The 237011-nt window shown below is 38.4% G+C and overlaps 3 protein-coding genes and 1 pseudogene across 7 annotated transcripts; 2 read left to right on the top strand and 2 right to left on the bottom strand.

Annotated features, from left to right (window-relative positions):
- The first annotated feature begins 8410 nt into the window (after window positions 1-8410).
- On the top strand, window positions 8411-8873 carry LOC135711728 (NADH dehydrogenase [ubiquinone] 1 alpha subcomplex subunit 6-like). The gene has a single exon (XM_065234697.1). It carries the CDS (start codon window positions 8433-8435, stop codon window positions 8805-8807), a length of 375 nt encoding a protein of 124 aa, XP_065090769.1. The 5' UTR covers window positions 8411-8432; the 3' UTR covers window positions 8808-8873.
- Window positions 8874-8973: 100 nt separating this feature from the next.
- On the bottom strand, window positions 8974-182047 carry jbug (filamin-type immunoglobulin domains fbug). 4 transcript variants are annotated; one of them, XM_065234539.1, is made up of 17 exons: window positions 181908-182041; window positions 116646-116977; window positions 115935-116585; window positions 115392-115876; window positions 115147-115333; window positions 110947-112468; window positions 110713-110880; window positions 37170-38181; window positions 36886-37106; window positions 27483-27631; window positions 13233-13305; window positions 12979-13166; window positions 11309-12910; window positions 11042-11249; window positions 10855-10983; window positions 9247-10793; window positions 8974-9193 (listed from the first exon to the last, which is right to left on the bottom strand). In XM_065234539.1, the coding sequence occupies exons 2-17, from the start codon at window positions 116874-116876 to the stop codon at window positions 9062-9064; spliced, it is 8505 nt and encodes a 2834-aa protein (XP_065090611.1). In that variant the 5' UTR covers window positions 116877-116977; window positions 181908-182041; the 3' UTR covers window positions 8974-9061. The 4 variants fall into 4 exon arrangements, with proteins under 4 accessions (XP_065090611.1, XP_065090612.1, XP_065090613.1 ...); XM_065234540.1 differs by lacking the exon at window positions 181908-182041 and adding an exon at window positions 181068-181086; XM_065234541.1 differs by lacking the exons at window positions 110713-110880; window positions 110947-112468; window positions 115147-115333; ... (2 more) ...; window positions 116646-116977; window positions 181908-182041 and adding an exon at window positions 99767-100639.
- A 31945-nt stretch (window positions 182048-213992) lies between these two features.
- LOC135711740 (U4 spliceosomal RNA) lies at window positions 213993-214099 on the top strand (annotated as a pseudogene).
- A 6089-nt stretch (window positions 214100-220188) lies between these two features.
- Window positions 220189-222790, bottom strand: LOC135711565 (uncharacterized). 2 transcript variants are annotated; one of them, XM_065234436.1, is made up of 3 exons: window positions 222727-222790; window positions 222147-222262; window positions 220189-221456 (listed from the first exon to the last, which is right to left on the bottom strand). In XM_065234436.1, the coding sequence occupies exons 2-3, from the start codon at window positions 222259-222261 to the stop codon at window positions 220549-220551; spliced, it is 1023 nt and encodes a 340-aa protein (XP_065090508.1). In that variant the 5' UTR covers window position 222262; window positions 222727-222790; the 3' UTR covers window positions 220189-220548. The 2 variants fall into 2 exon arrangements, with proteins under 2 accessions (XP_065090508.1, XP_065090509.1); XM_065234437.1 differs by lacking the exon at window positions 222727-222790 and adding an exon at window positions 222438-222460.
- Between the last annotated feature and the right edge of the window lie 14221 nt (window positions 222791-237011).

Here is a 237011-nt window from a genome sequence, read left to right as displayed (position 1 = left end):
TCTATACACAGCAGTGCACTTTGTGTTTTATAATATTCTGTAATAGTAAAATTCAATTGTTTGGATTTTCTGCAAACTCCTCATCCGTTAAAAGGAACTTTAAAGAATCAATTTTCAAAAGTGTAACACAATGGTTTCCTACTCCGCTCTGATCTGCGGTCAAACACCACAACTAGCTCTCTCAGGGCAAACTAAGGCAAAGAACGATATATCGGCACTTACCTTATCCAAAAAGACCTCACAGTAAACGGTTTCTTAAAGATAAGCGAAACACAGAATTTAGAATCATCACTTCCATGATCGATTGTGCAAACGGTTAAAGTCATCAGGACCCGATAATCCAGCCGTGCTACATAACTACACAGATAAAAATTCTGAATTTTAATTGTGATGTAAACATTCATTCACGTAAACTTGTATTTCATCTCACGCAACCAAGCAACTTGTAAACAATGTTGTTTACAAAGATGGGCTTTTGTATACAATATTTGCTACATTGCATGAAATGTGTCAGAACTTTACGTGATATATAATGTAAACGAAGATAATATGTGACGCTCCATTTATGTGCATCATATTGAACAGAAATTTACACTACTTTTTTGAACTGTGTAGACCACAGTAGCAAGTATTTCAATTTGTGGGTACCCGGGTACCCTTGTCGAGCTCTTTAAGGTGTTTTTTTGTCAATCACATAACGGTTAATGGTGTCCTCGAGAACGGCTTCGGTGAGCTCTTCTTCATCTGGCAACGCTGCGTCGAGGCCAGGCTAGAGAATTGTCAACCTCATGACGATAAACTATGTAACAACGACAGCAAAAAAAGTCAACGCTCATCTGACAAGCACGATGCAACAAACTTCTGCTTGAAAGACTGATCCAGCGTTGCCAGATATACCGATTTATCGGTATTTATACCGGTTTCCGAACTAGATACCGATATACAGATAAGGTTCCTCGGAATACCGATTTTTGGGGTTTCATACCGATTTATACCGATTTTTTTTAAATAATCAAAATGGTTATTGCCTGCCCGCGCTCGAATTTTGGAGAAAATTATTGTGAGAGAATTGTATCTTTTTAAATATCTAAAATTTGTTGAGCCTTTAAAATTATAAAAAAAATCATCTTTAAAAAGGTTTTATGTATACTCTTTCGATTAATGTTTCAATTTTCTCACCGTTTTTGGCTACCCATGAATTGGTAAACAGTCGATGGCTCTTTTTTGCAATTACGGGGAATCGGAAAAAACTTATTTCAACACCAAACTTCCTGAATTTTTTTCCACCTTACATCGTAAGTTATTTTACGATTCCTCTCGGAAACTTATTTTGACTTTCCTTGGAAGCTTCTTCAACCTTCGCTCGAATGATTCTTCCGTCTTTTCCCGTCAGTTTTTCCAACTTTCTCGGAACTTCAGGGATGCTTCCAGATTTTGATTGCAGATCCACACTAGATGCAGGAACTTTCAAGAAGCTCTGAAACATCAAAAAGTCCAGACTTTTGAGTAAGTTTCGATAAATTAAATAATGTTTCAATAACTTCTGTTAAAATTCTAAAACCCGGTTCAGCGAACTCCAGTGATCTTAAGGAAACATCATATATATTTTGGATACTTCACAAGTCCAAAGCACTTCTAGAAAATTTAATGGTTTTCAGGACAGTTTCATTAGTTACAGGTAGATTGAGAGAACTTTAGGAAGCTCCGAGAACATCAGGACAGATCAATAAATTTCAAGAAAATCGCTGAAATTTTAAAGGAGTTCCGAGAAACTCAGGCAATTTCCGAAAATTTCAGCAATGTTCCGAGGGGCTCATGCAAAATTAAGAAACGTAGTTACATGAACATTAGCACATTGTGAGAACATTTTATGTGAAGTTCCGTGCTTATTAATGGTTAATGGCAGTGTCGATAACTTTTAAAAATTAGAACAATCGGGAAGATCAGAAAACTTTCATGCTGATTTTACAATAAATTCAAGGAAATTAACGGCGCCGGTGGTGTAGTGGTAAGCGTGATTACCTCTCACCCCAGCAGGCGTGGGTTCAATACCAGTCTGAGGCATAACATCTCTGATCACGCCTTCCTGAGGATGGGAAGTAAAGCCGTTGGTCCCCGGTTCATGAGTTGATGGGTCGATAGGTAGGGTCCAGGTGTGAGAGCTGCCTTCCTGGCACGTCGGTAGCATTGGTGCTCAGCACGGAAAACAAGATCAACGGAAAAAACAAACCAAAGGAAAAAAAAAAAAAAATCTAGGAAATTGTGAGAGCTCTTAAGAAATTTCGTAATCTTCAAGCAAGTCTAGAGACCTTCAAAGTTGATTAGAGATATTCCGGTAGTCTCATTATAATCAGGGAAGTTCCAAGTATTTCAAAGATGATCAGAGTACTCCAAAACAGTCCGAGGAAATATGGAATATTCCTAAGTACATTTCAGGAATGTTCCAAAAACTTCAGGGGCATTGCGAGGTCTTCAGGGATGTTTTATGACCGTTTGGAGAACTTTCTGGATCATTAGAACATCCCCCAGAGCGCTTTCTTCCGGAATTATGTCGATGTTTCTATCGACTGTTCTGTTAGCGCTGGCTTCCGACATCTTACAGAATTTAAGGAAGTTTCTGGCGTCTTATCCAAGAAGTTCAATTAAACTTCTCCCAGAAATTTATTTTGTCTAGTTCTGGAATTTTGTCCAGTTGTTTTTTTTTTTACTTCTATTGGAAGGTTTTTTCCGAGCTCCTTCTGGCTTCCCCTGGAAATGGCTACTTCTGAAATTTATTTCCAATTTCCGAAACTTTTCTGCCTTCCTTTGAATGTGAAATCCGATTTTTTCTGAAAGTTTCTGGAAATTTTCGCCAGAAGTTTCGCGGATGTTTTTTCGGATTTCTCTCAGAACTTTCCTTAAATTTCGGAAGAGCTTCTTTCTTATTTCTCTGGATGTTGTTTTCAACTTCCTCCAGAAGCTAATTCAAACATTCTCCGGAGTTTTCTTCCGAAATTTTCCGATCTCCAAGAGATAAAAATTTGCGCTTTCAAAAACGGTAAAAATAGGGGAATTTACGTATTCTCGGCAACCTAAGCAGCGACCTTCTTTCTATAGCCTTTTTCTCTAAGGAACGCACACATATGCAGTATTGGTTTGTTTACAATCTTTTGCTGCCAGCTGCTCTAACAATTTCAGTCGAAAGAATTGTCATAAACTGTTTTGAAACGCTTTTACAAAGCTCCAATCTTCTCTAGTGAGAGCGAGTATTGTCGGCAACCAGTTTTTCTTCGGCAACCGTTCCATTTGAACTGCATGTAAATCTGCTGTTCTATTATCGGCAACTCGAAATCAGCTACAATTTGTAGTGCGTGTGTTTCATTTCAAGAAATCCCTGCTAGATTGCTTTTTCTCAGTGGTAAAAATATAGTCAAATTGAAGCTGAAAGCATAAAGAAGTTTTTCGTAAGAAAAACCAGTGAAAATAGTGTTTCAATTTGGGTTGCCGAAAATAGTCTGTCATGCCGAAGCCGTCATTTCTCCTATAAAATTGATTAAATTTGTAAATACCGATAAATACCGATTTTTTAAAACATTTGATACCGATAAGCTTTAAAACATTCTGGCAACGCTGGACTGATCTGTCTGGGCTCTCTCGACAAAACATTTTCTATTCTTGTCTTTCTCTCATTTGGTCACGAAACATCTGTTGCGTGACGTTTTCCAGAACGAGTTAGTTGTTTCACTTACGTCGGACGACAAGATTGACGGAAACTGTCGACATGGTTATTGCCGAAAAAAGTCTGTCATGTCATTCTTGCATTCTGTCGCGACAAAACTGCTGCTGGTTGTTTTCTAGTAAATGCATGTAGCTTTGCACACGAGACACAACAAGATAGAAGAAATAAATGGAATTGTGTTGTTTTGACGGGATTTCACCTCTGACTCGAAGTAGCTTGAATCTTGGCGCTGAACTTCGTATTTGCAGTGATGGGTATTTTTGGAACGGACACAACTGTAAGCTGCCGAAAATCGATGTCCGGTGCCATTTTGGATTCCAAGATGGCGGCTTCCGGTTTCAGAAAAAGTGGGAAATACTGCCAAATACCCTTCAATATGTATATTTTTGAATTCATGATGACATCTAGAGACCAAAAATCGATGTCCAGTGCCATCTGGAAATCAAAGATGGCGGCTTCCAATTTCAGAAAAAATGGGAAATACTGCCAAATACCCTTCAATATGTATATTTTCGGAATCGGGATGACGTCTAGAGACCAAAAATCGTTATCCAGCGCCATCTTTAAATCCAAGATGGCGGCCTCCGGTTTCAGAAAAAGTGGTAAATACTGCCAAATACCCATCAATATGTATATTTTCGGAATCGGGATGTTGACTAGAGACCGAAAATCGATGTCCAGCGTTATCTGGAAATCAAAGATGGTGGCTGCCGATTTCAGAAAAAGTGGGAAATACTACCAAATACCCTTCAACATGGTTATTTGCGGAATAAGGATGACGTCTAGAGACCGAAAATCGATATCCAGCGCCATCTTGAAATCAAAGATGGTGATTGCTTTTTCAGAAAAAGTGGGAAAACTGTCAAATACTTTACAATATGGATATTTTCGGAACAAAGACGGACGTGCACAAGCCGAAAATTGGAATGCCGAAATGGCGTCAGATTTTGATTTTTTTTTTAAACAGGACTGCCATCTTAGATTCCAAAATTGCGTCGGACATCGATTTTGAGCCTCTACATATCATCCCCATTCAAAATATACCCATATTATGGGGGTATTTAACATTACTATCCAGTTTATCTAGAACCAGAAGCTGCCATCTTGGAATTCAATATGGCATCGGACAGTAATTTATAGTCCATAGTTATCACCACGAATCCCAAAATACCCACATTCATGGGTATTTGACAGTATTTCCAACTTTTCCTGTATCCTGTAGCTGCCATTTTGGATTTCAGGACACTAATTTTCTGTTTCTAAATGTAATTCTCTAGACGTCATTCTTTTTCCAAAAATACTCATATTGAAGGGTATTGGACTGTATTTATATCATTTTCTGAAACCGGAAGCCTGAAACCGGAAAATGGTGTCGGACATTGATATTCGGCATCTAGATGTCGTCTCAAAAAATCCATATTATTGGGTATTTGACAGTTTTTCTGAAGTCACTGGCCACACTATCTTGGATTCAACCTTGATCAGACCTAGATTTTTAGGATACACGCGGAGTACTTGTTCCGAAAATACCCAAATTTGAAAGTTTTTCTGAATCTGAGAGCCGCCATATTGGATTACAAAAAAGTGTCAGACATATATTTTCGGAATTTCAACGTTGAACCCGTTCCGTAAATACACATATTGTAGAGTATATGACAGTTTTTTCAGAATCTGAGAGCCACCATGTTGGATTAAAAAATAGCGTCGGACATCGATTTTCGGTCTCTAGACGTCACCCCGATTCCGAAAATACCCATATTGAAGGGTATTTGGCAGTATTTCCCACTTTTTCTGAAACAGGAAGCCGCCATCTTGGCTTTAAAGATGGCGCTGGACAACGATTTTCAGTCACTGGAGGTCATCCCGATTCCAAAAATATACATATTTAAGGGTATTTGGTAGTATTTTGTTCACTTTTTCTGAAATTGGACGCTTCCATCTTTGATTTCAAGATGGGAATCACTTTCGGTCGCTAGACGTCACCCCGATTCCGAAAATATACATATTGATGGGTATTTGGCAGTATTTCCCACTTTTTCTGAAACCGGAAGCCGACACCTTGGATTTAAAGATGGCGCTGGATATCGATTTTGGTCTCTAGGCATCATCCCGATTCCAAAAATATACATATTGATGGGTATTTTACAGTGTTTTCCGTCTTTTTTTCTGAAATTGTAAACCGCCATCTTGAATTTTAAGATGGCGCTGGATATCGATTTGTGGTCTCTAGAGGTCATCCTGATTCCGAAAATATACATATTGAAGGGTAGGTCAGTATTTCAAACTTTTTTCTGAAATAGGAAATACCAGTATTGTAGGGAATTAACATTATTTCCGGCCTTTTTTTTTTAAATCTGACCTCCGTTTTAGAATGGATGGTTTCTTGTCGTGATGCTCCTTTTAAAATGACCTATAGTACTCTGTCTCAGAGAACAGTATGAGGGACATATGACTAGAATAGATAGTCGCGACTGGATGGATTCTTGATTTTGTCGTGGTGATCTTGTTGTTTGAATAAGAATTTTCCAGGATGACTATTTTTTAATGTATCTTGTCGCGCGTGAATGACAAACGCTACAATTCCCATATCTAGTCGATGCATTGCACGTAATCAGTCGCGGCTTCGGGCAGCTTCAGTCGCTTCAGATTGTACCATGGCGGGCGTCGGTACTGAATGTTGTTGGCAACGGAAAGTTTTTGGCGCACCTTAACCATGAGAAGGTAGTGGTCTAAATCGATGTTTACGCCGCGATAGGTCCTGACGTCGATAATGCCCGAGAAGTGCCTTCCATCGATCAAAATGTGATCGAAAAAAAAAACCCGAATTTATCCACCTATGGTGTGATCAGACCCTTCTTACTTATTCAAGTTTATTTATTTTATTGTCATTATCAGTGACCAAGCCCCCCACCCCCATGTCATCCAGTGACGCTACGCCACTGCCTGGGGGTACCCGGAATATATCCGGGTGTAGTCTATTTGGTGAGGCTACCAATCACCTTATCATCGTATTTTAATGTGATTTAATGGGTTTTAATTCAATTCATATTCAAGCAACTTCCCCGGGGTACCCGAAACATGTCCAAGTGTGTCCAATGTGGTCTGGAACACTTAACACGACTTGAATTGATCTTATTTTTGAATTCTGTAGTAATTTGATGTGTCGCATGATGGTTTTGATACGTTTTCCGTTAAATCCAGCGTGAAGGCCCATATACACCGGATCTTATTCCAGCCATATCTCCGGAACCGGTTCACCGATTCCAAAACCGTTCAATAGCGTTCAATGGGACCCCAAGAGCTATCATTTGGTGCCGACTTTGTCCAAATCGGTTGAGCGGTTGCTGAGAAACGTGAGCGCATTCATTTCGTTACATACACACACACATACACACATACACACATACACACACACACACAGACATGTTCCGATCTCGTCGAGCTGAGTCGAATGGTATATGACACTCGGCCCTCCGGGCCTCGGATCGATAGTCGGTTTTTCAAGTGATATCTATACCCTTCTTTGTAAGAAGGGTAAAAAGAGGCGGCGAAATCGATGAGCCTGAGGCGGTTGGCGTTCGACAGCTGGTTAGCACTGAACTTTCTTATAACCGGTCTGAATTTCTCCTCCTGGCCGACCTGAGCGTTAAGATCTCCGATAAAGATTTTGACGCCATGGCTTGGGCAGGTGTCGTAGTTCCGTTCCAACTGCGCGTAAAAAGCGTCTTTATCTTCATCGTCACTTGCTAAGTGAGGGCTGTACAAGTTGATTATGCTGACATTGAAGACACGGCCTTTGATCCTCAACTTGCACATTCTGCTATCGATGGGCTACCACCCAATCACGCGCTTCTGCATTTCGCCCATAACGATGAAAGCTATACCCAGCTCATGTGTATTGCTGCAGCTCTGGTAGATGGTATAACCATCCCTATACGTATGTACCGATGATCCCTTCCAGCAAACCTCCTGAAGCGCTACAATTTTGAACTTGCGGACCCTCAATAAATCGGAAAGAATGCGGGTAGGTACTTCCCAAAAAATTTAGAGACTTGCAGTTCCATGTTCCGAGTTTAAAATTGTTAGTCCGTTTTCGTTGCCTGGGTTGGCTGTCGGCTGGCTTGTAGGGCCTGCACCATCGTGACTGCTCTCTCACTCAATGGATCTGGGTTCAATCCCAGTCGAGGTCTGTGGGATTTTTCCGAGGCATAAAAATCTCTGGTCACGTCTTCCTTCGGAAGGGAAGTAAAACCATTGGCCCATGTTTGTTGATGGGTATGATATCCTACGCAGGTGTGGAAGCTGCCTCCCAGACAACCAATGTCCGTCGGTGATTGGCACTACACGAAACGAAAATCAATTATTTTATTCATGTGTTTCACTTATACATTTTTGCTAAAACATCAGCCTTATACATTCCATAAGACAAACCATACATTTCATTTGACACATGATCTTCATTAACATTTTGCAAGGTGTCTGCTTATTAGTTGACTTATACATTTTATGAATAATCAGCAAAATAAATTTGACAAAAGGTATAAGGAGATTTCTATCCGTGTAGATTGCGGAACAGAGACGGACGTTAAATAAAGGAATTAAAAAGAAAAAGAAAGATCGATCCCTAAAAAACAACCACCAATCAAAGTAACCAACTGTCAAAATCTACGCAGTTTTTCGTACTTAAATCCAATCTCAACCTTAACATTCCAAGATGTCAGCGGGAAAAATCATCAACGAATCAGTACAGTACGTTCGACCACTGCTTTCCATGAACCACCAGGAAGCTCACCGGAAGGTTCTCAAACTCTACAAAACTTGGTACCGCCAGCTGCCTCAAACCGTCTACGAATGCGATATCCCAAAATCACTGGAACAATGCCGTCAAAAGCTACGCGAGGAATTCCTCAAGCACCGGAACGTTACCGATCTGAGAGTAATCGACATGCTGGTCATCAAAGGACAGATGGAACTCAAGGAAACCTCCGCAAAATGGAAGCAGAAAAGCCATCTCATGCGATACTGGAAGGATACGCAAGTGCCGAAAGCGCAGGATTTTCTTTCCAAATTCTACACAGGACACGACTGAACCGCATATTAATCCAACGCTTTATTCGTCATAACGTTATAAATACAAACCATTCAACTCGGGAATGTAGTTGTCAAATAAATCTTCATCTATAAATTGTAAATAAGGGATTTTCATTGTTTTTCGTTTGTTATTTGTTATGGTTTTGTAACTTTTTTTTTTCCTCTTCCTTCTTGCGTCATGTTCTAACATAAATTAGTCAACATCTTACGGGGTAGGTAAACTGCACAAATAAGAATACTTAAATGGTGATGCTAATTGTTGTGCAGGAATCGCTTTAGTTCCTCCTGGGTGTCGAAGATCAGCACCGGAAACGGTGATCCCGGAACCAATTCGCCGGCCCACTTGACCTCCACTCGATAGTCTCCCGGTTCGGTGGGATCGTACTGAAAAGGATTGATCATTACATTTTGAAGGGCCGGAATATGCGACAACCTACCTTGCAAAGAATAGTTCTATCCTTCTGGCTCTCCCGCTGCATCTCAACTCGGAATGCCCCCTTGGGTCCGCGTACGCGAACCGTCAGCTGTCCGGCACCGGCTCCTCGCGTATCAACGATAAACCGCGACTGGAACGTCGCAAGCACACCATGCTCGATTCCTGGTCCGTAGACGCGAACCTTACTAGCATCGGGAGCTCCCGCTACACGGAGCGTGAACGGTGATCCGGGAACGTGTTGACCTCCGTACTTGATCGTGAGTGTATGTCTTCCCGGTTCCTGAGGCTTGACGTTCAAGGTGAACGTAGCGTCTCCATGATCGTACAGTTCGCAGTAAGCGACCTTCCGAGGACCGGCACAGTGAGCGGTCAGCTCTCCTGGTCCGGCACGTCTCGTGTCGATCCAGGATTTGATGTCTCGACCAACAACACCGTTGCGAAGTCCTTCGCCAGAGCATAGAACCTTGGCAGCATCTACTGCTGGACCCACGGATATGGTCAGAGGACAACCCTTGATCAATCGACCGTTCCACTCGACGGAGAGGCTCAGCGGTCCTCCGGTGGATTTGTGTGGATTGAACGAAGCTAGCCAGATTAGTTCATTTGGTCTTGGTTGCAAAAGCGTGACCGGTAGGTTTTCTCCATCTTCGAACTCCATGTGAACTTCTGGTTTTCCGGACAACGCTTCTGAGGCGTCGATTGTGAAGTGAGAAATTTCACCTACTTGTCCAGAAGTTAGACCTCTTCCGGTAAGAACAACCTTATCGGCGGCGGATGAGTTGCCTGTGACGAACACGTATCCAGGACTCTGTGAGATTGGCAGTCCAGACCAGGTTAAGTCGAAGCTATGTTCTCCCTTGGATAGTTCTTCATCGGACAGGTAGAGCAGACAGCGTCCATTGCCTTGTTTCTCAACAATGATCTCAGTACTGTCCACATAGCAGGTCAATTCTCCAGGTCCAGCCATACTAGTGTCGAAGGCAATCTTGACTGGCAGCAGCAGTTTTCCATTAGTATCCAACAAGCTTCCCCAACCTCCGATTGGAGTGACCTTCACTGGATCCAGACACGAAATGGTCCATGGTGATCCCGGTAGAGGGCCTCGATTGGTACAGCTGGCCCTGATTTCATACTCTCCAACCGTCAGAATTGTGTAGAAAATCTTCCATTCGTTGTTACCCAAGTTCTTGATCTTGGGCTCGATTCGCTCAGCTTGTTCGTCACATCGTTCGATCTGGACGTTTGGCATCGAAGGGCAAAACACTACAAAGGACGTCTCCTTGCCACGGTGAGCAACTTCCAGTCCATTCCCGGAAGCGTGGCTATCCGTTTTATTTCCGACAGCTTGGACGGCAAACGTGATCGGTGATCCTGGGACGCTCTCTCCTCCATACATGACGGTGACTTTGTAGTGACCGGCACTCAACGGCAAGAACTCGACCTGGTGAACGTAATCTTCCTGTTGGGTCAGCTCTACGGGGACATTCTGTCCCGTAGGGGATAGAACGGTGACTTCGATCTCTGCCACGCCTGCCGACTCGGACTCCACTGTAAGAATTGTTTGGAAATTAGAATCTTCAGTTCAAGTTAATTGAAGCAGAAAACTTACCATTCCAGGTAATCGGTGAATTGGTACAAAGGTTCATTTTGGGCACTTTCTGCAGATGAATCTTGGAAGGATCATACGACTCACAGGTGTATGGACTTCCCGGCAAAGGTTTCGATTGATGAAGAACGTCTGTTGATAAACATACCAGATGAGTTTTCGAATGATTTGGGGAAATTACCGGACTTACCAATCAAGCATTGCCCAACCTTCTGCACGGTGAATTCCGCCTGCAGATGGCCACCCTTGGTCTGGTAGCAGCGCACCGGCAGAGCTTGACCTCCCGGGCCGGAAACGACCACATCAAACTCCCGTGCCAGATGACCAACGGTGTCGATGGCGAACGAGGTCGTCTTGGTTACGCGAGCCTGGTACAGTCCCAAACCGTTGACGGTGATCTGAAGTAGGTAATAGGTGTAAAATATCTCATAATCAACAATTGTGCCAGAAATTATACCTCCTTCGTCATTGCAGGAGCCAAGACGTTGATCTCGATAGGCTTACTGGCGATCGGGACCTGGTTGTACAGGATCATGATCTTGTGTGGAGCAACTCGCGTTGGATGGTATACAATCTCCCAGGTACCGTTTTTGGTGGGTCCTCGAATTGAATGTGGCACTTCCAGGCCTCCACAACGAACCACGGAAGTCAGTGTACCCTGACCGGCATCCAGTATTGACACCGCCAGGGAAGCCGGCTTATGGCAGTAAGCTTCTCCAACCTCGACGATTTTAACCATGCAGGGATCGAATACATTGATCGTCCTAGCAGCGATGAACGACCGTGTTTCCTGATCGATGTACCGAATGATGTAGCTTCCAATTTTAGTCGCTTTGAATTCGGCGGATTTCCGGGACAGTGTGAATGGCACCATCTTATTTTCTGGGTCGTAGATCTCCACGGTCTGTTCCTCACCGACCAGCTCAATGAACGTAATGTTGCCAATCTGTACGTTTTGCGTATTTTGCTGAACTTCACAACGGAAAGGACTTCCATCCACCGGAAGATCGTTGAACGTGATGTTAACAAAGTGAGGTTCACAGGTCTGCGGTACAAATGTAACGTCGTACAAACCTCTTGCGCAAGCAGTAACTTCGGCTTTCACGGTACTGGTTGCCGTGGAAACGACCAGTTCCAGCGTTCCTTCACCGGCTCCGGCAGCATCAACGCTGAAGGTCAACGGAACTCCCAGTGAGGCCATAGTGTTGTGGGGATCGAGTCCACTGATGGCAACCCGGGAAACGTCAAAGACGTTGCAAGAAAATGGCGATCCATTGATGTGCTGATCGTTCGCTGTAACACTGATCAAGTGTCTACCGACCGAGGTCGGAACAAACGAAACATAGTGGATATCGTCTCGGAAGGACACTCTGCAGGAGACAGTATCAGCCGAAGGGGAAGTAATCAACACCTGAGGATCGATACCATCGAAACCTTCCAGCTCGAAAATGTTCTCGCATTTAACCGGAGCCTGTCTCAAACACTCTCCGGTTGCGATCGCCTTGGAAAGCGAAACTGGAGCATGCGTAACATGACAAGCAAACGGAGATCCTGGAACTGGATAACCATTGAACCTCACCGACAACGAGTGTGTGGCAGCTTCCGTTGGTTTAAAATTTACTTTGAATCGTGCATTTCCCTCGGATTGGACGAAGTTCGGTACGTTCTTTCCTCCGACTGCGACAATGATCTCCAAATTTCCCGCTCCAGCTTGGCTAGCATTGATCCCGAAGCTGACGCTCTTTCCGACGACACCAGGTCTAATATCCGTCACGACCACCTTTTCAGCTGAGTAAGCCTTCAACAGAAACGGACTTCCTTCAACGTGGCCACTACCGGGCAGACGAACCTCAACCGAATGATCGCCGACCTCGATCGGTTCAAATTTGACGCGATATGCTCCCGAAACCGGAATCACATCCGCACGAACTGCTCTTCTGGCTGGTCCCAAAACTTCCACGACCGGTGAGATGTCCGACTCCACCAGAAAATCGAACACGTGCCCTACGCTTACCTTGTCCATCAGATCACTGGTGACGATCCGTGCTGCTGGCGATACCTACGATTGAATAAAAAAGTATCTGTTATGCTCCACTCAATCGAGCAATTACCGCGCTCAATCATTACCTTGCAAGTGAACGGGCTTCCCGGTACGTCCTGCCCGTTGAAGCGCAACTCCACGGTATGATTCTGAGCCTCCCGTGGAGTGAAGCTGATCGCGTACGTATGCTGACCTTGAGCTTGAGCCGATGTTGGTACCCGTCCTCCGTTGACCGTAACCTCCAAATTGCCCGGACCCGCTTGGGATGTCTCAACTGTGAAATCAGGGTGCGAATGTTAGTCGTGTGACAATCGAGGGGTGATACTAGGCTAGGACTTACCCAAGAAGACGACAGGCTTTCCCACGGTGCCATTGTTGACGTTCTTCACCTTGATCGCCGTTACGTCGTAGACCTTCACCGTGGTGGCACGTTTCCGCATTTCGGTTGTGATGATCCGCGTCCGAACGATTGTTTTGATGTTGCAACGAGCGGTGCGTTGGAAGAAATGAAAGACGCGAAGAACAAAGTGTACAAAATTATTAGCTTGAGAGTGAGGGGAGTACATACAGCTCTCGGGTGTCAAGTGTTGGGGCCCCGATGGTGAGTACGTCACCTATGGTGCGGTGGCAATTAACGGTAATTATAATGTGGTTTCGCGTGCCCGACTGGGCAGGGTTGTAGCTAATTAGCAGTTGTGCACCAGCAAAGCGAAATGCATTTCAAGTCACATGGATTGTACCCCAGTAAAGCCACGAAAACCACAATACGGTCGTCAACCAAAAAAACACCAACCATCACTTCCGTTAGCGGTGGAAGCCTTCGAATTTGAATTCTAACTTGAATTGACTGGAATCAACGAATGGCACGTTCTCGCTGCTGATGAACCGTTTTTCAACAACTCCCACACTGGCATTGTTCCGGTGCAGCTTGAAGAAATCATATGCAAAGATGGCAAATGGTGTTGAAGTGAGAAAGCACTTGTTCTACATTCGAAGGCGTGGTTGCACCGTCCAAGCTGGCTAATTAGTATGCCGTCCACGGCCACGAATGCCAAGCATTCCATGTGGGATTTATTGACGTGGACAGGTGGAACCTGATGGACGCTTTGATCGATGGTAGGTTGACATTGAAGTACTGGACGGAGCTGTTGTATATTCACGGGTATGTAGTGAAAAAGTGTCAGTCGCTTTCTGTTAAATTGCCTAATTTGCATCACAGCAGATTTTGACCTTCATAAATAAGTACCCAGAACATGGTCGTGTGTGGCAAATATCATAAAAATCTACAACTTTTCTATTAGACGGCACCCCCCCCCTCCATTTGTAACAAAACGTATCACGAAAAGCATCCCCTCAAATTACACTAGTTTACAAAACAACATTAAAAGTGTGAACTTTAGTGGTTGACCAACGTTTCTAATGCAAAATCCTACGCTGAATTCAATGCCGTGGTCAGAAAAAATAAAAGTAGAGCCATTTTTGAGATATAAAAAAAAATTTGATTTTTTGAATTTTGGACAAAAGTACTATTACTAAAATGTCAATATCTTTAGAACTAGTGCACCAATTTTAAATCTTTTTTTATGAAAATGAAGCTAAATAAATTTGCTATCCTTCACTTGAATATTATGTTTTAATTAAAAATTTAATTTTGAAGTCATTTAAAAATTTAAAGCATTTTTTTTATTTTTCCTGCGAATTTTCCATTAAAATCTTGTTTTAATCAACATTTTTAATAGGATAAAAAGATTCAAAAAATCATTCCATAATTTATTCTTAAAGTCCATTAAAAACTGGAGAAAATGAGCCTTTAATGGATAAAATCGGTTGGAAATTGTCGAAGTTATGAATTTTTTTGTAAAATCATGGAAATTGAATGTTCCAAGATTGGCCGTTGTCCCGCTCCTAGGTTCATGCACCACTTCCAGTAAGCCTTTCTGCGGACGTGTACGCATACGGTGCATTTCACTAACACTACCAGCTGTCACGCAAAATTAAATGGGATATTTTCAACAATATAATTTACGCTAGTGTTTGTGAGACCGCTCGGCGAGAACCTAACGCAACACGCAACCAACTCAATTTGACAGCTTTCTTTCTTTAACATTGCTTAACGATGTAATCTCAAAAGTTTTGTTACGCGTGTGGCAACTACATATTTACAAAATCGGTCAATTTCACTGCTTCGTTGCAAACTGCATACAGGCTTTATTTTAAAATTGATCCTGGAGACTTTGACGAACCGTGGATTCCAAAAGTATTATGTAGTTCGTGCAAAACGTGCTTGGCTAGGTGGATGTCAGGCGCAAGGTAAATTGATTTTTTGAATAACTTTCATATAAACAATTTATGTACAGCATGGTAGTGCTTTGTTCTTTCCTGATCGACATTATCTTACTTCATCTATTTTTGATAAGTGTTAATGTCTTACTTACTAACTCACTTATTTGTTATCTGTCAGTCGCTATTTGTCCTTTGACATGCCCACCATATGGCGTCGACCGTTTTGTCATGCAACGGATTGTTATTTCTGCTTGACTAAAGTTAAGCAACAAGAACGTCACAAAACAGTTGAGTATCCACAAGTGGCTTCTATGACAAAACCTGTTCCACATCCCGTATCCTGTTTATCCAAAGCGGAAACGAGCGCCCTCTGTTGAATCGACCGTTACAAAAAGTGAGGAGGAATTCAAGGAGGAATGCGAGGAAAACTTCGAGGTGGAATTGGAAAGAAACCCAAAACTGTTTACACAATCCGAATTTAATGATTTGGTGCGAGATCTCGACTTATCGAAGGAGAAATCCGAATTGCTGGCATCACGCTTGAAAGAACACAACATGCTGAGCAAGGAGGTCAAAATTTCTTGTCACAGGAATCGTCACAAGAAATTTGACAAATATTATTCTACAAAGGACAAGGCATGTTTTGGTTGTTGGTTTCTGATTCGAGAAACAAGTTCAAAACATCGAAGACAAAGTCATTCGATTCTCAATCATTTTCAATAAAACCTAAATAAATTTCTTTTGTATCAACTCGGTTTTAAATCCTGATATGCCTTAATCAAATTGATATGTAGAGAAAAGAATCTCCCATGAAAACTTTACATGCGATTTGGATGCTTACAACCACACCTAGAAAAGGAACTCTAAAGCTGTTGTATTTCAGCAACATTTTTAAGTGTTTTACAAAAATTCTCATAACTTCGACAATTTCCAACCGATTTCATCCATTAAAGGCTCATTTTCTCCGGTTTTGAATGGACTTTAAGAATAAATTATGGAATGATTTTTTGAATCATTTTATCTCATTAAAAATGTTGATTAAAACAAGATTTTTATGGAAAATTCGCAGGAAAAATAAAAAAAAAAAATGCTGTAAATTTTTAAATGACTTCAAAATTAAATTTTTAATTAAGACATAATATTCTAGTGAACGATAGCAAATTTATTTTGCTTCATTTTTATAAAAAAAAAAAGATTTAAAATTAGTGCACTAGTTCCAAAGATATTGACATTTTAGTAATCGTACTTTTGTCCAATATTCAAAAAATCAAAATTTTTGTATATCTCAAAAATGCCTCTACTTTAATTTTTTCTGACCACGGCATTGAATTCAACGTATTTTGCATTGGAAATGATCATCACCTTACCGAGTTCAAAAATGCTGTAAACTAGTGATATTAGTTTATAGCCCCCTCCCCTTTCATTTAATGAAATCCAGATTTGCCAATTATTGATTTCTTTGAAAATAACTTAAAGAAGATGACGACTGGGACTTGAGGGGAATTGGTAACCAAAAAAACTCGAAACTACGTAATCTATCTGAACAAATTTGCCCGATGCGGCAGCCTTCCGTCCAGTCAAGATGTTAAGTTAGGGCAAACAATTCAAAATTAATGATACATGAGCGCCTCCTGGTGATTTAATTTTGTTTTGAACTTTTACCACAACATAGGTCTTGTTCATCTGAACAACTTTGCTGAAGACGGAAGCCTTCTATCTAGTCCATCTGAGGGCAAACGATACCAAATGAATGTCACACTAGCGCTACCTGCTGGATTAACTCTGAGCTGAACTCTTTACCATAATATAGGTGTTGTCCATCTGATCGACTTTACCCAAGACGGAAACCTTCTATCTAGTCCATATGTTAAGTTAAACTCTCTAGTGAGGAACAACGAAGACTGGATGGAGAAAAAATACAATTTCAGTTGACTTTTTCAAATATTTGACCCTGGGCGTAATTCATGGCAATTTGGTGGTGCAGTTCTCGGTCCAGTATCGATTGTTTTTATATAGATGGTTCAAAATTGAACACTTGATTGTGAGAAGTAACTGGCCCTAGGAGAGACATATTGGTTTCTGCGGGTACATGGCCAACTGTGTTTCAAGCTGAAATCAAAGCAATTTTAGAGTACCGTAAAACGGGGTAACATTGATAGTTTTTTAAAGTATATTCTAAATATTTTTAACAGCAGTTTTTCAAATTTTATATGTTTAAAACAAGTACTGAGGATCCAAGAATTAATTCGTTGGTAATATGTTGAACGAAAATTAAAGCATTTGCACTATATTTTTTTAGTTTTGTGACCGAACTTCAGTATTTTGAATTTGGGTTACTTTGATAATGCTAGATGAATGTAGAAAAATATGAGTGAAACTCAAACAATTTAGTTCTTTAAATATGAAACCTTGAATGAGTATATAATCAGAAAACTTTATAAGCATTAAGAAAACAACATTAAATTTTTGATGGCTATATTGGAAATACATTTCATAAATGATGGTGTGAGTGCTTTTTCAAACAAGCGAAAAACACGAAAATTGTTTTTTGAATATGTTTGTAAAATATGTAACACATACTATATAAAAACTATATACGATATCAACGGAAATACCCTAAGCTACAATATGGAACCAATGTTTCTAATTTGGAAAAAGCGCAGCGAGTAAATTTAATCTTTATATTATACTATCAAAGTCACCCGCATAATCAAAGATACCTCGTTTTACGGTAACTATAAGAGTTTAAATACATGCATCATGCAGGACAGTCCAGCTGATTTAAATGCTTTAAAGTCGGTGACATGTATATCAAAACTTGTCTGGGAGTGTGTTCAATCACTTCAAAAATTGCCTTGTCATAAGCAAGTCAACCTATATTGAGTTCCTGGTCATTGAGGGATTGACAGAAATAAAAGAGCTGATGCACTAGAAAGACTCGGATCTTCTCATAAGTTCATAGGACCAGAGCTCTTTTGTGGCTTATCGGCTGCATCTCTAAAAAATGGAGCTAAAAGCGTGGGAATCTTCAGAAGGCTGCTAGGCAGTCGAAGTGATTCCATAATCCACAAAATCCTGCAACATTTCAAGAAATACTTTAGTGTATATACAGGTCTTATAACAGGTCATTGTCCGAGCCGTTATCACTTGAAGCTGATTGGAAAATTTCAAGATGATGTATGTCGCTCCTGTGGCATAGAAAAGGAAGATTCGGAACATTTGCTATGCCACTGTCAAAAAAAGGCATCAATTCTTCGACAAGAGGCTGATAGAACCCTTTGACATTTGGAGAACAATTCCCAGTACAGCAGTGGACTTTATTCGAAGTGTAATGCCGTGCTGGGATTATCATATTAATCAAACAATGGCGATCACTCCTAATAGTAGTGAAGAAAAAAAATGAGGAATATATCACAATAAATCAGACAATTTGTCCTGGACCCTACCTGTCAACCCATCAGCACATGTACCGGGGACCAATGGATTTACTTCCCTTCAGAAGGAAGGCGTGATCAGAGATTTTATGCCTCACAAAATCCCAGTGGCACCGTCTGGATTTGAACCCACGCCCTTTAAGAAGCTTATTTAAGAAGCTAATTTAAGAAGCTTATTTAAGAAGCTTATTTAGGAAGCTTATTTAAGAAGCTTATTCAAGAAGCTTATTTAAGAAGATTTTTTAAGACACTTATATAAGAAACTTTTGTATGAAGCTAATGTAAGAAGGTTATTGAAGAAGTTTATTTAAGAAGTTTATTTAAGAAGATTATTTTGGAAGCTTATTCAACTAGCTTTTTAAGAAACTGATTAAAGAAGCTTATTTGAGAAGCTTTTTAAGAAGCTTAATTAAGAAGTTAATTTAAGAACCTTATTTAAGAAGCTTATTTAAGAAGTTTATTTAAGAAGCTTATTTAAGAAGCATATTTACAAAGCTTATTTAAAAAGCTTATTAAAAAAAATATTTAAAAAGCTTATTTAAGAAGCTCATATAAGATGTCAGTTGAAGATGCTTGTTAAGAAGCTTTTTTTAAAAGCTTATTTAAGAAGCTCATTTAAAAAGCTTATTAAAGAATCGTATTTTTCAATCTAAAATAAAAAAAAAAACCATTTAAAAAACTTATCCAAGAAGCTTATTTAATAAGCTTATAATAGAAACTTATTTTAGAAGTTTATTTCAGAAGCTTATTTTAGAAGCTTGTTTCAAAAGCTTATATAAAAATATATTAAAGAAGCTTATTAAAGATATATATTTCAGAAGTTTATTTAAGAAGTTTATTTAAGAAGTTTATTTAAGAAGTTTATTTAAGAAGTTTATGTAAGAAGCTTATTTGAGAAGCTTATTAAAGGAACTTTTTTAAGAAGCACATTTAAGAAGCTTATTTAAGAAATTCATTTAAAAAGCTTATTTAAGAAAATTATATATGAAGCTTATTTTGGAAGCTTATTTAAGAAGCTTATTTTTGAAGCTTATTTAAGAAAATTGTTTAAGATGCTAATAGAAGAAGCTTTTTTAAGAAGCTTATTTAAGAAGCTCATTTAAATAGCTTATTTAAGAAATTATTTTACAAGCTTATTTACGAAGCTCATTTAAAAAGCTTATTTTAGAAATTATTTTACAAGCATATTTAAGAAGCTTAATTAAACAGCTTATGTAAGAAGCTTATTTAAGAAGCTTATTTAAGAACCTTATTTAAGAAGCTTTTTTAAGAAGCTTCTTTAATAAGCTTTTAAGAAGTTTTTTTAAGAAAGCTTCATAAAAAAAGCTTTTAAATATGCATCTTATATATTTAAGAAGCTTTTTTATTAAGCTTATTTAAGAAGCTTATTTAAGAAGCTTATTTAAGAAGCTTATTTAAGAAGCTTATAATAGACACTTATTTAAGAAGTTTATTTAAGAAGCTTATTTAAGAAGCTTATTTAAGAAGCTTATTTACGAAGCTTATTGAAAAAAAAACATATTTTAGAAGCTTATTTAAGAAGCATATTTACAAAGCTTATTTAAAAAGCTTATTAAAAAAAATATTTAAAAAGCTTATTTAAGAAGCTCATATAAGATGTCAGTTGAAGATGCTTGTTAAGAAGCTTTTTTTTAAAGCTTATTTAAGAAGCTCATTTAAAAGCTTATTAAAGAATCGTATTTTTCAATCTAAAATAAAAAAAAAAAACCGTTTAAAAAACTTATCCAAGAAGCTTATTTAATAAGCTTATAATAGAAACTTATTTTAGAAGTTTATTTCAGAAGCTTATTTTAGAAGCTTGTTTCAAAAGCTTATATAAAAATATATTAAAGAAGCTTATTAAAGATATATATTTCAGAAGTTTATTTAAGAAGTTTATTTAAGAAGTTTATTTAAGAAGTTTATGTAAGAAGCTTATTTGAGAAGCTTATTAAAGGAACTTTTTTAAGAAGCACATTTAAGAAGCTTATTTAAGAAATTCATTTAAAAAGCTTATTTAAGAAAATTATATATGAAGCTTATTTTGGAAGCTTATTTAAGAAGCTTATTTTTGAAGCTTATTTAAGAAAATTGTTTAAGATGCTAATATAAGAAGCTTTTTTAAGAAGCTTATTTAAGAAGCTCATTTAAATAGCTTATTTAAGAAATTATTTACAAGCTTATTTACGAAGCTCATTTAAAAAGCTTATTTTAGAAATTATTTTACAAGCTTATTTAAGAAGCTTAATTAAACAGCTTATGTAAGAAGCTTATTTAAGTAGCTTATTTAAGAACCTTATTTAAGAAGCTTTTTTAAGAAGCTTCTTTAATAAGCTTTTAAGAAGCTTTTTTAAGAAAGCTTCATAAAAAAAGCTTTTAAATATGCATCTTATATATTTAAGAAGCTTTTTTATGAAGCTTATTTAAGAAGCTTATTTAAGAAGCTTATTTAAGAAGCTTATTTAAGAAGCTTATTTAAGAACCTTATTTAAGAAGCTTATTTAAGAAGCTTTTTTAAGGAAGCTTCAGAAAAAAACTTTTTAAATATGCATCTTATATATTTAAGAAGCTTTTTTATTAAGCTTATTTAAGAAGCTTATTTAAGAAGCTTATAGTAGACACTTATTTAAGAAGTTTATTTAAGAAGCTTATTTAAGAAGCTTATTTACGAAGCTTATTGAAAAAAAACATATTTTAGAAGCTTATTTAAGAAGCTTATATAAGATGGCTGTTTAAAATGCTTGTTAAAAAGCTTATTTAAAAAGCTTATTTAAGAAGCTGATTTAAGAAGCCTTTTTAAGAAGCTCATTTAAGAAGTTTATTTAAGAAACATATGTTACAATGGAAATAATAAAAAAAAACTTTTTAAAAGGCTTATCGAAGAAGCTTATTGAACAGGTATATTAAAGAAACTTATTTAAGAAGATTATTTAAGAAGCTCATAACAAAAGCTTATTTAAAAAATATATTTAAGAAGCTTATTTAAGAAGAGCTTATTTAAGATATACCTTCAAGAAGTTTGTTTAAGAAGCTTATTAAAGAAACATATTTAATAAGCTAATTTAAGAAGCATTTTTTAGAAGCTAGTTTACGAAGCTCATTTAAAAAAAACTTGTTATGAAGCTTATTTTAGAAGCATATTTAAGAAATATATTTAAGAAGCATATTTAAGAAGCTTATTTAAGAAGCTGATCAAAGTAGTTTATTCAAGACGCTTTTAGAAGAAACTTATTAAAGAAACATATTTAAGAAGCTTATTTAAGAAGCTTATGTAAGAAGCTTATGTAAGAAGCTTATTTAAGAAGCTTATGAAGGAAACTTATTTCAGAAGCTTAATAAAAAAGCTTATTAAGGAAACTTATTTCAGAAGCTTATTTCAGAAGCTTATTTAAAAAGCCTATTTAAGAAGCTTATTTAAGAAGCTTATTTAAGAAGCTTATTTAAGAAGCTTATTTAAGAAGCTTATTTACGAAGATTTTTTAAGAAGCTTATTAAAGAAACTTATTAAAGAAGCTTATTTAAGAAGCTTATTCAAGAAGCTTATTTAAGAAGCTTATTTACGAAGCTTATTTCAAAAGCTTATTTAAAAAAATATTTAAGAAGCTTTTATAAGAAGCTCATATAAGATGGCTGTTTAAGATGCTTGTTAAGAAGCTAATTTTAAAAGCTTATTTAAGAAGCTGATTAAAGAAGCCTATTTGAGAAGCTCATTTAAGAATTTTTTTTAAGAAACATATGTTACAACCAAAATAAAAAAAAAAACCTTTTTAAAAAGCTTATCGAAGAAGCTTAATTCATAAGCATATTATAGAAATTTATATAAGAAGATTATTTAAGAATCTAATTTCAAAGGCTTATTTAAAAATATGTTTAAGAAGCTTATTTAAGATATACCTTTAAAAAGTTTATTAAAGAAGCTTAATTAAGAAAATTATATGTGAAGCTTATTTGGGAAGCTTATTCAAGAAGCTTATTAAAGAAACTTATTTAATAAGCTTATTTTTTAGAAGCTTGTTTACGAAGCTCATTTAAAAAAAACTTGTTTAGAAGCTTATTTTAGAAGCACATTTAAGAAATATATTTAAGAAGCATATTTAAGAAGCTTATTTAAGAAGCTGAACCAAGAAGCTGAACTAAGTAGCTTATTTAAGGTGCTTTTTGAAGAAACTTATTAAAGAAGCATATTAAGGGGGTATTCCCAATATTTTGCCTTTTTTCGGCCTATTTTTCAATAAATTTTTTTTCAAGGAAAATGAATAGTAATGCGCCTAACTCTTTGGGATTCTTGTTTATTGAACATTAAAGTTTACAAATAAATTTTTTTCGACATAAAAAAAGACATTATTGACGTCACAAAATGGCGGCAAACAGACCCCTGTTCGCCGCAAACGCCTGGACGGGCGAAGACTTTTCTCTGGAACGGCTTCATCTGAAACAGATTTCGTGATGAAATTAATAATCTGCATAAGATTCTCTGGAGCTTCTCCCGTTGGCAGCAAAAAATCTTGCAAATTAACAAAATGGCGGCCATATGAAAAACCAGGCGATTTTTAGCCCGCTTTTTTGCAGCTTTAAGGTGCTTCAAACAATGTTAAATGTTAATATTTTTGGCTGAAAGTGGGAGAAGCTCCAAAGAATTTAATAAGGAACAAAATGCGCAAAGATTCAAGTCAATATCTCTTATAGTTTCTGAGAAAAATCTTCGCCCGATAAAAAAAAATGTGGTTTCGAGAAAAACGCGTTTAAAGTTTTGACTTTAGTTAAAACCATTTGGGGGTTCTTACCATTAGTCAGCTATGCCTGGACACCGAATTCGCTGATCGGAAAACGGCTTGGGGGATGAAAGTATATAGTCCAAAGTACAAAAAAACGTGAAAAAAAAAAATTTGATTTTTTGAAAAAAAAGATCGGGAATACCCCCTTAAAGAACCTTATTTATGAAGCTTATTGAGGAAACTTACTTCAGAAGCTTAATAGAGAAGCTTATTAAGGAAACTTATTTCAGAAGCTTAATAAAGAAGGTTATTTGAGCAGTTTATTTAAAACTTTATTTAAGAAGCTCATTTATTTAAGAAGCTCATTTAAGAAGCGTTTTTAAGATGCTTATTTAAGAAGCATATTTAAGAAATATATTTAAGATGCTTATTTAAGTAGCTTATTTAAGAAGCTCTTTTAGGAAGCTCTTTTAAGAAGCTTTTTTAAGAAATGTATTTAAGAAGCTAGTTTAAGAAGCTTATTAAGTAGACTTATTTCAGAAGCTTACTTAAGAAGATGATTTATGCAGTTTATTTAAAAAGCTTTTTTAAGAAGCTCATTTGAAGCTCATCATAAAAAACGTATCCAAGAAGCTTATTTAATAAGCTTATAATAGAAACTTATCTTAGAAGTTTATTTAAGAAGCTTATTTTAGAAGCTTGTTTCAAAAGCTTATATAAAAATATATTAAAGAAGCTTATTAAAGATATATATTTCAGAAGTTTATTTAAGAAGTTTATTTAAGAAGTTTATTTAAGAAGTTTATTTAAGAAGTTTATGTAAGAAGCTTATTTGAGAAGCTTATTAAAGGAACTTTTTTAAGAAGCACATTTAAGAAGCTTATTTAAGAAATTTATTTAAAAAGCTTATTTAAGAAAATTATATTTGAAGCTTATTTTGGAAGCTTATTTAAGAAGCTTATTTTAGAAGCTCATTTAAACAGCTTATTTTAGAAATTATTTTACAAGCTTATTTAAGAAGCTTAATTAAACAGCTTATTTAAGAAGCTTATTTAAGAACCTTATATGAGAAGCTTATTTACGAAGATTTTTTAAGAAGCTTATTTAAGAAACTTATTTGAGAAGCTTATTTAAAAAAATCTGTTTTAAAAAGCTTATCGAAGCTTATTTATGAAGCTTATAATAGACACTTATGTAAGAAGTTTATTTAAGAAGCTTATTTAAGAAGCTTATTTGAGAAGCTTATTTGAGAAGCTTATTTACGAAGCTTATTTAAAAAAAATATTTTAGAAGCTTATTTAAGAAGCTTATATAAGATGGCTGTTTAAGATGCTTGTCAAAAAGCTTATTTAAAAAGCTTATTTAAAAAGCTGATTTAAGAAGCTGATTTAAGAAGCCTTTTTAAGAAGCTCATTTAAGAAGTTTATTTAAGAAACATATGTTACAATGGAAATAATAAAAAAAAAACTTTTTAAAAGGCTTATCGAAGAAGCTTTTTTAACAATTTTAATTTAGCTTTATTTAGGAGCTTTTTTAACAAGTATATTAAAGAAACTTATTTAAGAAGATTATTTAAGAAGCTCATTTCAAAGGCTTATTTAAAAAATATATTTAAGAAGCTTATTTAAGAAGAGCTTATTTAAGATATACCTTTAAGAAGTTTATTTAAGAAGCTTATTAAAGAAACATATTTAATAAGCTAATTTAAGAAGCATTTTTTAGAAGCTAGTTTACAAAGCTCATTTAAAAAAAAACTTAATGAGAAGCTTATTTTAGAAGCATGTTTAAGAAATATATTTAAGAAGCTTATTTAAGAAGCTGAACTAAGTAGTTTATTCAAGCCGCTTTTAGAAGAAACTTATTAAAGAAACATATTAAAGAAGCTTATTTAAGAAGCTTATGTAAGAAGCTTATTTAAGAAGCTTATTTAAGAAGCTTATGAAGGAAACTTATTTCAGAAGCTTAATAAAGAAGCTTATTAAGGAAACTTATTTCAGAAGCTTATTTCAGAAGCTTATTTAAGAAGCCTATTTAAGAAGCATCTTAAAGAAACATATTTTACAATCTTATTGAAAAGTATTATTTTAAAAGTTTATTGAAGAAGCTTATTTATGAAGATTTTTATAGAAGTTTATTTAAGAAGTTTATTTAAGAAGCATGTTAAAGAAGTGTTTTTAAGAAGCTCATTTAAGAAGCTTTTTCAAGAAGCACATTTAACAAGTTTATTAAAGTAGCTTATTTAAGAAGCTTATTTCTGAAGCTAAGATAAGATGGTTTGTTCAGAAGCTTATTTAAGAGTTTTATTTAAGAAGCTTATTTAGGAAGCTTATTTAAGAAGCTTATTTAAGAAGCTTATTCAGACGCTTATATAAGAAGCCTATTTAAGATGCAGATTTAAGAACCCTCTTTAACAAGCTTATCTAAGATGCATATTTAAGAAGCTTCTTTATCAAGCTTATTTAAGATGCTCATTCAAGAAGCTTATTTAAGAAGCTTATTAAGGAAGCTTATTTAAGAAGCTTATTTAAGAAGCTTTTTTAAGAACCCTATTTAAGAAGATTATTCAGACGCTTGTCCGTCGCTCCACACTTCTAACTAAAAAACAATCGCAGGACAGTAAATCTGAACATCTACGTAATAATGGAGCAATTATCCAAGATACCATACCTACAGGGCTGGAATGCACCTCAGAGCGTTAGCAAAGCAACTTACTGCATGCATCTCACAGCACTCGACAAAGAGTGTGTAGTTCTTCCATTTACTTCGCACAATCTTTTCCAACTGATCTGTGAGAAAGCGATCCGCTCAATGAGCGGTACACTCCGTGCGGCGCAGGGAGCGAATATAATACAACAAGTGCTGATGTCTTCTTTGAATTATTTGCAGACTTTGCTTACTACGACTGCATGCATAGAAGAAGGACATAACGAAGAAGAATTTTGTCTTTTTGATGGTTTTCCTATATGCACCCCTACACTGAGTGGCGCTCTTTGCGTCGGAGCCGTCGGAGCAATGTCTACACATTGAGCTTTCGTTATTTCTGGGTGTGTGTCTGTCTTCTCTTCTCCACTGCTTTAAACTTGCGCAGGGTGAAAGACAAGCAAACTTTGTGTTTGCTTGATCCTCACTTTGTTTATTTCAAAAAAATCAGTACATTGCGTGCATTGTTTAGTACGCAAACTTGATTTTCGATAGATGAATTAAGATAAATTCGTCTAGTAGGCATACAACTTTACCCAAAACTTCATGTTTCCACAATGGCATAGTAAAAAGTTAGATGTAGTAAAGAGTTAGAGTTGTGAACTATCTTGTTTATACTAATGATATAATGAGAAACTTCTTCAAAGGCACCAAACCTCAAAAATGCATTGGTTAAGGTTCAATTGACCTTGATGTGTTTTCAAAAAAATCAAAAGTAATGTTTTTTCGAGGTATCATTTCAGAATGCAAAAAGTTCGCGTCATTCTATTCATTGTACTAGCTTACAATGTTGCGATTTTTTTTAATCTAAAATGTTGCGTCAAAAAGCTGCTTTTAAAATGTTCGAAAATGCAACACAGCATATTGAACTTTAACCCCAAAGTAAAACACTAATTAAATATGTTTCAATGATTTATCACTAGCGTTAGTGTACTAGAACTGTACTAAAAAGTAATGTAAACAACATGAGATTTCAGGAACAACTGAAATTCGTGGCAGTTGGTTGAGCTGGTGGATCTAGTGAACCAGCGTATATGTTAACACCGCATTAGGGAGCATTTAAGTGTTTTTAAGCTGCCGGAGATAAATAGTAGGTACAGGAGTAAACAACTGGTGCTGCCGGACGGAATTTTTTTGTTGTCGTCGTCCATGTTGTTCGAATATAGGATTGAAATAATAGGGTAAACGCACCATTAGTGGAGGTACTTTAGTGCAATGTGTTCCCATAGTGGCTTATGGTGTCTCCATAAGCCACTATAGGCACACATGGCACTAACGTACATCCACGATTGGTCCGTTTACCCTATAGAAATGCTAACCTGCGAAAATAAGCGTTCATATTGCGATATGTTTCTACCACACTACACAATCCCTTCATCAAACAATTGCCCAAATTTCCCAAACCGATAAATAACGCAACACCATTTAATAACCCGAAAAAAGGCATCATTTTCTTACCTTAGCAGAGTACGGACTGCCCACGGTCGGCTGTCCCTCCACGGTCACGCTGACTCGATGCTCGCCGACGACCCGCGGCACAAACTCGGCCTTGAACACACCGTCGGCCGTTTGCAGAACCTGAGCTGGCACCGAATGTCCGGATGGTCCTGGGTAATTATTTTAGAGTTTTGATCGAAATCGTTTTCAACCATTTTACAGGCGAGAAGGCGGGGGAGGAAAACAGTCGTCGAAAAGGAAAGCGTTTTGTAGTCTTGTTTAATGGTGTGTGTTTTTTATTCATCTCATTCGTATGGTTTTTTATTGTACAAAATAAATCCAAAAAAATAAGTGGTAAGAACAAAAAAACAACAGTGTTACCGAATAATAGCGGAACGTTTCAAATAATAAGCGATGGGAAAAAAGGAGAAAGGGGGAAAGGGCATTTCGTTAGCGTAGGATCAAATCAAAGCGTTTGTGTTAGATTGCATCTGTTGTGGCATTTATTGCTAGTCTATGCATGTTTCATGCGATGGCCCAATTTGGTTAGATACCTCAACCGATTGTTTTTTTTTTTAATGATTATGCAATTGCTTTTGTCCATTGCAAGTAGCAAGCAATTTGCGATTTAGTCTCGGGGTAGTTTCACTATTAATCGAGCGAATGTAACAAACTACTTCTATCGTTAGTGGTTAATTTTCTGTTTTCTGTGAAGTTGGTAACCATTAACATTTGCGTTTTCTACGTAAGAAGATAAATTAATAACGGAAATATGTATGTATATCATAAAGAATATTGATCTTGAACTTTCGATTTTTCATCTCTTCCTAGCAGATAGAGGGAGGGGGTGAACAACAACTTAGTTCGAGCTTAGGTCTTAGTACAAAAGTCTACGTCGCCCTGAAATATACATGTAAACAAAAAAGGTGAAGAGGTTTGATCAGAATTCAATTGGTTTCAGAGCTATACACGGTGGGATTAGGGGGTGTTGGCCAATGGGGTAGACATGATGGTTGGTTTGTTTTATTGCTTTGTTCAAGTTTATTTAGCGTAGCGGAGAAATCAGTCGGTGAAATTATTGCTTGTATAAACTATCTTAATATGGTAAACTGTGAAGAACAAATAGAACATACACACTTAGAAATACCTAATTTTACACGTGACGGAATCCATCTTTGACATACAGGATGAGACGTAAACAAACATGTCATGTAAAATTAAGTGCTCCGAGACTGAAAAGTTCGGTACTCGACGAAAAGTACGTTTGATTGAGCTGAGTTTTGCGTCTATTACGACTCAATTTTATGTCAAAAATGACGCTCGTATATGTCAGTCTCAGAGCACCTAAATTTACATGAATTTTTTTAAGTGTGTATCTATCTAATTCGTTGTTATCTCTTCCCTTCGTTTGACGTTTATTCAGATTTCTTATTGGAAGTATTGCACACCCCAAGCAACATTGCAGGTTTTATCGAGGTTTTAAACCTGTGGACAGGTAGCATTTTTTGTTTATGACCATTGCAACAAAAAGCACTAGTGGAAACATCAATATAGTGAAGGGTGTTACGATCAAAATTAGGTTGGCGTAAACTTGACGCATGTCTTTTAATCGAGCATTTAAAAAACCTTAACACCCCTCAATTTGAAAATGTGTGCTTGTAGAATGATGCCTTTTTGTTTTTGACATTTACTCTTCAGTTATAAAAATGGCGTCTAAGCAAGGAAATAAAAATCTGCCGAATTACGAACGTACATTGGACCCAATTAATTTGCAAGAACTTTATTGAAGTTCAGAGCTATTTCTAGCAATTTATAAAACAACAGGAAAGCTTCGAGAGCTTTGAAGATATTTCATGAACTCAAGGTAATCTCTGCAATATTCGGAGGAGTTTCAAAAACATCAGGCAAACTCCGTAAACTAAAAAAAAGTTCAGAACAATAGGGGAAAGCTCTGACTACATCAGGGCAGTTTCATGAGCTTTACGAAAATTTGAAGCAAAATCAAGATCAGAAAAGTTTAGGATAGGTCCATTAACTTCAAAAATAACTTCAAGTACTTTACAAGAACTTCACGAAACTCCATCAAACTTTAGTTAACTTCAAAGATCTTTAGAAAAGGTCAGAGAGTTTCGGAAAAGTTCCATACACATTCGAAAAATTGTGGGAGCTTTAACACTCCGAATACGATGCCTCCGAAAAACGTGTTACGGCAAGTTTGCAATGGCACAACTTAGCCATTTCTTGGTGAATTTCCAAAACTGTGGTACTTCTAGAATTCTAGGGTCTGTAAATGATTTTGGTTGCAAAAAGATTAAAAATAGGGTCGTCTACTTTATTCAAAAGCAAAAAGAGTCGTTACACGTTTTTTTCAAAGGAGTTTTTATGGGTTTTGCAAGTGGCCTAAGATCCATAAATTAGATTAATGGGTACAAATGTTCATAATTAGCCAAAAGACAGTCATTGTTCCTATATGAATCCTGGAGACAACGTAACAGTCCTCTGAAAGATTCGGAACATCTGTAAAATTGGTCAATCCACGAAACTGATCCTAGAGCTCCACGGTTTTTTTGAAAACATTAGGAACTGTGATATACGGAAGAATTTGGGTTGATGACATAAACACGGACCCGGATGGCCATGAGAGCGTGCTCAGGAAGATCCGAAACATCTCTAATTGCAAAAACCTGAAAAACCGGGAATCCTCAGGAAATTTTATTTCCTTAAAGTAGCTGAAAGTCTCAGAGAATTTAACAATTTTATTTTTAATTCATGATTTTTAAAATACAAGTATTTAATTTTTCTCGATATTTTCATTCACACATTGACCTTTATAGACACTGGATAAATCTTCAGTAACAAATAAATTACAAAAAATCAGAGGCTTGATATGTTTTTTTTTTAACATGCACATTTCCTACAAATTGTAAATTTGAACTATTTCTGGACTTAAAAGATTCTGGAGTCAAAATCCATGCACAGTTTTAAAGGCTCGTGGAATTTAATTACAATTTCTACGGACCTTATTCCAAGGGAGTTTCGGGAAAAAAATCTTCAGGAAAATACGAAATGAGTAGAATTTCAAGAAACTCTGAATTGAATTAAAAGAAAATTTTAATGAAATTTTTTGGGAATTTATGAGAAGCACAACTCTTGTGAACTTCAGAGGAAATTTCAAGGGCATTCTGTAGTTTATTTCTTGAAGTTTGTGGGAGAAAACTAATCCAAAGCAGAAGTACTTGGATTTTTTTTAAATACTAAAAATACATTTGAATAACTCCAGGACATCTTCAAAGCAATTCGGAAAATAAATTCAGGCGAGCTTACAAAAAAACTATAAGTAGAAATATAAAAAATTTGTGAGTAAACATGCCAAGGAATTCTATGGAAAATTTCAATGTGAGTAGAATTGCAAGGGAAGGAGTGAGATTCAAAAATAAATCTGAAATGAATTCATTGAATATTCGGAGAATCTTTCCATAGGGTTTCTTATTGTGGAGAACTTCAAGGTAATTCCAAGAAAAACTAAATTTGAATTCAGAAGACACTCAAATCGAAACTTTGAGGAATATTTCAATGAGAATCTCCGTTTAATATGGGATGGACTATTCTGAGGTCTTCTGAACTACTTGAAAGTTGCCTAATTTTTTCCGAATTTAATTAAACTGCCTTGAAGTTCTTATGTAGTATGAAAACTAGCCTGATACTCACAATACTTCTCATCAAATTCTTACACTTCCCTGAACTTTATAGGGATTCCTAAAATTTCCTCATCTTTTTTCTAATGATCATGGATCTTCTCTACAGGTTTAACGGGTTTAACGATTTGCTGAAGTTCTCGAAACTTCTTTAAAATTTATGTGACATCTCTAATGTTAACGGAACTGCTTTGAGGTTCTCTGCTAATTTCTGAAATTCTTAAAACTTCTCTAAAGTTTTTGCAGTTCTCATGAAGCTTGTTGTTGTGTCTTGTCTTTAACTGTCCTAAAAATGTTTAAGCTTCCGTGAACTTCTGAACTTATGCATAGACCTCAATTTCGACAATTTTCCTTAACTATGATAACCATTATAAAGGCTCACTTATTTTCCCTGATTTTTTCTAAGCTTACCTGAAGTTCTATATTATTTTTTAAGAATCCGGCAAATTTTCTGATATATATTCATAATTCCCTGAAGTTTTTGGATCAACCATACAAATCTTGAAATACCCCATAATTCCACGGAACTCCTTGTAAGTCGCTGCAAATTTGCTTAAGGGTGTAGTCCACTCTGGAAATTTCAAAAATTCTTTTTTTTTTGGCTTAAAAATACTTTGGAATGTCTACTTTGACATAGACTTGACCGCAAGTCCGCAAGTGACATCGTTCCAAAGTTATAGGCCGATTAGTTGACTCGTGTCCAGACGCTCCAAGCGCGCTCAGGTGAGCGGTCGGAGTACCCGCCCGTTACCGGCGAAACGGCGTGTCTTAGTAGTTCCAAGTTCCAACTGCTGCCGCGATTATCTCTAATCGATGTTTTCAAAATTGGCGGGCGCTGTATTTTAGAAACGGCTCATTCGATTTAAACGGCGATTCAATTTTCGAGTTAAGTACCTTTTTTCTAGTCTTGTACGTAGCCGATTTTCAAAAGAATCAAAAATGGATTTTTGGTGCAAGCTTTTATCTCAAATTTTAGGGTACAAAAACAGGCAGTTTTTTTTTTCAAAACGCCACCAATTTTTTATTTTTCAACCAAATCAAAAACGGCTACGTACAAGACTGGGTCATCTATCAGAGAATAACCACAAAAAAATTCGTTGTTCCAGCGCCAGTGGTGTGACCGCCAGACGTCCCGCCCCGCAACGTCTCCTGGGGAACCTGGTGCAGCGGCTACAGGAGACGTCCAATCGCGCCAAAAGAAAATCTCAATTAAAGAAGACATTTCAATTGACAAAACCATGCATTCTTTTTTTTTAATTGATCGTTATTTACCCTCGAAAAAAATTCATGAAAATGACCTATTTTTCATGCCGCCATAGTGGACTACCCCCTTCAGTGAATGGAAGTATTCTGAAGTCATCTGATCGTCGTCAAAGTGTTCGGAACTTTGTTGAATATCACGACACTACCCTTTTAGATATCTAAATTTAGTAGAAGTTCTCTGGATTTTTTGAAGGTATCACCACAGACAAACAGACGTAACTCTTTGAAAAAGTTTTTCTTGGAAACATAGTATTTCAAAACATATGACCTCAGTAACGACATCTTTCGGGCTTTTCGCGGAAAACAAGCTTGCTCGCTAACTCGCAAACAATATTACATAAAAGTTCTATAGAATGAATAGAAACGTCAAAGTGATCCGATGCCAGCGCTGCGGCGAGTAGTTCGCGGAACTGATAACATTCAAATCAACCGTTAAATCCGTGAACGAAGATATACAATGAAGAGTTACGTCTGTTTGTATGTGGTATGACTGCTTGCTAAAAGTTCTCGCATGCTTTTAAATTAATGGAACTTTGTTGATGTTCTCTGATCTTAATTAAGGTTTCTACAATTTCCTTGAAATTTTTTGAACTGCCTTTTGTTTTTTTTTTTATCTGTTTTGATGTTCTCAAAGCTTCCCTGAGCCTTTCAATCCTATCAAGATCGGTTCTACTCGGATATAAATGGAATCCCCGTTAAGACCTTAAAATCTCCCTGAAATTCTCAGGACCTCTGAGAAGATCCTGAAATATTTCTGAAATTTTCATAAATTCTCTGTACTTCCCTGAAATTTTCGGAACCTCTTAAGGGTTCTCGATTTTGTTTTCAGCACATCATAGAACTATCCTGAATTTTTCAAAATTTACGATTATAGATATTTAAACTGCTCCAAAAGTCTGGACTAAAGTTACGAGAACTGCTCTTAATCTTCAAAAAAAAAAGCATATTTTTAACGCATTTAAAAATAGCTTTCTTATTATAAGGCTGGAAGTTATCCGTTAAAGCTCTGGAAAAACCTGGAAAAATCAGGTAATTTTATTTAAAAAGAATGAGTAAACACCCTTTAGATAGAGAAAGACGATTGAAGGTTCTTCGAATTGTTCGATAATTAGAACAAATCGATTGGACTATCAGATCCTAAACAATGCAGTGCACGATCAATCTTGAAATAAATTAACGCTAAAAAAGTTGAAAATAGTGACTGATTACAGTTAAAGTTACCAAGTCACTAAAAAGTTCTTTGACTATATGTTTAGTATTACTTCTGCGTGAAGACAACGATTTACATAGTTGAAGATGCTAACTTCAATTAACAGACTAAAGTGGTAATATTTATACGATAGATGGAGGAGATGAAAGTATAGAGTTGATAGTTCCGTTAGAGTACGGCAGTGTGAAAATGGCATGTAGATAGTAGATAGCGAGCTAGGACAACTTTTAAGTATAAATTGTTTTTTTAATCTCTCTTTACCAAACTCCCCCTTTGAAGAGGGATGGTGATGGGTGTATTCCCCCGCCACCACTGGCAAAAAGAGATGAACGCCAACCGCTCAAGTACCAACGATGCGTTTGAAACAGTTCTACCGATTTTTACCGCACTTCAGTTGTTATTTGAAGGAAGGCATACAGTCGTAGGTTTGGAAATTGCAGCTATTGTTACCCCTACCACGGTATGTGCTCCCTGTCTGTTATTTAGTCTGTTTTTTGAAATAAGCATCTTCTACTAATCGTTGACTATCGTTGACCGTTTTAAAATTACCACTTTAGTCTGTTATTTGAAATTAGCATCTTCAACTAACTAAAAAGTTAATCGCTACCAGCCCTTTGCATGTATTTTTTTTAGATTTGCTGCATTTTGTATTGAACTTAGTAATCAATATTTCCTTGCTTTTTCCAGAGCATCTATGAAGCTTTCAGCGGGGTAGTGCATCAAATTCTATACGGATATACAGCCATTCCATAGCGAAACATATAGTGTTTCTAAGATTTTCGTATTATTTTTTAGTTTTGTTCCTAACTGCAAAATATAAGACCCGTATTGTTTAATTTGTGATTCGGGTAGCCATTTCCATGTAAGTGGTGCAAAAAATCGGTTTTTTTTTCAAAAATGACTTTTTTCTTAATGACTTTATGAAAAATTCATAACATTTGAACCACTTGACCGATTTCTAAGATCAATGTATAAAATAAAAGAATTTAAAAAAATAATACGAAAAAATCAAATAATATTAAAAAACATTGATTTTATGTGTTCTTTGTTATGGTTTTCAATTCCTTGAAAATTTAGGCTTTTTTGTACAACATTAAAAAAAATCGACGACGTATTTTGTTAAGTTTTTGAGTAATATTTTTTAAGTTATCAAGTTTTGGGTTTTCGCTCAATACTCCTATACGACTAGACTACCATGCGTCTCCATTGATACATAATGAACATAGACACATAATCTATACCTATTTTCTGCAGAAGCTGTTAGGCTTATTTAACCCAAAACTTGATAACTTCAAAAAAATATAACTCAAAAACGAAAAAGAAAACAATGCTGATTTTTTGGTTTTGAAGGCCTAAATTTTCAAGGAAAAATATAAAAACATATTGCGTAATCTGTCTACAATCTATGAAAAACATAAAAAAAAAAATTATAATTAATGTTGATTTGATGTTTCGAGCTTCGAAAAATTAAAAAAAAAGTCATCACCCTTATGACAAATTAAAAAAAAAAAAATACGGGTCTAACATTTTGCGATAAGGAATAAAACTGCAATGTTTTACGAAATTCTGAGAACCAGTATATCGTTTTACTATTCAATGGATTTATAGTTTTTTTGCTATGATCGGAAATATGAAAACCAACATGTCTCCTGCTCTTTTTTTGAGCGCATAACTATTTCTGCAGTCAAACCATGATTTTGGATTTATTTATTTTTTATTTCATACGCAAATGGCAATCGCAATTTATTTCATTCATTCATTTCAAATAATTTTTATTTACAAGTTCAACACCTTTTCACTTCAAAATATTAATGTTAAACGGTGAACCAAATAGTTACTTTTGAAATAACGTGCTGAGAACCTTTTCGTTAAATTTATTTTTGTTATTTCTTTTATAAACCACAAAAAGCTGTAAGTTTTTCACAGTTGCACAGAACATGCAGTGTCAATCTCAAAATTGATCGTACACCCTAAGAGATTTTTTTTTCAAACAGGGTGAATAGCGTATTTTTTAAAATCGTGGCTGGTGACTGAACAGACGTTTATTGATGTATTGCTATAATTTTGGTATTTATTGGAGGAGCCTGTATGAAGCTAGATTTACTTTAGTAAAACGCTCGATTTTCAACTTATTGCCTCGTGGACGAATTGTAGTCAAATTAGTGGCATATTAATGATCTTTATTACGATTAAAATGAGTAAAATTTCAAGAAGTTATGCTCAATTTATTTCAAGAAATAAGTTTTTTTCAAGAAAAATGCATTCTCTTAAGTTGCTCCAACTTTTTGTAAACTCAACCAAATATGCCCAATACTGAGCCAATTAGTGATAAATGTATGCTGAGTCAGCTGCAAAAAGATTCAGATACTTATCTTTTAACTTGTGCTTTAAGAGCATTTTTTTTCTAAAATTTAAGTACTGCTGTATGATCAATTTAAAGATACACTGTTCATAAGAGAACGTAATAATACGTATTTTCACGTTTGTTTTAACATCGTTGCATGAACAATATCTAATTGTTTGTGTTAGTGGAATCACAAACTGCGTTGAATAAGCCACGTTCGCGGAAATTTGTATGCAATATTTCGCTAACAATAACTGTGGGTCACGAGATTATGATATTTCTCAAAGTGAGTCGCAATCAACGAAAGTTTGAGAGCCACTATTGTTTTCTGTTGTTGAGCTAGGTATTTTTTTATTTAAAAAACCAATGACTGAAAATATTTATTAGGTTTTCTTTTTTGACTGATTGAAAATGGAAATATTTTATAGAAATAACCCACCTTTATCACAGAATCCCAAATTGGTCTCCCCGCTGACTTGAGCAATAATTTCACTGACTGACATTCGCGTACTTGAAAGTATTATTATTTATCTAAGTTCAAATCAAGATTTATCTATTGTTTTCGACCAACTGGGTGTAAGCAGCAAATGAGTGCCACCATGTACCTTGGTGTATTGCCTTGCAGAAGGTGCTTGGTGACAGTTAATGCTTTGCTCATTTCTAGTTTGTGCTCGAGGTTTTTACTTCGCAACCTAACAAATTTTGAAAGCTGTACTATACAAAGATTGCAATTGTTTTTTTTTTTTATTAATTAAATGAGACAGAGTAACAGCAAGGATATAGCCGAAAGAATAGTAATAGGGGACAGTGTATGCCAAATAGTGTTCAGAAGATATCTAACAGATTATAAGGTTGGGTAAAGACATACGATATCAAATTGAATATTACAAAAAAAGGAAATTCCGGTCTTACCTTCGACATTGACTTCGATGTCCTCCAGTCGGCCTCCGGCGTGATTGATGATTAGCGAATTCGGCAAATGTAGCGGACCTGGTCCACCGAGGGACACTTGTGGTCCAGTGGTTCCCCCGTTGATGATCACCGTTATGGGACAACCGGGTACGAGCATTTTGTTGAACGAAACATTGATAATGTGTTCACATGGCTCGGCGGGGACAAACGATACGGCGAATCTAAAATGAGATAATTTTCATCAGTAAATTGGCGAGGGACTAGCAGCTTATTGATATACGTACTTGGCATTTCCCTGCGGGTGCACCTGGGTGGGAATGTTATGGCCTTTGGCGGAGATGGTGATCTCCAGATTTCCTTCACCGGCATCGCCGGCATCTACGGTGAATTGTACGGGTCTTCCAACGGTGCCCTTGGAAACAGAGCCCACTCCGACTTTTGTCGCATCGTAAGACTTGGCAACGAAAGGAGTTCCCTGCACCGGGTAACCGTTGTATTCTACATTGATCGTATGAGCTCCCACGTGGTTCGGTGTGAACTCTGCGGTGAATCCTGCATGAATGTCACCGGTCACTCTAACGGGTAGCTCTCCCTGTGGACCTCGTACACTTACAGCCAGTTCTGCGGCTCCTCCACCACTGACGGTGATGTGGAACGAAGCTGGTCTGTTCACCGGAATCAGTTCCAGGTTGGACAGATTGAGCAAGACTCGACTGGTATCGGCAACCGAGCACACAAACGGACAACCGATCACGGTTTCTCCGTTGAATTTGATATCGATCAAGTGAGGTTTCGCTTGCTCCGGGGTGAACGATACCAGGCATCTACCACCTCCGACCACCTGTACGTGATTTGGAACTTCTCCTTCATTGATTGAAATTTCCAGTTGTCCTTCTCCGGCCGCACTGGCATCCACCCGGAATTGGCACGGTTGTCCCACCACTCCTCCATTAACATCCGTGACCTGAATCAAGCTCGAGTCGTAGACCTTGGCAATTAACGGTCCCCCGACCAGTGTGGTTCCACCAATTGAGGCTTCGATGATGTGCGTTCCGACTTCGTTCGGGACGAACTCGATCCTCACTGCACCGTTGGCCGCCTCGTGGGTGACTCGCGCGTTAACTTTGCTCTTGCTGGGCGAGAGCACAGTCGCCACGCAGTCACTGCCCCGGATTGAAGCTCCAGGAGGCGGCAGAACCTCAAAAACCGCCGGCACATTGGCCGGCACCAGTCGGGTGGATTCACCGAGAGCCGTCAGCCCCGGTGAGGACATTATGTTGATATTCCACGGTGAACCTGCGGAAAGAGAAGAAAGGGAATAGCTGTAGTTGAATATTCATACAATGCATTGGGAAATTCAAACATCCGAAATAACTTCGGTTACATGACATGGCGTAACGAGCTGTTGCTACCGAACATTTATAAAACGCTGCATCTAATTCGATCACGATTGTGCAACGCTATCGTGATTTGCTTACGCCAACCAGCTCGTCGTCGATGGTCACTGCGCTGTTCGATCATTAGGCGATTAATTTTTTGTTTATGAAACGGACCCATAATGAAAACTTTCACGCCCAACCGAAAGCTCGCCAACATTTGGTCATTGCACTGCTACCGGGTTGGCCGGGTGCTGCTACCGATTTATAAATATTTATCTCGCACTGCCAACCAACAGCCAACCGCAGACGACGACGACGACGACGACAGCGATGTCGGTGGTTGGGTGTTTCAGTGCGGATATCAGTGGCCCAGTTTGTTTGGGAAAATTCGAAAGAGAAATTATCACAATGCAATGCTCGAAAGGGCTGACGGTGCTTTGTATTTGAGATGTTTTATTGTAAAAAATAAAGCATTATTGTGCTGTAGGGGAGAACGGTACAGAATGTACTGTTTCGTTTGTGTTCAATTTTTCTAGGCGGTTTTATCATGCAGGAAACTATTCAGCTCCTGAACTAGGAAGGCTGCCCAAAAGCCATGCAAATCGTAATTGAACGTGAACAGTTGTAAAGTTTTTTCCTGTATAGGTTGATATGTCAATTCCAAATTTCAAACCAAAAAGCTGTATCAGAACGTTTTATGATTGAGCATTTCAATCCGTTCCAACATTATTTTTTTTGTTTTATAAAGTAGTGAATGAAGGATATCGAATTTCAAATGTGATATTCTTAAAAAAAATTTATTCCTAACCGAAAAAAATCTTATTTTCAAATGTTTTTTATATCTAAGTAAGAGACTGGCTCTTCAGTTTTGGGATGGATCAAAAACATATTTTTCATCTTAGACTGACGATCAGACTGACGATAGGAACGTAGGACAAATATAAAATAAGAAGATTTTGATCAACATCCATCTCAAAAACTGAAAAGCCAGTATCTTACTTCTTGGGAACATATATTATTGAATACACAACACAGTTTTTCTGAACACAGTGTAAAACTTCAGATATTTTGGATATTAATTTTTGCTCAATTAAGGTTAACGAATATTTTATGCATCAATTTTAAACTTCCTTTCAAATTCATTCTGTTTCAAAATCTCTTAAAAACTGTCCGCGTGGAATAATGATAACACTTCCGATTGTGTAAAAATCTAAAAGCTTTCCGATTTAACCAACCACCATGATAATCCTCATGCGAATAAGCAAAACTGCTGCAGATACATTCTTAATCCGTTCAATGACAATTGAAAAGATTATTATTTTCTTGTTTCGGCCATAGTCCAACAACAACAAAAATCCCCAACTCTCATGATCGCTGGAAGAGCAAGAGAATTGCTAAGCAAGTTTTATCGAGGTTTTTAACCATTCTTAAAGATTACAACATACTCCACAAGACAGTGATAAGTCCAAAACTGATACTTGCGTTTGCAGGACTGGGACAGTTTTTTAGATCTCAGACTTGGACAATGTTTCAAATTCAGAAATTATGAAGCCCTAAAAAAATATTTAAAATATTTCAGAGGGAAAGCTCTGAAATTTAATTGATATCTTGGGAATTCGACTTATAAATCGCGATTGAATCGCATGTTTCAGCACTCATAGCATTTTTTTTTCGATTGTATCTTGAGTAAAACAAAAATCTAGATTGTATGTTTTCCCGTTATTCGTATACATTTAAAAAAAAAATGGAATTTAAACTCATCTCAAGTAACACAAAATTTTTGATGTAATTAATTATTGCTTATACGGGACAGATAATCGTGTTTTAGATTCAACATTGGAAAACCTTATTTAGTGTACTATAAAATCGGCAAAATGGTGCAGATATGCAGCCTATGAAACATATTTCATTTTTATCAATATATTCTTTGTGATTCTACTAAAACTAATAGCAAAATTTCGTTATAAAATGTGTAGATTTGTAGATCGGCTCCTGAAAAGATACATCGGTCTTCTAACCGCTTGACCACTTCAATTGTAAGAATACACTTTTTATTAGCCCTTTTAGTCCTCACCAATATCAGCAATTTAGTATGTAATATAGGTGCACTGATGTAGCAATAAAAGCATCAATGAAGAGTTTTGAGTGGGTTGGTTTATTTCCTTTAAATTCCGTTATAATTGCTTATTTTTTGACAGATACGCGTATTTCGTCCACTACTTGCAAACACCACTTGGCACTGATGAAGTCTGCAAGTACTAGACGAAATACGCGTATCTTTCAAAAGATATGCAATTATAACGGAATTTAAAGGAAATAAACCAACCCACTCAAAGCTCTTCATATAGGGATTCCGTTAAGAGGTTCGACAAATTTAAACGAAAAGCATCAAGTAAGAGAAATTTTAACCTCACAAGGCATCATGACAACTGTGATGCCTTGTAACATGTATAGTCCTTTTTTTTCCTTGATTTGTTTTCCGTCGATCTTGTTTTCCGTGATGAGCACCAATGCTACCGACGCCAGGGGGGCAGCTCCCACACCTGGACCTTACCTATCGACGTATCACCTCATGAACCGGGGACCAACGGCTTTACTTCCCTTCCGAAGGAAGGCGTGATCAGAGATGTTATGCCTCAGAACATCCCGGCGGTGCCGACTGGGATTGAACCCAGGCCTGCTGGGGTGAGAGGTAATCACGCTTACCACTACACCACCGGCACTGTGCTGTATGCATGTACAACATCTTTGAAGTTTCATTTCAACTGAATGATTAAATCCAATTGGGATTTGTTTTATAAATGTTCAACAACAAACGTAAATATGGCATAAGTATTACTTTAGAACATTTAAACTTGGGTTATTCAGTCTACTAGTTTAGTACTAACATCTTCACTCAATAAGCACACATCTGTCAGAAAGTTTTTTTCAGTTTGTGACTGCCCAAGTTACAATTTTGGTTTTATGAGGGTTCTGTAAACCCTGGTTTAGATTTGTAGAATGCAATGAAACTTCTGTAAAGCTTGCAAGGTAGCTTGAGAAGTGTGCTACTAGGGCATATGAGCTGAAATACAACACGGACAAGACAAACTTACCTTGATTATGATTAAAGGGAAAACATATATGACTATATTTTTCACACGTGTGTGCATTGAAACATTTAAGACATCTCCTGAGATATTTATTAAATGAATCTGGCTTCCTGTGATAGAATGCATAGATGAAAGCAATATAAAATATAGTGATTTATAACGCCAGATAGTCTTATGAACCAAGCTTTGTACTGCAATCATTATCCATCTGTCTGTGACTAGTAAATAATACTTCTAGCTTTCAGAATTATAAGGGCCTTACTAAAATGATCGATTCTCTTCATTGGTTTTCTCTTAACATTACCACAGTTCAGTAAACAAATTTTCGTAAATTATCACATAACAGTGTAGTGAAAAATTGTTTTAGCTAGCAAAATCCAAGTTATTAACAACGGAGAAAATCTGTGAAGAAAATCGTTCATCTCAGTTAGGCCCTTATGATTTTTAATGCTAGAACTGATTAAGGTCTTCTGAATGACCAATAAAAAATATATCTTTTTAAATTATGTTTCTGATGCTACTTGGGCTATAAAGTTCAAAAACATCAACTTGGTAAAACTTTGAAGATCTATAAATCTTATGTACTTTAAATAACTTACAAAATTCTCTTTATAGGGAAGGTATGAACTACGTATTTCGACTACAATGTGCAGTCTTCATCAGTGTCATTCCCACTAAAGACTTATCAAAAACCTAACCCCTTACTCATCCCCTAGGTAAAAATGTCAAGATCACAGGTATAAAAATGAAACTACAATGTGTAGAATCGGAACCTACCTAACTAATCTTATCTATTTATCTGTCATGGATCCCAAAATTATTTAAGTGGAATTAAATGGAAGATATCCTTTTTCGCTGTTTTATTTAAGCATTCCGCTAACAACCAAATTTTATTACTTCATTATGATGGCTAACAGCCTTTGGGATTTTCTATTTATTAGAGATTTGACTAGATTTTTCTCCTTTACTTAAGAAGATTAGGTTTTTTAAAAGTCTTTAGTGGGAATGACATTGATGAAGACTGCACATTGTAGACGAAATACGTATCTGTCATAGATACCAAAATTAATTAAGTGGAATTAAATGGGAGATAACATTTTTCGCTGTTTTACACTTTATAGGGTTAAGATATAATTTCTGTCAACCCGTACTTAACCTCTCATATTCGAATGGGTTTGATTAAAAAGTTTGATAGCTACACAACTATGAATTCTTACTTTATTTACCGTTGGATCTGATAAAGAGTCACTTGAGATATTATTAAAAATCTAACAATGCTTCTTGATTCCAATTCCGTCCAAACAAACAGGTAATGGGATTAACTTCAACATACGGATGAAGGCACAACAAAAAAGATTCTCTAGGAGCGCTTCTTTTGTTTTTTTGTGAATAATGGATTTTAAAATTCATATTATGCGTTCTTTAAGACTTTGATTTGTAGCTTTTGAACTAAACTATCGTACCAAATGTATGATTGATTCGATCACGTCGAAATATTTGGTGTTTCTGGTCGATATGAAATCGGCACTTATGCCGAAGTAATTATCTACCCTTTTGATTAAATTTACTTATGTCTAATTCCATCATCTAAGGATCTCAAATGATCTGCATCACGTTTTATTAAATTCTCGTTAAAGTGCATGTCATGGATAAATGAATCTTTTTTGAAAAAATCTTGAGTCATTTAATATCTGGACGCACTGTCTATTTTACTGCAGTGCTCCTAGCGGTCGAATCTGGAACCTTTTGACAGCAGTTTGTTTTGAAATGTTTGCTCTTTCTGTGCTGGAAAGTTCGTTACAATTCATTTTGTTTAAAAGATGTTATACTTGATGAAAGTTATGAACCGAAAATTAATTTTGGACACGCAGTAGACAAATCTGACGTGGTCAGGTTCAAAAATCGCGAAGTCGTTTAAATTGGCAAAATCGACCGTTTATACACTAAAAAAATTCCACATGTCATCATAATGTGTCTCACACTTAATTTTGCACTTATTGTGAAACACATCCATTTCATGTGTAAATCTTATGCTTTTAACCATGTCTCAACACTATTGGTTTGGATTGTGACACACTTGGAGTCTATGTGCCTCACATGGTGATATCAATAGCTTTGCACATCATACTTCAATGTTCTACAATATTCTACTTCATCGACTTCTACTTGACCGACTCCAAAATTGAATTAACAGATATATAAACAAAGCTGCCAGAGGGCAGAGCACACACATGTCTTTTTTAATGGGTCTAATTTGGGAATTGATCCTGGTCTATTGCGGTGTCCTGCTGCAGTTGGCTTCGTTCGATCTCACTGGGCCACGGTTGTTCTCATATAGGAGAGTGGTTGATAAGGATGAAGTCACAACTCATGTTTTCGATGTTTACCAGGCAGAACAAGCAATTCACATCGCATTGAAATGCAAAACACTTCAAATCCATCTGTGTTGAACAGTAGTGTGATTCAATGTGCAATACACTTGAATTGATATAGAAACATTATCAACATTTCAAAGTTTGAAACATTACAAATCAACGTGTAGAACACATTGAACCTTGGCGAAATATACATAAAATAAATCAACTGTTCAAACACTTCGATCCGACGTGTGAACTTTTTTGAGTGTAGTATTCTCAAATATTCCGTGAGCGGCATACTGTCGATCAGCAGGATCATAGCAAGCGTCGTAGTAGAACTAAAGATCGGAAGCTGCATTTGAAGGTGTTGCATTTAAAATTCAATGTCAGCCAAAGCACCTTCAGAAGGATTGGTTAGCGCGAAGGATTTCAATCTTTCCGGCTCATTAAGCAACCAAAGAGGACACTGATTCAGAATCTAGTAGCCAAAAGACGTGACCGTATTTTCAACAATGAGGCTCTTTCAAAGTACGAAGAATGCCTCCTCATGGACGACGAAACGTACGTGAAGATGGATTATGGGCAGCTTCCCGGACAAAAGTTCTATAAAGCCACTGGTCGAGGTGATAAATGCCAAGAAATTTGCAAGAAAGCCTATGATCTGGCAAGGTATTTGCATCAACCCAGGTTTTCGTGACAAACAAGACTATGGCCTGATTTGGCAAGCTTTCACTACAGCGGAGAAGTTCTACAGTGGTATCGAGACAACGGGGTGGATTTCTTCGAAAAGGACATCAATCCACCCAACTGCCCTCAATTCCGCCCAATTAAGAAATATTGGGCAATTGTCAAACAGAAGTTGAAGAAGAGTGGACAGGTGACTCGAGATGCGACAGAGATGAAGAGATGGTTGAACAAAACGGCCGCTCAAGTTAGCCAACAGAGTGTCCAAAATTTGATGAGTGGTGGTATTCGAAGAAAAGTTCGAGATTTCATCAAAACCAAATCGGAATAATTTGTTTAGCTATTTTATTCCTTTAAAGTGCAATGAATGACGCTCATTTTGAGTACTCAACATTTTTATTTCACTAAGATGGTTCTGAGTTACATCCGTTTCTTTGCGTTCAGATATTAAATGACTCAATCTTTAATCAATTATTATAATTCAAACCACTATCATTGAACTACTCACTCAGAATTTATGAACGTGATTGGTATTTTTTAACCGAGATCTCAACAGCTGAATGTTCGATAAAACTTCGAGCTTCATGTTAAAGCCTATTTAACATAATTTCAAAACAAGTTCAATCTTCTTCTAGTGAACAAATCTTGTAATTGTAGTGGATAATTCGATTTAAAGTAGTTTCATAACAATGAAATTGTGTAACTTGATGTTATTTTTATAGCACATTAATTATAAAGTTTTAGGGAAGGCTTGTTGGAACATTAAACACTCCACGGCGGTCATAATCCTCACTCAAATGATGTATGTTTTCGCTGTTGAAGGCTCCCAATATCACGCGTCATAATGAAATAAAATATCAAGCATAATATTGATTTTACAAGCTTCTTTGGTATTGCGAGACTATTCACAACATGTAAAACTGTAGCTACGAGATGACTGAATACAAAAACGATTCCGTTGCACGTCGTTTTCTTTTCTCTTCTTACTCTTTATAGATGGCAGGACACGAAGCTACTGCTGCCAACAGTGATGGAAGCTTCGGTTCGTGATCGGGTGTACAGCAAAAATCATGAAGCTCATACTCACTACAATTTGGTGAGAATTGAGCTGGTGAGTTTTGCTAGAATGATTTCAGAGCTACCGTACCACAGCTTGTTATATCATCCGCTGTTGTTTGCTGGTTGATTTTTGATAACGGCATTCAAATGAGATAATGCTCATTGGTGAGATTTCATCTTTTGATATTTTCCCAACACTGTTCATAAATCTATACGCATTTGGAGATCAAGGTCACCAATGTGTTCATGAAAATTCTATTTTATATTTTTCTGCATAGTATACGTACACACTAAGAAATAACTTATTTTACATGTGACGGAATCCATCATTGATATAAAAGATGAGACGTAAACAAACATGTCATGTAATGTTAAGTGCTCCGAGACTGAAAAGTTCGTTGCTCGACGAAAAGTACGTTTGATTGAGCTATATTTCGCGTCGGTTATGACTCAACTTTATGTCAAAAATGACGCTCGTATATGTCACTCTCAGAGCACCTAAATTAACATGAATTTTTCTAAGCGTGTATTGTAGAGACACTTTGAAGAAGAAATTATTTGATTAACTCTGACCGGTGATTTTTGACAGCTGATTTAGTGTGGAAGTCATCGGTTCGGTCGAATCGGTTAAACTCACTAGCTGAACGCTATCCGGCCGAAGGGGTATTTTAGAGTAAGAGATTAAATTAAGAAATTATTTTATAAATCTTGAACTTCATACGAAGTTCGGGGTACATAATTTTTTTTTTATCACACCGTGATTTGTATGAATATAAATCTTAAAACAAATGATAAACTATCAAAGATTCTGACATTTGTTCACACGTTTGGAGTTTTAAAATATGACATGATTCAAGATTTAGAGCAAAAATAGTATTGGTATTTTTTCAACAATCTGGGAATAAGAAAAATACCAAAAAGTAGAAGGGTCTGTGCCTAGAGGCACGAGCGGAAGCTTGACGTAGGACCGCTAGTGGACAGAACAAATATGTTGATCAATTAGTTCTTAACTCTTTCCGTTTTTGAATTGGTGGCATTGGTGATTTTTCTCAAAATTTTGATACAGATATCTGTATTTACAGATTACAGATTTTTTTATATGGACAGATTGTTTAGCTTTGGGTTATATTGATAAATATCCATAAATAATCCTTTCTTCCTATTGAGTAGGTACGAGCAGTGAACCAAATACCAATTTTTCACTTTTTATTTTATTATCTTCGTTAATTTTTAACGGGCTTTTGATGCTCAGCTGTTCTGATTTCTGATTGCTCGTTAGAAGGGATGTTAGTTTTTCATTATTATTGTTTAATTAACCATATCACATGGTGACAGGTACTATGATTGTTTTTTTTTAATTTTTCGAATCGGCTGAATGATTACAGTTTGTGAGTCGTTAACTGGATTTTTTTTTTCAGGTTTGTATCTCATTACTGGGACTTGATTTTTTGTGTTTTTAGACTTTTAGAAAACACACAAATCACTCAAACAAAAAATCAAGATTCAGGAATAGATAAATTCTTAAGAAAGCAAACTGAAGTAATTCTTCAAGAGTCTAAACTATGAACAAACTATTTCTGAACTTTAAATGAACTCAAAGTATATTTATATACTTATATATATAAAAGATCATACTTAAGAGTTCATACTCATTATTTTACAGATTTTTGTTAGCCAGAAAGAGCTTTAAAAAAACAAAATTACGAAGAAAATTCAGAAAAAATAATGTGGCAACACTGCGTCGTCTTCGTATTGGAGCGATGCGTGCTGTTCTACTCCGTCCGTTGCTCGAAAGCAAATGACGATGAAAGTGTAAAAGTAGTAAAATTGACGTTTATTTGCTGGTTTTTTTAGCTTTCAACATTTGGTTTTACATTTCAATTGGTTAGCTTTGGCTCTTCAACTTTTTTCTAGTTAATTGGTCATTCTAATGTGATCATTGCGTTTAGTGCTTATTTACAGGATACCCTTTTAATGGCTTGTTTTCGTTTGATTTTAAACATTTGATAACCTAACTACTTGATCTAGGGTGCCAAATCACGAATGATCTGGTGGTTTGATCACAGACAGGTGACTCTGAACCTTTCCAGCGTCGACGACTTTCGCTCCTCGAGTGTTTAAGGATCTTGTTTTGGATTCTCTGAAGCTTTAGGTGGTGGCACTTAGCACAACTCTGCCAGATTGGCATTCCATACTCAATAGCCGGCAGAATGATCTGCTTGTGGACAGCAAGCTTGTTTTTGAGGAACAGGGTGGACTTCCTGTTTATCAGAGGGTAGAGTGACCTAATCAAGATGTTGCACTTGGTGGATGTCTTGTCCACATGGGATCGGAATAGCAATTTGCTATCGAGGGTGAGACTAAGGTAAACTACTTCACTCGACCATTCAATGGGAGTGCTATCAAGATGGGCCTTTACGTTAGCAGGCGGAACAATCCGAGGTGAATTCGAGTGTAGATACAGAATGGTTTGTGTTTAAGCTGCATTGATTCAAATCTTCCAGCTCTTGAAATAGCCGGACAGAACATCTAGGCCTGATTGTAGTTTACTCGCCACAGCACGGATCACTCGACCCTTATAGATGATGGAGGTGTCATCTGCGAGACGATGAAAATGATTTGGCAAGCGTTTTTATTATTACTGCTTTTCTCCTCCCTTCCTTTCATTAGTGAAATGGTGAGCGATCAACCGAGCATTGAGCATGTGAGCATGCGCAATCTGTCGTTTGTTCGATTTGCGCTCTATCGTTGCGTCCGTGTTTGAGATTTTCCGTTACATGTCTGAGCTTTGACCACCAGCATAGAAATTAAAGACGTAGTCCAACGTAATTTTTTTTTTTAAATAATCCACGATTAAGGAGGAAAAAAATGGGCCCTGGCAAAATACAGAAGACTTGAAAAAAAAATTCAAAACTAGAATTTCAAGTTTATTCTGAGATTAAGCTCCAAGGAATTTTTAGAACAATCCCAAGAGAGTTGTGAGTAGATCTTCTAGGAGAATTCTTAAGTGGTTTGAGCAGTTCTTTCGCAGTTTGTGGGGATCGTGAGTCGAATTTTAAGGAGAATTTCAGGAGAATTATAAATCTAATTTTAAGAGTATTCTGAAGACAAGTAAAACTAAATTCTGAGCAAGATTTAGAACATAATTTCAAGGCAGTACCATGTACTAAAGGAATCGTATTTTGAGGTTTATTTAGCAAAAAAAAAAATGACGGTTAAAGAAATCCATAGAACATAAAATATTCTTCAAATAATTTCAAATGGTATCAAAAGAGAGTTTTGTTTAAATTCAATCAAAATTTTGGAAGGAATTTCAAAAGAATCTACACGCAGATATTATAGGGGAAATGGATGTTATGTAGGCCTAAATGCTCCTAATTTGGGACCAAACATAAATTCAGCAATCGACTAAATTCTCAATAGCGACCAAAAATATCCATAACTATCGTTCCAATGACGCGTTCATCTAGATAAAATTGATAGATAGTAGATTTTTAGCGAAGGGTCCAATCTTAGATCCATAGGCCAACATTAAAGCCATTACCCCTATTACTGCGTTTTTAACAGCTGAAACAGACAGTTAACCGAAAAGAACCGTCTCATGTATTGAAATTTTCAATATAAACATATTAAATTTTTTATCATCAAATCATGTTACAACATGTGTTAAAGAAAATTTTCGATTGTAACAATTTTTTACAATTTATTTTAGTTTACTGACTTTTTCTGCTGTTCAAAAACTCAGTTTAAAATGACTAAACTTGGAGACCGTGATTTTGTATGTAAGCCTCAGGATAATTTCAACTTAGATTTACTGAGGAATTTCAACAAGATTTTCTAAGGAATTCTAGGGTGATTACGAGAAGATTTGCAAACTTGATTGAAAATAATGTTTCTATTGCGCCTTTAGAATCTCAATTAATTTTTGATTAAGAAGCTGTTGCGCCTATAAAAGTATAATTTGTTTGAAAATATTTGATTACGTAAATGCGTAATCTTATGCACACTAATCCAGGCCTCTGCCGATCGGTAAATTTTGAACTACAGAACTGTTCGGTAAAAGTTTGAAAATCTATTAAAAATCCAATAATTAGTAAATGTATTCCGAACTTGTACAGACTTTGTTTAGTTTACCCATTTAGCTATAAAAAATTAAATTTGTCAATTTTATTGATTAATCACGTTTAACGGTCATTTGAAAATTTTACCGACTTGATCTGCTGTTCAAAAACCCGGTAAAACTCTACTGACTTCGGTGATCTGAATTAAGTGTGTGTAAGCACCATTACAGTGCTGGTTCCAATGTAAATTTAAGGGAAATTTCATGATAATTATGAGTAGAATTCAAAGGACATTCTGGGATTAATACCATGGAAATTCTGAAAACAAATAAATTGCATGATAATTTTGATTTCAAACTAAAACATCTGTTTCTTTAATATTTTTTTAAGGCCATTCACATTAGATACGGATTGGAGTAGGGAATGCAACTCGTACTATTGCCAATAAATGTTATCTTAAAAAAAAAATGCAAATAAAACCAAACTAACCGAACTGTACATATATGCCTAATTATTGATCAGATACAATTACAAAATAAAAGCCCGCCAATGAGCAAAATTTTACTCCAAAAATCGAAAGCTGCCTCACCGCGGTTCGGAAAGTTGATCCAGAAAATTATGCTAATTAAAAATTAGATATCGCACTGCGAAAGAGGATGCGGCCTCAACCCTACCACTCGGCAAGGGAATTGCCAGACCACCAAATGAGATGATTGTAATACAAAGAGTGTGTGTGTGAGAGAGGGAGGGTGAAAATACTTTTCACACTTTGTGTTCTTTCTTGCACCCCATGCATTATGCTTGTTTTGTTTGGGTTGTTTCTGATGCGCTTTCTCTCTCCATCTCCATCTCTGTCTCTATGTGGCGAGGGCCCCATCATTAGTGGCCATTATTTCCATATTACAGATGCAGCTTCTGTTTCACCTGGTGGATAGACCTGCAACTACGCGCTCGGGTGAGATTCGATGGCAATTTTCTTGTTTACTTTTCGCGCGTCTGTTTATTTCTGTGTCAATAGTTGATAATTGTTTCGATGGGAGCACTTTTACCTTTTGCTCAATTCGTTTTTGCCATATGTTCGCGCTGTGTAGTGCACATGTTTTCGAATTGGCGATTGTTTTTTGTCTTCTCCTTGCTTCACATGGTTTTCACAACTTGCCCGAACCCGAGTGCAAAATGTGAGGAAATGCGGGGAAATTTTTTTTGATATCGATTGACTTTGGCCATGCGGATCACGTTCGATGACCGGACTGTTTTGTAGTTTGTGGTGATTTTTGTGTGCTGTTTTTTTTTTTTATAATGCATTTATTCAGTGCGCATGCAAGTTCAATTACTCGGAAGATTCATGTTGATTCGGTGGCAGTTTTGTAGGAGCTTTATGGGTGTTTGGTGCGAACGGGAGTGAATAAAGCGTTCCATTTGCGGCTATCTCTACCGCGGGCGCACGTGTGAGGCTTAATTTAGGTTTACGACTGGCCTGTCTCGGACCCGAGTGTGGGTCAAATGTTTGCTAATTTGAAATTCAGATTTTATCTGCGGGAGAATGTTGCCCGGATTGAATTGGATGATGGTGAGAAATTCAAATCACGGTGAAAGTCCGTTGTATATTTGTTTGAGTTGAGTGAGATATTTGAGTTGTTTTATGAAAATTTGCTAGCGTGATAAAAATGTTGCATTCAATTCCCTCCGGTCAACGTTCATGAATCAGTCCTTCTCACATCAAAATCGAACAAACAGGAAAGTTTCATTAAGAGGCTTGATGACCATTTTCGTTCACATAAATACCCATACCACAGCATTCACTCGTAAACAACTCCATCTTGGATCGTCGTCACACGTAATCAGATGCTTTCGTACAATCTATGTATGTACAGTCAGTGGTATGGAGCAAATAAAACAAATATTGGCTGGTTGCCGACTGGTCAAGCCTTCGATGTGCTGACGAAAGAAGGCTCACTGATTTGGGAGAAAGCGAGAGTTGGCTGGCCAGTTTGCGATAAATACCTACAATCGGCAGATTACGTGATGATCGGAAGAGCAACAATTTGCATGCATCAATTTGGGGTGTAATTATCTAAATCAGTGTGCTGAACATATTAGTCTTAAATTGGCTTCAAATTTTCAGCCGCTCCTATGTGTTCCAATCGGCTGAGTAGCAGATTTACGAAACTCGCTCATTTATTGCTTGGCGTTGATCAATACTGGGGTTTATCAATTTCATTATTACAGGTTTCATAAATTCTTCACTGATGACGAAGCACTCTCCATATGAGAGGAACCGGTTCAGGAGTTGTTGACTGTCCGCAATTCCAACGGGGTGATTGTACTGACTTTTTCGTAAATTCAATTATAGACAGACAAACGATTCAGAAGGAGTGCGATTTTTTTTGAAGAAATCACAAATTTAGATTATACCATTCGAGTAGGCCATTACTGTTTTCGGTCGTAATTAGCCATGTTCTATAGTGACTAAACTGAAAATTGGTGGTACGTTTGTATCCTGCTACCGAACCACCGTAACAAACCGGTGGAAAAATTTATTTAAGCACACAAATGACTGCTCAATTTCGACGAAATTCTGTCGAAAATGAGATGGAAGCAACATAAAATATGTTTGTCTGTTTTATGTGCGCGTATTCAGCTGTTGTATGACTCGTGCTTCGACACCTTCCAACCGCCATGAGAAACCGGAGAAAGTTGTGTTAATAAAGCGTCGCACTCGCACGCGTTGTTTCTGTTGTTGGAGATGCTGGGTTGTGATTTGGCGAAGATGAGTTCATGATAAATGTCAGCATCGTTCGACGTGCGGAGGAAAATATTATCTGTGTTTAAATGGAATGAAAGTCAACTGCCATTTTGGTACACTTTAACTGTCAATCTGCATGAAATAACCTTGGGCTTGGGTCACAGATAAGAATAAGTCATACCTGCAAGCTCTTAAATACTAAGCCAGTTGTGAAGCCAAATTTAAATCGCTGAAAATCAGCAAAATTTCGCTGCCTACGAAATCTTCCGGCAATTCCAATTCCAAATCAGCAAAGATTTCTGCAATATTTTTTAACTGATTTTTCAGCAATCCCGAATTCTGTCATTTGGTAGTATTTGCTGAATAAACTCAGTAAATCTAATTTCTATTCACTAGGAGCTAGTAGGTTCTAATAAAGATTGTTGATTCAAATACACAATTAATAGAGATTCACCTTCCAGTATATATTCAATTAGATATAAACTACATAATTTAAATTATGTATTTGTTAATGTGACCACAGGGATTAAAATAAAATCGATGCATCAGTTAACAAATCATCTGTTTTTTGTCATTCTGGCAGCTTACTTTCACATGAAGCTCTGATATTGTTGAGTTCACTCTATGCTTGGCCAAATACGAATTCGCTAAGTTTGCGGTTGACCTCTTTGGGATAGTTTTGCACAACCTTATTGTATTGTTAAAATACGTTATTTTGTAATGTACGCCGATTTAGTTTGCTTTTTCCCGTATTTTCATCTTGACCATTCTTTAGAATTTCTCTGTAAGATTGTTCAGTATTTTTGAAATGGTCGAAGCATAATGAATTTGGCGATTGGCAATTGCAACGTTAATACAATTTTCTATCTGCCTTCACATAGAATGATTTGATTTTAACGGAAGTACAGAATTTTAAAATGCTAACCTATTGTTTCGTAGCCATTTTCAACTTCAACAGAATGCAAAATTCTAAAACCAAAAAAAAAACCACACACCTTCGAATTTCAATGTTTGTTATTTTTTAAAGTGAGCATGAGCATGAGCATGAGCATGATTGACCGCCCACGGTTGCTACTCTGTTATTGCCAGAGCAGCTGTAATTACACATAAAACCAATAGACGATTCTTGGGACTAGCAATCATCTTCAATGTGTAAAAAAATGGTGATCTAATACTAGGTAATACCAACGCCGGCCGCGCCCGAACACAGATCAAAAAAGGAATGGGTATGAATGTGTTGACGTGACACTCGCTTTGATGGAAGCCGAGAACACCTCTGCACTTCCATGAGGAATCTCTGGGATATTGGGTTAGAGGGTGAGGATAGCAGCAGGTTTCGATTTGGTAAACGATAAGCTGAATTGATGTCTTAACGATCATATAACGCGAAGGGGCTTGGGATTGAACCCATGACATTCTGCTCAGTAAGCAAAAACGTGTGCCACTAGGCAAACGAGATCCTTTTTATTACAACACACCAATGATTGAATTGTTGTTATTCCAATGTATTCACATTAACAAATTAAACGATTAACGAATCTTGAATGTGGAGGGGATTGAGATTAAACTCATGATGTTCTACTCTGTAAGCAAAAATGGTCGCTCTAAGCCACCAAGCCCTACATATCACATCATACAAACTACGAAAGTGTGTTATTGCAAAAATTCAAAACTAGTCCCTACGGTGACGTTGATAACGATTTTAGGTTTCACAAAACACACGATAATCAAGCAATGTTACTATAAGCCTCCTGATAGGACTTTGGATTTTTTCAAACTCAAACTCGACGGCGGTGCCCTTTACACAAGAATAAGCCTCTACGACCGATGATCTTTTAAACCTAGAGACAAAAAAAAACTACGTAAAAGCGCTTTTGCCTTAATTAAATTATATTTTTACGCGACGTTCGTTGTTTCCATTTGGTCTATACGTTAAAAGGGAACAATATCCATAAACTTTCACATTTTGTTTTTTTTTTGGGCTACCGTGCCCCTTACTTCACAAAGTAAACTACGACTGTTTTCTCATTCATATTTCACTAGACCGGCCCGATTATGCGTCAAAACACACAATCAAAAACGACCCGCCGTGACTATCGTCAGTCTTCATCCACCGCCCTCATGATTGTGTTAAGGACACAGTTAACAACACATCAAAAACTAATCGGTCAAGTGCTTAACTTGCATGTTCGATCGCGACATTTATTTTCTTAACGAATCATGCTTCACCATGGAAAAAAAAAAACATAATGAGGAACGTGCCTCACGTGATCGAGGTCATCCCTCAGGCAAATGGGAAACGATGAAAATAAATCACGATTACTCCCCCGAAGGGATGCATCCGCTCTCGCGAACCACGCATCCGAACACAATCCAGAGCAGCCAGCATCCCGCCCACCCACGCCAACACCACCGCCAGATAGGGGAATTTTTCCCTCTTGCTGATAGCGGCACCAGCACGCACGGGCGAGCCGCCAGCCACACCAAACGGACTATCAAACGCGCTGCCCACAAAAGCAAAACACTTCCCCTCGAATATGCAATCCAGAAATGTATAAGAACAATCTTCAACTGGAACGTACTTACCAAATAAATATATCGCATTCCCGATGCTTAAACGCATATTTTTCCCTGATTAATTTTTACACAAATCCTCCTCCAGTGATTCCAACCACACATTAACTGAATATCGCATTTCTTTTTCAAATCACTCTGTGCACAAAAGCAATGCACATCGCAAAAACTTAACAATAGATCAGCGCGGTCGAGTCACACCGGCAACAAAGGGAAGCGAGAGCACACCAAGCACCTAAGCAATAGGGGGGGGGGGACAACATCAGCACAAACCATTTCAAGTCCAAGTAGCGCCCGGGACACAAAACTATTCAAAAACGAGCACCGAAAAACTACACGCCAGCACAAAGACAGCCCGAGCTCCAAAAAAATAAAATAAAATAAAAGCACGCAGCGGAGCAAAAACACACAACCGTTCTCGAACGATTCTCAAAGTGAACCAAAGCTGTTTTCACATCTATGCTCAGAAAAAAACAATGCATTGTTTATTGAATACCTATCGATTCCTAGGAAGCCGGTCAGTTGTGATGAAATTAAATCACCACCGCCCTAAAACTGTGTAAGGCAAAAAAGGTCGAAAGACGTAAGGTCGAAATACATAAGATCGAATGGACAAAAGGTCGAGTTGAACTTATATGTACATCAGTTCTTTGGACAATTTAGACAAGGAATAGTTAATATGCGTGTCAATGCAATTTAATTGACCAATAATTGTCTTTCTCTACAATATATTCCTTCTTTAAATCATCAATAGTTCTTATGGAGCATTTGCTCACTTTTTTTTTTAAGTTCTTTTAAACACTGAGCGAAAATTGTGCAAACAATATTTTGTCAATTTTGATGCTTGATTTTGATGACGCTTCGACTTTTTGTCCATTTCGATCTTTTGTCTCTTCAACCTTTTATCCTGCTAAGTTCAATTCGACCTTTTGCCCCTTCGTCCATTTTTCATTCGACCTTTTGTCCCTCTAAGTTCAATTTGAGCTTTTGTCCATTCGACCTTTTGTCCATTAGACCTATTGTCCATTCATTTATTTATTTATTTATTTCGTCAAGCAATGTAGTTCACCATGTAACTACTTACATGCCATGTATTATTTCTATTTCCTCTTAGTCGAGTTTTTATTTGATTTTTGGACAAAGTTATGTAAATTTATGTTGTACATGCGTATCATTCGATTGATGGGACCATTTTTTGCGTAATTTGATCTGCATGTGTTTTCATAGAATAATTCGAGTTCTAAGAGGTCTAAAGGGCGCATAATAAATTAGTTGAGAGAGTATTGCTGCAGATTCTTTGCGATGAGAAATAATGTTATTGATAAAGAAAATAATTCAAGCTGAACATTGCATTAGGTTCAATGTTACTTGAAAATTGTAACTGAACCCCTTAATGAAGTCTAGCATGCTATTTGAATTGCTTATGATAGTGTTATAATGTTCTACAAATTTAAGTTTGGTGTCCAGTTTTACGCCTAAGTCACAATTTTGAATTTGTCTAGTAGTTCGTTTCCGTAATATATGTTTTTGGAATGGGTTCCAATTTTTCTACTAAACGTAATTGCGTTACATTTTTTTTACGTTGAGTTTGAGTAGACTTTTGCTACACCAAGTGTAGAATAGATTTATTTCATTCTGGAATAATTCTGCGTCGGAGGTATTTCTTATTTCTATAAAGAGCTTCATGTCGTCTGCATGCACAAGTACTTTAATTTTCTCAAGTATGAAGAAAATGTTGTTTATTAACAAAAAAGTGGGCCCAAATGAGATATCCGGGGGATCCAGATGTGGCTCTGAAAGTTTATTTTGAAAGCATACAATTTGTTTATGGTTTGTTAAGTATGACTGGAGCCAGTTCAAAAGTCCGGCTTCCATTCTTACTTTCTGCAGCTTGAAGAGTAATAATGGTATGTCGATTCTGTCAAATGCTTCATTGAAGTCAGTGTAAAGAGCGTCTACCTGGTGACCATTATCCATAACATTCAGTGTAAAAGAGACCACCTGCAGAAGATTAGAAGCAGTGGAGCGGGCCTTGAAGAAGCCATACTGTTGTCATGTTATTTGGTTTCCTGCTTGTTGATACATTTTGTCGTTTATGATAGATTTAAAAAGTTTTGAAATGCAAGAAATAATGGAGAAATTCCACGATAATTTTGCACGTTCCGAATTTCAGAAGATATTGAATTTAAAACATGTTAAAAACTCGTTCTAAAGGAAGGCAGAGTTCTACTGAATGATTCTTCAGGAATACAGGTGTTATCCCATCAGGTACTGGTTCTTTAGATGCGTTCCAGTTTTTCAGTGTTTTGAGGATTTCTTGTTGAGATAGTTGGTTGAAAGATATTTTATTTGATAATTCAGGGATGAATTCACAGTAGTCGCGGTCGCGGTCCTCTTCGGAGAAAATTTGCAAAGAAATTTCAGATTCATAAAAAGTTATTTCCTACATGTCTGTTGAAGTGCATTCATGACGGAAATATGTTGCTTTTCAATTTCGTGTTCAAGTAATTGCAGAAATTCTTGGGACATGATTTGACTGTCTATTAGACATTTTGTCCCAAGTAGACCAATTTGACCTTTTATCCATTCGGCTTTTTGTCCCTTCGACCTTTTATCCATTTGGCCATTTTTCCTTAGAACATTTGCCTTTTGACCTTTTGCCATAGATTCCGCCGAGAGAAATCTGACGATTCCAAATTGCTTTGTATCATTTTAAGCTAATGCTGACAATAGTTTCATGGAGAAAGGAGTCGAAAACCCTAAGCGAATGAGGGTTTTGTGAGTTGAGTGAAGGAGTTTCATGGGGCTTCTAGGAGGATGGCAAAAAAAAATGTTGCAAAAATTTTTTGAAGATATTTTTAAATACATGTTGAGTAGAAATCGCATGATATAGGGTGTCCCATAAAGTATAAGTACATCTTCAACTCGCCGCCATTTCTATCCCGACGAAGTTTATCAGCTGTTAATCGATGTGTGCTGTTGTACATTTTTTTTTACAAAATCATCAAAATTCGAGGCATTTTCCCGGAAAAACACAAACAGACCGTGCACAAATGGCGCACTATTCCCAACCTATTAGTAAGGAAGTTTGTGAAAATGGAGGAAGTAAGTATCGGAGCAGTTTAAACCGCCATTCGAAAGTTCGGTTAAGAAGTTATCTTCGAGGACACATTGAAATCTGGCCGTAAACCGGAACCGGTGGACCGAAAAGTGGTCAGAATTTCACCAAGCTTTTGTGAATAAAAAAAAAATGCCTCTGTTCGAGATTGAGCCAAAAAAATACTGAGAACATCGAAGAGTAACGTTCAACGTACCAAGGCAAGAAACGGGCTGAAAACGTTCAAGAAGCAGAAACAGCCGAAACGGAGTCAGAAACAAGCCACATCCGTCAAACCAAGGGCTCGGAAGCTATATGATAGCATGCTGTGAGAAAAATTGGCGTGTGTTATTTGACTACAAGACGCTTCCGGGAGACCAATACTACACAGTCCGTGATGATTAGGAAGTTTACGATACCAATAAGTAAATTTTTACCGAAAAAAATGATAAGAAGGCCATGGTATGGCTAGCGATATGTGAGTGTGGCAAGTTTTCAAAGCCATTTGTGACATACGATACGATATACATACATACATACATACGATAAACACTGAAATTTACGTTCGGGAGTGTTTGAATCGGCGTCTGCGGCCCATCATCCGTCACCATGATGGCCCAGTATGGTATTTTGAATTTTTAACTGGACTCTTCGAAAGTGTGGAATCACTAATAAAAGTGCACTTTTACGTTGTATTGTCTTGGTGTCTTCTGCGCACTACTTCGTTATGACCCAAGGAATAAGTGCACCGAAGACACCAAAACGGTTTAACGTGAAAATGCACTTTTGTTAGCGCTTCCGCACATATAATGTGTGCAATGCGCAATACTATATTGGTCTGATTTGGTGTCAATCCACTACTCGAAAAACACGGTAGCTTGGTACAAAGTAAACAATGTGCAAAACGTGCCAAAAGAGATGAATGCTGCGAATTGTCAGGAGGTCCGGTCAATCGGAGCTTGTTGGGCCCTTTCCAAGGGATATATTCGGCAAACAACTTGAAGGCAGCGAATTCAATCGAAGAATTTGCAACAAACTGGATAAAAATGGCCATCATTATCGCCAAGGAATCTATGTTGAAGCTCATGGGCAGTGTCAGATCAAAAGTTCACTCCTTGGCATCCGATTAAAGGAGCTGTTCACCATCCAATTGAAAGAAAATACTATAGAGATTATATAAATGAAATAAAAATTTGAGATCATTAACATAATGATGTTTTATTCCAATAATAAACTGTGATTATACTTTCTGAGACACCCTATAGGAAACATTTCAAGGAGATTCGTTGGAAATATTTGACAAGAATCTAATAAAACTTCCGAGTTTAATTTCATTTTCATTCTGAGGAGGATACTTTGGAAATGATTAAGTGAATTCCAAGGGAATCTATCTTAGGGGGGTCATTCCTTGATTTTTCTGATGAGAATTGCAATGCAATTGTGAAGCTGACTCCATGGGATTTCCTAGGCATACATATTTGGAAGAAATATGGATAAAATATATAAGAGAATTCTAGGGACATTGCCTTGTTTGGGAATACGAGTGAATCCGAAAAAAAAAATTCAATAGAATTTCGAAAGTGTTATGCAGGATGGTTTGGAAACTGTTATGATGAATTTTCAAGAGAATGCCAAAGAGAATCATACGATTATTCAGGGGAATTCTGAAAATTCTTTTGAAGATATCTATAAATGATTCTGAAGAAGATCTTGAGAATCTATAATTTCAAAGATATCATACGAATCTGCATATTTCATGAGTTTTTAAGATATTCTACGAACCCTAGAAATTCAGAACCTAGCAAATTACCTAACCCAATATTATAAATTTTTAAGACTCTGCAAAATGACATTAAAGAAAACGTTAGGAAGGAGTTGATAATACTTATAAATTACATTTTGGTAATTAAGCTGGAGCATCAGCTGCTTTACAAAACGTTATCATTAAGAATTGACTACTCAAGAATAATCATGCCATACTAAGCACCGTAGTAAGAGGATGGCGAAAACAGCCAATGGAGACAAGCTAAAGAGACAATTGAAAATAACAATCGATATTTATAAAAATTAGATCACGAATCATTAAAAAATTTTGTTTCTCTATGCTATAACGGATTTTATGACCTGTAAAATTAAGTTAATATTTTGAAGTTGAATATCTCCAAAGATTTCCAAAGCCTCATTGAGATCGTAGAAGTTTTCCGAGCTACAGAATCATGAAACTCATCCAAAGGCTGCTATACTGAACTTGAATGAATTCCCAGGAATAATTTAAAAAAAGATTTTGGATGATAATTGGCATGAAGGACACGAAGTTATTGTAACATTTATAACTGACTGTATATTTGTTCCTACTAGACGTAAATTAACCAAACTTCGCATAGTTTATCTTTGAAGTGTATTGTTTACATCCTGTAAATTGCATAATTGTCTGTTTCGATGCGGTTAAGATGAAAGCAGTGATGGAAAAGTTCGCAAAAAATCACTATGACTCGCGAACTTTTCCAACACTGGATGAAAGTGAGTCAAGTGAAGACGCGTGAAAAATTGTGTACACTCACATGGAAAATCCGGAGCTGTCCCTTCGTACTTTAGGAAAAATACTGCATATCAATAATTCAACCATATCAAGAGCTATAAACAGGTTCAAGGACCGTTTGACATTGGATCACAAACACGGAACAGGAAGGAACCGAGAGCAGCATGTAGGAAGACGGAGGAAAAGGTGAAGGGTAATTTTACCAGAAATCCCAACATCTCAACACGTGATGTTGCCCAAAAGTTCCGTGTTTCGCAAAGTTACGTGCAGAAGGTCAAGGCAAGAGCTGGATTATATGCATTCAAGGTTCAAAACTTCCCAATCCGCGATGAACGCCAGCAAACTATTGCCAAATCCCGCGTAAGGAAACCATACACGGAAATGTTGACCAGATACAGTTACTGTTTGATGGATGATGAAACCAGGATAGGAGTTTTACACCGGAAAAGATAAGTTCCAAGTGGATGATCGTTTCAAGAAATAAAGAGAATGTCGAAATTTGCATCAAAATACGTTATTTGGCAGGCTTTCTGAACCTGTGGAAAAAGCAGTGAAATATTCGTTACAAAAGGCACCATCAATGGTGAAAATTACAAAAAATCAATGTCTCCAAAAACGCCTGCTGCCATTTTTGATGCAGCACAGTGAAAAACCATTGTTTTGGCTCGACTTAGCTTCTTGTCACTATTCTAAAAGCGTGCTGGAATGGTATGAGGCTAATTCGGTGCATGTTGTCCCCAAGGACATGAATCCACCAAACTGTCCAGAATTACGCACAATCAAAATCTTTTGGGCCATGATGAAGCAGGAACTCAGAAAAACCAAGGAGAAAGTAAAGGATGCAAATGACATTTTGGTTTTTATCTGATAAATACGTGAAATTTGAGAGCAAATTCAATGTGTTGCAGTAATTTCGTGTTAACCCTTTAAACCAAAGGTTATTCCGAAGAGTGAGTATTCTTCAGGAATTCCGAGGAGACTAGACAGTAATTTTGAAAAGAAATTGAAAAGCTTCGTGAGGAAAGCTTCAGGAAAATACTTGGGTAATTTAAAGATAGTTATAAGTATAATTACATGGCAATTCTCAAAAGAATTCCAAGAGGATTGTGAGGAAATTTTCAGCAAAATTTCAAGGATCTTTGAGAAAAACTCAAAGAGTAATCCTTTAAATTTATCGAACCTCTTAACGGAATCCCTTTTTGAAAAGCTTTGAGTGGGTTGGTTTATTTCCTTTAAATTCCGTTATAATTGCTTATCTTTTGACAGATACGCGTATTTCGTCTACTACTTGCAGACTTCATCAGTGCCAAGTACATCAGTGGTGTTGAGTACTTGGCACTGATGAAGTCTGCAAGTAGTAGACGAAATACGCGTATCTGTCAAAAGTTAAGTAATTATAGCGGAATTAAAGGAAATAAACCAACCCACTCAAAGCTCTTCATAACTCAAAGAGATTTCATAGGTTAGTTCCAAAAAATATCCAAATCTCCACAACTCCTAATATATTCTGCGTAATGCTGACAAATATTTCTAAGAATTCTGAAATTAATTTCAAAAGAATTGTGATAAGAATTCTAAAGGAATCTGTATCTGAAGTTAATAAGATTCCAAAAGAATATTAAAGAGAATTTATGCACTACCGTTCATACTGGCGACAACGCTGTGATGAGACAACGAATTCCCGCCCCAAGATCCTCGCCTGATCCTATTCTTTGACAATGTACCCCTCTAACTTCGGGTAAGCCGCGAGTATTCGGCCCAACTCCTACTAGACATAGAATTAAGTGGGTTTTGTTAAAAACAATGAACAATGAATTATCGGTTTCGTAAAGCTTACGAGATTGAGCCTTCCGAATAAACAAACTAGATAAAGGGAATTTAATATTTTCGTCAGCGTCAAGGAGACGTTATTAAGAAGTAGTTTCGAGTTAAATTCCATTGCAGTTAAAACTCATAACATATGAGGATAGTGTGTGGAAGTTTTGAGGAGAATTAAACAGAAATTAAAAATATTTGTAATGGAATTTAAAAAATAAGAGCAATTGTGATAGAAATTATTATAACTGAAATTGGATGCACAATTTGAGAGAAGTTTTGATAAAAATCAGAAGGAATTCTGAACATAATTGTGAGGGTGAAAATGAAGAAGTTTCAAAAAGATTTCCAAAAGAACTCTGATATGAAATCCAAGGGAATCTTAATTTGATAAATGTTTCATACATTCCACAGACTGAAAGCATTCTGCGGGCAGCACATACTCATTCGGCGGGCTGTATATGGCCCGAGGGCCATTGGATAAGCGCCACTGGATAATCTAAACGGTCAGTTTTGCATTACCCGACGTTTCAGCCGTATGTTGTGGCCATCCATGTGGAATTGACCACAATGAACGGCCCAAATATCGTGCAATACTGGAATCACTTCTCTACAACTATGCTGAGAAATAGCAGCGCCGGTGGTGTAATGGTAAGCGTGATTACCTCTCACCCCAGCAGGCCTGAGTTCAATCCCAGTCAGCACCGCCGGGATGTGCTGAGGCATAACATCTCTGATCACGCCTTCCTTCGGAAGGGAAGTAAAGCCGTTGGTACCCGAATCATGAGTTTATGGGTCGATAGGTAGGGGCCAGGTGTGGGAGCTGTTTCCCTGGCGTCAGTAGCATTGGTGCTCAGCACGGAAAACAAGATCGACGGAAAACAAATCAAAGGAAAAAAAAATAGGCTGAGCTAAATAATTTTAAGAATTTCATATAGCTCGACTCGACATATGAATTTCATAAACGTGACTTATAGATGATTTTCGTCAAACATGAGGTACCTCTCGTACGCCTAAAACCATTTAAGCTTCCCACGCGTTGAAAGACGAGTGGTCATGGTTCGGTTCGAGTCTGTTCCGTTACATTATATTTTTGAAAACAATATTTTTCATAAGGAAAATAAGTGATATTCATACTGATTTCTTGTGACTAAAATTTCTTAGTGGACCTTATGGAATTCTTACGTCCATTTGCCTCAGTGTATGGGCCGGTCAAGGATCTTTTCAGAATGGAAAACGTTTCGACTTCCCTGGGCGTAGATTATCATTGTTTATTTGATTGTGACACAATATACAAAAACAAAAACGGCACAGAATTAGCGTGGACATTCGCCACGTTGCAGTTAGAGAGCAATGAGTAAAAAGAGGATGATGTATGAAGCAAAAGTATTTTACTCCACGTTTACATCACCAATAGCATTACGCGTAGCTGTTGACAATTAGCTCCCAAGAAAATACTTCCGCTTTCCTGGCGACATGAGTGGTAAAACTGGATAGCACAGCAATTCAGCATACCATCCAGCATCACTGATCGGAATGTTGCCCGCTTCATCTCTTCTTCGTCATGCTCGTTTCTGGTATTTCTTTTTTTTTTTCGGTGATACTTTCCAATCGATGAATGAGACAAACCTGCCTTATTTGCATATTTCAGTGGTCGGACCACACCTTACAGCAACTCGCAAGAGATCCGTGAAATCGCATCTGCTCCAAACACCTGACGAGAAGACTTGTTCGCTGTGTGGAAAGAGACGAACCTTCACTTCGCACAGATTGTTTTCCCAAGCATGCTCGAACGACTCACGTGTCCCACATTTCAACGGAGAGCAACGCATCAACACCCAATTTGCAGATGCATTAATGAACCGTAACCTACCCACTTGCAATCGACGATTAGCTACGAACCAAATGGTTTTAATCGATCCTTCAAAACCTTGGGCAAGCAGCAGAGCAAAGTGGCGATTAGCTTTTATCTGCTGTTGTCGAAAGATAAAGCAAAGCTGGACGCACAAACACACACACACACACACGTGAGCCACCATCCAGCGTGGTGCAGAAAGAAAGAAAGAAACTTTCCATTCAATTTCCTTCTTGGAACACGATTTTCATCTCTCGGTGAGATCATCCCGCGCGGCAGTTTGATTGATGCAAAAGTTGTGCGCGCACCATCAACTTTGTGCGCCAAAGCCGGTTTCTACTTATTTCGAGATGTTTGTGCTCGTATGCTTACTATAGTCAGTACCAGTTGATTGTTGCACAATTTCACTCGCCATCGTCAGATGCAGCTAAGATTATGGGCGATGGGTGCACTTATGTTGGTTCATTGTTTTGCAACGCAATCCATGCTCAGTGAAGCAATTCAAAGCAGCGTCAAATCGATTATTGGAAAATGCGTCCAAAATTCGATTCCCTATTTCATGCCCTGACGGCTGGCGGGGGTTCGTTTGAGAAATAAAACTTTCAAAGTTCAACGACTGCTGATCGATTGGTCGCAATCACGCCGCTTCACACTACCGCCGATTGGCCAAATTATGCTTTATGAATAAAAAACCTATTTTGGATTTGTTGCCCGCATCGCCATTAGCTATGGGGCTTGATTTGATGAATAATGCCAATGTGTATATTTCGTTTCGCACTCCTGGAAACAAACGGAGCGATGCTCCAAATAATAGGACGGTTAATTTATAACCATAAACAACCCGTCAGCTGCCTGCCTGCCGCATGCATTCACAAATTCATTCAATTCGAAGGAAGTTGGCAGGTTTTGCTAGGCATTTCACGTGGTCGTCGACTCTCAGGGCATTGCGCAACGTTACTTCACTAATTTAGCCAGCACGCGTTTTCCCTTTCGCGCTGCATACATAATCGACCCGAAGCGATGTGTGGCAAGTTGGATTGTCAAAAATTCCGACAACAACTGTGCTTGCTGTGCCCTTGTATGGTGGATTTTCCGACGGGCGGAATGACAAAAGAAGGCAATCAAAAACTGGCACTGCCCGGAGGGATTTCTGTTTTCGTTCGAAGAGTTGGATGTAGGACTTACGATGCAACAGTCGATTTGATGTGTAATTTAGTTGATTGTTGTGCTTGATGTGTCCAAATGGCACGCATGTGTGGCAAGTGAGGTTTCAATTTTGGAAATGCTATGTTGATGGACATTGGATTCAACCAGGGGCCAGGGAGGAAGATTTAGACAAATGTGAACGTCATAAACAACCAAAAACAAGCGTGAGTATAATTCAGGTCAAATCCTGTAGGACCCTGAACCAGTAAAATCTAAAAATAATGAACATGAGCATTGATCACCGTACAATGCGTAGTTATTACTCCGTGATTGACTAGATTCAGATAAATTTGCGAGAAAACCAAATAAATGGTGACGTCGGGGAACATCCAAACGGTCATTGGGCAACGGTAATATGGCTAGTTTAATAGACGTTGTTACAAGAGAATGATAAACTCTACACCACAATTTACGTAAGTTGAAAATAAAGTGGTTCAGGATTCACCATAAAAGTGAGGTGATCGCAATGTTAACCTATGATCTTCTTGCTCAGCTAGCAAAAACGGTGACCCTTTGGGCACCGAGCCCCTCTTATACACCACTATCATCCACGCTTCCATCAATTCAAACTTCGCCACCATTAGTACCAGTACCGCTGGTTCAACCACCACTTAAAGCACTTCTATCATTTCAAACCCTACCAATGCCATCACCGCCACTCCTACCAACGCCAATATAATCTGCTTCTCGTCCGCATTTACGAAGTCACGTCACGCACCAGCTAGTGCTTTAAAAACCAGTACCGTAGACCACAACACTCAAACTATGCTATCCAGTCCAAAACTACAATGAAGCCTGCCTCAATATCCTGTCAACGATACACCCGCTAGCGCCAATGAACCACACCACCATAACAACTGCCAGTATAACCTTTGCCAACGACATCTCGCATCTTCGTTCCATCTGTACCATTCACATCGATCAGCCAACCGATCATCCAGCTGATAGAACTGTAGTTAATAATCCTACGTCAGGTGAGAACACTAACGGTTCTTCACACGGAAGTAGCATTAACACTCGATTTAGTATGGCAGTCGGAGTGACACCACCGGCAGCAATGACGCTTATTATTAGTAGGGGAAATGGATGTAATGTCGGCCTAAATGCTCCTAATTTGGGCCCATACATAAATTCAGCAATCGACTAAATTTTCAATAGAATTTTTTTTGATACATTCTCAGATCTAAAACTTTCAAACCCATATAGTTCAAGGCGTGACGTGTGACTACTGACAGAAGCGGAATTCAAGATAAAAAGATAATCTTCCATTTAATTCCACTTCAATAATATGTGTTCTCCTTCTCCTCACCCCATACATACAATTGTCATCCACTTACCTCGACCACAAGTATTTGGTTAATTTCCTTTAACTTTAGATTTAAGACTTTAATAATGTATAACGCAAATGATAACTTGGCTATGTTAAATTTATTTGATTAATCCTGTACTTTTTTTTAAGTTCTTTATTAATGAGATTTTTAGCCTATGGTTAGTTCATCTCCGATTAATCCTGTACGAATAAAGTAATTAACAACAACAAAATTGTTTGTTGTATCCATTTAAGATACGTATTTAGGCTACAATGTTCAGTTTTCATTAGTGTCAATCCCACTAAAGACATATCAAAGTTTAGCCACCTTGCTCATACTCATGCCCAGGTAAAAATGTCAATACCACTGGTATAAAAATGAAACTACAACGTGCAAAATCGGAAATTACCTAACTAATAACACAAGAATTAATTAGAGTAAAGAAGAGAAATCTAAACAACTCTTTATAAAGGAAAATCCCAAAAGGCTTGGTAGCCAGCATAATGAAGTAACTAAATCAGATTGTTGGGGGAATGCGTTAGAAGAAAACAGGAAAAACAGGATATCTTCCATTTAATTTTTCATTTATCCATGATCTTCTGCTCATTAAGCAAAACTGGTCACTGTAACGCCATTGGGCCCCTCATATCATTACAAATCACTGCGACCGATGATATTTCAAGCCTGGCGATATGATGTTATTCCAATCAAATGTCTCCGAAATGGAAGACAACTATGGGTAGAGCGGCGCTGGTAGTGTAGTGGTAAGCATGATTACCTCTCACTCCAACAGGCCTGGGTTCAATACCAGTCGGCGCCGGCGGGATGTTTGAGGCATATCAACTCTGATCACGCCTTCCTTCGGAAGGGAAGTAAAGCCGTTGGTCCCCGGTTCATGAGTTCATTGGTTGATAGGTAGGGCCCAGGTGGTGGGAGCTGCATCCCTAGCGTCGCACAGTGGGGATTTTTGCAACAAAAAGGCTTGAAATTGTCTGCCGCTGAAACCACACATTGTAGCATATGACTTTCTTTGGGAAAAATGTCAAGCAATTAATTCTTCATATTTCTAATCGGCGCACGCTGTTATAAGTGCATGTTTGGAGCCTATTTTGCCCCAAAATCCCATATTTTCTGTAGTTTTTTACTCATTATGATACTTCATTGATTCAAATTTTCAGTACTTTTATCAGAAGTAATCAATATGTCTTCTAGTAGTCAGCTTGTGCCTTTTAAAAACTATTGAAAACATTTAAAGCATGGGGTCAAATAAACCAGATTAAAAAAATAAAAAAAATTCCGAATTTAAACTCAATAATAAAAATTTAAATATGAGATGCACCAAACACTCAGAAAGTGGATAACAATAGTCCAAAGGACAAAAAAGACAAAGCAAGCAACAAGGGTACCGGTGCAAAACAAATTTTATACTTAAACTTAATTAATTTTAGTCTTTTAGACTATTGCAGCCTATTAACTGAGTATTTTGTACAGCGTGCATATTTATTTTTAATATGCCATCAAAATGAGTAAACTATACTTGAGACATGGCTTATTTGACGCCTCATTCTCCCATGAATGTTTCCAATAGTTAATCAAAGCTCACTTCCTGGTTTCTTAATGGTATATTTGGAAATTTTTAAAGAGAGATATTGTCTATTTATGCCAATAAACCAGTTTACATGCTTTCAATTGATAGAGGATTTTGGGGTGAATCAGATCCTAAACATGTATTTATTTGTTCTTTCACAGTATACAAACAAGCACATTGGATGCTTAGATTCCTGTTTACTTCAAGAAAACCTAAATCTCCTGTTAGCATTTCAGCGGCATAAATATTTCAAATAAAGTGAATTGTTTTGATATGAGATACCGGGGTAAAGTACGCTCAAAACATGCATTTGAATCAGTTTTGTCCTTTATACTATGTTTATCCACTTTCTGAGTGTTTTGTGCTTCTTATATTTAAATTTTTATTATTGTGTTTAAATTCGGAAAACTTTTATATTTTAATGAAAAATCTGGTTTATTTGACCCCATGCTCTCCTATGTATGTTTTCAAAAGTTTTTAAAAGGCACAAGCTGACTACTAGAAGACATATTGGCTACTTCTGATAAAAGGTACTGAAAAGTTGAATCAATGAAGTATCATAATGGGGAAAAAACTACAGAAAATATGGGATTTTGGGGCAAAATAGGCTCCGAACATGCACTTATCACAGCGTGCGCCAATTTAAAATATGAAGAATTAATTTCTTCACATTTTTCCCAAAGAAAGTCATATGCTACAATGTGTGGTTTCAGCGGCAGACAATTTCAAGCCTTTTTGTTGCAAAAATCCCCACTGTGCGTCGGTAGTATTGGTGCTCAGCACGGAAAACAAGATCGACGAAAAACAAATCATGAAAAAAAAAACCATGGGTACGAACCAAGATCGAGAATTTATCATGATTTACCGAGAAATGAACTTTTTTTTTGCATCCGAGTTCAATTTGTATAATTTTTTAGCGTACTCTCTTATAAAACAAAAAAAAACTACAAGGGACAGCCTTATGGGGTTGTACGCAATGGTGACGTACGACTACGTGATCTTATATAAGAAATCTTATTTGTTAACTGCAGCAGGATTCTCTGATTATACTTCCTAGTTTTTTTTCTTTCATTTATTTAACGTTGGTCTCTATTCCGCAATATAGTGCCAATCACCGACCGACATCGATTGCCATCCATTGACGGCAATCGAATGTGCAGGAAGGCAGCTTCCACACTTGCGTAGTATATCGCACCCATTCAACACACATGGGCCGGGAACAACGGCTTTACTTCCCTTCCTAAGAAAAATCCCACCGACCTCGGCTGGGATTGAACCCAGACCCATTGGGGTGAGAAAGCACCACTACACAACCGGCACTGGCCTACTCTTTAGTATGAAGCGCTTGACATAAATGGAACACAGCGACTCACGAATAGCTACTAATTCCGATCAATAACGGTGCGCCTTCTTCCTCCTTCTATGGGTGCTCATTAAACTGATGCAAATTTTGACATTTTCGCTCCACAGTGCTCAAACGGTTCCAAATCGGGTCCTGATTAGTCTCCCAAAATTTGAACTCATTCGATAAGAAACTGACTTGGCACAAACCATTTGAAGTTTATATGGAAATTACTATAGGAAAACCAAACTTTTTGTTCATTGTCTTCAAATTTTGGGAGACTAATAAGGACCCGATTTGGAACCGTATGAGCACTGTGGAGCGAAAATGTCAAAATTTGCATCAGTCTAGTGCTCATATGGGCTCCAGCTCGCTGCTTGCAGGCAGCCTTTCGTTGTTTACTGGAAAACACCACCACTCACCACGCGGTGATTAAATAAACACTGTTCGGTTAGACCCGATGGAATTCAACTTTGAAATCTGTGTTAGGGAAATCGCTTTTCACAGGCAATCGGTTATAATTTTAACTATGATGGCAACAATTGCACATTAATGCAATTTTCCATAGTGAAATTTTTAAAATTGATAAAGTAAAAATATTTCTGATCGATTGGTGATAAAATTATTGAAATTGGTCCAGGGGCAGCTGAGTTATTAACGTTCAAAATCTTTCATAATTTTGTGACATGTTCCATTTTCGGTTTTCACAAAGTGTACCCCCATTTAGAAATCACAGACGTAGTCCTACGTCAAAAAATCAATTTCGGAAGAATAAAAAAATATATTGAAAACAAGCAGCACGATGCTAAAGGGTGTCCACGATGAAAATGCCACACTATGAAATTGCTCTAACTTTTTAACCGTTGGGTAGAATTTAATGAAAATTTTGGTGGATTTAGTTCATAGTGCATTATTTACATCCTGCAAGTTTTAAAGTCCTGTGATCAAAACTCGCGGAAATGGAGTCGAAAGAACAGCTCGTGCGTGATAAAATCTTGCGCATTCATCACGAGAACAAGGATCTCTCGCATTGTTCCATCGCTAAAACGTTGGGAATCGCGAATTCCACGGTGTCGCGAGTGATTAAGCGGTTCGAGGAACGGTTGACCACGGATCGGAAGCCCAGAAGTGAAGGAAAAAGTATTCCGTACAACACCAAAAATCACAACCGCGTAGTTGGGGCCTTCAACCGAAATCCGAACGCCTCCGTTAGGGATGTGGCTAAGAAGCTGCACCTAAGCCGAAGTTTTGTCCAGAAGGCCAAAACTAAGGCTGGGCTTCGAACGTTCAAGGTACAAAAGGCCCCTAATCGCGACGAGAAGCAGAACAAGTCCGCCAAAACCCGTGCCAGGAAGTTGTACCTCAACATGCTGACGAAAGTTGAATGCTGCATCATGGACGACGAAACATATGTGAAGGCCGACTTCAAACAGATCCCCGGCAACCTGTTTTTCACGGCCAAGGATAAGTTCAGCGTTCCGGAGCATGGCCGCACTCAGAAGATGTCCAAATTTGCGAAAAAATTCCTGGTTTGGCAAGCCATCTGCACGTGCGGGAAGCGGAGTGCACCTTTCGTGACCCAGGACACGATGAACGGACAGGTGTACATAAAAGAGTGCCTCCAGAAGCGGCTGCTTCCTCTCCTGAAGGCCCACAACGTCCCAACAATCTTCTGGCCGGATTTGGCCTTATGCCACTACTCCAAGGACGTGCTGAAGTGGTATGCGGCAGGGATGCCATTCTCCCCAGTGTAAGCAGGGTGATGAGTTGAAACGACACCTCGCACTATGACAAAAGCAAACTCACCCGAGAGATTTTTATTTTGTTTTCAGTTTCTATCGCTTCTCCCACTTCGCAAACAAATACAGTTTCTGACCTCGCACCTCCACCAGTCCAACACACCGGAGCGGATGAGTGATCACTAGGAAGCACCGTAGAGAGTTCGTTTGCTTCACCGGGGAGAATCACCCCGGTGAAGACTTTGGTTGTTAGTTTGTTGCTAAGAGGAAGAGGAGACAACTGACTTCTTACTCTTTTATCTCTATTTCTATCTCTATCTCTATCTTACGCATTTCCAATCGGCCAAGCACGAGCTGGTTCGCGCTTGATAGAAAAGTGATTCGTTTTCGCCCCCCGTATTGTCTTCTCTTCCTCTTAGGTTTGTTGCATACAAAAATTTTTTAAAGGTTACTTTTTCTATTAACGTCAATTATTTTAAAATTTGGTGTACACATTTTGGAAATGCGAATACGGGAAGTGCATCAGCGCACCATTATTGAAATTTGCTTCAGTTTAGTCGACAGACAGACATGGGACAGAGATCGATTAGGATCACAGCGGGAGTTCCACAAGGCTCCATCCTTGGTCCAACGCTCTGGACCGGGATGTACAACGGCGTGCTAACGCTGAAGCTGCCCAAAGGAATTGAGATCGTTGGCTTTGCGGACGACATCGTCTTGCCGATAACAGGCGAGACGCTGGAAGAGGTGGAAGTGCTGGCGACCGAGGTGATCAACATGATTGGTAACTGGATGTAAGGAGTGAAGCTGCAGATGGTCCATCATAAAACGGAAGTTCTATTGGACAGTAACTGTAAAGCGGTACAGCGGGAATATATCACCGTCGGGGGCATGCCATAACCTCAAAGTGGAAGACAGCGAGTGCCACAGGCGGAGGGAAGCCGGAAGAGTACGGAAAGTTGTGAGAGCGGAGTCGTTGGCTAAGTGGCAACAGGAGTGGAACACGGCAGAGAACGGTAGATGGACACGTAGACTAATAAAGAGATGAAACAGCCTCTGGCTGAAAGTCTCACTATTAAAGATAACCTAACCTAACCACGTAGACTAATACAGATTTTTTTCGACCTGAGTGAACAGAAATCACGGAGACGTCAAATTCCACCTAACGCAGTTCTTGTCTGGCCGCGGCTGCTTCAGGAAGTATCTGCATCGGTTCGGACACGCAGTGTCACCCCTCTGTTAGGAGTGTGGCAACGTGGATGAAACGCCGGAGCATGTGGTCTTCGACTGTCCAAGGATCGAGGCAGTTTTGTGAAGGGAGATGCCCGTCCTTAACGTGGAGAATGTCGTCGTTGAAATGTGTCGAGAAGAAGGCACTTGGAATGCCGTCAGCAGCTGCAGCGAAAATGGAGAGAGGAGCAGCGATCTAGCCACACCAGAACACCCGATGAATATTGACGAGATGCCGCTTCAAGTTGAATACCGTGACCACTTTTAATGTTTTTTTTTTCATTTGCCCTGCAAAGCACAACATTCACAACCACTTTTTCGGTACTGTCCTCAAACCGCACTAAACTCAGCAACACAAAGGGCGTTCGGTGAAATGGCGTTCGGTGAAATGGCATTCGGCAAAATTTTCCATAGTAAATTTTTTTTCGCCTCTCCCTAGCTCAAAACCTGGCTACGCCCTTGTCTTTGTATACGTTTTTCAGCCATTTTATTGATGTTTTCACTCACTCACGTCAAGCTCTGCCTGAATCTTTGGAGAAACAATAACGCATTTGCGCTGCTATCTTTCTCACGGAAGTGAGTGTATAAACAGACAAAAAGTGAACTGTCAACATTCTCACTCTCTCGTGCTGTGTCTAAAAATCTCTCCAGTGGTGCCAGGAGAAATCTCCGAGGAGACAAGCAGAGATTCACCCCAGAGAATGATATCTCTTGCACCCGGGTGATTCTCCCCAGATAATTTTCAACTCTGGTATGCGGACAATAAGGTCAATTTCGTGCCGAAAATGTTCAACCCTCCCAACACTCCGGAGCTCCGCCCCATCGAGAAGTACTGGGCGATTATGAAGCAGCACCTTCTTAAACGACCTAAGGTAGTGAAGACAGTCGAGGAACTGAAGAAAGTATGGGTTTACATGCAAAAAACGGTTGATTCACAGGTTGTGCAGAATCTAATGGCCGAGGTTAAGGCCAAGGTGCGGGCATTTGCGTATGGACTGTAAATAAAATACGAGTAAAATGGTAAAATGAAGTTTAATAGTTATTTCTCAATCCCTGAAAATTTGATGGCAATCGGATGAAAACTCGAATTTTGCGAATCAATTTTGTGTGTGGCAATTTCATCGTGGACACCCTTTAATACTTCAATTATTAGAAGGAGCCACTGCAGTACGGGCAGTAATAAACTATACACCGTGACTTATCTGCAGCACGTGTATTACTCGAAATCTCAAAATTTAAATCCAAAGTCTGGGGAGTCAATTATTTATAACACAGTCGACTCAACTCAATCGATTGAAAAAAAAAAATGGAAGTCTAATGATATGCTCCATAAAAGTACGGCAGAGTTTCAAAAGAAATCAAGAATCATCGATCAATTAATGTATTGGTGTCGGCATAGAGCCAGCATAAAGCCATTTAAAAGCGATTCTCCTCCAAACGGTTCATTCTCAACTGGCATCAACAACCCCGATCGATTCCCACTTTCCGATCCGTCGATGTCTTTCCAATCGCGTTTCCAATCTCTCGGGTAATTAAGCACAATTACCAATCAATCAGATCGACCTCCGGTGCATGTCTCGTCTGTCGGTCTCACAATCACCGGCAAACCGCAAAACATTCTTAACCCCCCTCCTCTCAACGACTTCCTTTGTAAAGGGGCATTAAATTGTCTCTCTGTACTAAGCGGGCAAAGAACCGCTACAAAGCTGCTCCTACAACTAGTCTTAACTGTATCTTGAGCACTTTTTTATGCTCCTCCAAGGTGTGCCTTTCTCTTGCGCGCCTTCTACCCAGCTTTTCCTACCGTGCGCGGTATGCTCTTAAAGGGGTATTTTACAAAAGCCATTCAGCAGCGGCAGCAACAACAATTTGACCTACATTCTACTGGTGTTTGGCTCGATCTCACCTTCTTACACTCCGTGAATCGCTCGATAGGAATCGAAATGAACCGCGGCTGGCTCTCTGTTTTTGAGTTGCCTCTCGCTGCAGCGTGATATCTACTATACTGAATGTGCATGTAGGTGTGTTTGTGTGCGCCAGTATTCACATTTTTATGCTGAATCAGTTGCTCGCTGCTTTGCATAGCTAGTCGCACGACCCGGTGAGTCAACTTGGACTAGCAAACGTTTGTTTGTAATTTGGGAGCTTTTTCATGGAAAATACAACAAAGCTGGCAGTGGTTCCTTATTTGCAGTTGTACTTAAATGTTATTCTAACAAGTTAAATTCCCTATCCGATGGAATTCCTCCTGTCACCAAGCAGACGTCTTTTGTGCATTCACTTCCATCAATCCTCACTCCGTCAGAAGACCTTGACATTCCGTCCATCTGTAACAGTGCACGCGCTTTGCGATTGTTGTTTCTATGTGCTTTCTGCTGCGTGAGCTTAGTATATGAGCCTAATAAAACCTGATCTTCAAATTGGGCTGATGTCAAGTGCAGGGGGAGCCAAAACTACTTTTACTGGTTCAAGGAATCGGAATAGACCTTCTAGCAAAAAAAAAACAATCGATCTCACTGTTTGGCTGAACAACATTCAAGGGTGTGGTAATTTGGCAAAGCAGTAGAAGTGTCTGCATTCATTATGGACAAGGTACTTGGCCATGAATTTCAACTGCATTGGTCGGAAACGGAAACGAGCGCTTTTGTCATTAATTTCCTTAATGCAGCGATTGTTGGAGATTTTGAATTTGGATTGCCTCGCTTGGTGAGCAGAGTTGTTAAAACAAGCAGTTTAATGATCAATTGAAATCTGAAAATCAAGTTCGTTGTCAAACATAAACTTGAAATGTTGATAATAAGTATCAGTAAACGTTAAAGTGGAACTTATTGAATCAAGCAATACCGTAAGGCATGTTTCAAAGGTTCTGAAATTTATTTTATTATTTATAATTATTAGTAATTTTCTAGTGCCAGGAGAAAATGTTGCGCTCTAAAAACAGGTAAAGATATCTTCTACTTTTTGTAGGAATTCTCCTTAAAATATTAGAAACCAACCAATATTGAAGACAGATTTTCAGTTCGTATTTTTTACTCCCTTATGCCTTTTTTTTTAGTCAGCATCAAAATTCTTCATATTATTTTTTTTATTTGATTTTTATCCAAAACGTAAATAATTAGAATCGTTTATAATCATTGGTGCTGTTTCTTTCGATTTTTTATTTAGATTGACATGAATTTGAAAACTCAGTTAGGGGACACTTGATCTATAAGTGTTCATTTTCATTGTAAAAGATTGTAACCGATTTTGTGAGAGGTGACGAAAGATTTTGAAAAAAATTGAGATCAGTTGACTTCAACGTAATTCAACATCCTGTAAGGTGGTGCTCAGTTTTTTTAAATCTACTATTTTTATCGAAAGGTATGGCTTTTATCAATAGAAAATTACACCATATGGTTAAGTCCGCTTCGTGCTCTCTTGCCGTGCGGATCTATTTGCTTTTTGATGAAGGACAGCACTTTTCAGTGCTCAATATATCTGTAAATTTTCTACCTTGTTTTACTCTTATTCCTCTTCGATCCTTGTCTGGACCCTATTTGAGGTAATCTTACTCGGATATCGATTTGGAAAATTATTCTTCGACGCTTCTGATTCTTAAAGTAATCTACTTGGAAGTCGATTTGGTTAAAAAAAAATTACTGTCGCCATGGCGCCTAAACGCAAAAGAAAAGGGGAGAATCTCTTGATCCCCCTTCTGATGAAATTAATTTGAGCAATCAATTTGATTTGCTCACGGATCATGAGAATGATCCATCATCCAGGAAAAATGCTAGTAAATTTTCCCGGCTTAATGCCAAAAAGGAAAAGATTCCCCTATTGTGATAACCACTTCCGATTTCCATGCTCTTCGCACAGAACTTTTGATCTTCGTGAAATTGAAGTTTTCACTTCAAATTGGCCGTCGGGGTGAATGCCGTGTATTGGCTGAAACCTTGGACGGATTTAAATGTCTTCTCAATTATCTTACTGAGAAGCAGCATAAATGTTTAACTTACGACACCAAAACTGAACGTGTGTTCAAGGTTGTCATGAAAGGACTGCCCAGTGGTGAATCCATGGATCTGATGAAAGATGATCTGGCAAAATTACTTGGAGTTGTGCCACTCCAAGTAATCAAAATGAAAATGAAATCCCGTCCTGGCGATTCACGCAACGGGATTTCTAATGATTTTTATTTAGTTCACTTCAAGTCTAGTGAACTAAACAACCTTAAGGCCTTAGAAAAGCTAGCCTTATGCTCCATGTCCGAGTGAAGTGGGAACACTTCAAGAAGACTGGAGGAAATTTCCAAAACCTCACCCAGTGCCGTAAGTGCCAGGGATGGGTCACGGAACTAAAAATTGCTACATGCCAGCTAAATGCATGAATTGTGGTGATTCCTCTCACGGAAAGGACGACTGTCCCGTTAAGGAAGATCCTAAGAAATTTAAATGTTCAAATTGTGGTGAAAACCACAAATCCAGTTTTTGGGAATGTAAGACTCGCAAAGCGATCCTACAATCTCGTTCTAAGCGACATGTAGGAAACGCTCCACGTTTCCGAACAGGTACAAATTACTCTGCTGTTAACAACGGTCAGCGAGAAACTATTTCTACATTCTTACCCGTAGGTACAAATATCACCCCTGGTTCAAATTCTTCATCTATACCTGCCCCCTCGCTGCTAACAATGTTCAGAGAGGATCTATATTCATAGGATCTACCTATGCTGCTATTGCAGCTGGTAAAAATTAAAATACTAGCCAACGTAATTCCAACGGATATTATGAATATTTTGACATAAGAAGCATTACTGCTCCTAAAAAGGAATTTTTACAGAAATCATTAATTAACATGATTACTGATATGCTTGAATCTAACTGCATGTTCGATGCTATTCAAACTGGAGTAAAATTTGCGATCAATATTGTCATCAATTTGAAATTTATAAATGGATTTTAAAGCATTAAATATTTTAAATTGGAATGCTCGATCTCTTATAGATAATGAAGATGAGCTATTTAACTTTTTGAGAGTTCATAGCGTGCATATTGCCGTTATAACTGAAACATTCCTTAAACCTTACCAAAAGGTTAAGAAGGGACGCAAATTATTTCATTTATAGAAATCGACGTCTTGGTGGACCTTGTGGCGGCGTTGCCATCATTGTTCATATACGAATCAAACATAAAATACTTTCTTCATTTGAAACCAAAGTTTTTGAAACTTTGGGAGATTCTGTTGAGCCAAAATTTCGACAATTTACGTTTATAGCTGCATATTTGCCATTCCAATGCGTAGGCCAGCAAAATAATTTTCTCAAGGTGACCTTCAGAAACTTACCCGTCATAGGTCTAAATTCTTCATTTATGGTGATTTTCATGCAAACCACCGCTAATGGAATAATGCTCAAAGCAATTCCAATGTTTTATGAATGTTCAGCTATTCAATATCTAAACAGCCCAACATGCTTTTCTTCAGCAAGAAATCCCTCAACTATTGATTTGGTCTTAACTGATTCATGTCAACTTTGTAGCCAATTGGTTACCCATGCTGACTTCGGTTCTGATCACCTTGCAGTAACTTTTCAAATGTCCCAAGAAATAATTTGTAATCCTAACAGCTCTACTTTCAATGACCATAGAGCTGATTGGGAGCAATATCTAACATTTATGGAATATAACTTCGATCCAAACATTCCTTTGCAAACCAAAGATAAAAGTAAATATGCTCTTGAATCTCTGATTTCTTCTATAGTTGAAGCAAGAGCTGCCTCAGTACCAAAATGTGAGGTTGAATTCGATTCAATTATAATAGACGACGATCTTCAGCTCTTGATCCATCTGAAAAATGTCCGCAGGAGACAATATCAAAGAACACGCGATCCTACCATGAAAGTTATCTGGAGGAATTTGCAAAAACAAATTAAAAAGCGATTCTCTGCCCTGAGGAACGAAACTTTTGAAAATAATGTTTCTAAATTAGACACGAGTTCCAAACCCTTTTGGAAACTTACAAAAATTAAAAAAAAACTCAAAAGCCTATTCCAACGCTTAAAGAAGGTGGTAAAATTTTGATTACAAATTTCGAAAAAGCTCAGAAACTTGCTAAGCAATTCGAGAGTTCCCATAATTTCAGTTTGGGTCTTACTAGTCCTATTGAGAATCAGGTTGCTCGGGATTATCTGAATAATTTCTCTCGGGAAAATATTTTTGATGATTCCTGGGGGACTGATTTGGACGAAGTAAGGTCTACAAATTAAAAGTTTCAAAATATGAAAGCTCCAGGTGATGATGGAATTTTCTACATCCTCATCAAAAAACTCCCAGAGAGTACCTTGTCTTTCTTGGTAAAATTATTTACCAGATGTTTCCATTTGGCATACTTTCCTGATAAATGGAAAAATGCAAAAGTTGTTCCAATTTTGAAGCCGGATAAAAATCCAGCTGAAGCTTCTAGCTACCGTCCAATAAGTTTGCTTTCTTGAATAAGTAAACTGTTTGAAAAGATAATTGTGAATAGAATGATGCTTCACATCAATACGAACTCAATTTTTGCAGATGAGCAGTTTGGACTTCGCCATGGAGATTCAACTAGTCATCAACCTTTAAGAGTTACCAATTCAATTCGTTCAAACAAATCTGAAGGCTGCTGAACTGGAGTTGCTCTTCTAGACAGAGAAAAAGCATTCGACAGTGTTTGGCATGCAGGTTTGATTGCTAAAATGCAAAAGTTTAATCTTCCCCTCTATATTATGAAATTAGTTCAAAATTATTTAATTAGCAGAACTGAGAATTATGAGAATTCCAAATCTGAACGACTACCTGTTGGAGCAGGAGCTCCTCAGGGTAGCATTATTGGGCCTATATTGTATATTATTTTCACTTCGGACCTCCCTGATTTGTCTCAGGGTTGCCACAAATCTTTGTTCGCTGATGACACAGGCATTTCCGCTTAAGGAAGAAGTCTTCGTGTTATTTGCAGCAGACTGCAGAAAAGTTTAGATATTTTCTCTTCTTATCTACAAAAATGGAAGATTTCTCCCAACGCTTCCAAAACTCAACTTATAATATTTCCACATAAGCCTAGAGCTTCGTTTTTGAAACCTAGTAGTAGTCACATAGTCACTATGAACGGAGTTCCAATTTCCTGGTCAAACCAAGTGAAATATCTTGGATTAATACTTGACCAAAAATTAACTTTTAAAGATCACAAGCCAAATGTAAAAAATATATAAGATGTTTGTATCCTCTTATAAACAGGAAATCCAAACTTTGCCTGACGAATAAACTTCTAATATTTAAACAAGTTTTTAGACCGGCCATGCTTTACGCTGTGCCAATATGGTCTAGTTGTTGCACTACCAGGAAAAAGGCACTTCAAAGGATTCAGAACAAAGTTCTGAAGATGATTTTGAAGTTACCTCCTTGGTGCAGTACTACCGAGGTACATAGAATTTCGAATGTTGAAACCTTATAACAAACGTATTGCAATGTTGAATTCCCTTTATACTTAGATAAAATTAAGTGTTAGTTTTTAGTTTTAAGATGTAAATTGTTATACTGACATGCAGCTGTTTAAAAAAAACTGTTTAAAATACTGAATTGTCAAGACAGGAACCGTGTTAAACGCTTAGATGTATATCATAACAATTAAGGCTGGTAAGTTACTGTAGTAACAGGAGCACCTAGGTTAAAATGAAATGCAATTAATTTTGAATTTAGAACAAATAAAGATTAAAAAATCGATTTACCGGTCGTCCTGCCATGGAGGAGGTAAAAGTACTATAGACGCTTATTTATTGTAACTCAACAAGAACAGTGCATAACAAGCAATGATACGCACGGTAACCGCAAAATTCCCAATAATGACTATAAAAGACTAAATTTTGACTGCAAAGTAAGCATCTTCGAGGGAAACTGGGACTACCCATTGAATGAGAAAAAAATTACCCATTTATGAGTATTCGTTACTACTTATTTTTGTAGTTGTAATTGTTCATAAATCGGTAAAATTTTACTTATTTAATGGGTAGTCTAAGTTTCCCTCGAAAATGCTTACTTTGTAGTCATTAATGGGTATTTTGGGGTTGCCGTGCAGGGACAATCGGTGACATCTATTGGTAGGTAAAGTAGCTATTTTATGTTAAGGGTAGAGGCCGTAGTAGTCGCCTATACGAACGTAGTTATTTGTCATCTATGGGATTCCTTGTATTTTATTCGCTGTTCTCTAGTTTGAAGTGGTCAAGACTAGGATTTTGATTGCCATTATCGGTGTTATTGCTAGTTTTTTGCGATAGAATCCGTTTTTGACTGACAAAAGGGTGCGCTTTTGGAGGGTGTTCCAACAATCCAAAGGGTATAAAGAGCGGGACCTTACAATTAGAGTCGGATCCTTGCGTTATCGTTTTTCAAAACCGATTGCTTCTTAATTTCTCAATAGCAACGGAGTACTACGACATGCACTAAACTAATAACACGGGGTAAAATAGATCAAATAACTAGTCGTAGTGGATTTAGGATCCGAACAGAGGATTTTATCCTCACCAACTTACAGAACATTCTCTTTAGGGGCCGTCCATATACCACGTGGAAATCTTAATGGAGGGGAGGGAGTTTGAAAAAATCCACGCTTGTCCACGTTATTTTGAGTAAGAGCAGTGATGCCAGATGGTAGGACCTTTAGAGGGTTTAAGGACGATTCTGAAAACTTAGAGATGAGTAAGGCATTGGACTATGGGCAAAAAAGGGTCCAATTCAATATCTCAAAAGGACGCTGATGGTTTCTGGCCATGAGCAATGACTTTTCCGAAGGGAAAAAGACTGGGGATCGATTGCGCGTGTTTTCATATGCCGGTGTTTTGAGTTTGTTTTCAAAAATTTCTCTTATTTTTTGAAGAAAATGTTTTCTACAACGTTATTTTTAAGTTTTATGATATTTGAACTTTTATAAAACAGTTCATCAGGGTAGAATACATCAGGTAAAAGTGGTTCCAAGGTTATAATTTTAAAATTCCTTAAAAATGTCGAACGGTGAGATTTTTGAGTGAATCAATAGCGTACTTCAACTGCAAGACTAATGTAACCATTATCATGGATTTGTGGACTAGTGAGCTGAAGTGGGTTTCTAAGTATTGTTACAGCGATGTACTTAAGCGATTTTAAGAGTCGATGTGATGAACATAAGAGGTCATTCCAGAAGTCTTTAATGCACATTGAGTGTGAGTTTCAGGCAAGTTATGGAGGATTTCGACAAATTATTCAACGCGTTCTATAGGTACGAAGCTTTTAAGACGGTGAACTTTGATCGTGAACTTTGATCAAGACGGCGAACCTGATGAACTTTGATAGGTAGGTACGCTGATTTTGATGGTGGATATCGAGCATTTCAATATCTGCTTCAGAATTATACGATACTTAGCTATATAACCTTCCATATCATTTCGGAATTGAGCTAAATAGATCTTTGAAACATTCTCAAAGCTTTTGATTTAGTAATTTTAGCCATTTGGACGATCCTTTGGATTCCTTTACGGAATCCACTTGATTTATCTCTAGGTATGCTAGATTTACTCATAAATTTTACTACAGTAACTGGAATGATGTTTGCCTGATGAATTGAAGCGATCTGGAATAATCTTTGTTGTCAATATATGCCATTCTCGTTCAATTTGTTGTCTTTTGGGTTGCCTCGGGATCATTTGATCTTGCAGCCATGGTTTTTCAGTCTTTCGATGAGTTAAAATTCCTCTTATAATTGGAACCTATTAAACTTATCTGAGTGTTTGTGTTATGCGCTGTTTATTTTCGGGATTAGTTTCTTATTAATTTGCATACGAAAGGTAACAATGTTAGGTAAATTTCATTATAAATGTATGTTGTTCCAAAGTAATTTCAACATCCAAATACTTCCGGGCACCTTTTCTTAGGAACCCGGTTCAACCTTCAAATGGCTGCGGTGGCTTTGACGTACATTTCATTACCTGAATAATTAGTAATTATAGGGTGTACCTGTTGTGGACATTAAGCTCCTCTCTTTCCTTAAACTTGCTTCAAAAGTTATCCAAGAGTACTGATCTTCAAAATATAAACCATCACATACATCAAATATTATGAAAATATTCCATTTTTGGCAAAAGTAAAATATGACTTCATCCAAATCCAAACCCATAATGGCAAGAAAACACAAATTATTTCATTATGCACTGTTAATTAACCAAACTACTTCAGATACTGCCTGAGTTCTCTTTGTAAAGACTCATTCAAGTTCTTTTTCTGAATTTTAATTCGTAAGAAGTGTCTATTTTCATCATGGGTGGATTAATTTTTCAACTAAAGTTTTGTTGAATTTTTCACCAATAAGCGTGAATTGAAAAAAAAAGTAGAAGGGTCTGTGCCAAGGGGCACGAACGGAAGCTTGACGTAGGACCGCTTGTGGTTCTGAATATGGACACACAAACACAGATAAATTCTATTCCAACTCTTTACTGATGTAAGCTTGATGGCCGTTAAAAGGGCCGTTTTTTTTAAGAGGACATCCATGGCCACTTACGCTTGACGTGTTTAGTGTAGGTGACAGCATCACGGACCTCATTTTCCAGGAACACTTTCAACACACCTCGTAGATCAGACCGGAGATACGAGCCAGACGACCGATGGCGGTTATCTCGAAGAATTTTCGTTTGGTTCTGAATATGGCGATGAGTGTGCAAAATATTACGCAATTCCATCCTCCCTATTTGCACGCGCCCGAGGATCGGTGGCGAATGCCACTTCGACTTGTTTCGTCTACTTACTACTCTCTGACGACTGTGCTGGGGAAGCAGCATATGCATGTAGGTAATTGGTGGATTTGTTAGTTAATTCGACGCTTTTGGACAATGCTGGACATTTACCAGTTTTTCAATAGTTTCTTGTTGAAAATCAACATTCGGAAGCACTGCTATCGATGCGTAGCCATATTTTTGATCGATTGGTGATAACATTATTGAAATTGGACTAGGGGCAGCTAAGTTATTAACGTTCAAAATCTTTCTTAATTTGTTACATGTTCCATTTTCGGTTTTCACAAAGTGTACCCCCAAATTGAAATCAAAGACGTAGTCCTTCGACAAAATTACAGCGAAAGTCAAACACGCAACGAATCTTTTAAGGATGGCTTGATAAAAAAAAGAAAATCCTCGATGACATAAGGGGAGGGGGTAGGCGATGTCCGATGAGCTAATGTCCACGCTTGTTCAAATTATGCATTTTCAGTACCCGCCGTGGTATATGGATGGCACCTTGCAGCTGTACCATTCAAAATCTACTAGGTGGGGTGAAAAGTAACCTCCTTGGGAATGATTTTTTCAATGTTTTCACCCTTCTTACAAAGAAGGGTATAGATATCACTTGAAAAACCGACTATCGATCCGAGTGTCATATACCATTCGACTCAGCTCGACGAGATCGGAACATGTCTGTGTGTGTGTGTGTGTGTGTGTGTGTGTGTGTGTGTGTGTGTGTGTGTGTGTGTGTGTGTGTGTGTGTGTGTGTGTGTGTGTGTGTGTGTGTGTGTGTGTGTGTGTGTGTGTGTGTGTGTGTGTGTGTGTGTATGTGTGTGTACGTGTGTATGTATGTGTGTATGTAACGAAATTAATGCGCTCACGTTTCTCAGCAACCGCTCAACCGAATTGGACAAACTCGGCGCCAAATGATAGGTCTTGGGGTCCCATTGAACGCTATTGAACGGTTTTGGAATCGGTGAACCGGTTCCGGAGATATGGCCGGAATAAGATCCGGTGAATATGGGCCTTCACGTTGGATTTAACGGAAAACGTATTAAAACCATCATGCGACACATCAAATTACTACAGAATTCAAAAATAAGATCAATGCAAGTCGTGTTAAGTGTTACAGACCACAATGGACACACTTGGACATGTTCCGGGTACCCCGGGGAAGTTGCTTGAATATGAATTGAATTAAAACCCATTAAATCACATTAAAATACGATGATAAGGTGATTGGTAGCCTCACCAAATGGACTACACCGGATATATTCCGGGTACCCCCAGGCAGTGGCGTAGCGTCACTGGATGACACGGGGGTGGGGGGTTGGTCACTGATAATGACAATAAAATAAATAAACTTGAATAAGTAAGAAGGGTCTGATCACACCATAGGTGGATAAATTCGGGTTTTTTTATTCAATATAGTCCTATTTAAGCTTGATACACTTATTCCAGCGATTTTGCAACTTCATGATCCCGTCTGAAAAGTAATTTTCCGGAAGGTCTGTAAGATACTCCTCCATGGCGTCGATGATTTCCTCACGTGAGCTGAATTTTTTATTGATGAGCCATCCTTTAAGGATTGGGAAGAGATAGCAGTCTGAGAGAGCCAATTCGGGCGAATACGGTGGATGCGGAAGCAATTGGTGCTGTAAATCATTGATTTTAGCCGTGGTTGCGATGCTCTTGGGGTGTAATAGTGGATCCAGGTTTCATCAACAGTTACCAATCGACGCCAAAAGTCCGCCCAAATCCGCATCAATTGATCCAAACACTCCTTCGATGTGCTCTTGCGTTCGTGTTTTTGGTCAGGACTCAGGAGTGAGCTTACGTGGCGTGGCACCCAGTGGCAGGATAACTTTTTCATGTGCAGAATCTTGCCCAAAATATGGCGTGTGCGCTCAGTACTAATCTTTGCGGTATCTGCTAGCTCGCGCACCTTCACTTTCCGTTCAGCCAACACCATTTAATGTACTTTTTTGACATTGTTCTCTATAACCGCATCGAAGGGCCTGCCGCTGTGGACTTGATCGGTAGTGGAGTTGCGGCCACCACGAAACTCTCAAAACCAATATTTGACGGTGTAATCTGACGGAGCATTAGCCCCATAATATTTATCCAACTTTTCTTTTGTTTTTTTTTTGCCGTTTTGCCTCTCAAAAAGTAATGTTTTATGAGAGAACGAAAATCGTTTTTATCCATACTCAACATGATGCCAAACACGTCAACAACAATCAGCTGTCAAAATAAAACTAAAGACAGTATCGCAATGAAATTTGGCATGTCTGCCTAAATATGAACGGACTACAAAGCACCATATCCTTTTTTGCAGTAGCAGCGCATTCTGGCGGTCAAGGGGGCTACTTTTCACCCCACCTAGTATAATGGGACAATACAACTCGATAGGACTCCAGATCAGTGATGTCATAGTAGTTAGAACTGGTGACCCTTCACGTTAACCAGTTATTAAACTTAACCATTATTTTTCTTTATTTACTAAAAGGCAGAAAATTGTAATTCTTAGTGGGTAACCACTTCCATATTTTCCATCACATTACTGCTCCTGATGCGTTAGATCTGAAACGTGCGTACCAGCTGTGAGATTTTTTCACGACGAATGCGTCTAGTAATTAACACACTGTGAGGCATTTGGATCACCATTTTCTGTATTAACAGATACTCTGGCTCTCCCTATAATTTGTAATTTGTAATTTTTATATTTATTCTATCAGTTGAACACCTTTTATTCAGGTCGTGGAAGCGTTAACATCGATTCATTCGCTCATCAAAGAGCAATACACCATTTGTCCGATGAAAATCGCCACTAGCATGTTTAATCTCCTGCCAACACACTGTATCCTGTTTCAGGTGGAACCAAAGTCAATAGACTCATCAAGCTCACACATCCATGATTCATTGCTTTCATCAAGCCAAGCGCATCGATGAAGCAACAAATGCTGGCACGCCAAAAGCCAGTCCTAATGAATAACGTAGAAGACTTATACGGCTAAAAGCTTTCCCAAAAATCACCTCACCAACCGTTTAACGCCCGGGCTCGAAATGTTTTCAAAACATATATTAGTGGGAGATTGATCTCTCGTCGGCACGGTTTTCGCAATATATATGCAGGTACATTTTCTTCCTCCTTGCTTTACCTTTAGTTCACGTCAGCAGTGCATGTTTTAAATTAAATCGCAGTGGTTTTTCTGCCCCCTCCTAATATTTTTTTGACTAGTTCATTACTCAAGCTACAGCACACGTGACTTATGGCATTTGTTGCAACAATGGGTTAATTTTTGCTCGTTCGTCATCGTCGTCGGTTCGTAAGTCCTAACGTGGTTTAAAGTAAGATTTAAGGCAATTTTCCATCACAAATCCGACGATGTCATTTTATAACCTTCGTCACCGTCGTGGCTTTTGATTCCGTTTCCACGGCAAATGATTTGACGAAAAGTCACCACAGTACAAACAAAAAGCCCACTCGTTCCACCGCTAGAACTCTGAGCAATCCAAGAAACGCACCCACTCGAAACGAGTGAGCGCGGATTGTTGAGGTTTTTTTTGCAACCGACCAAACCCAAAGTAAACTATGCGCCTTCGCTGGTGGGTTGGGCGGGTTGGGCGGTAATACAATTCGAGAAATTCAATCCGACTGGCGCGAATGAGCTTCCCATGTGCAGCACATTCCTTTCACGCACTCGGGATACACAAAAAAACGGGAGTCATCCACCTCCCCGTCAACAAGAGACACGGGGAAGACGTGCGTTCACCTAGGTAGGCTTACTTCCGTGTTCGGTCGCTGGCAGTCGATTAAGACGCTGCTGAATCCAGAGACAAAACATGAAACAGACCATAAAACAAGTTTTTTTTTGACGTAGGACTACGTCTTTGATTTCTATATGGGGGTACACTTTGTGAAAACCGAAAATGGAACATGTAACAAATTAAGAAATATTTTGAACGTTAATAACTCAGCTACCCCTGGTCCAATTTCAATAATTTTATCACCAATCGATCAGAAATATGGCTACGCATTGATAACGAATGTTGATTTGCAACAAGAAACTATTGAAAAACTGGTAAATGTTCAGCATTGTCCAAAAGCGTCGAATTAACTAACAAATCCACCAATTACCTACATGCATATGCTGCTTCCCCAGCACAGTCGTCAGAGAGTAGTAAGTAGACGAAACAAGTCGAAGTGGCATTCGCCTCCGATCCTCGGGCGCGTGCGAATAGGGAGGATGGAATTGCGTAATATTTTGCACACTCATCGCCATGTTCAGAACCAAACGCAAATTCTTCGAGATAACCGCCATCGGTCGTCTGGCTCGCCGTGGCGGTGTCTGGCGTATCTCCGGTTTGATTTACGAGGTGTGCTGAAGGTGTTCCTGAAAAATGAGATCTGTGATGCTGTCACCTACACTAAACACGCCAAGCGTAAGCGGCCATGGATGTCATCTACGTTTTTGAAGTGACAGAGACGCACTCTGTTTGGTTTCAGAGGTTAAATCATCACCAACATTGGAAACAAAACGGCTCTTTTCAGGGCCACCAAGCTTATTACAGTAAAGAGTAGGAATAGAATTCATCTGCCTATTTGTCCATATTCAGAACCACCGACCACACAAAATGCTCTTGTGATCAAACTGGAAGCAGGGATACAAATTGTTTTGATCAACCTTGATCAACTTTGAATCGCCACGGCCGGATATTTTCGATGGAAGAAGCAACAATCTAGCATCTAATTCGACGAAGACAGCAGGAAACATTTCTGGATCAACAATAGAATAGGGCCCATCAGCATTTGTAAACAAACCGTTCCAAAGCCTCAAAAATCGAAGGCCGCTCACACAAACCAACACCAACATCTTGTAGGTAGAAGTTTCCTCTATCCGATGATGGTGTTGGTTTGTGTGGGTGGCCTTTGCTTTGTGAGTAAAGGGCTTTGGAACGGTTTGTTTACAAATGCTGATGGGCTCTTTTCTATTGTTGATCCAGATTTGTGAAGCCGAGTTATTTACGAAAGAGAGTGTCGATGAAGAGAATCGTTCAATGTAGATAGGACCTATTGAAAAGTGACGCGAGATTTGTTTTGCGTACTGAGCTCCAATGCTACCGACGCCAGGGAGGCAGCTCCCAGAGATGTTATGCCTTAGAACATGCCGATGGCGCCGACTGAGATTGGACCCAGGCCTGCTGGGGTGAGAGGAAATCACGCTAACCACCGGCGCCGATATCTATCACGGCGAATGAGAACGACCCAAATTTGAGTTTAGTTATCTCAGAAATAAGTGCAGGAACTCAGCGATGAGTAAATATTCCTCATGTTTTCCCAGGTTTTTGCAGGATTTTCCAGGGAAAAATTCCCGAATTTGAGAAAAGTAAAGATTGGATTCACTCAGTCTATTGGTACTACTCCGAGACTGAATAAAATTTTCGTCAATTTCCTCATTTTCTGGCAGATTTTTTAGGTTTTCCACAGGAAATCATGAGACAAATTTACTCATCGCTGAGTTCCTACACTTTTGGCGATTATGAGTGAACTAAACTCAAATTTGGGGCGTTCTCATTCGCCGTGTATGCAAAAAGAAAATAGCCAGTGTCGCTACTTGATAGCAAACTACTCATAATCTTCTTCTTCCTCGCATTTCAAGCTTATTGCGTATGGCATATTAGCTTATTGCGTGCTCTCAACTTAGTGTTCTAGATGCACTTCCACAGTTATTAATTGAGAGCTTTCGATGCCTGTACCATTTTTGCATTAGTATAATTGTGTGGCAAGTCCAATCATACTTCTATGCCCAGGGAAGTCGAGAAATTTTCCTACCCGAAAAATTCCTAGACTGGACCGGGAATCGAACCCAGCCACCTCCAGCATGGTCTTGCTTTGTAGCTGTGCCTTTACCGACTGAGCTAAGGGAGGTCCCAAAAACTACTCATAATGGGAGGAGTCTTTGTAGCTTTTATACCACTTGGTTGCACATCATTCTGCTTTAACCTAAAAAGATATAAAGCAGCGCTGCTGTCTGGTATCAGCTCATTTTCGCTTCGGACGGCGTGGTGAGCAAAAGTAGCAGTAGGTCGTGGAAAAGGAGGTGCCAATCGTCATCGCAAATTCTTCGAGATAACCACCATCCGTCGTCTGGCTCGCCGTGGCGGTGTCTGACGTATCGCCGGTCTGATCTACGAGGTGTGCTGAAGGTGTTCGTGGAAAATGAGGTCCGTGATGCTGTCACCTACACTAAACACGCCAAGCGTAAGTGGCCATGGATGTCCTCTTCAATAAAACGGCCCTTTTCAGGGCCATCAAGCTTTCATCAGTAAAGAGTTGGAATAGAATTTATCTATGCTTGTTGTCCATATTCAGAACCACAAGCCCCCAACGACCACACAAACTTGGAAGCAGGGGTGCAAGTGATTTTGATTGATACAGGGTGGCCAGCAAACCGGGAAATCCGGGAATACCGGGAAATATCCAGGAATTTGGAAAGTAACCGGGAAAACCGGGAAAAACCCGTGAATTCTGCAAGAGAACCGGGAAAATAAATTAACCATATCATAGGAACAAATTTTTACATCAGAATTTCAGAATAAACCATTAAAACAGAGTGATCCTTTAGCAAATGAATGTCTTGCTCTATTTGTTGCATAATTTTCTTCAGTATAACGTCTTATTGTTTTTAGAATTTAATCACTCAGCAATATTGCAAATTGATTTTTGTCGTTTCAATTTCAGATGTAAAGTGCATGGTCCTCTAAAGAAAATATTGAAGATGCTGGAGTTTGGAAACAAATATTTGTAAAAACCGAAACTGAATTATTCTTTTCCGGGGTTTTAATTTTTCGTTGTTCAAAATTCTCATGATGAATTCCAGAATTAACTTGGAATTCTACTCTGAATTATCTTGAAATTGTTCTGAAATAAACCAGAAAACGCTCCGCGTAATAATTACCGTTGAATTCTTTTAGGAATTTTCTTCCAACCTCTTCTAAGAATTTATTGTAATCCTTCATATAATTCCCGTTCCCGCCTATCCGGAGACTTTGATTCCTTTAAAAATCTTTTCAAACATTTCTTTTAACTCTATTCAAAACAAAAGAAATCTTTCGAAAATTAATTTATAAACCCCTTGGAGTATTTTAAAGAATTTCTTTCTAATTATCAGCAAATTTTTGGAATCAATTTTGTTTGGGTTATGTGATGAATCATTCGCACTAGGGTTGAAATTATTGCCAGAACATTTTAAGAACTCTGTTTCTTGTTGAATTCCGATCATAATTCTCTTGGAATTCTTCTTCAAATTCATCTGTCATGTTCCTCACGATGCCCATACAAATCTCATCAGAACCACGTAGGAATTTTCTGCAATGTTTTATTTTTATTTTCACAATTCTTTTTTAATCTACTAAAATTACCTAACAGTTTAATTTAGAACTTGCATTCTTCTCCAAAGAAATCCTTCCAAATTCATCTAACAATTTCTATGGATTTCATGTAAGAATAATTCTGGAAATCTGCTCTTCTCCTTCGAAAACTGTGTGGGAATCCTTCTCAATATTTGTTTTTAATCAACATTTTGAATTCTTTTAAATTTTACTAAAAATTCCAGGGTTTGTCCGCCAGATTCTACAGATTGCTATGTAATTTGTTATTACCCTTAAAATGCTTCCAAGTCTCAGAGCGTGACAATTATGACTCCACGACTCATAAGTATGATTTTTTTTTTATAAATCTGTGATCTTGAAAAATATTCAAAATTTCACATTTTAATTATTGTTTCTCCAAATCTTGCATCACGAAGCATGTTATTAATCACAAATTTTGAAGAAAAGTTCTAGTTTCAGACTCTACACAAATTTCAAAGCTCCAGAATCTTGGGAATCTTCTTAAATCACATTTTTTTTATCCTATCAGTAAATTTTGATTTTTTTTTTTTTTGCATATTGACAACCGGGAATTTTTAAGATTTGAACCGGGAAAACCGGGATTTTCAAAATGAAAATTCACTGGCCACCCTGATTGATTCTCGTAATCAACTTTCTTTTTGAAAAAGATTACTACAAATTTGGATCGCCTACAATTCAAAACCGGAAAGAGTTGAGATAATAGATATTGATCAATTAAAAGAACTTAATACTCTTCACATTTATTCCGTCCACTAGCGGTCCTACGTCAAGCTTCCGTTTGTGCCCCTAGGCACAGACCCTTCTACTTTTTCTTCGTATTATTAATATGCGCGTTGTTGCTGGAGCTGTCGACTTAATATGGGTAAAATAGTGCGTTCGACTGCTATTTACTTTACAGAGACTGTGTCTAGCAATCACAAAAGTGCCGTAATAAACTGGTTGGATGAGGTGGGCTGTTCGACCAGTGATATCATATCGTGGTGGTACCGATTGAAGATGGGCCAGTCAGTTTTTCCCGCTAATCGTGATTCGTGTCAGGTATGAGCGCTTCATTTGTGCGTGTTTTTATGACTACTTAAACAGCACTTGAGTGGAGCACTGTCATGGTAAGTTTAGAGCTGTTTACTCACTGATTTTTCATATGCGCCCACCGCTTACCTCAAATCCTTGCGCCCTTTAATTGTAATAAAAGAATGTATAGCTGCATGTATACATTATTCAATTTACTGACACTGGGATATGGGTAAAACTTGTATGACAAACATAACTACTAAAAACATAGATGCCATTCATAAAATGCAATCAATTGATTTTGTTGGCCATCAATAACTGAGACGTAACATTCTTTCGCCAACTAGAGTTTGCCAGGCGCTCACCTTAATATGCCAAAGTCCTTATCATTGTTATATTGCACCATGTTCGCTTCATTACCTTAGTACATGAATAAGAACAGCAAGCCATGGGGGGAACTACATTGTCCTTCAACCACAACTCTCACGTGACGCATTAAATCACATGAGAATTCAGAAATAAGATGGTTGGCCGGCGAAGGATAGAGAACCCAAGAGAAATTGTGGACAATCTTGCGTTTTTTGATTTATTTATGATTACAAATCTTAATTTTACTGAATTCACATATTTTAGGATGTGTGTCCTTTTAAAATGATGTTTATTGAAATAATTTGTAAATGTATATAAGAGTTTAAAATACTATAAAAGTAAATAAAATCACTGCAAAAGAGAGAAGGCTGATGGCTACGCCCCTACTGAGACTTTACGGTGGCCTTCAACTATTTACTGCTCTAGATACGCTTCAACAGTTGTTATTTGAGAGATTTGTAAGTCTGTACCGTAACGTGGGTAGATCACCTTTTCGTGGTTCGTTACGGAATGTAAGATCTACCACCGATTCCTAGTCCTGACTACTTCAAACTAGGGGAACACGATTTTTCAGTAATCAAAGGAACACATCTTGGTCCTTGTTACCTGTTATGCCTTGTTGATAGTGACAAGACTCGGCTTTGCCCACCGAGGATGATTTTGAAGCAAGGAAAAAATGAGTTAGTTATTCTTCATCTATGTGTTTCCTAATCTTCTATTCGTTGTTCTCTAGTTTGAAGTTATTAAGACTAGGGTTCTGATGCATGGTCATTATCGGTGTCATCCCTTAATTTTGTTGCTAAGGAATCCAATTTTGACTGACAAAGGGGCGTGCCTTTGGAGGGTGTTTCAACACTCCGAAGGGTATAAATAGCGAGACCTTTCAACTAGAGTCGGATCCCTGCGATGAAGGCAAGAATGACAAATGTAAAAAATCGAATACTTTACATTTCTCAATAGTGATGGAGTAAAACGACATGCACTAAAATAAGGACACGGGATATACTACAATAGATCAAATTACAGGTTGCAGTGGTATTAGGTCCCGAACAGAAGAAAAAAAAGTTCCTTGGACTTCCCTGAAAATCTAGGACGGCCTGCCCAACCTGTCTAATTTTTCAAATGGCTGCATCTTTGATCTATAAACGTGTTCCAAGGCGCATTTTGTTTATTTCTCATTCATTCTGGGCTAAAATTCATAACGGTGAGTAAAATTCGGCTGGAATGATATCATTGCAAACATCCAGAGACCACGTCCAGCCCGCGGGCCATACGTTGGGCAGCGCTGATCCAGGATGTTCTTGAAAGTTCTTTTGATTTTTTTTTTCTGAAATTAATGGGACTGCCTTGAAGTTCTCTGGTCATCGCAGAAGTTCCTGCAATTTTTTGGAAGTTCTCGAAACTGCCATGAAGTTTTCGAAACTTCCCATAAAATGGTCCTGCAATTTTCCGGCTGGTGGGCTACAAAATGGTGAGTTTACAACCTGGAAGGACCGGAATACCTACCCTCTCCGAGTCATAACAAAAGACTACCAGCTGAAACTAGGTAGCGTAGTCTGGGCAATGTTTCCAGTACGGTAATAGCAAAATGAAGAGGTGCGACGCAAACACTGGCGCGGTAGCCATAGTTCAGTGATAGAGGAAATGCTTCACAAAACCCGAGCGTCTATTCACCATGGAGGGGTGGCACAAAATGGCGTCTGTTCTTCATGTTAGGAGCGACTGATCACCGTCCTTGTGCCAACGTGGGACTCTCAACAGGGCTGTGGAACTGCAAATCACTCAACTTTCCGGGCTGCGATAGGTTAATCTACGATGGCGACCTGCGGACCATTTGCAGACTACGAGGCTGACGAAGTGTGGCCATAGATCGAGTAGAGTGGAGATGACTTATTCGGACAGCAGAGTATAACAAGGCCTTAGCCTAATTGGTAAGGTAATGTAACATCCCTGAAGATTCCGAAATTTTCTTGAAAATCTATAAAGTGTTATTAAATTAGATTGATTATCAAAGCTACTTTGAAAGTCCTGAAATTCCATTGAAGTTAACTGGACCGCCCAAAGGTTTTCTGACATTGGAGCTTTCTTGAAGTTCTCGCAAGTCTGAAGTGCTTTTTTGAAGCTCTGAAATAAATGGAAAATGCAGGATTTTTTTTTAAACATTCTTGAAATTCTCTGAACTTCCATGAAGTTCCTGAAATATTTCTCATGTTTTCTAAACTTCTATGTTTTTTTATGAACTTCCATGAAATCTTCCGAATGCTTTAAAGGTTACCGGAATTTTCCTAAAATTTCCCGGAATATTCCTCAAGTTATAAGTTTAAAATGACTCCTCCCGTTCAACGTGGGACGTGATTGAGAATTGGATTGAACAGTGAAAAACACATTTTTTTTTCTGGAAAGAGATTTATTATTGTACTATTTTACTCTAGTGTTCCCTTCAAATCTTATTATATATTTTTAAAAGCTTATAAGGACTTATCGAAAATAAGTTGTAAACAAATGTTTCTTTCCAAATCCCAGGGCTGGTAGCGATCAATGCTGTCAAAAATAGTGATTTTAGTGACCATGTTGAAGAAATAAGAGACCAAATAGTGACTTATAGTTGTAAAAAAGTGACTATTATGGCATGCCAAATAAATGTTTTAAGTTTCAGACTTATTCAATTAGATTCTCATAACACTTAAATATGTACGATAGGAACCTTTAAAGCTAGAGATTCAATAGTTTTTTTTGTTCTAGTCCTAGAATATGAATATTTCCCACAACACTTCTAGAAATTTTAAAGAATCTTGAGTCAAATTCCACAATTTTAAGGCTCATGGAATTTTATTATCATTTCTAAAGACCTCATACCACGGGAGTTCTGCGTAAAACATCAACTGCAATCTGCTTTCATGGTACTTCTGAGGAATTTTAGACTTGATTTGAAGCCTAAGCCTAAGATAGTAAACTCCAAGCGATTTTTCATGATAAATCTCCGTTGAATATGGAATGGACTATTCTGAGGTCTTTATAACTACTTGAAAAATCCCAAAATATTCCTGAATTTCATTAACCTGCCTTGAAGTTCTTTTGTAGTTTGAGAAACTAGCCTGATGCTCGCAATACTTTTCATCATTTTTTAACTTCTCTAAATTTTTTCGGACTTCCTAAAGTTTCCACAATTTTCCTAACGATCATGAATCTTCTCTATAGTGTTAAATATTCACTGAATTTCTCGAAATTTTTTTTTAAATTTATGTAATTTCCCTGCTCTGGAATATCTCTGCTCTGAGGATATCTGTTCTTTGTTGACGTTTTGTTTTGCTTGTTTCGAGTTTTATTAGCGAGATCAATATTTTTCACGAAGTTCTCGAAACTTCTCTAAAGTGTTTGCAGTTCTCATGAAGCTTGTTTTACTACCATGAATTTAATTGAACTGTTCTAAGAATGTTTAAGCTTGCGTGAACTTCTGGACTTACGTGAAAACCTCTATAATTTTTTTAACATCTCTAAAGTTCTCTGGAAATCTGGGAACTTCTTGAAATTTCCCACTAATTTAGTGAAACTAATGGAACTGAACTCTCCTGAAATTCCCTTTGTTTTTGGGGCTATACTAAACTTATTTGAGATGCTCCCGAAATGCCCATGAAAGTTCCTGAAATTCTCGGATCTTTCCGTAAGTTCCATAGACTTTTATGAAGTTCTCGAAATAGGTCTGAAGATCTCTGTACTTCTGTGAAGTTTTCGAAGTTATTCTGAAATTTCAGGAACCTCGTTAGGCTTCCGCAGCGAAATAATTAAAATAGTTCTATGATTTTCTCTGAAGTTCTCAAGATTTATCTGAAGTTCAAATTATCGAAACTGAGTCATAACTTTTTCAATAGTCTAGAGTTTCCTGATGTTTTAAAACTGCCCAAAATATTTCTCAATTTCCATAAAATTCTCTTGACTGCCCTGCCTTAGTATTGTTTTTAAAAGAACCTACCATTTTACTAAAATTGATTTAATGGCCTTTAAATTCTACAATTTTCCTTAACTTTTATAAAGCTTTTAAACGCTCGCGGAGCTTTGGCTTAAATCACTAATTTTCCCTGCAAGAAGTTTTCTATGCTTGCTTAATTTCTTTAAATTGATCAAATGTTCCAGTAAATTTAATGATATATATTTATAATTCCCTGAAGCTTCTTTCTAAGGAACTCTTTGTAAGTCGCTGCAAATTTCCTTAGGTTAATATAAATATTCTGATGTTATCTGATCGTCCTCGAAGTACTCGGAACTTCACTGAATATAATGAAACAAGCTAAAAATATCTAAAATTCTTCTCTGTTCTCTGGATTTTTTTTAAAGTATCGGTGCTTGCTAAAAGTTCCCGCCGTTTTTAATTAATGGAATTTCGTTGATGTTCTCTAATCAACTTAGCTAAACTTTCGAATTTTCTTAAAATCTTGAAATTTCCATGATATAGCACCCTTGAAATACTCTCACATTTTCCGGATGTTCATATAATTTTTATTGCGTTCCAGAAATTTTCTCTGAGCAACCAGTAGTTTCCGGAAATTCCGGTTTCTGCAATTTCCGTGATTTTTTTGAACTGCTCTTTAATTCTCTGATCTGTCTTGATGTTCTCGGAGCTTCCCTTAAACTCCAATGAAGATCACGGTTCTGCTTTAAAATACATGGAATTCTCGTAAACACCTTTAAACTTCCCTGGAATTCTCTGGTTTTCTGTTAAGTTCTTGAAATATTTCTGAAGCTTTCGTAAATTTTCTTGAGGTCTCTGTACTGAATCTTTCGGAACATCTTATGGGTTCTCGATTTAATTTCAGCACCTCATGGAACTATCCTGAATTTGTCTAAACTTCCGCTTATAGATTTTTTAACCAATTCAATAGTCTGGGCTTTGGAGGTGAACCAGCCCAAGGCTGAAAGCCTCCCTAATAAAGTTAAATAATAATAATAATAGTCTGGGCTAAACGTTCGGGGACTTCCCCTTAAGATCTCTGGAATTCTCCAAAGAGCTATAGATCTAGCTTTTCTGAGATCAATAGAACTTCATTAAAGTTTCCACATTTTTGTTAGTACGAATCGGCAAGACATTAAAAATGTTGTGATCTTAAACTTACTAAAATGAAGTAGGTGTTCAACTTCAACATTTAATGGATTTCATAGTAAAGTTGTTTCTTTAAAACTGATTGTCATGTCTTAAAAACGTTTGCGTTAAAATCATATTTTTTACGATTTCATATCATACTCATTCAGCATGCTTATTATAAACCTGAAAATTATGGGAAACCTGGAAAACTCAGGGAACTTTATTTAGCCAAATGAGTGGACACCCTGTAGGTAGAGAACAATGATTAAACGTAAAAAATCGCTTTACCAGGTCGTCAACTTCGAATTGTTCAAAAATAGAGCGAAATGTAGATCAATCTTGAAATAAATTCACATTTAAAAAAATTTAAAATAGTTACTTATAACAAGAAAAGGTGACTTTAGTGACTTGTCCTTAAAAACAGAAACTTTTTAGTGACTGGCTTGAAAAAAGTGACCAAGTCACTAAAAAGTGACTCGCTACCAGCCCTGAAATCCTTAGCAAATATTTAAAAATGAAAAAAACGTCCATCAATCATTTATGACATGTCCTTCTTAAGATATTAACTTCATAAAAACAAATAATTTTGTTTTCTTTTATATACTTTTATAATCCTTGATTTTAGCCTTCTTATAAATTTTGGACAGTATGACAAACAGATTTTTTGCACTTTTTGTTCATACAGTACAATATTTTAGGAAGTATTTTAATGATCTAAGTAGCTTTAGCATCCATGGAAAAGGCTGTGAATAAAACACAACAATTTTAAATCGCTTTAGCCTAATTTGACATCAATTCTGTACATAATTTTTGCTAAAAATTGGAAAAATTAGAGATTTAGATTTTCGCTGAGAGCGACTTAATCAACTTGTTCACAACTACAACCTATCGAATGTCGATTGCTGATGCGGACTGGTAATTGTAAAGATCATCTTCAAAAGGATTTTAAGAGTTTTAAAACCTTGAAACAGTCAACAATATACTGTAACGATGCGTTTAAAAAACAGGAAAATGCACTGTCTGTAACCTCATAAGAGGAACTAAATTTAACGCGAAACCAGTCCCTTAAATAATATGTTATGATTTTTTCTTCTTTGTTATGTTGTAATGAGTTTCATTACACACATAATCACACAGTTTTTTTTATTTAAAAATATTTTTTTACCGATTTGCAAGGAACATTTAGTTTACAACTTATTTCAATAAAATCTTTATTAAACTCTAATATTTAGATCAACACTGATTTTTCAGGCATTTGAGATTTCTCTGATAATGATATATTCAACAGATTTCAAAGGTTATCTTTCCCTACTTGGCTAAGACAGTCTTATATGAGCTTTCGCCTGCTTTCAACTTTGGGTTCTCTGAAGCACTTCAACAATACTAATTGAGAGCTTTCTGTGCCAACCAATATATGAGTTCGTACATTGTATGGCAAGCAGAAAAATACTCTATGCCCAGGGTAGTCGAGAACATTCACAACCCGAAAGATTACCACTACCGGACCGGGAATAGCTGCCACCAACAATTTGTGATGTTAATATTAGGCCATGTGTCAGCCTTCGAAATCTAAATTATGAAATCCTGCTAAGACCTCTACGAATACGATTACGATTCTAGAATATAAATTTCCGTGCTCCGTATTTTAATAAAGGGGAAATGTATGTAATGTCGGCCTAAGTGTTCCTAATTTGAGCCCATACATAAATTCAGCAATCGACTAAATTTTCAATAAAAATCAAAAATATCCATTAGTATACACTTAAATTTTTTCGCCGAGATTCCAACAGCCGAGTAGTTCTGCAATTTATTTTCCTGAAATTCAGTAAAACAATTGCCGAGACTCAGCTAACAAATATCATTTTGCTGAGATATCAGCTAACAAAGAGATATTTTGAAGATATACATATCAGCAAAATTGAATGCCGAGGTAATCGGCTGTTGGATATTTTACCGAGCTAGATTAAGCGTGTATCCCAATGACGCGTTCATCTAGATAAAATTGATAAATAGCAGATTTTTAGCGATGGGCCCAATTTTAGATCCATAGGCCAACATTAGAGCCATTTCCTATACGTATCATTCTGAATCGCCATTATCCTGTAACGCATAGAAATTATTTATGAAGACATTTAATTGCCACATAGGGAAATAGTAAAAAGTGATGCAAGGGAAATTTAATAATATGTTTGTTATTTGAACAAGTGTTAATATCAGGAATGCATTGTTGAATTATTTAATTTCATGTCATAAAACTAGGTCAAAAGTAGAATCTTTTCCATTTTATTTGGTTTTGTAGATTTTGAAAACGATTTTTTTTTTTAAATAAATCCATTAATCAATACCTAATCATCTCACTAAAGTAAAAATAGAGGCTCAAACCACGAGTCCTCATTATCAACACGCAAAACAACTACCATACAAGCATCGTTTACCATGGGAAAGCGTTCATCATTTCCATGTGCGGTAAACGAACGCTAAAACTAACGACCCCGTCTAAAATTCGTTCCACCGTAGCGCCCACCAACCCACGGGCTGAATGTGTTAAACGATGTGGCTTCAATCTTTGGCAATCGCATCGGTAAAACTTACACTTAATTAAAAATCCTTTCTCCTAGGTGCCGATTCGCTATTCCGCTCCAACAGCTCCGATTCTGCTTCTGCCGCTGATGCTCGTGCTACCGGAGGCCGACTCTCGAACCGCGTTGAACCTGTCAATGCCCAATTTCTGAAAAGCCCCCCTTGTCGAACACTTGGCACACCACTCTCAATTAATACTCCTTCTATGTTTAGTTGACTAACTTCACTTGTCGAACCACTCTACTCACACGGGAGACTTTTTTTTCGGGCGGATTTCTTCGCTTAGATGCATGCAATTTACCATACGAGGCCATTCACCACCAAACCCAAACCAAGTAGACCTAAAACCGGGCTCGTTTCTACAGTGGAAGCAAACTTGTTGTTAGGAAACGGTCATTTATCAACACTATCACCAAAAGCAAAAGTAGGTTCAATCTCCAAAAGAAAGCCACCTAGCGAAGAAATTTCCCTAAAGTAGAATTTAAATGTGTCACGTCATCGGCGCGCAGTCGTCGTCAACTTTGTATCTTCTGTGAATATCTCCGCGACCGACAACAACACCAAGATGTGTGTTTTCAAGATGGCCACCAATACACAAACACAGACCCCGAGAGCCCAATTCGTTCCTGCTTCCCGCACCGAGACGACGTTGATTCACTCTCAAGGCAACACTACGATCCCAACCCACTGCGGATCTCCTCCGCGCCGCGTGTAGGAAAGGTATTTTCTCGATCCGGGCCGCCGACCGACACACGTACGATCACACTAATACCCATGTACGGGAGATTTCGAATCAGCAGCGAAAATATGCGGCAAGAAGAAAACGTATCAACTTCAAAGGTGAAAACTTCTTGTTGGTTTTCTTCGACTAGGTTTGCTGCGAATGATCACACGCACGATCCCTACACTCACTCTCATATACACTTTCTGTGACGGAGCTTTACGAGAAACGCATCCAAACCGTGCCACGACTAAACTGAGACTGATCGTGCGGGCTGAACGGATGTCGATCGTCGCTCAAGTTGGTGTGGGCTGCCTTGCTTGGGGGAGAGCCTTCTCTTTCGTTAAATCCAATCTTCTCCAGGTGAAGTAAGAAAGCGTTGAGCAAGGAAAGAGATCCGTTCTCTCTGTAGGCTTACTCTCAGCTGGGGTTTGTTGTTTATGCTGCACAGCGATTTAAATGAACGACGACGATGCGGTTCCAGGTAGACACAGACCGGTGTAGAGTGACGACAGGTGTGTGTGTGTGTGTAGGTGAAGAAGGTGGTCTACTCGCAGTAGGCTCAAAACAAAAACTTGAAGGCGGAATGAACTTCTCAAACCGTGCACTGGAATGAATGCGATCTGATGTGTGGGAGTGTGAATGGTTCCTTAAATAGTAATTTAGGAATTGTCATTCCGATGGTTAATTTGTCAATGTAAATGGTAAAGGTAGGTAATGTCGGCCCAAGTGTCCCTAATTTGGGCCCATACATACATTCAGCAATCGACTAAATTTTCAATAGCAACCAAAAATATCCATTAGTTACGTCCCAATAACGCGTTCATCTAAATAAAATTGATGAATAGCAGATTTTTAGCGATGGGCCCAATCTTAGATCCATAGGCCAACATTAGAGAGACATTTTCCCTATATGTTGTGGGATTCGTGGGGATTCATGCATAATACCTCAAACGGTTCAGGGCAAAATTGATGAATGCTTTAAACATATTTTGGATCTACGTTAGCAGTAAAACAAGAAGAAGGTATGTTTTAAATTCAGAAAAATATAATGTTTGTGATTGCAGAAAAATCATACAAGAACAATGGACCATGCATCCCAGAGCAAAAGATCCTTGGAAAATTGGCTTGTGCAATATCAGTATTCAACAAAATGAGATCAATACCCAATTTGAAACCATTTGAGCAAAGTGGAGTAATGGTTTCAAATTTTGCATCACTCTAGTGGACATTTGTCAACTTCCTCCCCTTCTAAACTGTACACGCGGTTTGAGAATAAATCTACAGTAGATTTTAACGAATTTTACATAATATAGAAACGATATAAACGAATGGATTAGTCTAACGCCCATCTAACAATTAAAGCTGCAGATTAGCTTTTATTGGCAAAAATTGGTTTAGACAGCTAAGTTTTTCCTGTATTAGCTAGTCTGCAGCTAAAATTGTTTGTTGGACAGATTGTCCTCAAAGTTTAAGAAATAATCCAAAGTAAACAGACATGTTAGATCAATCGAAAAGATGATTGAATAGTGATCGTGGCCACTTTGTATGATTTGACAGTAAGATCTCAAATGAAACAGATGGTGATGTGCTTTTTCGAAACATTTTTTTTTTACGTAGAACTACGTCTTTGTCCACTATACTGGGGTGCAAATCAAAAAAATATGACTGGTGACAAAGTGTTAGGTTTTGAACGCTTGTAACTTTGTCATTTATAAATGAACTTGAAATGCAAATACACCAATCGATAGGAAATTACTATACAAATCTGCTGAAATAAATACTTTTCCGAATTTCCGTTAAAAACTTTTGAAAAATTTACAAATGATATCACTGATTTCATGAAATAAACGTTTTCTTCAAACCAAGTCGTCATAATCGAGTACCACTTGGTTTCACATCGTTCTGTTTGAACCTGAAAAGATATAAAACAGCACTGCTGTCGATTTTCGGCTCGTAAGGCTAGACAGGACCAGCTCCTGCGAAGGAGGAGTGGCTATCGCATTGAGGACAAGTATTGGCTATCGACTGTTACCGAGTTTCCAGCTGAAGATGATCGAAGTGGTGGGTGTGGAAGTCGCCACTCCTGTCGCCTATTACCATCATTGTGGAATACTGTCCCAAACAAGTCACTATCAGGGACGGGTCAGCAGTGGACCTGTGGAGACACATCATCAGACTAACTCGACGGCGTGAGAAGTACATCATCACTGGCAACCTGAACGCCAAACACCAGACTTGGGGCAACAGTCGACGCAACCAAAACGGCATAATCCTGAACTTCCTGAACCTGCAATAGGCTAACTACACCATATTAGCGCCGGACTCTCCCACCTGGTTGAGCCGGTCTGGTGTACACTCCACCATCGACATCTTTGTCAGCAACATGGGAGACAACATCTCGCAACCTGTGACCCACCAGGAGCTTAGTTCAGACCACTATCCGGTGGTGGCCAATGTGGGCTCATCCGACAACCGATTCCAAGTTTCCCGACGCAACTACCATCGTGTCAGCTGGGATCAGTTCCAACACTGTGTCGACTGCCGGTGTCTGCGTTCCATCGAGGAGGCGATATCCCGGGCCAGGGAACAACACGTGCCAGTATCCAGACATGTGAGCAATACCCTGAACCGTGATAGAATTACCAAAAATCTCATTAGACTCCTTAACTCCATTCGAAGGCAATACCAGCGTTCTGGCACTGTAATTGCCTAACAAAAACCATCCAAGCCAGGATGGTGGACCTCATAAATCAGAACTTTGCCAACAGAATCCACTCTCTCCCAGATTGTGCAAAACCCTTTTGTAAACTAACCAAAATCCTTAAAAATAATCCGAGACCCATTCCACCACTGACCCCACTGGATAGTCCCGGCGACCCATTGGTTCAACTGATAACGATAGGTCAACATTTCGTCAGCCCTCAAGAAGCTGAGGTTGCCGAAAACGCAACCAACCTCCATCAGATTCTTAATATTTTTTCCGAGGAATCCGATATTACGGCTGACGAACTGTTGGCCTATATCAAATCATCTAAAAACATGAAGGCCCCAGGTTTCGACAAAATCCTGAATCTTTCGAGTTCCACGTTCTACAACCATCTGGCACTGGTTTTTAATCTGTGCCTTCGACTTGGTTACTTCCTCTCGTGTTGGAAGTCAGCTAAAGTCATACCCATCCAGAAACCTGTGAAATATCCGTCCTCTCCTTCAAGCTCAAGGTTATCAAAACTGTTCGAAAGAGCAGTCTATCACCGGCTCCTAACATGTGCCGAAGAAAACAACTTATTACTCGAGGAACAGTTTGGTTTTCGGAAAGATCGAAAGACCGTCCTCCAGCTGACTCGAGTAACTAACATGCTCAGGTGGAACAAGTCTGTTTCGAAAACATCTGCCATGGCGTTGTTTGAAAAAGCGTTCGACAATGTCTGGCATGATGGCCTGGTGTTCAAATTGCAGCAGTACGGTCTTCCAATCTTCCTAGTGAAGATAATAAACAACTATCTATCAGACAGGTCGTTCCGAGTCTCTCTGAATGGCATCACATCGGATGCTTTCAACATCGGTGCCGAGGTTCCACAAGGAAGCATCCTTGGCCCCATTCTATTCAACCTGTTCATCTCCAATATGCCGGCTCTCCCTGATGGTGGATCGTTGTCTCTGTTTGCAGATGACACATCCATCGTCTAAAAGGGTAGGGTCATCGGAGCTCTGACTGCCAAACTTCAGAGAGGCTTGGACGTCCTGTCTGAATATTTCAATAGCTGGAAGATCCGCATTAACGTAGCAAAGACCCAGGTCATCATCATTCCGCACTCTAAATCTTCCAGACTTATTCCGTTTTAGTATAATAAGATCTGCCTGAAGGTCACAGTGGTGGAATGGTCGAAAGAGGTAGTCTACCTCGGCTTAACACTAGACAGCAAGCTGATTTTCAGGGAGCACGTTGAAAAAACTAAAACCAAGTGTAACATCCACTCATCAACAGTATCCACTCATCAACAGAAGGTCTACCCTGGCCCTGAAAAATAAGATTGCTGTCTACAAACAAATCATCCTTCCCGTAATCAAGTACGGTATGCCAATCTGGGAGAGTTGTGCCAAATGCCATCACCTCAAACTCCAAAGGATCCAGAACAAGATCCTTAGGATGATCCTCAAGAGTCCCCCGCGGACTCGAAATTCTGAGATCCACCTCCTGGTTGGAATTCAGACATTAGAAGAACGGAGAAGTTTTATCCTGGGAAGGTTCAGAGACACATGTCTGAGATCATCTCATCAGAACATACGTGATCTAGCACGTTAGGCTAAGTTATACTCGTAGTTAGGTAGGTTATCACTTTTTTCAATTCCAACTTAAGGGGTATTCTGTAGACTAGTAGAAAAACGTGAATACGTAAATTAGAATAACAAATTAAACAAAGATTAAGAGCCTGATAAGCTTATCAATTAACGTATTTTTGGCAATTGTTTTATCCCACAACATGCATTGCGTATTTGTGGACTATACTGGGGTGCTACTCCAAAATATATAACGGCTTGTTAGGACCCCACATTTGAATTTTCATAATATATTACATTCCAGGAAAAACTTGAACCAACATTGAACCATAACCGAAACAATGAAATACTAGAAAAATTTAAGATAAAGTATAATAGTCAAAAATGTATGACATACATCAATTTTGCGTAGTTCTACTTCATACTGCGGTCATGTATAGGACACAACCCTTTTTTTCCTTTAGTTTGTTTTCCATCGATCTTGTTTTCCGTGCTGAGCACCAATGCTACCGACTCAAGGGAAGCAGCTCCCACATCTGGACCCTACCTATCAACCCATCAACTCATGACCCGGGGACCAACGGCTTTATTTCCCTTCCGAAGGAAGGCGTGATCAGATATGTTATACCTCAGAACATGAGGGCGGTGCCGACTGAGATTGAACCCAGGCTTGCTGCGGTGAGAGGTAATCACGCTTACCACTACACCATCGGTGCCGCTTTTTTGAAACATTATACTCCATTATGTTGAAGAAAACAGATCACGCTTGTGAAATCGATAGTCACACTCTTTAATGTGGAGGATTACCATCAGTTGTTTGTATGGAGAATAAAATAAAAGCGTTAACTTACATTTCACAAGTATAATTCGAGGGATTCTGCCGCAAAAGAAAATGGCAATTGCTTGATCTCCCTTCTGATGAATTTTATTTGAGCAATCAATTTGATATGCTCACGGATGATGAGAATGATCCATCATCCAGGCAACATTCTGTTAAAAATTCCCGGCTTAATGCTAAGAAGGAAAAGTCCTATTGTGATAACCCCTTCCGATTTCCATGCTCTTTGCGATAAATTCAAGTGTTCACTTCAAATTGGCCGTCGGGGTGAATACTGTGTATTGGCTGAAACCGGATTCAAACGTCTTCTCTAGTATCTTACTGAGAAGCAACCCAAATTTTTCCTTCCGATACGAAAACCGAACGTCTGTTCAAGGTTGTCTTGAATGGTCTGCCCAGTGGTGAATCCCTGAATCAGATCAAAGATGAATCGACTAGATTACTTGGAGTTGAGCCAGTCCAAGTAACCAAATTGAAAAGGAAACCTCGTCCCGGCGATTCGTGCAACGGAATTCTTAATGATTTGTATTTTGTTCACTTCAAGTGTGGTGAACTGAACAACCTTATAACAAGGCCTTATAAAAAGCTAGTTTTATGCTGACGCCGGAATAGACTGGCTGAAACTCAGGGCCTGGGGTGCAGTAATCGTTAAGACGAAAATACATAACAAACTTCACAATACAAAAATAGTCCATATTTATTTGACAATATTTACAATTGTTTTATTATTACACCCATTTTGATCTGTGGATAAGGGGTGCCAACGAGACGAGCGAGCGCGTGCGGTCTACACAGAATCCGTCTGTGCATAGGATGGACCGTTTGGTTCGGCGATCAACCATCAAACTGTTCTATTGCTGCTGCTGTTGCTGTTGCGGTGGAAGTGGGGTAAGCATGAGAGAGGTAGGTACATCTATTTTCAGGCTATAAAAAGGACAGTACGTTCTACCCTGTATTTGATTATACTGCCGGTTTGATCTGCTTGTGAGAAGCGTGGAAATGTCCCAGACGATGAAACTATTGTTTCTCATCATATGGACGTAGTTCTCGCGTAACATTTGAAAAGGGCCTATCCTCGTTGTTCGATTCTCTTCATCGACTTTCTCTTTGGTTTACCACGGCTACATACACGAGTTTCTCGCTAGGCTTGCAGCACAGTTTGACAGAAGATGATGTTAGCTTGCGCCTGAATCAACACACTCAATGGAAAATTCATTTGCAGTTGGGTTATTCAAAATCGATGAAGAGAATCGATCAACAATGATAGGCCCTTTTCTCGTGTTGCGCGAGAATTCAGCTGTGTACTGCATATAGCCGACTTGGAAAGTGAGAATCTTTTCTGCACTATGGGCACGGGAGGTGACCATGAGGGTTAAAATACTATTAACCAAATGCGGTTCACGTTCGGCGTGAACATACTCCCCGCCTTGAATCACTTTAGGATGCAACATAGTAGCTCTCCTTCTTCTTAATCGTGAGTGGATTTCAAAGGTTTGATACGGTCCGGATTATGTTCAGAGTGATGATGTCCTGACGGACGATAGGGTACACGCAGAGTACTGTTTCGGTGCGGTTTCCTCACCGGAGTGGTGTCCCGTCGGTGGCTTGTCGATTCTACGATGACATGTGTCTTGTGGTACATTCCATGGCGGTTTGTACGCAAAGGTGAATTCTGCACGTTGGTGTGTCGAGGAACAGAATTCCGAGATGGAAGATTGGCTGTAGTATTATCCTGTGGTGCAACCAGATTGTGAATTGCACACAAATCTCCCAGCTCAACCACGCGGAGTGCGTTGCGGGAAGAATCCGACGGAGGATAGTTGCCGTTAGGGTGTGCGAATCTGCAACTCTATGGTACAGCTGTCATAGCCAGATGCAATGATAAATGTCCTCAAGCCAGTTGGTGATGTGTGACGAGAGGCAAACTGCGCGAGGGATTGATGATTCCGATGTAGGTAGTGGCAATGTTTTCGTACGATGGGTTAGTAGCGAGGTTTCTTCAGGATCTTCTCTTGGACGTTTTTGTCATTGTATGTTCTGAGTTGTAGCAGAGTGCGTCTGCAGGGAATTCACAACGCAACGAGGGGTGTTGGTTGGTTCCTCTGCGGTTACCGTGAGAGACGGCTTTACGGAAGCGATGGATGGTGGTTACGCTTGCTCACCTGATTCTGCGGTGGAAAACGTCTTCGCCGAGATCACCGCTTGCTGAAGTCTTCCGTAGCGTGAAGAAGAGTCAGTCCAACGGTAACATTTTCGCGTTCGGAAGGCAAACTCCATTGTCAAAGTGAGCTCATAGAACGGCTACCGATGGCGTGCGCAAACTGCGACCGGGCTCCTTTGTACTCTAGGAAATTGAACGCCAGATCCTAGTGTCTATCCGGCTCGAAGGACCAGAATAACATAACGATAATAAAAGAATGAAGTGTGAACACTAAGGGAAGACTGGAGCAAATTTCCAAATACCTCACCCACTGCCGTAAATGCCATGGATTGGGGCAGGAACAAACAATTGCTACATGCCAGCTAAATGCATGAATTGTGGTGATTCCTCTCACGCCTCGGGAATGTAAGACTCGCAGAGCGATCCTTTAATCTCGTTCTAGGCGACAAATAGGAAACGCTCCCCGTTCCCGACCAGGTACTTATTTCTCTGCTGTTCACAGCGGTCAGCGAGGAACAAATTCTACATTCGTATCCGTAGGTACAAACAACTCACAAGCTTCAAATTCTTCATCCATACTTGCTGCTATCAATGTTCAGCAAGTAAATAGTGCTGCTTTTTGCAGCTGGTAGAAATCTAGATCAAAATTCTAGCCAACAATTCCAACCGAAATTTTGAATCGACATGATTACTGATATGCTGAAAACTAACTCCATGTTTGATGTTATTCAAACTGGAGTTAAATTCGCTAATAGTCACTTTGATATTCAGAAATCGATTTTAAATCATTAAATATTTTGCATTGGAATGCTCGATGTCTTAAAGATAATGAAGACGAGATCTTTTTGAGAGTTCATAACGTGCATAGGGTAGATAGGGGCAATATGGTCTACCTAAGAAAAACACATCATAACACATGAAAAACATTCATTGGGAGTTTCTGTTGAAACAAAATTTGGACAACCTACGTTTATAGCTGCCTATTTGTCATACAAAAAAATATTTTTTTCAAGGGTGACCTCCAGAAACTTACTCATCCATTGGTCTAAATTCTTCATTAATGATGATTTTAATACAAAACACCGCTCATGGAATGATGCTCAAGGCAATTCCAATGGTAAAATTCTGTTTGATGATTGTTCTGCAGGTTTTTTTGTTCGGGACCTAACACCACTGCGACCAGTAATGTGATCTATTGTAGTATATCCCGTGTCCTTAGTTTAGTGCATGTCGTATTACTTCATCACTATAGAGAAATGATGAAGTATTCGATTTTTTACAGTTGTCATTCTTGCCTTCATCGCAGGGATCCGACTCTAGTTGAAAGGTCTCGCTATGTATACCCTTTGGAGTGTTGAAACACCCTCCAAAGACGTGCCTTGGATTCCTTAGCAACAAAGTTAAGGAATGACACCGATAATGATCATGCATCAGAATCCTAGTCTTACCCACTTCAAACTAGAGAACAACGAATAGAAGATTAGGAAACACATAGATGAAGACTAACTAACTCATTTTTTCCTTGTTTCAAAATCATCCTCGGTGGAAAAAGCCGAGTCTTGTCACTATCAATAATGCATAACAGGTAACAAGGACTAAGATGTGTTTCTTTCATTACTGACAAATCATGTTCTCCTAGTTTGAAGTAGTCAGGACTAGGAATCGGTTATAGATCTTACATCCCGTAACGTACCACGAAAAGGTGATCTACCCACGTTACGGTACAGACTTAAAAAGCTCTCAAATAACAACTGTTGAAGCGTATCTAGAGCAGTAGTTGAGGGCCACCGTAAAGTCTCAGTAGGGGCGTAATACAGCCAAAGACGAAAAAATTATGTGTTAATCTTAACTGCCTCAGCCTTGAACAAAATAGGTTTATGTTAAGAAGGAATAAGTATACTCGTCAAGCAAAAGGAATTTCTTTTAAAGTTTCTTTGTTTGATTTTTTGTTTATATGATGAGTATAATATAAAACACACTTGATAGTATTGTTTTTAAATCAAGCTTACAACGATGGGTATCATTAAATATAAAAAAAAAATCCATGCAAAGCGAAGCGAATTAGTTTCTAATCCCCCTTATCTAATTTTTATGATAAGCAAATATGCATCACCCTTCTCTCTTTTGCAGTGATTTTTTACTATCGTAGTATTTTATACTCTTATATACATTTACAAATTATTTCAATATACATCATTTTAAAAGGATCTTAATTAACACACATCCTAAAATGTGTAAATTCAGTAAAATTAAGATTTGTAATCATAAATAAATCAAAAAACGCATGTGAAAAATGCAATTCATCATCAACTTCTAAAATTGAATTACATTTCCCACGTAGAAAGCACTTCTGTTCCCAGAAACACCAATACAGTCAACCAACTCAAGTCGGAGCATTGCAATTTTCCCTCGTCACATGCACTAGCCAAAAACTAAATAAACAATTTCGACCAAGCACGTAATCTGTTTCTAACTTGCATCTATCCAGTCCAGATAGTCGCAAATAGACCGGGACACATTCCGTAACATGAATTCTCAAAACGACCGAATGAACAATCCATTCAAATCGCAACGAATGAACAACACATGGTCTTAAATCTCTCCGAATAAGTTTGTTTTTCGATCTTTGTTTTGATCAACATCCGCAAAGCGCACATACACAAATGTGTGCCACCTGCAGAGACGGGAAGAGATTTGTCTTACCAAGCGATGAACTCGACGCTCTGGAATGCTGCAGACCAACCAGACGACGAAGCAAAAACAGGGCAGAGGAGGGAGGGGTAGTTAAAAATTAACCCCAAATTTTCGGCATGCTTCCGTGGACGGCGAAGCTGAGCAATTATCCGTTGCTCATTTTCGGACAGTGAATTCAACTTCCCTTCGGCAGTGCTTTACTGATCCAATCAGTTCGGATATAGGTCATTGATTAAAGCTCAACTGCAATCGCAATCTCTTACCTGGTACGGTTTCCTCGTTGAACGTAATCTGCACCGTGTGGACACCGGACTCGTGCGGGGTAAAACTGGCGACAAAACGCTGATTACCCAGAGCACGCACCGCCGACGTCACGCGACCGCCGTTGACCAAAATTTCCAGATTTCCGGATCCGGCTTGGGAACCGTCAACTAAAATGGGAAAATGATTTGTTGTCATCAAAATGGAAGATTTTATTGAACAGAATTCCAGCTTACTCTCAAACTCAACCGGTCGTCCCAGAACTCCATCGGGAATATCCTGAACTCGGATCGCCCTAGCACCAGTGACGTCACGTCCAATCGGTTCAAACCCACTGTTCAAGGTCGTATATTTTTCGTACCGTTCGCTCGACTCCGTCTTATAATTCTTCAGATAACCTCCCGGGCGGTACAAACCCTCGTCTTCGATCAGTTTCCTATCGCTTCGGTAGTTGTTCTCCCCCAGCGAGAACTTGTTGAAGTGCGTGTTCTTCTCCGTCTGGGAATCAACCGTTCGGTCAAACGTCAAATCCGTGTTCAGCTGCTTCTCGGTTAAATTAGCCAGCGATTCAAGAGAATTCTGTGAAAACATGTGCTTCGTCTTGCTGATAACGTCGCGGCTATCCCGACGGGAAGGGCCATTATTAGAAGTTACTTTGATGTTCGAAGAATAGTCAACCACCGACGGGGAGGATGTTTTGTACATTTCAATCGTGGGACTGTCCCGTGCAACATCCCGAGTGATGGTACTCTTGAACTTCGACTCCCGTTCGGTAAACTTGTACGATTCGTTTTTCTCGTGCATATTGATCGGACTCGAAATACGGGCCTCGACCGGTGACGGGACGTAACGAGTTGTGGATGTGTAGAACTTGGGACTAGCAGTAGCATTCCGGGATTCGTAGATGGTTGAGGATACGGTTTGAGGACTCTTCAAGCCCGGGCTGGCACGGAGCAGACTGGGACTCTCCGAGTCACGATGCTGACGAATCGTCTTCGTAACATGGTTTTCCGTACGGACCGTCTTGACGTAGTTGAAGCCATCCTCTTTCGGTGGAGTTTTGAAATCGCTTGCCAGCGCCTCCGTACTCTTTCTGAAGCCATAATCGTTGTCGGATGATAAATTCTTGTACTCAGTTTTGAAACTACTGCTGTTGAGGACATCCTTTGGAGATGGGCTTTCCCTCAACGGGGAAGTCAATCGGCTGCTGTAGATTTCCTTGACAGCCGGAACTGTTTGCGGAGAGTAGATGTCCCGTTTGAGTTCGCTTTTCCGGTTCAAGGATGAACTGTGGAAGTGGTACGACGGGCTCTCCGATCTCATCCGACTGTCGTGCTGCGGGCTGCTTCTGGTCTTCCCGGATCGGCCCTTGCTTCCGACTCGCATAATATACGGCGATCCCTTGACATCGTACCCATTGAAGTAGATGTACACCCGATGTTTCCCGTTCTGTCTCGGCATAAACGTCACCTGGTACTTGTTCTCCTGCAGCTTCTCCACCGAGCAGACCAGCGAGCGCTTCTCGTGCACGATATCCACGTGCAGCTCTCCACTGACTCCGACCCCACGGGCGTCCACTTCGAACGAGTGAGCCCGCAGCGGCATGGCACCGTCCAGTCCGTGCACCGAGACACCACTGGGGTCGAATACCGAGCAGGTAAACGGACCGCCCTGGATGTGCCGTCCCTGGTACGTTATGGCAATCTCCCAAACGCCGGCCTCGTCCGGCTTGAATATGGCACTGTGTCCGTGGTCGATCTGGGGATAAATAAGGAAATTTCTGTATTAGTTCTTCCTTTAGAATATTTTGTAAGGTTTGAGCTATTATGAACCCCCCATCCCTACCTTTGCATCGACAGTTGCTAATACAACTAGCTAAGGCCCACACCCCCTAAACATTTTTCGTAGTTTATTAACAGTCCCCTAAAGGGTTTTTCAACGTGTCCCAAAATCTTGGAAAGGTATAGTACAGTCTTAGAATGATTTCTCGAAAAATTTCCTTGGTGTCTCAATTTCTTTCAAGTCCAAGATTTCTAAAATAAGTTGAAAGTTCAAGCAATCACTGTCCAAAATTTAACCAAATAACCCTTTTTCAATAGGCTTTTGGTCTAATAACCCATTTGGACTAATGTCGATCGAAGTAATATTTATCTTGTTTTGTGTGTGTTTTTTTTTAAGATTCTGAAGGTTCATCACATTGTTAAACTTAAGACATTGTAAAACCATCAAGTTTATAGGACTTGGAAAAGCTAGATTAATGATGGAACTTGGAATTTTTTTTAGATCGCCGACTTTATTCTACTAATGCAGCAGAGTGCAACCCTGCTAAGGCGTTTGTAGTCGTAGCAAATATTTAAAAATTAGCTTCTTCTATAGAACTGTCGTCCCGTTTTTGACACCACGAAATGGCTTCATAGCATGAGCATGAGCATGATTGACCGCCCATGGTTGCTACTCTGTTATTGCCATCCCAGCTGTAATTACACAGAGAACCAATAGACGATGCTTGGGACTAGCAATCATCCTCAATGTGAAAAACTGGTGATCTCAAACTAGGCAATACCAGCGCCGGCTGCGCCCGAACACAGGTCAAGAAAGGAAGGGGTAGGAATGTGTTGACGTGACACTCGCTTTAATGGAAGCCGAGAACACCTCTGCACTTCCACGAGGAATCACTGGGATGTTGGGTAAGCGGGTTTGGTTTGCAGCAGGGTTCGTTTTGGTAAATGATAAGCTGAATTGATGTCCTAAAGTTCATATAACGCGAAGGAACTTAGGATTGAACCCACGGTCTTCTGCTTGGTAAGCAAAAACGTTTGCCCCTAGGCAGACGAGCTCCTTTTTAAGCATCGAGTTGCTGTTATTACCATGTAGTTACATTATCAAATATAACGATTGACGAATCTTGAATGTGGATGGGCCTAAGATTAGACTCATGATGTTCTGCTCAGTAAGCAAAAACGGTTGCTTCAAGGCCACCGAGTCTCTCATATCACATCATAATGTTACTCAAGTTGTTGTAACCATTCAAACCCGGCACCGACGACAACGACAAGTTTCGCAAAATACACGATACAAAAGCGATTTTACTATAAATCTCTTTAATATGAAAAGGTCTGGGGCCGCGTTTTTCTGCTGAAACCGACGATCTTTCAAATCCGGAAACTAAAAGCCACGAAAAAGTATTTAGGCCTTTAATAAATTCCACTTTCACGCGACGTTCAATGTATCGATTTGCTTTTTAAGCATTGTTCAGGGAAAGTGATGCGATCTTTTAAAGCATGGTTTAAGCAAACGACGTGACCCTATCAAATAAGTAATGTAAAAGGGCATGGGTTCTAACCCATGATCTTTTGCTCAGTAAGCAAAAGCGGTTGCTCTAAAATCACCGTGCCATTTACATCACACCACGACTGATAAAATATCAAACCCGGGTAAAAATCTATTCAAATATAACGACGCCCCCGAAAGCAGTTAACAATGTTTTTCAAACCGGATCAACCATACGTCAAATTTTAATTTACTTATTATTTTTTTCCGTGCCGTTACGACTGAGTTCTAACTGATACGATTTTCTACAATAGTGGTTTGGGATAGATCATAATATCATTTCCCAGCAAGACTCAAACATGTGTTAAACCTGGGTCGAGCAAAAGTTATATTTTACCGAAAATAATGCCTTTTTACTTCATACCTACAGTTTTCTCGCTCCTTCAAAATCGATATCGTACATCATATAATACAATAAAACATTGTTAATAAAACTTAAAAAATAAAACCTTAATACAATTGAAGTGTGGCACATGGATGATACGCGACTGAAAAATTTCCAAAAAAATTAAACTAGCACACACCTATTACGCATCAAATCTAATCAACCGAGAGGCAAACCTGCTTGTTCGTGACTATCTTGATACCGCGGAACGGCTTCAGAGAGCAGTTCCACGTCAAATGGCAGACTTTTGGCAGAGTTTTGACAAAGAACAATGGACGAAAAGTTGAATTGACCAAAGGCCAAACGAAAGTAAAGTATCAAATAGACGGAATCTCAAAACGTCACGAGAAGCCCACAAGGCGGTCAAAATGAGGAAAAAGATGAAAGTTCGAATGATCCAAAGGTCGTATGAAGCTTATGGAAAGAAAAAATTGCATACAGTCTAATAAAATAAATAGATTTTGAAGTAAGATTCCATATGATTCAATAACTTCTGGATAACTAAATATAACTGCAAACAGTAGTGAACATGTATTTAAAACCCCAGATTAATCTACCAATCACGCCTTTTTCAAATGCAATATTAACAGGAAAAGCAGGCAACATTTCACATTTTTAATATAATTCGTCTGTTTGGGGTAAAAACCAATTGGGTTCTATGGAACTTAGTCATTTTGAGACACATGAGCAATGTTCTGATACAGAAAATATTTCCATTTACCTTCTTCAGCGGACACTTCAAGGGTCTTCCGGACGGGCTGTACGCCGTCACCAGAATATCCTCAGTCTTCGGAGCACCGGTAGCATTGACAAGCACCTCCACCAAGCTGCCCAGGGCACACGGTGCCATTCCAGGAGGGGCAACCGTCACCAGCCGAGGCAGCACCCGGAAGAAGTGGCCACCCAGTCTGCAATTGGAAACAGTTTTACTCACCAAACCATCCAACCCCCAACCTTGCTACTCACTGATTATCGTCAACCTCCAGCACAATTTCATGCATCCCATACTTATCCGGAACATAAGTACCCTCTCCCCTGGAATTTAGCTTCACCGGGTGCAACATGTTACTGTTCGGGGTGCTTACGAACGCCTTCACCTTGCTCATCTCGATTTCCCTCGATAGAACCTCAACGCGCAGCCGCGTCGGTTCACCAATCCTTCCGGAAGTGCTTTCCAGGTGGACCGCAAACATGTCCGCCAACGGTGGCCTGGGAGTAACCCATCGCAACCAGGTGGCATAGGCCATAATGCCCAGATGTTCCTCATCGGCCGTTGCCATATCCTTGGCGGCCAGAACCGGTTTCACTCCCAACTTCAGACCACCCTCGATAACCTTGTTCTGGTTGCTCTCCCACAGTATTGGGTCCGAGCTTAGTTTACTCGGATCCGGTACAGGACCGCCCAGATCTTTGATGATCTCGCAGAATACCTTTCCGTCGTTGAAGTCCGTCTGGAAAGAAATTGATTTATTTGAATCTTCCACATCACCATTCAGCAAGGTAACTCACCGTGAAATTGGACACCGATCGTTTGATGACACTGTTGACCCACCGCATGGTGGTATTGTAGCCCGGTCCGTCCGGTTTCATAAAGTACGACAAATATGTCATACCGGACAGTTCATCCAACCAGCTGGACGCTAAATACTCCGGCTCCAGCACCTTCGGTATCCCGAACCTATCGTAGGCGATTTTCATCGCACGCTCGCAGTTCCGAACCGAATCGTGGACATCCAACGTACGCCAATGCGGGAACAGCCCAGGCTCGCAGTAATCCAGCAGAGCTGACAGCAGTACTCCACTGTTCCAATCCGACGTCAAATTGGTCACCTTGCAATCGGGCAGGGCAGCTTGCAACCACGCCAGCATCAACTTCCTCGGTGGGAATTTACTCTTACCGATCTGGTAGCGTACAATCAGGGACCAAATCAGACCCAGAATCAACTTGACATTCCCATTGACGATGTCAACGTTGCCGATATTGACTAGCTTCACCCCATCGGCTTCGATGGCATTCAAGGCCGTGGTGGCATTTTCCAAATAATGGTGCTGGTTGGCGGGTCTTTTGTTCCAGTTTGGCTTCAGAGGACGCTTCTGAAGACTTTCCACCAAGGCACACAGAAATGTACCGTCGCAGAAATCCTCGTGGAAATCACTGACCTGTAAAAACAAATTCCAATTTAAAAACTGCTGAAACAAACCCATCAAATCCCGACTTACCCGCAAGCCAGACTCCTTCACATGTTCGTTGACCCAATTCTTGAAGGTATTGGCCTGAATTTCCACCCACAGATCCTCGTTGCCACGGATGTTCATCCCCTTGGCAGCCGTCCCCTCGGGTGACCGAGCCACCAGACCGGCTTGGGTGATCTTCTGAATCTCGGTCTTGCCATCCGGAGTGTGATGCAGCAGCCCGGCGTGGGTTATCTTGGCTCCCTTCGGTAAATCCATTTCGATTCGTTGTGCGTTTTGTGAGTGTCACAAGGAATGTGCAGTACGGGGTGTACGGTTGCAGTCTAATCTAGAGGCCTTCGAAGATCATCTTACACCATCTGTCGAATAACGGACGAAGAATTAATAAGCTTTTGTATGGAACGCGTAGGACGTTTTGGTAAGTTCTGTAACCGGCGATGGATTCTATTGGATTGAATGATTTCGGAAGACGCGATGACACTGAAGTGGCAGTTTCGGTTTACGGAGGTTTTATTTAGTGTAACGTAAATGACGCGCAATAGTTTAGAAAGGATGCCGCATTGAATTAACGCAACCGTGAAACGTACTGACTGTGAGTTGTGATTGGTTGGAAAATCGTTTGTTAAAATATGCTGAAGCTGTCTGTTGACGCATTCGGAACGACGAATGGTTCAGTTTGAATGAGTGGACAGTGAACTTTACAGTTCATGACTTTTAATTTCCGTTCATTTCCTGGTGTGTCTGTGAGGATAGGATACGGATTTACTTCAAACTGTGTGAAGCTTTTTATTTTATTTATGACGGATAGTTTATAAAATCAACCTTCAAAGTGCCAAAATACATCAATTTATTAGCTATAAATCAAATTCAACAAGAAGTAAACACACATGAAAAAAAATTGCCGAACTAGAAAACTGTATATGATAATGTAGGAAAATAGATTGCGCTATGAACTGAACACTGAGTTTATTAATATTAATGCTGTTAGCACAGTTTATGCGTCGCAAAAGATTCAGTGACATGATCTGTCAGGGAAGATTGATTTAATTACGTTCGAAGGAGATAGTACCAACCGAAACGAACCGCTTTTCGGCTGAATAGGCCAAGCAAGTCGTTTGGCTTAATTGTTGTTCAAATAGTGATAAAAAACAAGACGATAAGAAACGCAACCGCAGAATACACTGAAACCTCCATTTACGAACCTAACCTAGTGCGTAAGAAAACTTCGATATTTAGGATTTTACTTCGTGAAAAGAGGTTTTTGAAAATATTGTCAAATACCCCACAATATTGATATTTTCGGGATCGGGGGACGTGAAGAGACCGGAAATCGATGTCTGACGCTATTTTGAAATTCAAGATGGTGACATCCGGTTCATGAAAAACTGGAAAATACTTTCAATACCCCACAATATGAGTATTTTTGGAATCAGTGTGACGTGTAGGAAATGGAAATCCATTTCTGACGCCATTTTTAAATCCAATATGGCGGCATCTCGTTCATGAAAAACTGGAAAATACTGTAAATACCCCACAATATGGGTATTTTTGGAATAAGGGTGACGTGTAGGAACTGGAATTCCATGCCATTTTCCAGTTTTTCATGAACCGGATGCCGCCATCTTAGATTTCAACATGGCGTCCGGTTCCTACACGTCACTCTGATTCCAAAAATACCATCTTTCCATATTGTGGGGTATTTCACAGTTTTTCGCAGAGCCGTTTTTTCCTTTGGTTTTCCGTTGAGCTTGTTTTCCGTGCTGAGCATCAATGCTACCGACGCCAGGAAGGCAGCTCCCACACCTAGACCCTACCTATCGACCTTTCAACTCATGAACCGGGGACCAACGGTTTTACTTCCCGGTGGCGCCGACTGGGATTGAACCCAGGCCTGCTGGGGTGAGAGGTAATCACGCTTACCACTACACCACCGGCGTCGCTGTTGCAGATTCGTTATTTGGGATTTACTTCGTTAAAAGATGGACGTAAATTGAATACTGCGTAAAAAAAGACTTCGTAAACGGAGGTTTCAGTGTATTTCACCCTACTGTACCACATGGGATCATTACGAGGTGAATTTTGGGTACCGTTCTTCGGACATACTCATACATGGACCAAAATAGGTACACCCACCCATCACCGGTCAGGTGAGGATCATCGATCACCAGCGATAGGATATGGGAGAAACTGGATTCTCTCGCTCTCAATCATCCCGGCATTAAAGGGCAGCGTCGGTCAAGGAAATTAATTAGATATTTAGTTCCGGTTAGATCTCCAAGATGAATGGGCTGCCATGTTGAATGTAACGTGATCTATGTTACGTGTGATATCAAATTTCATGTACATATATGTAGGGGTTTTACGTATAAATATAATTTGTGATTAATCGTGAATACATGTGTGTCTTAATATCTAAGAAAAAAAAAATCAGTCCTGAATTTCAGCATTCACACTGTGGGAGTTCAGTATTTTCCCAATATTACACGTTCCCTTCAATAACACCATCGTGTTGGAAGAGTGGAGCACCACCTAAATTATACAGTCCACGATGGAACCAACTTTCCAAGGACTCCCCCCCCCCCCCCCCCAACATTTGGTCCTTGGAGCCGGATAGTATAAACCTGGACTAGACTTGGGAACGGACTACGGATTTGGATAAGCACGGAATGCATGCAATTCAATACGAAAAAAAGGGTTATGTCCTATACACGACCGCAGTATGACGTAGAACTATGCAAAGTTGATGTATGTCATGCATTTTTAACTATTTAACTTAATCTTAAAATTTTCAAGTATTTCAATGTTTCGGTTATGGTTCATTTTTTTTCCTTGGTTTGTTTTCCGTGCTAAGCACCAATGCTACCCTTACTTGGACCCTACCTATTGATCCAAGAACTTATGAACCGATTTGGCACATATAACTTTTCCGCGTTTCGGTTTAGTGAAACGGGACTCAAGTCCAACTTTAGCCGTTGACTTAGTCCTGCTTGATACAGGACCAAGTGTCACACCGTCCGAAGCGGTAATGAGCAAAAGCAGGACAGTAGCGTTATTTTATATCTTTTCAGGTTCAAGAAGAATGATGTGCAACCGCACCTGATAGAATTTCCCGCCGTTTTTATGAATGGGGCGGGGCAGAAAGTATCTTTTGTGCAGAATATGTAAAAAAGGCTGGACTTCGTATGTTAATCTAATTGCATATATAGAGGTACCAGATATGTTTAACAGTCAGTTGTTGGTAGTTCACAAAAAGAATAGAATGTATGCCTTTTTTTAAGCAAAATTTTTCTCAAATTTGAAAGTTTTGGCTCTATGGAAAGCGGGTAAAAAATTAATGGAATTTAACTTTTGCTTTTACTTATAATTGTAGTTTGCTTATAATTTATTTCCCGGAATAAAGTGATAAGTCCATGTCTTTTTTGGGTTGTCGTTTAAGGCGTGGGGAGGGGGGAGGGGAGGGGGTGATTTGCATGTATAACCAATTTCCAAGTTCCTCATTTCCTCATTGTGATAGGTGGTCACGCCATGATCCACCTTAATCCACTGACTTGCTCCTGCTTGCTGCAGGACCAAGTGCCACTCCGTCCGAAGCGGTAATGAGCAGAGGCATGACAGCAGCGCTGTTTGATATATTTTCAGGTTCATGCAGAACGATGTAGAACCAAATGGTACTCGATTATGACGACTGGGTTAGGGAAAATCGTTTATTTCATGAAAACAGAGATAAAATTATCATCTGTACATTTTTCCGGGGGCATCCCTTAGCTCAGTCGGCAAAGGCGCAGCTACAAAGCAAGACCATGCTGGAGGTGGCTGGGTTCAATTCCCGGTCCGGTCTAGGAATTTTTCGGGTTGGAAAATATCTCGACTTCCCTGGGCATAAAAGTATGATTGGACTTGCCACACAATTATACCAATGCAAAAATGGTACAGGCATCGAAAGCTCTCAATTAATAACTGTGGAATTGCATCTAGAACACTAAGTTGAGAGCACGCAATGAGCTAATATGCGATATGCAATAAGCTTGAAATGCAAAGAAGAAGAAGAAGAACATTTTTCCAATGTTTTTTGTGGAAAATTGAAAAGAATATTTATTTAAGCAGATTTGTAATGTAATATCCTATCGATTGGCGTATTTGGATTATATTTTCATCTACAAATGACAAAGTTACAAGCGTTCAAAACCTAACACTATTTCACAACACATTTTTTTGATTTGTACCCCAGTATAGTCGACAAAGACGTAGTTCTACGGTTGTGCGCAGAATGTGACCATCACAACAAAGGCAATTGAGTTGATTTCACTGTCCGTCACCATCACCACAACGGCATCTGCACAATGGCATAGTGCAATGGGCCAAAATGCTTTATCACGTCTATGAACCCAAGGAAAGGTTATTTGGTGTCGTTAACCTTTGGACTGCCATTGCAAAATCGACAATGATCATTTACCCAAACATACTGCTCCTCAGGGACCATACACAATATGGACCAACGTTGGAACAAACTGCAACGATGCACAGTATACCAATCAACACTTATTAGAAATCGCTAAGTTCTGGTGGTATAGACTGGAATCAATTTTTGCCCGTCAGCATTACTCCTGAAAGCAGTCTGACTGAGAATTCCAAAAGAGACTTGAGTGTCATTAGTATCCAAGCTACGAAGTATACCGTAAGAACGCTGACACTAACGCTAGTATTTCCGTCGATTGTTATCTCGTTCAAGTTGGCCAGCGGAATCTTGTACAAGCCCACTCCTACCAGAGGAACTTCTATCCGTCCCCGACATCTTTTATGGCTTCCATCATTCTCCCTCTCTCTTATTTCCTAGCAAAAGTGTCTAACAGGTTTGCTTATAGATTAAACTCACGATCTTCTAATCAGCAAGAAAAACCGGTTGCTCTAAGTGTACCGAGCCCCTCTATTACAATACATCATTTATGATTGAGTTGCTGCTACAACCAATCAACTGTCTCATAAAACACGGCGAGCAACCTTTCAAAAACAGTCCTCTAAGTTCAGTAAGATTGCTGATATAACCGAAAATGTTTGTTTCATTTCAAATTAGGCAATTCAAGCTGAACAATGAACCTATTTACCATTGATCGATTCTCTTTGACGTTTTTTGCTTGTTTGCCGTATTAGATTCCGGATAATAGCTTATTTTATCGAACTACAGTAATGATCTAATTTTGTCAGCCCGATTTTTGCCCTGCACAGCAAAAAATCCTGAATTTTGATTGTGATGTAAATATTCATTCACATAAACTTTTATTTCATTTCACACAAACGAGCAACTTGTAAGCAATGTTGTTTACAAATATGGGCTTTTGTGTACAATATTTGCAACATTTCATGAAAAGTCTCAGAACTTTACACGGTTTATAATGTAAACTTATATGATATGTGACGCTTCTTTTATGTGCATCATATTGAACAGAAATTTACACTACTTTTTCGAACTGTGTGGGCATTGGCAAAACCTTGAGGTAACTTGAAAACCATCTGGATCTTTACTCAACCGGGAAAGATGTACACCAGTGTTGCCAGGGGTGACGTGGACCAATGGTGCATTTCTAATCCTTTAGTAATAGCATATTACTCGTAACCTATAGCTCATACCGTAGTAGGCTGTATATAAAATAAAATGATTTACTTAGTTTGACAGTTGCACCATGACGAAGTGGCAGCATATTCGTGATTTTTCCCACGCGCAAATGTCGCAAAAAGACATTTCAATCGCCGTGGGAGTGTCCCGGTGGATTGTCAAAAGGGTTTTAGACCGAGAAAAGAAAGGACAACTATCCGCGAAGGTGGCCACAGGTCGTCCGAGGTTAGCTCGGGTTCCGAGGGTTATCGCTGCTATCAAAAGGAAGATTCGGGTGAATCCAGTGCGTTCAATAAGGAAAATGGCAAAGGAACACGGGATCAGTGGCTTTACGGCACCGAAGATCGTAAAGGAAGATTGCGGGGCGAAGTTGAGGACACGGATAAACAAACTCCCGTGATTACCAACCGCATCCGGGAGCTATGCAAGAAAATCTTGAGCTTCCTTAAGCGAAATAATCCGGTAATCCTGTTCACCGACGAGAGCATGTTTTCCGTCGATCCCGTATCAAATTCCAGAACCGACCGGTATATTAGTTATCTTCTGGTTAAAGACGTGGCCGACGAGCACAAGAACGTGTATGTGACCAAGCATCCTGCTAGCGTTATGGTGTTTGGATTGGTGGCTTCCGATGGCAAAAAAATGGACCCGGTGTTCATTCCAGAAGGCGACAAGGTCAACACGGAGGTCTACATCGGGATTTTAAGTAAGTATGTTTTTCCGCGGATCAAAGAACAGAACGATTCGAAGCCAAATGTTGTATTTCAGCAAGATGAGGCTCCGTGCCACACCTCGAACCACACTCAGAAGTGGTTGCAGGAATATCTTCCGTTCTGGGCAAAGGATATGTGGCCGCCATCCAGCCCCGATCTTAATCCGTTGGATTACTCAATATGACGCGTCATGAAGGCCAAGGCCTGTTCTAAATGCCACCCGAGTACATCAAGCCTCAGACAAACATTGAGCCGTACCTGGAGAGAAATGTATCCAGGCTACATTATTAGAACCTGCCGTGCATTCCGGACGCATGTGGAGGCCGTAATTGCAGCAAGTGGAAACTCGATCGATGATTAACATAGTTTAAGACTCTGAAAAACATTCCCCCTTTAAATAAATAAAAAAAAAACTCAAAAACCAAATTTTCGAGACTTTTTTTAAATTTTGACATTGCTCAATGGTGCAAACATTATCACGCATACGGTAATGCTACTGGCACCAGGGAGGCAACTCCCAAACCTAGACCCCAATTATCGTGCCATGGACCCATGGACTGGGGACCAACGACTTTACTTCCCTTCCGAAGAAAGACATGTTCAGAGATTTTATGCCTCAGAACATCCAGACGGCGCCGAATGGGATTGAACCCAGGGCCTTTAGAGTGAGAGGCTGTCAAACTTACCACTACACCACCGGCACTGCTTGCGTCTACACTTGTTTAGGGTTTTTGGGACGTGATTGGCGATTCTGCTAGTATGTTTTTAGAACAGCAAAAGAAACAACAAAATGTATATGTAACGGTATCAGACAATAGCAGCAGCGATGACATTTACCCATCGAAATTTGAAGGTTTCTCTGATGAGGAGATAAACGCCATGGTGGGATTTTCTTTGGACTCATCGTCAGGCACAGGGTTCTGAATTTTCGAAACAAAGAAAAGAAAATGAGCTCTCCGCAGAATCGCTTCATTTCGATCAATATCATTTTCGTGTAAGTCATCGTGTTTCTTGTTATCGAGTCACGATGAACATTCTTTTTTTCAAACATGACTGGGCTATCACTTGATTCGTTCGTCAAATGCTTCAGTTCATTTCATTTGAAGCAAAGACTTGTTTCAATTGACGCAATGCGAAAACTGCTTGCTTCGTTTTTTCCACTTTCACTTCACGTAGATGCCAAACGTCGATATCCGACGCTATGTTTTAATCCAATATGGCGGCCATCAGGATTCAGAGAGTGTCATCTATCCTACAATATGGGTATTTCCGGAACGGGGACGACGTGTAGATGCCGAAAATCTATATTCGACACCATTTTGGAATCCAAGATGGTGGCCATCAAGTTTCATAAAACATGTCAAATACCCTAAGATATGGGTATTTTCGAAACGGAGACAACGCGTGGCTGCCAAAAATGGATATCCGATGCTATGTTGGACTCCAATATGGCGGCCATAGGGTTTCAGAAAAAGTGTAAAATACCCTACAATATGGTTATTTTCGGAACAGGGACAACGCGTAGATGCCGAAAGTCGATATCAGATACCACTTTGCAATCCAATATGGCGGCCATCAGGACTCAGAAAGTGTCAATTACCCTACAATATGGGTATTTTTGGAATGGGGACAACGTGTGGATGCCGAAAATCGCTTGCCGATGCCATTTTGGAATCCAATATGGCGGCCATCGGGTTACACAAAAAGTGTCAAATACCCTAAGATCTGGGTATTTTCGGAACGAGGACGACGCGTAGATTCTGAAAATCGATATTCGATGCAATTTGTAGGCTGAAATTGAAAGGCAATATCTTGAATTTAAAGATGGCGTCGGACATCGATTTCTGGTTTCTGGATGTCAGCCCGATTCCAAAAAACCCACATTAATCGGTATTTGACAGTATTTCACAGTTTTCCTGAACCAAAGCCGCCATCTTGGATTTAAATACGGTGTGACATCAATTTTCGGCATCTACGTCTCATCAAATATATCATATTAACAATATGATCCATTCATGTCTTTTCCAAATATTGCAATGGTGACCCGCAAAATATTGCTTCACGCACCATCTAGCGTTGAAAAAGGTCAGCAACAATCATTCAATAACAATCGAGGGGTGCGAATATAGCACTTATTACAAAAGTAAGAGTCGCAATATTTTATTAGTTACATTGTGTATATTACTTTATACTCATCAAATAAAATAAAATGCTGAAATACATTCATTTGAAATATTAAACAAATTTTCATTTGGTTTACCCCTCGTGACGATTAACAAATACATTGGTAGCCTTTTTGGCCACAGAGGTGCTTTCATCGCTAAAAATTTGGTTCACCAGCTAAGCGGAAGAGTGGACCATATTGTTAATATAATATATTTGGTCTCATCCTAATTCTGAAAATAACTATATTTTAGGACACTTTTCCGCAAATCGGAAGCTGCCATCTTGGATTACAAAATGGCGTCGGATATCGATTTCCGGCTTCTAGACGTTACCCTGATTCTAAAAAAAAAAAAACGTTTGTTTGGGTATTTGATAGAATTTACAACTTTTTCTCAAACCGGAAGCCACCATCATGGATTTCAAAATGGCATCGGATATTTATTTCCAATCACCAGACGTCACCCCGATTCCAAAACTACCCATATTGATAGGACGGCATCAGCATTTCACATTTTTTTCTAAAATAGGAAGCTGCCATATTGGATTTGAAAATCGCGTCGGATATCAATTTCCGCCTCTAGACGCCATCCCGATTCCAATGGGGTGTTGGGGTATTTGACAGTATTTATCACTTAATCTGAAATCGGAAGCCGCCATCATGGATTTCAAAATGGCGTCGCATATCAATGTTCGATATGTGGACTTCATACCGATTACAAAAATACCTTTATTGATAAGTATTTGACGGCATTTCACACTTTTTCTTAAACTGAAAGCCGCCTTCTTGGATTTAAAAATGACGTCACTCCGATTCAAAAAAAAAAATACCCATATTGATTGGTAAACAAATCACCCGAAAATGATAAATTTGACATCCACGTGCACTGATCTATTCACGTACGCTTAAATGACCCGAGTGGACAATCAAGAAAAAGTCATAAAAACTGCGCGAATTTAGATCGAACAGCTTTGGTTCAATGCAAAAGTAAGTTCATTTGACAATGAAAGAAGAAATGAACACGAGTCAAGCCAAAACAAACAGCATGAAAACTGATCGAAAGTGGTTCTGTTGATGTTGACGGGGATCTGCTCGAAGAGAGGACATAATGACTTTCATTTGAAAGTGATGGTTGACAGCTTCATCGTTGCTTGACGATTTTCGATTGAAAGTGACTTTGTGGGGCCCTGGTCAGGCATCATAAACAATCAGGTAATTTCATACTAATTTTACCTGTACATTACTTACATTCGAATTAACCACTTTAACCTATCTATGAATCCACACAAATCCCCTTCTCCCTTATGGCAGCTAATTCACTAATGTTGAGATGGGGTCTTGCCGATACGTTACCCTAGCGGTGATGTCACTATGACTCGCTCTGTTTTGAATTCGTGGATAACACAGAACTTAAAGGGTGTTCCGATCATAATTTGGTATACTTAAACTTGACGCATTTTTTTAATCGAGCATTTTAAAAGCCTGAACACCCCCCATTTGGTAGGTGCAGAATGATGTTTCTATTTTGATTATGACATTTTCTCTTCAGTTATCTAAATGGCGCCCAGAAAAAAGGAGTAACACAACAAAATTTTGCACGCGAATCGCAAAAATCCGAACTGCTCCCACTTCAAACAGACTTTATACGGCAACCGAAAGGGGAAAGGTGGTAGACATTTTCAAGCATAAAACTGACGAAGTTTGCTAATAAATATCTGGTTTGGCAGGCTATCTGTACCTGTGGCTTGAAAAACGACATTTTCATTGCAACCAGGACCGTCAACTAGGAAATTTACGTGAAACAGGTCGGGAAAAACGTCTACTGCCTTTCTTGAAGCAACACTATTGCTCTGTGCTGTTTTTGTCGGATTTTGCATACTGCCATTACGAAATAAAAGGTCATAGAGTGGTATGCCGTCAACAACGTGCAGGTGGTGCCCAAGGACAAGAACCCTTCCAAGGCGCCAAAGCTCCGCCCGATTGAAAATATTGGGAAGCGATAAACAGTTTAAGACGGACTGGTGTTCTGCGGCGAACAAAGTGGACGAAATAGCTGTTCACAGTCTGATGGCAGAAGTCAAACGAAAGGCCCGTCAATTTGGATTCGATCAACCGGAAGCTTAGCTGAATATGTTTTCTATATTATATACTAATTGAACTTAAAAAAATTATTAAAAAAAATACACGCATTCTTGCTTGCCCAAATTTTAATCGTAGCACCCTTTATTGAACCTGCTGTCTATCATGTACAATGTCTAAAAGCATCGTAGACCTGGCCCTTAGCCCCTTTCTATACTACACAATCACAATCAAAATCACGATTTTGACTGCCCGCTTTTTAAAAATCTTTTTTAATGTTCTACAAAGCCCATGTACTTCTCAGCACCAAAGCATAAACCTTGAAGATGAATGAGAAAGATGAATGAGAAAGATTTGGAATTACGGTTATGTGAAATTTTTGAAATACTGATACACGGAGAGGTTGGCAAATTAGGGTCATTTTTGTATGTGTTGAAAATGGTTGCATGGGGATGCAAAGAGAAATCAACGAAGAGAACATTTCAATGTTACTTAGGATCAATGCATTGTTCAGTTTGAATTCTACACAACCAAAATGGAGCATTCCATGGAGACGCATTATCATTTTGAGATTTTTTTTTTTGCATTAAGTGCGATGAAATGCACCTTTTACCTTGGAAAAATGCTCTTTTCTTGCGTAGCTACTCAGATTTACTGTCCTCCCCGTGTTTATTTTTGTCAAAGGGGCAGAGCGACGTGCAAGCATTTAGAATACGCTTCTAAAAGAAGATTCTAAAGATAAAGTTTTTAAAACAAGAATTCTTAACGCATCTTAAGGAAGCTCATCCTAAACTCATGCCCGTTGCTCTGCTCTTCTAACTAAAAAAACACAGGCTGGGCAGCGAATCTGAGTAGACGCAGTAAAAAAGCATTTTTACAAGGTTCAAGAAGCATTTCATCATTTTAATATTACGTTTCCATAGCTGCCTTATCATTTTCAAGAGCTTGAGCCCTGTGTGGCACAACAGCCCCATAAGCAGTTGTTGCAAAAATCAGCTATACATTGGGGTCGAATGTCAAGTTCCTTTACTGCACAATGAACAGGAAAAGCTTCTTACTTTCGTCAGCAAATGTCGCGAAAAATATCCTTAAGAGTCCATAGAGACAAAGCAGCGTTTTTCTCAGCTTGTTGTTTTCACGAATTAGACAACAATGCTGAGAAGGGCAGTAGAGACAAGGCATAAACCTGGGTTCTACGTTAAAAGCAAGAAATTTTCCTTATTACGTAGGATGTAATTTTTAATCAATTTCGATTATTTTTATGTTAATATTATACATCTTCAAACTTCAACCCTTTTTGTCGACCCAAAATTCTACTGCTCTTCTTTGCATAGATTAATATTCTTAGGTTTAAAATTAAACTTGGGGGCTGTAAGACATAATTGCTAACAATTTTCCTAAAACAAAACATCCCAAAGGCAACCACCTTTTTGCCTTCTTATCTACTAAGATACCACCGGATCAATAACAAGCAAATAGAATATTATATGCCATTCTCACGAATCAAACTAAACCAGCCGCTAATAGCCTTCACACGCCGGAATAGTTAGACCACGAGCTATACTAATATAGGCTTTGCGCATATAAACTAAGCAGCAACAACTCGAGTGCCGCTGATTCTTCGCACTTGAATATGACATTGGTCACTCACTCATCGTCATTGCCAAATCACACGCAGTCTCGGCAATCGTTGGAAAGTCAAGATACTGAGAAAAAAAGCTTCCTCTCAGTTTTTGTTGCATCGCACAAACTACATATCTTACCGTGGAAAGCAAACGCATGCAAACCGTGGGAAAAAGCTGTGCTTAAGTTGTGACAAACGCTTCACGACTGCAGTCACTCAGTGTTTGTTTTGCAGATCAACGTTTAACGGATCTCGCAGATTTTTTGAAAAGTGCTTCTAAATTTATGGAACAATTAATTTTTAGAATGACTGTTCTTTGGGAATTCATCAATAATTAACGCAGTGTAAACAAATTGACCTACCTACGGATGGTACTTCATGACAAGTTAACAACACTGTTGCAAACCGTTTCAACATTGTATTGAGTGTGTGTTTTGGTTTGTCGGTGTCCACTCTGAGTGAATGTAAGTGATGGTGTACGTAGGTACAACAACCAAAACATAAACGAACACCGCTAACAACAACATGGAAGACGCGATGAATGCCGCTGCTTTTGTTGATCGATGTTGTGTGCGGGAAATTCTTCGCAAACATTTTTTTTACAACTGCCTGTGTGTTGAAGTGAGGTGGTACTCGGTCGTGTTGTCGCGACTTTGATCAGAGGGTTCAAATGTGGGACCAACCGAGTATGTTCACGGTGTGGTCGCTTCCATCGATACATTGCTGCTAGGCGTGAAGTGTTTATATTGGATTACGTCATTTGACAACGAGTCCATGGAAGTCCAATGGTCCTGCGTGTGAGGAGAAAGACGAAGGTGGACTTGAAGGTACGACGGTACGAGCATGTTGTTGATGGAATGTGGAAGCGAGCTTGAAAGGGGGTTGGGGGAAGGGACCCACACCACCCGCCACGATCGAGTACAAGTCTGCAATGGCTTGGCGTGTTTCGTATTGCAGAGGAATTTGTAAACAAATTGCTTTACGACGATCGGATGTCCAGTTATTGCGTGTGGTTTTGGGTGATTGGAACTGAAAAGTGTATCGCTATTTGAGCTTTGAAGCTTGCCGACTTAGAGTGTCGTAAATTTTGGAAAGATACTGTCGTAATTTATTGAATATAAACTGAAAGTGTAATTTTGAATGCTGATTTAATGCTGATGTGTAATTTTGATTGCCTCGATTTACTACTTTGTTCGATGATAATAATATTACTACAACTTGTCTTGACAACTTTCGTTACCAGATTGAGTACTGCTAGTATGCAATCAACCTTAGTTTTTATAGTGCTCATAAGCAGAATGAAGTAGTAGGTATATAATCTAAATGGTTTAGGTATAAATAACAGAAGGACATATAGCATTATGATGCGATGAGTTGACTTCCCACATTTTTGTTGATACGAAGTAAGATCTCCACTTAAATTACCTACCATCGGATTTTCACTCAGTAGTAGACAATATAATCAAATATTAATATTTTTTACTTTTTAGAGAGGCTTTCAGCCGTGGGCTGGTTCGTCTCTGACCTGAGAATAATATTATTTTTTTAAGCCTTTTTCATACGGAATTCTCGATAAATCAAAGTGAACTTAGTTGCTGATAAGACAAAATTGACTTGCAAATAAAGATTTATTTGATTTTGAGATGATTGTGACCTTCATTGGTTTGATTTTGTATGAAAATGGCACGTTAAAAAATTCAGTTCTGACATAAAAAAGGGTATGTTAGAACATCTTTTTTTTGGACATGCCCTATTATGTACAGGACAAAACTATTTCCACTGGATTCCTGATACTTTTTCTCGTAAGAATGATTATATTTGCAAATGTTAAATCAGCGCTGATCAGAGATAGTGAATTTTGCTCTTTTTATGTCAATTTTTCCCACTGTGCGATGTATGGACGGTTGGTAGCAAACGTAATTACCTTTCTTGGGATGAAATGACATCCATATCAAACATGGTCATTGTTTTTAAAATCGACTTGAAGTTTTAAAAATCCTTTTTTTTAGTTTAGGTTTCGAATGGAATTTTTATAAGTATTTTTATTCGAAAATTTGAACAATTTCCTATAAGTCACGCAAACAACACTGTATTTTAGAAGTTGTCATTTTTCCACTATATTTTTTTGAAAAAAAAAAAATCAGCAAAAAGAGATTGGCCCTTTTCAAATAAAAGTCTAGATAAATTTGGCTCATTTAGTCCACACATCCGAAAAGTTTCATTGAAATCTTTGAGGGTGCTGCCAGCTCCCAATACGATTGGGCGCGAAATGCGTCTTGAGCCGTTACTGTGCAGACAAACAAATCAATCCTTGTCCGTATGTGTATTAACTTAACTACACGTCCACGCAAATTAAAATTATCATCGGGTATGGGAAGTCTTCCCTTACCCGATGGTAATGTTGGTTGCGTATGCATGCCTTGACTTTCTTGATATCATCGAGAGAAGTAGTTGTTTACAAAAACTGTTAAACCCTAATTCCAGCTCTATCTAGAATGTTGGTAATATGAAGGATCTGTCTAAATCATGAGTTGTAGCATACTTTACAACCTCGATAAAACTTGCAATGTTACTTGAGCGGTCTGCCGCTCGATTTTAATGACGTTTTACAAGCATTTGTTCCAATTAAGACATGTCGTCACTCTTTTTACAGGCATTCTAGTATTGATGCCGGCTTTTAGACGAGTTCATAAAACAATGTGTTGAGTGCCTTCCGTCGCTAATAAATATGTAATTTAATTCGAAAATCATCCAAATTTGACTCGCGTATTAAACAGACGAATTTGGACGGATTTGAAATTGGTATGACGAAACTGGAAACAAATAAAATTTTCAATACTTTATACAAGCTTGTAAGCAATTTTGATGTTTATGCTAACTATGGCTCAAAGTTAAACGAGAGGATTGTATACGCAAAGGTTAAAATTGAGATATTTTTTTTCTATGTAGGCGGAGCAGAGCGCGCATGCACTTAAGGTGACCCTAATAAAACCAAACTATTTATAAAGAGAGAGAGAAGGATTAGTGATTTCCATTTAATTCCACTGCCTCATGTGCTTATCCTTGACAGATACGCGTACTTCGTCTACAATGTGCAGACTTCTTCAGTGTCTTGTACCAATACTCGACTCCTCTCTCTCTTTATACAGGCATTACAATAAGACGCCCAAATTCATCAGAATACAAACTTTTTATGTATTTTTACCTGGGTATGGGTGCAATATTTTTTATATCAGATCAGCGATGCAATTTATTTATAACATATTTATAGGCGGAATACTTTTGAATCGTTGGTATTTTATTTTTTTATTTTTTTTTGTTTTGTTAAAAGAGACTTTACCCTTCAAGGGCATTCGTCTCTGAAAATTTAATATTTAGAGTTCACAAAATATATACATTTCAAATTTTCTTATACATTATAATTTTTTTCAAAAAACTTATTACTTTCACTTCCGCATCCTTATTGTTTCTTAATACAAATTCTACGTCGTCGGGAAAACCCACTTCGTGACGCTGTGAGTTGAACTGCTGACAGCCGATGAGGATATGATGAACGGTTTGGTTCCTGTTACAGGTATTGCAAACTTCTTGTGGTTTCCTTTCGAACAACTGGTGTTTTGATAGCCAGGTGTGTCCGAGTCGAAGCCTCGTAAGAACTATTTGGTCTCTTCTGTCCTTCTGGTTCATCCATCCAAAAACTGTTGGTTTAACAATCCTAGTTATATGCCTTGCTGATCCATCCCAAGTTGACTGATGTATTTTTCATATTTCACTTTTACTCCATTCGATAATATCGTGTGCTGGAACATTGTTTGTAGCTTTCTCTCGCTGTCGACCTTTATTTGCTGCTCTGTCAGCCTCTTCATTTCCGGTTATTTTCGAGTGACTGGGAATCAAGCAGTAGCAAATATCCTTTTCTTCTGCTTCCCTCTCGATAGCTTGAACTTACGGGCTCTTGGACTTTCCTGCTTCTAGTGCTTGTAGGCAACTAGCAGAGTCGCTAAATATAACGGACTTGTCATTTGCTTCACGAGTTGCCTATAACAAAGCTGCAGCTTCAGCAGTGAAAACTGAGCATTGTTCAGGAAGACTAGCTTCAATTCTAGTTGTAGGTCCAATTACACCGAAACCAACTTTACCATCAGCCAAAGATCCGTCTGTAAACCATCGGTTGTGCTCTTGGTATTTGTGATCTACTAACTCACGGAAAGCTTCCCTTGCTAGCTGAGGCGTCTGTCCTGCTTTGACTTTCGCTTTGATTGTCCAATCGATTGGTGGTTTCCGTTTGTGCCAAGGTCTATGCTGAATAGTTATGAGTTTTTTCAATGGCGGAAGCGATTTACCCGTAAGGTGTTGGAAGGCAGTGTTGGCTTTTTTCCATAAACCGTTGCACTCGTTAGGTCGTTTTTCTAGCACGGAACATGATTTCCTAATTAGTGAGAGGGTGACCTTGTACTGGAAAGGTAAACATCCCGATTCCACGGCCAGAGACCAGGGCTGGTACGAAGGGCACCTGAAGCGATTCTTAGAATTTGCTTGTAGATCGGGGCAAGGTTTTTGAGGTTCTCTTTCCTGAGAATTTCCATACCATAGACAAGTTTTGATGTTATTGTTGCATTTCCTATGTAAAGAAGGGTCTTACGGTCTGCTTTTTTCGAAATAGCTCTTGACAAATTCAGACGGCTTCTGCAATCCTCTTTAAGTTGCTTCGTATGTATATTAAATTTACATTTCCTGTCAAAAAGAACGCCCAAGATTCTTGCAGACTTGGTCTTAGGGATAACGGAGTCCCCCAACAATATCTTAGCCCCTTCTAAATGCCAGTTTTTATGACGGATAACCTTGCAACAGTGCATGGTTGAAGACTTTGTAGGAGACATCTCGAAGCCAATGCTAGTAGCCCAATTTTCGATTGCTGTAACTGCTTTTTGAAGTCTACGACGAAGGAATCCTACTCGTTTACCGGTGGCGATGATAATGATGTCATCAGCGTATAGGAAGACCTGGACATTTTTTGGTATGATTTTGAATATAGAGTTCATAGCAAGGAGAAAAAGAGATACTGAAAGAACCGAGCCTTGAGGGACTCCATTTTCTTGATGGGTACTTTTGGACAAGTGCCCAGCAAAACTGACTTTAGCTGAACGCTGCTGCAAGAAAATCGTTTGTTTTTGAATTTGTAATACAGTCAACTCTCCATAACTCGATATTGAAGGGACCATATAGTTATAGAATTATCAACTGTTACCATAAATTAAAATAAAATAAATAAATGGAAGTTCTGAGTTGTTAGATTCTAATATTAAGCCAAAATGCACAAAACACGCCAAATTAGGACTGCCTGTTCTTGAAATTAAATTTATCAATATATCAAAGTTTCTGGTCATTTCTGGATGTGGCACTATTGCCCTGAGGGTGTGCAGCCATCAGGCTGAAGGTCATTAGCCCAGACTTAAAAAAAAATGGATGAGCTTCCTTACACATTTATGTTTTTAAGATTTTAAGCACTTAAGGGATTTGTTCAGAATATTTGGACTATTTGACTGATTGATAGTTAACATTGGCTACTCATTAAAGGAGGTCTACTCATTTGGCTAAATAAAATGCCCTGAGGTTTCCAGGTTTTTCCAGAACTTTTACGAAAAATTCTCAGGTTTAAAAGAAAACTGCTTTTAATTAATCTGTTAAAAATATGTTATTTTTGGTGAAACAACAACTTGATTGCCACAAATATTTTTTTGGATATGACATCAGTTACTTTATTTAAGGAAGTTTAAGATCTAATATAAATCAACATCTTAGAGTTTGGAATTCCAAGTCCAAGTTCAATATCTTGAAAATTTTCAAAGTGCCATTTATTTTAAGTTCAAAATTTTAAAAACATGCCAAAATTCGGCATTTCAAATCTTTCTTTTAGTTTTGGAACTTGAAAACTTCTCACGTTCCAGAATCTTGGCAAAATTTTCATGTCCGGATTGTTTTAAAATAAATCTATCAGATTTTGAAAGATTTTCCATAATCCTAATTATCCTTTAGATAATGTAATGATCCTGGATTATGGAAAATGAAATCCTTAAATGTATAAATTTACGTCACTTTTCCAAATCCTGGATTTATTATTTTTTAGTCTAATATCTCGGAAAAATTTCTATGTTGGAATCTTCCTGATACCCTTGGGAATATTTAATGAATTTCTTCAATCAACTCAGAATACTCTCATTGTGCATCTTAAACCTCTTTCTGGTATTTTCTTATAATTTGCTCTATAATACTTTTGAAATTCCCTCCCCTTGGCTAGTTTTTGCACCTTGTTGCTGGTGGTCGGGCTTATTTGCATGCTTTATACGCTTTATATGCTTATTATAACGGTAGGTTTATGGCCGGCGTTGCTGGCTCATGCCGCGATAGAATGGCGCCATGGGCAAGCAATGGGGATTACTAGGCTTCCCCTCTCTGATGAACCACTGCATGAAAAAACCAAAGATCTAGTCTAGCAGTGATAGTATCACACTTGTTACTCCTTTAATTGAGAGCCGCTTTGTAGTACGCTTACGTATAGGGACTGACGATACTGGCGGGTTTTGCCGAAAATCACTCATATTTAATTTTATTTTACACATATATTTATATGGGTTTGCAAAGGAATTATGCTATTAAAATATTTCAGGAAGTGCCCAACAGTGCTCCTTCTATATGCATGACATGCTTTCATTGTTCATTTTTGTACATGGTATTGTAACTAATCTTATATGTGCTTCATTTTGATTTGTGGTAAATGTTTGAACTATGGCTCGGGATTTCCACTGTGGCGTGCTTCTATTGTGACATATCCATAGGTATTTTTGTGGTACGACAAGCGTTGGAGCATATATCCTATATAATTTCAAAATCAGCTAGGAAACTAACTTCAAAGTGAAGCATTTCAGTCACTTGAAGGTATCACCTGGGTCGAACTAAGATATAATAAATAGGTATAGGTCAAAGTTAAAAGTACTTGATTTGATTTTACTTGATTTGTTTTCAGTTGATCTTGTTTTCCATGCTGAGCACCAATGCTACCAACGCCAGGAAGGCCGCTCCTACAACTGGACCCTACAGGGGACCAACGGCTTTACTTCCCTTCTGAAGGAAGTTATGATTAGAGATGTTATGCCTCAGAACATCCCGGCGGCGCCGACTGGGATTGAACCCAGGCCTGCTGGGGTGAGAGGTAATCACGCTTACCACTACACCACCGGTGCCGATTGCAACATTTCTTGCAAGTTCTTTTTAACATCACCAGTAATATTCAGAATTTTTATCTGTGCACCATGATAGGCCTGAACCCTAACCTGCAGCTTACAATAATTTTTTAAAACCACTCTCCACGATCATCGAGGGTAGCTCAAAAGAGTTATTTGAGACAATCGAAATCGCACCTATTTTACAAACATGTTGTAAACTAACTCCACACTTTCAGCGAAGATTTCATCCCTGTCCATTTGCACATCGATCATTGCCCGGTCCCACACTGACACCTTTATGCCCTTCATCAGCCATGTCATCGCGGTGTCCGGCCGGAGCCATAGCGATTCCATTTTAAGAGTGGGTGACATTCGCAGCTAAAGAAGCAACAACTCATTCTCGGATCCTACCCCTTCTTGCACACGCACACGGGTTCCCCACATATCACGCATCCAAATCACCACAATCGGTACCAGCACTCTGCTAAAGACTCGTCTGTCTCCTCACCGGGGTAATTTATGCGGAATGTTATTATTCAACTACCTATATATATAAAGGGAGGAGACGACTGCCTAAAACAAACAGTGGAAGTCAATGGCGTTTCTTCTGTCTCAGTCGTCTTCGGGTCACCGTTGTTGTTGGGAGGGAGAACGTCCGTACTTGTGCATTAGGGTGCTTCATTCTGAAAAAAGTGATGAATTTCTGATGGGCCACCCTCCAGTTCGATTCATAGCCCCAAAATATGAACCTGTGCAAAAATTGGTAAAGATTGATGAAGGTTTAGAGGTCGCGCCAATGATTTGAAATTTGTATGGGAATTACTATGGAAGAATTTAAAAAATCGCTTATATCGCTATAACTTTGCTTCTACTTGTCCAAATGTCGAAAAAATTTAGTATGTTATTGCTATGGCAATAAACAAAAAGCATACAGTTGCTACGCTCAGTTTTGCAGCGTGTCAAGAATTATAAAAATGTGAAAAAATGGCAAAATAGGGTAAATTGACAGATGAATATGTACAAGTCAACAACGCCAATTTCATCGCAACAACAACAGGCTTGTTGATCATTGTCATGACAACCACATATTTTTTTTTTTCAACGTTTGGACAACTACAACCAAAGTTAGAGCAATGTAAACGAAAATCAATAATTTCCCATACTAATTCACCAAAATCTCCATACAAAATCCAAATCATTGGCGCGACCTCTAAACCTTCATCAATCTTTACCATTTTTTGCACAGGTTCATATTTTGGGGCTATGAATCGAACTGGAGGGTGGCCTATCAAAAATTCATCACTTTTTTCAAAATGAAACACCCTATTGTGCATTTAATTGTCAGTTCATTAGAATTTCAAACCAAAACCACTTAGCTTCTCCACTTTACAGTAGCTCCAAGCTGCGAACAGTTTCAAGTCGTAGTCGAGAGCAATTGTCGCAATAGCTCGTCGTGTATTTAGTCAACTGAGCGAAGGTATTCTCGCTCATGACGTGTACATTCCAAAGAACCACTATCTGGTAAGCCACTTCCATAATCGGATTGTTGTTCGGACAGAGAATTCCAATGATCCTATTCAACATCCCCTCTTTTGTCCAATATAATGGTCGAGACGCCTACGAATGTTTGCTGAGCCAGTTGTACCCTGCGTGAATGTGATATACATTCTCGAGAACCATGCTGCTTCCGCAGAATGATAATCTCTTGCCAAACCATAATTCAAACACGTCATAAGTGTGCGTGCTGCTTTCTTGGAAGAGATCAAATCTTGTGATCACACACAAAACTGAATGGAATTTAAAAGCGCAGCAAACAATCATTACATCATCGGCGTCCATTTCCAACGATATAACCCCAATCGGTCAAGTTTGCTGCCTAACGAGCATAGCCTTTTGGAAGCTAGAGCTGTTGGCTGTCGGCGGCGGCTTGACAACGATTTTTTTTTTCTTATTTATTTATTGAATTTAATTTTCCAATTTCCCGTCACACATGGCGCACTTTTAAGGTCAAACTGCCATTCACCGGCTGTTGGCTAGTTGGAAGCTTAAAAGAAAAGTTGACCGAATTCGGTGCGGTTTCGAACGATGGTGCCCCCGAGCGAAAGGCGTAATTTGCTAGAGGATTGACTTTATGTCTGACAGCCAACGACGATGGCCTTGGTGCTAGTTTGGGCGTAATAGCGAACCGAATGAAGAGGTCTTAGGATTTGATTTCCAGTACATTTGACACAACTGTCCAGTTAATTACATATCAAATTTAATTGAAACTGCGCAATTAAAAGTTCAGCGTGGCACTGAAAGGTACGACGATCGTCATCGGTCACAGTCCTTTGACGACGACGGCAACGTTCGACTAAACACATTCCAGCCAGCGTACTGTCAGGGGTCATAAATCCAACTTTGTCTGCTTTTCCGCACTCCACTGTTCAATGTAACCTTGACTTTTGGCTGGGGCTTGAAACCTTGATAATCGAATGGATGACCAACCGAACAATTGAAGGGTGTCCGCGTGCAGTGATAAATACGCGCTTCTTCGTCGCAGGCTGCAGCCATTACAACCAGGTTGGCAGGCTGACAACAACCACTACGAAGGTTGCTTATGACACATTGTGTGAACAGTTGGGAGGCGAATAAATATGGTAATTATTAATTATCAGGTTCGTTAATTATTCATGGACGTCGGACGTGTCGTCGTTGAATGAAAGATTCGGAAAATATATTTTTCAAAATTCGATATGATCATCTTACTGATCTTGAACTAGAATTTAACCGCTGAGATCATCTTTCTAACCTTGCTGAGCGTTATCGTTTCCTATTAATCATCGTCATCATCATCGCGTTCACCTGTAGCGGCATTCCGAGCTTTATTTTCAATAGCATGCGATTAAAATTGTTTCTCGCTGGTCGTTACTATGTTGGTAGGCATGTTCCCTCACATTGTATTTAGCTTCCCTGGTTTTTTTTTTACTGTCGCTATATTGCAGTGGTGAATGCGCTTTGTGCTAGTAGTGAATTAAATTATCTATACTTTAAACACCACAAAATTAAGTGATACACTACATGGAGCAGTGCATTAATAAAGTTCGCTATATTGTTCATCAATTTCTAATGTTATACCACAGAACAGATGAGGATCTCATATCACACGGTTGCATCTGAAACTGCACCAATGCTTTTAACTTATGTGACTATTCCATAGTATTTTGATTGCACAAGGTATACGATGGTTTTAAATCTCGTATAAAGTGACATAATTTACATTAAATATTTTTACTATCAGTATGCTCCAATTTGTTTGAACATGCAAAAAAAATTCTTTTAAAACATTACTATGGGTAGGCCATTGTAAAAGTCAGATTCCAAACTGAAATAATTTCGAAGTTTCTTATCTTATCGATTTGGTTTGTTCAGAATAATTTTTCGAAAACGATTGCTCCATCTCAAAAGTGAAGATAGAGAGGAGAGGACTAACTAAGCCCCGCCCCCTCACTCATATGAATGCAAGTAAAGCTTCATACTTAAATAGATTTGGTGTTGGTATGTTCATATGTGTTATTCAAAAATATTTGCTCAATCCAATAGGCGTTGCTTCGCCCCCTCACTTATAAAGTCTGTTCCATTTAGAATTGGGCCGAACAAAATAGGTCATTTCTCCACGGGGAAATAAAATACAAAAACGCTAAAGGTATCATTTTGTAGGATTTTTATTTAGCTTTAAGGGAAGAATACAACAAAAGTTATTCGTCAGCTTTTCGGATGAATTTTCGAGCTTTTCGCGGAATACCTCTCATCATGTAGTACTGTCAACCTCATCTACCATTCTTTTTCCACCACTTCTCCAAATCGGATGGTGATTTCATTGTTTTGCCACATTTCTTCAATTTGCGCTTGATAATTTCCCAAAATTTTGCAATGGGACGAAAATCTGGACAATTTGGTGGATTGATACTTTTCTCAATAAAATCGACATTATTCTGCTTATACCATTCTGTGACATCGCGGCTGGAATGACAGAACTTTTCGGAACCTTCGTGTGATTGAATGAAAGGCAAAATTATGTTCTGGGGACACTCTTCCTTGTAAAGTTGTCCATTAGGCTGATGCAAAATTTTAAATTTTCGCTCTACAGTGCTCAAACGGCTTAAAATCATGTCCTGATTAGCTTCCCAAAATTTAAACTCATTTGGTAAAAAACTGACTTGGCACAAATCATTCGAAGTTTATGGAAATTACTATGGGAAAACCAAACTTTTTGTTCATTGTCTTCTACCCAATTTCCATATTGCTTTTTCAAAAAGATCTATAACTATTCTTACGGGAATTTTTTTAAGCTACAACTTTGCGCAATAACTTTTTTTCAGCCAAATGTCAAATTAAATAGTTATTAATTGTTTAAGAGACTGATAATCTTATGGCATGATTAAGTAGCTGTTCTGTTAGCAACACTGTATTCTGCAGTGTGACATAGTAGCCATGATATTTGTGCTCTATTATTCTCACCAGAAACACAAATGTTGCCTGCTGAACAGTTTATTGAGCATAATCATAAGACATCAGTGACTTGAATCATTAATAACTTTTGTTCCGTGCATTTGATTGAAAAGTGGTTTTGAACAAAGTTGTAGCTACAATGCACTGCTATCATTTATATAAGCACAGTGATGTGGTGAATTGTTAGATAGCTATGAACAAAAAAACAACATTAGTTTTCCCATAGTAATTCCCATATAAACTTGAAATGGTTTGTGCCGAGTCAGTTTCTTACTAAAGTAGTTCAAATTTTGGGAGGCTAAGCAGGACCCAATTTAGAACCGTTTGAGCACTGTGGAGCGAAAATTTCAAATTTTGCATCAGTCTATTGTCCATTCATAGTCCATTTCCAGTGATTAAAACCTTTGTTTTCTTTCCGCAAGTGCAGATGCCTTCCCAAGTAACAATTTGGGTTTTTATGAGGGTTCTGTAGACCATGATTTAGACTTGTAGTATGCTGTAAAACCTCAATAAAACTTGCAATGTTGCTTGGGTTGCCAAATCATCAACTGCAAAGACAAATTTGAATTTATCCGGAGCATCCCTCTTGCGTTTAGCCCGTTAAGCATTTGGCCCGGGATGTGTCCAAAGTCCATTTTTACGTAAGTTTCATCGTCCATCAAAATACATCCGTTATACTTGATCAGAACTTGCTCGTACAGCTTTCTTGCACGGTTTTTGGCAACCAGGTTTTGTTTCAGCGTCCTGTTGGGATGTTTGCTGGCATGGTACGACCGGAAATCTTCATGCATACAGATTCGCCGAACTGTACTGTGTGCCGCACTGAACCTCCAAGGATTCCTTTTGAACTTCCCTTATGACCTTCGTTCGTAGTTTTCGGTCATATGTTCCACGTAGAGTTTTGTTTTGCACGATCGAACGTTAGTGTTTCCCGATAACGGTTAAGCACGGTATTTACAGTCGATTTTGAAAATTTGAAAGCTTTTGCAATCATTCCTCCTGACCACATTGGATTTTGCACGTGAGTGTGTAGATTTTTTTCACGCCTGTCTCGTTCCATCTTCGATAACTTTTGAACAAGTATATGAACTTTGACTATATGTTTAGTATTACTTCTGCGTGAAGTCAACGATTTACATAGTTGAAGATGCTAATTTCAAATAACAGACTAAAGTGGTAATTTTTTACGATAGATGAGGAAATTAAAGTATAGAATTGATAGTTAGAGTACGGCAGTTTAAAAATTGAGAGTAGAAAGCGAGCTAGGACAACTTTAGGAAGGTACAAATCGGTTTTATCATCTCTCTTTACCAAACTCTCCCGTTGGAGAGGGTTGGTGAGGGGTGTCTCCCCGCATTTCGTAAAGAGAGATGATAAAACCGATTTGTACCTTCAAATGTTGTAAATGAAACAGTGTTCGTTGATTTTAGTGATCATTCAATAATCATGTCTTCGTTTGGAACTCGATGCAGATCTTCTGTTAAGATTTTGCAAAAACGGATCGTTGATCACCGTCGATTAAGTGAATTGTTTCGTGAATTGATGAACGGATTGCCACAGTCTTGTGCAGCTAACGACAAACTTTTATACTTAATCGATTGTTACAATGTCAATCTTGCCCAAAGCTCAAAAATAGTATCTATGAGAGCTAAGCTAAAGGGGCATTGTCCTTGGATGTCAGTGCATGTTTGGTGGTTAATGAAGGAGAAAGAAAAATTGTTTAAGAAAAAACGTCGTAACCCTCAAGATGAGCAAACTGCGGAGCTTTTTGCTCTTGTCTCGAAGCTATTCAGTTAAAAAAAAGCTTTATGTAAACGACATTATTACCATAACATGTTGATGAGGAATGACCAAAAAGTTGCTTGGAATCTAATAAACGATGTGTTGGGAACGAGAACAGGAAAAAGCAAATCCATCGAAATCATGAAAGATGGCAATATTGTTAACGACACTGAGGAGGTTTGCCGCATATTCAACAATCATTTTTGCGATGTCGGAACCAACTTGGCATATCAGATAGGAAGCGATCGTGATATCCATCGTTTGAGAACGCTGCAGTATCAGCCGAATTCAATGTTTTTGAGTCCTACGTCAGTCAATGAGGTGATTCAGTTAATAAACAAACTGGATTCAAAGAGAGCATCCGGCTTCGACAATATATCGGTTGGTTTTGTAAAACAACATTTCGACATTTTTGCATCAATCATTGTGGATGTTTACAATGAAATCATCGAAACTGGCCAATATCCTGACTGCCTCAAAATAGCACGTCTTGTACCTGTTTTTAAATCTGGAAATCAGAAGGAACTGAACAACTATCGTTCGATCTCCACGTTGTCTATCATTGATAAGATCAAAGAAAAGTTGATTGTCGTCGGAACTGTTAGCTATTTATCACAGTAAAATATATTATACGAACATCAGTACGGATTTAGAGAAGGATCCAGTACTCTTACAGCAACATGTGATCTCGTCGACAAGAAATACGATGCATTAGACAATAACCAATTTGCGGGCACGTTGTTTATAGATTTAGAAAAAGCTTTCGATACCATTGACCACGACTTGCTCGTGGCTAAACTGGAGGTTTACGGAATACGAGGAGCCGTAAAAATGCTATTCAAAAGTTATCTTACCAACAGGAAGCAGTATGTGTCTTTCGGTCAATATAAAAGCCCATTGCAAACCATCTATACCGGAGTTCCACAAGGTAGCAATTTGGGGCCGGTCTTGTTTCTGCTGTTCATAAACGATTTGTCTAAACTAGGATTGATTGGAGAACTTGGACTCTTCGCTGGTGATACGTGTATTTTCGTGTATTTTTACCCTTCTTACAAAGAAGGGTATAGATATCACTTGAAAAACCGACTATCGATCCGAGGCCCGGAGGGCCGAGTGTCATATACTATTCGACTCAGCTCGACGAGATCGGAACATGTCTGTCTGTGTGTGTGTGTGTGTGTGTGTGTGTGTGTGTGTGTGTGTGTGTGTGTGTGTGTGTGTGTGTGTGTGTGTGTGTGTGTGTGTGTGTGTGTGTGTGTGTGTGTGTGTGTGTGTGTGTGTGTGTGTGTGTGTGTGTGTGTGTGTGTGTGTGTGTGTGTGTGTGTGTGTGTGTGTGTGTGTGTGTACGTGTGTATGTGTGTATGTGTGTGTGTATGTAACGAAATGAATGCGCTCACGTTTCTCAGCAACCGCTCAACCGATTTGGACAAACTCGGCGCCAAATGATAGGTCTTGGGGTCCCATTGAACGCTATTGAACGGTTTTGGAATTGGTGAACCGGTTCCGGAGATATGGCCGGAATAAGATCCGGTGAATATGGGCTTTCACGCTGGATTTAACGGAAAACGTATCAAAACCATCATGCGACACATCAAATTACTACAGAATTCAAAAATAAGATCAATGCAAGTCGTGTTAAGTGTTCCAGACCCAGACACACTTGGACATGTTCCGGGTACCCCGGGGGAGTTGCTTGAATATGAATTGAATTAAAACCCATTAAATCACATTAAAATACGATGATAAGGTGATTGGTAGCCTCACCAAATAGACTACACCCGGATATATTCCGGGTACCCCCAGGCAGTGGTGTAGCGTCACTGGATGACACGGGGGTGGGGGGCTTGGTCACTGATAATGACAATAAAATAAATAAACTTGAATAAGTATGAAGGGTCTGATCACACCATAGGTGGATAAATTCGGGTTTTTTAATTGCGAATCAATTTTACAAAACAACGGCGCCGGTGGTGTAGTGGTAAGCGTGATTACCTCTCACCCCAGCAGGCCTGGGTTCAATCCCAGTCAGCGCCGCCGGGATATTCTGAGGCATAACATCTCCGATCACGCCTTCCTTCGGAAGGGAAGTAAAGCCGTTGGTCCCCGGTTCATGAGTTGATGGGTCGATAGGTAGGGTCCAGGTGTGGGAGCTGCCTTCCTGGCACGTCGGTAGCATTGGTGCTCAGCACGGAAAACAAGATCGACGGAAAAAAACAAACCAAAGGAAAAAAAAAATTTACAAAACATCAAACACGATGTGAATTTGCTAATGGAGTACTTCAAGACTAATGTATTTTCGTTGAACCTGACAAAAACGAAGTACATGTTGATTCATTCACCAGGGAGGTGCATTCCAGCACATGATCCACTTGTTATTCAAGGCCAGGTGTTAGACGAAGTTTCCGATTATCCGTTTCTAGGCCTTGTAATTGATTCGTCTATGAGTTGGAAGCCACACATTGAGTCTTTGTAGAAAAAAACAAGCTCTTTATGCGGAATTTTGAGGAAGATTTCAAGTTTTGTGCCCCTTGTATGCATGAAAAACATATACTTTTCGCTGATTCATTCGAGACTCCAATACCTAATAGCAAATTGGGAAAGTGCAAGTAAATCTAGTTTACGAGAACTCCAGGTTATTCAAAATCGGTGTGTGAAGATTATACTGCGGAAGCCATTTTTGTATCCAACAAGACTATTGTATAGTGACAGCCGGAGCAGCTCTATTTTACCAGTAAAATCACTGTACAAATTCCAAATCTTGATACAAATGCATAAGATTGCTACAAATAAAACTATACATCACAACTACGCTATAAGGAGAATGCAGCACACCAGAGCATCGCGTCAGATGGGAAACTTTGGCCTGGTACGTCCACGGACAGAGTTTGGACGTAAGAGAATTACGTACCTAGGTAGCAAGTTGTACAACGATTTACCATCAACCTTGAAAAATCTACATCGAATTGATGTGTTCAAAAAGAATTTGAGGGCACACTTCAAGCGGAAAATCACACAATATATTTTTTGAAAATGTTCCTTTTATTTTTGGCATTTATTTCTGGTCGCACCTGTATGATATGGAGTTGATTCTTCTGTGGAGCCAGATCGATCGACGACACCCGTTCATAATAACCATCATCAAATCAACATTTTGGCTGAACCCTGGTACTTAGAACCACCAACCATATAAATTAAAGTTTAAACTTAGTATCCACTTGTATGTGTTAGAATAAGTTAATTGTTTGAAAGTAGGCATCCCCTTTAAAGAGCCTTTGCTCACTGGGAGATGTATCATAAGCTAACCGATTAATGAGAACCACAGAGCCTAACCCCATCGGCATACAGAGAGCCCAGGGTAGGTGAAAGTTTCCAGCTTTCTTAGTTGCAAGTGCGAAAAATCTATATACATATGAATCCTGATGAAATATTCACTACTAAATAAACAATCCTTCCTGATCCAAACGCTGTTAATAGTTTCTTGCTACGACAACTAGAGGCGCTACAGTGATCAAAAAGAAGCGGCCAAATACTAACTGGAACAGACTTTATCAATGAAAGTAAAGTTACAGACTGAAATAACTTCAGAGTTTCCCATCTTCTCGAGTTGGTATGTTCGTATTCAAAAACATTTCTAGATAGAGCTGGAATTAGGGCGTAACAGCTTTTGTAAACAATGACTTCTATTGACGATTTCTAGGAATTCAAGGTACGCCCACGCAAACCAACATAAGCATTAGATAGATGAAGCCTTCCCCTATCCGATGGTGATCTTGATTTGTGTGGGCGAGCCTTGGTTTTCTAGAATTCTTCGAAAGAAGTCATTGTTTCCAAAAGCGGTTACGCCCTAATTCCAGCTCTATCTAGATTTGCTCAATCTCAATCTCAGTTCAAAAGGGCAAAGCATTGTCTTCAATTGCTCTTGTAAAAATTATCAAAAACGAGTTGTCATCTTTCAGTTTAATTTTACAAGATTTTAAAGATTATATTGTTTATGAATTGCTCAGATAATTTTCTCAAAATTCTCTTTAAACCAAGGTTGCAAATACTCATTTAAGCTAAAACAATGTTTTTTTAATTATGAAATAATTAGATGCTATGATCATATTTTGAATTGGTAAGATACAAGAAGAGGTTGCAAAGAATGTGTTTGACATATCAAATCTGTTTATTTCACCTTAAATGAGAGTCACGATCAGCGATTTTTCACACACTCACTCACTCACTCACTCACTCACTCACTCACTCACTCAGCGATCATCAAATCGCTGATGGTGACTCATAGAAAGCAAAATTTACAGGTTTTATGTTTCAAACACATACTGTGTTACCTCTTCTTGTAAGTTACAAGTAAAACATGTCATACCATCTTTTGGTTTTATTATTCCGAAAAACATTATTTTAGCCGAAATGAGTATTTGCAACCTTGCTTAAAACTAATATTTCTTTAAAACTTGGTTCATGATTTATGGATTTTTAAAGTATTTGAAAATCGGGAAAATCGGAGAAATTGAAATTAAATTTCACTGGCAGTTAGTTTAATTGTCATAACTCAGAAAAGGCATGAACAAATGTTCAACTCTCATAAAATGGGTTTTCCTGGATTTCTTTGTGATTTTTCTCGTTCGTGAAAATTTTATCATTTCACCATACAAAACATTTATTCTACAAATCATGAGTAATGAATGTTAAAAGTCACCACGAAAAGGAAAATCCAAAACATCAACTCCAACTCCTGAGTAACTTTTGAAAAAGACGTATTGAAAAAAAAAATGGATTTCATATTTTCTAAAAATCATAACATGAAAATGATTGAAAAGGTTGTTTTTTCCTTGATTTGTTTTCGGTCGATCTTGATTTCCAGACTGACCACCAATGCTACCGACGCCAGGGAGGCAGCTCCCACACCTGGACCAGAGATGCCAGATTTTTTTTTCAGAAGTCTGCGAAAAATGTCTGTCCATTTCAGAAATGTCTGTGAATTACAGATATATATGTAATTGTGCTGCATAAAATTAGCAGAAGGGAGGAGGGGGGGTCATGAAATAGATGCCAAATTTTAAATGTCAGAAAAAGCAAAGACATCAAATCAAGAAGACTGGCAACTCTGCCAGACTCCTAGCGACAGATACAGTAGCACTGCGCTCGAGCGAAGGTACTACTGAGCAAAATGAGCAAACACACAAACCTTTCTTCTGAGGTTGTAATCTTTGCTATCAAATTTGTACCTTTGCGGCGGCAGATGACGTGATTCTGTCAGTCTCATAGCGGTCGTATGAGAAAATGGAAGAGTTGCCAGTCTTCTTGATACGTTGTCCTCGGTAAAAGCCTTGTTCGTGCAAAAAATTCCTGCTTTTAACTAATTGAATTGGGAATTTGTAGTATTGTATTGTATTGTAGTATATCCCGTGTCCTTAGTTTAGTGCATGTCGTATTACTTCAACACTATTGAGAAATGATGAAGTATTCGATTTTTTCACAGTTGTTATTTTTGCATTCATCGCAAGGATCTTACTCTAATTGAAAGGTCCCGCTATTTATACCCTTCGGAGTGTTGAAAGATCCTCCAAAGACGCGCCCCTTTGTCAGTCAAAATTGGATTCCTTAGCACCAAAATTAAGGAATTACACCGATAATGACCATGCATCAAAATCCTAGTCTTAATCACTTCAAACTAGGGAACAACGAATAGAAGAATAGGAATTACATAGATGAAGACTAACTTATTTTTTCCTTGTTTCAAGATCATCCTCGATGGACAAAGCCGAGTCTTGTCACTATCAACAAGGCATAAAAAGTAACAAGGACTAAGATGGGATCCTTGGATTACTGAAAAATCCTGTTCCCTTAGTTTGAAGTAGTCAGGACTAGGAATCGGTGGTAGATCTTACAACCCGTAACGTACCACGAAAAGGTGATCTACCCACGTAACGGGGTAAGTTGAGATTAGTTCACTCATATTCAGTGTTGGAAAAATATCAAAAAATCAAACCTCACCAATGTCCAAGATCACGCTTGATTTTCGTAGACAAAAATCAACAAACAAACGTCTGCGGTTGATTTGCAAGCTGTGATATCGCAGCTCGGAATATCAAGCTAACAAAACTCACCAATTGCAAATCTCACCAAACTGTCGTGAGATTGAGTTTAATGATGTTTTCTTTAGACCCGAATGCAACCGAAACTTCCATAATGGCTTGCAGCAGTCCCTTCGTGTCTGCCATCGGTGAAGATTAAATAGAGATAGCAAACTTTGCTTTCTCTTTCTAAGAAAACGATGTGCAACGGAATCATTTTTGTGTCGAGTCAACTCTCAGCTTGATTTTTGCATGCTTTTTTTTTCCTTGATTTGTTTTTCGTCGATCTTGTTTTCCGTGCTTAGCACCAATGCTACCGACGCCAGAAAGGCAGCTCCCACACCTAGACCCTACCTTTCGACACATCAACTCATTTACCGGGGACAAACGGCTTTACTTCCCGAAGGAAGGCGTGATCAGAGATGTTATGCCTCAGAACATCCCGGCGGCGCCGACTGGGATTGAACTCAGGCTTGCTGGGGTGAGAGGTAATCACGCTTACCACTACACCACCGGCGCCGCTAAAAAAAACCAATGATATCTATCTGAATATCACATAACATTCATGTAATTCATGAGTTCTACAGGGTGCGTGACGAATTTTTGCAGTAAATTTCAAATAGTAATTTCTCATGCTTGTGCATCATGATTTAGATATATTTGGCAGCACTGGATAGCTCATACTGTTTGGTGTAAGATTTAAACAAACAATCTTGAGTAAACGTAAAGATGTCGAAACAAGAGAGCAATCTGTCAGCCGTTGTCGCTTTGTTGCGCGCCGGAGTATGCATGAAAGAAATAATTCGGTCGGTAAATGTGTCTGAAAGAACAGTGTATAATATTAAAAAAGGCTTGGGAAAGTGATAAGACGGAGCACCTGCTCATACTGCTAATAAAGCACAGAAATGGCTTACGGAAAATTTTTCGTAAATTTGGGAGGAAGAAATTTGGCCCCCAAGCAGTCTCGATATCAATCCGTTGGATTATTTTGCATAGGGCGTCGTCCAACGGGATATCAATAGAACCCCTCACACCACCCTTAAGTCGCTAAAAGCTAAAATCAAGGCAGTGATGACATCTATGGATCGCAACATTTTAAAACGTTCATACTGCAGTTTCCGGAAGCGTCTAACTACAGTCGTCGAAAGGGAAGGCAATTTTTTTGAATAAATTTACTTACAACTTCCATATGTTGCGAAAGAAAATAAATCGCACAAAATTCATTGCTAGAATAACTAACTGGTGTATTTTTTCTCAAATATGCCATTTACTGCAAACATTCGTCACGCACCCTGTATATGATAAATCACTTAAATTTCATTTGACATCCCAAGAAACATTTTAAGTTTTATGAAATACTACAAAGCAACTATAAAACAACATTCATAAAACTCTCATTAAGGCTATTTTGTCATAAATGCATCCACCAAAACCTCATTAAGACTAGAATATGTCTAGTTGGCCCACCTTGGAGAAGGTTCTGAAGGGTGTATTCTCGAAGCTCTTCAAGATTGATTTGCTGAAAAAGGTTGTATGACGAACGCATTGAGAACCATTTTAAAGCTACAACAAAAGCTATTTAGCAACAATAAAAAAAAAACCCTTTCCGGACCATTTTTCCTAGCTACTTGCTAAATCCACTAGGAAAGCATCAATCAAGATCGAACAGGATTTATGAATCCGATCTTATCATAATAATTAAAATAGAAACTGATGGTATAAACATCTTGTCGAATATAGAAACTTATTACAAAAGTTCTCATTGACATGTTGGTTTTAATGTCCCTGAAGTAACAGGGGGAGCAAGTGATTTTTAATTGAATTTTATTTAATTTTTTTATTTTTGGTTTCCAGACATTGTAATTATTGGTTTATGACAGGGTGCGCTATGAGTCTCTATTAAAACTCTTTTTCGTATCTTGATGATACTTATGCAACTGAAAGGCGCTTGTTATGTCTGATAAAATTGGAAATGCTGGTTTTAACGTCACTGAAGCGACAGGGGTGCTAAAGGGTCTTTAATAGAATTTTTATATTTTTACTTTGATGATATGCATGCTTGTGTAGGGCGATAAGATTGTTTCCAGAATTCAGCATTGTTGATTCGCTACAGGGAGTACTAGGAATCATTGTTTGAGTTTAATTTTATACTTTTAAGATACTTATGCAACTGAAAAGCGTTTGTAATGTTTAATAAAATTGTAATTGAATCTGATTTAATTTTTTTTTTAAATCCTGAAATTGGAATTATTGGTTTGTAACAAGGGGCGCTAGGGGTCTTTATTTAAATGTAGGGCTAGGAGTCTTTGATTGAATTGTTTTTTTTTGCTTTATAAGCTTGATTTTTAGCCATGGGCTAGTTCATCACGTACATTAATTGATTTTGATGGAACATGGAGGCGCAAATTAAATCTGATATTTTTCTTTAACTTTGGTGATACTAATGCAACTGAAAAGCGTTTGTTATGTTTAAAAAAATTAGAACTGCTGGTTTTAATGTCACTTAAGCAATAGGGGCACAAGGTTCTTCAAATGAAATTGTTTTTATTTTGATGGCGTTTAGGTTGCATCCTGAAATTGGAATGGTTGGTTTGCAACAGGTTATGCTACGGTCCTTATTTTAATTTTAATTCTAATTCATACTTTGATGAAACTACCCGAGCAGGAAAAAATGACTCATTAATACCTAACTCAGATGCTGATACACTGGAACCTTCATTTACGAACCAAAACGGGGGTTCGTAAATCAAATTAGTGCGTAAAAAAAAACCTCGTTATTTGGGATTTACTTCGTAAAAAGAAAACTCGTTATTTGGGATTTACTTCGTAAAAAGAGGTTTTTGAAAATATTGTCAAATACCCCACAATTTGGGGAATTTTTGGAATCGGAGTGACGTGTAAGGACCGGAAATCGATGTCTGGCGCCATTTTGAAATCCAAGATGGTGGCTTCCGGTTACAGAAAAACTTGGAAATTCTGCCAAATTCCCCACAATATGAGTATTTTTGGAATCGGAGTGACGTGTAGGGACCGGAAATAAATGTCTGACGGCATTTTTAAATCCAAGATGGCAGCTTCTGCTAACAAAAAGACTTAGAAATTCTATCAAATACCCCACAATATGTGTATTTTTGGAATCGGAGTGACGTTTAGGGACCGGATATCGATGTCTGACCCCATTTTGAAATCCAAGATGGCGACTTCCGGTTACAGAAAAACTTGGAAATTCTGTCAAATAGCCCACAATATGGGTATTTTTGGAATCGAAGTGACGTGTAGGGACCGGAAATCGATGTGTGACGCAATTTTGAAATTCAATATGGTGACTTCCAGTTACACAAAAATCATGTTAAATAACCTACAATACGGGTAGACGTGGGTGAATCGGGGTGACGTGGTGGTATTTGCCAATTTTTCTGTTACCGAAAGCCACGATCTTGGATTTCGAAATGACGTCAGACATAAATTTCCGGTTCTTACACGTCACTCCCATTCCAAAAATACACATATTGTGGGGTATATGACAGAATTTCCAAGTTTTTCTGTAACTGGAAGCCACCATCTTGGATTTCAAAATGGCGTCAGACATCAATTTCCGGTCCCTAAACGTCACTCCGATTTCAAAAATACCCATACTGTGGGGTATTTGGCATAATTTCCAAGTTTTTATGTAACAGGAAGTCGCCATCTTGGATATCAAAATGGCATCAGACATTGATTTTCGTTCCCTATACTTCACTCCGATTCCAAAAATACCCATATTGTGGGGTATATGACAGAATTTCCAAGTTTTTCTGTAACCGGAAGTCGCCATCTTGGCTTTCAAAATGGGGTCAGACATCGATTTCTGGTCCCTGCACATCACCCTGATTCCAAAAATACCCATATTGTGGGGTATTTGGGAGAATTTCCAAGTTTTTCTGTTTCCGGAAGCCTTCATCTTGGATTTCAAAATGGCGTCAGATATCGATTTTCGTTCCCTATACTTCACTCCGATTCCAAAAATACCCATATTGTGGGCTATTTGACAGAATTTCGAAGTTTTTTTTGTAACCGGAAGTCTTCATCTTGGATTTCAAAATGGCGTCAGATATCGATTTCCGGTCCCTACACGTCACCCTGATTCCAAAATACCCATATTGTGGGGTATATGACAGAATGTCCAAGTTTTTCTGTAACCGGAAGCCGCCATCTTGGATTTCAAGATGACGTCAAACATAGATTTCCAGTTCTTACACGTCACCCTGATTCCAAATATACCCATATTGTAGGGTATTGAAAGTATCTTCCAGTTTTTCATGAACCGGATGCCGCCATCTTTTTTTTCAAAATGGCGTCAGACATGGGTTTCCGGTTCCTACATCTCACTCCGATTCCAAAGATACCCATATTGCGGGATATTTCATAGTTTTTCCCAGATTCCTATAATCGCAAAAAAACTTGTTATTTGGAATTTACTTCGTAAAAAGAAAACTCGTTATTTGGGATTTACTTCGTAAAAAAAACCTCGTTATTTGGGATTTAAGGGAAAACAGCCCATAATGCACCCCTGGGGTAAAATGCCCACTTTTAGAAAAACAGCGATAACTTTTCCTCAGGTGCATTTTCCGGGTAACGGTTTGTGATTGTTTTCAACTGGAGGTTTCACAAATAATTCTTGATCATAAAATCATGTATTGACCTGCTGATTCCTTAAAAAAATTACATTTTGTGCAAAACAGGACACAGGCGTTAAAACCATTGACTGTAAATTAAGCTTTTAACATCATATATTACAAAAAAAAATAACAAATTTACGTTTCGTATATTTTTTAGATATTTTACTTGATGAATCACAGTTTAACATTCTACTGAGATTTTGAGACCTTATTTCTGATGTAACATAAAGAAATCGACAGTGAGCATGCATAAGGGCCTATACGCGATGATCGATTCTCTTCGTCGATTTTCTCTTTTGTTAATAACTCGCTGGATTTAACGTTTCTCGGTGCGTTTGCTGTTGCTTTTGATAGCCAATACAACCTGTTACTACTCTGCATTGAACAAATTCTAGAAAATTGTTTCGCTTAGCTGTAGCAATGCAAAGAGAAAATCGATGAAGAGAATCGATCATCGCGTATTCGCCTTTATGCATGCTCACTGTCGAAATAATCATTTGAAATACCGCATCCCTTTGCATTATCTACTTGCAGGGGATATGGTTTGTTTACCATGGGGTGCATTGTACCCCAATGTTGTGGTGCGTTTTGGCCATTGTTGTCGTGCGTCTTGTCCCAATGTTGTGGTGCATATTGCATCATGAATCAGGCGTTTTGCCCCGCTATCATTTTGGAAGCAATTTAGAAAATACCTTGAAAGTCATGGAAAATCATCCTTTTGTAGTTCTAAATCACTCGATCTTTGTAGAAAACATGGTAATGAACCAAACGCCATTACTTTCTTCTTGATTTTAGCTTCCATTCGCCAGCCATTGACGATTTTGCTTAAAGGGTGCGTTTTGCACCATCCTACCCTACTTCGTAAAAAGAGGGACGTAAATTGAATACTGCGTAAAAAAAGACTTCGTAAACGGAGGTTTCAGTGTACCAAAATTTATAGCCTGTATAATACTTTAATTTGTTGTTATATCCTTGAAGCAGTAAGGTAAAAGGCGATGATATAGTGTGAATAAATTTAGATATGTATTCTTCTTTTACTTGAGCATGAGCATGAGCATGATTGACCGCCCTACTCTGTTATTGTCAGCATTTTAGAATTAGGAATGGAAAAAATAACTATGAAATCGAACATTTAACGCCAGGGTCTAGTTAGGTTTGTTTTTTCTGCACATCATATGTTAAAAAAATAATTAGAAAACCCTTCCGCAATTTTATATATTTGGCATTTGTTCTCATTTTGGATGACTTCAAAACTGTTAATACCATCATATTTTTATCCATTTTATTTATTTTTTATTTTATTTTTTAAAAAAAGTTGCACTGAGCTTGGTATTAGTTTGAATCATTAAATAAAATAAATAAAAATCATGTAGGAACAAAATTGAGTGCACATGAAAAAACGAAAAAAACAAATAAATGAATGATAGGGAAAAAAATGAATCATCATGTACTATTTACACAAAACACGTCGTGGAACATACCAAAGCTTATATTTTTGAAACACAAAATGGTTCGGAATAGTTTGAATACTCATCAACACATGCCACGGCACTTATCATCAGTCACCCACCAACAGCACGACAACCGATGTTGTAGTGGCATCCAGATCATCATCATTTCCCTTCTCTCTCATTTCTCCACCTCAAAGCGCGAACTGTGGCTAGTCACCAGCTTACTTTATTATTTTTTTCTGTTTCCGGTGTGCCTGTAGCTCACTCTCTAAACAATCACAAATAGAAACCAGGTGAAACCGCAGAGGCAAAACCACATTGCAAGTGCAAAACCTTAATTGACCTGATGGTCTTCCGAGCAGGAGAAATGCTTCTAACAACTTTTGCACCCATTATTTCTATCTCTTGTTTCACTCGGAAATTTCTGCAACTAGGTAGTAGGTTTTGTGACAATCATCAGGTGAAACGTCACAATTTCAGCAGCCGATTGATATGATGGTGACATGTGCAAAATAAAAAGGAAGTGCGCAGACAAGATGAGCAACTAATTTGATTGTGATTGCCGCTTTATTACACTTAACGATCTAATGAGATATTAATTTCAAATCGCATCCCGTCTGGAAAATTGAGATATTTCGCGCAAATTATTACACCATAGCGGTAATGGGGCATGGAATTGTGCGTGGTTGCTGTGCTTTGTACCGCAGTATTCATTGGTATAAGATTTTATTTTTTGGGTCAAACGTAAATTTACTGCGGCCAAAGGAAACAATTGGACCTTTGATTTGTACAGTGGAACACACTTGCCTTACAAGAATTGTTTTGTTAAAGCCCTTCAGCCGTACCCCTGGTTCGGGAGCACGAGCGAAACCAATCATTTAGAAATAATTATACCGATGAAGTAATTACAAGCCAACGCGCTGATTGAGCAAACTCTCGGCCGCATGTTTTCTCGTCTGTACGCAAATTAGAGGGTCTACAGCAGTGCGCTCTGGTGGAGTAATATTTGTTTACCCTCATTGACCCACAGAATTTCCGTCCACCTTCACTCGCAGAGAGTCGCACCGTGGCAATTCGGGGTAGGTACCTACATACTTCGATTTTGTTTTGCACTCGCACTCTTACTCAGACAGTGGCAAAAAAATCCCATAGCTGAAAGTGAAACCAATTCGATTTCATTCATCCCACGATGTGGGATACCAGGGAAAAAAAAATGCAAATCAAGCACCACCCACACACGTGATGCAAAGTGGTTGTATTGAGTGGCATAACAGCCCCCAGAGTTTGCAAATAATTTCATTTGCCTACACACAGGTTGTCGCCGTCCGTCCGTCCGTCGTCGTCGCATCAAATGTTAGCGTGAAGTCGTTTCAAAGGAGAATAGGCGAATATCGATTCTGGCGCTGGTGATCAAACGTGTTTTAGCACGCCGAATTGATTTGAGTTGTTATGATCTGGTGGTGGGTTAAAGCCGATGATGATGCCATCGTCCAAGTGCCTTAAACAGGCACTACACGGGCAAATATATTGGAAAATACTCAAAAATATTGACAGTCGTATTGCTGCAAATATTGCCCAGGATAATATTGATGAACATATCAAGATAGAGCTGGAATTAGGGAGTAACAGCTGTTGTGAAAAAATGACTTCTATCGATGATGTCTTTAAAGTCAAGGCTCGCCCATGTAAATCAACATCACCATCTGGTAATGTAAGTCTTCCCCTACCCGACGGTAATGTTGGTTTGCGTGGGCGTGTCTTGAATTCCTAGAAATCATCGAGAAAAGTGATTGTTTACAAAAGCTGTTACGGCCTAATTGCAGCTCTATCTAGATATTGACACGACATCTAAAAAGTTTGATTTCACGTTACAATATTTCCCCTGCTCTTTGACAACAGCAGCAGATGGGGCCTGATCTTGGGCATCTTTTGTCATTTGTCAGTTGTCATTTGGCTCGGAATAGTCTGTCAATACTTCTGCCGTGTGGGGTGAATTTTAGAGCAGCTCCATCAATGTGATCATTTCTATTCCGGTTACTACTACTGAAACGGCTGTTTATATTCGACATTCTGAGCAACAATATTGATTGTGCTGAACTTCTTGGGAAACTTTATTTAACTACTCTGGTCAAACATACGCGTCGAAATTATCTTCTCCGCATTCCTTAACATCGAATACTATACGGAAAACATAATCCACTTGATGTTTGAGAATCTTAAAGAATTTGAAGCATGACAGCTGTCAAATGCAAATCTGTGAAATGTCTCCCTAATAAACTATAAACTATCAACATTCATCGAACAGCAAACAATTTTGTTCACATTACTGAATTGCTACTCTGCCAAGTGAATCTTTATTCGAAATAAATCGTATAAAGTGCAAAGAATTCAACCATACGTATAAATGTGGAGGCCATATACGTGCATGAGGAAAAATACTCCTACATTGTATGATTTCATATGATTCAATAGGGTACTTTATACAACTCCATGTATAACTTTATCTTGTATCTAATATATTTTTTTATGTGCCAATATATAATTTTAAATGTTATTTGTACGACTTTCAAATTACATCTTTAAAATTTATGACCATCTTTAATGTCAGACCAAAAAGAAAAGAGCAAGAGAAAAAAAATTTAAATGAACCTTCAGTTTTCTAAAGTTGGTGGTACCTGGTGATATTGGTATGAATGGAAGTTGGAAATTGAAAAACAATGAGTTATCTTTAGGAATGATGCACATATTTAAATCTTAAAGTCAATATTACCTGCAATACATACTTTCTAACCCAAGATCTTCAGCTCCGTAGTCCTGCTGCGATCCTCGCTGGCATATGTGGACGTATATTTGAAACAATAAATTTCAAATTATAATGCCTCGCGTGTATACGTGATTAAATCTAATTCGATCTGGTGTATTATATGATATATCTCCTCCTCTAGCTGCAACTGCTTAGAGAAGTGCAGATTGCATTATAAAATCTTATTCTGCATGATATATGACTTATATAATTGCAACTGTACATTTATGTGATTGGTAATGAACTATTACCGTAACATAGGTATTAGAATCGATTCTCGCCCGTCTTACCGTCTGTGACCGATAGCCATCCACACAAGCTATCTCACATGTATAAAACATTCCCAATAGATAGAACTCGGCTCAATCTGGCTCAACAGTTTAATTGCAACATCGTACAATCTGATGAATCTGTGAATCTGATGATCTGAATCTGATGAATCTGATGAAATTTGCTGATGTTTGTATGTGCGTCTGTGGACGCGTTTCATCTAGGCAAGTTTTTTTCGAGATGGCTTATCCGATTAAAATGGTTGATATCTCGTTTGAAAGGCCTCATTGCGCCATTAATCGCTATTGAATTTTTTCTCTATCTGACTTCCGGTTCCGGAGATATATAGGGCAGAATAATGTTAGCTAGGATTTTTTTTTAAATCAACGGTGCACATCATCAACATGATTTTTTTTTTAAAGTAGCAAGATCTCATCCATATCTACTCGTGTAAAAAATTTCATACCGATCTGACTTTTGGTTCCAGAGATTTACAGGGTATAATGAATTAAGTTACGATTTTCTGGAATTTTTTCCTTGATGATGCGCGAAAAAGCAGGAAAACATGAAGAAAATTTACTCATTGCTGAATTACTGCACTTTTTGCAATGAGTAAAGGAAACTCAAATTTGGGTTGATCTCGTTGGCCGTGTACAGTGAGTTTTTCCACCTTTCTGCACACGATATTTCACAACATCCAATTCAGTAAGATCTATTCATTTCCATTAGAAGTAGGGCTACCCAATATTGAGCAAACAAGATTGTAACTGACAAGATAACAAATTAACATTCGGATTGAGGTGTTCATTCGTAATCTTGTCAGTCCCAACTTTGTTACTCAATTTTGGTGGATATGAGTTGATTCTTCTCAAATTTGGATTTTTTGCATCCTGCGCTTATTTTCCATAGACCTTTTTGCCGCATAATTGTCTTTCTCTATATAGCACACATGGAGAACGGACGATTGGTTTTCCCACTAATTTGTTTCCCTGTTACTCGTGCTCATTCGATTTATATGGTGCACTAGTGTGCACCGATTAAACATCAAAAAGCTCTATACATCTAAACATGTATATATCTAAAGTGGACGTTACACTGTCAATATATTCACAAGGAGGATTGGGTAACTGGTGCTTTAAACCTTGGTCTATACATCACCCTCATTTTTAAAAATTGCTAGAACTGGTAAATCGTAAAACAAATCTGGAAACAATGCCCGAACAGCCCTGTTGACGTAGCTATTGGGGGTGCCGGAGGCAGTAATGCCACATTTTTTCGAATTTAATTCTGTATGCTCGCGTAACATTTGAAAAGGGCCTATCCTCGTTGATCGATTCTCTTCATCGACTTTCTGTTTGATTTACCACAGCAACATAAGTTCGAATTTCTCGCTAAGCTCACAGGACAGTTCGACAGAAGATGATGTTATCTGTATAGTCGCTATATTCATAGCCTGGCCAGGGTGTCTACTCAATCCAAGGAATCAAATTCCCTGAGTTTTCCAGGTTTTTCCAGGTCGGATGAAAAAAATTCCAGGTGCATACAAATTATACACATTATTATTTTGTCTATTTATCCATCTGGAATCCCTTTATGTACTTATTGATTTATGTTATTTTCGATTGTTCAAACTTAGGCGTTGGTACTTATAAGTTGGCACGGCAAACAAGTTATTGAATATTACAGCAGATCAGATGCACATATCACACTTCCTTTTTTCTACCGAGCTCGGTTGTGCAAATCTCGGCTAAAAAAGTTTCACTGAGATCTCAGCAAACATTTCATTTGTTTGCTGAGATTCAGCTAAGCACTATCCGCGACTCAGCAATGAAACGTCACTGTTGCTGAGATCTCAGTGAAACTTTTTTTTGCAGAGATTTGCACAGCCGAGCTCGGTAGAAAAAACTAAGTGTGTAGGTTGTTTAATATTAATTTGAACAATTTATGTTTAGTAAATGCACCAATAGTGGAGGTACGTTAGTACAATGTACATCTATAGCGGCTTAGGGAGACTCTATAATTTGCGGAAAGAAATTATTTCCATGGATGTAATATTGTATTTGGTTTTTGCAATCACATTACTTATTCATAAAGAAGCATGCATTACGTCAATCAATATTACATTCTTTTTTGGTATTTGTGTAGTATTTTTCTAATTCAAGAATATAAATACAAGTAAGAAACCTGTCTATACTATTTCGATAAAATGATATATCAAAATTTGATAACAATATGCTTTCAAAAACAAAATATCATTTTGATAATATGTTTGAGTCCAACTCTGTTTGGAAGATCAAGACAGAATAAATCATGGTTTCACATGTCTAAAATCTCTTAAGGTCACTTTAGACTATCTGATTTCTTGGTCTGATTTTGACCGCCGCCATAATGAAAAATCTGCTCGAATTTACTTTCGACACACTTTGTCGAACCCCCCTGTTTGCTGGTGTTTACACTGCTTGCACATGTCGAAAGAATTGTCAATTTAGATTTCAAAACAAAACTGTATCAGGAATCAAAAGTAAATACTTCCATCATGAATTACCGGAAAATTGCTCTAGTTTCGGCAGTATTCGGTATTCGCCTAGTATTTCCTTTTATTATTTTAAATAAAATGAGAAAGAGAAGGTGAACTTTGTGGAGTAGGAAATGGTTGCTCAGGAGGAACACCGGCAGGGATCTGGCTCATCTTGTCCATCAAGAGCTGCGATATGAAGATGAAAATGGATTTCAAAACACAAAACGCCAGGATGTCGATACCAACTTATTATTATTATTTAACTTTATTAATGAGGCTTTCAGCCTTGGGCTGGTTCACCTCCACTCGATACCAACTTTAGACAAGCTAGTGGGAAAAGTTCTCACTAGATATACATGATTCCTTGAGTTCTGAAAATTTCTGTTAACAACTCAATTCTGCAAGGTCTTCAAACCTTCTGACGTCCCTGAAGTTTTGTTTCTGTTCTCCGGTAAAATTTAAACGTTCTACAGACTTTTCTTATGGTCTATGGACTTCTCTTAAGGTCCATTCCCAATATCTACAAAAAAAAAACTTGAGGCTCAATAAATTTCTCAGTAGATCTAAAAACTTCTCTGATGTTTTGTAAATTCCTCTCGGGTTACCCTGAAGATTACCTAATGTTGTCAAAATTTATTTGAAAATATTTGAACTTTTTTGAAGTTTTAAATGTCTCTCTCAAGATCTACAAATTTTCCTGAAATAGTGTAAATATTTTTTTTTTTTTTTAATCGCTGAACTTCCCTGAAGATCTGCAATTTTACTGAAGATCCATTAACATTTCTTAGATTCTTGTGATTTTTTCAGAAGTCCTGTAATTTTTTTCAAAGTTCTGTAGCTTTGTTCTGAAGATCTACGAACTTTTCTGATGTTGAATAATGTTTTGAGGATCTCCAAACTTCTGTGAAATACTTTATATTTCACTGTAGATTCTTGGACTTGTCTGAAGTTATGCGAATTTCCGTGAAATTCCACTATAATTACAAATTGATTTGAAATTATTTTTGCTTGCTTGAAGTTTTGAATATTTCTTTGACCATTTATCTGAAGATCTACGACCTCTCTTGTGATTTTGTTTTTATGAATTTCTGTTTATTACTTTTAATTTGTTTGTAGTTCTGTTCTCAAGATCTATGAACTACCCTGAAGCTCAACAAATTTCTCAGTAGATCTCCGACCCTCTCTGAAGCTCAAAAAAATTCTATGTAGGCTTTCAGACCTGCTGTCTGGCATGCTTATTATTATACTATACATGCTTCGTATGCTGCCTTTTGACGGTTGCCAGTCTCTCTTTTTCGGCTGTTTCCTATTTACGACGATTTTGATCCTCCACATACAAATCAGCGAAGAGCAAGCGTGACAAGACTCTCTGAATGAACTTGTCTCGTTCGCACACGTTGTCTTAGATGCCTGTCAAGTTCAGTGTCCTTAAGAAACGTTTCGATAAACTGAACGAAAAACTTCTTTTGAATTACGAATGAAGTGATAATTGGAAAATTCCCTGGGTGGAACCAAAATTCCCTGAATATTCCAGGTTTTTCCAGAAAAAATAAAATTCCCTGTAAATTCGCGGTTTTCCAGGTTTTTCCAGGTAGTAGACACCCTGCTGGCGGAGAGAATCTTGGGAACCAATTGAGCTGTCAAATCACGACCAACAACAGAAAAGAGCACATCAGCTATTGCGAACAAAACTTCCGGCACCCGTTATTGAAGAACGGTTAGGATTATTTTATTGAGGCTATGAAAAATTAACATGCAAAAACGAAAAGAAAAACTGGTAGCTTTGTACTGATCAGATGTCAACAATCAAAACAAAAGTCTGTTCCGTATTTGTCGTTCGATTAATTAGTGCACTTCAGCATCCACGGGTTTACTCGCTTCATAGTAAATTCCGATAGCCATTGGCTGAAGATGAGGAAGCTCATGCATATTGGCAACACTTGACCAGAAATGATTTGCACTACTTTTGTAGATGGGAAGTTCATCAATATTTATGTTGATGGATACAAACATATTGGTGGATACGTGTTTAAGTCGACTTTGAAGACTTTTTCCTAACCCATGGTGCCAATATTTCCCGTTATCCACCATATCTATTATTTCTAGATATCTAGGAGTTCTCATCAGTGTGGTAGGGTCTTTCGGAAGGTCGGAGTGTTGATAATATCAGCCAAAGATTTGAATGCAGCCTAGGACAATTGGAATTGAGATGCCCATTCTCGGATTGCCGACGGTAGGTTTGCTGAAAATGTTAACACACAGTTGATACAACTCCCATATTGTTGTTAATTGGTATGTATAGGTCATATCAGGAAGCTAATCAAGTGTAGGCAAATCATCCACAGGATCGTTAAAATTAACTATCAAGTTGGAATCTGGCAGTGGCGAGATTTTCCTTTACTTGTGCTTTTGCAGCAATCGGCTGTATTCTCCACTCTTCGAATACGTATCAATTTATTTTTCATCACAAAGGAATACATTTGGCTGTTACTTTTTTTTGTTATGGTCCAATATATTGTTTTGACAACTAACAATATGAATGAAACTGATGTTATGTATACATATAAATGATCATCAACATTTTTAAAATAGAACGCGTTAAATAATTCCTTATTGACATCAAAGACCTCATATATAATGTCGCAAAGAGGATTATAATTGCATCATAATTTTTCATCTTAAACAATTTCAACAAATTTGGAATTGCATCTTATGAAACTTCAACTTGATTTGGATATTTATACGAGTTTTAACGAACATCCTTATATGATTTGTGGTTTGCTGTGAATGATTCTATCACTGAGCCAAATACGACTAAAACGCTAATTTTAGAAATTTAAGCCAACCAGATTGAACGCGTTCACTTGCACGCTTATTTCACACATATGTTCTGAGTAACCTTAATGTCAGGGCTGGTACTAGGTCACTATTTTCAACTAAGTCATTAAACAATCGCTTGTTTTACCCAAAAGTCAGTATTTCTTAAAATTTAGTCACTAAAGCCACTTTTCACGATGTTGAGAGTAAAGAATTTTCCTTTGAAAAATCATCTCAAATCACAGCTTGATTTGGTTGATTAAAAATAAGCGTGTAAAGTCCGACGAGAAGAGTTGCGAACAGACCAGAATTTTCCAATTGCAAGTGATAAAATCACTAATATTTAGATTTTTTTTCAACTCCGTGTTCTAGACATTCAAGTCCGATATCTTCAAAATTTGCCCGATCTAGATGATTCAATTTTTATTTTTTCCCTTGCCCGTTATATCGAAATAGCATAGACAATTTCATAATCTAAATTCATTGATGAACGTTTTAATAAAATAATTGTATACCTTTTACGTTGTTTTTTCCTTTTAATTCTACTAAAAGGAAAGTGTATCACTTTCACTTTCACTAATTCACTTTGAACTATAACAGATACGTATTTCGTTTAATGCATTCCAATTTTTTCAGTGTTTAGTCTTTGACTAGACACTGTAGAAGTTTGCAAGTAGAAAACGAAATATGTATCTGTTATAGTTCAAAGTTATAGTGAATTAGAGAAAGTGAATTATCGAAGTGAATTAGTGAAAGTGAATTAGAGAAAGTGAATTAGTGAAAGTGAATTAGTGAAAGTGAATTAGTGAAAGTGAATTAGTGAAAGTGAAAAAGGTATAGTTTCATCATAAATTTTCTAATTGGTAAAAAATGTGGTCCAAATATCCTGTTTTTTTACTTCGTGATCTTGGAACATAGATTTGAAAAAGAAAATTGTCTAGGAAAATTTTCATACTCTAGACATTTTTTCAAAGACCAGAATTAAAACAAATGAAGTTCTATAGCCTTAGTATTCGTCCAAACATCGAGCAAAAATCATGTCGCAGAATCTTGAATTATTTTCTTAGGCTATTAAATGGTTAGTACGTATTTTTCCGGACTTGTAATATGGAATCCAATCAATTCCAAGACCATTAGAAACAAACCTATGTCCTTAATTATAAAATGTTATTTACGTTTCAGAAGTATTTTAATTAATTTAGGTTGTGAACATACGGAGGCAAACCACCGGACCCTTCCGCGCAACAAAAACCTGCTCCGCAGGAAACGCAAAATCAACCACTGCTCATCAAGAAACCTCCGGTTGAAACATCTTCATCGGAAGTGGTTACGGTAAATTCTTTGGAAATGTGATCAAATCTCCAACTCAGGAGCCGAGGAATGTCAATCGATGGAACCTGTCAAGGTCCGTACACCCCCAGCAGAGGTACCTCCGCTTCCCAAGAAAGACAAACCAGATCCCTCAACGCAGGAAAGCACCGGTGGCGTAAGCAGCAGTAATATGTCCGAACCGGATCAACAATGCTAGGTGTCCGAAGAGGCACCCCGACCAATTCTCAACTAACTTCATCAGATAAACCAACGACCTCGACTGTGGTGGAAACTCCAACGATTGCTCCGAACACTTTGGAACCATCCAACGAGGTTCCTACCAGCAGTAGTAGTAATACCAACAGCTTTACCTCCGGATGGTTGTTTGGGATGCTTCGATGCTAAATTTTTACATTTTCGTCAATTTTCTGTGAGGCAGTTACGAATTGAATACGATATATTTTCGCTTTTCGGGAAAAACGCTTCGTATTATGATTATTTGGAAACAAGGCACATTCGGTACCAAGAATGATTGACAAGTAAATAAAGAAAAACACACGCCGTTGAACGTCATCGGTTTACAATTGCAAGCGTGTTGAAGCTATCTAGTTCGTTTACTTGGAAGGCCCGATCGCGTTAGCTTTACGGAGCCGATAATTCATAGTTCATTGATAATAACAAAATTCACTTATTTCTATGTCTATTAGAAGTTGGGCCGAATACTTACGGCTTCCCCGAGGTTAAAGGAGTACAATTATGAAGAAATCGTGTTGAAGTTGTGCTTATAGAAACTGGAATATAAAATATACATGAAAACAGAAAATTAGAGAATGCCAAAGTAACAAAAAAAAATGATAAAAGGCTATTTGTGGCTTACGCAGCTTGGTTGAAGGTGGTCTATAGAATTATCAGCAGCCTTATTTTTAAGTCGTTATAAGAACTTTCGGAACTTTATTTGAACTTTATGGAACATGGAAGTGAGTTTTATCGTTGAATGCGGAATTTTGGTTACTTGGCTGGGCTCTTAATTCTCTTAGAATTAACCAAGAGACACAAATTTTATGAGAATTTCAAGGGAATTCCGAACAGAATGCCCACGGTTTTCCGGAACGTATATGCTGGAGGTATTCTGAGATTATCCTAAAAATAATTACAGGGGCTTGCTAATCTTCGAAAATTCAGTGAATACATAAAATTTCTTCAATAACAAAATCCACTTCACATTAATTGGCGTGTGAACGAGCTGCTTTTGAAGGAAGACATGGCATATTTTATTCGGGATTTCAAAATTCACAAAACCAGTAAAACTCGATAGATCTGCTTTTATTGAAAGATGGAAAAAAAACTTACAACCTTTCACATTTCAGGGTTTGTTTGAAACCAAAATCCCAGTTCGAGATTTCTCAAAAAATGTTCCAAGTTCAAATAATCTGAAAAAAATTATTCAATCGTTGAAAATTTTAAATTCATGGCTGTGTAAGGAAACTCGTCAACATTTATTTAAGTCTGGGTAAACTGGAAATCCTTCGGCCTGATGACTTTCGAACTAATGGCCGGACACGTTTCCTAGAAAATTTGACAATATTTTCAAAAAGGGGGTTGGCAAAAACGGCAGTAGATATGAAAACAATTCTTCTGATGAGAATTCCAATAGATTTCCTTAGTAAAGTAAAAAAAAATTGACCAGATTTCATATGGAATTCGGAACTCATAATTCCATAGACATTTTTATTAAGGAAAATTAAAGGGAACTCTCACTAAAGGCATTGCTCCAAAAGCATCTTGACAATAATTCCATGTGCACTGGGATGTGCACTGGGAACGTGCATCTGAGGATAGGTCAAATGGAATTCTGAAAAGGATTTGAATACAATGGATTGCTTCAAGGGCGTTACGAAGAAGATTCCTTGGAAATTCAAAAAAGAATATTAAAGAGCTTTTGCGAACATGCAAATTTTGTGAAGAATTCTAAGTAATCTTCAGGGGAAATTCAATACATTTTTGAACGCATTCCTAAAGGACATCCATGAGAATTATGGTACATTTATACGAGTTCTTCCGAAAATTATTATGAATTGAAAGTAATTTTCTTCCGGAGAGAAATCCTAATGCGCAATGGAGGAATTTTAAGGGAACAGTTTTGTTTCGGCATGCCCCCCTTACGTCGAACATTTCTCGGTCAAATGTAAATGTATTTACTCTTATAATTTTTTCCTTGATTTGAGTAACAAGCCGTACTAAAAATGTATTAAAGAAATTTGCAGCAGGGTTACAAAACGAACTATGTGGTGGCTGCAGTGATTTTAAACATTTTATTTTTTGGGTAAAGCAATAAAAGAGGTAATTGCCACAAAAAAAAATACAATTGATCTAATCATTGACAATATTTTATTTTTTTACAGACAAATTAATCTGTACAGCAAACATTGGTCCACGATCAGACTAAACTGATCCGCTGTCAATCGTGCCTTGGGTGCGTAGGATGCAACAGAAAAAAGGTTTTCTATATTCCAATCAGGTTGCGCCATCACCGTCCGTCCATCCGTCTGTGCTGTTCCTTTCTCGTTCACTTACTCCGAATGACGATGATTACCATAGGCCGAACCGACCGACCGGGGGCGCACACTCCATATTAGGCCGCCTCGGATCAAATCGGTTCGATGGCAGCGATTTCAACTATCAAGACCAGCTCTGCCGCGCAACGTAACCCGGCCCGGCATGATTACGTTATCGTTGTAGGTGACGAACCTACTCGCCAACCGATCAAATGCCACAGGCACAGTGTTGTTGCACTGAAAATGAAACTACTTTCCTTTTCAGCCCAATCATCCGAGCGTGGTGGCGACCAAAGAAGGAATTTAATTGTTACGATTAAGTTTGTCGCGGTCCGTTTTGACCCAATTTGCACACGCTGAGTGGAAAAAAAAAAAATTCCAATCCACGCAAGAATTTATAAACAGCATCAGCACTACCTTCTAATGCCACCCGAGATGAGATAAGTTGTTGGTGTGGCTCACACATTAATGGCGGTGGACGTATGTGGTAGTAGATAGTAGTAAATTGGTCAACTGTATGTAGGTACTACTGTGTCCAGCGATGCTGTAAAATGTGTGAGTTTGGCAACAAGCAAAGGCATCATCGGTTGGTCGTTTGACCGTAAGGTGCCGAACGAACAACCACGGGAAAGGTAGATGGTAGTGTGCCATGGACCTATACCAGCACAGGCAGTCACAGGCGGCAGCAAAATTTAGGCCTACACACGAGATTGGTGCAATCGTTATTTAGCATAGTGTGTGCTGTGGTGTGCAGCGGTTGCAGTCATCGGAAAACCAACAAATCGGAATGGTCAGTAAAGGTATGAGCTGAGAGTGAAGGTGAGAAGCATGTGGGATTTGTTCATGAAAACAAAACGTGAGATGATTCTTTAACATCTTAGTACAGTTTGATGAGGTGGGAAAATAAGTGCTCCATCGGTAATGGATCAAAGAGTTCAGAAGTATAATGTATGTTATATACTGAGGCGAATTGAGTTAAGAATTTCATAAGGCTCAACTAATGAACGACATATATGGCATAATGCAAATCAATGAAATTCATACCGATTTATTGTGGCCAAAATTCATAAGTGGTTCTTATGGAATTCTTAAGTTCTTTTGCCTCAGTGTAAGAAATGGGCTTCAAGCAGCTAAGTCAGATCATGCACGATATATTATATATATATATATATATATATATTTTTTTTTAATATTTTTTATTATAGTCACTTGCACACTCTTGGGTCATTCGTGACTTGTCCGGGGTGAGATTTGAACTTGTGACTTTGGCGTGAGAGGTATGGATGTTAACCACTATGCTGGGGTCGCCCCCATGCACGATATGTCATCTCTGAAAATTTAATCTATTCGTGGACTGATATCATAGTGGGTCATCATAGGTCACGAGTTAAAATCTCATCCCTGAGCAAGACGCAAATTATGTTAGCGGTAGAGCACTCGTCTACCGAATTAGACGCTGTGAGGTTTTTTCAGGAAGCTGTTTGTTTTAGGATATGTATACACCTCATGATGATAATGAGCGAGATAATTAATATTTTGCATTCATCCCCGAGCCTCTGAGGGACATTGCTGTTGATTACTTAACTCTCAAGGAACACAAACATCAAACAAGTAAACAAAGATCATTGAACGAATAGAGGAGGCTCGGTAGTTCAGTGGTTACCGTTTCTACTAACTGGTTAGGACTTCAATGCAATGCCTGTCCTATTCCATACACTTGTTAATATGCATTTTTCTTATTTTTTCTGTTTTGAAGTTCGAAGATTGAGGTGGCGAAGTTTGAAAATTTCTGTATTTACCATATTCTTCAATGATTTTATATTTTTTACACCAGTTACATCATGGTTTTTGTTGATAATAGGAAGAAAAAAAAAGAAATATAAGACCGCGTAAAAAAAGGTTGGGTGTTAATTCAAATGATCACAGTGAATCCAGATCTAAAAATAACACAACAATCCTCGCGTGACAGCTATGGAGATGCAAAGGTAGGGGAGATTGGTACAAACCGCGCCTTCATGGAATAATGCACTGTGTCGTTTTAAATTTGATTGTTTCTTGGCATTTGAATAGTCAATTCAAGGATTTATCATGCATCATATAGTTCAGATGCCAAACTATAAGTGCTCCTTGAGTAAACTTCAAAATATTAATGAAAATGCCATTTTTTGTCCTTGATTTGTTTTCCGTCGCTCTTGTTTTCCGTGCTGAGCATCAATGCTACCGACGCCAGGGAGGCAGCTCCCACTCCTGAAACCTACCTATCGACCCATCAAACTCATGAACCGGGGACCAATGGCTTTACTTCCCATCCGAAGGAAGCCGCACAGTTCGAAAAAGTAGTGTTAATTTCGGTTCAATATGATGCACGTCACATATCATATACGTTTACATTATATATCATGTAAAGCTCTGACACATTTCATGCAAAGTAGCAAATATTGCATACAAAAGCCCATATTTGTAAACAACATTGTTTGCAAGTTGATCGATTGCGTGAAGTGAAATACAAGTCTACGTAAATGAATGTTTACATCACAATTAAAATTCAGAATTTTTATCTGTGCGTGATCAGAGATGTTATGCCTCAGAACATCCCGGTGGCGCCGTCTGGGATTGAACCCAGGCCTGCTGGAGTGAGAGGTAATCACGCTTACCACTATACCACTGAATGAAAATGCCATGAAAACGTAAATTAATGTCAACTGGTGCGTATGACTCCATGGTGCGGTTTTGTAGAGTTATCTTCTATTCGGAAATTTTAACGCTTGTAAATATTCCTTGCACTATTTTAATAATGAAGAGGGTATTAGAAATTGTGTACTAATTGACAATTCTCAGAATGTAAAAGGTTTGTAGACATTTAATTATGTAACATAAATAGAGCACAGGGAAATTTGAGACGGAGAGATTTCACTATTGAATATTGTCCTGTGTATGATTTGACTGACTTTTATTTTCTACTTTCATGGGCCGAACGATGCCGTAATGGCTTTGATCATGGATTTTTTTTATCTTTAAGTGATGTTTATTTTTTGAATATGTGTGGTTTACATGAATGATTTTTTTAAGTGACACAGATGTGTCTTTTCAACTATAGTTCATTTGATATTTTTAATTATTATTTAAATTTCCTAGTCCTATTAGGCTTGTTTCAGAGAATGATTAAGTTACACAGTTTACAGAAAATTATAAAACATCAGAAAAGTTTGGAGACTTACTAATAAATTTGTTGAGCTTCAGGGTAGTTCGTAGATCTTGAGAACAGAACTACAAATTTTCAGAAAATTTTACCAAAATTAAAATAAATTTTCAGAAATTCTGAAAAATTCACAAGAGATTGTAGATCTTCAGAAAAATGTTCAAAGAAATTTTCAAAACTTCAAGCAAGCTCAAATATTTTCAGATCAATTTGTAAAACTATAAGGGAAATTTTGCAAATCTTGAGGGAAATTCACAGAACTTTACACAAGTCCAAGAATTTACAGTGAAATTTAAAGAATTTCACAGAAGATAATAAATAAAATACCTACTGACAATTATCAAACATCAGAAAAATCAAAAATCATCAAAACAAAGCTACAGAACTTTGATTAAAATAAATAAACAGGACTTCTGAAAAATCACAACAATGGTCATAGATCTTTAGATACATTTGAAAACCTTCAAGAAAGTGTGCAGATTTTCTGATACATTTTTAGAATCTTAGAAATTTTACTTTATCTTCGGTGAAATTTGCAAAACTTCAGAAAAGTGCAGCGATTTTTAAAAAAAATATTAATACCATTTAAGGGAATTTTGTAGATCTTGAGAAAAAAAACATTTATCTCAACTTCAAGGAAGTTCAAACTTGTTCAGACAACTTTTGAGAACTTGAGATAATTTAGAAGATTCAGGGAAATTTCAGATCTTCAGAGAAGCCCAAGAGCCTACAAAGGAATTTACAAAACTTCAAAGAAGTTTGCGAATCTACTGAGTAATTTATTAAGCCTCAAGGTAATTCGTACATCTTGAGATTAGAACTACGGAGCTTCAGACAACTCTACAGAACTTAAAAGACATTTGCAAAACTTCAGAGGAAGAATTTTGCAGATCTTTAGAGACATTCAGAGGTTCAGAAAGCTTCACAGTTTCAGAAAAATGTGAGATCTTTAGAAAAATTCGTAAATTTTTAGAAAATTACTTCAATTTCAAAAACCAATCTCAGCAAAGTACGAAAGTTCAAGATTTTGCAGAACTCCATGTAAGTTGGAAATAGATTGATCTCAAGAACTTCAGATGTACATCTTTAGACAAAATTGCAAAAACTCAACAAAACTCACAGAGCTTCGGGTAAGTTCACCGATCTTTAGAAGTATTTACACAACTTCAGAAAAATTCGTAAATCTTCAGAGAAATTTTTTAAACTTCAGGGAAGTTCAAATATTTTCAGGGAATTTGTAGAGCTTTGAGGAATTTCAAAGAATTTCAGATAAATCCAAGAATCTACGAAGAAATTTACAGAACTTTAGAAAAATTCGGAGATCTACTAAGAAATTTTTTGGACTTCAGGGCAGAAATACAGTTCTTCACAAATCTTTATAGAATGTTAAAGAAATTTTAGAAATTCATTAAAAAATAAAAAATTAAAAATCAAGTACGCCTGCCGACGGTAGAGCAATTTTCCGGTAATTAATGATGGAAGTATTTACTTTTGATTCCTGATACAGTTTTGTTTTGAAGTCTTATTTGACAGTTCTTTCGACATGTGCAAACAGTGTGAACACCAACAAGCAGGGGGGTTCGACAAAGTGTGTCGAAAGTAAAATCGAGCTCATTTTTCATTATGGCGGCGGTCAAAATCAGACCAAGAAATCAGATAGTCTCAACAGACCTTAAGTTGTACTAATCGAATCGAGTGTATTCGTTCTTAGACAAATAAAAAACGCCTATTTGATATAAGTATAAACATTAACGAATTGAAGAGCCAACGCAGGTCTTACAGAATTTGAATTATGCTCCACTGTTAAACACGTGGTTTACTACAATCACTATTGTTGTTATAGGGGGAGTAGTGGCAATATTTTGTTGTTGTTTTAAAGGAAAATTTTCCTGTTTTTTTAGAAAAATTTAATTTCAGCTAGAAAAAATAAGAAGATTTGAAAATCAATAAAAAAACTTAAGAGAAAAGGTCAAAGAAATCATTCAATTAGCTACAGAGAAAATGACATGGCATTACAAAAACATGACAAGAACAAACAAGACAAACCATATTTTATTGAAAAGAGCAAGAGTGAACAAGATACAAAGAATGATTAAATAACCGAAGAAAGTAAGAACAGGTTACTCTAAACAAGCGAAATACTAAGATTATTATCGAAAATGAAAAGTCGAGGATAAAGTCGAATAAAACAAAGAAAGTTAAACGTAAACGTTTATATTGAAGGAAAACTAATCCTCTCATACCCTAAATGACGAACCAACCTCTGGCTGAAAGTCACTCTAATAAAGAAAAAAAAATAATCTCACTGAGAACTAAATCTAGACCGTTTTCGGAGGATTAGAGATGCATAACAACTTTGAATGGACATCCCCGTAATTGTCCGAATAACACATCTAGTTCAACAAAATTATCAAGTGGATGTCACAAATTTTTTTTTAAATCGAATACTATCAAAAGTGCTGTAAAATCCTTTACAATAATTCTCGAGACATCATCGATAAAGGACAACGGCATAAAATGACAACCCATCAAACAATTTGAGCTGATTAAAGGCTGAATAAGCTATATGTGACTATATTTGAAACATATTTAAAACAAATTAATGTAAACTAACCCACTACATTTTACCCAACTTCAAAGCGCTTGTTTATAATTTTCATTTTCAAAATTAATCACAAGCTGAGTAAGCGAGATGGGATGAAGCGCCTATAGATTCACTAATCACGCATGTGATTTAGCAGAATTTTAAACGAAAAGAAAAAAACAACTCGACTGTAGGTTTTAGTACGTGTAGTGAAAACGTCGTGTTTTACGTTCCAAATAGAAAGAAAAGAAATACAGTGTCCCGCCGGGGGCAGAACGGTACATTAGTAACAACCATCTTCCTGGCAAACATTGAAGGCATAATAAGAGGTCAATCAGGCAAAAATTTGCTTCCCCAGCTAAAAAATTGTTTATTCAACCTATAATGAAAACAAATTGGTTGTTTAGTTCCCTCCCCAAAATACCGTGAGGATGGGCTGGTACTGTTATTTATCAATAAATAGATTGAATTAGCGAACTTATACATTGAAAATGGAAAAATATATTATAAATTAACAATATGGTTTCATTCTTATAAAATCGAAAAGATACGTTTTTTCCCAACACTAGCGGCACCAGTGACATGAAAGGTGACTAGTACACTGTAAATTGAGCGCATAGCAGTTGACAGCTCAATTTCAACAAGGCCATCAAAAACAACTCACAGTTGAGTAACATTTTATCAAATATTATTAATTAACAATATGGTTAAGCATTGTGAAAAATTACCTGTATTAAATAATGTTACAATTTTATTCAAACTGGAGGTGATGGCAAAACAGAATTAATTTGTTATAAAAAAAAAAACAAAATTTGCCCAATACAAATAATATTTAATCTTAGATGTTTGTTTAAGTTGAGAGCCGGAAAAATGCTCACTATAGGTATACCTTGATATAACGTAACTGTCACTTTTCACTTCCATCATTGATTTCTCGCAAACGATCATTCAATCACGTAAACTGATAACACCATCGGAAACATTATCTTATTCCCCATCCACTGGTGTTGTCGATTTGTGTGATTGAGTTGTTGTTTGCGAGAAATCAACGATGGAAGTGAAATGTGACAGTTACGTTATGTCGAGGTATACCTGTATAGAGCGTTAAAAGCCTACACGCTATTTGAAAACAACACAAAATTGGATAGAGTCTACCCAGTTCGGCCAAACTGAACCTACTCAAAAATGGGTTAACATGCATTTACCCATATCTGGACGGATATACTTTGGATATATAAGAAAAGCCGAGTTTCACTGCAGAAAAAGAAGTTGATCCTCTTCGTCACCGAAGGATAAAGTGTTTTTCAAATCCAAAAGTGACTGAAAAATATCTCTAACATTAATTCTCCATCAAATCTGAAAATTTATACAGGGTGTTCAGTTCCTTAGTGTAAATAATTCAAGGGCGATTTAATGTAACGATTTGAAGTAAAAAATTGTTCTACGCATATTATCAAATCTCAAAGATTACTGAGTTATTTAACTTTTTCTGTTTTGGTCTATACTTGCCATAAATTGACTCTAACTAAAAACTATGCCATTTCGCACAGCTGCCTCCACTGGACAGCTTGGTAAATTTCCTAGTTTATAGTGTCATTTTTACTTTAAGGACGCTGCATTTAGAAACATTTTAGGAACAAATTAGTCTTAAACTTGTGTTTTCCTACGGGTTTTCCCTTATTATTTAAAAAAATACGTGATAAAGTGTACTGTTTTGTCTAACCAAAAGATGCCTCTAAATGCGTTCTACAACTCTCTGTTTGACACCAATTTTCTATCTTGTTTAGTTTTGTCGCAACTTCGTACTAAACACATCATGTTGGGTCGTTAATTAACGGTTGCGTAAAACACGAATTCAACCCCACCGTGCGTTGCTGTAGACGTCTGTTTACAGCGCGCATAGCACACTTGATCGCCACGGGGAGTGACGGTCTGATAAGTGCGAGACCAAGAAGAAAAATCAAAACAGAAACTTACAGCTTGGCAAGCTGAGCTTGCAGAAAAAACAGAAACTTACAGCTTGCAGAAGAGCTGGCGGATATTCATCTCTGCTACAGTTTAGCCAACTGTGTGGCATCGACAGCCCAGCAAGAATATGGTCACAGGTTCTCCAAACGTCGGCTGCCAAACGCAAGTATGTAAAAATAATGTTAGATTTAAAGAGTTTTGAGTGTGTTGGTTTCTTTCCTTAAAATTCCGTTATAATTGCTTATCTTTTGACAGATACGCGTATTTCGTCTAGTACTTGCAGGCTTCATCGGTGTTAAGTACTCAACACCACTACACACCATGAGTACTTGGCACCGATAAGTCTGCAAGCAGTAGACGAAATACGCGTATCTGTCAAAAGATAAGCAACTATAACGGAATTTACAGGAAATGAACCAACACACTCAAAACTCTTCATATATGGATTCCATTAAGAGGTTCGACAAATTTAAAAGGTTAGATTTAAGTTTTGTATGTAAATATTTCGCAGACACAGGAACCTTCACGTCTACACACCGTCGGTTCCGAGATGGAACGTTATTTTCAACTGCACCTCAAGCCGACCAGCCCACCAGTCGCTGACACCGGCCATGGAGGAGATAATTTTAAGAACTGTGAGAAACGATCCCAAAACCCATACGCTACAAGTTCAGGAGCTTCTGGAAAGAGGTAAACCGCTCCGGCTTGAGTTCAGCAGGATTATGACAGCGAAAAAGGAAGAGGATGCATTGTTCTTGAAATGCATTCTTTGGACGGACGAGTGCAGCTTTACCCGTACAGGATACTTCAATACCCACAATGACCACACGTGGGCAATTGAAAACCAAGAGTGGTCAAAGAAACAAGCACACAGTACCGGTTTTCCGGTAATGTATGTGCCGGTATAATTGACTGACAGCTCATCTGACATTATTGAAGGTTCGCTAAACAGCGCAAAGTATTTGGAATTTCTAGAAAACGAGCTTCCAATCCTGCTGGAGGATGTCTCACTGCTGTGAGACGGCGCTAGGTGTTTCAACAGAACGGAGCGCCACCTCATTCCACAAATGCGGTAAGAAATTTTCTGAACGCCAACTATCGGGGACCGTGGATCTGGTGGAATGGGTTGATTGCTTGGCCCCCTAGGAGTCCGGATTTGACTCCCATGAACTTCTTTTTATGGGGGTGCATGAAGGAAGAGGTGACAATCAACACGCGCGAACAGCTAGTTGACCGAACTTTTCTTGCTGCTCGAAAGATACAAGAGAAGATGAATAATATTAACCTTGTGAAGAGTGTTCAATGAACTGATCTACATTGGTATCGATAAAAAAAACAGAACATTTTCAATTTTCTTCATGCGTTTAATTGAGCCGTCCGCAGCATTGTTGTTCTTGTCACAGTTTTCATACCGTCACTCCGCGTGGCGATCAAGTGTGCTATGCGCGCTGCAAACAGACGTCAACAGCAACGCACGGTGGGGTTGAATTCGTGTTTTACACAACCGTTAATTAACGACCCAACATGACTAAACAAGATAGAAAATTGATGTCAAACAAAGAGTTGTAGAACGCATTGAGAGGCATCTTTTGGTAAGACAAAACAATACACTTTACTACGTATTTTTGACATAGAACAACGTCTACGTCAACTATACTGGGGTGCAAATCAAAAAAAATATGCATGGTGAAATAGTGTTAGGTTTTGAACGATTGTAACTTTTTCATTTATAGATGATATTAAAATCCAATTACGCCAATCTATAGGATGTTACTTTACAAATCTGGTGAAGTAAATGCTTATCCAAGTTTTCTCAAAACAAACTTTTGAAAAATGTACAAATGATAATTTTATCACTGTTTTCATGAAATAAACTTTTTCCCCAAACCCAGTCATCTTAATCGAGTACCATTTGATTGCACATCGTTGACAACCCGCGAAGGGGTCGAAGGAGACTTGAGTTCAACTAGATCGAATCGTGGAAATTATTTATACAAAACATCCCCCCACCCCCCTCTCATATCCCCAATAATGACAACTGAAAAATACATGAACTTTGACGATCACTTTTTTCCCATAAATTACAATAAACAAACTACAATAAATGAAATAAACTACACTTAACTGAAATTAATTCCATTAATGTTTACCCGCTTCTGCCCAGAGAGCCAAAACATTCAAATTTGAGCAAAAATAATCGCTCACAATGATGATATTCTGTTTGTGATTTCTCAACAACTGACTATAAGACATATCTGGGACCTCTATATATGCAATTAGATTAACATCCGAAGTCCATCCTTGTTTACATATTCTGCACAAAAGATACTTTCTGCCCCGCTCATTCATACAAAATGGCGGAAAATCCTGTCAGGGGCGGAGCTCAGAATTTTGGGCAGAATATGTAAAAAAGGGAAGGACTTCGCATGTTAATCTACACAGATAAAAATTCTTAATTTTAATTGTGATGTAAACATTCATTCACGTAAACTTAAATTTAATTTCACACAACCGAGCAACTTGTAAACAATATTGTTTACAAAGATGGGCTTTTGTATACAATATTTGCTACATTGCATGAATTGTGATAGAACTTTACATGATATATAATGTAAACTTATATGAAATATGACGCTCCATTTGTGTGCATCATATTGAACAGAAATTTACACTACTTTTCGAACTGTGTAATTACATATAAGAGGTAGGGGAAAAGTTGGCTTCGGCAATACCTTAACCTATTATCGTCCTTGAGAGCTCAATTTTGGCATGTGGATACATTGTGTTTCAGAGCAACTATTGGCCAAATTTGAGTGCTCTAGGGCTTTGTTTACCCCTCTGACGATAATAGGTTAAGGTATTGCCGAAGCCAACTTTTCCCCTACCAGATATGTTTTACAGTCAGTTGGATGCGAAGGATCGTCAGGCTATATAAACTTTAGGAGGTCTGCAGAGAGATTTCGGTGTTATCAAGCCTTCAGTTTGTTTACAATTTCCTATGCACGCATCAACATGATTCTCTGTTTACTTTCCTAGTCACAACTTTCTTAAACAGAGCATAGAGGAAGTAAATGAATTCTCATGTGATTTGAGGCATCGCATAATGAAATTTGATCTCGATTTTGATCCAAGTCTAAAACTGGCTACTTCACTAGGGGTTTCCGAAAATTGGCCAACTTGATCCTCGCTATTCCTAATAACTGCCATTGAACTGGTTGTTGAATTTTAATGTGATTAAATGGTTTTTGACCATATTCAGAAACTGGCCACTTCTCCAGGTGATCGAAACTTGGCCAGGTGTGGCCAATAATGGGGCAATGGGCCCAACAGAAGACTACCATTGAACGAGTTTTCAAATTCTAATTTGATGTGAGGTTTCACATGATATGTTTTATTCGTTTGAGGTCGCAATCAGCCTCACGACTCATGCAAACCGCAGCATGTTCCGGTCATATTTTTGGAACCGGTTGACCGATTCCAAAAAATATGTACATACTCTATGTGACCATAATACCTTTCATTTAGCGACTGTTGATTGGTTTATGACACTCGGCCCTGCGGGCTCTAAAGCATACAAATGGTACTTTAGGCCAAACCATCATGCATTTTTAGGTCCAACCATGATTCAAATTCATTGCTGAATAAAATCGTTCAATAAAATCCTATTATGAGAACATTATTCATGTTTAAGTATTTTTAAAATTTGAAAGGTAGAGTTTTTCATCATACACACATTTTTGATATCCATCTGCTATATGCATAAGAAAACGGCATACATTTAGACGCAGTGTAAAAATGACACAAATAGGTCCAACCAAAATCCATTACCCTACACTGGGGCAAGTTGAAACGCGTGGGGAAGTTGAAATGGTAGATATTAGCGGAAGTGAATAATCACTGAGTTTATTTCTAATAAAGTAGTTTGAGATAGTACACAATGCCTCTCAAAAATAATTACAGTGGATATTCACTTTCGCTAAGAGATTCATGTACCGTTTCAACTTACCCCGGTGTACTTTAACTATGCTGCTTACTATCAAAACATTGAACAGGTTCAGAATCTGTATACGAGCTTTTTCTCTGACTTTGAAATACAATAACCGAATCCTCTAATTTTCAATTAATGTTGTACTAAGCACCTACTTATTGGAAACCACACGTTTGATTTGAGAAAAGTAACAGTATTATATATTTAGAATGATACGAACACGCTGTAAAGTACATAATGATGATGCATGATGATTTTATGTTAGTGTTGTCCTCCAAATTGGAGAACAAAGAGGTTCTTAAGCCCAGTATGATCTTGATACCCCTTCCTCCCCTACTTCGCTGACATATAAAACAACATTTTGTTCAATATTGAAACTACCGTCTTCTGATAGGGAAAACAACTGCCTGTTGCGTAATCATAAAATGCAACCTTCACTCTCTTCTCTGCTTCAGAGATCTAATTTAAAACTAGTGATGGAGCTGCTGAAAAAATTAACGTATTTTTTGGCAATAGTTTTATCCCACAACATGCATGGCGCCTTTGAGGACTATACTACGGTGCTACTCCAAAATATATAACGGCTTGTTTAGAACCCCACATTTGAATTTTCATAATTTATTACATTCCAGAAAAACAAATACTTGAACCAACATTGAACCAAAACCGAAACATTGAAATACTTGAAAAATTTAAGATAAAGTATAATAGTCAAAAATGCATGAAATACATCAATTTTGCGTAGTTCTACGTCAAACTGTGGTCGTGTCTAGTACACAAACACAACCGGGAAAACCCGTAGGAACACACTAGTTTTAGACTCGTTTTTCCCTAAAATGTGTTTAAATGCAGCTTCCTTAAAGTAGAAATGACATTATTCAGTAGGAAATTTACCAAGCTGTCTAATAGAGGCCAGGTTTTTGTGCTAAATGGCATAGTTTTTTTTAGTAAGAGTCAATTTATGGCAAGAATAGACCAAAACAAAAAAAGTACAATAACTCAGTAATCTTTGAGATTTGAGCATATGCGTAGAACAATTTTTCACTTCAAATATGATCTTCTATCGCCTCTTAAATAATTTGCACTAAGAAACCGAACACTCTGTATACCTCCTAATCTGTCTGATATCATCGTACTTCTAAAGCACAACGTTTTGGCTGTATCCCGTAAGAACGTATTTTCCACTTTTGGGGCCACAATTAAATTATGAACAGAAGTAAATAAATGAGCTAGTTATGATTTCATATAATGAGAATCCTGCCCAAAACATGTTAAAAATAGCCAAGGGCGTTAAGGAATTAAAAAAAAATTAAATAGGATTGATTTTCCGCCAGAAAAGCTTAAAACTCCAACTCACTCATCTGGTGATATGTCAAAAACTATTTTTCCTAATCATTTTCCCTTGGAAACACATCAAGTAGAAGAGCAGTCCAAAGTGTGGTGAAAATTTGAGCCCAAAATATTAAAAATTAAAAAAAAAATCCCGCCCATGGTGAAAATAGACCATTTTTTGACGATTTGGATACCTGCCGGTAATCGCAGCCTATTTACTGTAGTTACTACAACAAAAACAAAATGTAGGTGCATCTTAAAGAATCTAGATTAAAAAACCTTAAAATTGACGTTCTAAGATCACGAATAACTTATTTGGTTGTGGAGTATTCTCTTCTGAAAGTTGAAATTTTTAAAAATCTCGAAAATCCAGGGTTGTAGCCCAGAAGGATCTAAGCACTTTAGAGCAAAACCAAAAAAAGGCGTTTGTTCAGAATGCCAAAATATACGTTTTGGCCAAGTTTGGCTCATATCAGGGACTTCGACCACAACTTTTTTAAATTCTTTACCCACTTGAGCTGCTATGACCCATATGGTAAGAAGGAAGACTAAAACAATGGTTTTACAATAAGCATAACACCTACTGATTTATAGCTTTAACATTGAACTATGACAAATAAAACGCATTTTTAAACCCCAACAAGATTTTCGTGTCTAAATTTCTTCGTGGTCAACCTTTATACATCGCAGAAAATTACATGATTTTTGCAAACGGTCTAGTGATCAACTTCGCCCCGTTCTACGGTACTGCCAAAAAGTCGCATAGTTGTGAAACTTGAATACTATTTTAGTAACAGCCAACCACCCTAGCATGGCATTACTGTAATATTTTTGTGAACCGGTACCCACAATCACACTTAAACGAAAAGCACGACAAATTTTTCAAGGACCATTGCCCATCCATTCCGCAGCTGTAGTGCCTGCAGTGAGTAAAAGATCAAAGCAGGGCTAAACGAAACACATAAAAAAAAACCGAGTTGACGCTACGACACTCACCGGTCGCATATGTTTAAGCAATTGCATAATCATCGTCAGTGACGTTACATAAGTTCAATATTCCTGGCTTTTTTTGTCAAGCAATAACATCACCTTTCCTCTCGAACCCGTTCGAATATGACTTGAGTAAACTTATGAAGTGACACAAAAAGCAATCCGAGAAAACACAAATTAATGTTCATTGATCTGTCTGACTGCTTTTTTGTTGCTGCTGCTGCCCGCCCCGGTTCGTACTCACGCCCAACGTCGATGGCCGATGAATGCAGTTGCAGCTCCTCAACCCGCACGTTAGTTGCTTTTTTTTTACACTTCGATCTGATTGCTTCCCCTTAATTCGCTTCGAATCGCCTAGTCACGAGCTAAACACATTTTTCTCAATGGCACTTCCATATAGAATGAAATCAAACGATCTACAACATTATCACTGCCTCGGCTGTTCCGACTTTGAGCATGGGTGGTATTTCAAGAACAAACTGCGCGATATTTTGTTATTTATTGACTCGCCTTCTCGGAAGAATGTAGCGAGTTCGTAGCTTGACATCACACCCAAATCATTTCAAATCACTTCAAATGTCGTCGTCGATGTTGTCATTCTCGGACGCACCCGCGATTGCACTGTTTTGCATAAATATATACCTACGTTTGTTAATCCTCAATTCGCATAACACCATTGATTACCACGATCACCTCGGAGTTCCACCCGCGCACTTCCTTCTCCCACTGATCCGTCGTTGTTGTCACACACAAAAAAACACACCTGGCTCACACAGCCATCGCACAAATGGTTGGAAAGATTGAAATTTCCCTCATTTCGCACAGTGGCAGCCCGCACAGTGGCATTGTAAATAAAATCGTCGAAAAAAGTGCCTCCTCGGGGAAAAACTCGTTCCAGATGCAACGGCACTGGACACTTTTCCAACCGAAGAAACAAAACTGCAAATCACAGCCAGAGAAGAAAACAAAAAACGCCACTTCACTCCTTCAACTTGCTTAGTCGAAACTTTTCTGAGTCATCTTTCCATATAGATCCACCCTTCCCGGGAACCTCCGCCGCAGGAGCGAAAGAGACGCAACTCACCTGCAAAAACTAAAGGTAAAAAACAACAAAACCAGAGAACACAGAACGAACACGAGCGCAGAACTTTATGACTCCGTAATCAACTTCGCGCAACTACACTGACTCGCTGTCAAACGCGAACTAAACGGCCGACGATGAATTTCAACAAAGAAATAATAAACGATTGCGGCGACTGTCCGCTACAGGTTGCAGGTATGTATTGGAACTGACACCATCCAACAACCTACGGCAGCATGGTGAATATTTAGGGGAGATGGGGGCAATCAAAAAAGTGAATCGATTACTAGCTGTTGTATTTTATAAGGACTGCCCTAGTAAAAACAACCATAAAAGAGAGCTTAATGACGTGTTCGGGGTATCATCCAAACCATTTGTGGAATAGTTTACCCATACGGGATACAGTTAGTTTATAATATTTGTTTATTAGGGTGTTTCAATTTTAAACTAGAACAGAAACGCACCTCTCGCAAATACTCGGTTGCAAATACTCGGTTGCAAATACTCGGTTGCAAATACTCATTTCAGCTAAAATAATGTTTTTCGGAATAATAAAGCCAAAAGATGGTAATATGACATGTTTTACTTGTAACTTACAAGAAGAGGTTACAAAGTATGCGTTTGAAACATAAAACCTGTAAATTTTGCTTTCCATGAGTCACAATCAGCGATTTGCTGATCGCTGAGTGAGTGAGTGAGTGAGTGAGTGAGTGAGTGTGTGAAAAATCGCTGATTGTGACTCTCATGAAGTGAAATAAACAGTTTTAATATGTCACACACATTCTTTGCAACCTCTTCTTTTATCTTACCAATTCAAAATATGATCATAGCATCTAATTATTTCATAATTTAAAAAAAAAAAACATTGTTTTAGCTGAAATGAGTATTTGCAACCTTGTCGCAATGCTGAGTTGAAGTTTCATAATTCGAGCACTATTTTGCACCAGATTTGCAACTGCTCTACTATTCTGTTTTATTTCTGAGCGAGTTTGGAACACGAATGAAACTATGTTTCAAATTTCTTTGGATGTGTTTAAAGATGTTTCGAGAACTTCATAGAGAACAGAAAAGTTTATGGAACTTGATGATTACAAACAACTATCAACCGATCCTCTTTAGAACTTTCTCTAGCTAACAAAATTTCGCACTAAAGCTGCATATTGATATCAGTATAGCATTTCCTCCCAACTCTGCTTAATTCATGTTTTAATTGGTAAAGCTAAAAACACCAACATCAGTTATGGAAAAGTTCGCGAAAACTCAGTATGACTCGCGAACTTTCCACTTGGTGAACTTTGTAAACTTCGTGATCTATCTAACTTTTCCAACACTGGCCGACTGTGTTCGAAATACTACGCTGGAATATGCGCATACTAATAACATTTCCAAAGTCATCCATTGTAAGCGGTGCTGCAAAATATCAATATCAATACCAACAAAAAACTGATTTTCACTAGCCCCCTGATGCCAGTATCAGCTCACACAGTTTCAATTTCAATGTCGCTCGCATCGATGTCAGTGTGCAAATGACATTGACATCATAATGGGACCTGCTGATTTTCAAAGTTCTGGAGTAAATTTTACTCATATTCGCTAGCTAATCGAGTACTGATCATTAGAAAACTTATCTGCACTATTAAAACAATGAAATGGTTCTTCATATTAGTTTATTTATAGATATAAAAGAAAGATTTTCAACTTTTTCCTAGCGATATTCATATGAATTCTCATGTCAAAGTCGTTCCGCCTGATATCATGCTAGCTACGAATCTAGGTGTCGAAAGTGAAATTCAGTGGCGGAGCAATATATAAAGTCAATTGACATTGTTGACAGCACGCAGTACTGATTGTTGTAAGTCATGTAATCGTATGTTTGGAAATATGTAGAAGATGCTGAGAAGCAAAGCACATATGATTGGAAGGACACGTGTGTATAAGAAATATTGCGATAAAATTTAATTTTTTTCGAAAATTTTCTCATACTCAGTATCTTCTAAATATTTCCAAAACATACTGATTATATTTAAGCTTTGTCTATGTTTTTCCTTTTTTGAATTTCAAAGATTCACGCAGTCCACACTTCAATTATCCAAGCGCATTAGAGCAACAGTAATGACCCGTATTTGTCATTTCTTATTTTCCAATAATCTACGAAACTCAAGCACTTTTTCAGTAGTCTTTTTGCACCAAAGTATACTTTAAATATCCATGATCAAGATGAATAAGAAAGGTTTAGAATTACGGAGTTGGTTGGAAATGCTAACATGAAGCTTTAGTGTGATAATTTATTAGCTAGAGAATGATCTTTAGAAGAGGGTAGGTCGATAGTTCCGTTAGAGTACGGCAGTATGAACATTGAATAGAAGTTGAAAATGAGCGAAGGGCCATTAATGCGACAGTTTTAAAAGTTAGACGCACATCTTTAGCCTAACCCGTACAATGTACGCGGAGACTTGAAGTATGTCTTCAAGTCTACAGGCAAAAAATGTGCGTCCTTCTTTTGCTCATAAACTGACTGCGCCTGTGGAATAGTTCTAGCAACGTTTTCACGTGAAATTATTGAAAGATAAAAGTCTGATGCGTAGAGAGGCTCAGAAAATCGGGTCATTACTGTAGTAATTTATGTTTTATTTTTCTTGATTTGTTTTCCGACGATCTTGTTTTCCGTACTGAGTACCAATGCTGTCGACTCCTGGGAGGTAGCTCCCACACCTGGACCTACCTATCAACCCATCAACTCATTAGCCAGGGACCAACGGCTTTATTTCCCTGCGTGATCAGAGATTTTATGCCTCATAAAATCCCGATGGCGCCGATGGGGATTGAACCCAGGCCTTTTGGGTGAGAATAATAACTATTTTTCTAATAAATATAGGGGAAATGACGGCTTCGTCATGACAGACTATTTTCGGCAACCCAAATTGAAACACTATTTTCACTGGATTTTCTTACGAAAACACTTCGCTGAATGCATGCAAACGATTCTTTATGCTTTCAGCTTCAATTTGACTATATTTTTACCACTGAGTAAAAGCAATCTAGCAGGGTTTTCTTGAAATGAAACACACGCACTACAAATTGTAGCTGATTTCGAGTTGCCGATAATAGAACAGCAGATTTACATGCAGTTCAAATGGAACGGTTGCCGAAGAAAAACTGGTTGCCGACAATACTCGCTCTCACTAGAGAAGATTGGAGCTTTGTAAAAGCGTTTCAAAACAGTTTTTGACAATTCTTTCGACTGAAATTGTTAGAGCAGCTGGCAGCAAAAGATTGTAAACAAACCAATACTGCATATGTGTGCGTTCCATAGAGAAAAAGGCTATAGAAAGAAGGTCGCTGCTTAGGTTGCCGAGAATACGTATATTCCCCTACCAGTCGAGCAATCGATCCGAAATATGAAGGATATACCTCACAACTGACTTCAATCAAATCGTTAATTTTGGTAGCGTTCAGAAATACCAGCTGTTTCAAGAAATGTCTTTTCTTGCGCGGTTTTCTGCCCAGTGATTTTCAGTAAACAATGTTCTAAAAGAAAAGAACATTCACATCATACGGCATCTCTTAATCGCCTTCATATCAACTACCAGCTGAGATATAAAGGGACGCACTATACCCGCCATGGGCATTTTGTCTCCCCATTTCCCCTATTCTCGAGGGCCTCTGTTTGTGTGCCTTGCCTGCGTGCCTCCCAATCCGTACGATCGATACGAGGGGGTTATGGCGAGGTTGGGAGGTCGTCTACGAATGTGCTTCAAAACAGAATGAGTGCTGGGGCTCTTTTGGGTGGCGAACTGTGTGACATCCCGTTCATAGATGTGAGTGTGTTTGGCTGACCGGTCGGTAGTCTGTCGCTGAAGTAACGTAGGGTGGTTCGTTTAAAAATGTAACTCAACCGAACAGTCAATTTTAGATCGTTGTTTATTTTCAGGTTTTGGAAGACAACTTTTTATAGTTAGGGTAAGGTGTGGTAATATGACCAACAGCGCTTATTTACAGCCTCTCCGCGCATCAAACTTTTATCTTCCAAAAATTGCAAATATCTCGTAATCGTATCTCAGCCAAAATGAAAGAAATTCAACAAAAATTTTTATCTTCTTCTTTCAATGTACTTCTTGGAACTTAAACTAGCTGGGACGAAAGCGTAAGAAGTGAACATTTTTTTGGATACAATTTTAATGTATTCCGGCACGACCGAAACCTACATCTTTGTAAGAAAAAGTCTGGGGGTGGTGTTCTCATTGCCATCAATGCAGACTTTACTTCCGAAGAAATACAAATAAATAAGAACACAAAATTTGAGCATGTATGGACCAAAGCACTTATTGCTGGTGGAAAACACATTTTTACTTCTGTGTATTTCCAACCTGAAAATGTGAACAAACACTTTTTTGAATTATTTTTCCAAATTGTCGAAACTGTCATGTCAAATATGGAACCAGAAGTAAAACTGCATATTTATGGCAACTTCAACCAACGCAACGCAGACTTTATCACAGACATTGAAAACGAATCATTTTTACTTCCAATCGTAGGTGAAGGCGAAACATTACAATTTATTTTTGACAAAATCTCATATTTAGGTCTACATCAAATTCACCACGTGAAAAATCAGCTAAATGCATATTTAGACCTTTTATTTACAAACTGTGCTGAAGACTTCTGTGTGTATGCATCATTATCACCGTTATGGAATCCAAACGTAGACTATGTACAATAAATTGGCAAAATATAATAAGTATTGAAGGAAATGTCGACACTGAAGTTGGTAGATTTCATTAAATTATTCGTAACATAATTTCAGAAACCGTACCAATAAAAACAAGAAGGCGAACACAAAACAACAAACTGCCAGTGTGGTTCAATCAACAACTAAAACATTTGAAGAACAAAAAGTAGAAAGCACACAAATTATACAAAAAGGAATGCACGAGCACAAATTTACAACACTATCATAACATATGCAACCAACTTAACACAGCCATTAACACTGCACATGAAGAATATAATCGTAAAGTCGAAAATGAAGTCAAATCATATCCTAAGATTTTTTTCAATTATGTAAAAACGAAATTGAAAAGTAATAATTTTCCGTCACGAATGCATTTTGATGGAAATGTAGGTGAAAATCCTTCTGAAATCTGCAATCTCTTTGCATATTTCTTTCAGGAAGTATACACCACATTTTCTGAAAAAGACCGCGACCGCGACTTCTTTGCATTTATTCCCGAAGTCTATAACAACAAATCTGTTAATCAAATATGTCAACATGAAGTCCTCAATGCACTTAAAAATTTGGACGCATCTAAAGGACCAGGACCTGACGGAATTGCACCTGTATTCTTGAAGAATCTTTCAGAACAACTTACCCTTCCTTTAGAACGCCTTTTCAATATGTCTCTGAAAAATGGGAAATTCCCTGAAATTTGGAAATCTTCTCAATCGGTGCCTATTTTCAAATCAGGCAAGAAATCTGACATCCGTAATTTTCGTGGAATTGTCATTATCTCTTGCATCCCAAAACTTTTTGAAACAATCGTAAACGACAAAAAATTTCAGCAAGTAAAAATCAAATTACAAACAAAAAGCATGGCTTTTTTAAAGGTCGTTCAGCTCTAATCTTCTTCTAATTGCAACCTTCATTCTTAACGCAATGGACAATGGCAAGCACGTGGAAACTCTTTATACTGACTTCAGTAAAGCATTTGACCGAATCGACATACCATTATTACTCTTTAAATTGCAAAAAATAAGAATGGAATCTAGACGTCTGAATTGGCTCCAATCATACTTAACGCAACGCAAACAAATAGTTCGTTTTCAGAATAAACTTTCAGAACCTATTTCGGTCACCTCTGGGGTGCCCCAGGGCTCTCCTTTAGGCCCAATTCTTTTTATTTTGTACGTAAACGACATTTCCTACATACTTGAAAAAAAAAGTTCTTAATTATGCAGACGACATGAAGCTCTTCATGGAAATAAGTAATTCTAGCGACACAGAAGAATTCCAGAACAAAATCAACTTATTCAACACTTGGTGTAGTAAAAGTCTACTCCAACTCAATGTAAAAAAATGCAACGCAATTGTATTTAGTAGAAAAGAAGAAACACCTCTTTTTGAAATATTTTTAGGCAACCAAAAAGAAGAAAAATGTTAAATTGTAAGGGACCTAGGTGTGATCCTAGACTACAAACTCATTTTTGTAGAACATTATAATACAATCATAACGAAAGCAAATAGTATGTTGGGCTTTATTAAGAGGTTCATCTATAATTTTCAAGACCCATACACTATCAAATTATTATATATTACATACGTAAGACCTATTCTGGAATACTGTAACCTTGTATGGAATCCGTACATTGCCATACTCGAGAAACGCATAGAATCCGTTCAAAAACAATTCCTTTTATATGCCCTTCGGAAATTGAATTGGACTGCATTTCCTCTTCCATCATATGAAGCACGCTGTATGCTCATCAACTTACAAACACTCGAAGAACGCCGCGAATTTGCAATGCTTTTTTTCATCAATGACATGATTTCACATCGCATAGAATCATCAGAAATACTTTCACAATTAAACTTCTACACACCCTGTCGGCATCTAAGAACACGAAAATTACTCTCAGAAAAATCACACAGAACAAATTACGCAAAAAATGGCCCCTTCAATCGAATGATGCGACAGTATAATCTGCACTGTGAAGTCATTAGCATCACAATGTCAAAAGAAGAAATTAAAACCAAACTAAAACATTATAGAAATAATGCATAGTATGTAAGTAAAACATTGTAACCATTGTATGTAGTCTACTTTGCTTGACGAAATAAAATAAATAAATAAATACCTAAGCATTCTCGTGAAGTAATGAAATTGAGTTGTTAGCGGAATGCTTAAATAAAACAGCGAAAAAGGTTATCGTCAATTTAATTCCACTTAATTAATTTTGGTATCCATGACAGATACGTATTTCGATTACAATGTGCAGTCAACATCAGTGTCATTCCCACTAAAGAACTTATCAAAATCTAACCCCCTTAAGTACTCATTTTGATCTTGACTTTTCTACCTAGAGGATAGGGGATGAGTACTTTTGATAAGTTCTGATTCTGGGGGTTAGATTTTAATAAGTTCTTCACTGATGAAGACTGCACATTGTAGTCGAAATACGTATCTGTCATGGATACCGAAATTAATTAAGTGGAATTAAATGGATGATAACCTTTTTTGCTGTTTTATCTAAGCATTCTCATTCATCTGCAAGGTACATCTTCAAGGTATACTTATTTGGTCATATTACCCCGTGGCACGTATTACCTCATCTAACCATACATTTGCATAAAGCCAATGTGTGTACTGCTTGGTCCTATGATAATAGATGTGTTGTGACAAAACTTGAGCCTTAAGAAGCTTTAAAAGTCTCTTCAAGATAAATCTCATGATCAAATTTAAATATAAAATCGAGTACGAAAAAACATAAGTTTACAAAAACACCCTTAGTCTGTTTCAAAGAATTAGAAATGAGAATATTAAGAGAAATTAAAATTGTTTCCTTAACAAAGTTGCTTGAAATTAGGGATGCATTCCTAAATTTTGCACAAATATCTTTTTATGGGATTCATAAGATATTATGATGAAATTTCGTGTTTGTAAGTAACAAAAAGAGGTTGTAAAGTTTATATTTGACACATAAACCAGCAAATTTCGCTTAATGAGTATAGCAATAAGAATTTTTATCATTTTCCATCATCCATTCTTCATTCTTAATTTTTTTGCGAACAGCGATTATTAAATCAAAAGCCAAATTGGCAGGTTTTACGTATACAATACATTCTTTACAACCTCATATTGTAACTTACAAATACAACATATCGTTATTACATCTTATGATTCCATACATAAAAACTTTTTTTGACGTAGACTATGTCTTACGGGAAGGTACTGGGGGTAAGTCGAAAATCTAAAATTGCGACTGTCACGAAAAGGTGTAATGCTTTGAACGCTTATATCTTTATCATTTATAGATGAAATTAAAACCCAAAGACACCAATCGACAGGAAATAACTCTTAAAATCTGCTGCAATAATTTTTTTTAAATTTTCCATGAACAACTGTTGAAAAATGTCCAAATAAAAAGTGATAATTTTATTACTGTTTTCCTGAAATAAAGGTTCTTCCTAAATCACGTCCTCATAATCGAGTACCATTTGGTTGCGCATCGTTTTGCTTGAACCTGTAAAACGTTCCTCCGTTCATTAAAGCTTCGGACGGCGTGGCAAGCAGAAGCAGGAACAAATCAGGAAAAAGTGGAGTTTTTACCTCTGCCTCTGCTACATTACCGTAGTCGGGCATCGGACGGACAGTGGTGCCAAGGGTATCAAAACACACGCTTTTTTATTTACGCTGAAATGGTTGATTAAAGGTACTAGGTGTCTTCTGAAAAGTTTCTCGAGTTACAACACTTCTTCTTATGGTAAAAGAAAATTAAAGATTAATCCACCTAAAAGTGAGATGCAAAATTTATTTTTTTAGTATTATGAGATACAAAATATCTGTGTGCGACAAAGCTGTAGAAAACATTACTGTAAACAACTTTGCTGAAAATTATAACTTTCTAGTTCTTATAGCTGCTGAGATATAAAGGTTATTTTCTGGAGACATCGTTAAAATCAATTTTGTATCCGTAACTTTTTCTACAATATTTCTACATGTTTGGCATGTTGTACAAAGATATATCAAATTACATATCTTTTCAGAAGACTGCAAATTGCTATAATTAATATTTGAAAAGTTATTTACATTTTTTGGTTGAAAATTGCCCAACTTCCAATACCAATAACTTCGAAACGGGCAAAAACGAGCAGACCATTCTTTGAGTATTTGAAAGTACAAGAAAATTCAATAAAATGGTGAAGAAACCAGACCGCCCCACGTGACCCTTAACTGAAATACTTGCATTGAAACTTGTCACTTTTCAGAATTTTAAATGGCGATTTTGTGAAACCACGGGACTGTTATCGAGTAGGTATGAAAAGAGTCATACAAATGGATAACCAAGCAATCTGGGTTATTTCTAGTGACTAACAAAATGACTCGGGATCAAAACTAGACAACCCCCAAATGACCCTTGACTGAATCGCTTATGTACTTTAAATATTTTTCGATTTTGTCAATAAACAATACCAAAATCATTCATGTTTAATGTTTATTACGTTTCGATTCAAATTGTACGAATCTCAAGGAGCGCTTGCAGCTTCCTCTTCGTCGATATCACTGTTCTCGCCGTTGTCATCTGTGATGGCCAAAAGTTGCAGAGCATCCCCGGAGCACACCTCACTTTTGTTTTTCGGTAGTTCTCTCATGTTGGAAATTAACGGATCGGTGGATACCAGAAGACGGTGAAGAAGATCTGTATTCGTGGCTAAAATAATAAATTTTTCGTCTCAACATAAAAATTAAGTTATTTTTTTCAGTTGTGTTTTCCTTAGGAGTTTTATGACGGTACTGTAGACCATTATTTAGGCTTGTGGAGTGCTTTAAAACCTCAATAAAACTTACAATCTAACTTGAGCTGGGATGAACAATACATGCTTGTTATTTTTTTTTTCAGTTGTGTTTTCATTATCAGAAGACGGTAATTTCAATATTGAACAAAATTTTGGTTCATATGTCAGCAAAGTAGGTGAGGAAGGAGTATAACGATCATACCTACATCTACTTTGCTGACATATGAACCAAAATTTTGTTCAATATTGAAATTACCGTCTTCTGATAATGAAAACACAACTGAAAAAAAATAGCTTATTTTTTGGGAACTTTATTATCCCACAACATTTATGGCAGAGAGGTTCACTTGTCTTAGAGAACATTTTTTATTAAATAATTTCCATGAAAAAATACTCCAGAAATCAAAAAAAACAGCCGCGTTAGTGCTAGCCTTGCCGGTTGAGGAACGGTATTACCAAGCCGGAGGTGGTTAGCTTGATTCTTGCAGGGTGTCGACTTCCTGGAAAATCAGGGAATTTTAGGGAATTTCTTTACAAATCAAGTAAAAAAACACTTAATCCTCTCTGAAAAGTAATACTGATCTTACTAGTCTCATACAATTTCATTACTTGGTGTAGTTTTAGGCTGTTTGTAAATTAATAAAATCTTCAATAGAATTGTGAGCTTGTGGGTGCTCAAATTAATTATTTTAATTGCTTAAACAAAGAACATAGTCTTCTCCAGCTGTACATGTACTGTATACAAATTACAGATGCATTACTGTAATAACTGTCACAATCCTATGAACTTACACGCTATAGTGTTCGTGATATTCTGCATGGCGAACTGAATTTTGATGATATTGGTCCGTCCCTGTGTTGAAATGGGATCCAGAGGGACGGTAAAAATTCATTTACATCTCTAAGTAGAGATTTATATTGTTGTTTGTTAGAAAATTCATGCACCAAGTGGATAAGCGCGTTTCTGGGTGGTGCTGTGCTTAGTTCGGTCCAACAAAAATTAAACCTATGAAAATGGGTTGGAGCGTTTTTGTGTAGATGCAAGAATGGCACAATGTTCAGAGATATATTTCAAAATACTTGTAGTTCTAGTTCCTCAGCAGATTATGATTAAATATTGGATTCAGGGTCAAATGGACCAAACTTTATAATTTTGTGAAAGCACAACTCTGAATATCAAATTTTCATTTATGCTGAAGGAAAAAAAGTGAGGGGGCAGTCCCAAGTAACCAACAAGCCTGCTTACTAATAATCCTCCTAAGTAACAATTTGGGTTTTATGACGGTACTGTAGACCATTATTTCGGTTTGTGGAGTGCTTTAAAACCTCAATAAAACTTACAATCTAACTTGAGCTGGGATGAACAATACATGCTTGTGAACGATTTCCCAACGGAGGTATCCCATTGAGATCAAGCGTTTGGTTAAACGTGTTATCCATAACAAATGTTCAACGGAGGTGGGATGGGCATTGAAGTGTGCACGGGGAATACATTTTACAACGGGGGATTAAAGACAAGTGTTTCATATGCGGAAATATTCCTAACGGGAAGTCCAGAATCAGGCAGAAAAATAACTAATAAGGGTGATGAAATTAACATGTCAAGGAGAACAAATGGAGTAAATTGAGGAAATAAGTTACTTCTACTGTATTTCAAATCAATATGAAGAAAAATGCACAAGAAGTTTAGTAAACATCTCAACGTAGAGTACGTCAACCATGCGGTCGTGTACACAACCCCATTTTTTTTAATGCAAAATGAATGCTTAAAAATTAACTCAGCTACAATTTTACAGAAGATCAGAGTCATTATTTTTAAAAATAATAAAGTAGGAACTTTCAAAGCACAGAAACTTTACCGATGACACCAAACATTCAAACATACAACGGAGCAATTCCTGCCCAAATAGTAATACAAAATTGAATTTCACACTTGACCTTTCTCCGATTTCCATGAAACTTTGCATAATTGTTTGTTTTGGTCAATCATTAACATTTTTTAAAAAAAGTCGGGCATTTCGAAATGCCATATTCTAGATTTTTTCAATTTTTAACTCGAAAACGTCACATTCAATCAAAATGTTGCTAGAGACAAAGTTGTAGAAAAAAAAATGATTTCTTTGCAGGAAAAATGTATTAAATTTTGGGTAAAAAACATTTAACAATATGTTTTGAACTTAAATAACAAAAAAATATACGCTCTTTAATAATGTTTCATTCAAAGGCTTATGAAAAATTCTTTCTTCTGTAACAATTTCAAGTTGGACACTTGAAAAACTACAAATATTTTTAAGCATAAACTTTTGAACAGATTTTGGATTTTTTTTTATAAATTATGGACAATTTTGTAAGGACACGTTTTTCTGTGCTAAATTTTCTAAAAAATGGTTTATGCGAAAAGTTAAAAAATTTGTTAAAAAGTTGATGTTTGTAGATTTGCTGCTAATTGCGAAGTGTTCAACATGAAATTTTGACAGATGGTATCATTTGCATAGGTATTTTATTGAGAAATATGGAAGAGGGTCATTTTTTGTTTAGAAAGTTTTTTTTTACAAATTTTTGGTTTTTTCCCATGCATATATTTTATGAAAAGAAATCATTTTTTTCTACAACTTTGTTTCAGACGTCATTTCGATTGAAAGTAACGTTTTCGAATTTTGATATTTTTGGAAAATCTCAAATACCCGAGTTTCAGCAAAAATGTGTATGATTGACCATAATAAACAATTGTGGAAAGTTTTATGAAGAGGTCGCATCAGATTAATTAGGCAATTGGCATAGAACCGCTCTTGGCAAACTAAAGTTTCATGCAATGCATGAATTTGTATAATGTGTGGCAAGCATAATGATACTCTATGCCCAGGCGAAGCAACACTTGCCTTTAATAAAAAAAGCTCATCTACTGAGGATTAATATTTCTAAAAAAAATCATCTATCAATGAAACAGTCATCGGTCGTCATTGAAAAGTACACTCAGGTCTTTTTTTACACGGGGGATACGGTCCGTGTAAAAAAAAATCGTGTAAAAAAAAACCTACGAGATTTTGATTTTTCGCATGCTTAAATGTTTTTAAAAATCGGATTTTGATGCCATTTGTAATTAAAGCATGATATGGTCCATATAGACATATTTTAGAAATTTCTGCATTTACACCAAAAACTGTGATTTTTTTTTTTAAGTATGCCATTCGATTACAAATAGCTTGAAACGGATAATGTGATTGGAATCAAGTCGATAGGTTGTATCGTTGTCGAGAAATCGTTTAAAACGTACCGTGTAAATCGTGGAAAACCGTGTAAAAAAACCGTGTAAAAAAACCGCGTAAAAAAAAAACCGTGTAAAAAAAGACTTCAGTGTAATGCAATAATGTGCTGTCAATCTAATTGAAACTTTTATTGGCTCTGTTGTCTTGTGAATTTTAGCTTCAACGGCCTCTTTTATGATTTTTATCTCTCAATCTATGGAATCTGCACAAAAATTATGTTTGAACGAAATTTTTAAAACAGTATAAGGAACATTATGCAGTAGACTACACATTTTTATCTCATATGGGTGGAAAGTTCATAGAACAAATACTTTAAAATTCTACACTTTTTAAGATATCTTCGGGCATGAAACTTATTCAAACTTCAATAAAATCATTGAGAATAGTCAAATTATAGTCACAAAATTAGTAGATAACACATTAGGCTTCGCTATGAAAGTTGTTACAACTATTTTTGTTGTTTGAATCTCGAGATACAAATATTATAAGCCGTAAATTACCTAAAAAATATAAAATTAACTTGAAGCACCTCTAAATCATTACCGATTTTGCTGAAAATTAGCAAATTAACATGACGAACAGTTTTCACGGTTGACCCGGTGCATCCCGAACATTCTGTTAAAATGAACAGGTCTAGTATATAGTACTCATAAACTTTTTTTTTTCTTTTAAATCTCATCAAAAATGATGTTTTGTTGCCGAGTCTAGGGAAATGTTTTGCTGAATCTCAGCAAACAACGTCGTGTCTATTGCTTAATTTTTTTTTTGTATTAATTTACTTGTACAGGCTCAATCGAATAAACTTTATAGAGCCAAGTTATCATTTGTGTTATACATAATTAATGTCTTTAAGCTAGAGTTAAGGGAATTGAACCGATTACTCGCGGTCGTCTCGAGGTTAGTAGAGATTTACAGTTTTATGGATGGGGAGAGGGAGAAGGAGGTTTGAGTAATGATTTACGATACAAATATTTCATTATTCCTAAAACATGAACTTATTCCTATTCAATTTGGTATCCACAGTGTAATTATACAATTATTACAGAAACAAACATTAAAAAAATACCACACGAACAAAACAAAAACTAAACACAAGGTTAGTCAAACTTACAATCTAAGGTTAATATTCTTTAAGAAAACATTTATATTGTTTAAAGATGATTTTAAATAATTATTGTTTATGGCTACTATAGCAACCATTATTCGTTTTTTCCATACCACCCTACAGTGCTTTCAGCATGTCAAACAAGGTATTTTATCAACTGCAAATGTAGTTGATACTGGATGTACACATCCTGCTGCTGCTGCTCATAAAACTGTGTTTTCCTATTCCCACAACTAACACAAATAAACCTAGCAAACGCTTCGAACACAACCACGTGAGCACTCACAGCTAACATTTAAAAATTCCCCCGCGACTTGTTTTGATCTTCACGCTCCAGTTACACCAGCAGTGCTATTCATATACCCACCCATTTCGTAAAAGGTAAAGCTTCTTGTGAGTTCCCCCCGTTTTAAATGGATGAAATAAGCTTTGCTCGAAAGCTCGCGCGACTGAAGGTATATGGCAAATCCGCTGACTGAGAAGCTTCATCTATGCGCCAGGGCTGCTTTACTCTTTTGTGGATTGGATCGAAACTGGTCGAAAAAGCTTCTTCGTTAAGCTTAGCTGCAAATTGGAATATGTTTTCTAGAACCAAGTATATTGAATTAATTGAGCCAGCCTACTTACCACACGGACGATGAGATCGACTCATGTGGGAGTTGAATTCGACTCAATTTTACTAATTCGCTAATCCATTTATTCTTGGATTTATTTTTTGGATTTGTATGAACATTTGCAGAAATGTTCCTTTTTCCCATAAATGCCATTTTCCATCTTCCATCAATTAAAATTTTGAATCAAGCCCTATTTTTGAAAAAGGGTTTATAGAAAACATTAAGCTTATGTTCGGAAAAATGTTGCTCGAAAAAGGTTTGTCCCACGGGTTTGGAGTCTTATTTTTTTTCCCTTTGGTTTGTTTTTTCCGTCGATCTTGTTTTCCGTGCTGAGCACCAATGCTACCGACGTGTCAGGAAGGCAGCTCCCACACCTGGACCCTACCTATCGACCCATCAACTCATGAACCGGGGACCAACAGCTTTAGTTCCCATCCGAAGAAAGGCGTGATCAAAGATGTTATGCCTCAGAACATCCCGACGGCGCCGACTGGGATTGAACCCAGGCCTGCTGGGGTGAGAGGTAATCACGCTTACCACTACACCACCGGCACCCTTTGGTTTTGGAGTCTTGAGCAATGTTGTAAGTAATGGGTAGGACTATTTAAAAAAATATGTAGGGTTTTAAACAAATTGCACCATAAAAAAAAGCTTAAAAATAGTTTTTCTCATAAATTATTTTTTTGTTTGTTATTTTTTAAATTTGTTTTAGGGGACAAAAAATGCCATCTATTGTGGTGGGCGTTGGCCCGACTCAGATTTTTCAGATATAATCCTAAATAGGAACTAGATTATTTGATACTCCAGTAACCTCAAGTCCGGACTCTGTCACAATGTTCAATTGTGATTAGTCAACACTCAAAGGGGTAAAATATCAAATTTGGGGTGAATTTGAAAGAAAGGAAACTTGGAGTGTAGAGCGCACTGCCCATTGGACGATTCTGAAGCCTGGCCAAGTGAGTGGGGTATGGGTTTATTTGATTGAACGTCATTTCCAATTTATATAATGATACATTCAAACCAATGGCATTTGGTAAATATTTGAGATAAGACAGAGATAGGACGTGGAGGGCCTGCTTAGGGGGAGCATAACCCATGTTATGGTTTCCATTTATTAAATAATTCAGATAGGCTAGAAGTGACAGGTTCATAGTGAGCAAATTTGCCATATAGTGCCCGTTCACCCATCAAAATCAGATTAACGTGGTCAGATCCTGCCCACAAAAAAGGTGCTTGACGATGATTTGTCAAGTTTTAATTTGCATTTGCATATAATTGTAATTTTAAGTTTGCTTTTGTAATTATAAGATAAATTGTTTACCTCAATTGAGACATTGAGCTGTATAAACTTGACAGATCATACATCTAACATAGTAGTAGTTACAGTGGCGCATGATCAAACAACCATTGCCTGCAAATAATGTTAGAGGGGCCGGTCCGGATCACGGATCAAAACTAACATAATTCTAACACTAAAATCCCGAAACTTATGCTCATACATTGCACTTTAAGTCATAAAGTTTTATTTATTTATTTCCTTGCTCGCTACCTACTCTCTATATGCAATTTTCACACTGCCGTACTCTAAACGGAACTATCAGTTCTATACTTTCTCGTCCTCATCTATCGTATAAAAATTACCACTTTAGTCTGTCATTTGAAACTAGCATCTTCAACTTTATTACTTATACTTATAAAAAAAAAATTAATCCTGGCTGTATCTTTTTTTCGTTTGCATGCATTCCGGGTGGTGATTGAACATGATGAAGAAGAAGAAGATTGCTTTATCACAGAGCCCCGTCTCGGAACGAGTGTATTGTTGATGGACCTGGTCTACGATTCAAGATTGGTTTCTTTAATGATATTGACAATAATCATAACAATCAACTCGTATTCTTTCTTCTTCTTCACATTTCAAGCTTATTGCATATCGCATATTAGCTTATTGCGTGCTCTCAACTTAGTGTTCTAGATGCACTTCAACAGTTATTAATTGAGAGCTTTCGATGCCTGTACCATTTCTGCATTAGTATAATTGTGTGGCAAGTACAATCATACTCTATGCCCAGGGAAGTCGAGAAATTTTCCAACCCCAACCGGGGATCGAACCCAGCCACCTCCAGCATGGTCTTGCTTTGTAGCTGTGCCTTTACCGAGTGAGCTAAGGAAGGTCCCAATCAACCCAACAATCAACTCGTATATATATTGAAATACATATATAAAAGGGAAGGGACGGTCCAACAGGGCACTCGATTGAAGCGATTTGAACGGGGAGAGTGGGAATGCCAACTCCCTGTTGATAACATTTCGTGGATAAAGGGCGGGCTCTTCTCCCCACTCATTGGGGAATCTTCCTGTTCGGGGGCTTGTCTTTTTGACCAAATGGTTGATCAAGTTGCTGGAAGGAGATTCTTGATTGTTCCGTAGATGTGTATAGGCGACTTTGCCTATCGATCTACCCAATCCGTTTTTGGCCCTTCATACAGCGACATGTTGAGGACAATCAGAGGTTATTAAGCTTGATCAAGACAAACAGAGAAGAGAGCCCACTGCTGTCGGACTTAGTTTCCGTGCTACAATGGGTGGTAAACCACAATCATCATCATCCTCATCGTAAAAAATGCCATCTATTGCAGGTCATGATGGAAGAATGATGGACAAAAAAGTTGTGTTTTTTCAACTGAAGTTTTTACAAAAATATCCAACACATGGTCCAAATTTTCATTTGACAGATAATCAGTCTCCTGCTGTAAAGTCATGAATTTTGATACTAATATTGTAGGGGTTTCTTCACAATCACTTCTATGGCCACTAGAGGCCCTACGGGAACCTGCTCCAGAATGGACGTTCCGGAAATAACTTTAAACTGTTCCTCAAGATAGCTGAAATTGTTTCTTGAAAGAGATTCTGATACTTTGATATCGATTCCTTCGTAAATTCTAGCGAAAGTGGCAAGAAAATGCTTAGTTCTGGAACATTATACAGGAAATCCGGATTTTCGGGAAACCGACGATTTCGAATGGACATTGTTGGCAATGTTCAGAAAGAAGATAAGTTTTTGAAACCAATGATGCCAAAAGATTCAAAATTGGTTTAAATTGGCCGCAGTAGCAAGTATTTCAATTTGTGGGTACACGGGTACCCTTGTCGAGCTCCTAAAGGTGCTCCTTTTGTCGATCACATAACGGTTAATGATATAAAAAAGTTCTTTCCATCGTTACAGCTTGAAAACTGTCTAACTTCAATTTGATTTGCTGAAATAAGAATAAATTAATGATATTTTTGAATTCCCTGAACATTATAGTTCTTGCGTATGGTTCGTAAAGCTCTTGATTATAAATTTCATATTCTTCAGTAGTTGCATAACAAAATAAAATTTTAGTCAGCTGTTCCTCGTTTCGCTTCTGATCCCAACCGTATAGTTCCCTTGCATTTTTGATCGGATATTTACGTTCTCTAGCGAGACTTGCTCTGCCATACGTTTCAGCAGTTCCGTATTAACGGTAGGGCGATGGTGGGCTAAAGCATCAATCCAGGGATAGGGAAGAGCACAAAGCACAGACTAGTAAACATATGCATCTGTGGATCATAAATAAAGGGACGTGCAATGAGCTTAAGCAACTACTATATAACAAACATCCAAAATATTGCTTATGTTTACATTGATTTTGAAGCGGTTTGTAAAGGAATGAGATTGACTTGTGACTATGTTGAGCTACCTTTGTGCTTTATTTGTGTGCTCCTACCCACATTGTACACTCATAAAAATATTCAAATCTAAATAGTATAAAAGTTACGCTAAATCGTATATCTCCTGACCAACGCATAGCTTGGTATAAAGAGAGAGAATTCAAATTTAGTATAAAAATTGTTTATTCGTTAGGTAGTATAAAGTTGCGGTATTATAAAAAAATGCATAAAGTCCGTTTAGTCGACATTCGATGCGTTTTTGACTGTCGTAGCCAGTGCTTTATTCTTAAAATGTGAGCTAAGTAGTCACACCCAATATTGACCTGCGCCATTAAAATATAAATCTGCCTTAAATAACGATACGACCGTTGTTTTAAATAGTGTATTATCTAGTTGATATGGTACGTTGCAAAACATTTACACTTTATCGATGCTGCATGATGAGCAGCACCGTACTGTACAGGTGGTGAAGGTGGAATTTGCCACATAATAAACACCCGAGGTTCGGAAAATCGCTCATACATATATTCCTTGAACATCTACAAAGTCTCTGTATCCTTACTTCTTGAAATTGTGATCCATTTCCAAAAGTTCTGTCAACATTTCCAAACATCATATTTTCTATTTTCTTATATATCTCATATCATACTTTACTTTCTCAAAATTTCAGAAAATACCTTGAACAATTTCTAAAAAGTTTCCTAAACATTCGTGGGCTCCAAAGTTCCCAAAACTACTAGTAAGTAACCAAATCAAAACTTCCACAGTATGAAGCCCTTACTGCGCTAACCAAAGCAATGGCGCAACGGAGTTTTGTTTCTTCGAGGCACTCGGTCACCCTTCTTAAGTTTAAATACGAGGCTTAATAAGGCAAGATTATGGATATGATGACACTTAAATAAAAAAAAATACTGCGTTCAACTCAGAATACCTCTGGCGTTTAACAAATGATTACCAATTTGCTTTCTACGTTACTGTTAACTTTATGCTGGCGGTGGTAGATTTGTGCATAGTTATCAATTATGATTACTGTTAAGATAGCATAAATCAATCTACAGCATAATAGAACAGCAATGATAAATCTACGTAAATTAATGCTTAATGGCACATCCCATGTGGCTCTCGTACAAGAACGTTACTTTCGTAAAGGAAACTTTTATCTAGGAAACCACGTGAACCCAACTTTTGCTAATTTTATCAAAAGTAGAATCCCAAACTCCTCGAGCATTTGTGTGTGTCAATAACGCAATTGTAGCTACACAAATCAAATCAATCAGTTGAAGATGCTTATTTCAAATAACAGACTAAAGTGGTAATTTTTGCATCTAGATAGTAGATAGCGAGCTAGGACAACTTTTAAGGAAGGTACAAATCGGTTTTTTCATCTCTCTTTACTAAACTCCCCCTTTGGAGAGTAAAGAGTTTGGATGAAGAGATGAAAAAACCGATCTGTACCTTCCTTAAAAGTTGTCCTAGCTCGCTATCTACTATCTATATGCAATTTTCACACTGCCGTACTCGAATGGAACTATCAACTCTAGACTTTCATCTCCTCCATCTATCGTATAAAAATTACCACTTTAGTCTGCTATTTTAAATTAGCATCTTCAACTATGTAAATCGTTGACTTTACGCAGAAGTAAAACTAAACATATAGTCAAAATCAATCAGGTTCTTGTTTCAGTCGATCCCAAGAGCTCGTGGAATTACTTCAGAAAGTATTAAATCATTAAGAAAATATTACACTTTCTGAAGCCAGTCCATCCTTGAGCGAATCAACATTTTCCCTACTGAACTGAAGCTTTTCTGAAGCTATTAAATATTTTATGAGCTTAAATATATGGATCCAGTGTTTCCAATTTTTTCCCGAAGTGATTTATAACTTTTGAAAAGTTGAGTAGTGTTCGATTTGATTTTGTACCTGCTAAGCTTTTCTGAAATGGTCCAGTGCTTTCCAAAGTGGTCCTAAGCTTTTCTCAAGTTATTCAGTACTTTCTGGAGTGATTCTGAACTTTTCCAAAGTAATTCTAAACTATCCTAATGCAATGTTATGTCAGTACAGATAGATCTCAATTTTGGAAACACAACTACACTGCACTCTATACAACTCGATATTGGAGGGCCCATCGAGTTATAGAATAAGAATCTCATACGCGGTTACCTATGTTTACTATGGTTCTATAACTCGATATCGAGCTAGTGAACATAGAGTTGTGGAGAGTTTACTGCCAAAATCAAGAAATTTTTCGATGTGTCACAATTGAGTACTAATGTGGCCTAGCGATAAGAATCAATACTCCCTTAAGTGAATCCTGTTGAAAAACTCCTGAGGAGGAGGAGTGAGGAGGATTTCTCGGTTTCCAACAAAGTGAGAATCACGTATCCATTCACTAATTAGCCTACATTTGGACGTGGCCGGCGCTGTTAGTATGAGATCACCGGTTTTGGCACATTACAGATGCATGCTAGTCCTACGCATCGTTAGTTGTTTCACTGTGTATTACGGTAATCTGGTAATAACGGAGTAGCAACCGCGAGCAGTTAATCATTCTCATGCTAAATTATGTCTGTATTATCCGAAGTGATTCAGTACTTTCTGAAGCTTTTCTGCAGTTATTCAGTACTTTTCAAATTGAGTCCGAAATTTTCTAATGTGTTTCAATACTTTTAAAAGAGATTTAGAACTTCTTTGAAATGATTCTGTCCACCCCAAAGTGATTCCGATTTTTCTGAAGTGACTCCAAACTTTTCTGAAGTGATTCAATTATTACAGAGTGATTCAGTTCTTGAGGAAATGATTGCAAACTTAACAGATTTGATACAGTACTTTCCGCAGTTTTGTTAAGTGATTCGGTTATTTCCAAAACTATTCAGTACTTACGGAAGCGATTTAAACATTCTGGAAAGATTAAGAATTTTCTAAAAAGATTAAGAAATTTTCAGTCATTCAAGCTATTCAATTCTATCCAAATAATTTCCGGGCTTTTCTGAAGTGATTCAATACTTTCAGAAGTGATTTCAAACTTTTCAAAAGTGATTCAGTTCTTTCCGAAGTGATTATGAACTTTCTGAAGAGATTCAGTACTTCCGAAGTGATTCCGAATATTTCTGAAGATAATCAATTATTTTCGATTTGATTCTGTTCTTGCGGAAATATTTACAAACTTTCTAGAATGATTCAGTACTTTTCAATGCTAATCCGAAATTTTCTGAAATGATTCAATATTATTCGAAGAGATTCCGAGCTTTTCTGAAGTGATTCAGTACTTTGTGGAGTGATTTCAAACTTTTCTTAAGTGATTAAATACTTTTTAATTGATTCTGAATTTCTTGAAGTAATTAAGTACTTTCTGAAATGATTCAGTACTTTCCTAAGTGATCATGAACATTTCCAAAGTGATTCTGAACATTTCTGAAGATATTCAGTGTTTTCCGAGGTGATTCCGAACATTTCTGAAGTGATTCATTGCATTATTAAGTGATTCAATTATTTCCGAAGTTAATTTTCCGCAATGATTTAGTACTTTCCAAAGTGATTTGGAAATTCTCTGAAGTGTTTCCGATCTTTTCTGAAGTAACTTTATGAAGTGACTCTTAAGTTATTCAGTACTTTCTGAAGTGATTCAGTACTTTCTGAAGTGATTTAGAACTTTTCATAAGTTATTTAGTTTTTTCAAACTGAATTGAAGCAATTCAGTACTTTTAGAAGTACTGTTCTTAAGTACTTTCCGAAGTGATTTCGAGCTTTTTATATGATTCCAAACTTCTCTCCCGTACATCACCGTGAAATAATTTCTATCTTTTTTTTTAAGTTCTTAAGTTATAAAATTAAAACTAAAATGTCTATACCACTACGTCAGTGCCCATTAAAAGTGGTGGTAACTGATATTTCTTAATACACTCTGTGCCAATTTATTTCATAAATGTGATGCTTGCAGCCCAACCCAACCCTCTCACCCAGCATCCTCTATTGGTTCTTTGTGTAAATACAGCTGATCTGGCAATAACAGGTTAGCAACCGTGGGCAGTCAATCATGCGCATACTCAAAAGTGCCAAATAAATACCGGCCGCAACGTCCGGCAATGATAAATTAACCGTTCAATTCCCAGAATACTGAAAAAGCCAGTACAATTCCAAATTGCCCCAATGTTTATGTCAATGTAAAGTCAATTAAATCGTCTCAAAATGTGAAGTGTCTGTCACATGAATCAACGGCATTTCGAAATGGTTTGCGCATTCCCGAACTAACAAAACCCATCGAAGTAGAGCCGAACCGTCGAAAAGCCGTCTCAGTCGATGGAACACCCGCCAACGCCCTTTTACTAATCTATTTCGGTATCCGAGCCGGGCCATTCTCTCTTGGATCACCAGCCAGCTACCGCACTTTTTCCTCTTGATGGCGTGATCGGCCAAAGCTGCACTGTGCTGTGATTGAAACACGCCTATAAATAGACAAAAACAGGCTCAAAATCAATGCCATTTCCTATTTAATGAGCGGCTGGGTCATGTCGTGTAATGTTTTCGGTGGCGAAAGGTAAATCCACTGCTGGTAACACAGAATGTGAACGCCACGATCGGCGATCGGTCCATCGGTTCAGTGACTGTTTTATCGTTGTTTAATCAATTCACCAGGAAGTTGGTGGAAGATCTGCTGTATGTGTGTGATTGATTGCTTGCTGCTAATTTTTTGTCCTTTCCCATTTGTGTATGTTTTTTTTTGGTGATTGGAATTCCCGAGTGCTTTGACCTACCTTCTTCGGTTATTGAAATTGATGTTGAGCGTAAAATAGCATGGTATTAGTTTTCATTACCTCTTGCTTTAATTAGGACAAAAATAACAACAACTTTTTCTAAATCATCACGGCGAACGTTACCGGATTTAACGAGCTACTTTGGAGGATACTTTCATAATTGATGGAATATGGTTTTTTTTAAATACGTTTGAATGTACGATATTTACCTGAGTCACAACTTACAGGGATCAATCGCATTCTTTGAACTAATGGAAAAATTCCACATGCGAACTCAGAACCGTTAATGTTTTTATTAAAAATAGCCACTCTCAAGAGTTTAAAAACACGCATACTGCTGGATACTTAAGAATAATGAAATAATGGCCATAATGGTTTTAAAAAATATTGACACTCCAGCATTGCGCATTTAGCTCCAAAGACTCCCGCGCTAAAAATATTCCTTCAGAAATTGTTTCGCTCAGTCCATTTAAAAAACAATTGAGTTTGTTTGATTCTAATAAATCACTCCATAAGGAATGTTCAGTTTATGCAATGCATTTGAGGTATTAGGTAATTTTTACGAAAATGTATATCACATGTGCTCTAAAATTAAATTTTTATACTACCACTAAGATGAATTTTGCAATTGTGTCAAGCCAAATATTTTTTTTTTATATTTCAGCTCATCTTAAGATGGTACCTACACACCAACTTAATAAATATTAATTTTGTAGATTTGTAATTTTGTACGATTTTGTTCAGCGTTTATAACTTCACTGTTTGTTTATTAATTCATTTGATAAGGTTCAATCGAATTAACTTTACAGATCCAAGGATTCATGTTCACCACAGAAAACATCTTAAAACTAAAGTCAAACAATATAACACTATAAACACTTTATCTTCCGCTATCAAATAAGCCTCCTCCATCAAAACGGGATCCGCTTCCAGCGGTTTCATTGTATGGCAGTATCGTCAATGGGAGCAGAGTGCTTTCATTGCAGCAGTGGACGCAAAACGTGGTCACCACTAACACACTCATCACGAAACGGTTGCTTTCCAAAGTCAACGACGCATCGACCGAAAGAACTGCTCATGAAAAACAATGAGGAGAACCACACAATGGTTGCTGCCGAGTACACAAACGATCGCGTGACACACATCGAAAGTGACCTGCTTCTGTCGACAGCCGAGTGAACACTGAGCAAATTTACAATAATATCCAAAAATTTCTGATTCTCCCTAATACTATAGGTTTAAGTTATTCAGTGAAATTTTTCATTAAATTTGAATTGAATACATACATTTTGAAACAGGGGAAATGACGGCTTCGGCATGACAGACTATTTTCGGCAACCCACATTGAAACACTATTTTCACTGGATTTTCTTACGAAAACACTTCGCTGAATGCATGCAAACGATTCTTTATGCTTTCAGCTTCAATTTGACTATATTTTTACCACTGAGAAAAAGCAGTCTAGCAAGGTTTTCTTGAAATGCAACACACGCACTACAAATTGTAGCTGATTTCGAGTAGCCGATAATAGAACAGCAGATTTACATGCCGAAGAAAAACTGGTTGCCGACAATATTCGCTCTCACTAGAGAAGATTGGAGCTTTGTAAAAGCTTTTCAAAACAGTTTTTGACAATTCTTTCGACTGAAATTGTTAGAGCAGCTGGCAGCAAAAAATTGTAAACAAACCAATACTGCATATGTGTGCGTTCCATAGAGAAAAAGGCTATAGAAAGAAGGTTGCTGCTTAGGTTGCCGAGAATACGTAAATTCCCCCACTTAAAATAAATTTAGTTATGACTATTAACTTCGTCAATACACTTTTTATCACATTGCGTTCTAATTACGTAAACTGACAAGTGCAAAGGATGATATGTTTTACCTGAGGGGTTTTATATAAGTGCAGGAAAAGGATCCCATGGACAACCTTGATAAACCCATATATGTTTAATTTGATACCCTAATTTAATATTTGCGTTTTTTCAACTAGTTTACAGAATACCCTTTTAGGGGTATGCTATGTTTGAATTGAAAAAAAGTGATAACCTACCTAACTACGAGTATAACTTTACCTACCGTGCTAGATCACGTATGATCTGATGATTTGATCAGATCGGTGTCTCTGAACCTTTCCAGGATGAATACTCTCCGTTCTTCTAATGTCTGAATTCCAGCCAGTAGGTGGATCTCAGGATTTATAGTCCGAGGGGGGACTGTTTAGGGCCATCCTAAGGAGCTTGTTCTGGATCCTTTGGAGTTTAAGGTAATGGCATTTGGCGGAACTCTCTCATATTGGGATCCCGTATTCTATTACGGGAAGGATGATTTGTTTGTAGACAGCAAGCTTATTTTTCAGGGATAGAGTAGATCTCCTGTTGATGAGTGGATACAGTGATCTTATCAACATGTTACACTTGGTTTTGGTTTTGAAAATCAGCTTTGCTGTCTAGTGTTACGCCGAGGTAGACTACCTTTTTCGACCATTCCACCACTGTACCGTTCAGGCAGATCTTATTATTCACCGGCGGAACAAGTATGGGAGATTTTGAGTGTGGAAACATGATGACCTGGGTCTTTGCCGCGTTGATACGGATCTTCCAACTGTTGAAATATTCAGAGGTTCACCCTTGTAGACGATGGATGTGTCATTTGCGAACAGAGACAACGATCCACCATCAGGGAAAGCCGTCATATCGGAGGTGAACAGGTTGAATAGAATGGGGCTAGAAGTTTACGAAACAGACTTGTTCCGTCTGAGAGTGTTTGTTACTCGAGCCAGCTGGTGGACGGTCGAACGACCTTTCCAAAAACCAAACTGTTCCTCAAGTAACAAGTTGTTTTCTTCGGCAGATGTTAGGAGCCGGTGGTAGACTGCCCTTTCAAACAGTTTTGATAACCCTGAGAGAAGACTGATTGGTCGATAACTTGAAGGAGAGGACGGATCCTTCCCAGGTTTCTGGATGGGTATGACTTTAGGTGACTTCCAGCAAGAGGGGAAGTAGCCAAGTCGGAGGCACAGATTAAAAATCAGCGCCAGATGGTGGTAGAATCTGAAACTCAAGTGTTTGAGTTCTACATTCAGGATGTTGTCGAAACCTGGGGCCTTCATGTTTTTAGATGATTCGATATAGGCCAACAGTTCGTCAGCCGTAATCTCGGATTCCTTGGAAAAAATATTGGGAATCTGATAAAGGTTGGTTGCGTTTTCAGCAACCTCAGCTTCGTGTGGGCTGACGATGTTCAGTTCGAGATTATGGGAGGTTGACCGATCGCGGCAGCCTTCTCTTCATCAGTTATCAGATGAATCACTGGGTCGCCGGGTTTATCCAGTGAGGTCAGTGGTGGAATGGAATGATATTTATTGTTTTATTTTTAAGAATTTTGGTTAGTTTCCAAAAAGGCTTTGCACAATCTGGAAGAGAACGGATCTTGTTAGCAAAATCCTGATTTCTGAGGTCCACCATCCTGGCTTGGATTGGTTTTGTTAGGCGATTACAGTGGGTCTTAAGGACAGGCAGACCAGAGCGTTGGTACTGCCTTCGGATGGTGTTAAGGAGTATTATAAGGTCTTTGGTAGATCAGGTCAAGGTTCAGAGTATTGCTCACCTGTCTGGATACTGGTACGTGTTGTTCCCTGGCGCGGGATATCATCTCCTCGATGGAATGCAGACACCGGTCAACGTCTTCGGGCGTCTCCGGAAGGACATCGTAGTCGACAGTGGAGTCGACACAGTGTTGGAACTGATCCCAGCTGACACGATGATAGTTGCGTCGGGAAGCTTGGAATGAGCTTGGACGGTTGAGCCCACTTTGACCACCACTGGATAGTGGTCCGAACTCAGCTGCTGGTGGGTCACAGGTTGCGGGATGTTGTCTCCTATGTTGCTGACAAAGATGTCGATGATGGAGTGCACGCCAGCCTCACGAACCGGAATCCAGGAATAATTACGTTCATCTCCGGTTTCAGGTGAGTGAAGTCAACGAACCCGATAATTTTGCTTTTGAGCGAGGTAGCCACAGCTTGGAGCTGGTCAGATTTGTTCTTGATGGTCTCGGCAATGTCGTGCATCTTGAGGAAGATGATCATTAGTTCCGCTGCGGTGAACCAAGAACCATTGTTGATTTCGGGCTGCGGTAGGGACGGTCCATCCTGACATCAGTTTAGCCCAGGGGCTGTGGGGAGATCCTGCGGCTGTGGAGCAGCAGTCGTCTGTTGACCTGAGTTTGCAGGGGCTCCTGTAGTTTGAGCTTGAGCAGCAGTAGCAGCGGTACAAGCAGCAGCCAATCGTTGATTGAGTGGCAGCTGTGGCAGCACTGGAATCGGTCGACGTGGAATCGGTGGGAAGTTCTGATCATTCATTTTCGGCACCTTCTTGCGGCCGGGCTGGTTTCTCGGCGATGCTTTCTTCCGGATCTCGATGTACTCGGCGCGTTTTGGGCAGGCCTTGCTTTTAGCTTTGTAAGCAGCACCGCAGTTGGCACAAATGGGATCGGCTTCATCGAGTCTGTCACAGGCGTCGGTTTTGTGTTGTTTGCCACACTTGATGCAGTGGCTGACCATATGGCAATTCTTCGTCCCATTCCCGAACAGCAGGCAGTTCGAGCATTGGATGACTCCACGGCTGACCAGCTTGTATCGCTTTCACTTCACCACTATGTTGAACAGGACGCGGATTCCCTGGAGGTCCATCAAAGTTATTGAGTTCTTCTCAAGGTGAACCAGGTATCGCTGGTCGCGGTACTTGACGGCCTGACTGTGGTGGACCATCTGATGACACCTGTGTCCATGTCGTATAGTCCACCTTGAACGGCTTAACAGCCTCGGTGTCGTAGGAGAAGTACTCTAGTGCTTGATCCAGTATGGTCTGTACCGCCTTGTAAAGTTTCAACGCTGGAACCATCAGTTTGTATCCTTCCGTTCACAGCTGGATGGTGCACCGGACGCCCTGCGTGATGAAGAAGTTTATTTTTTCCCGCAGCCCGGGAGGGAAGCCCTTCACGAAGAAGGGCGGCATTCTATCCTTCTTCGGTGGTCCTGTTGTTTCCGTCACCGGCTCTGCACCGTCCTTCAGAACGGAAAACCGATTGTTGTCAAGCAGCTTCTTCGCAGCTGTCGCACCGTCACTGTTGTCTTCAGGCCTAGACCGTTTCCCGGGATTGCCGGCACTTGCGCCACTACGCGATTTTTTACGCATGGCTGGGTCAGCGCGAGCGTCTTTATTCAACGCTAGAATAAACGGAACAACGCAATCGTCAAACGAACGAAGAGAGTGAGAGAAAAACGTCGACTGTACTGTTCAACAGTCTGGCAGCGAATGGAGTATTCTGTAAATATATTTTTTTATATCTTTAATTTAAGCATTGCATTATTTTGCTTGGATCATATATGTCCCAAAGAAGCAATAAATTACAATGTAAAATTAAAATGTTACAGTCAATTTTGGTTGTCTGTTTTTTAAACAGTCCTTAGATAAATATAGCTAGTCAACCTCAAGCGGCGTTAGAACTATAAACTCATATTTGTACGGATTTTGGCTTTGTAGCCTGGTGAGATCAAACGATAAGTTTTCAACTACCCAACGTTTCGGCCGTTTTTGGTAGCCTTCTTCAGGGGAAATTAAGAAGGCTGTCAAAAACGGCTGAAACATTGGGCAGTTGAAAATTTTTCATTTGATTTCGCCGGACTGCATTGCCGAAATCCATATACACCACCAATCAACAGTTGAAAAACCTAGTCTAAAAATTAACCCCGTGTCAGATAAGTTCAGAATTCTACCATCATGCAGTATAGTATGTATGTGAATTTCCAGCTTAGAGTAAATCTCGAAATCCTGACAAGCTGGGAAATGCTGTCTTTGGAAAAGTTGCTTAGATATTCTGAATTTTGATTCAAAATACTGTCACTAGGCAGCACTAGTGTGCATGCAAAATTTTAAAATGTGTGATATCATGAGAACTTGACTATCTAGGAAGTTTTGGCAGTATTGTTTATATTGCCAAAACCTTTCAAATGGTGAATAAAATAATTCAGAACGCAGCCAATATGTGGTACTGGTGGGCATGTGAAATTCAAATTATATCATATCTTGCAATCCTAACCAGCTGGGAAGCTGCTGTCTTCGGAAAACTTGTTCTGATAGGATGAGTAAATTAGTTCCAAACTCTGCAGATACGCGGCCCTATTGTGCATGATAAATTTTAAAGTTAACGGTATTTCGTGATCCTGACTATCTGAGTAAATTTTTGTCTTCTGCAAAGTTGTTCAGCAAGACCTTCTACATGGTGGCCAAGTTAGTTAAAAATTCCCTCGCTTTGCAGCACTAACGGGTAAACGGACTTCTATTACGTGCTCTATCTCGAGATCCTGACCACCTGAGAAGATGCTGTCGCAAACAAAAATGTTTTTGTTACCTAGGGCTTCAGGATGGTGGATGTACAAGCTAACATTTAATGAATTTTTAGCTGATATGTTCACCATGTCCACAAATGTTAATGATCATAACAACTTTGCCGATGAAAGTATAGCTTGAGATTCGTTACACGGGAAGGTTCAGACCAGGGTTCCGATGCATGATCAAATATCAGTATCATCACTTGGTTTTCTCACTATGAAGACCTACTTTGGTTTCTGAGAGAAGCATATATGAAGAGAAGCCAGAATTTTTCAAATTATGCAGAACATCACTATTGAATGAGGATTCATGTTTGATTGATGAGAGGGTGCATCTTTGGAGAGGTCCCAGAGGTCAAATATTGCAGAACATCACAATTGAGACGCTTCTTGAGAGAAGAAAAAGTATGTATGATTTAACTGTATCTAAAACGAATACCTCATAATTTTTCCGTAGTAATGAGGTAAACAAAGAACACGGACATATCACAAAAGAACAATGTATTGGCAGCAGTGATTATGACCCGAACAGAGGGTGGTTAGAATTGGAGAAATATCTCAAGACGCACCCACTTTGTTTTTATTTTGATGACGCCAAAGTGTTAAACAGCCTTTTTTACAAAAGAATTACGTATCGAGAAAAAAAGTGTGTTTCGTTTAGGAGAAATTGAATTTCAAAGTTTATCTATATGTTTTTTTAATCATCCATTTTACTAAAATGCCTCGATATAACATGTTGGTCTATTCTTGAATGTTGTTCAAAACTATCCAATCTGTAAGTAAGCTTAAGACCTGATCCTTCAATCTTTTACTACAACCAAATGCGGAGGTCAGATATTTTATTTCTACAGTGTTGCCACCATGTGAACTTTACAATAAAGATCTGTATCCACAATAATCCGGGCAAATCAAAACTTAAGTAAAACATAAATTTTGCATTATTTTTCAATTGTAGTTAATTATTCCAGATTCATGGGATATGATTTAAAAGTTCACGAAGTCAAAACAAAGTTGTTCGGTATTTGCATAACTTTTTCGAACTTTGCGCTCAACTCCATCCATTAGAGTTTGTACATTATCCTCAGATACCGTAGTGACCGTCTTTGTCCATATTTGTTGAAAGTGTTTGATTCCTTATTTCTTTCCAGAAAGCTTCCGCTTCATCAGAGCCCAATATCGCTCGATGGAACGTTACTCTGGACAATTTGGCAGATTTGTGGTTTTGGTACAATATTCACTTGATTTGCTTCGTACCACTCTATCACAGTTTCAGCATAAAGGCATGATGCCAAATCGGACCAAAACAGAGGGTTTTCTTTGTGGCTTTTGATGAAGGGTAGCAATCGTTTCTGCAGGCACTCTTTCTGGTAAATATCCTTGTTGATTGTGTCTTAAGTGGCGAATTATTTACTCTTTCGGCCACATGTGCAAATTATTTTCCGAATAAGGTATTTTTTGGGAAATTTCGATGCCTTTTTCGTCCTGAAATACTCAGCTGTAGCATTTCTGGTCATAGCAGAATAGAAAGCCAGCCCTGGAAGCTGCTTGAAATCTCCCAGGGCATAAGTTTCATCGTCTATAACAGCGCATGAAAATTTCGTCAAATATTCTCAGTATAAACGTCGAGCCCGTGATTTTTCTGTCAAATTCTGTTTGTAGTTGGGATTTGGAACTGTTTTTACTGTATACGACTTCAGCACTAAAAGATGTTTTGAATTTTGGACAAAACCAGGTGACATTCCGCTCGCACACGTGTTTTTCATTCGCCGCCATCTTGAACACTAAGCATGTAATGTAAACAGTAATCATAATTTTTTTCATCAATGTCTCCCAGCTTTACCACAGCGAAATTTTTCACTCCTACGTGCAATATTTCAAAAGCTACAGTGATTTGAAGGTATCCGGATTGATGTGGATACAGACCTTATAAATTTTATTCGGTGGATCAGTTATTAATTATTGTGTTTTTGAATTCAGCCTTTTTGCTTTTAACTTAAATAACGTGTTCTGCCTGATGTGTGTGTTTATGAACTGATCATTGTTTTAGTTTTGTAAGATATTCCATTTTTGGAAATAAATAAAAATGTGTGAGCTTCTATTTACATACTCATGAATATGGCCTTGTTTTGCTGAACAACTTTGCCGGAAACATCAACTTTCTACATAGCCAGGATCATGAGATATAGCACAGTTTGAAATTTCACATGCACTATAGTGCCGCATAGTGGCACAATTCTGACCTTATCTTTCATAGATTTGAAAGGTTTTGGTTATCTGAAAAACTTTGCCAGGAACAGCTTCTTTCGAAATGTGTTCATGATATGTAACAAAAATGATAATCGCATTCTCGTATCAGAACTGCTCGTTGTGATTCTTTGGTTAGTACTGGTCATGAGGGTAACATAATCAAAAATACACTATCTCTATCTGAATCTGTGGTTTTCATTCCCTGCACTGGTTGTCTTCTAACCCCTTGAATGTAAAACCCAATGTAATTGACTAATGATTTCTTTCACGGCACCGGGGGTTCTCATCAAGCTTTGCGTTCTACTTCTTTGTTTTTTTGTTATGTCCCTACCGGGACTTTGCGGCAGCCCTCAACTTAGTTTTCCTTTTATAAATTTAAAGGTTTCTAAGCCAGTACCATTTTTGCATTAGGTTTATAATGGAAAGAGCTAATCTTCTGCTTATTTTGTGCTCTCTATGTCCTATATTTGAGCGCTCTTACCCATATCACACGTCACCCTCTAAAAAAAAAATCACTTTGTGCAGTGGCGATTGTAACCAATAAGGTACAACCGAGGTGCGATTATTGCTAGTTGAAAAAGAAAAACGTCGATCAAAATTTTTGGGTGGTCTCTTTGGCCTCCTACTCTCGAAAAAATATAGCGCAGGAGACTAATAATAGCGCACAGCACAAGCATTTTTTGAGTTGTGCACGTGCTTCCAGACCGATGTGCGGTATAAGAGGTTATACCGCACATCACTTCCAGACGATTCCTGGTGCTAAGTACACTTGTCGCAAAACAATTGAGGTAACATCAATGTGACTTATTTCAGTCGCAATCAACTTACTGCAAAAATGTTTGTGACTGAAGTGTGCTACTTGGGCTATTTTTCTCACTCTATTCCCAGGGAAGTCGAGAAATTTTCCAATTCAAAATATTCCGAGACCGCACCGGGAATTGAACCCAACCGCTTCCAGCATGGTCTTGCTTTCTAGCTGCGCTTTTACCGACTGAGCTAAGAGAAGCTCCTCTTTGCGTACCCAAGCTAAACGACTTAAATATTGTTCGTCATTTACTAGCGGATTTGGATGAAACACCAAAACCAAAACCTTCGAGAAAGAAGTCCAGTTTTCGCTAGATCTCACCGATGGATGCTGATTCACCAGCCGCCTTTATGTTGGCCACCCAGGACGTTGCTGAGAAGTGCAAATCGCTTAGATTTAGAAATCCTCAGAGGGAGAGTTGAGCAAACAGACTGTTTTGAGTCAAATGAACTGTCAAATCTGAGCCAATCGAACATTCCCATTAGAGTTTGTCCGAGGATTTCTTATTTTTACTAGATCAAATTTGAGAGTATTGGAATCGAATAGAAATTCAATCATCTTTATTTTTTGTGTACTTCTCAAATTCAACTAGTTTTTGGAATCAAACATAATATTATAACTCTATTGATTAATTTTAATATTGCGATACACTAAATGATTTTGTTGCACATACATCGAATCGGAAAGAAAAGTCATGTGAACCGCTAACTTCTGGCAAGGGTTGTAACATAATCGATACACAAAACCCTGCTGCCAAATTGTATTTTATTTTTCCCGCTCATTTCTCGCTCTGAGGATTTCTGCTTAAAATCATGGCTCTGCTTATTGAAGTGCGTGTAACCGGTTTTGAACTCATCAAGACTAACTACTCAGTCCTCTCTAAGCATCCCGACCCTTTGATGAAGACTGGATGCATTGAAAACGCTGTCATCGGATTCCATCGGAACCACCGGAAGGGAGGTCTTCGGCTGTAATGCAGACTGTTTGTTATTTAGAAGATACTGTTTTGGGTCTCACATTTCACCTTTTAGAAACTCAACGAAAAACTACAACAGCTGCGAATAAAAGATTCCATAGATGCGATAAAGTAGAGAGATCATTTTAAAATAAATTAATTCGAAACAATTAGCTATCTACCTGTTTCTATTATTCACACCATCCACAACCTTGAACTTAGACTTGGGCTATACATCTTCTCACTTTGTGCTACTAATGACTCATATAGAAATAAAATACAATTGACTTCCCAATACACGGGAGTACGGATATTGTACCTTTCATTTGGTTTTCGAATGGGATGATTTTAGGGGCTATTCACAAACCAGTCTTTGAGAAATGTTAGACACCCCTCCCAGAGGTTTTTTTTAAGGATCGTGGAAACTTGTCAAACTCCTTGGCTATCTAAACTGTGCACGTGATTTGTGAACAGCTCCTTGCTGCAACTCATTTTGTTTTGTAGTTCTTTGAGTAAAAAGTTGATTTTTTTTTTAATCAGCGTGAGTTCAATGCAGCTGTTAGCAATGGAAGAAAGTTTCATTTCAATAATGTCTACTGCCAAAACTTTTAATTTTTGACGTAGGACTACGTCTTCAATTTCTATGTTAGGGGTCACATTAAAAAAAATCTGAATTCAGATATGTAACGAAAAATCCCAAACACGGACGCAACAATAGAGCACAAATCGAATAAACGACACATAGCACATGCTCACATGAGCGAAGTCAATGCTCGGTTGATCGCTTACCATTTCACCAATGAAATGAAGGGAGGAGAAGAGCAACGATACGCTTGTCAAACCGTTTCTTCGTTTCTCAAACACTTGAGTTGCACATTTTAAAATCATCTGGCACTGATTTTTAATCTGTGCCTCCGACTTGACTACTTCCCTTGTGTTGGAAGTGAGTACAATCCGAAAACCTGGGAAGGATCCGTCCGTTCCTTCAAGTTATCAATCAGCCTTCTCTCAGGGTTATCAAAACTGTTCGAAAGAGCATTCCATCACCGGCTCCTAAGATGTGCCGAAGAAAACAACTTGTTACTCGAGGAACAGTTTGGTTTTCGGAAAGGTCGTTCGCTGACTCGAGTAACAAACATTCTCAGACGGAACAAGTCTGTTTCGAAAACATCTGCCATGGCGTTGTTGGACGTTGAAAAAGCGTTCGACAATGTCTGGCATGATGGCGTGGTGTTCAAATTGCAGCAGTACGGTCTTCCAATCTTCCTAGTGAAGATAATAAATAACTATCTATTGGACAGGACGTTCCGAGTCTCTCTGAATGGCATCAAATCGGATGCTTTCAACATCGATGCCGGGGTTCCACAAGGAAGCATCCTTGGCCCCAATTTATTCATCCTGTTCACTTCCGATATGCCAGCTCTCCCTGATGGAGGATGGTTGTCTCTGTTCACATATAACACATCCATCGTCTACAAGAGTAGGGTCATCGGAGCTCTGACTGCCAAACTTCAGAGAGGCCTGGACGTCTGAATATTTCAACAGCTGGAAGATCCGTATCAACGTGGAAAAGACCCAGGTCATCATCTTACCACACTCTAAATCTCCCAGACTTGTTCCGTTGGAGCATAATAAGATCTGCCTGACCGGCACAGTGGTGGAATGGTCGAAATAAGATCACTGTATCCACTCATCAACAGGAGGTCTACTCTATCCCTGAAAAATAAGCTTGCTGTCTACAAACAAATCATCCTTCCCGTAATAGAATACGGGATGCCAATCTGGGAGAGTTGCGCCAAATGCCATCACCTCAAACTCCAAAGGATCAAGAACAAGATCCTTAGGATGATCCTAAACAGTCCCCCGCGGACTAGAAATTCTGAGATGAAATTCAGACATTAGAAGAACGGAGAGTATTCATCCTGGATAGGTTCAGAGACACCTGTTTGAGATCAAATCATCAGATCATACTTGATCTAGCACGTTAGGTTAAGTTATACTCGTAGTTAGGTAGATTTTCCTTTTTTTTTAATTCAAACAAAACACACCCCCAAATGGGTATTCTGTAAACTAGTAGAATGTTAAATTAAACAAAGACGAAGATCCAGGAAGGCTAATCAATCAAAATTCTCTGAGTAATATTCGTTTTCAATGTATATAGCTTGCCATCTCGGCTAGAAATTGGATATTGGATAGTCAAGCTCAGTGTGCAATTTGCATCGAATTCCATGTTTTAATTTGACTGCAAGGCAGGATTCTGTATTCAGTGTAGTTATTCGGATGGACAATACCTATCGCATGATTGACCTCTTAGTTCAGAATCCACTCACCATGCAGCGCTAGTAGCATTTGATTCAAAGGGCTTGCTTAAGCAGTCTGCATTCACTGGAAACGAATCTTATTCAGAGAGTGAGTCACTTTTACGTATGTTACTCATGCGCTGAGTGACTAACGCTTTTAGAAATGTATCCTTACGAATGAGCAAAAGCTATTCACTCTCTGAGTTAGTTTCGTTTTCTGTGTGTCGACTAATATGAGATTGCTATCTCTAGTAATGTTATTCAGATTGGTAAGACCTATTGTATACTCTGCACAGGGTGACCAGTGAACCGAGAAATCGGGAAAAATCCGGAAATTCTAAATCACCACCAAGTCCGTGAATTTCGATGATGAACTGGAAAAAAAAATTACTTCGTCCTCGTCCTTTTTCGATAATTTTGAATAAAATTCCAAAGGAATTTAGAGGAAATTTAAGAATGGATTCTAGAGATAGTAAGGTATGTAAGATACTGGTTAATTCCTACTGAATATTCAAAATAAATTCCGAGAAAAATGTAAAAAGAGTTCTTATGAGAACTTCAAGGAAATTCCGAGAGTATTGAATGCTAAGGGAATTAGAAAGATAATTTCAAGTGAATTCTAATGAAAGTTCCATCCAATGTCCATCCGTCAAAAATATCAAGGGTTTCGAATATTCAATAAAATTGCATAACCATTTATTTTGTCATTTATATATTATTCAATGGAAAAGCAAAACAATCTCGTAGGTCTACGTCAACAATGCGGTTGTGCTTTGGACACAACCTTCAATTTTTTAAGGATCGTTGACACTTGCCAGCCTCCTTGGCCATGTAAACTGTACACGTGATTAGTGAACAGCTCCTTGCTGCAACTCATTTTGTTTTGTAATTCTATAAATTTATAAGTAAAAGTTACAGCTCTTTTCCCAGCATACCGGTCAAGGAAGCGATCAACCATTTGGAGGACTGGCTATTAACACAACGAGAGGATGCAGCATGGAGAAACAAGGTTCGGACGTACCTTAGGCTGACCCGCCTTTGTATGGAAGAGAACTACTTCTCTTTTCGAGGTAACTTCTACAAGCAGACGAAATGAGCCCCAATGGGAAACCCCCTATCCCCGCGGCGTCTGGTTGTGTGAACTTTTCATGGCCAACTTGGAGACAACCCTGAAGGAGAAAGGACTGTTACCAAACCGTTGGTGGAGGATTGTTGACGATATCTTCAGCGTAGTAAAACGGGAAGCCCTCCACAAATTTTAGATGAGATCAACAGAATTCACAAGGATATCAAAGCACTCACGAGGTAGAAAAAGACGGGAAACTCGCATTTCTCGATCTTCTAGTCATCAGGGAATCGTCATCATCTTCCTCGGTTGAATACGAAATTTACAGGAAACCAACAAGCACCAAAAGAGTTATCCCCTATACTTCCAACCATTCGTTCCAGCAGAAAATGGCCACCTTTCACCACATGATTCATCGAATGCAGACTCTTCCACTCAGCGATACAGGAAAGGTTAAGGAATTACAGTACATCTTCGAAACAGCAAGACTCAACGGACAATCCAAGACAATCCAGGCAATCATCGATAAAAAGCGAGAATTCTACAAAGGAGATTATTTACAACCCTCACCGCAGCACCTGAACCATTGAAACAAGTGTCCGTTCCATTTGATCAAGATATTACTTGTAAGCTTAGACCACAGTTAAAACAATTCGGATTAGATTTAGTTTTCACCAGTAGACATAACCAGTTGAAATCATTGTTAGGATCCACTAAAGACCAAGTTAATGTTTTAGATAAACCAGGTGTATATGAAATAAGCTGTAATCATTGTAACAAAGTATACGTAGGACAAACCAAGAGAACTTTAGCAACTAGATTTAAAGAACATATAGCGGAGGTTAATAAGGCCAAAAAGCAAGAGGAAAAAGGCCTAACATATGATTTCAAATCAAAGGTTGCAGAACACATCTTCACAGATGACCACCAGCTATCGACGGAGGACATCACGATTTTACGAACCGTATCTACACCATGGAAATTGGATGTTGCAGAAAGCCTCGAGATCAACAAACAACGTAATTCAACTTTACTCAACAGGGATCAAGGAAACGGACACACATGGCTTTTCAAGTTGCTACCTAGGACACATCAACGAGTAAGCAGCGGAGTACCTGTTCTTATAAAAAATTAAATTTAAGTTTACCTAGTTTCTAAGTGAAAATGTACCTGTGTTAATATATATTCGGTAAATGCGATTTTTTTTCAGTCGAGTATTAGTACATTGTAGACGAAATACGCGTATCTGTCAAGAATAAGCAAATAAAGTAGTGGAATTAAATGGAAAATACTAATCCTTCTCTCTCTCATTATAAGTAAAAGTTAGTTTTTTTTTAAATCAGCGTGATTTCAATGATTATTAAGAAAGCTTTTAACTTAAATTTCATGATATTAGTTGCTACAAATACATGGCGATTTCTATTTTATAAAATGTGAAAAATAAATATGCTCACTAACTAGAATCGAAACTGGCTCACCTTCCCTACTGGGTGATGGAAAAGCTGTTTAATCCCATTGGTACTTTCCCTCAGAGATCCCCACTCAAGGTCATTTCGAAGAAATTGAAATCCATCAGAAAACTGTTTTAAGTATTAACATATTTCCAAAATAGTTTTATTCAGACGTGATTAAAAATAATCACACGCAACGCATCTTCACTCAATTGTCAAAGGCAGGAAAAGTACAACAAGTGTCACCGAAGTTTTCAACAACCTCAAAGCTACTTCAAATCCTACACCAGGGCTGTAAATGGATAACCCTCGATAACGTCTACAATGCAAAGTCCCCATTGCAGACGTTATCGACGGTTATAGATTAACAACCCTGGTTGACACCTGAATTACTTCCTCCATTGCCTTGGACGCGTCTTCATACTTCACTAATCATCCAACATTCTAATGACACACACGATTTCCTTACAACATCCTAGGAGAGAGAGAAATTTAAGCTAGCGATTGGGCAGATGCCACGTCATCGTCCAGCTGTGGTTCTACCACCGGAGCCGGTTCGACCGGTTGAGGCACATTTTTGACAACGACTTCGCTAGCGACGGTGGCTTCGGCTGTCAGTGGAATCGTATTGCTGCTAATGGCGGTGGGAGCTGCAGCCGTCGAAGCCGGTGCCGGTATCGTCAGTTCCGATGCCGATGTTCCAGAGGACGGTGATGCGTCTTCCGGGGAAGAAGCAACCGTTGGTGCCTTGGCTTCCGCTGCTATGGTGGAGGCGGTTGTTGAAGTTGTTGTCGTCGAACTGCTGCTTGGTGGAGCGGCAGTGGTCGTGGTGGTGGTGGTGGTGGTTGTCGTGGTGGGGGCAGCAGTGGTGGTCGTACTTGTGGTGGTAGTGGAGGTCATGGTGGAAGTCTTGGATGCTAGGAACTGGGACCCAGATGGACGAGTAGGACGTCCACCGCGGCGTCTGGTTGTACGAGAGGTTACCGAGGTGGTTTCTTCCGGAGCAGCGGTGGTTGTCCGCTTGGTTGAAGTTCTTGGAGTACGGGGAGGAAGAGCTGCCTTACTGGGGGTAGCCCGAGCTACCGGAGATAGACGAGTTGGACGAGTTCGTCGAGTGGCTATTGAAGATGGAGAGGAACTGTCGCTAGATTCAGTGGTGGTTGTGGTTCTCTTTGTTGTGCTAGGAGTTCCAGCTTCTTCAGTGGCCTTGGTCTTGGCTTCTTTTGGAGAAAACGCAAACTTTTTGCGACCTAGCAGAGGATGGACACCTTTCTTAAGGACAGGAGCTACAGTGCTGGTTGTCGTGGAAGCTTCATCGGTGGACTTGGTCTCTTCGGATTTTGCTTCTATGGCATCCGCCATGGGAACACCAGGTCGACTCTGGTCTTCGTGTTTGTAAACTGAAAACAATGATTGAATTCGCTGTAAAACATATTCCAAAATTGGCCCAAACTTGGACTCGGTACCTTCACCCCACACTTTGCCTGGAAACCTGTTTGCCGATTGATCTAGTGTTAGTGATGCTGGCCGTGCGGGCTTGGAATGATTATTAGTGGTGCCACCTGAACCAGCAACAGCAGCTGATTTTGCATCGTCGTCGACCTCGTCGTAAAACGGGATCTCGCTGACTGTACTAGCACTGTCACTACTGGGGGTGTCCGCAGTTTGAGCAAATGCAAAGCTTACCGCAGCGTTACTCTTCTTCAGGTTATCGAGAAAATGATCACCGAAGGACGTAAAACTCCCGAAGGCAAGCTGTCGTAACTGATGGTTGTGCCTTTCTGCTACGTTACTGATTTCTGTGTCTAAAAGCAGCCTTTGTGCGTCAGTTAAGCCTTCATTGCCATGCCTCTTTTGTATGCCACTCGGGTTATCAACGATGGATTTATGATGAGATAAGCGTGAATTATGCTGAACATGATTTGCATTAATATGGCGATTACGTCTAGGATGGTGATCATGATGATGATGATGGTGATGATGAAGTTGATGATAGGAGTTAGTGTGCATATGAGTGACGTGAGGATTACAACACGAAGAACTCAACCCCAAACCCAAAAACCCACCATTACCCAATGGTTGCAACTGACCTTTCGTTCCAAGGCGTCCCCTCCGCAGCAGCAGCGATCGCACGCCTTCATCCTGAGGTAATGACGCCACCAGCGGCACCAGGAGGCAGAACCACACAAACAGTCTGTAATTCATTCTGAAACACCACCAAACAAGAAAACGACAAAGTTCAAAACCACAAATATTGCGCACTCAACGTTAGGTAAAATAACACAATTCAAATTCGCGGTCCGTGTTCTAGTTTCGTGGCAAACCTGCACGAAATCCAACCCAAACCAATCCAATCCGTTGCAATCGCTTTGTCGGCTCACCTAAAAAATAGTTATTCTTCTACTACCCCACACACTTGGCAAACAATAACGACGATCGAAAGCAAAAACCTCTCGAAATCCCTTTCAGTGGCCACACCGCGGCTACGACAACGACGGTGACGACGACGACGACGGAGTTTGTCTTTGAGGAACTGGCACAGCGAGACCCAATGCGCGACTAACTACGGGTACGATCGATCACAGAATGAAAGGTGATTTCGATACAACGCCAACCAACAAACAGCCGCATGGCATTTCACCGAGCCAGCCACACGCCATAGGCACCTACCTTCTCGTTTCCACAGCAGCCACTGCCACTCACTCACTCGCTGATGGCCTGCCTATGTACACCTTCTATACCTACCTACCTACCTACCTACCCCGTATGCAGACGCAGTCTCGGTCTCGGTCTCGGGCTGCAGCAGGAGAGAATGGGCTTTGGGTTGGGTTTTGCATGCGACGACGATCGAAAACCGACGGCGCGGCGACTTCGACGATGGTGATGCGACGAACGGGAATGTACCAAACGGGACCGGTGCGGTGTGCACGGAGGATTCGTCGTGGATTTAGTGCACACGGACTAAGTTGAAAAGTTAAGTATGCGCTCGCTGCTGCGGTGTACTAACTAAAAGTCGGTTTCAGTCAGGTCTGGTTCGGTGCTGTTCTTGCTGTTGGTTGGTGCGAGGTTCGCGGTCGCGTGGTGAGAGAAAGAGATAAACTAGTGTCGTGTGTGTATGTGTGTGTGTGTGTGTGTGTTTGTGTGTGTGCGGTCTACTATGCGACCCAGGAAGGTTACAGATGGTCAAAATGCGAGGAAAACTGGAATCGATACTTCCTATATCGGTGCCAAAATTGATTGTTGATTGCATTCCTGGATGATGTGTACCAGGAAGTGGACGGCAGATGGAAACTTGTTTTAAGGGGGAAAAATGGAACATATTTCCGGACTTTTTTATGGTTTCTAGAGTAGAGTAGAGTAGAAATTGTGAAACAAATAAATTCCTTCTAAGAATTCAAATCATCGACGTGGATTTCAGAATATAATTATTCTTGAAAATCAGGTTCGACCAAAAAACCTGAATTTAGGTACTGACCTTGAACGGATGAAATGAGACACCATGGTAATCTTGCAGGATTTAAAGGAAAAGTTGAATAACATGTTTTTAAATGTATTCAGGGCACACAAACAGTGATGGACCAATGGGCACCGGGTACTTCTGCAGTGTTCGGTTTTCTTTCCAGGCAGACAATCAACGATGTGCGTTGAAATATTTTTATCATATTCCCACTGCGAAGGTTGTAACAACGCGGAAATTATTGTGTTTTTTGTTTATTATTCTTTGCTTTGAAATGCTCTCGTTGGGGAGATGCTCCATCCAAATCTCTTATTCAAAAAGCGCAACATCCATTTTTAACCAATTTTACTAAACATAATGGTTCAGATACACTTATCATGGTGAAGTGAGATCAGAATAGCTCTTTTCAACACGTGAGGCGATAACTTTTAAAGTAATTCAAATACGAGATGTCAGAGAAGGCAGCGATCGAATGTTGGTTGATGATGTCAAATTGTGATAAACTCATTGATTATGGAAATGCAGCGCTGATCAGATGAGGATCCTGTTCAGCAAATGCAGACTGTGATAAAGTCGAATCACTAGAAATTTTTCAAATATATTAGAAGCACAGTATCACTGACCTTGACCAGTTTCTGTTCTCTGAGCGAGAACTGGCTTTTCTACCAGACCGTAACATCTACCACATTGAACTCTGGCCCTAAACTCTTCATATTGACGGTTGTGAGCTTCGGTTTTGAAAGTCTCCGTGGAAGTGCTGTGTTTTGTCATTGTTACTGAACGATTTTATGCGATATGGACAAAACTATTTTTGACATTGTCACTGAAAGAATATACTCTCACTATGTCTCACTTTGTCGAAATCTCATTCATTTTTCGTCAGTCATCAGATAACAACAAGTGTAATTTTGAGAATTCTTATATACATTATTGTTATTCATGCAGTTGAGGACGTAGATGAATGTGTACTATGACGGGTCGGTGGATTTAGTTTGCTTAACTCATTCAATTTTTAGCAAAAAATAATATCTTCCATTTAATTCCACTTAATGAAGGTTGGTATCCATACGGGTTTTGACTTCAATGTGCAGTCTTCATTAGTGTCACTCCCACTAAAGGCTTATCGGAAATCTAACCTCCTTAAGTACTCAATTCATTTAACTCACAGCATTAAAAATTAATCTAGGTTCCGATTTTGCAAGTTATAGTTTAATTTGTATACCTGTGATTTTAACATTTTTACCAGAGTATTTAAGGGTGTTAGATTTTGATAAGTCTAAGAATGAAATGGAAGATAACATTTTTTGCGGTTTTGATTTTAGCATTCCTCTAATAACCCAATTTCATTTTTGTTAAAAATTAAACTAAAAACAAAAGTTGCACGCACTGAATTCAGATCACCAAAGTTGGTAAAATTTAACTGGGTTTTTGAACAACTGGAAAACTCGGTAAAATTTTAAATTACCTTCTCACTAGCTGGTGCTTTGCGTCATGTGACGCCCGATTGTCTTTTTTAGCTGGATCGCTCGACTAGATAGAAGATTGCTGTCTTGGGCAAAGTTATGTTCGGATACCAAATTTTTGTAGCAGCCTCTTTTTTTGTGGCAGCTCAAACTGTAATATTATGATTTTATTAGCAAAATAAATTCGATAAATTTGATTCAGAACTTACAAGAAGTGGTCTAATTCTGCTCTTGTGCACTACATAACCGTTTCCTCGTTCTAGCTCTTCCTTCTAATTACCACGAATTCTCCCGTTCAAATCGCCGCTAGCTTTCCTATACACCTGTTCCACTAATTAATTTATTTATGTTATTTTTACTTTTCCAGTTTTTCTTCTTCTTCCTTTATTTAGGAGATTTTTAGCCGTAGGCTAGTTCATCTCCGTCCAGGTTATAATTTCCTTCTATTTTCAGGCCGCCGACGGGAAACCAGATGCACAGTATAAACGAACTTTATGATCCAAAATAAATTTCTCACGTTTCACCACTTTTTGTTTTGATAAATTCCTCTATAAGTTCACTCTATTGAAATCTGCTAACAATTTCCATTTGTAAATTATATTTGGTTTGTTTTGGTTTTGTTTTTCTCTTCCCTTTCTTCACTTGTGACAACGGTACGAAACGGCAATAATAAAGACTGGACTCGGAAAAAATGAGACACACAAAAATGATCACCATAAATTCATTTTAAATCGGATACTTCTCAAATTTTCAGGGATTAAATAACTATATACTAGCTATGTTTTGGCATAATTTATTTATTGAATTTCCTCCACCAAGCGGAATGCTCGTACATTTTTCTTAACACTGATCATGAGATCTTGGGCGAGGCTTTGCCCATCTTCCTTACACAATTTCTCCCAGTTTTTCTTCAAAGCTTCATCGGTTTTGAATGTTTTTCCGCTTTTCTTCAACTTCTTCTTCATTATCGCCCAAAACTTTTCGATCGAACGAAGTTCTGGTGTATTTGACGGATTCGCCTCTTTCGGGACCACATTAACGCCCTTTGCTTCGTACCAATCCATTACAGGCTTGGCATAATGGCACGAAGCGAGATCCGGCCAGAACAGCGTGGGACCACGGTGAGAGCGGAGGAAGGGCAACAAGTGCTTCTGCAAGCATTCCTCTCGATAAATCTGCCCGTTTCTCTCTGCGAATTTGTTCATCTTTCTCTTCCGGAACTTTTCCGGAACCTCCATGTGGGACGTACCGACAAAAAAAAACTTGAGGCCGGGGATTTGTTTGGTGTCCTCCTTGATGTATGTCTCGTCGTACATGACGAGACAGCCTGGCTTGACCAGCCACTCACGGTACAGCTTCCGTGCACGCAATTTGGCCACCGTGTTTTGCTTGTCAGTCCGGTTTGGCGCCTTCCTGACCTTAAATACACGTTTCCCAGCTCGCTTCATGGTCTGCTGGACGAACCACTTCGACGAATTGACCTTTTTGGCCACGTCTCGGGTGGAAAGGTTCGGGTTATTCTTAAAGTACTGCCTTATTTTCCGCGCCTTCTCTCGGTATTCCGTTTTCGGTTTTCGGCCGTTTCCAGCGCGCCGCTCGATGGTCTTCGTCTCCTGGAACATCTTCACAACGCGGGACACGGTGGAATGGTGGATTCCAAGCCTTTTGCCGATCCATCTGTGCGACTGACCAGGATTATCGATCACCGCGCCCAAGATTTGCTGGCGTAGCTCTTTTTGTTTCGAATGCATCTTGAAAACTACTTGACAGATCGCGATAAAATTTTGCACACATATACATAACACTCTAAACTAGTATTACTCAAAATACCCACGCGATAAAAAGTTACACCCAAAAAAAAGTGTCGCATTTTTTCCGAGTCCAGTCTTTATAAGGTACGCCAACCGCAGCTACGCACACCGTTGTGTTGGGTTTGCTGCCCTGCGGTGTTGACACACCCCAGCCCGTAACATCCGGTAGTTCCTCCGGAAGTTCCGGATTTACTTTCAGACCTCCATCACTGCTAAGTTCGCTACAGCACGCCGGTAGACTCCTCTGGCCGTCCGCACTATCGCTTGCCTCACTCTTCCGTCTGGTTCTCGGAGTACCTCTTCCACGATCCCTCGGATCCAGCTTTTCCGGGTTTTTCCATCCACTATGAAGACCAGGTCGTTCACCTGTAGCGGCTTCTGCTCCTCGAACCACTTCGTCCGTCTGTTGATTGTCGGCAAGTATTCCTTGCACCATCTTTCCCACATTCGGTTCGCCAGGTAACGAGAACGCTTGTAAGTGTCTCGTAGAGCCTCCGCAAAGTCCACTGGCTGGACCACCAAGTCCGCACTTGTCACCGACACCGACACGAAGGAAATGGTTCGGGGTAATAGCTTCTTCCTCAGCTGATTCCTGCGGCATGCACGTTAGCGGCCGGGCGTTAATCATGTCCTCTGCTTCAGCTAGTGTTGTGTGCAGAACCTCGTCGGACAATGTTCGCCCATCGTCCAGCGCCTTCATCGTCTCCTTTACCAACCTCATCATCCGCTCCCGGTGGATTTTTGTGCCACGCGGTATTATCGTTCGTTATGCTGGTCGCACAGTCGCTGTTGATCTTCTTCAACTCATTATCGTCACGTTGTCCGAGAAAATTTCCTGTGGTACGCCTCGCTTACAGCTAAACCTTCGAATGGCCATCAAGCAGGATTGCGTTGAGAGACTACGCACCACTTCTAGGTGTACCGCTTGCACAGCCAAGCAAGTGAACACCGCGACCCATCGTTTCTCCTTTCTTCGTCCCAAAGTCACTTCTATCGGACCTAGAAAGTCGATACCCACCGAGTTGAACGGTCGCAGATAGGGTGTGACTCGCTGTATCGGAAGCGGCGCCATCCTGGGAACATGCGCCTAACAGCGATGGACTTTACACCACACGAAATTGCTCATCACTTGACGGATTGCAGCTCGGGTGTTCAAAATCCAGAACCTTTGGCGAAGCTCGTTCATCACCGTCTCTCGATTTTTTTGCCGGACATATAATTTTATATATTTGAGATATCTGAATTCATAGACTACAATGTTTATTCAAGCAGCGTTCGCCAACGCACGGCTTGCTGGCTGCATGCGCTAGAAACGATGGAATATGTCTCTTATGCTTCGCTAGCTGCACGTTGGCGAACGCTGTACTAATGTATGCACAAAGCTTCTTCATGTATATTCTCGAACATGTGTGCTTGTGTGATGAGATATCTAGATTCAAAGTATTTTTTTTTTAATTCTAATAACTACCTGTTATCTTGCATTGTCGATTATTGCAACAGCATTTGCACGGGTCCTGGAAATTGCTTTTTCTTGGTCAGAAACTGTTTGTGTACTGTCATCACCGGGTCAGAGATCAGCAAAAGTCGATGGAATACGTCCTCGATTTTTGCAAGACGACTGAATTGTCGAGAATGGTACTCCCGATATTTTCTGATGGATTTGTTTCGTCGCTCTTGCGCCTCTTCGGATAATAAACCAACCGGAATATCACTGGCTTATGATTGTCGGGCCATGCACCAGGACCCTGTGTACCGTAGGTGACAAAGTGTAAAAACTATAATAATGGACAAACAACCTTTTAGTCTCTTCTGCGTAGGTTTCGAATGCCTTTACGTTGATTTCAAGCTTGCTAGATAGCGCACACATAATTGTAACAAATCAACGAAGGATATCCTTCTCAATTCCTGTAATTCTTGCGGTTATTTCTGGATTCTGAAATAATCTTCTGGCGGTGTTGCCATCATCTTGTCTTTCTAATCTTTCTTTTTTAAAGAGACTTTCAGCCATCGGCTGGTTCATCTCTGGTTGCCATCATTACTATTACCTGATGAAATAAAAATGTATTCGTAATGTAAGGTAACAAGACGATAAAATGAAATTACCTCCAGATGGTAACGGTTCACTTATTCTCAGTCTTATTTACTTGATCTCTTCTTTTATTGTAAGATCATTTTCGCACAAAAAAAAAATCGCGAAGCATCGTCAGCTGTAAATCGTTCGATCTCGGGCTTGGCACTTGATTGGGTTAAAAACCTTGTTCTTTGGCTATCTTCACAAAAAGATGTTTTTTGATCTTCCACCTACATTTTTCTTTGGGCTATCGTCCTGAGCTTTGAAGTGGGAATCCAGTTATTTTGTATATTTTTGGAAAAACAAACGCTTGTTGTGGCAGGACTTGGCATAACGTAAATCAAAGTCTGCTTTTAGAAATCTAAGCGATTTGTGAAAGGACTGTTCAAAGGCTTCACTTTCGGGACAAATAATTTTCTTTTTCACATGCGATGCCAGATCAACGAGCGATATTTTTTTGAAAAATAATGTTACGATTTCCCGAACACTCACGCTGCATACTTTTATTTTCAAAAATGAAATAAATACCTTCTGAACAATTAAAAATAACCTACCATCTGCCATAATTATCAGTTATATACTTCAAAATAATACAAATTATAATCCACCGGAAGAGTCAACATTACTTCGAAATAACAGAGCTTTCGTTTTCGTACTTACATATTCAGTTAGTCCATCAGTAAGTAGTAAATGTGTATTCTCATTTCAACATTAGATCAGTGCACGAAGATTTGCTGCACTCTTCTCTCATCCGTAAATGTTGACAGTTTTGGGTGGTTTTTTTTAGCTTCCATTCGTTGCCATCTCTTTTACTCAGAGACAAAATTTTTGTAACTAAAAAGTCAGGTTAGGGACCGTGCACTGCTCTACCAACTATCATCATCGACTTTTGTCACACGCATACATGTTCAAGAATAAACATGAACATGAAGAAGCTTTGTGCATACATTAATTAGTACAGTGTTCGCCTACGTGCAGCTAGCGAAGCATAAGAGACATATTCCATCGTTTCCGTCGCATGCAGCCAGCAAGCCGTGCGTTGGCGAACACTGCTTGAATAAACATTGTAGTCTATGAATTCAGATATCTCAAATATATAAAATTATATGTCCGGCAAACTTTCCCCTTTGATTGATGATAAATGGTACATTTCAGAAAGTAAATGACTTTTTGCTAAAACTTGCTACTTTTCGAGAAACCGGATTATGAAAATCATGGTAATTTTCACTATTTTGGCTAATATTTCGCTTGTATCGACCCAAAAAATTGAGAACTCTTCCTTAAAACTTGCAAATTATTCGACTTAAAAGATACACGGCGTTAAAAATGAAGGATTTGTCGTTTGTATGGAAAATAGTACAAAAAACGTAAATTTCAGTTAAATTTTACAATATTCACTTTATCTTTGTTGTTTGGAGACCTAGAACTTTGAGTTTTTCGGCATTTTTTAAACATTTTTTAATGTTCTACAACTTTGCCGAAGACACAAAACCTCTTGCATGTGAAATAAGAAAGTTAGTATCGCAGCACCATCTATGCGGATACAATTGGAACTAATTTCCATTACCAGATGAAGGCGCATGTTAAACCGAGAAACTTTGCCAAAGACACAATTTCAATATAATGCAAACCCAATACGCTAGAGGTTTTGTCTTGCTAATTTCGGTTCCTGGCCCAGTGTGCCATGGTCGCTTACGCTTGGCGTGTTCAGTGTAGGTGACAGTATCACGGATCTCATTTTCCAGGTACACCTTCAGCACACCTCGTAGATCAGACTGGATATACGTTTGGCACCACCACGGTGAACCTGACGACGGATGGTGGTTATCACGAAAAATCTTGCGGCACCTCCTTTACCAAGACCTTTTCCTCCTTTCCCACGATCACAATGCTTTACTTACAATTATGAGGGGTTCATCATAGGATATTAGTGGCGACCACATGAACGGAGAATGCGATAGACCGAGCTGCGGTCCAATCGAAGAAAATGGAGAAATAAAAATGTGGACTGTATTAGTGAGTGACTTGTGATTTGTCCACTGCTCTCTCCATGCTTCGAAATATGAATTGACTCAAAGCATATAAAAGGGCTTATTTCCTCTAATACTCCATTTCGTATGCTTTTTTCTGTTGAACGGGAATTGGAGAGATTCATGGCAAGTGTATGCGTCGTTCAATCGCTGCGGAGGATGATAGGAAATGCAACTAACATTCAATGTCATACATGATTGGTTTTTTTTTTGTATATTAATTTATTTGATAAGGCTCAACCGAATTAACTTAACAGAGCCGAGGATTCATGGTCACTATACAATACATCTTAAAGGTATAGTCAAAAGGTACAACACAATAAACACTTTATCTTCCGCTATCCAAAAAGCCTCCTCCATCAGAACTGGAGCCGCTTCCAGTAGTTTCATTGTATGGCAAATTGTTGTTCGCCAACGAGGGTCAGAGCGCGTCCATTGCAGCAATGGACGCAAAACGTGGTCAGCACTCACACACTCATCACGAAACGGTTGCTTTCCAAAGTCGACGACGCATCGACCGAAAGAACTGCTGATGAAGAACAATGAGGAGGACCACACAATGGTTGCTGCCGAGTAAACAGACGATCGCGTAGCACACATCGAGAGTGGCCTGCTTTTGTCGACAGCCGAGTGAACACTGGATGATTGGTTTGCGTGTAGCATTTTCGTGTATTCACTTTTATCAGCTGCTAGCTTCCCTGTTCATTTCAATCGACGGATTTGTCCAAAACTGTATGAAAACGTTTTTACAATGCTACAAACTGCTCAGGTAAGTGTGACTATTGCTGGTACCCTCTATTTCTTCGGCAGCATTTCCATTTGAACCGCGTGTTAACCAACCGTTCTATTATAGGCAACTGGAAATCAGACACATTTTGTAGTGCGTATACAGTCACCCCAGTATTATGGGCCAGTCCAAGCTGAAGGCCAAGGAATCATTTGAATACATTCAGCGAAGTGTTTTGATCGGGAAAAACAGTGAAATTAACGTTTAAATTGTGGTTGCCTAAAACAGTCAGTGGTGCGGAAGCCGACATTTGCTCGAATAGGAGAAGGTTGGACAATTTCATTCGGCGCATGCTAGAGTACCACTTATGTCGAGCCTATTCTATCCCAAAATTCCATGAAGGTCTGCAAATCTTGAATTATGCGATTTTTTTTTTTCAGATATGGGATACCACTGCAAAATAAGCTAAAGCGGTCTTTCAGTGCCTTGTGACCGATGTATGCAAACGGCAAACGGCCTACCCTGTTAGGCATAAATTTGTTTGGCATATGGACGTTAGGCATAAATGATCATCCTGCTAAGTATGTTTTTCATACACGTTGTACAACTTCAAACTTGGATCTGGAAATTCCACTTTCATTGTGATTATCACAGCCTTCACAAACATCTATCTAATGATATATGTTGATTCTATATGTAACAATAAGGGGCAAATTAAAGGTAAGTTCCCCCTTATTCAATTTAATGAAATAACAGGACCTGGTTTGCCTGACAAAATTTGATGATCTTGATGCTGCTCCAAAATGCAAAAATGCCAGATGAGTTTTTTTTAATCTATTGTTGGCAGAAAGGGTTTGTCCAGGCAGGCAGCCGTTTTAACGATTTTTTGTCAATTTGGAACTATAAACAAACGCCTACTTCCTCTCCCATCCTGGATAGTAGACTGGCCCACATTTATATGGGAGATTTTTTTATCAGATTTTTCAACGGGCCATTAGGTCCACAGATTTGTGCTATTAGGTGAAAAACCAATCTCTGACAATTTCAGCTCATTCGGATGTAACATGAGCAGGCGCTTTTGGTTTAAAGTTTGAATGGAGAAATAACATCCCTTCACTCTTTCATGCATAGAACTGGTTCAGCAAACTCGTTTAAGCTCAGAATTTCAGCACACGTAGCTTAATTAATAAGAAACCATTTTGCTGCAGACAGCTTCATTATTCAAGTTAGTATGATGAAGATATTCATTCTTGAATTTATATGTGCGTTTTGTTCGTTTATTGCTACAAAATACAGACTGCTTATGCAACGTATCAACTAGATTACCACTAAAAAAAACATAAAAGTTCATATTTTCCAGACTCGTGTTAGAAGGTGTGATAACCATTCTTTAAATGTTTCAGTTGTTTTTGTCGTAACACGAACTTGTGCTCTTGGTTTAATGTTTATAAAGGGTGATACGGTCAAAATTTGGTCAAGGGAAAACGCGTGTAAATCGGTGAAATCGTTTATTTAAAAAATCAAATTAAATTTCTTTTTCAAGTTCAATTAGTATAAAATTCAGGAAAAATATTCAGTTAGGCTTCCGCTTTTCCAAATCCGAATTGCCGGGCCTTACGCTTGACCCCTGCCATCAGATTTTGTACAGCCACCTTGTCCACCTTCTTCGCCGCAGAAAGCCAGTTTGCCTTGAACTGCTGCTCGCCCTTAGCAGTTTTTTTGGTCTTCTTTAGGTTCCGCTTGACAATAGCCCAGTATTTCTCAATTGGGCGGAGCTCTGGCGTGTTGGGAGGGTTCTTGTCCTTGGGAACCACTTGCACGTTGTTGGCGGCGTACCACTCCATGGCCTTTTTACCGTAATGGCAAGATGCCAAATCCGGCCAAAACAGTACGGAACAACCGTGTTTCTTCAGGAAAGGCAGCAGACGTTTATTCAAACACTCTTTCACGTAAATTTCTTGGTTGACAGTCCCGGAAGCTATGAAAATGCTGCTTTTCAAGCCACAGGTACAGATGGCTTGCCAAACCAGATATTTCTTTGCGAACTTTGACAGTTTCATGTGCTTGAAAACATCTGCTACCTTTCCCCTTCCTTTTGCCGTATAAAACTCCTGTCCCGGAAGCTGCTTGTAGTCGGCTTTGACGTAGGTTTCGTCGTCCATTACCACGCAGTCAAACTTCGTCAGCATCGTCGTGTACAGCCTCCGGGATCGCGCTTTGGCCGTCGTATTTTGTTTATCATCGCGATTTGGAGTCACTACCTTCTTGTAAGTCGATAGTCCGGCTCGTTTTTTGGCTCGATGCACGGTTGTAGACGATACACCCAGATTATTTGCGAAATCTCGGAGAGAGAGGTTAGGGTTTCGCTTGAAACTACCGGCAACTCTCTTTGTCGTCTCAGCGGCTTCCGGTTTTCGATTTCCCCCCGATCCAGACTTCCTGGCTGTCGACAAACGTTCCCCAAACACTTTAATTACATTTGTAACGGTTGATTTGGCAACTTTTAGCGATTTTGCCAACTTTGCGTGCAAGTAGCTCGGGTTTTCGCGATGCGCGAGCAAAATTTTGATACGCTGCTCTTCTTGCTTGGACGGCATTTTGACAACTGAAGAGTGAATTCCAAAATCAAAATAGGAGCAACATTCTACACACACACACACCTTCAAAATGAGGGGTGTTCAGGTTTTTTAAATGCAAAATTGAAAGAAATACGTCAAGTTGATATTGACCAAATTTTGACCGTATCACCCTTTATAAAGTATTTGGTTGAAATTTTCATATACAATATGCTCATATACATTTAAAAGCGAATATCTCAATAAAACTAACCGGATTCGTAATGCAGTCTTCAGCAAAGTTGTTACTCTTTGTTTGAACTAGACGTTTTGCAAATCTGAATCAAATCGAGAATAAGGAAACTTTTGTTTGATCGAATAAGTGTAGAGGTGTAATTTTCTCATGTATTGTATCCAAAATTCCATACAAAATTCAAACTGAATGCGCCAGCTCATCCTTCAACCAAATGAGCTAAAACTTTCATAGAATGATTTTCTTACCTAAAGGCACAAATTTAGAGGTTGGCTCGTGGAAAATTGGAACTTTTATTTTTGTGGGCCAGTCTACTGTATAGCCTCAATCTACAAATGTTCAATTACTTTCCAAGACCTCAAAAGCTCATCAAAGCCCAAGAATAATATTTGTATGATTTGAAAAATTAAACATTTAGCTGGGAAATTGAGGCCTTGAATGTAAAATTTCTAGAATTAAGAAAAATAAAGAAATAATGGATTTTTGAGATCTCGGACATAAGAACGATTTCAAAATCCCGGATATAGAATAAAGAATCAAAGTTTGGTGATTAAAAGATTCTAGAACTGAAATTAATATCAAGATCCCATGCTTAGATCAATCCTCCTGAACCCAGTTTTATAAAAAAAAACTTCTTAAGTTTAAATCATGAAAAAAAAATAAACGTTCTTTGCAATCAAAAAATGCGCGATCTCAGACAAAGACATTTTTTCATGTTCATAAATAAAATTAATCAAGAAACTCATGAATTCAAGAATTTAGGTCAAAGCGGCGTCGGTGATGTAGTGATAAGCGTCATTACCTCTCACCCCAAAAAGCCTGGGTTCAATCCCAGTCGACGCCGCCGGGATATTCTGAGGCATAACATCTCTGATCATGCCTTCGGAAGGGAAATAAAGCCGTTGGTCCCCGGTTCAATAGTTGATGGGTCGATAGGTATGGTTCAGGTGCAGGAGCTGCCTCCCTGGCGTTGGTAGCATTGGTGCTCAGCATGGAAAACAAGATCGACGGAAAACAAATCAAGGACAAAAAAAGAATTTAGGTCATGAAAAGGTTTCAAGATTTTTACAAGACACATAACTCACAAGGAATATTCACCATGCCGGTTTCCCCAATATCATTATACAATTTTTCACACTGATTGATTTATCCAAGTAATCCGCTCAATCTAACCACATTTGGCCTAATGGCGTTAAGCATAATGCACTGAAGACGCAATTAGGAAATTTGAGAATAGGTCTTTATGAGGTCATAAGAATAAATACACCAAACGCAACAATACAGGATAAAAGTAATTCAAACGTCTCAACTTCATCTCCACCACTTTCTACAATTAACAAAAAGCTGATTAATAAATAAAATAATTAATAATTAATTAAGAATTTTTTTTTGATTTAATCGTCCAGGTGTTGCAGTTGTTGCAATCTTTACACCTAGAGAAGGAATAGTCCATGAATGAAGTACATCAGTTGCAGTTACTAAAATTGGAATTTGATTATTTATTGGTAAAATAATTCGGTTATCAACATCTAAAAATCGAAATCCATTTATATCCAATTCATATATGAATCAAATTCTAAATTAAAAAAAAAATAGAATATTCATAGCTTCAGTATCACTGATGACCAATAGCCTTTAGAGTAATTAAAGGTGAATTAATTTAATCTATTGAATATAATAAACGTTATGAAGGGAAAGCAATAAATATTAAAATTACTGCTGGTAAAATTGTTCAAATTATTTCAATTGTTTGTCCATGTAGTAAATATCGATAAGTAAATTTATTAAAAAATAATATAAACATAATACAAGTAATTAATACAGTAATTATAATTAAAATTAAATGATAATGATCATGAAAAAAGTTTAATTGTTATATTAAAGGAGATGAACTATCTTGAAGTCCTAAATTTGCTCATGTTGCCATTTTCTAATAAAACTCATTGATTTTCCACCAAAAAAGCGCAAAACTACCTGTCACTCATCTGGTCATATCTCAAAAACTAATTGTCCAAATCATTTGTCCTTAGAAACACATCAAGTGGAAGAGTTTTCCAAAGTGTGGTGAAAATTTGAGCCCAAAATATTAAGAAATAAAAAATCCCGCCCATGGTGAAAATAGGCCATTTTTCGACAATTTGGATACCTGCCGGTAATCAGCCAGTTAACTGTAGTTACTTTAACAAAAACAAAATGTGGGTACACCTATAATAATCTGCATTAAAAAACCTTCATTTTGGCGTTCTAAGATCACGAAGAGCTTATTTGGTTATGGAGCAATCTCTTCTGAAAGATGAAATTTTCAAAAATCTCCAAAATCCAGGGTTGTAGCCCAGAAGGATCTAGGCACTTTAGAGCAAAATCAGAAAAGGCGATTGTTCAGAATGCCAAAATAAGCGTTTTGGCAAAGTTTGGCTCAAATCGGTAACATCGACCACAACTTTTTTTTTAATTATGTACCCACTTGAGCTGGAATGACCAGTATGAGAATATATTGGACACGGTGTAGTACACTCAATTCAGTGTTTACGTGATTTTTTTCGCCTCTCGTGTGATATCAATTTTCAACCAAATTTAATTGAACTTCT

Source organism: Ochlerotatus camptorhynchus, unplaced genomic scaffold (genome assembly GCF_037179485.1).
Source record: "Ochlerotatus camptorhynchus isolate MF236.1 unplaced genomic scaffold, CSIRO-AGI_Acam_v1.1 ptg000434l, whole genome shotgun sequence".
NCBI classification, from domain to species: Eukaryota; Metazoa; Arthropoda; class Insecta; order Diptera; family Culicidae; genus Ochlerotatus; species Ochlerotatus camptorhynchus.
This window is presented reverse-complemented; position numbering and strand designations above follow the sequence as displayed.

What these genes read in the sequence shown, in the direction of transcription:
- jbug (XM_065234539.1), bottom strand. Translation starts at nt 116,876, where the DNA reads ATGGATTTACCGAAGGGAGCCAAGATAACCCACGCCGGGCTGCTGCAT. An exon ending in GATCGGTGTCCAATTTCACG is followed by an intron (nt 115,877 to 115,934) that starts GTGAGTTACCTT and finishes ATTTCTTTCCAG; the next exon opens with ACGGACTTCAACGACGGAAA. An exon ending in CTGGAGGTTGACGATAATCA is followed by an intron (nt 115,334 to 115,391) that starts GTGAGTAGCAAG and finishes TTCCAATTGCAG; the next exon opens with ACTGGGTGGCCACTTCTTCC.
- LOC135711728 (XM_065234697.1), top strand. Translation starts at nt 8,433, where the DNA reads ATGTCAGCGGGAAAAATCATCAACGAATCAGTACAGTACGTTCGACCA.
- LOC135711565 (XM_065234436.1), bottom strand. Translation starts at nt 222,261, where the DNA reads ATGAATTACAGACTGTTTGTGTGGTTCTGCCTCCTGGTGCCGCTGGTG. An exon ending in GGGACGCCTTGGAACGAAAG is followed by an intron (nt 221,457 to 222,146) that starts GTCAGTTGCAAC and finishes CATTGTTTTCAG; the next exon opens with TTTACAAACACGAAGACCAG.